General features: G+C 39.1%; 2 protein-coding genes and 1 long non-coding RNA gene across 3 annotated transcripts; all 3 read left to right on the plus strand.

The window, feature by feature from the left end:
- Window positions 1-15,999: 15,999 nt before the first annotated feature.
- LOC104580456 (nuclear factor interleukin-3-regulated protein) lies at window positions 16,000-28,672 on the plus strand. Its single transcript, XM_088537091.1, has 2 exons — window positions 16,000-16,047; window positions 26,573-28,672. Exon 2 carries the CDS (start codon window positions 26,765-26,767, stop codon window positions 28,136-28,138), a length of 1,374 nt encoding a protein of 457 aa, XP_088393217.1. The 5' UTR covers window positions 16,000-16,047; window positions 26,573-26,764; the 3' UTR covers window positions 28,139-28,672.
- Window positions 28,673-57,452: 28,780 nt separating this feature from the next.
- On the plus strand, window positions 57,453-158,351 carry AUH (AU RNA binding methylglutaconyl-CoA hydratase). The gene is made up of 10 exons (XM_088537093.1): window positions 57,453-57,651; window positions 64,068-64,135; window positions 64,246-64,333; window positions 87,804-87,890; window positions 102,211-102,303; window positions 103,250-103,306; window positions 152,561-152,748; window positions 155,170-155,220; window positions 156,940-156,987; window positions 157,815-158,351. Exons 1-10 carry the CDS (start codon window positions 57,453-57,455, stop codon window positions 157,890-157,892), a joined length of 957 nt encoding a protein of 318 aa, XP_088393219.1. The 3' UTR covers window positions 157,893-158,351.
- Window positions 158,352-161,302: 2,951 nt separating this feature from the next.
- On the plus strand, window positions 161,303-185,717 carry LOC148591717 (uncharacterized). Its single transcript, XR_015914038.1, has 3 exons — window positions 161,303-161,322; window positions 172,873-172,956; window positions 185,689-185,717. It is a non-coding gene; the product is annotated as an uncharacterized LOC148591717 (long non-coding RNA).
- The last annotated feature ends 35,352 nt before the right edge of the window (window positions 185,718-221,069 follow it).

Below are 221,069 nucleotides of genomic sequence, written 5' to 3' on the forward strand. Positions count from 1 at the left end.
GCCTGAAGAAAGTACAAACACCAAACTGGCTTGGCTCCAAAGTTCAGCCTGCAGTAAATAAGAAAACCAACAATTTAACCAGCAGTGAGGTAAGAGTAATCAAGAACTAGTTTATGGCTGCCCAACCCATAGAGCATCTGCTGTAATGAGCCCGTAATAAAAGCTTTGGTGAGAGGCTTCACAATGGAAAATTGGATCTCATTCCGCTCAAACGCAAAACGCCCACTGTGCCAGCCCACAGCGCGTTAACGCTAAACGCAGTTTTCAAGTGGGTGAGGCCCTGTCCTCTGCATAAATCAGGACCATCTCAGATGCTCCTCCAGACCACCAGCACTGTAGCAGGGTTTGTGCTTGCATCTGATGCAGTCCACGTGAGTAGAAAGTAGAAGTCTGTGATGACACTATGTTTGCCATGTAAAGCCTATATGAAATTATAGTGGCTGGCAGTATTCTGCAGACATGATCACCATGGGCCTGCACATGGAGAGCAAGTAAAAGCACATCTCATCAACATGAAGTTAGTTTTCCTAGGTTTACTAGACTGAATTCTGAAGGGACGTGTATCTGGAAGAGATTATTCTTTGCTCTTCAACCAAGAACGGTCCTTGGAATTAAGCCATGGTGTATGCCATGATGCAGAGGAGCCTAATTTCAGTTTCTTGCTCTGAGAAAGTGTGGCCTCTGCTATTTGGAGGCCAGGAATGAAGTAAAATGTATTTACAATTATTAGAAAGATTGAGGGAGTGCTGCTACCTGCTCTGTTTAGCAGGCGATGAGGTGGTCGCTGGGGTTTGTGGGTAAATCCCTTCTTGAAAGACTTTGACATGTTCCAGTAAATGAGTTCCCTGTAAGTTCCCTGGGTACTCCTGAGCTACTGAACTCTGCAAAGAGAAACATACGCCCTTCCTTCAGCCCTTCTTTCTTTCTGTTGTACCTTGTTCAGCAGAAAGGCACATAAAAAAAAAGACTCCATATGAACACTCAGTTAAATATTGGCTTAGCTAATAGAGTCAGTCAGGGCACAAGCTTTGACATTGATAGTTTATTTAGTTTGCTATGGAAAATGACTCTGTGACAAACATTTAACTTTTGTATATTAAAATAGATATATTTTTATTTCCATATAGAGAAAGTAAGAGGGAGACAGAACAGAATGGGGGAGAAACAAAAACTTTTATGTTGCTGTTAATCTGTAAGCCTTACCAAAATAATACAGCAAGTGGTATTTCTACATCTGGTGATGTGGTTTATTATAGGAGTTTTTTTTCTCAGAATGCCCATGGCTAATTCTTTTCAAATGACAGAAGGATATAGGCAAGATTTATGATTAGAATAAACAAAGTGATTTCGAGACATGAAGAACATCTGTGAGAAGTGAATATGGAAAAATATCCTAATTCCATGATGAGAAAATTTGATTGAAATCTAGGTTATCTAGTCCCATCATTTGAGATCAAGTTGTATGGTAAACACCTCCCATGTTCACCTGGCCACCTCTTGGTGGCATTTGGTTCTGTTATACTCTGCTTTTCATATTTTTGCTCCGGGCTTTTCCTGCACCCCAGAGTTTGGACTTGTTCTCACAGTCAAGTTCTTGGTCTTCCATATCTTGCCCAAAGTGGTGGCATTAGTCAGTACCATTTAATCCAGCCTGGTTAATCTGTGTGTCCAGTTTCCTTCTGGCATCTTTGCTGACCTCCGTAACCTCTGTTTACTCAGGCTTCTCCTGTGGCTGCTTCTTTGTTTTATCATCATCCGTGTGTAACTTCCTGTACTTTTGTTTCTCTATTTTTTTTTCCTGGAGTTTACCTACAGGCCATGTCATCTGCATGCCCTCCTTTTCCCATTAGATCCTTCTGCTGATGTTGGCTGTCAATATGCTGACTGCAATAATCTATTGTGTCATCTTTTACTTCAAAGAGACTATGTCCCAAACAGCATTTGAGTCACAGATCTACACAGAGAGTTTATTAGAGACACCAGTCTTTACACTCTTCACACTTCCTCATCTTCCAAGCCATATTATTAATGACATCTCTGGATAAAAATAAATAAATAAATAACTAGTTGTTACTTTTCTACTAATGTTAAATGACAATTTTAATATAGTCTTTAGTCCTTTCCTAATTTTTTTTCATTGATTGTTTGAGAAAAGTATCAACAACTTCTTTGATTTTAACTTCCAAGATGGATTTCAAGGTATTAATTCTATATAACTTTACTTTTTGCCTCTTAAACTTTCATAATTATAGATATTTCCCTTCATATGCACTAATGTCAAGCTTTATAGTATCATAAAATGTTTAGTGCAAGTTACTTTTTCCACTAGCTTGTAGGGAATTTCTTCAGGCATATTTGTTATTTCACATCTTTCAAAAGTGTTCTTTCAGATGGATGTGTTTTTTTTTTTTTGAAAGGAGTGCTTTGAGAAGATATTACAGAGCAACACGGAGAAAAAGAAATAAAAAGGGTGAAGAGCTAGCAGCCTTTGCATAATATGTGATGAGCTAGGATTCTACTCCCTTCACAAAACAAAAAGTAGAGAGGAACAAAGGAAAATAAGCCTTACATCAAAAATCAGTCTTTGATACTCTGATTAGCTGTTGGAGCCTGATCCAGAAGTTAACCAACTGCTTAAATTGGCATTAAAAGATGAGTGGGAACCATAGAAGGAACTTGTGAGCTAGCTTGATTTGATTATGTTGGCCTGAGTCAGAGTGAGGGCAAGAAGCCAAGATAGGTGTAAGAGTCCAGATACTATCTTCATATTGCAGTGATCCAAGGTAGAAATGCCCATAGTATGAATCTCTTGATGGACAGTTCTACACAAACAGAAATGTATGACATTTTTTAGCATAACGAAGTAGAAAAGAAGCATTTAGGGCTTTGTGTCATATGCAAAACGCTAGGGTTTCCCACTATTTTGATTAAGAGGTCTCTGAGTCAGCTAAACCTTCTTCAGAGTATTTCTCCTGTCTGACTTTAGCTGGCACCAGCTTCATCCAAGACCTGATTTATAGGCAGAATAATGACATTGAACTTATAATTAAATTAGTTGAAAATATATAGGAGGGGCACTAAATCCCTGATAATCTTTTGCATACTGTGAGATGTATCTCTGTATCTGGCAGATCCCTCTCAGAACCTCGGAAGAAAAATTAGCCCTGCTGTTTTCCAAGATCATTGGAGAAAAGTATTGGTTAGACGTTGCTGTGAGGCTACCTACTTCAACTGCATCTTGAGGATCTATCCAATTCAGCCCATACATTGCCATGATTTGTGCCTCTGGACAATACTGATCTCACAGCACAAGATGTGGCACTTGAGAATCCCCTGCTAAGGTATCTGAATACAGAAGCGTCTAGTCTGTCAAGTTTCAGAAACAAGAACAATTCTTCTGTGTTAAGGCAGATGTTTTGTCTTAAATGTTTAACTTGAAGTATGCCTTTTTATTGTCAAAGTCTAATAATTTCCTCCCTCTTCCAAAAATACAAGAGATATCTCATATGAAAAATGAAGAGCCAAAAAATCCTTGGACCTGTAGTCCATTGTGGATTTTGTTACTGCCACTGATGTTACCTGGAAGGCGGTCAGATACCAGGAATAAGCAACAATATAAATAACTAGTTAGCCATGGATGTCTGAAAGGGTGGGAAATATTATTGCCATCCAGTGTAAGATTTCTCTTCCTTTCTCCCACTCTCCAGAAAAGTGACATTGTAGTAATGAGAACCTTTTCATTCATTTTTCCAGTCACAGCTAACACAACTGGGAGATAAAATCCTAAGTGGCAAGAGTGGAAGGGAAGGGAGAGAAAAATGTTTCAAATTACTTAGCTAAGAAATGAATCCTTGTACATTCCTGAGATGGTCCAAATCCAAAACCTCAGATCTGAACTCCCTCAGACCTTGGAAAAAATAAGAATCTGTATGTGAACTTTGCGGTTTGGCCCCTCTCTAATACTCAGCCTACTTCATGAGTCACAGATGCAAGAAAGTGCAGGGGAATCATTACATTGCCTACAATATCTTAAAAGAAAATAAATGAATCAGTTAAACCAAAAAGAAAAACAAGTGTGACAGGCTTATTCTCTTCGGGGTTTCCTGTGTGACAAACCTTGCTTTGAAATACAGAGCTTGAGAAGAAATTCAGTTTGTCAGAGCAAGCAAAACCCTGTTATTGTTCTCGACAAGTCAAAGATGGAAATGCATAACACTGGCTTTTAAAATATATAGGAAATATATTTCTTGGGGAGGGAGAGTATTTTTCAGTGAGAAACTAGAGCAGAGACAAAAAAGCATGGAACGATATAGGTTACATTATCTTTAAACAGCATATTGTTTTTGTGGCCTCCTTTTCCTAATTCAAGAGATCTGATGCCCATATTTCATATTATTAAATAGTAATGAGAGAGCAGGCTTATGGAGATGATCTAATTTGAGCAATGCAGGTCCTCATTATGAATTTTTGTGAGGTTATCTAACGTACGGGAGTTCTCAGCATCCGCGTCCCAGACCTGAAGCCTTTGCCCGTGTTATGTCCTTCCCTCATTTGTGACAAGTGCCATGGCACTTAGCATTCCCATGGGATAGCAGGCAGGCTCTCATCTGCATGAGAGGTTGAAGTGAGAAGTGTGAAAGCAACCCCCTGATGGGTGTGTTGTAAATGTGCAGCTAATTGTCAGCAGAGTGGGTCAGAAATTTTCCAGTGGAGCATTTCCCCCATCCTGAAACGCCAATTAATCAAAATCAGTCTATTCTGTGGGAATGTGTCTGTTTTAACAAATCTTCTGACAAAACACAGGCATGTTTCCAGACTTGCCTGCCAGGCAGGTTTCAGTCAAAAGCCTGCCCGGTTTCATGCCAGCTTGCCAACCCAGCTCCTTAGCAGTCTGCCCGGCAGTCTGCTGGGGAGATGAAATGCGAGGCCTTCAGACTTTGCAGTGCTGGGACACCCGATGGAACAACACATTTCAGTGCTGGGAGACCCTGGAATACCAGGCTCTTCATCACAGAACTCAACTGGTTGTCAGTCTCTGTTGTGGTCAAGATTAGGGCTGCTACAAAAGAAGGGCAAGAACGATGTTTGCTGGGAACTTCTGTAAGGAGACCGGTAAGTTAAGGGGATCATTGAAGGTATCATGTTCAGTTTGCTGTGTGTGTGTCGCAAAGTGGCTCTATAGCAGGTACACACCACACCAAGTTCTTCTCCAAAGCAATGGACCTGCTGTGCACCTGCTACACTACACAGGTCTGGGATTGCCCCAGGAAATAGCATGAGTCCTAGCAATAATTCAAACAACCTGTTCTAGCAGTTCTTTTTCTTCTAGCAGTTTCTTTCTTCAGAAGTATGCAAGGGAATAGGATATAAGTTCGTAACAGGGTGAGACTTTACAGAACCCGTATTTGCAACTTCTGGACTTGCTACAGGCTCCTTTCTTGTGTATGTAATAGAAATGGACTTTCAATAGAATCATAGAATCATTATGTTTGGAAAAGACTTTCAAGATCTTTGAGTCCAATCATAAGCCACTCAGCACCATGCCTGCTAAACCCTGAATGCCTTATCTGCACGTTTCTTGAACACTGTCAGAGACAAGGAATCCATCAGTCCCCTGGGTAGCCTGTTTCAGGGTTTTACCACTCTTTCTGTGCAAAAATTCTTCCTAATGTCTAACCTGAACCTCCCCTGGTGCAACTTGAGGCCACTTCCTCTTGTCCGGTTGGTAGTTATTCTAGAGAAGAGATTGACCCCCTTCTCACTACAACCTCCTTTCAGGTAGCTGTAGAGAGCTATAAGGTCTCCCCTGAGCCTCCTTTTCTCCACACTAAATAATCCCAGCTCCCTCAGCCACTCCGTGTAAGATATGTGCTCCAGCCCCTTCACCAGCTTCACTGCCCTTCTCTGGACACACTCCAGCACCTCCATGTCCTCCTTGTAGTGAGGGGCCCAAACCTGAGCACAGTATTCGAGGGGCGGCCTCACCAGCGCCGAGCACAGGGGGACGATCACAGCCCTGGTGCTGCTGGCTGCTCTGTTCCTGATACCAGCCAGGAGGCCCTTGGCCTTCTTGGCCCCCTGGGCACACTGCTGGCTCGTGCTCAGCCGGCTGTTGACCAACACCCCCAGATCCTTTTCTGCCGCGCAGCTCTCCAGCCGCTCTGCCCCAGGCCTGTGTGCTGCATGGGGTTGTTGTGACCCAAGTGCAGGGCCCGGCACTTGGCCTTGTTGCACCTCATGCAGTTGGCCGCAGCCCGTCAATCCAGCCAGTCCAGATCCCTCTGCAGAGCCTTCCTACCTTCAAGCAGAGCAATTCTTCCTCCCAGCTTGGTGTTATCTGCAAATTTGCAAAGGGTGCACTCAAACTCCTCATCCACACCATCAGTAACAAAATTTTAGATGTCCAGCCTCAACACTGACCGCCTGGGGAACACCACTTGTGACTGGTCACCAGCTGGATTTAACTCCATTCACCACCACTCTCTGGGCGGGCCACTGGACAGTTTTTGGCTCACACATGCTGTGTGATTGCCCTTGAGATGATCTGATCCATAATTTTCCCTGATACTGGGGTCAGGCTGACAGGCCTGTAATTCCCCCACATCTGAGACCCTCCTGGCTGACCAGTATCACTGATAAGATGATGGAGAATGGCTTAGTTGGGTTAGTTTGCAAAAAAAAAAAAAAAAAAGCAATCTACAGTAAGCTTGGGCATTTGCCCACCAGATAGCAGTATTGTGGCATAACCTGTGCCTTTATTAGACTTTTCAAAAGGCTAAAGGAATGAAAGCAACAACAGAAATTGTATGGCTTCTGGAGATAAACAGTGCAGAATATACTCGGTTTTGATTTCCATCTACAGACTTTGGACCTTCAGACAGCATGCCAAACTAGAAGAATAAGTAGCAGTGGTTCTGCTCTGGCGTGTTATTTCCAAAAAAAATACCTGTTGTTAGGTTGGGCACTTATGTCATCCATGGCTGTAACAGCACATCAGGGGATAGGATAGACCTATTTCCAGAACATGAGCTACAGTGGGCAGCTGAAAAGCCCCCTGTGGACAAGCTCCTCAGGAAGTGGGCTTCTGTCAGTACTGAAGCTATTCCCTTCCCCTTTGCCTGCCTCATGTCTGCCCCCAGGTTGTCTCCAGGAAGAGATCACCTAGGAATCCACCACCAGCTCACAAATTGTTCCAGCAGGTCACATGTGGCCTGGGACAGGAATGGAGCCTGAGTACCTATGACTTTGAACATGGTCTTGCTAAAACACTGTGATTCTTCCAAGTTCTGTTATTGTTGTTGTTGTTTTTTATTATTTTTATTTTTCCTATTATTCATGAGAACAGATGATTTTATTTGAACAGGAACAAGTAAATAAAAACTTATAATCAGGGCATTTGGGTTATTTTCTTGCAATCCTGCTGTTTGCCACTGTAACTAACACCAGTTTGACACCATGAGAATGGTTGACAGAAATCTAAGAAAGCTTTTCCAGTAGAGAATATTATCTGACCGTGGGAGGAATTGTCTGTGCCAGTTCTAACAGCTGATGACTTCCTTATACAGCTAATTAGCCTGAACACAGTTTAGGTCAGGAGCACTAATGGAACTACAGCTGCACCCATTACTACTTAACTGACTTCAGTATGAATACACTCACCTCAGCTAGCTCATATAGCTCAACATGGTGTGTGCTCTGCCTTCTAGACATATCTTCTGTATTAATGAAAAAAGCTTCATATGTGAATGAGAAAGATACCATAGAAATAACTTCTTTCTTCACACACATGCTTTAAACTGAACACTGGTAAAATCAAATTAAAAATGTGGCCTTGTCCTTACAACTTGCAAATGCTATGGAGCCAAATTCCAGTCTTATTTACCCAAATTGCAAGGAGAATATTTCGGATTCAACTGAGTAAAGGGAAACAATCTCTTATTCTTTCCAAGTTTATGCACTGTTAAGTATTCTGAGGCAGTGTTGTTTCACCCATCTCTTATTCAGATATTTTATTCTGGGCATTTGAGAGGCTATTGAATTTCGTGTTTTTTTTTTTTTTCATACCAAAAAGCTTGGTCCCCTTGGCCTAATTCGAAGCCATGGTGCTCTCACTGCTCTCTAAGAAGATCTCTATCGGAGTTCTGCACCTCGAAACAAAATCCCACTCAGGCACAGGAGGCACTGGTCAAACATCAGCTCTGCTCAACTCTGTCTTCCCTATCTGTCTGATTTCTCCTTCTTGGTTAAACATGGGGAAATGCAGCTCAGGAGCTAACTTAAAAAATCTCAGGAACATTCTCCTATAGGATATGTCACCACTCATAGAGATAAGGGACAGATTCAGTCACGTTAGAAGGGAGGTTGAGTGGTTTGCAAAGGTGTGTGCTATGTGGTGCAAGAAGCAATAATGAGGTGACAGAGCGAAAGCCTCAATCCCTTTATTTTTTTTACGGCACTCTGTCTTGTCCATCTGCCCCCGACACACACACACAAATCAGCTTACAGAGTTAATTCAAATAATCTCTCAGGCTGACAACATAAAAGTATTTCCCTGAAATATTGGCTGACTAGCAATAGCAGGTAAAACTAGCTTGTTACTAACACTGGTGACTTTTTAAATCATCATTTGACACACTGCATTGTTTCAAGTTTTTGCTCTGTGTTTCAGACAGCTTAATGCAAAAACAGAATTACAAGCTTAGTGTTTCTTCTGCATTGCTCTGACTTGCGTTAGCAGAAACTCTGGAGTCATAAATGAATTCTGAAAAGAAGATAATTGTACTTTTCATGTGTTGCAACCACATGGATATACGGAACGTTAAATCCAAGCTTCCTTTCTTCTAGCTCCACTTGAATTTCACAATAAATGTTATCCATTTTATCTATTCAAAAAAGATTTTACCAGTTTTAATATAGAGATTTGTACTGAATATTGAGCAGGAACTGCTGTTTATGCATGAAGAATATAAGTCTGATAGTAGAAACAGATTAACATACTGGACTGATCTGCCCTCTAAAAGAAAGGAATAGGCATTAGCAAATAGATACCAGTAAAATATGTTTGTTTACAGAACACTGAGACTGACTGGCTTCATCGTACTACATATTCTCCAATCCCACTCTCCTGCTCCATTCAGATCTTTTTTGCATGTACCATCTGTTTCTCGCATGAAACGCAGTGAAGAAAACAATGTATACATTCTCGTGCAAAGTCTCTTTCATACTTCTTTTTAGAGAACTATTTTGATCTAGCTATTAAGTACCTTTTTGCATGTGATACTGTCTGTGAGAATCAGGGTTGTTCAGGACAGAATTAACACAACATGTTTGCACAAATCCGCGATAGCTATCTATTCAACCCAGACAAGACAGGACATTCTTCAGGGCTGGGTCCAGTCCTCTGAGTGCATAAGCTGTGTTAGAAGTAAGCAGTGAACCCAGATCCCTTTCTTCCACTGGGAATGTCCTGACTCCTAGTTTATATAGACAGGCTCACTTTTGCTCTCTTTCTGATCTGGCAATTTCTTAAATCTTTTTTTTCTGCATTTTAGGCCACTTTCTACCCATCATCTTGAGACATGCTGATTTTAGAAGAGTGAGGCCAAGGAGTTAGGAAGTCTGCAGTGCAAGGGGAGTTTGTACTGCTAGGTGGTTAGTAGAAATGCTTCAAAATCTTTATAAGTATCAAAAAAAAAAAAAAGCTGTCGGGCATGCGGGCATGTCGAGGTCAGGTGGGAAGTTGTAATGTTATTTCTGATTCTGTGAGATTTCCAAGTAATTGAGCAGTGATTTTTCAGAGGACATTTTTGAGTTTGGCCAACTACATAACTTCTAATGACACAGTCCATGTGAAAACTGCTTCTGAGCACCCAGGAGCATGCATTTCAGTCTTTCCATGATGAGGGTGTTTTCCAGACTGCCTACAGTCCTTGAGAGAGAAGCTCTAAGACTAAGAATTCGACTCAGTTCTTTCACAAGGCTATAATTAGCCTGCCCAGTGCACCACTTTAGCACCACTTTAACATACAATAACCGTAAAACAGTAGCACAGAGAATTCCTACACAGAATAAAGCCTTCTTCTTGTCTTTCTTCTAATCTTTGCTATGTGACAATCTTTTTATAGCTCGTAATGTCTTTAAGTTTACTACTCAATTTTCACTTCAATAGAACACATTTACAAACTCTTTTGCAAAGCATAGCGGTTTCAACAAATGACTCACTGATAATTACTGTCATAGAAGAGCCAACTGCTCAGTATTTTAATATGTATTTTGCTTCACTGTTATAGTGGCTGTACAAATCCAGCATGTGATGTTTGCTCTCAGAGTCATTCTTTAAAACACACTGTCATAGACGTTTGTCTTTGTCTATCTGTGGTGGTCAAGCATAATACACTTCCAAACTTTTTGGTGAAAACCAAGAGAGATATAGTAATTACAGATTTAGTAATGAGAATTACTCACAAATGTAATACCATCAAAGCCAATAGGATGACTAATGTGAGCAAAGATTAAATGGCAAGATCAAGCCTCCGAATTATATAAGAAATGACTACAAAAAGAAAGCCCTCTGGCTTTCTTTACACATATCTCACCATGGCATATGGCAAACGAGGCAGGAAAGTATATAACTGGAAAAGTAGTTGTAGGCCTCTAAATAACTGTAGCTAAGATTTTCCTTTCCCTTTTCCCGGCTTCGCAGGAGGTGAAGAGGGGAAGTTTTTGGCCTGTGTCATAATTTTTGCATAATCTCATTTAGATGACTAATTGAATCAGGAGTATGTTAACTCTGTCATTTGAGTAACTCCTGTGCAAGACAATTCATGTTGTTTTGGAGATGATTGCTCATATCCATAGGGACAGAAAACAGTATCTTAAAGGGCAAAACGTGAAAGTGTTTTTTGCTTCTTCAAAGTCAGAAACTGACTCTTGTCCCAACTGACTGTTGGTACAGGAACCAATGTCAGTAATTGCTTCAGTTACTGTAGACCACAGGAGCCCCTAGTCACTAGGGACTTTCAGGCCCCCTGTAGCAGAAATGGTCTTTCTTTTCTCCAGAAATCATCATTTCTCTTCGCAAATCCTGCATATCTTTGGCCTCTCTCATTTAATGAGAATGATTCAAATGTCAGCAGTGAGGCGAGTCTGAGTAACTGAAAATTTAAAATCTCCCCAGTCCTTGGCAACTCTGAACAGAAACAGTGAAGCTGCAAGTGCTGCCTCGTGAGCTCTTTTTGCCACAGGCTGAAAACGGCTGCTCCTCATGGCCCTGTGAGGTCAGTTTTCTCCCTTCCGTGCTGCTGAACGTGAGAAACTGCTGATCTACCTTCACCTGTGTGCAAAATCCTTTCTTCCAGCCATGTTCAAGTGTAAGGTGTGCCTCTCCTTCTCAGTCACTGCACGGTGCCTATTGCTTTTCCTTCTCTGATGTTTTTCTGTGGTGAACTCCAGATTTCCTACTCACCTCTCCTGCTAAGTCGCTTTTAGAGGGATGCTAGGAGTGATTATTTTTTTCCTTCCAGGGATAGTAATAGCAATTCTACATACTTAGTGTATACTTCATAAAATGTTACATTTTCACATTCTTGAGGTCCTTCCAGAGATTTTTCCATGTAATCTTAAAATGAATGGTGATACATGTTTTTACTTTCCACGGTATTGGCAACACTACCCCAGTTTTTCAAACAACTGCAGTATTATTTGCATTAGCTGCACATGAACTGATTAATTAAAAGAATCTTTTGAAAATGTTTCTCATCTCTTTTGTGTTTAAAATATTCAGGCGAAATCAGATACTTCCTTCAGTCCTGATGATTTTGCTGTTCTCTAGATTCTCTTTGAATTTAATTGAGGTAATGTGCTAGCTGTTCTGCTGGCAGAACTGTTATCTCTCTCTGCCCTAAGAAACAGGACATTTCTGTTTGCTTTAGGCTCGTCTAATATCTGAACATCGTAACCTTTTTACCTTATATTTTACTTTGGAGCTCTGCTTGAGAATATGAAAGCCATTCATAGTTATCAAATTTGCTTTTCCACTTTTGTGTAATGTGAAGGTTATGAATGACCCATTAACCTTAAGTTGGCTGTTGCAATGTAAATAGTATCATGCAAATTTTCTTTCTTTATTCTTTGCCCTTATGGTGCAATTTTTGGTGTTTCCTCATATTTAACAGCTCCTGTAAATGTTGCCTCATTTATGTCTACCTAACTCACAATGTGAACATCTATTTCTCTTGAGTTTGCTTTAAGCAAGAATACATTACAGCACAAATATTTTTCCAGTGCAGTCTCCGCAAATGTTCCCAGATGCATGAAAATATTTTGATTAATTCTTTGAACTGTAGTCAAATGACTTGCTTCTTTTTTTTAAAGTGTATTTTATTCCTGCCTTAGATCTTTATAAAACCATAATACCACTTATTTTACAAAACTTTCACTGCTGCTTATCTTGAGCAGGAGGCCCTGAAGGACTTGATTAGCATTAAGCATTTTTGAGTACCGATCACATTAAATATATAAAAAGATCAATGAATATATTTTTCTGTGACTACATTGTTAAGCACTAAACCTCCTATGGATATAAAGAATGTAGTTCAAGGACAGCATATACTGCCATATCCCCAGCTAATTCCAAGGAGTATTTTATAAATATATATACATGTGTGTGTGTGCATATATGGATTTTTAAATTTATTAAAATATGTCAATGTGTTTAATATATCGTTATCTTAAAAAGTGTTTTACTCTCATTTCTCCTTGTTTTTATTTGTCATTTGGAGTACTACTTAGTACTGCTTGTGGGCTATACCAAAGGCGAGGAATTAAAGCATAATTTCTTTAAAGACACTGATGCTTTTATTGTTGATTTCAACCAATTCTGAATTTCAAGCTGGGTCTGATTCAGAGCTTAAGGCCCAAGTCTGTGGATGCAAACAAATGTGAAGGAATCAAACGATGTAAGAGAGGACAGACACTACTTTCTGTTATATTTTTGTTAACTATTTCTCCTCTCAAATGCCCCTTTTCCAGACGGTCCAAGTAGTACTGTGCTTCAGTATAGCTTCAGCAGTACTCACTAAGCCAAAATCAGAGAAAGCAGTAAGAGGGTTTAGTTATCTGCTAATAAATAGAGATCAGTGTAAAGGAGTTGAAGTTGATAGTGTTGTCCAAAAGCAAGTACAAATCCTACTGTCCTAGACTCAGCTGAGAATTTATTTAAAGAGCACCATGACCTACTTCCTCCCTGCAGTAGGAAAATCCACAGAGGTGGATAATCGCAGAAAGATTCTCTTTTTAGACTTTTCCCTAAGTCTTTAGGCTCCCTTGATGCAGAATGCTTACTATAACTCTCTGCCGTGCTATTTTTGTTCAGTACCTTAGGAGAGTAGGAAAATGATTAATGTGTTCCTTCAGACACATCAGCATTTAAATGTGTCTCACCATACCCTTAGATTAACCAGAAGCCCACCATAGGATTGGGAAAGTTTGAGTGGATATTGCTTCTGTAGCTGGTTTTGACTCTCCTTATTTCCACAGAGTAGAGGTAACAAGAAATACAGAAGCTTGTCTTAGTTGTGAATCTGGGAGAAAGATCAGCGCTGGATTTATAGCTGATTATAATTAGTGACAAAAATATAAGCAAATAGGCGACTAAACTCCATCTGGAATATTATTTCCAGGACTGTCCACCCACGTAGGAAGGATATTATTGCCTTGAAGACTTCTTTCTATATTTCAAGAATCTAAGTTATGAAGGCAAGTCTGAGGTGTTGCATTTATTCTTTCTAGAAACGGGATTTTAACTTGCTAAAGGACATGCCCAGGATTTATCAAAATATTTTCCATAGTAAAAACAGAATGTCCTTTTAAATTAAACTAAAATTTTGTGAAGTTTTAGGGGTTGCTGTAGTTTTTGACAGTCCTGGGGACTCTCACAGCACTGCATCTCACAGAACAGCCATGCAAGATGCATAGTATGGGAAATACGGTGAGCAGAACAAATTTCCTCACACAGCAGTGTCCTGCGTGCCTATGACTCGACTTCTATATTTAAGAGCAAGCCCCACTGCTGGACTTCACTTCTGAAATTGTCCTTATATGTGTCCACGGGCAAGGAGAAGTTGGCAAGAAAAGGGAGCACGTGGAGCCGATGCAAAGGTGAGGGTTGATCTGACGGGGGCTGCTGACAAATTCCCTTTCTAGTGAAGGTGGGTTTTGTAGTCCCTTACCATTGCGAGGCTCTGTACTCCAGGTATTAGAAGACTGGGGGTGGAGAGGGGAAAATCAATGTGAGTAAAGGTTATTAGGCTTGCACCATAAATAACCCGGGCAGATAAATACAAATGAATTCAAGCACTTACTTAGATTTATTGTGTTGGGAAGGTATGGGCAAGTGTGATAAAAGATCAGGGACTGAGATAAACAGAGAAGTATTCAGTGAATTCTTCTGGTTTCCGAATTTGCCTTCTGTTAGGAATGCTTTGCTCCAGAGAGCTATCTCTGTTGACATATAAATACAGGATGACAGAGTAATATAACAGGGCTGCGTTAGTGAGGAGTGTGCTATTTTAGTAAGAATGTTTAACAGAATGAAATCAGGAAATATTTCTGGTCAGGCACTGGAATTTAATAAAGAGAATTTTTCTGTTGTCTTCACAAATGCTACTTGCGGAAGAGAAGGAAAAAAAAAAAGAGGGAGTGATAAACCTTCTGTGAGAGAAAAATGAGGAAGACACAGATCACACACTTAATCAAATGTGTGTACACTCAAACACACTCCGAGTGGAGAATTGGATTTCTTGCTGGCTGTGTGTCATCTTCTAAAATGGAGGTTAAGCAAGGGTCAAGCCAACACCACGCTCTCTTACTTAATCTGCCTTGCGCCGGCTGCTCCGTGAGGAGCAGCGCTCGGGGGGAGGCCGGGAGGTGCTGGGTGCAGGGAGGAAGCGCCCTGCGGGGCCGGGCGGCCTCGACCGCGACTCGGGGCGCAGCCTGGGCCCCGCTTGTTTGGGCACGGCTAGCAGGGCCGGGGTGATGAAGCCGGGGGAAGAAACGCCGGCGCAGCCTGTCATCCTTGGAGATCAGTGGGAGAAAACACTGGCTGTGCTCTCTGGTGCACACAGAGTGTGCATTGTAGCTCGCAGCACAAAATGCCAAGTGGCGTAACAGCAGGGAACACACCCAGCTCCGAGCCAGTGTATCTATCTTCGGCAAGCTCCTTTTCCCCTTTATTTCTTTTATTTTTATTCTTTTATTTTCTATTTTTCCCCTTCGAGTCAAGGATTAAGTGTAATTCACGGGAGGATTACCCGCCCGCCGTGGCTAGATGGCAGATACGTGCCTTAGAAACACAGTTTCTAGATCTTGTGCAATTACCCCGAGACGATAATGCTTCTGCCAGATCTGAGTTATTATTATTGTTATTATTATTATTATTATTATTTTTACACCGCGGTATGATACGATCTCGTTACGCTCCGCGCCGCGGAACGGCGGTTGGGCGGCGTGGGCGCGGGGCTGCGCGGGGAGAGCGCCCCCCTCCCCAGCGCCCGCGCGCGCGCGCGCCGCCCCCCCGTGGCGGTTACGTAACGGCAGCGCCCCCCGCGCGCGCGCGCCCGGCGGTTATGCAATCGCAGCACACAGACCTACTGTACCACACACAGCCCGGCGGGGCGGGGAGGGCCCGCCTCCCGGCCGCTCCCATTGGCCACGCCGCCGCAGCGCCCGGTCCCGATTGGGGCAGCGTGGCCGCCACTCAGGCCGCGGCGCGGCTGGCATGCGGGCTGCGCGCCCCGCGCCGCGCACAGCCCTGACCTACTAACACACATCCCTCCGCGCCGCCGCCGCTGCCGGCGTGCGCGCCCGCTTCCCTGCCGCCCGCCCTCCTTCCCTCGCGCACTCATTCACTCACGCATTCACTCACTCCCTCACTCACTCGCTGCCCGCGGTGCCTCGCGCCGCTGCCGCTCCCGGACAAGCGGGCGCCGCTGCCCGCTCGGCCCGGCTCGACCCGGCCCGGCCCGGGGGATGCTCCGCGCCGCGCTGGAGGTAGGAGGCGCGGGACGAATGTGGCCGTGCGGCGCTGCGTGCCGTGTCTGTGTGTCCGTGTTTGTCCGTGTGTGTATATGATATCTATGTGTGTGCGTGTGTGTGTATATATATACATATATACATATATATATATAATATGTATATATGCGTGTGTATATGTGTATGTGTGTATGCATATATGTGTGTGTATATGTGCGTGCGTGTGTAAACTTCTGCCGGCGTGCCCGCGCGGGGCTGCCCGCTCGCGCTGCGGCGCCCTCCGCGCATCACGTCTGTGGGCGCGGGGCGGCGGTTGCGTAACGCGCCCGCCGGCGGCGGGGGCCGCGGGGAGCCGCGGCGGGGAGGGAGGCGCCGCCCGGGCAGGGGCAGGGGCCGCGGCGGCGGCGGGCGCGCTGCGGCGCTGCCCCTTGCCCGCGGCGCGGTTCCTGCGCGCTGCTCGCTCCGCTCGTGGCCGCGGGAGGGTCGCGGGGCTCGCTCGCGCGCATTACATAATCGGCGCCCGTGCGAGCGCCAGTGCGAGGCGGGCGGGCGGCTCCGGCCGGGCTGAGCGGCGCGGCGCGCATTACCGCGCTGCTGAGAGCGTAGCCACGGGCAGCGTTAGAATACATCAGCCAGAGGAGGAAAGAAAGGGGGAAAAAAAGAAAAAAAAGTGGGGGGGAGGGGACAGTTTTGTGGCCATCGATTGCTGGGAGAAGAGTGTGTTTCCACGCTGCGCGCAGGGATGTTGTTTGCGGGCAGGCGGCATTGGTGGTGGCAACCCCCCCGCCAGCCCCCGTGTTTTCGCTCGGTTGTGTTTGCCTAAGCCGTTTTCGTCACTTTTTTTTTTTTTTTTTTCAGACACTGCAGGACCGATCGCATAATAGTTCCTGGAAATGTTGCATTATGTAACCGCAGAATTTGCTGGCAGTCAGGCTAGGGAGAGGGAGCTAATTATGCGATTTTATAATCTCGTTACAAAGAAACTAGGACAATCTCGCCCTTTAAAAGAAACGTAACTGTAACAGATTTTGGTTAAAGTATGTTTAATGAGGAAAGTAGACAACTGGGTAAGTGGGGAGGTAACTTGTGCTCGCTGAGTATGCGCCGTGTACCTTCAAATGAAAATTGTGCTAATCTATATTTAGCCCTATCGCATTTTAGCAATTGTGGCTTCGTGTGCTATTTCTGGTCTTTTTCTCCAGAGCGGAGCGTAGAGACGTTCACGGCCATTTGCTCGGATTTTTTTTTAACTCCCCGCCTTCGGAGACGTTTTGATAAGACTGTATTTTTAGGACGGCATTTCGCCCGAGACACCAAACAATTTCCTCAGTGCCGGCTTTCACTTGTCATTTCTTTAAAAAGGGAACGTCTGAAGGGAGAGGCGCGCGCTCGGGAGCGCGTCGGCAGCGCCGCGCGAGCAGGGCAGCCGGGCGGCGGGAGGAGCGGGAGCCCAAGTAGGTCAGTGTGACATTCCCGCGGCGCTAATCCCCGCGCGGGGCTACGGCGGCGGCGCGGGCGCCATCCGGGGGGCGCTGCGCAGCGCCGGGCGGCGCCCCGCGCCTCTCCGTGTGTGCGCGGAGGGGGGCGGCGGCCGTTGGCGGCCGTTGGGGCGCGGCCCCCCGCTCGCGCAGGCACCCGGCGGCGGGCGAGGGCCGGGGGCGCTGCCCGCAGCCCTTTGTTGCGCGGGGCGCGGGCCGGGCGCCATGCGCCGCCGGGCACGTAGCGCGGCGGCCGCCTTTGTGGCGAGCGCGGCCGCCGCCCCGCGCGCGGGCGAGGGGGGAGCCGCCCGCCGCCCCTGCCCCGCGGCGGCGGGCGCGTCTGCGGCGCGGCGCAGGCAGACAAAGAGGCCCGCGCGGCCGGCCCCGCGCGCGGCCTCCGCGCAGGTGAGCGGCGGGCGGCGGCCTCGGCGCGCGAGAGCGGGAGCGGGGGTCGCCCAGTGCCCCCGCCTGCCCCCGAGGCCGCCCTTAAAGCTGCTCGTGGTAACTCTCCTTCAAAGATGAAGTAATTTCTTTTGTGTCCAAAACGATCTATCGGGTAGGCGAAACCAAAATAATCACTGCCCTAGCGACTGAAGCTTCCGAGGTTAAAATAGAGCACTTCAGCCACTGCGTTATGTCACATATAACTGCTATGGGCAGGAACTGTAAAACATTTAAAAATATGGAATTCTTGATAATGTGTGCAAACTTTTACGCAGCCTAATTGTTGAGGTTGAGCACAGCTTTCTGATAGTGAAGTTACTGCTGTGTTAAAACCTAACAACCTGGTCTGTGTGTTTTTTTTTTTTTTTTCCCTCATCCTTGTAACTTTTATGATTGCACCCCATTTCATTGTGTTCACTCCTTTGTACATAACCTACTTTGAGTCATCTTTGCCTTCGTCAGTAATTAATTCAATCCAGAGCCTAGTCTAAAATACCGCTGTGGACATCAGCTTTGCAGTCCTTAGTCAGTCATAATGTTGACTTTGATAGGAAATTTGAATGAATAAAGCTTCAGGTTTGGGTCCAAAGACTTGATTTAAACCAGCAAAATCAGGATTACTCAGTAAAGACTCTTAATATCAGTGGCACTAGCAGATATCATTATGAAAGTTCTCACATTACAGATGTCTTTATTTGACTGTTGAAGTGTTAACACTTCAGAATTATCTGCCTTCACTTTCCATTTTTATTTATTTTCTATTTTTAAATCATCTTATTCTCCAAAGGACTATTAGGTAGCTTTTAAAATATCCAGCTTCCTGGATTTGACTTCAAAGCCTGAAAATTCTGCTGATTTTCTTTTTTTTTTTTTTTAAGGAACTGATTTGAAAGGTGTCAGAAAACTAACAGTCTTCCCATGAGTAATATGAACTTACTTGACCTTCTCACAGCTTATCTTATCCTAAGAAGGAACAGTATTTGCCCTGCTCTGGCTGAAATTTGTAGAACACACAGACATTCTTTCTATTGTAATAAAAGTAATGCAGTCTACAAAAGATATCAGTATTGAGTTGATTTATTTTCAATCCTTTATCTTAAAATAAAACTCATAAAAAACCCCTCTTTAGCTCATCTAAAATTGACTTACTTTAGCAAATAGTTATGCAAACTACATTTATGCAATAGTTTCTTTTTCCAGACAGCAATCTTGCTGCTGTTATAACATCACTATGATGCAATAATGTGAACAATAAAATCCTCTGTTTGAGGCTTATTACACACTGTTAAGCAATGTATCTGACTCATCAGCTTAATTGACTCTTCTAGGTGACCTTGCCATGATCATTACAGCCAGTTATGAGATATAAATGTGCTTAGGATATGTAATAGAAAAAAAATGCAAATAGATGGCCAATTCCTGCAGTTTCTTCTCAGGGAAAATGACAGTTGATTTTAGTGTTAATGTTTGGGGAAAAAAAAAACTCTTTTTTTAACAAGATATTCTAACAAGATATTAGTAAAGCCTATGGATACCTATGGTGAACATCAGATTGTGTAAGCAAGGACGTACTTGGGTTTCATTCAAAATGTGGCAGAATCAATGTTCCTGAAAACTTCCTGTTTTTAAAGTTGTACCTGGAATGGATTAGTGGTAAGACATTATTAAATAATTTTTTTTCCTGATGTTGTTTGTTTTGTGATTTATGTACTGAATTGATCCAGGTTCAAATTAGAATTCTCTGAGACTGAATTTGGTCATAGTTATTTTAGAAATATTTTTTTTTCTATTGGAAAGTTTCCATATCTTTGCTTGTTTTTCACTTCTGTCCCCAAATTTCTTGAGTAACTAATCAGTTTTTGCCACTGAGATGGCTTCACAGCTACAGGCGCCATGCCAACCAGACATCCTTTCACGAATGGAACGCAACACTTGGGCTCTCAATAAAGATAATGGGGCCTCGTGCACAATTTCCCTTCCACCTGGGCTGTTTTGCAGCAGTGGACTGCCAAAGATTTGCTACTTCTCATTTTCATGTACAGTGCGTGGTGGAGATCAAGACTCTAAAGGCAGTGTTTAATTTTACACATTTGCCCTTCCATTCTTATGTAAGATATATGTTTAGAGCATCAGCTGGGATTAATTGACATAATTGTACTGCCCTTTAATAGAGCTATATAAATTTAGATTAGCTGAAGGTCTGGTCAGTGCTTGGCGTTTATAAGACTGCAGCTCAGTATTAAAAGGCTATTTGTTGTCAGAACAATTAACCTTTTTTAGTATTTTTATTTTATGGCCCTTAATTAGGGGAAAGCAGTAAAACAAATGCTCTTAGTATTAGAAGTTTGGAAGGCTTTATTTATAGAACATTGTTAATAGTAAAGTTGTGGTTTTGTGAAATCTAGTTTTTCCTACTGTCAGGTAGCTATTGAAGCGTGTGTTGTCAGAGTACTGTAACTGAAGAAACCACTATTTCTGTTGTGAATTTATTATAAGAATCATCAAGTGATGTGACAGATATAAATCATGCTATTTTATTTAAATATAACTAAATACTAATGTTTCCTTTTCTTCTCTCGTTTTTTCCCCTGAGTGTTTTGAGCAGCAATGTTTTTGTTTTTTTTCCCCTCTTCTTTTCCCCCACCTGGGCCCCCCTTCCCTTCCAAGCAAATAAAAACAACAACAGGACATTTTATTTGGAGAAAAGCGATCAGATCTGATACTATTTCCTAAGCAAAATATAGGTCAAATTTGCACCTATTAGCCTTGACTGACCCTCTTGAGCAACAGCTATTTCTAACAGTTATGTTTGGTAAATTCTTAAAAAAAAAAAAAAAAGAAAGATAAAAAAAGAAAAAAAAAGATATAATATGTGCAATTTCTCTTTGAGAGACAAGTTTTCATCTCAGTGACAGTGTTTCACAAAACTTACACATAACATCAGCTTCCTGGGTACAGCTTGGAGCTTGCTAATGTGAAATTGCAGTGGTGTTCAAAGTGCCACGACAAGTTTATTCTGTTTTATATATTTTAATTAAAAATGGTCATAGTAGTCAAGTGATTCTTGATGTTCAAAAGAAGTATTATGTGTAGACACCTCCTATGATTTTTCTTCAATAAGACAAAGAAAAAACACCCTTTTATCAGAAATGGGTCATCTTGTACAAAGCTATCATCATCCCTGTTCCACTGACCTAATTGGATGTTGATCCTGGAACCGTAAGCAGTTCAGATGCCCATTAAGTTGTAAGGAAAGGGAGCAATAGATCTGTGCTCCTGTGTGCTGTTATAATGGACTCGTGGTCTGAATGAACATTAATTCTGTAACAGCAGTAATTGGTGGCAATGCTGTTATTGTAAATGCTATTCCTCCCTGTGACCTTGGATAACCTGTCTATCATGGCAAAAAATCCAGTTCCCTCAGGTTTCCAGATAGTCTGAATTTCATTTATTCTGCATTGTCCAGACCCTAACCCCTGCCTACCCTAGGGCACTATCACTCCTCTAGTGGCATGGATCACTCTTCTGCTGGTGTCATAACTTTACTCCAGCAATTGAGTGGAATTTCAATAATGTGCTACAGATAAGGCATGAGTATATTGAATTCTGTCAGTGGAGGCTGGACCAGGCCACAGCCTGCAGTGGAGAGGATTTATAAATTATTATAAACCTGAAAGGTCCAGAATTTGATAATATAATTTTGTTTGTGAAAGGCAGTAGTGGTAGAGTAGCTCCAAGATGTTTTAAGCAGTGCTTAGTTAGGCTATGCATCTGTCAGCTAGACTCAGACCCATTTTTCTTCTTCTTAGCTACAGTTAGTGTTAATTCCATACCTCCAGATCATGGAGGTCTTCAGATAGATAAGAAATATTTTAAAATGTTTTTAAAGTATAAAGAGCAAAACATTCTTCATTTTTTCAATATTGGGAGTGTAAGCTAATCACTGGGGGGTATATATGAACAGGTTCTTCATTAGCTCTTCTAGTATGTGGACAAATTTATAAAATTAACCTTGACAGGATGTTAGCAATTTCATAAGTAATGATACCTGTGCAAAACATAGAAAACTGCTACTAAAAATGTGTGTGGGCACACATGTGAATTTGAACTTTTATTATTTTACCTGTACTTTGCCACATAGTCAGCCTGAGTTGTTATTTACTAAAACGCCAGTGGTAAAGATGTGGTTTCTTTTTTTGTTTGTTTGCTTTTTTTTTTTTAATGTAAAGTTTCATTTTGAAGGATATTTTCCATTTTTGAAGGATAGTGAAGTGAATTTTTGTAGACATTTGGCTTTACAAAAATGATGACTGTGAACATCTAACTGCTTGGAATGGGCTTTTGTTTAGTTTGGAAAAATGACTATCAAAATATTGGAGCAATAGCATTAAATAATTAATAATCTTGCTATAGCAAACATTTTGAAAAGTTAAGCTTGGTGATGATGTGAATCATTGTGATAAGTATGATAATAGGCAGTTACTCTGTAGGAAATGTGAATGTATATAAGGAGACCTGTATGCATATTCTAAAGCAGAACTGACTTACATAATTTAATTACAAAGAACTAAGAGAGGCAAGACTGTGTCCCAGTCCTTCAACATTTCGGTACTTTCAAGAATTATAGTGTGAATTCATAAGTCCCCAGGATCAGATCCTTCATGTACTATTTTGACACTATCACAGCACTTAAGTATTTTTGAAGTCCATGGGTAAATTAACTTTTTATTATTTCTGCATACATAATTTCTCACTTCAATAGTATGAATTCTATAAAATAATCTCTTTAATTCTTGGATCTGGGATTGCGTTCTGCTTCTACCAAAGCCAATGGCAAAACTGCTGTGGGAGCAAACCCCAGCCTGTAATTAAGTTAATAGGGTCGAGTGTTATTACATTGTTGAATTGGCACTCAATGCCATTAACATCAACATCATCCAACCAGCCCTTTTTCTTCCCTCCCCACCACCCAAAATATTTTTAATGGTGACTAATGTAAGGCATATTAAATGTTGGTTTTATAATTCCTTATGAGGGAGTGATAAAGCAATTGAAAAATTAATCATAAGGGAAATATTGGAATTTGAAATACAGTCAGAGGAATCATTACAGTTCATTAGTTTATGTGTAAATACTGATGTTTTTCCACTGGAATTATAAAATGCAAGTGAAGTGAAATGGCTGTTTTTATTGAAGGCATTTTGCCATTATCATCAGATGGAGTTGAATTTGTTTACTGACTTAGTGTGGGGCTGATCCACATGGAGAGCTATTGACAAACTAGGGCTTTAACTCCCGTTTGTAAAGCAATAATTTTGGTTACCACAATAAAAGTGTTCAGGGAAGATGTGGAAAGAGATAGAGCTTTATTGTTGTTTTGTTAGATGACTAAAGTGATGGCATTAGAACTAACTACATAAATAGCAAACCAGAAAGACTGACACAAAACATGTGACATATTTCTGTCTTAACTGCTCCACCAATGGACTCTGGCAGGGAGCAAAGTTGAATACTGTGTGCAAAACCGCCATTGTTTTGATACACACTTAAGTTTGCTTTAGACTTATATGCTACCTATTCCACATGTGTTGGGGACAGTGTGTACAGGAGGGAGACTGGCCAAAACAAGAATTATCAGTGCTCAAGTAAGCAGATTGTGCCCTGGAATGCCCCAACCTGTAGAAGGCCCTTCGAGCATAGGACATGAACTCTGCAAATAGTTGGATTTTTAAACCCAACAACAGCATTTGGCTGCAAATGTGAGCTTGTAGTTGAGTTTTCACTGATAAAGAGAAGGTCATACTGATGAGCTATGCATTTAGGAAAACAAAAAACAGAAACTCAAACATGTTTCACTTTTTATTATTACTAATTAGTATCATTAGTATGTTTTTCCTAAATTTGTAGGGTTGGATGAACACCAAATTCAGATCACTTGAAGTTAGAGAGTGTTCAGATAGATACGAGCTCAAAGTTCCTGTCCTGAAATGGTCTTACCTAAGACAAGATGTGTTGCTTCCACACTAGAAATGAAAGACTGGAATATAAAGAAAAATGGAAACAAAACAAAAAAAGAAGCTCACCTATATATTTTAAATTGGTTGGGCTGGGGGCAGGGATGTGTGCGTACATGCACCTGTGTGACTTGTCTTTTAAAAACATGCATGAGTCTTACCATTTGTGGTAAAAAAAAAAAAACACTTCAAATTGTTTCACATAACTGTATATGTTCTAGGATATATGGCACATAAAATAATGAGCTATGCATATCTATAGGAATCAATACAAATTATTTGGTTTTGTGTTTAGCTCTCCAGTATTGTAAAATGCAATTGATCTCTTCATTGGTAAGGCCTTTCAAAATCCTCTGCAAACTGTTTGATCCCTTTTGACTTCAGTGAGAGCTGGCTGAGATGCACAGTAACGGAAAAGTGGTAGTTTCCTAGACACTCAGTGCATGTCATACTGCTTTCTTCAGTGTGCTATAGAGAGTGGATGCGTTTTCTCAGAATCCTAGAAGTTGTTAATGCTACAAATAAATACAGTGATTGAAGTATATCAAGATAGTATCCCTGCAATCCTAACACATGGTATCTTCTTTCTTGTAATGTAAAGCCACATTGCAGAGACTGAATATTCAATAAATGCCATAGACTAGGTGACCTATTTGCTTTTTGTCTATGCAGCACAAGACTACTGAATGAATTTAAACATTTTACTTGCTTTCAATCTTCCTAACTCAATGAAAGTAACATTGAAATCCATGTTCAATGCTGGTTTTTTTTTTTTTTTTTGGTATTAGATTTTATTATCACTAAAAGAGTATGCACATCAAGTCAGTGATGACATGTAGAACTGAAATGGACAAAATGATTACAATTTCTTCAGCAAATCAAATTATACAGGATTTTTGTAGAAACTCATGTTGCTTTGTTGTGAGCCTTTTGTTTTTAAGCATGATTCAACTCCTATTTAACTTGACGGAAAATTCTCTTTGACTCCAGTTTGAATTTTGGATCAGGATCTAACTATGTAATTGCTTGTATATTAGAGTTACATTTCTGCTTTACAAACATGGCAATTTGTGGTGCTGCTTTTGCAGTAAAATTTTAGATAGTGTCTTTGGTGTGGCTGGCTTCTAACTCTATTTTCCATTAAGACTGTATTATTGAAGACAAATAGTTACATGTCAGTAATTAACTATGGATTTTAGGAAATTCTACATAGCTGTTCTATTAAATGTGTTAATTCTTCATGACAGAAGAGTTGGCATGGTTTGATGGAACAGAACCCAGCTTGAAACCCAAGTCTTTATGACCCTGCTTAATTGTTATTACATCACTCACGCCTCTTTGCCGTCTGGAAAAGACAAGAGAAATTGGCAAAATACAATTCATTAATTCTTTTGTAACTTGCACAACTGATACTGTTCAAAATCAGCTTCATCAGTCAATGTAAAACATCCCCAGTAAATACTGGCATTAATCTGCAGCCTCTTTTTTCTTATGCAGGAAGGAATCATTGTTAACTTGTAGTACGATAATCACTTTTTTAGGACTGACTAGCAATTGTTTTACCAGAAACATGACTGAGTGTAGAAATGAGGTATGAAGAACCTATGACTCAGATGAGACTCAAATGATGCTATGCAAATAAAGCATTTTTGTATTGATAGGGATTAAATGAAACAGGTGACAATTTAAATGTTAAGTTCAATTTTACTGATCAAAAATGTCTGGAGCTAAAGGTTAGGCTGGTTTTCTTTCATTAATCATGATATTTTTAGATCCAAACATACATTTTGTTATAAACACTGATTTCCACAAGTGTGCATACCTCAGTGGTATTAAATTGTACAGTGAAACTATAAGGCTATTTTTCAATTTCCTTAATGTATTTTCAATACTGATTTTAGAGTTCTGTATGTAAGAGATAAAAAGTACATAATTCTTTATTTTTGTTCTCAGCTTTTGTATTTCTTAAGTTAGAATAGTGTTTGTTAGAATTATGTGTGTATTTATTAGTTTCCTATGATGGATCAATGAGGGATTTTAAAACTTCAAGTATGTGTTACAGATTTAATTACTCTTTTTGTATTCTGTAATAGTTTTAGTGGATAGCAGTGCTATTTTAAGACAATAGAGAGTTCTCTAGCTTCTCTAAATCAGCTGAGGTTATTTTTAATCTGTGAAGGACCCAAATATATAGCATTTCTAAGTTGCACACCACAGCTGTTTTCAGAAGAGATGTTTTAATTTGGAAGAACAAGATACTTTCCAGTGTGTTCATCAGCATGCCTGGTGTTCTGCAGTGTTAAGTGCTAGAGATTCAAGTTGATCAGTGATATCATGGAAAGTCCTATGACAACAGTATTGTCAGATCAAAACCCAAATATTTTTCTTTATTGCTTTTCCTTGGATCATATTGTATTTGTTTTGGAAGCACATCTGCTACCTAGGTACCATAAAGCATAGGGTATCAGTTGTTGCAGTGTTGATCTTCTTTAATATTACAGCAGGTTTAATGAAACAAACACTAGTGTAAGGTTTTTATTGAAAGCTAATTTTGAAAGCTGCAAACCAGAATTCCTAAGTAATAATTCAGTTCTCTCTTTATTACAGGTTATTTAGAAGATTCTCATTGCCTCTGACAAACAAAGTGGATCTAGACCCTTCTGTTTAAGATTATGAAACAAAAGGAAGAATGTGTGTGGATTTAAAATTACTGTATTTATCAAGTTGTTGTGGCGTGAGAAGTACTGGGGAAATAGTTTGCTCTAGTGCTCATTGCAGATCTACTGCAAATAGTCTCTGATGCAGCTGAGGAAAATGCAGACCCTCAAAAAGGAACACGGACCTGTTGACACAAGTAACAATGTGGACAAAATCATGGTACTGAAGTCTACTTTATCAGAAGTGTCTGAAGATTTATCTACAAATGAAGACATACTACTTACTGAAGCAAGTACTGGAAAAAGCAAATCTTCAGCTTGCCGAAGAAAGCGAGAATTCATTCCAGATGAAAAGAAAGATGCTATGTATTGGGAAAAAAGGCGGAAAAATAATGAAGCTGCCAAAAGATCACGTGAAAAACGACGACTGAATGACCTTGTCTTAGAGAACAAATTAATTGCACTGGGAGAGGAGAATGCCACTTTGAAGGCAGAGCTGCTTTCGTTGAAGCTAAAGTTTGGTTTAATTAGTTCTGCAGCTTATGCCCAAGAGATACAGAAACTCAGTAGCTCGACTACTGTGTATTTCCAAGACTATCAAAGTTCCAAATCAAATATTAACTCATTTGCAGATGAGCACGAACCGTCTATAGTTGGTAGCAGTTGTATTTCTGTCATCAAACATTCTCCTCAAAGCTCTATGTCTGATGTGTCTGAAATATCCTCAGTAGAGCATACCCAACCGAGTCGTATACAAAACAACTGCAGAAGTCCCGAAAACAAGTTCCAGATTATAAAACAGGAGCCTATGGAATTGGAGAGAGAGCCAAGAGATGACAGGGGATCATATAAGACATCCATATATCCAAACTACATGGGAACTACCTTTAATGTGTACTCACATTCTCCTCCTCTGTTGCAAGTTAATAGGTCCTCCAGTAATTCCCCCAGAACTTCAGAAACGGATGATGGTGTGGTTGGAAAGTCATCTGATGGAGAAGATGAGCAGCAGGTTCCAAAAGGCCCCATCCATTCCCCAGTTGAACATAAAAACGTTCATGCAACAGTTAAAGTTCCTGAAGTGAATTCTGCTTTGCCTCACAAGCTTCGAATTAAAGCCAAAGCCATGCAAGTCAAAGTGGAAGCAATGGATAATGACTATGATGCCACACAGAAACTATCGTCACCTATTGATATGTCATCAAAAAGACATTTTGAGCTGGAAAAACATGGTGCACCGAGCCTGGTGCATTCTTCTCACACTCCTTTCTCAGTTCAGGTGACTAATATCCAAGACTGGTCTCTTAAACCAGAACTCTGGCATCAAAAGGAGCTCAATGTAAAAATTCAGAGTGGTTGCAAAACTGGAGTTGTTGAAATAAAAGACAATATCTACAATGTCTCTGAGTCAGAGAACCTATATTTGAAGCAGGGGATAGCAAACTTGTCTGCAGAGGTTGCTTCACTTAAAAGACTTATAACCACACAACAAATCTCTGCATCAGACTCTGTCTAAGTTACTACTGAAAAAAGGCTTACTGTTTTCAAGGATGTCATTTGCAGTAGATCAATATGTTTTGCATTATGCTAAATTTTCACTGGACTTGTGATGTCATTTCACTGTAATGTTCACATAATGTCTGATTGGTGTCTTTTTGTGCACAGATTATTATGAAGATTAGGTTGTGTTATGATCACTATGCCTTGTGTATAGTCAAGTAGCCTGTACGAAGGCTGTATATAGTGAACTTTATTTTCCTTTTGTTGTTCTACTATAAAGTGTGCAAGTTACCAATTACAATAAAATATTGGTGACAAACGCAGAACATCTATTCCAGTTCAATTGATTTTATGAACTTATGTAAATATGTTGGTAATTAAAAACTGGCTTGTTTCTTACACTGTGCTTGACTTCACTTACATGTTTGTTTTTTACAGCCTAACTTAACCAAATTACAATTTACAACAAACGTAACACTTCTGGCCATCTTTTTTGTTAAGACTTGTTTTTGAAAGATAATCAAAATAAAGTGGATATTTATAAATGAAACAGTATCCAATTTATAGCTTTAGCTTTCTTTCTTTCTTTGTGCACATTAGCCAAAAGCTACACAATATATAGCCCAATAACTGAAATATCAAGGAAATTTTCCTCCTTTCATCTCAGATGAGAGAGATTCAGTTTCCTGAAGGGCTGCTTGTGGCAAACAGTGGGTTGTGTTTTGTAGCATTGAGTTCCAGATGAAGTAAGCGGTGTTGGCTTTGTGCATCTTCGAAGTTTTAAAAACCCCAAAGTGACAGAATTGGACAACGTTGACTTTGCCAAGGGCTGTTCAAGATGGTCCCTGTGCAGGCATGGGAAGAAGTAACTCCAGGGCCGTGCAAACATGTCTGTCCATGTTGTGTGCCAGGCTTCCTCAAGAGTCAGCAGTACAGTGAGGACGAGGCTATAGGATCTGTAAACTCTGAGCTCAGCTTTGCAAAAATCTACGTGTGGGGCAAGCAATTGTAGCAGAGTTAGAGTTATAGTATTCCAGTTCCTGGTGTGGGGAATAATGCAGTTTTAAGTGTGTAGTAAGGCTTACCATGGGTTTGCCTTTGGTTTCAAGGGCTTAGTGGACTGGACTGGAATAGCCTTGCTCAGGATAGGGCATTTCATAAGAACTTGGACAGTATGTGGTGGACTGCACAGTCTGGGCCATACTAGCCCTTTGCAGTCTGTGCAGGTGGTGAGTTCTTTACCTGATGACTGGACTGTTATTTCTCTTTGAGCAAAGCTTCGGAGCACAGGGACTTGTCTTGCATTATACCCCCCCTGATTCGGCTTACTGAAGGCTTTCCTTTCAAAATTACGTATGTAAATAGAATGTAGATTAGACAGAGATCCTTTTCAAGAAAATTCCCCCTTCTTTTAAAGGACCAATAAATCAGATTAACAAATAAGCACTGCCTGAAAAAGTTTTTTTTTTTTTTTAATTGCCATGATCTATAACGGACATTTCCATAGACTTAAACTATTTATTAAGAAAACAGGATCGAGTCAGTGATTTTTAATTTCATACTTGACTAGAGTAAGCGGAAGCTTGTCAATTTATTTTGGGATGGAAAGGGGTCTGAGTCACTTCTGATAGTCCTGAAGCTTGATCCAGCAGTCAAAGCAATGGCAAAGCTCCCTGATGTTAGCAAGGCCTGGACTTGGCTCTGTATCCTTTCAGGAGCTGATGATTCACAGTCATATTCTGGGCGGACTTTGGCATAGAAATCCCTAGTACTTTGTGAGATTTTTTTCTGAGCCTTTTTATTGCTGAGCAGTACTCGTGGCATTCAGAGCTATTAACACATGGAGATTCCTTTCCCAAAATGTACCAGTTACACTTTTTTCTTGCCTTAGCAGTGCCACAGACTCCATAGTCAGGCTCTATATGTGTTTGGTAATTGATGTAAATGACATTTCAGTGTTACTGAAAACGAGCTCGGATTGCTGGGATATGAGACACCGGCCAGTCATAGCTACTGGCTCTTTGCTTGCTAAAAATTTTCTGAAAGTAACCACAACATTCTTTAAATATTTTGCATATTATTTATCACATGTAGTGTATCAAGGAGAGAACTTAAAACATTCAGTGTTGCCATCTGTGTGTAAGCCTAGATCTATTTTTTTTTCTGCTCTGTTATATCAGGAAAGAAGATGAATTATATTGCAGAGGGATACTGCTTCCATTACTCCAGATGTCAGCAGGTATGCATTTTTTAAAAAGATACGTAAATATATGTAGTCTATCATATACAGATATATACACAGATGAACATGAACCAAGGAGCTGGAGAGTGAGCTGTGCCATGCGTCCCTTGTGCCCCAAGGCTGCCTTCCCTGCTTCCTGGGCTGGCCTGCACAGGAGAGCCGGGGGTTGGTTTGAGCACAAACGGTCCCGCAGGCTCGGGGATTGACTGAGGAAACGACGGGATACGTGCTGGAGGTGGAATCTTTCTCTGGTAAAGGAAGAGAGGTAGCTTTATGGGGAGTAGTCATAAAGAGGTACGCAGAAACATAAAAGCGGATTGGATATATCCGGATTTCCCAAAACACAGATTCATTAAAAAAAAAAAAAAGAGCAATCCATGATCAATCCCTCTATTTAAGCAAGTAGCTCAGTCGGGAAAGCAAAAGCCAGGGAACAGAGATGCTATAAAATGTGATTCATGTTTGAATTGCAATTTTATGATCTCTAATCAAACAACAATGGAATTTATTGCAGCTTAACTATTTTTTGTGGACAAAAGCTGAATTTTCCACTTTTCACTGAAGTAAGTTTTCCAGCACTAATGTCATTGTCCCATCCAAAACAAGCTTCCTTGGTCCCAGTTGAACTGAAACACTTTGACAGTTTAGTCTGTCACGTAAGAATGACATGGTAATAACTTCTTGCTGTCCTCCATTCCTTAGACCCAGCAGGATACAAATCCTCGAAGTAAAAGGAAAATTGATATATTGTAGCACCCATATGGAAAATTACTTGCAGCATTAGTAAACATAAACATGCAGGATCTGTTGTCCTGCACACATTAAAGATGGGTATGGTCATGTGTAAGTTTGCACTGCAGGTTTCTACTGTTACTCTTGTATATGTCAGAGTTTATATATGGAATACACGAAAAGCAGATAAGGATCTTTATATGCCCAGGAATAAATTATTCACTGTTAAGTGGAAAAAAAATGTATATGTGGTGGTTTTGGGGTGTGGATATGTTTATTTTGGAAAAAGGATATGTAGCATGAATACTGTTGAACTCTGTCAAATTCAGTGCAAAACATTTGAGTCATTTGAATCAAACTTGGCAAGTAGGATAGAGTTTTATTTTGGTCTTGTCTGATCCACACTAGAATTATAAAGTACCTGAAAATAGTCTGTGGGATGTGCTTTCAAATGAGAATCTTAAGAAACATCACATATGGAAACTAGAAACCCCAAGGACATAATATAAAAATACTCATTTTTCATGGGGACATAGAAATAATCATGACAGGTTATTTGTTTAGTCCTGAGTCTTGGCTTTGATAATTGTTAGTGTGAAAAGCTTCACAGAACGTTTTAAGAAAGCCCATAGCAAATAACTACTGATTAACAAGGTAAGTCTTCCCCTAGTGACATCAACTAATGGTTGATTGGTACTGCAAAGCACAAGTATCGGTTCTTCTGTTAAATCTGCCTACTCTAATTATTAACAAAGACAATGACACAGTGTCATGTTCCATTAGCATCTGTATATTTGTCGCTAAAAAGATTGAATAAGGATATGCATATACACACACAAATATTAACTTGATGGATTTCTGGATCCCTTCCCAATTCTACCTTCAGTAAAGCACAGGATAGAGATATGATTACATTTTATTGAGCATGCTGTATGGCAAAATATCCCCTCATTCATAAATGGGTAAATGGCCAGCCACCTCTAGTTTATCTTCTTTCTATGACACTTATTATTTTGTGTGTTTTCACTGCCCTTCTGACCATATGAACAGTTTATGAGAAAATGCTTAACATTCATATTCTGTAGAACTTAATAGAAAAGTATAATTGCACCATAAACACGTTTCTGAAGTTACACTAAAATACGAAAGCCTACAAGTTTTTCTGACTTGCTAGCATATAAATATGCTTTCACAAATAGGCAATGCACAATGAATTCAACAGAAAACCCACAGAGAGCCCAATTAAAATGTGGCCTTTATTAACACCATATTGTTTTAAAAATACTAGTACAGTTTATTGCACAATATAAGCTTGGTAACTACAAGAATACAACAAAACAATTTTTGGTATTTATTGCATAAGAATGAGTAGCACATATTGTTCCATTACAGAATGCCAAGTTCAAAGTTAAAAATACTAGGCCAAATCCTGAGGTCTTTAACTCGGCATCAGAGTCAACTTTCCTTACTCCAGGGGACTTTTTATGCGTGACATGAGAGACTTACTTGAGATGAGTAAGGTTACCAAGACATAATCTGAACTCTTCACTCGTGCCACAGGCTCCTGCAGTTTTTCAGTATCTCTAACACTAACTCTTGCATGACACACGAGTGATGCATGAGTCACTTGATTCATATTACTGGAGTTACAGAGGACTTACTCATGTATGAATGAGAAGGCAGCCAGGTCTTCAGCTATTCATCCAGTGACAGCTCTAGCAGGACTAGGTGAATTATGAGCAAAAGCTCAGCATAAAGGCGTAGTGTTTATCTGTGCGAAAGAGGAAGTGGCAGAGGATGTTTGATCTTAGAGATTTAGCCATGGCAGAAATGCACCGATGTCTTATGATTCTGCAGGCTATTAGCCATGTGCCGCTGCATGAACTAAGAGTTATGGTAATTCCTCCTCATCACCATCTCTCCTCTTTAAAACTTTTTTGGGGATTCCCAAGAGGAAATCCTGGGATGACCAAATGCAGGGCCTGCTACTCTGCCATGGCTTTTTTTAGTCTCCTGCAAGCATCCTTACTGCCTTTACTTCATTTCATGTGAGAGACACCCAAGCAGAGGAAGCTGCATCAGCCCGAGATGCAGGGAAGCTACAGCTGTCTAACACCAGTGACATTCAGGTAAGAAGGCCATTTTAACCTGTGCTTCCCCTTTGCCCCATGCAGGTGGGGATACATGTCTTAAAATATCAGGCAGTTGTTATGCTTTTCCATGCTACTCTGATTCTTGATCATGCAAATGATTGAATGGATATCTAAACAAATAGCTTGCATATGTAAAAAGCTAAATCTGTCCTGATATCTGTGTGTGCCAGGGTCGGCATCTCTTGTAGCTGCATTTCTGAGGCATGGCATTGAAACTCACTCTCTAACCATTTGGACTACTAAAAATCCCCCAAGTGTTGTATATAAACAGACTGAGAACATATTGCACTGATTTCCATGGGATTTGGGTTATGCGACCCTGAAAACCAGGATATTAATGGCCTGTATAACAATCAGAAAGCACCAAAGCATAATACTGTATCATATAAAATAGCTGAAAAGATGATAAAATGCAATGAGAGCCATTGTACCAGAACACAGTGTTCCTTTCTCTGGGCCTTGTTCCCATTAAGGATTTAGAAATACTAGAGGGAGTTCAGAGGAGAACAAAAGTAAAATAATGAACTGTCAGGGGTTGATCCATGAATTAAAATTAAACTAAATTATTATTAAACTAAAACATGTAACTAGTTCACACTGTACACATCAGCAACATATGTACTTGGCAATATATATGTTAATGCACATGAAGTATTTAATCCCCATCCTAAAAAAAGCCTTTATGACACATCTCAGTAAAAAATCCTAGTAGTTAAAAATACGAACAAGCAAATGTCAAAAATATTTATGCAAGTGAAACTGTATTGGACAAGAGTCAGTGACGGTTAGACAGCCTAAATGGATCATAAATGCTGCAGGGGCTGGAAGAAATTATTTATATTTTCCATAGGAATAATGAGGTCACTTTGAAAAAGAAAGTTTTTAGCTTTTTATCAGGCTATATTTATGACAGGGAAAGCTACAAAACTGGGAGAAAGGCAAACAATCCTGATTTAATGATGTTGCCAGGTGCTATTACCAGACATGGAAAGGAAGAAAAGGCTTTTAGAAGAAGCCCCAATCTACATCAATTTCTAAGTCAGCAATCAATTTTACTGGAAACCCTAGAAAATCCTATTGAGGTAGGTGGAAATTAAAAAGAAAAATCCACTCCTCTCTCAGTTATTAGGATAGTACAAATGAGCCACTTATCGGCATGTGTGGTAACTTTTAAAAAAACAAGAAACAGAACATAAAAGCAAATGTCATATCATAGACTCTTATGTACTTAGTCAGGGTACCACAAAAAGAAAAGAAAAAAGAAGATTGTGGGTCCTCTCTGGTGCTTTCTGCATCTATACTGGGTCCCTGGTACGTGGCTTACGCAATTACTATGCACGAGAGTCTTCAGGTACGGCCAAAGGGAAGTGTGGCCTGCACATGACATCCAGAGGGAACTTTAATTCACCTGCAGTTCAAATTCTTTATAAACTGCTCTGTTTTGCCAGAAATCTCTCATCATCTTAACAAGTGCCGGATCGTGGTTGAGAATGAAACCGCCTTCTCTGCCTTCAAACAAACAAACAAAAAAAGAAAACCCTACTACCGGCTCCTCCGCCTTATCTGTCTGCATCGTGCCTGATGTGCTAAGCAGTTAAGCAGCGTGTCGGCACGTACAAGACGTCAGCGGCTCTCAGATTGCTTTCCGAGGAGGAAGCAGAGCAGCGAGAGCACCCCGAGAGCCTCCAGGAGCCATTTCAGACTCAATCTGTTCCCATCTGGCCCTGTGACACTTGCTCATCTGACGCTTTCACCCATCAGCTCGCTTCTGTGCAAGTCTGACCTGCTTGTGCAAAACCGTGCTGCTGCTTTCTCCCTCTCTCGTGGGCAGAGTCTGTGCCCATATCCACATGGAAGCAGGCTTTCCCAAAAGGAGCACATGGGCCTATCAGCAAAATGCCAGCTTAAAATCTACTGTTGCTCCTCAGCATGATTCAGGCAGGTACCCTCACCCCATGACTAAGATGTTTTTCCCTCCTGTCAGTTCTCTGGGGCAGATCTTAGCTTCCCCCAATACAGGGAGCAATCCAGCAGCAGCTCTGTTTCATTTTTCCATCGATGTAGTTAGTGTACAGTTCAAACGCTCAAACTTTCCATGAGCTGCTGAAGCTACCCCCTAAAAAAAAAAAAAAAAAAAAAGACCTGTGTCTGTATTGTATTTATCTGTATCTCTTCAAAAAAAGCAGCTATGGATCTGAGAAAAAAATAGAAATCCTGGTTTAAAAAAAAAAAAAAAAGGCAAATATTCAGGGCAGAGCCTGAAGAAACCTGTTCCTTCTGTCCTTCTCTGGTACTCCAGACCACGTCTTTCAGGAGAAGCTTTGACTATTACGGCATATTCTGTATCCCAGGATGTCTTCCATCTGCATTTTTTTTCATGGCTCTTGTGTACTGAGCTATTCTCAATTCCATCTTTCTGTGGCTTTCATACAGCATATATTTTCTGAAAATGTTGAATTTGCTCCATATTCACATCAGATGAGGGGAATGGAAACCAGCCTTCAGCAAGGATCACATTTTATTATGGTAGAATACTTTTGTGTAATGTAACAGAAGTGTTGGGAAAGGGAAGAATATAGAAAGGGAAAGCAACAACAGTTTGTATTTTCTTGGTCATGTCACTGTGGTTTGATAGCTCAGGCCATGCTTACTGTTTATTTACCATTACTCACTTTCTTAACAGCATGCTGTGCTATAATGAGTTTTGACTATAATTTTCCTTTATCATGAGCATGGCTTTGTTAAATAGCTTTTTTAACCATCTCTGAACACGCCTGGTTCCAAAAGCTATAATAAGAATGTTTACTTCTGGGCCCCACAGTAGAAGAGGGATGTGGAGCTGCTGGAGAGAGTCCAGCGCAGGGCTACAAGGATGATCAGGGGCCTGGAACATCTGCCCTATGAGGAGAGGCTGAGGGAGCTGGGCCTGTTCAGCCTGGAGAAGAGAAGGCTGAGAGGGGATCTAATCAGTGTCTATAAGTACCTCAAGGGAGGGAGTGAGGAGGATGGTGCTGGTCTCTTTTCAGTGCTGGCCACTGACAGAACTAGAGGAAATGGCCACAAACAGAAGCACCAAAAGTTCCACAGGAACTTAAGGAAAAATTTCTTAACAGTGAGGGTGACAGAGCACTGGAACAGGCTGCCCAGAGAGGTTGTGAAGTCTCCTTCTCTGGAGATCTTCCAAACCCGCTTGGACGCAGTCCTGTGCCACGTGCTCTAGGTGACCCTGCATGTGCAGGGGGTTGGACTAGATGACCTCTAGAGGCCCCTTCCAACCTTAAGCATTCTGTGATTGTGTGATTCTATGATTCATAGCAAAGAAAAAAAAGTGTATTGCTGTTGAGACAGCTTTAGAACAGAAAGCAAGGTCTGGGAAGGTCTGGGACACAACCCAGACCCAGTCTAAGGACTGAATACAATCACACACTTTACCCACTCTTTTTCCAAGCACTCGAATCAGTCCTCAAACATCCACAGTGTGATCACCTACATATGGCAAATGGTGATTTTCCTGCACTGCAGCAGTTTCTCTCAATTGAATTTCAATCAGTCAGGAGCATCGATGGTTATTAAAGGGCTTAGGTAAAGGAAAGAAAAGAAACAAAACTGCAAATGCCAGTTACTTTTGATTTAAATTTGAGGATGACTAAATGTCCGAGAGCAGTCTACAACTCCGTAAAAAGATTACAAAATCTGAGATATGAGAAGAGGGATAGGTTACTGGAATATGAAGTGTTTTTCTTGGAAACGATACAGTGTACGTGTTTGCCTATCTGTCTATTTATAACATGAAACATGACCCAAGCACATTTTTCCTGTGCAACATGTGAAGTGTTGCAAAGATTGTGAACGCATATATAATAGTGAAATATGTTCAAAAGCAGCTGTAAATAAACACTAACACCATTTTCCTTTAAAACTTGTCAAACACCCTTAGGAAATAATAATGCTAATTAATAAACAGGTTCGTCTAATAGGTTTGGAACCCTGAGTTGAAAAAAAATGTTTTGCATGTGGTGCTGAGTAGTTTTGGTAACACTTGGAGTGTATTTCTCTAGCACTGCAAGCCGCTTTTTCACAGTGTAATACAAAAGACTGTTTGAAACTTCTGCTAAATATATCCCTTATTGCATCTCTGAAGCATTCACTAGAGAAATGGGAGATCTTCTGTTGCTTAGTGTGACCATTTTACCACTCAAAGGTTATGGGAAAGAACATTAAAATGGGGTAAAGCGCAAGAGAATATGCAATGAAATCAAAAGAATTTCTCTCAGTGCAGCTGATTAAGTACAGCATCAGGCAGAAAGTTAAGTAAACATACAGTCATAGAAAAAAAATCCTGCACTGGGGGGACAGACTCCTTTGGTTTGCCTTGTAAGAAGAATGGATAGATGGCAAGTTTAATTCTCACAAGAACTTTGCAAGAAACTTTGTACTCGACATTTGGAGCTTATCCTGTCAAGCAGAAACTACAACCACATGCAGCCTGAGAGAAACATTTCAGTTTGTCTGACAAATGTCACTTGAAAATGGTTTTGCTTTTAATTTAGAACATTGTAAACACATCAGGAGAAGCGAGTTTTGATCATTTGCCAAATATTGCACAAGTATTTAGACTAATAAATAGCCTTCTATAACAGGAAGTGTACTGTATATTTTATGTGTTCCCACAATTTTTAAGAGAAAGTCTCATCCCTTCTGTTTCACAGATGTTTCTGGAGTAAAGAAGAAAAAAGACAACCAGAGGGAAGAGCATGTATTATTACCAAAAAGCATTTCAATCATCAGCTAAAGATTTAGGGAATGTTAAGAGTACATTATAAATAGGAGTACATTTTAATTAGAGGGTTCTGCTCACTGATTAGTCTTTCAGACCCCAGGTTAAAGTCATGCCTTTCTGAATAAAACATAATGTGTACTTAAAAAATAATCATAGGGTCTATCATCTCATTATTTTCATTGTGTAAATTACAAAGTAAGGCATATGCAAGCTGGTATCAAAACCAACTGGTCTGATTTCCTAGGGCGTTAGGAAAGAACAGGGATGAGACCTACAACTGCACATGCTGCCAAATGCTCCGTCTCACGCTGGTGTTACCAGGACTGCAACACGCACAGAGCCCTTGGAGTTTTGTTTTGTAAACTTTGTGCTAGACTCTCCCTTTTGCATCCAAATGTCTCAGGAAGGAAGGGAGCCCAAACAACCTCCTCGCTTCAAGGCAAGGCAAAATCTCTCTTGCTTCCTTGCTGTGTCCAGCTCAAAGGGATGATGACAGCGTGGAACAAGTGAAAAGTTTTATCAAATGTGAGGGAAATGCTCCTCGTGTCAGCTCTTCAAACAAATTGTGGGAGCATATGAGGGGTCGGGGGCATTAGGTCAGAGCGTGCATATCTGAATTTGAATGATCTTAATGATCTCTATTTGGGATTTTACAGAAGGGAGACGATTGATACACTATAGTCAAGAGAAGTCACTGAGTAAATTCTGCAGAAATATGGTGTGATCTTGGGGAAGGTACAAGGCAGCAAACAGACCAGTTCTTAGAATGAGTTGGCAATAATTTTCTGACACACACAGTGAAGTACCAAGTTACCAAAGACCTTTTTAAAGTGTGTGTCTAATCAATGAGATTGAACATGTGTGCATGCACAGCAAAGTGGACCAGAGAGGCCATGAGGTGACAGTCTTTCAAAAAGAGGAGAAGAGTAAAACAAGAGCAGTGGATGTAAAGAAACTAAAAGATCAGCAAGACAAGTCAAAGGAGTAAAAGGTTAAGAACTGGCAAAGAAGTGAAACTAAGAGCACAAGATAAGTAGTAGGAAATAGGGAATGGAGGAAGGCAGTAATTTGCTAAATGATGGGTTTCGTTGACATCAAACATAAGAAAAGCATGTAGGAAGTGGAAACTTGAACTTGGTTCAGTTATGTAAGTGCATATAAAGAAGGCGTAAGGCAAAAAAAAAAAAAAGAAAAAAAGAAAAAAAAAGCAAGATAGAGATACCACCAGCAGCAACAGGACATTGTGTAAGTGAGTATGAGACTGTGGTATGAGACTGGGAAGGGAAGCTCAGGTCTACCACAGAACAGAAAGGAAAAGCTGATTAATGATAAGGCAAGGGAAATTATGGGGTTTGATGCCTTTTTTTTTTTTTTGCACTAACATTCTCTAACAAAAGTTAATGCAAATAGGTGGCCAAGGTAATACCTACCTAGGACAGGATAAAATTGGCAGAGACCAAAGAACTTTGTCTTCGAAGCCTTACACATTACGCAGTAAGAGTCCTCTATGGCCATCACCTAGAGCTGCCTCAGACAGGGCAGGGGTCATCCTGGAGAACCGGGGATGCTCTGCAAAAGCAGCAACACATGGTTTCTTTCAGCAAGGGGACAGGAAAAAAAAAAGAGCAAAATTATGGATGGCTTTGATAGCTTGGAAAATTCTGAAATAAATAATCAAGTAAACTCTACATGAGTGCTTAAAAGTTGGAAAAGAAATGGGTGAAAGCAACCAGGAACTTATCATGAAAAAATTAGTTTACCCTGGGACATGGAAGCAGGCCTCAAATCAGGAAAGAAGTAGATGTCATACATCTTTGCTACTGTAAGACTTTTATGTCTCACATCATGGACACACAGAAAACTAGAAAAAAAAATGTAGTATGATGATGCCTTGTAAAGAGATAGCAGTTATAAAATCAAAGCCAGACCAAGTAGGATTTTGGAGGAGTCTCTGCCTAGTTCTTTGCTGTTAAATAGTTCCATTAAGGAGATGAAAATGTAATAATATGTTTATTAAATTTACAATGTGAAGCTGAGAGAGACTGTCTGTAAGCGGAGAAAAAGATTGAAATTCAAAATGATGTTGGCAAAGTTGGAAAAATAATCTGTAAGCAAACAGGTTAATATTCAATGGCAAATGCAAGATGCTATATTTAGACAAGAGTGTTCAATTGCGCAAATGCAAGATGAGCTGCAGCTGGCTCAGGACAGAACCTGTGACTTATAATGAACTGCAAGCTGATCATGGGTCAACAAACTCATGCTGTTGGGAAAAAAAAAGAAAAAAAAACATGGAAACCCATGTCAAGATGCACATATGTACAAAGAAGAGCACGGCTTACAGGATACACACAGTAGTTCTATATTATGAAAGCTTCAAGGGTTTCTAGTTTTGGACATTACATTCAAGGAAAACAAGACTGACCAAATCCAGCCAATGCTAGACAATCCAGAATAAGCACCTTTAAGAAAAAAATTAAAAACAAACAAACAAACAAACAAAAAAACAAACAAGAGAGAAATTGGTTAACCCAAGAAGAGACAACTGAGACCGGGAACATGTGAGGATCTTCAAGTGTAAAACATTGCTACAGAGGACAACACAATTATTCATTCTGGTAATTATACATTCTGAGTAATTATTCATGCTGCACAAAATGAGAACTAATAGGTTTAAACAACAGTAAGAAACATTAGAATTAGGAAAGACACACAGAAAGCATGGAGGAGCTCTGGACTGGATCTCCAGTGGAGGCCATGCATCCTGCATTGCTGGAAAATTTTAAGAACAGCTTGGGCAAGGGTCTGTTAAGATGTTATTTTCCTGGGAAATGGGATAAATAGCTTTATCCTTTGCATTCCCTTCAGGCCTGTTTTTGTGCAGTTTTGCAGAGGGCTGTCTCTGCCCCAGCTGCTCACCTGCTTACAATCCGCGCTTTCAGTGGTCAGAAACATCACAGGCTCAGCTGTTCGTGGATTCCCCTTTGCCAACATACAGCAAAGTGGAGACGCTGGAGGAGAATCTGATTCACTGATATGTAGTCCAAGGAGTCATTCTTCCTTTTAAAACAAAGTAGGAGGGTTGTGTAGCAATTTGCGTTCTGGCTTCTATAAGGCACTAACGTTTCAGACAAGTTCCTATTCTTCCCCTCTCCTGTTCTTCAAGTCTTTTATTTATTGCTACTCAATTCTACAGTTACAACAAGAAGTTTGCACAGTGAAGTTTAATATAATTGGATATCATCTTTTCATAAAATTTAAAAATGCAAACGAAGACGGGGTGATTTATTTTGGATGATTTTGGCCACTAATGAAAACGTGCTGTTCCCTAATAAAAAGTCAGGTAGTGTTTTGCTATCTCTGCTTCGTGAGTGCTTCTTGAATTATATTTTATTTAAGAAATATGTGTCTACTTAATCACACTTTCTAAAGTGATTATTTCATTTATAATTTATTTTCATTATCTTTTAAAGTTGCTATCACAACTTGACCTGTATCCAATTCTTACCTAATTAAAGACTTTATCACCTCATCAACTCCTCTTTGAAATGTCAGTTTATTAGTACTACTATTTTATCGTAGAGCACTAAAAGTTATATTGGTAAAAAGACAAAATTCTTTCTTGAAAGAGTTTTACCCCATTGGATCAAAATTTGCATAAAGATTTAGCTCGGAACTTGATTTAGTTCAAACATAGATAAACAGACAAAGGATTAGACATCTGAAATCTGTAAAAGAGGCACTATTTCACATTTACCATGTGAAAAGGCTGTATAGTCCAATAAAGTTCTGAAACCTATTTACTAGGCTATTGTAACAAAAAAATTGCATAAATGACGTTTGCAAAATGTAGTAAAACATGGAATCTGCAACTCCTTTGAATAGATAATCATTTTAAGGCCATTTCCTTATTTCTATTCCAGAGAATGAACCACAGACACTAAGGGTGGAAAAATCCAGTCAAGTTATGTCTATCAGCAAAGCAGAGGAATAAATTCTTCAATATTTTTCTAAGCTAATTTAAAAATTGTCAGATGACTGGATTTTCATTCATGCTATCGGAAATACCTTACCTGTTATTGCTGATAAGATTTCTTCACAATTCAACTTAAATACAAGTTTTCTCTTTGTAACTATACCATATACTAAACAGTTCCTCTCCCTTCGGTATTTATCATCTCAGTAACAAACACACAGACACACAAACACACACTGCATCTCAGTTTTCCCTATATCTTACCTTTAGCAATACATACTTAGCATTTGGTCACGCATTTTTGTCACAATATTCACTGCTCTTCCTATAATTAGTATATAAATTTGGTGAAATCTGTCTTCCACTAAAGCTTATCCTAAAACTTCTTTTGACTTCACTGGAGACAGGGAAACTTCCATGATATGAAAATGTCTGGAAAACAGTGCAAGAGACAGATTCCCAAAAGAGCTTGCTCGTGGAAAGCCAGGGAAACAGGGCTCAGGAATTCCAGGAGAAGGTATGTTTACACTGTGGAGCAAACACACCTTGGGAGAGTGCAAAAGGACCAGCAAACTCCTTGCAGACGTGAGGGAGGCCAATTTATGCCCAGCATGCAGGAGAGGGCAGGAGGGAGATTGTATCGGGCACCATGGGAAGACGATAGCATGGCTTCATGCAAACTTGCTGTCGTTGGTAGCTCTCATTTCTTTTTTTTTCTCTAATAGTGTGAAATCTGATAGAATTTTATATTTGTTATTGTAGGAACATGGCTTGTGCCATTTCTTTCTTGGAGTCACAGTAGACTCTTGGGTAAGTTTAATTTCTATTCTGTCTGTTCTGTTTAATGTGTATCTATCTTCTCTGTCTTAAGAATCTAAAATACTATTCAAATCCTTCTGCGGTCAGTGAAAGCCTTTAATAGACTGTTAGAATGTAAGAAATTTCTCTTTGATGTCATGTGAATGCAATTTGCTTAAAATACAGATCTGCCTCAACTGAATATCTTTATTTTCTCTGCCACTTAAATTATCCATCACCCCTTTCAGTTACCTGACATTTCAAGCAATATAGTTTTCTCAGAATTAAGAACTGACGTTTTCTAAAAATGAGGCTTTTTTTGGGCACTCAGACAAAACCAGTTCATGTCTTTAGTCAATTTTAAACGCAGACTATTGGAACTTTGTCCTTCTAGTAATAATATTTATGAAAAAATAAATAAAAGAGACAGAAAAAATATGCACAATTCTAGTTAAACTGATATATGAAAAAATAAAGACACTTTTTTCAGAATAAAGTAAAGTAGAACTCTGACCTTGATGTAGGTAATTCAAGTGCACACGCTGAGTTCAGTGAGAGCAAAATTTTGCTGTATTTATCTTGGAACATATTAAATACTTCTAGAGGATGAAGTAAGTGGCCTTCTGCTTTGCCATAGAGCTGAGTGAGCGGAAGTATTATCCTTGCATGAATTCCTAAAGAATAATCTAATTCCAAATGTCTGCTTTAATTTAAAATCCAAACTTAACCAATAAATTTACAGTGTCATTAGTAAAAATTTCCCATTTGTGTAAAAACTGAAAATACAATTTCTATTTTGTGAGTTAAGAGAAGACTTTGCCAAAACTGTTTTCTCTTTGTGTTAGCCAAGTTCTTATAAAAAGAGTCACTTTCTTTGAAAAACTCTTAAGCGAACAAAATAATTTAGTAGCATTATAGCTACTAAATAGCATAATAAAAATTTTACTCAGAAATTTCATGAATAACTAGGGAACAGCATATGAGCATGCTAGCAAACCATTTAAGGTAAAAAAAAAAAAAGCGATTAGTGAATGCATGTCATTTTGCTTGTGTAATTTGTCATTAAAAGGAGAAAAATAAATATATGGGTCACAGGTGAAAGCTTAATTTTACAAAAAATCTTTCCCATATTTTTGGCACTAACTAGAAGGAAGAACTGTGAGTTCTTTTCTGGTAGGTTCCTAGAGGAGATGAAAGTGCAACCGCTCCTTTGTATTAAAACTTGTAAGATACAAGCTCGTACAAGTGCGGAGGTTCTTGCACAGCTACAGGGATAGCTCCTTACTTCAGAGCAGTTCATTGCTTGAGGAGGAGGAGGCCATGTGCAGAGATGGCATTTTATCTTGCCCGTTATATTCACACATGCAAAATCTCTCTCAAAAAGTAGAAAAAAAATCATTACCCTCTGAATTAATAGTTGCAGGTTTTAATTCCTGCTGTGACACCATGTCAGTATTGTTGGTAATATGGCAACACATTTATGTTCAACATACTTATCTCTTCATAACGCCCGTTTCTTACCTCTGGCCCTCCCTATTTTTACTGTAACTTGTAAATATTGCTTGCATTAATCCATTTCTTACCTTTGTTGCTAGCTTTCTATTAATGGAAGAACAAGACACATGCTAGAGTGGAAATGGAAAAGTAGCCTACTTGTCTCCACTGAATATTTTCTAAATACATTTTCTCTTAATTAAAACTTGCTTATTTTCCTTATCTTTTTATTAAGAAATTACCATCTTAATTTCTTCTTGTTTACTGTTGTGGCTATTTCATATTTTGGTGCATGCAATGGCCCAAGAGACAAAAGTTTAGAAAGCTGGGTTTTATGATACCATTTTATTTGGGTTTTATAGACAATCTAAACACTTCTGCTCCTATATTTGAAAAAGAAAAATTTTAAAGAAGGATTTTCCTCTAATGGGCTTACATAATAAATCCACTTACTCTTAGTACATCCGTGCATACTTTTTCCTTTTAGCTTGTTACCAAAGATTTGCTTTTTAAACAATAGCTTCCTTCTTCTCCAGCCTCATTTTGTTTTCATATTTGATCCTGTCTTGAAGTTCTAACAGTGAATTTGTGACATCAGTCATTTCCATGACAACAGACTCATGCTTTAAACATAGCATTATGATGATTTCAACATAGAATCGAATAAAAAGAAAACAAGACTATGAGTGGGTATGATTTTACTAACCCACAGAAGTATTCAGTTAAAAAGATGGAAAAAGGAATATAAATGCCAAGTACTTTCCACTTTTTAACATTACTGTTCAGTGTCATAGTCTATACATGATTTTTTTTTATTTCAGATGTTCTCAATATTTGATGTAACATCTGTGGCAGTCAGATGTTGCCAGAAGTTTCAGACATTCATTAGTCTTGTTCTTACATATCAAATGTAAGACCTAGTGAGTTCTCATGATTACTTACAATTGTAAATAAGCTTAGCAGAGGTAGAAAGCTCTCATCACCTCTTGAAAAATCAGTCTTAAAACATTTCAGATTGAACTCTGCAAAACTGGAGCACATAAAACTGATGGGGAAAAGGGCTGCAAGTATAGCATTAAGTTGTCCCAGTAGGTAAATGTTAAGAAATGCCACTGCATTAAATTTTAAGAGTCCACAAATGTGCTTTTATTTTAAAATATTCTCAGTTCAGCACAATCTAGATTATATAATTTAAAAAATAGTTTTCTATAAATGACATTCTATAAATGACATAAACGACTTTAGCTTAATTCTCTCATTATGAAGTGGCTTGAGCTTCTGCTGGGTCAAATTATGATGCCATATTTTTAAGCTTAAAGGGCTATGGGCTGTATTAGAAATTTTACCAGAAGCCTTATTCCAGGCTCAGTGTACATGATGGTTAGAAATGTTATTTCCTTGGAGGTCTTGCCTTGTTCCCATATCATTCTATAATGTATAAATTAAGAATATCACCAAGAACACTTAGTTGTATTAAATACATGTGCCAGTGTTGACAGTTCACTAGCTCTTCTGAGCATCTTGGGAACCCTCTTCACCAAAAAGTTTTAAAATATTGTTTCAGAACATGCAAACATCTCACTTTTGTTCACATTTTTCCTTCTTCCATCTATTGTTAGAGTGCACATTTTGCAGGAAAATGGCAAAGACTTCACTGAATGAGGAAACCATAATCTTAACTTCTGTCAATCAGGTATATTGTGGGAAGAGTGTGAATACTACAAAACTTTGTATTGCTACAGGCCGTTTCTGAAGTAAAAGGCTGTGGACAACAAAAGGCTAAGATCCTACTTTAGTCTTAAACACCTGGTCTAGGGCTTTTAACGAGTGCTGAGATAGGTAAACATTTTTGGCAGCTGAGAAGACATAGCATATTATTTTCTCCCTAGCATATAAAATATCTTTCATGGGACAGATGGCAGTTTTACCTTCTAGATAAACATGATTTCAGATTGTCCATAAAGCTGCATACGCAGAAAGATCTTTAGACAGAAAATTGTAAGTATGCCTATGAAAAGAGTTAAATCTTTATTTTATTAATGTTTAATCTTCCTAATTTTCAAAAACAGGTTAAAAGATAAGATCATGATTTTGAGAATCTACAAAAATAACATCCTTTTAAAGAACTTTAAGAAACCAGAAACTGCTATTTAGAGGCATTGATGAATACCTGCGCCTTTCATTGTGTGCCTAGGTATTTAAAATACTAGCCCTTTTATATATATTTTTCTTTATTTTACTTTTTTGTTAAATTCCTCACTCTAGATCTTAAAGAACCTGCTCTTCTACATAGACAAATGACCTACCTTCAAAAGGATATGAGCACAACAAAGGTTATGATTAAATGCTTTGGTAAAAAAAAAAAAAAGACTTCTTAACTTACCTGGATTCCAATCCACCTATCCTTGTTTACATTTGTGATATAGAGACTGTGATTATTTAATATTTGCTTTGTCCTGGAGATTAGAGTCATAAGGGCATTCAGATTCTTTGACACTAAAGGACCTTTTACGTGTGACAGAAAATGATGACTCAGCTTTTCAGACTGTCTTAATTGCATTTAGAGTATTTAGAGAGGAAAGAACACAGGAAAATACACATAAGGTTAGAATGTAAAATATAACCCAGTCTAATGAAACTTAATATAACGTTAAAAAAAGCCCCAAATGTTTTTTCCCCACACAGGATAAAAATGAATGTGAGGCATGTCTTATAAAGAATGAAATATATGCACTAGATATCTGCAGTTCCTGCTGTGAATCATAACTGACTAAAAATGAAAAGTGATAACCAAAAATACATTTTACATCTTAACTGCTTAAAATTTATCTTTGGAGTGATTTGTGCATAACGTATCATTAAATCCTTCAGGTAGTAACTATGATATTGATTTTCTTCAAAAATGCTGCAGCTTTCATCAGAAAGCTGAACAATATCCTACGTATCTCAGATATTACCTACGGTCCATCCTGTTAGCCTAACAATTGTCTATAGGCATAAACCACCTGAAAAGTAAGAAAAAGAAATTAGTCGAGCAGAACGGAAAAGTAATTATGCCATTTAAAAATGTAATATACATCTTAACTCCTGGCTTGCTCATGAGCAGCAATAAAGAATTACATCTGACAAACAGTCTATAAAGTGCCGTTGATTTTTCTATAACATTTTATAACCTGAGCATAACAAGACCAGGTTTCTCTTAGCATCTAGTATGAACTTGCATTCCATGATGAATGTATTGCTTTTCAGTGTATGGTTTCTTTTGAAAATTTTTCCTGCTAAAAATACATTAGAATGGGGGCATTAAAGTACTTTTACCTCCTGACTGCAAAGACACCAATAATTTTTAATGTCTCATTGAGAATTCTACTGAAATTCTCTGATTACACTCATTCAGAAACAGTTTCCTATTAAAAGATTATTCAGATGAACATTATAATTTTACCAAATAGCTATTTGGCAATGTCTAGAGGAAATCCCTACCGGTTTTAAAATGTTTGTAAATCTTTGTTGTAAGATTCTGCAATCTCTGAGCTACTACATCAACATACTATTTCATTTTTCTATAAAGCATAAACTAGAAAGATTATTTTGTTGTCTCTTTTAAGTTCAGGCAGCTTTTTACAACACACAAAAGCAGCCTGATAAAATTGAGAAATCTCCTTTCTTTTGGAATTTCATATCAAACTTCTCGCATCAAACATCAGACATCAACAATGCTTTGCCTTGGTTTCCGTACTTCTCCTGGGATGCTCTTTCTGTCCTGTCTCTACTGTCACCTCTACTTTTCTTCTCAGTTGCCAAAGCAAATATCCTCCACAATGCAGTTAATAATAATGTTGGCACTGGAATTTATCAAAAGGATATAAAGAAGAAAGGGGAGAAGTGCTTCATATAAAGGCCTTTCTAGAAGCCTGATCATGGAGAAATCACATGATTTTAGCAATATGTTATAAATAGCTGAAAATGTAGAATGATATAATCACATTATTAAAAGAAAAAAACTTTTAAATGACAATCTGGTTGCAATTTGCCTGGGTATACAGCTATTTCATTGAACAGCAGAATGTCTGCTTTGCTGAGCTACTTTAGACACACAAGGCAGCCTTTTAAAAGCTTTGGCAAAAGAAGGGGACTTAGCAACATTCAAAAACTTGGAATTGTAATTAGATGCAAATATCTCAATTTTTAGGAATTTCCACTCATGGACATGTTTTGTTTCCCTGGAAGAGGGTTCTGTTCAATATTCATATTTCTTCCATCTCTGCTTCCATCTAACCCCATATAAAGAAAAAATCTTTGTACATGACCTTTTGGGATAGACTGTGCTGTACCCCAGAGAAAACATTCTGCACATTTTCTTTACCAAATGTCTGCTTAATTCCTCTTACAGGCACCTAAGGTCCTCCTTTGGGTCTAGTATTCAAATACTGTGTGGTTGTAGCCCTGTGGCTGCTCTTGCCAACTAACTCATGAAAAAAAAAAAAAAAAAAAAAAAGAAAGAAAAAAGAAAAAGCTTTGCTTGGCACATATTTCTGTTCCTGTGGTTGTTTTAGTTTTCTGATTTGTTTGTGATCTTCACAGAATGAGTACACATCTTGGTCGCTTCTGCTTTCCATGTTTGGGCAGCAGTATTTTAACAAGCTGCTTGTGTATCTGGCTCACGTACGACAGGCTTTTGGCCACTGAATCAGTGCGAGAGCTGTCTCCATTTTCAAAATGCACGAGAGAAGCACAAATAAACAGCAGCAGATGAGAACATGGAGACAAAACTTGCCCTGTGCTCCGAGGAAGGAGTGGCAGGGCACATGGGTGCATTTTGGGCCTTGTGTGTTGGAACCAGACGACAAGCACTACAGAAACAAACTTGTAAGCACATGCAGGTAGACTGACTTACTGCGATTAATTTCTGAAGAGGGAAAGCAAGCTATAAAAACATCATATATTCTAGTTTTATAAGCTTAAAGCTACAAGAAGAAACAGGACAATCTAAGGAAACAGCTGCCTGTGGAACATACTGAAAAGGCATGGTGCCAGAAAGAGAACGTGCCGTGTACTACATGCTTATTAACAATATACAACAATGAGGGATTTTTTTCTGCAGTATCAATGTTAAAAGTAGGCCAAAAAGGCATGGAAAAAAATAAAAAAGTTAAAAATCCGTTTTGGAAATGCAATAAAATGTGCTAATTGGACAACGCAATCATCAAGAAAATTCTGACATTAATAATGTAAAAGCAAATATCTGATGAATAAAAAAAAACTCCTAGTGAGTGGTGTGAAATGGAAACAACCTTTATAAACCAATATAGGGAACAAGTAGCTAATGAACTCACTCTCAATTATCAAGTCATTTTATAGAGACAATTATTCACACCTTGCAAGAGACACAAGTTAATTCTCTTGCAAAGCAAAAATGTAGAACCTCATGTTTGTGCTGAAATCTTTCGCTTTTTCACTTTCCCTTTTACATTCAGCTATATACTGAAACCAATGTGCTCATCCAGGGAAAAATAAACTATTCATTCTACCTTATCTACATGCACAATGCTGGAAAATCAAAGCGACTCAAACAAAGCAACTAGCTGAGATTTTTCCTTATTCCTATCTTAGAGTACATACTGTCTGCACCTGTAAAGCCCAATATTAGCATAAAAACACAGGCAATTACCTTTTTCATGTCTCATTTCAAATGTTCTTTTTTATCGCTATTTTTAATAAAATTAAATGCCTAACCGAACAATCACAAGTACTTTCACATTGCTTAGTTTTAGGTACTTAATTTAGGTAGGTATGAAGTTTAGAGGCCAGACTCCCCCATTATGGTTAATTAAGAGTGAGATGGTTCCTCCAGAGTGAAGCCCTGCACCGGGCTGTGTTGAATCATGTTCTGGAGAAACACCTCTCTGCTTACTACGTAGGCAGTTTCCCAATTGCAGCACCTAGGTGCTGTATTACATAGTTACCACAACAGCACTGAATCAGAAAAAGAAAAGATTTCCCCTCACCAACCCCTGCCCCCGCCAGCAACCCAAACTGTAAGTCCCTTCTCTAAAGCTATGTCTTAAAAAAAAAAATTAAAATCCATGTATGAAGCTAAAAACAGGGCCACACATCTCTCTTTTCAGACTCTACAATCTGATGAAATTACAATCTGATGTGAACGGGCTTTCCAGGGTAATTCCAAATGCAAAATCAATTAGAGTGAAAGATCTTCCTTTTTTTTCCCCTCATACTAGATTCTGATTGAGTAACCATATCATAGGTAATAGCTGAGTGAAGAGAATTGCTGGGTTATTCTGCAACCACATTGGTTCTATTTTCACTCATGCTAACAACTTCTTGGGGTGTGATGGAGGCTCTTTCAAAATTGATACTCTTGTGCTAACTTGATTTATTTTGCCCACCATCAAGCAACAAACTTTCTGTGTGTGGATGTGGTAGGGTTACCAGGCAGTACCATATTTTATTAAGTTAATTAACAGTTTTGTTCTGGTTGCCATAACTTTTTCCTTTTTAGTGTACAATATGTGGTCTAAATAATAATCTGAACATCAACATTCTTCCCTTTTGCAACTGAGTATGCTTTCCATATAGCACTATGACTTTAAAGCTGCGGTGGTAGAACTAAACTGCAGATAAAAACAGGGAACGAGAGAATATGGAAAAGTGTGATCCCATTCAGGAGCCCTGATTCACGCTCAGAATGCCACTGCAACGGGAGGAACTCAATACACAGTATTACAAAATGCAGTGCAGTATTAAATTACCAAAATAAAACAAATTTATGCATCACATAGTTTTAAACATTAATACAGAGAGACGGAACTAAAAGAAAGAAATGACCAACTCTAACAGGCAGGTTTTGTCTATTGCCACACCACCTATAAGAATTGGAAAAATAATATTTAAGATTTTTTTTTCTTCTCATGTTACAGTGTTAGCTACATTATATTAACAGTCTTCCCAACGGTTCTATTTTCAGAAAAGCATTAAAGAGGTAACTAGAAATTCACCTTTTAACCAGATATAAACATGCCTTAGCAGTGTAGATGTAGAATACAGGAGAAAAACTGAGCAGTAATACAAGTTTAATTAATTTTTCACTTCTTAGGCTAAGCAAGTAAAATTAAACAGAACCACTGTGGAAAAAAAAAAGTGTATTTATAAAATTCTTTCAGTTTCAATAGTGATTATGGGTGTTTGTATACCAGGTAAGAGACTATTAGGCTTGATTCCACATGACAGCTGTACAACGACATCACATCCGCCTTCAGCTTTGAGGCAATATCATGGTGCTGTAAGAAACCTGATTCTCTGTTTTCAATGTCTTTTTTTGTGTGTGTGTGTGCCCTGTGTCTTTTAGAACAGTACGGCCTCTCTATTTTCATAATAGAATCATAGAATCATCTTTTCAACATTCATTCTCCTGAAATAAAATTTTCCTTGACTATGAACGACATTTCCAGGATCAGTCTACTTCATGCCTGTGCTACAGCAAAGCTTTTCCCGTGCACTGTGGGCACTACTGGAACAATCTCTTAACAATTGTAAGCCATAGTTCTGTTTAAACAGTAAAACATAACAAATGTAAAGTGATAATCATGGAACAAATAGGACATTACTTTTGGACTTTTGCTTCTTCAGAGGAAGGTAATGGAGAACCAGCACGAGAGTTGTGTTGCTAGCTTGCTTCCCCTCGCTAAGTACTGCTGACTTTCAAAAATAATGACGTGCGGCCTAAAGGCAGGTGTTTTCCATTCTTGAGAACTAATTTTTCAAAATTAATAAACTTTAGGAGGACACAATTTAGAGCAGAACTCATCACTGTTCTACTAGATTAACTGCAGCCATAGCAACCTTTTCTAAGACCTGTATGAGAAAGCAAGCATCATGTAAGTTTCTTTATCTAACTTCCTTATTTTTTTTTGTTTTTTGGTAAACTCTGGTTCCACTGAAGTTATGGCACTGATACAGGAATCAGTGAAATCCCACAATCTTTTTGATACAGGTCTAAAAAATACTCATGGGGCCCTTACAACTCATGGATTTGCAGCTGAAAACGGGAGATATCTCCTGATGCCAATAAATATCACTCATATCCAGACAGAGCTGCCAGTGGTCAGGGATTCTGACCTAAAATGTAGTTACTGAGGTAGTGGCTTTTATATCAAGCCCTTGCTCTGCTACAGAAGTGCATCATGCTGTACCAACAAGTCTTGTTGATATGACCTTTGCTTTCACAAAGCAAGGACTAGGGAAGTGACCGTTCCCATGTACTCAGTGATGGTGAGGCTGCACCTTGAACACTGTGTTCAGGTTCGGGCCTGTAGAGGGATGGCTAGAGAGCCGCGTACATGGCTGCCCAGCAGGCCTGCTCAATTCCAGCCTTCAGGTTTCAGTGAAAGAACAAAGGGAGTGCTAACTAGGAGATAAGAAAGTAGACCAAGGTCAGAGGGAATAAAAGAGCTGTTGAACTAAAAGGATGAGCTAAACAAGTAAGGGGGGCTGTAAGGGTCTGAGTTAGATCATTGTCTACCAATTAGGAGCCTGTGTAATTACATCACTAATTGTTAAGAATCATATAAATGTACTGCCTGAAAAGCTAATAAACGAAGTCAGTTCCAGCTTCTATGAAGTTGATGTCTGGCATTCCTGACCCGCTCCAAGCTGCAACAAGTGGCGCCCGAACAGGGACCCGATTCCGAACGGGGACAAGATTCCGAACAGGGACACGATTCCGAACAGGGACAAGATTCCGAACAGGGACAAGATTCCGAACAGGGACAAGATTCCGAACAGGGACAAGATTCCGAACAGGGACCTGGCACAACGGTGCGGGATTCCGGAGGACGACGTACGGGTGCAGCCGAGTGATCCGACCAAGAAGGGGACCGGAGCGGGTAAGCCGGCCGTGATTGCGCACACGGGAAGACGGCGTGGGGTAACGGTTAGAAGCAGAATTCCCAGTGCACGTGTACATGGAGCGAGAAGCTGCTGAACAACTGCTGCTGGACTTATTAGCAAAAAGGGAAGCAGCAGTGAGCACGAAGAAGCTGTATGAGTTGATTAAGTGGGCAAGGGAGAAAGGACATTTAAAGGAGCCACAATTTGTTTTTAGTATAACAGAGTGGTGTGAGATAGGGAACTCATTATGGGAAGCCACTCTGGAGGGCAACAAAGCTGCCAAAGAACTGGGTCAAACTTGGCGCGAGGTGGCGAATCAGCTCAAGTGTATGCAGGCTGAAAAGAAAATGGTAGCAGCCGCGACGCAGATGCTGCAAGGGGAGGAATCAACTCCTGAGGGATCGGCAGTGCAGAAGGGCCCCCTTGGACGAGGCGCCACTGCAGTCCCAAAGAGCACCGCCAAGGAGTTGATCGATAGCGTTCTCGGAGGTGGGTCGTCGCAACTTCAGCGTCCCTTGGAGTCATCACCTCCACCACCGGAACCTGCGCCAGCCGAATCGACCGCGACTCCCGAATCGCCACAGCAGCCGTCGGCGCCATCACTCCCGGCAGGGGCAGCTGGAAATAGACCACAGGAGCAACCACCAGAGCGAAGCCGGGACCGACCCTCTGATAAGCTGTTCCGAGAAGCCTCTAAAGCGCTGGTTCAAGCCCAGGCAGATGGGCGAGCCACAGATGGGGGGTGGTCGGGGGCTTCCGGGGGGCTTTCGGGTCCGCGGGTTTCCTCTTCGCGTTGGTCTGGGGTTATCAGGGATGCAATTCTGGAGGGTCAATGGGAGCCGGCTATGAGGGTAGCGTGCCCGGTAACCTTTGAGCCGGATGGTCAAGGTGGGGCAGCGGGTAAATGGGATCCGTTTGACTGGAAAATTCTGAGTCAATTGAGGGATACGGTCGTGCGTTGGGGGATCAAAGACGAGCCCTCCAGACAAATGCTATCCTACATTTTTAACAGCGATATGCTTCTTCCTAGTGACTGTCAACAAATCGCAAAATTAATCTTGACACCAGGACCGCCACGCCACCGAAAACCGCTGGTGTCTGGAGATCCATTGCCAACCCGTCTGCCCGCGTCCTCATCTGTGCCGGTGGCACCTGCACTGTCTGTGCCCCCACTCCCGAACCGCCCCGTCGTGTCTAAGAACGGCCCGGCTGGGTCCAGGACTTGTTAGATCACCTTGAAAAAAAAGGAGAAGGGGGGCCAGGGAAGAAAAGACGAATGAGATCAAGGAGACTCATGTTGCTGAGGGCTTGACGAAAGCCAGGAGGGAGGTGCAAGGGAATTTGATCTGTCTTGTAAAGTGGGGGTTGGAGAATTGTAATGCTTTAAGTGAGGACAGAAACCGTTATTAGGGCTATTGTTTCTGTTTGCTATGTTCATCTCTATTATGTGTTGTATCCTTTGTATATTGATGCCGACACGAGGTATGGTTGAAAGGTGGAAATTTGTATGATCTGTAGAGTCATAAAATTGTTGTGCGAAGTAGAATCCAAGACCTTGAGAAAGAAGATGTTTGCCTGCCCAGGCTGAGTGATAAGGAGCATGGAGGCGGCTGCCCAGCCAGGCTCAGAGCCGACCTCCTCCAAAAGCAGCTGAAGGCGGCTGCTCGACCGGGCTTGCAGCCAACTTAACTGCAAACATCCTCTAAATTAGTTTGAAGGTCAAACACCCGAGAGGGAGGAGATGAGAAAGGCAAGACCCTCAGACTGACGGTTGCGACCACTTACTGGTATGCGCACCTGCACGACCAGGAGGGAAGGTTATGTGACTGAAGGTGGAGTTTGTCCACCTGCCCCGGTCTGCCTGCTGGCACGTACTGGCCCTACGTGACAGGATGCACCGGGCTTAAACAGATAAAGCAGAGCGTAAAAGGGGGGGGCGGTGAGACTCCTAACACTGAGACCCACGTTGTCTCTGCGGGGACGCCTGCCGAGTTGGGAGTCTGTCAGCAACCCTCTAATCTGCTAACTCAAGAGAATACTCAGTCTCAGTATCCTGCCGACGAGTGTTACCTCAAGAGTAATTATCTATGCTTGGTTTCTGAAATCGGATGGGTGACAGAGAAAATGGGAGAGGCCTTAGCTGGAAGCAACCTCACATACATCAGATGTAGCAGGCAAACAGCTGGTACCCTAGCGGTGGGAAGTGTGAGCCTGCAGAACATCATGAGAGGAAGAAGTGTCCTGTACTACTAAGCAGGCCTTGCTGGTACAAAAGAAAAAGGGGGAATTGTAGAGGGATGGCTAGAGAGCCGCGTACATGGCTGCCCAGCAGGCCTGCTCAATTCCAGCCTTCAGGTTTCAGTGAAAGAACAAAGGGAGTGCTAACTAGGAGATAAGAAAGTAGACCAAGGTCAGAGGGAATAAAAGAGCTGTTGAACTAAAAGGATGAGCTAAACAAGTAAGGGGGGCTGTAAGGGTCTGAGTTAGATCATTGTCTACCAATTAGGAGCCTGTGTAATTACATCACTAATTGTTAAGAATCATATAAATGTACTGCATGAAAAGCTAATAAACGAAGTCAGTTCCAGCTTCTATGAAGTTGATGTCTGGCATTCCTGACCCGCTCCAAGCTGCAACACGGGCCCCTCACTACAAGAAGGACATGGAGGTGCTGGAGTGCGTCTGGAGAAGGGCAGCAAAGCTGGTGAAGGGGCTGGAGCACAGATCTTACAAGGAGTGGCTGAGGGAGCTGGGGTTCTTTAGTATGAAGGAAGCTTAGGGGAGACCTTATTGCGCTCTACAGCTGACTGAAAGGAGGTTGTAGAGAGGAGGGGGTCAATCGCTTCAGAATAACTATCAATAGGACAAGAGGACATAGCCTCAGATTGTGCCAGAGAAGGTTCAGGTTAGACATCAGGAAGAATTTATGCACGGAAAGAGTGGTGGAACCTTGGAACAGGCTACCCAGGGAAGTGGTAGAGCCATTGTCCCTGGCAGTGTTCAAGAACCATGTTTATGAGGCGCTTAGGGCCATGGTGCTTGGGCACTTGTGTGGAGATAAACCTCATGAGGTTCAACAAGGGCAAGTCCAAGGTCCTGCACCTGGGGAGAAATAACCCCAGACACCAGTACAGGCTGGGGACTGACCTTGTGGAGAGCAGCTCTGTAGGGAGGGACCTGGGTGTCATGGTGGATGACAAGTTGACCATGAGGCAGCAGTGTGCCCTCGTGCCCAAGAAGGCCAATGGGATCCTGAGGTGCATTAAGAAGAGCGTCTCCAGCAGGTCGAGGGAGGTGATCCTGCCCCTCTACTCAGCCCTGGTGAGGCCACATCTGGAGTATTGCGTCCAGTTCTGGGCTCCACAGTACAAGAGGGATGTGGAGCTGCTGGAGAGAGTCTAGTGCAGGGCTACAAGGATGATCAGGGGCCTTGAGCATCTGCCCTACGAGGAAAGACTGAGGGAGCTGGGCCTGTTCAGAAGAGAAGGCTGAAAGGGACCTGGTCAGCATATATAAATATCTCAAGGGAGGGAGTGAGGAGCATGAGGCTGGCCTCTTTTCACCAGTGGCCACTGATAAGATGGAAATGGTCACAGACTGAAGCACCAGAAGTTTCACAGAAACTTAAGGAAAAATTTCTTAACACTGAGGGTTGACAGAGCACTGGAACAGGCTGCCCAGAGAGGTTGTGGAGTCTCCTTCTCTGGAGATCTTCAAAACCCGCTTGGACACAGTCCTGTGCCACGTGCTCTAGGTGACCCTGCGTGTGCAGGGGGGTTGGACTAGATGATCTCTAGAGATCCTTTCCAACCTTAAGCATTCTATGATTCTATGGTTTAGCACGCACAGTGTTGAAGCACTTACAGTTGGCCTTGATTATCTTTAAGGTCTATTTCCAACCACAGTGATTCTGGGGAAGCAAAGACAATTCTGAGTTTTCAAAAAATAAAAGGGCAGAGGGCACCGTTAAAGGGGAAGCTAAATCAACACCAGCCACCTAATGTTTTAGCGATGCAAAACTAGGTAGTGCCTCAAAAGCTGGTATTTCAGTATCTTATTTTTTTGTTGATTTCCTAGGCTGGCCCCGGCGCACCCTCTTTAGGCTGGTGCCTTGGCCAAGGGCGGTCGCCCCCGAGGCGGTCGCGAGCAGCGGCGCGGCCGTTGGCGCCGTTAACGGCGGCCACGGGCGGGGGCCGGCGAGCGGTCACGTGGCCGGCGCGGCGCGGCGGGGCGGCGCGAGCAGGCAGCATGGCGGCGGCGCTGCGCGGCCTGGGCCTGCTGCAGGGCCGAGCGCGGGTGGCCGCTGCGGCCGCCGCCACCGCCTCCCTCCGCCGGGCCGGCCGCGGGGCGGGCGCCGCCGCTCTGCCCGCGCCCGGGAGGAGCTTCGCCTCGGAGGCGCGCGAAGAGGAGGAGCTGCGGGTGCGCTACCTGGACGACGAGCACAAAGGTACCGCGGCGCGGGGCCGCCCGCCCACGCCTGGCCCTCTCCCCGCTCCCCGCCCGGCCCCGCGCTGGCGCCGCCGCTGCGGGAGCACCCGGAGCGCCGCGGGGCTGCGGCCCCGGCGCCGGGGTCAGGGGGCGGGCGGGGAGCGGCGGCCGCTCCTCCTCCTCCTCCGCGCCCGCCTCCTCCTCTCGCCCGCATCCTGGCCCGGTCCTGGCGTCTGCCGACCTGCCGCGTGCAGGCGGGGCCTTCCGATCCCCTCTGCGTGCCTGTTTCTACACTTCTCTTCCAAAAGCAGTGTGTGTTTGCTCCGTGAATATGCAGTGCTGTTTTTGGCTTGGCGTCTGGTGACCTGCTTAGGGCGAGAAGGAAGTTTAGCAACAAGCTGCTGTGCCTGTGCATCCTCTCACCTCTTTGCACCCGTGCTGCTCCCTCTGCCCAGCTCTGGTGAGGCCGCATCTGGAATATTGGGTGCAGTTCTGGGCTTCCCAGCACAAGAGGAATGTGGAACTTCTAGAGAGGTCTAGCAGAGAGCCACAAAGATGATTAAGGGACTGGAGCCTCTCGTATGAGGAAAGACTAAGCGAGCTGGGCCTGTTTAGCCTGGAGAAGAGAAGATTGAGGGGATCTGATCAACATGTACAAATACTTGGGGGGAGAATGTAAAGAGGATGGGGCCAAAATCTTCACGGTGGTGGCCAGTGGCAGGCAAAGGGTGGTGGGTATAAATTGAAATACACAAAATTCCACCTTGATGTGAGGAAGAACTTCTTTATTGTGGGGGTGACAGAGCCCTGGAACAGGCTGCCCATGGAGGCTGTGGAGTCTCCTGCTCTAGAGATCTTCCAAACCCACCTGGATACCACCCAGTGCCACATGCTCTAGGTGTCCCTGCTGGAGCAGGGCGGGTGGGCTAGATGATCCCTAGAGGTCCTGTCTGACCCCAGCTGTCCTGTGATCCTGTGCACCTGTGCTCTTGGCTGCTGCCAGCGCTGTTCTGTGCCTCCTTCTCAACCATATTGAGCGTCCAGTGTGATCCTCCTGGCTACCAAGCCCATGCTGCAGAGTCACCTGGAGCCAGGGTACTGCAATGGGCAGGCTTAATATCTCACCTTTTGATTTCGTGTCCACCAAACTATGGAGGTCTTCTTTGGTGGTGCTTGCCCTTCTTCAATCTTCCTCTTGAGTGCAGGAGAAAAATATAGAAAAACAATTATTCCTAGTTTTTCTAGAGAGAGGTCTTTTCTGGAGTACTGTTCTTCTGAAACATGACTGTTTAGAGGAATAGTAAGTCTTAGAATAACTGTATATTGAGATTTATAGTTTGGACATGCATGCATATGCATTGAGGTTCAATATTTTGTATTTGAGCGTGAGAATTTACAACATTCTTCTTTTTCAAAGGAGAGCAGAGGTTCTACTTTCATCTGACTTCAGGCTTTCTTGTCACTGTCAAGAATCAATAAGGTTGATAACATACTTACTTGAAGCCCAAACTCATTTCTGTCTCAGGAATTGTTCTCTTCCCAATCTCTTCCTTCAAGATGTGTTTCTTTAACCCCATTTTTCCAGCTAGCTGTGGAAGTGGGAACTGGTTTGAAACACTTAATTTTTTAATATTTTGAATTGAGGTGAAAATAGAGCAAAAAAAGGAGAAGAGGATCAAAGAAGACTTTTAAAGGTTAGAGGTGTGGTTTCAATTGTTTGATTTTATATTTCTTCAAACAAGAAGTAGAAGATATTTGAATAATTTTAGTTATACATAAGACATGACTTTAATTTCTGCTGTTACACAACAGATAATGGAAGGGTGAAGTGTATTCCAACCACAGAATTGGCTGGGAATCTTTGCTTTTGTAATGCTAGAGAGGTGCTTGGTGCTTTGTACCTATCTGCTGTTCACTGCTGAGTAGTTTTGATGTAGATATTGTGAATTGCTTTGTGCACAGACCTGCAGGGAATAGCTAGTTTTACATGACATTAACCCACCTCTTCATTCTTTTTCTGTTGCCAGAGCAAGACTGTCTGAAGTTGCTTTTCTTCCCTTAATAATATACCTATCTTTATTGAAGGTGGACTTGAAAAATCCCAGAACACAGTTGTTTCATTTGGAGTTTCATTTGGACTTCTCCTCCATTCCATCTTCTCCCCTTCACTCCCACAAAAAAAAGAAAGAAAAAATCTAACCAAAAAAAGTCTATACTAATATATATACATATATATATATAGCTAATTTTCTTCTCTTTTAGTACCAGAGAAGGCATTTAGTTGAGCTTCAAGTTCTCCCTTATTTTCCTAGCAGTTGGGAATTTTTATCAAGGTGTTCCAAAGTTAGTTACTCATGTACTGCTGTTGTCTGCAAAAGCTTCCTGTGCTTCCTTCAGCAGCAGAGATCGGGCCACCTTTCTGTGAAAGCCAAAACTTGTCTCTGTCCCTTTTCAACCCATGCTGCTGTTGCACGCCTTGCACCTTTCTTTGCTCCTTACAGTGTGCAAAACCCCTGCTTGCTGCCTTGGGGCTTTAACCCTCCCTTGTCTGCCTTGATACCAGTCCTTTGCCCCAGTACGTCGTGTCCTTCCCAAATGGGACCCAAGTGCTTGTCATCTTTGATAGCATCCTTCTTTGCCACATGCAGGGATGCAGACCCCATTCCTTCAACCACCTCGTTAGAGCACCTAGATGGTTGGTCATGCTGTGATTCCAGTCTTATGCCCTCCTGCTCTTTTTCCGCCTCTGCTGTCTTGGCTCCTACAGCAGAGAATGTTGGGGAGAGAGGAGAACTAAAGGATGGGAGCTGCCTGCCATAGATATGTGAACCATGTTAACTGAGGGGGTTCGTATACCACAATTTTGGCAGCTTCTGAAATATATACTGACATTAGGCTATATTTGGAAGGATTTTTTTTTGTGACTTTATGACTTACAGGTTTGAACTGGAGTAGAATATTTGCTTGAATACATAATACAAAAAATGTAGGTATTGGAAGAACGTGTTTGAAAAAATGTATTCTAGGCAACGTGTTATAGCTCATGATGCTTTCAGAATCAGTTTTCTATGGCTAAAAGTTATTTCAGTGTTATTTTTTAATAAACATGTGTCTCTTACGCTATTTAAAGTTCCATTTGATGATCTCTCTTAAGGCTGAAATACATTTTGGAAATTTCAGAAGGTTTAGCCAAGTTACATCAAGTTACATCGGTGAACAACTATAAATTCTAATGAACTGAAGGCTCGGTAACTTATAGCTGGAATTAGCAGAAATATCTTTTTAATCTTTACTCAAGTGTTTCACCCTTTTTTTTTTTTTTTCCTTTTCATCTGTGCTTTACTTCAAATTTTTGTGATGGACTATATTTGGATAGAATGTGTGTGTCGGTCTATTTAATAGAAATAAATATGCTTCCTTAAATAGTTTTTATATTGATCAGTGAAATTCTGATGAGGGCAGAATAATTAATATGAGTGTAAAGACAAGATTTATTTAGAGTAGCCATGTAAATGCGTTTCTAATAAGTAAAGAGACTGAATATTTTGGAGATTTACAAAGTGCAAAAGAAAACAAGTAAAAATCAACATTTGAAGCAAGATTTCCTGTGTGCCAATTTAAACCATATTTAAAACCATGATCTAATCACTTTACTTAAATTGTTTTGTACTACATTGAATGAAATGTGATTATCTCTCTTAACAGTTTTAAATAATCATAGCATTATTTCTTTTCTGTAATCATCACTAAAATACAGGAATCTTTCTTCTTCATATGCAACTCATATGCAAATCCATAGTTACTATACTATAAAATGTGGATGTTTTTGGGAATTTACAGAGGTTTCAAAGCTATCAGTGTGCATCGTATGTGTGCATGTATATGCATGTATGCATACAGTATCTATATGTATGTCATTAAAGAACATTTTTATGTGTGTCTTATATAATTTCACAGTAGCTTGTTTTAAATATTAAGAATGATTTAATGTTCAGCTTTCTCTTGAGACAAAGCAAACTATATGCTCTCCTTTTTTAAGTCACCAGTGATGCACAACCTGTGGTTGGCTGGAGAGGTAGCAATCTGTGAGTAGGAATGCCTATGTTGCTCTGCTGTGGAAGTCACGATCCTCTTCTGGAGAGGATGGCTAGCAGGGTGAAAGTTGCTTCAGAGTACACAGACTTAAGTTTGAGTAGATAAACATTATTTACTAAAGTGTGCTCTTGAGTAACATGAAGATGACTGCAAGGAAAAGTTCTGAAGTTAATGTTGAGGTTAGTTTAGCTGAGTGCTTATTCCTTTGAAGTGGGTCTACTATCTTCTTGACCTGTAAGTACCTGTAGGTACTGTAATGTTATCATTGGTGTTTCTACTCATATGTCAAGGAATGTTGATGATTAAATTTTATTTATTTTAAAGTTTGTTATGGTATCAGAAAGATTGTGTATCTTAACCCTGCATTGTGTAACAGGAATAATGGATGATAACTAAATGCGTCATATGCAGAAGTAACATATTTCAGAGTAGATTTTCTGTATGACTAATTATATTTGTTGGAACAATAGCTATCTGTATGGCAGTAAAGTCTTTTTTTTTTTTAATTTTTAATTGACTTTGTGATGGAGACTTTGCAGCGTTACAAGAAGCTTCATTTTTATTTTTTGCTTCGGTTAAGGTATTTCTTCCCATCTAAAATTTATATTGCCATATGACTAGTTTATTCCAGGATTGGATTTGCAGTGTGACTTGAAGCTTAAAATCAAAGCCAGATCAATTGCCTTTTTCTTGCTTTATACGTGGTGCTGCTCTTGTCTAATGTATTTGTATGAACATGCGCACTATTTGAATTTGGAGCAATCCTCCTGAAAAGTACGTTGTGATAGCACAAGAAAAATACTGCAGTCAGAAGCACATCTTGAATATTGTCCTATTTGTGTAACAAAGTAAGAAGTGAACAGATTTCCCTTGTAAGTGCTGAAAAAGAGTCCTTGCAGGAGGTGCTGTATGAGCACCTCCAACCATGCGGATGAACAGGTAGAATTGAGGCTTGCGGGGCACAGGAATGCAGGTCACTGGAGTCAGGCAGGCTCTTCTCCCCTTTTAGGAAGTTGCGGTAGATAACAACCTGTTGGGCCTTGGAAAGAAGCGAGAGGGCAGGTTCGCTCTTTCTTATTTGTGTTTAGCCATTCCCATCTGAATTTTGGGAATAGCAACTGGTGAATGGAGGACTTTGGCTTTAAGCTGATGGCTGTCAGAGTGTGTTTAATCTTGCCTTGCATTTGTGCGTGTACACATAGACACAGGAGGAGCACAAGTAGGGGTCATTCCTTTGGAGGAGAGGTTTCCCAGGAGTGGGAAAGGAGTGGATTACACTGTAACGTCCAGTGGGGCTCCACAGGGTGACTGGAGAGAGCCAGATTGCCTAGAGACTGCTTGCAAGCAGAATGATCAGTGAATGTTCAGACAAGTACTGAGTCTCTTTACAACTTCTGCTTTTAGCTGTAGATTGGCAATACTGTGGGCATTTGTGTTCCAGCTTAATGGAAGCTCCCTCTTTCATATGCATTCCTGCTTCCTGTCCTACATTTGTCCTTCTGTGCTGGATGATGAGCCCTGTACCGGGGCTGAATTCAGTTAATAGAACATTCAGACTTCTGAGTGAAAAGAATTAGCTCTATGTTTGGGAAATAGTTGACTAGAATATTGTTACATGCTTGGTAATGTTTTCAGAATTTTCTCATTTGATGATTGTGGCTGTTAGCTGAGAATGGGTCAAAACAAATGGTGTTTCTGCAGCATCACTCAAACCAGCTCGCACATAATCAACCAGAAAGCCAGCTGATCTCTAGCTGAACTTAAGGGAACTGTGGATGTGTCGGTTGGAGCTGTGTAGCCAAGCACTAGATGCATTTTATGGTGTGGTTTGAGAGAAAAACTACACGGCACTTTTTTGTAACTAGGTTTTCATTTGGTAACCTTTCATGTTTGTGACTTCTCTTTGCTCCTGTCAGAATTGCTGCTCTTTGCTGTGGTAACACTCCATGTTTTTAAGAACTCTTTGAATGTAGCCTGTCTAAATATGGAAACATATGCTTTATAATTAAGTATCATTCCAGATTGCATGTCAGAATTTTGCATTATACACCCAACCTTTATAAGCACTATTTCCATATGAAGATTTTAGGGATATATTTTAGTTCTGAAAATATTTGTCCTTTCTGTTGAATACCGGTATGCTCAACACTATAAGACTTAAGCCTTTTTTTTTTTTACTTCTAGAATAAAGCTTTAAATAATTACGCTATCTCTCTATATATTTGTATAGTAAATATATTTACTATCCTCAGTAATAGTTATTTATTATGTCAAAGTAACATACATATAGATAATATATATTTTTCTGTATTGTAACAGTGGCAATTTTTTCCCCTTCAGGAATTGTGGTGCTTGGATTAAACAGATCTCATGCCAAGAATGCACTTAACAAAAATCTTTTAAAAATGGTAAGTGGAAGAAAAAAAACAAAAAACACATTTCTACTATGAAGGTGAGGTGTTGGAATTAAGTGCTTTAAAAAGTGTTTGGTTATTCCCCTCCCTCCTTTTCTCTGTAGATGACAAAAGCTGTGGATGCTTTGAAATCTGATAAGAAAGTACGAACTGTTATATTCCGGAGTGAAGTCCCAGGGATATTCTGTGCTGGTATGCAAACTTAATTTTCCTGAGAAGCTGGAAAACTGTAATATAATGATGCACACACACACAAAAAAGCCCAGATTCCAAGGAGTCATGTTTGTTTATATCCATTGCAGTAGCAAGGAAAACATTTTCTGTATATTTTCCTCAATTGCTAACAAGAATCAGATATTTGTTTTATTCTTTCTGTGTCATAAAGTGTTTCAAATGTATGTTAGATTAGTCATATTGGTGGAAAATTACTTGATTTTGCTCCTAGAATGTTTCCTGTAATTCAAAATGAGGACTAAATCCATATTGGGCTGCTGTGTAGAAAGCAAATTAGAATGGTATTTTTAATAAATTAACTTTAAGAAAGATACTAAACGTTAAATAAGCTTAAAATTAAAATTCATGATGGAATTGACTGTTACCTACAGGCTGAATAGTCTCAAGTTAAAAAAAAAAGTCACTCAACCCAAATATCAAGCAATGTTCTGCCAAAGTCATAAAGAATAGGAACCTCTGGCCACCAAACATTGGGAAACAGAATTTATTAACATGTCAGAATTAGACAGTGTCTTCTCTCTCCATCAGGAGAAAAAAAAAACATCAGAAATCTTGTCTAGTTCTTTCCTTGTTCAAAATTAATTAAAAACTATCTGGAATTGAGACCAGAAGTCGCTTGTTCATTCAAATGTATGAGTGAACTCTACTAACTATCAAGTTAGATATATATTTATTCTATTTTTTTCCTGGTCATCTGTATAGTCATTTAATTGTGTTGTGTAAAAGCTACCAAATTTACTCAGTGCTAAATGCTTTTTATTATTAAGCAATTTTTTTTATATATATATTTGAGTAGTTTACACTAAGATTTTAAGATTCTTTTCCTTCCTTTTACTTGAATATTAGTGTTCACTTAGGTGCAGTTTGGAGCTTAAAAGACTTCTGTAAAGAATCATTTTAGAAAAAATGAAGCAGTTCATTCACTGTTTAGTGAATGTAGTAATACATATGTATTTAAGTTATCAGGCATGTGAATCTTATTTTGAATCAGTCAACAAGTTTTAAAAATACATAAGTAATAGTTTTAAGGAAAATGAAAGAAGGAAAAGAAATTAAAGAAATTAAAAGTTGTGTTTTTAAACTAATAGAGTGATGAATGTGCAGGATCGAAGCAATTGCCTGGAGAAGCATTGCTGGTTCCTCTGAAAAGGTATCCATTAACTGCATTAACTGAGAACTTGTTACCATTTGAGCTTTTAAACTATTTTTTTATTCAACATTTGTGGTTTATGGTAACTATGATAGGAGTTGTGGCAGGAAGAACACTGGCTTTTCCTTTTTGAAGGGGAAAGGTCAGGTATGCTGTTGCAATTACCTTTTTAATTTGAAGTACTTCTGTAATATCCGTTGTTGGATAGTTTAGCAGAGTTATTTTGATACAAAGAGTTTTTAAAGCTTTGTTTCCTGTCTCTTTACATTAAGTGAATAGCTCAGTGTATGTATTCACAGCCGACTACGATCATTTGTAAAGGGAACATTAGGGGGAAGTTAACCCTGAATGGGGGAGTGGAAAAGATTAGGGCTGGAGAGAGAGTCTGGATCTTAAGTCAAGGAGTAGAGACAGATGTAGTATACCAACAACCAGTGCTTCAAAAGCAAAACAAAAATACAACAGATAAATGTCTAAGAAAGGAAACTGCTAGTGAACCTAGTGAAATGAAGAATGTTCCAACAGTGATATCTGAAGTGCTGGGTGAAACTGAGCAGGAGGCAAAATCAGGCAACAAAAATAGGCAGAAGGAACTCAATGGTTGGTAGGGCTGTTAGTGTAGATGAGGTTAGGGGATGTCTATAAAGAGAATGAAAGGAGATAAAGCATAGGTGGATATGAAGAAAATAGATAAAGGCTTAGATAGGTGGGATGAGGGGAATGAGCATATTTGCCCAGGAAATTGAGCAGAACAGAAGAAAACTAACAAACTTTTGCTTGAGACTACAAACTTTTAAATTCCAAACGACAATATGTTGTTTAAAGTCTTAATTTCTTTAAAAAAATGCAAAGATCATTTTGTGAAGTGTCACATTTTAGTGTGCATTGTAATGAAACACAGTGAGATTCAGCTTGGATGTTTGTTTAATCTTTTATTTTTCCCTCCGTTATGTTTCAGGCTTGCATGTGTGGGAATGTATATGGTTTTTAAAAATATGGTTTTTTTACGATCACTTTGGATTAACATTCAATGCTTTATAGACCACAGATTGAGAAATTGTGTCCTAGAATGTAATTCCTTTTTATGTGTGGAATGAAATTCAAAATCCTCAAGTCTCACCATTCCTCAGCTATCAACAAAAATCTGTGAAAGCTGTAGGCCAAGTCCTTGTAAGGGCTAGTCCACAAAGGATGACATCCATCTGTTCTGTGATAAATGACAGTGTGGTTGATAAAAAGACTGAATCCCTTCTAATGACTGATACGGATTTCAGTACAATTTGGTGAAATTGTATGAAATTTTCACATGGTGAAGTGCAGGATATGAGGCTGGGGGCAGAGACGACGAGTTCTTGTATACGTGCCAACAATCAATCCTTTCATTTCTACTTAGTTTCACTTGCAATCTTTTATCTCTATTTTCTTTAAATGTATTTTCTTACGCTCCATACATCCCCACCCCCAGAAGGTTCCTCATTAATATGCTAGTGCTGATGAAAAGAGACACCTACCAATCAAGGAAAAGCTTCTCTGGAGTTAAGGATGCGCTATGCCTGCGAGGCCTGCCTCTGGCATTTCCAGCAGAAGTGCTCTTGCTCTGTGCCTCTTTCTTCCTTCTAGAAGCTAGTAAATAAAGATTTGGCCTTTTTGAAGCGAACATAGATGACCAGTCCTGGCTTGTGTAAATGTACACAAGTATGTGCCAGTTCTACAACCTGTGCAGCTGAGTCCATGCAGGAATTCTTTTTATTAGCTGGCAATATTTAATCCTCAGAGGAGTTACATCCTCCCAGCCTGTTCATGGAATAAGGCAGGTGTCCCATGGGTAAAAGTCTATGATCATGTAATTAAGAGCTATACTGTGTTCACACAAGGGGCTGAATTAAATTTACATAGGCAATTTCAGCAATTTTGTTTTTATTAGTAATGTGGATTCAACATGCTAGATATATCAGTGGTATTACTTATGCAGTTTTTTTGTGCAGCTTTACAGGACTTTTAATCTTAAAATAGAACTTTGGGGAAACATAATACTGTAAAAAAGGGAAAAAGAATTTCCTTAAGTTGTTGTAGAGCTTTGTTTTGGAGCAACCATGTATTCTGGTACACAATTTTGTATTATGACTTCTTCCGATCTTAAATATGTAAGGTCAGAAAGAAGGCAAAGCTAAAGTCTGTCCCCTGAGAATTACTGCTTTGGTTTTCAGATCATGTTCACTAATGTCTATGTTTCAAAGAGTCAAGTAATTTGAATCTGCACTTTAAAGATTTAAATGCTTTAAAGCATTTGTCTTTCAGTTTCCTAAAGCATATTCCTTTACATAATATTTTGGAACTTGTAACTGTTATAGAAGTTTGCATTTGGGATGTTGTTTTGGCAAGCTAAAGGATGTTATGTGATTGCAAGTCCTCCCTTTTCCTGCTTTTATTCAGTACTCCTGTCTCTGTGTTTGGTGATGTTAAATAGGGATTTTGTTATGCTTAGCAAATACTTGAGACAGGACCAGTGAAGGAGAGATCTCATCTGGTGGATTTGTTTGTTTATTTATTTTTATTCTGCTTAACTTTTTTTTTTTAACCATTTTATTTCTGGATGGTTACAGGAGCTGGAGAAACAGATGCCTTTTATAAACCCTTCCTTTTCTTTCCCCCATTCCACCTGCTGTTCCTTGCACCATGGTTACCCCTTGTGTCCTCTCATGAAAACATGTATATGTGTTTAGAAGTCTATTCCTCTCATGCTTGTCTCGGGTAGCAGTTTCCTGGGACACGGTCTGTTGATTCTGTTTGCAGCTCATACTGTTAAAATAGTAGTGTTTAACTTTATTTAAACTTTGAATAGTTATTGTTTTCCAGATGCCTGGTCAGCCAAATCAATTGGTAACTCCAATTATCTGCTATTCAGTCATTCAGTCAGATTTTTCTCCTTGTATTTCCTTTATTTCATCAAAGATTTGCATTTGAGTTTTCATCCGTTTCCTTGCATCCATCCACTCTCTTGTCCATTGGTTTGTACACATACATGCACATGAGGAAAGAGGGGCTAGGTCTGTTAATATGCAAATTTGAACAAAATTTGTTCTTTGAACAAAAAGAACAAAACTTGTTCTTTTTTAATAATTCTTGAGAAATCAGAAGATGAATAGTTAACTTTTTGTTCTAACTGACTTTAAAGGCAACATGAAAAATCTGGTATTGGAGTACTTCACTCTGCTTTGAAAGGACCCAACTTCAGTCACTGCAGCTCTGTCAGTAAAGCCCCCTCTGGTGAATGCTGAAAAGTCATTCTGCTAGTTAAGGGCTATGGCACAAGTAAAGCCAACACAGGTAGTTTTCCTATTGGTGTAACTTGTCTGTATTAGAATTTCGTTTCCAGTCATTGTAGCAGCTGGCTGTGTGGTATGTGGTTCATGACTACTGTTTCCAACTAATGTAGTTTTGCTAGCAGAAGTTTGTAAAGTAGATAGACCTCAGAGAGCTGACCTATGAAACTAGCTTCATTTAAAAGGTTTTGATGTGTATTAAATGATAATACCCAAGAAGGAAAGTGGTAGTAAATTTCAAATACTTCACTTCGATTTTTGTGGAATCAGTGAGGGTGGTACAGAGGTACAGCTGTGGGTATAGTCCTCTTTTTTCTTCCCAGTCTTGGAAAAGGTTACTAGTTTCACGGGGCATGTTATTTTTGTGCAGATTCTAGTTCATGTGGAGGAACCAAGAGAAGCATTGAGGTGTTACTCCACTGTTTCCTTTCAAGGATCCAGGAACACGATTGAAAAGATTTTAGTGCTTTCTGGATATCTTTCTCACTGTACATGAATTTCATTTCATGAAATGTGAATTCCTTCAGAGGTAGACAGTAGCTAGGTTTCTCCTCTGTCTCCTTTTTCCAGGCTTTTGCCAAAATTTGGATTCAGACTGATGCCAGCTCCTTATGGACTTGATTCAATGGCTACTGCATGTCTGCTGGAGTGACATGAGTTACGTGAAAACTGGCATGTTGGGCAGCCTCTCAGCAATGTCCTGTCACTAACTGTGCATGTAGTTATATTTGAATTTGGAATACTTAGCCTGCATTTTTCTGAAGTCAGTTATTTTTCCTTCCTAATTTTCTTCTGATATTGCTTTTCTGGAAGAACTAATAGGTGTCATGATTTTCTAGGTCCAATATTGAACAACTGAGCCAGTAAAGAAGTGCAGTCAGAGCTGTGACTTGATGTACTGTTCTGCACGCACATAGGCACACATACATAGACACGTGTCCAGTAAGTTACAGAAAACAGGTTTGAAAAGGTCATTTTTCTTGAAATTCTGCAGTCAGATGGCTCCAAATGCTTCTCTACATTCTATATTTCAAGAGAAACTGGAACAGCTATATGGGTCATTGAGAGCTAGAAACATTATTATTTTGTTTTAGATAGAAGCTCTTTGCCTTAAGGGTGACAGAGCTGCTGAGTCCCTAAGTGATCATGCATATGGTTCTAATAATGGAATACTGTTCAGATTAGTTCAACGTATTATCTGATCCACATTATTCTATATGTCTTGCCCCTATTTATTTTTCTCTCATAGCAAATCATAGAACAAATTACTGGTAATTAGCAAATAACAAAAAATGCATTCAGTTAATGCGGTACTTGTTGGCACAGTAAATAGGTGTGTGTATTAGTTTAATGGATGAGCATACTCATCTTTTACTTTTATAAAAAATGCAAAAAGAGAAAGTTTCCTGGAAGTTTTTCAATGAGAGCACAGCAATATAGCCACATTCCTCTCCTTTATCTCTGAAAGAATGATGCATTTCTCTTCAGGAGAATGACACACAGAATTTGGTGGGAAGTCTGTGGGTGGGACTTTCTGTAACAGTGCAGTCTTTAGCTCAGCCCCAGTCAGCTGTGAAACTTTCAGTTAAGAATCTCTTCTGGCTTCAGAATGTTATGGGAAGGTATTTTCATATATTCAGATTTCTTAATTCTGTCATTGGGAATAGAGTTTTTAATCTAGTAGTTATGGATTTCCAAGATAAAAACTGAGATCAGACTTTTTTTTTTTTTTTTAAGGAATTCTGAAGTTGAGGATAGACTGGTCTCAGAGCATCTTGTGTGAAAATGTGCTAAGCAGAAATGGACAGAGAGTTTTATCCCTTGTTGAGTGAGTTATGATCATAGACTCAATACAGAGGGTAGTGTAGATTATTTTAAACAGAAGAGACTGAATCTGTATCTGCTTGGTTCTCTCTTGCATCTTTTGTTTGAGATGCAAGATGGTCTTTTTCAGGCTGATCTGTGACATCCATTCAGATGTCTCTCGCTGTCTCTCTAAAGGCTCAACTATGAAATATTGGGTATCCTTATTCTATAGTTCAAGTTCACCAGCAAGAAATACTATGTTCACTTTAGTGTCAGGAACAATTTTTAAAGATACTGTGTTTTCTGTTTCAGAGGCACTCCGTTCTGTCAGTGACTATTTAAATTGACAGTACTTTCAACCAAGTGTACTTTTCTCCTTGATTAGAGTTTTCATAGACTCTGGTGGAAGTAAATACAACTTTCTATATGCTAATGTTGCCACAGTATAATACTTCAAAAAAAGTTCTCATGTAGTAAGTGTGATTCAGCTGAGATGTCAGTGGTGGATATTTCATGAAAATTTTCTTCCTTTTTTGGTTTTCTGTGAGCTGTAGACCATTGTTCACTGTGGTCTGTGAGCACAAAGCTGATGATTAACAAATTTAAGATCATTCTATTAGAGAAAGATAAATTATGAAAGCTGGCCAAAGGAACATATTTTTAACACGGATTTTCCCGGATTGAGGTAATTTTGAGATTTAGCCTTTAAAGCTGATGAAGCAGAATATCTGTGTATATTCCTTGACCGCTCCTCTTGTGTGCCATGTGAAATCTGATTCCAAAATTGAGGTGTCGGTAGTTGATCCATGACAACAGCATGTGCTTCTCCCTCCTTAACAATTAGAATAGAAGCTTTTGTGGGCAAGAGATCCAGGTTATTACTTAAAATCTGATGAAAAATAAGCCCGCCTGAATTGGATCTGCAGTCTTACAATTATTGTGGTGGTTCTTGAGAGCGTGAGCTTGCCAAGGAAAATGAAGCTTGGTGAATGGTGCTTCGGTAGCATTCAACAGCTCTTGTGTGAGGTTGGACCCTGTATTACGGTCATGTGGAACTCCAAAATATCGTCTCCTTCTGTTATATGAACTATGAGATTATTTTATATCTTGGATATCTGTCTTTAAAAATAGCAATGGAGTGCTGTACTTGATCAGTCAATTGGCTTTTGTGTACTGGAAAATACATAAATACATACTAAAGAGCATAGATTGTGGTAAGTTTGAATTGTTGATACACCGAGTTTATTTTTTGTTTAAATTATCATGTGCAATAGTTTAAAACATTGCCTTGGGCTGTTAGTCTAGTTGAAAAATGCACACTATTTATGTGTTTTTTCTGGAAATATTTTTTCCATTGAAAAGAACCATAAATGCTGTTTTCCCCCTTTTTGTATAAAATACATATTTTTGAGGTGGTTACTGGTAACTTCTGGTTATTTCTTTTGCATAACTATGAGAAGCAAAAGGTAAGCAGATGCAGCCATCCCGCATTTAAAAAAAAAATACTCTAAATGCATTAAAAAAAAGATCAAATTGAATGCCTAAAATTGTTAAATTCAAGTACTAGGTGCAAAACCATTCTTAACTTGTGGAGAATAGATGTGATTGTTTGGCTGCCTTTATGAAATCTAAAATTGTTCTCCAGCCTCCTTTCTGGTGGCTGTATCGCAGACCCAGGGAGACTAAGACCTGAAGGCTTTTTAGCCCTCGTGAGACGTTGCCTTAAGGTATCTGTTGCACACTAAGTTGAATAAAATTTGTAGAAGCTGGGGTTTGTTTCCTCTACTGCTTCCTCCTTTTAAATACTGAAAATATGGGTTCTGAAGCCTGATTTCAGAGCTGCGATTCTCATGAAAAAAATGATTAAATGCTAATTTGTTATCGTTAACGGCTTGTCTGAGATTTGATCCATAGTTATCTTCAATTATGTGATTGGAATATGTGAGTTTGTATAAAATGGAAAGCATCTTCAACAGTTAAATTCTGCATATCCTGCACCTGCATTTCATTTAAACTTGTTTTTCTTTAAAAATATGTTCTATAGAAAAGTTGTTTTGGTAAAAACTTGATACTTTTTCTATCATGTGTCAGAGAAACTTGTAACTAGGTGACTATTAATGTGTCCTTGCAAGAATTTTCTATATTAATCTGAAATGGAAGGAGTAACTACCTGTATGTATAATTTGGAGACACTCAAACAGACTTCAATACTGCAAAAACTACATGACTTTACTAGAAACTTAGATCACCAGAGCAATTTGTGTATATGTCTGTGTATAGGTGACTATTAATGTGTCCTTGCAAGAATTTTCTATATTAATCTGAAATGGAAGGAGTAACTACCTGTATGTATAATTTGGAGACACTCAAACAGACTTCAATACTGCAAAAACTACATGACTTTACTAGAAACTTAGATCACCAGAGCAATTTGTGTATATGTCTGTGTGTACATTGGAGTCTAAAGGCCGTAAGATTCATTAATGTTGAAGACTTTGATTTTCTGTAACAGACTAATAGCAAGGATGCTGCACCTGAGCAATCTTTGCTTCTACACAAAGTGCGTAAAGCCTTCCTGGTAAGCCTGAGTTTCTCCTGTTGAATAAAATCCGTAATACGACAGTTTGTCATTTCTAGGCAGAGCGAAGGTTTTGAAGATACCAGCAGATGTATTAGAGCTACATGACCAAGGCAGCTTAGTTTCCCATTCAAAGCTAGACAAATATCTGTTCAGTCTTCACTGGTATCTTTAGTGTATGAGAGGTCATAGAATAGGTCCGTTAAGTCCTCTGTTGTTGTATGATTGTGCTTTCTGTAGCTCTCTGTGTGTATTTCTAAGTGTATGGATTCTTTCAAATTTTTGACCTATGTGATACAATGCTGTGAGTCCTAGCAATCTTGTCTTTAGAAAGTATAGTTTCCACTGACAAATACAACGAAATCTTGAGTCACCAGCTGGAATCTCTCTGGAAACCTCTCCTCCCACCCCCAAAACCTCTATAGGAATGAATTCCAGCAATACTATCGTGATACTGTACTCTTCTTTGACTTCTCTAGTAGGATACCTGAAATCATGTTGAGCCTGCTCCAGCAGGTATGTGTTTTTAAAACCTCCACGCTGTTCCATCTTCAGGGCGCAGTGTAGAGCTGAAACGGAACATTCAGTGTTTAGGGAGACACTGCTCCTCTACTTGCTGTTAGTCTAAAAGTACCTTTAGCAATGTTTGTGTAAAAAGACCTCTTAGAAAAAAAGTTGTTGTTTGTTTGTTTGTTTTCTGTACTGTTGGCTCTTCATGTCCTGGAGTTTAGCCAAACTTTGTGTTTTATTCTCGGTGCCTTTCCTTTTGACACCGACTGTTTTTGCTGGAGTCTGGAATTGCATATTAGGTGTTAGATGATCAGTTTGGGATACACTCCTGAATGACAAAATGTTATTTTACTATCAGCCTGTATCGACAATGTGTTTTTGCTTCCATCTCAAATCTTGAAATGGAGAAGAGTGTATGTGTGTGTGTGTGTGTGTGTTTTTTTTTTTTTTTTTTTCTTTTTAATCCCTTCAAAACTGGGTTAGCGTCCTAATCTTGGTTAAGACACTTCAGGACTTATCTTTCTAGTCTGGTTATACATGTCTGCAGTCATGTGTTAGATTCCCAAGACGATTGTGGACATTTTAAAGCAGAGTTCTATTTATTGCCCAGAAAATATGGAGGAATTTCCGTCATCAGGCAGTAATAAGTTGTTCACTGTGTGCTTTGGTGATGATTATGAATCACTAGGGTCATTGAGCCATTCAGTTAAACTCCAGCCTTGACATCAGAGCCATTCAAACATGATTATGGTAGAGGTTGGCTAATTTTGTTCACCCTATTTTCAGTCTTCGCAAAAACATCATACTTGGGCACTGTTCAAAGAAAAGAATCAAAGGTGGTTGTCTTGTGTAAATTCCTTCTCTGTCATGTCTTCTCAAAAGCTGCACGCTCACTCTCAGATGTTGGCACGAGCATTTGCTACAGTTTTTGAGCATATGGGTCCGTTCTTTGTGTCACTAGGCATACCATGTCATCTGTGTTCCATGTAAAATGATAACAATATACATAGGTATTCGGTGAAGAGTAACAGAAGTTACAGATTACTGATTGGCTCTGAATTCGTAGAAGGATAGTTTGAGGGGTTTGCCTTTACAACCCAGGGCATCACGAGTAAAAGCTTTTGTACTTAGATTAAGAGCTTCATTTGTTAAAATTCTGTCACATAGCTCTGAACTTTTGACTTTCCTCTCTAGTGTCTAAGGTTCAGATCTCCTCGGTAAGTTCTCAAAGGAAGTAGTCACCTCCATTTAAAATATGTCATAGTTATGTGTATTTTACATCTTGATTTTGAAGAAGGTCTGCTTGTTTCCTTTACAGTTTTGGAGGTGCTGCATGACCCAGCTAACTCTTTCGGTTGACGGTAAGTTAGTACCTGGCTCCTGGTTGGTGAGAGAAGTGAGCCTGCTTTGCCATTTATATCCTCGTCTGAGAAAGCCTGCCGGCAAAAATAATCCTGTCTCATGTGCTTGGTAGAGGGGTGTGCTGGAAATAGAACACACGTGTGCAACACATGTCAAAAATAGTCACTGCATGGTAAAAAACCATTTTTTCCACTTGCTTTTGAGTAAAACGAAATGATCGAGTACTCTAGATTTCTATCTGAAGCTAAGGCGTTTTCATTTTAAGTCAACTTACAGCAGTTAGTTTCATATCCGCTTCCTTCTGTAAGTGTCACAAAGCAGCATATAATGAAACATACGTCCATACTGATTGCTGTAAATATGAAGGGAAACTTTCAAAACTTCTTTAAAATTACTTGTTCTGCTCCATTTCTCCTCTTTGCCCGCTGCTTATACAGTCTTCCTTTCAGAACACCTTTGTTATAGTTTTAATGCAGAACGATTTGGTATTTTTTTGCTGCATCTGAGTTGGATGTGACATTCTTGAAAGCCGAATGAAAACAAAATAATTAAATTTGTTTTGTACCTGTCAAAATGATTTACTTTTGTGAAAGGAAAATAGGTGATATGAAAATGAAGAAATTTTCAAATTTATCTTTAAATCGTGTTATTCTTTTTAAAACTACTTTTTCCCATTTTTGAGTTGATCCCATATTTTAGTAAATAGAGACATAACATGAATTCTGGTGTGCATGTATATATTAGACAGGAAAGCCATTGTAACTGCTTTATTGTCTTTCACCGAAAGTGAAATAAAAAAAAAATCTATTACTGTTAGTCAGATCCTAGCTTTTAAAATGTATAGTCTCAAAGAGCAATTCCTTCATCAGAAGATATAGATATATAGTTTGCTGTAATGTTTCCCATTTTTTTTTTAATTTTATGATAGTAGTTTATATATATATGTATATACACACACATATATATATACACACACACACATACACACAGAGGTAGCAGAGCTTTGCAGAATATAATAAATTTAAGCCTAAAATAGCCTCTTTCTGATTGATATTCTAACAATTCTTTGTGCAGTTCCCACCACCGTGTGGATATTAATCACTATATGTAGATGGACATGGTTTTCAAGTGCTCTAGGCTGAAATGCCGCAAATTTGTTTAAGTCTTTACCTGCCATCTGGAGGGGTTTAATATTCCAGTGTTAGAGTTCCTTTCTTTTCCTTTCTCTCTTCAAAGTAAATTGCTGGCAAGTCTGTTGGATTGTCTTTTAAAAATAGAAGAGATCAAATATCTCTGAAGTATTTTAAAATAGCAAGTCTGTAAAATATAGAATTGAGTGTGCAACATTGGTGCTGCAAATGGGTTCAGTGGATGGGAAACTGTGCTATTTGCAGCCATTTTCCTTTATTTGCCTGTGTCATTTCAAAGCGCTTGGGGACAGTGGGATTAAGGGAAAGTACTGCTGGGAAGCAGGTTAGCTCTGTGCTCAGGAGAAATAGACTTGCAGCTGCTCTTTTCCTGCCTTTCTCATGAACAAAGCGTAAGAAAGAGATGTTCCTGCTCGCAGCTCAAATGCTTACTACTCCTTGTATTCATGCAGCACTGTATGGAATGGCAAGACTTTGGCCTTGAATGCTAGCCCACTATCAATATGAGCCAGAGATTTTTGTGCAGGGATGCCAGCAATTTTAATGCCTCCATTTGTTGTTGTTTTTGTTGTTGTTGTTGAAAGTTTAGGCTTTCTGAGTAGACCAAAGTTGAGCTCTGTACTCTTGACGTTGTAGCCTTTGTTTATCCTATTTCAGTTTTCCCACAAATGTCCTTGTTCTTTTCACCTGCTGTAGCATTTCGTAGATTCCCAGTCAAAATCTATAGTTATCTCTTCTAATCTTTCTGAAAGTCACTGCTTCTAGTCTTTGATCAGGTGTTTGTGTCATGAGACACGCAAGATGCACACTGAGAGAAGAGACAAGATTGATTATTGATATGTGTCCATTCTGTTCCTCTTACTGTTATACCCCCTATTTTCAAGGTCTGTTAAAAAGGACATGCGACACATGAAAATTCATCTGTTTAAATATCCTACTGAAGGTAATACTTGCTACATGTCTGCATAGTGTATGGTATCACTGAACCTTGACTTGCTGGAAGTTTTTAGTCCCAGTATGAGTAATACTGGTCATACAAAACAAACAAAAATAATAATAAAGAAACACAAAAAAGCCCAAACCCAAAACAACCACCCAAATAAAAAAGTATCCCTTGAGTCCCAGTAAGCACCTGACGATGCCTTTCAAAATGCGGGAGAGGGTGGAAGGACGATCAGTTGAATGTTTCTAGTGTAAAAGAAACAACACTTCCTTGTTTCTTCATCTACCTTCAGCTCTTAAAATAGTTTAAATCATGTGGTTTTTCTCAGGAAGAGCTCCTCCTTTCTTTAATAATTTTCTTTTGCGCGAATAAAAACTTCAAGATTTCTTTAGAAGAGATTCTAACTTTTGCTTTTTTACCGCATAACATACTTCCTCTTTTCCTATTTACAGGTCATAAAACTGGGTGTGCTGTTAGTTAACTATTTTTATAATTATTACTAATCAAAATAGATATACTGAGCAGTATCAATTCCTTTTAATGCTTTTTTTTTTTCTTTCACAAGCATGCTTCCAGTGGTCAGATATAAAATATATGCAAAATGCTTGATTCAGTCATGTCTAATAATAAAATAAAATATATTTATTTTTCGTGATTACTTAATTTATTAGAAACCGAGGTGAACAAATAGTGAGTTCCTCAAAATTCTCTTTGATTTACTTTGAATTGCAATTACTAAGAATACTCAGTCTACATACCACCCTTAACCAGTTAAGGTTAAAGAAAAAATGATGAAGAACCTCAACATTAGCAAGTGTTAAGAATGTCCACTCGCTGATTAGAAATCAGAAAGCAAAGAGTTTTGATGCTGGTCTCTTTAGAGGATTTGATATGGAAGGTATAAAATAAACAAAAATCACAAATGGTGATTCCTCATGTACTAGCTTACTCCCACTAAACTGATTGCTAGGTTAAAAAATGGAACATTTATGGTTGTCGAATTTAAACCATTCTTGGAGACATCAGTTACATTTCATGATCAGAAAAGTGCACCATTTTACAGGTATAATGTAGAAATTCTGAGTGAAGGCTGAATTTGAAAGTGAAAAATAATTTGAGGATGTGGTGTCTTCAGAATACCAGAATGACTGGATTAAACAAATAGTTCTGTAATGCCAATTGTAGAAATAACTTTAAAATGCAAGTGGTGTAGGAAATAGTTATTTTTTTCTCTTTTTAAAAGCTTGAATGCTACTTGCAACGTATGTTTCTTTTCACTAAATGCTGACATTTTGACATTGCCCTGATTCGGGGTAAAAGCCCATGGTCTTGCAGTGGCTAAGCAGTTGGGCTGTTGTTTGAGATATGCTTTGTAGATTGGGAGAAACAGGTTTTGTCAGGATTCAGTAATTCTAGAGATCTGTGTCTGTGGTTCCCAAAGAGTTTTATACCTGGGCTTCATTGCAGCCGCTTGGCTGGGTCTTTTCCACTGGTGCCACGTCCATCTGACGGTCAAAGATTATGCAACCTCAGTGTCTTGTCTTCTGCCAGGTCTAATTTGTTAGCCTGGTATTAAAAAGTGAGGCATGGCACAGAATCCGAGGTAATATTGACATAGTTGCCTGTTTCCAAACAGTAGGTTATGACCTTTCTTTGTATATTGCCACCAGCACTATTGGCTCCAGAAGCCAAAATAAGAACTGGGTGGCATAGGATATGGCTGAGGTAGTTATTCTGTGATGAAAGTGTCCCAGAGAAAATGATAGTCTTTGTGGGGAAAAAGAAGTGTGTTGTTTTCAAGAGGGGAGGGATCAGGATTTTTGTAATGACTGTGTGAATTAGCCAGTTGACTGCAAAGAAAGGCATGGACTTCAGACAAACAATACAAAAGGTATTGTACTTCCTGAAATATTTGTGGGAATTTATTTGTCTGCTAATGCTCTAAATATCTGGATGTAAGTTATTTTAAATTTTGTGATAACCTATAGGCATGGAGCTGAAAGACTGCTATCTTGCAGGAGCAAACCCTGAGGACTGTCATCTTGCATTTGTCTAATGCACATGAGTTATTGCACTGCAAAATTTTGTTATTTGCAGTTTGTTGGTTCTGAAGAACTTCTTTTTGTGCCAGAGAGTATATGTGCAAAAAGTGCAGGTAACCAAGTCATGCTTAGAATGTAATATGAGAACAAATCATATATGTAAGAGTATGTAGGGACTGAAAAGTGCCAGAAGTTTTCACTTTGAAGTTATCTGTCCAAGTTTAGAGAAATCCAAGAACATAAAGCTCTGTTCCAAAAAGGAACTGTTTTACTTATTCATATTCACTGTTTTACTTATTCAAACTACTTTGTTATTTGAGGAACAAACATAATGTCCCAACACTCCCGAGGGTTGTGCTACCATTCAGAGGGACCTGGACAGGTTGGAGAGTTGGGCAGAGAGGAACCTCATGAGGTTCAACAAGGACAAGTGCAGGGTCCTGCACCTGGGAGGTGACCTAGAGGTCCCTTCCAACCTCTACCATTCTGTGATTACCAAACTGCTTTTCTCTTGACTGCACTGACTGCAACCAGCATCCTTCTTATGTATCTCTATTCTGTTAAAGAAATTTAACATGTGTTAAAATTACATGTAAATGCACTTTTCTTTGTAGTCAATTCAGAAGGTGTGGGCAGAAATTCTTGCTTATACTATCCTGTAGCATGATTAACATTTGCTGGCGTACTGATGATTGTTGTCAATAAAATGATTACTAGGAATAGTTACCATTGAGTAATAACAAGTGAATTATAAAGTCAGCTGCCTTAGAAACCTTGCAGTAACCTTGTCTTGTGAACCATTTTCTTAGACAAAATGAAAAACTTAATAAAAAATTTTGAAAATTACAACAGCCATAGTGCGTTTGTCTTTCACTTTCTGCTTACTTTTGACACAAACAAACCAGATAGGCCCAGGGTCAAGGTCTGCCTTGTCAGCCAGTGACCCTTTTGTTTACAGCTCTTTGAGATTTCTGAGCCAGCTTTTAAGTCTCCATAATATGTTGTACATTAACTTACTCTTAAGGCTGAGTCCTGTAATAAATGCACATGTCCTTAATCTTTTGTTCCTCATACGTAACATATTAGAATTTCTTCCTAATGATCTTAAGTGCACAAACGCTTATTTTACTCATTTCAAGTCCTTCTGGAGGTGTATAATTGAGGTACTGAATACTTACAGCCATTTGAGTTATTTTTCTTTTCCTTTTTATATGAGAAATGTTAGGTGTTTGCAAATGTTTTGTGCTATGTTGCTGACTTCTTTACCTTTGTAGTTCTTTATCATAATTTGCTTGGAGCTTAAACTGGTAACAAGTGTCAAGAACAAAAAGAAAAGCTTCTTCAGCTATGTTAGTATTGAGCAGAAGTATAATGAAAATATAGCTCCACTGCTGAATTGGACATGTTACATACTCTACAGGCATGTGATGGGATGCTTCTGAAAGTGCTAAAAGAGTTGCCTGACCAACAGAACCATCATCAATCATCTTTAAAAGATCCTGAAGATCCAGATATTTGAGAAAGGGCAAAAACTGTTTGCATCTGCGAACAAGACAACCCCAGATGCTGTAGACCAGTTAGCCTCACTTCAGTCTCTGGAAAAAATTATGAAGCAGGTTCTTGTGGAAGTTCTTTGAGACCCATGAAAGACAAGAAAATGATTGGAAAAGCCAGTTCAGATCTACCAAGGGTAAATCATGCCTGCACACCATTCTAGATGAAACAGCTGGATCAGTGGATGAGACGGCTTTGGATACCATCTGTCTTGATTTAACAGGGTGTTTGACGTGGTCTCCCACAACATGCCTCGTGACAAGTAGATAAGATATGCACTGGATATATATGCTGTGAAAATAGCTAATCTGCCAAGATCAAAGGGTGGTGGCCAATGATTTCGGGTCAAACTGGGAGCTGCTCACAGGTGAACTTCCTTAAGGGCACATGCTGTGTCTGATACACATTCACTGTCTTTATAAACAGTCTGATGATGGGACTGAACACTTAACTGCATTGCAGATGATGAAGTGAAATGACAGGAAGGTCTGTGGGAAGGAGGAGCCACCCTTCAGAGAGGCCTTGACAGGCTGGAAGATGAGGCGACAGGAAAAAAATAAATGTAGAGCCCAGCCCCTGTGATGGAGTAATTCCAAGCAGCAGAACACATGCTAGGGCCTGAGACTGGTGTGTAGCTCTGCTGGAAAGGGGTAACCTGTCCATGAACCAGCAGTGTGCCCCAGCATCAGAGAAGGCAAACTGTGCCCTGGGCTGCATAATGAAGAGGATAGCAACAGGTCAAGGATTGTGCTTATTCCACAGTCCTTGGCACTAAGAACCTGTTGGAGAACCGCTAAAATATTGAGAGGTTTGGGAACTGCCGGAGATCTAGTCAGTTACTGAGGAGTTCTCTTCACAGGGGAGTATGGTAATAGGACAAGAGGAAATAGGCACAGGTTGCTTTGGGGAAATTCCACCTGGATAAAGCAATATGTTTTTTTTAGTGAGAGCAACTAATCATAGGAGGCAGTTTCCTGGAGAGCTGGTGGTGTCTCCCTTTTATTAACAAAAAAAGCCTTGACATTGCCCTGCATATAATCTAGCCCAAGACCATTCTTTCAACAAGAGGTGGACTGAATGATCTTAGAGTACTTTCTGATTTAGATTTTTCTCTGATCCTGTCAAGTGATATTAGCTTTCTTATTTTTTGAAATATGGCAAATATTTGTAGTTTATGTTTTGAAGCATTCTGTCTGTTCTTATTTAATTGGTCTGGATTGATATTACCCAAAAATAAATCAGTAATAGTCCTAATTGATAGGTTTGACTATAATTATAAGTATCTTTGGTCTGGCTGAACTGGGAAGATTAATAGATTCTCACTGGAACATTTTCTTTATACTTAAAAAAATATTCACAAGTCATTTGTAAACAGCAATAAATAAATAAAATGTATTTTTTGCATTATGGAAGGATGTATTTTAGCATTTTGTAATAGGAAATTTCCAGATTAAAACTGTAACTCCAGGAAGAATTTGTTCATATCTGTAGTAATAAAGATCACTGCAAAACCCATGCAACTGATTGAGAAACAATATTTCAACATATTTTCTGCTGTCAGCTATAGATGCTGTAATTCTTCTAATTGTTACAATAGTTGTTTGTGTCTTTTGGCTTGAAAAGTCTTTCGTATATTAGATGGATTTTGCATGTAATCATATATAATGATAATTAAAAATAATTTTTTATATTTGTGTGCTACTTCTAGTCTTGTGTTTCACCTTGGTAACAGTGATAGAAATGAGCTGTTATTTTTAAGGTCACTTTTTAAAGTGAAAATTTGAGCAAAGAAATGCAGTTTTGTCTCAAGTGTTCTTGTTTCTTTACTTGAATATAGTGGAAAACTATCTTGTCTTTACTTGAACTGTTTAGTAGAAACTTTCCTTTTAAACTTGACTCTGTATCTCAGCTATTTCTGTAGAATGAGTAGGTTGTTATGGGGTAGCTGAAAGCTTTGATTCACATTTTAATTAGGTGCACACAATGTGTATTTTGTGTGAAAAGGATTACATTTTTTCTTTCACACAGCCAAGAGATTTCCTTAGTGGCTGGGTTTGATTTGTGCTATAAATTGTCAACCATATTGCTTTAAACAGAAAAGTGCTAGATAAGAGCTTAGTAAAAAGTATTAATTGACATCATGTCATTACTACTATCAAATTGGCTCCTTAATTTGGCTGCTACGTTGTCCTGCTGTATGTATACGTAGCATCCTTCTGCATGTGTTTACAATAATTGTTATTAAATGGTGAGATGTGTGTCTGTTTAAAAGTACAGGAAGTTTCTTTTGTAAATTTCGTATTCCCTTGTTTCCTCACATTATTAAGCTTATTAGAGATGATGCCTTTGTACTGTGCAGTTTTTAGGGTTCCTATTTTGGTATTTCTTGACATTTGATCTGTTTACCTGTGTCCCTTCTGAAAATCGTGGATGTTACCTCCTTGCTGAATTTCGGCTCTACAGACAGAAGTGTCCTGTTTGCTTTTTGCCAGATCAAGGGACAAGCTCAAAATAATATTGCTGCAGTAACAATTTAATACTTTATTTTACATCACATGTGTAAGTGTGAGCTTTTTGAAAGAATAGGCAGTTTGGGCACTTTTTGGCACTCAGGAAAATATTACCCTTTGATGTGCCATATATGAAAAGCACGTATTTTTGCAATAAAAATATTTACTGAGTATGATGAAAATATTGAGTATGTCGTACAACCCATTATGATTAATAGCTTCATTAGTTTACATTTTGTTGAAAATTGTTGAAGTATATGTCAGAGCACTGTATATGGTACTGTTAAAGAAAATTTCTGGGCATTTAAGTACAGCCTTTAGAAAACGAGGCTTGTAAAGAGATGTTTTGAACAGATTTCTTGAATTCAACACTTAGCTTTTCAACAGTAAATAAATTCTGTTTAGAGAATGTGAGAGAATATCCAAACAAGGCAAGAAACATAGGGATCAGTGCAATCACTGTGAAACTTAGATTATTTTGGAGTGTTTTCTAAGTCAAATCCTCTTCCTTGTCGTATAGAGGTGTAAATGGGAACATTATGGACAGTAACAGTAATATGCCTATCTTGCTGGTTGCCCTTTGGCTGTCACAAATAAGTACCTCTGGCATCCTTGTGAAATGCAAGTTGAGCACATAACTGCAAAACTGTCCCTACTAACAGTGCAGACATCCAGCCACTCCATAGCTAATTAGTTAAAAAAATACAAAGAGGATTAATTGTATCAGAATTCTAACAACCATAAGAGATAAATTAAAAATAGTTAATCTCTTTGTGTTCTCCTCATAGGATAGAAAAAAAGCGTGAGGGTGATGGATCAAAATCATATAGTCTTCAGGGTCGACAGACTTCGGTAGAGGTGCAAGTAATATTGAAAACAATTTACATTTTTTCCTATGAGCTATAACGGTTAACTTGCCTCTTCCAAGTGTTTTATGTACCTATTGCTTAGCAGATCAAGGTAAGTCCAGTGCCTGTCTCCAAAATAACATTTTTGTACTGATATTTTGCAAAAAAACAGTCAGGACAGTTTCTTTGAGATCTATAATACTGTTCTCACCTGTCTCTTTATTTAATAAACTTTTAAGTAATGCTGCTGTGAATGAAACCGAATCAAGAAGCATTTCTGCTTAGCTGGAGAGTACATGTCCTAATTCTAAGGTAGAGTATTAGGATTCCTCCAGAGGGAAGCTGGTAGCAGGGTCAGCATAGTCTTTCACTGCTGCATTTCTGTCTTGTTCTGTGCTAACTCCTAGTAACCTGAGAATGTGTCTGCATGGGCTTTTGAAGAGGTTTTATAAAGGACTGGGAGCAAGGGAGTGAGAACTGGTGAGTTCTAAACTGCAAGCCTAGAGTTACAGTTTGTTTTGACTAGATTTTGCTGTGTTTCTAGGTGAATAAGATCCAGCCAAATGACAGAGCATCAAGATGCCAAAACACATTATGTGGAGAAAGTAGTGTCTCAGTATAAGGTGGATGGGTGCAGAGACATAACTGCAGTGTAAAATCAGTCTGCAGCGGTTGGTGTGCCTCAGCTCAGTGGCAGTTTTGGCTCTCCCTGCCTTATTTTGTGGAGTAGAAGCCTTAGAGAAGGCCACGCTCAGCGCAGTATAGAGTCACAGGCGTGGTGTATGTAGTCCCTGAAGTCTGTTGGGATTAGATGTGGGGAAGGGGACAGGCCAGATTTATCCACCTGTCTTAACTGTGCTCCATGGTAGAGTTGCAAAGGTTCATTCTGTGAGAGTATTTGCAGTTTGGAAATCTTCAGCTCCTTTGCTGCACTCAGCTGTTGAGCAAATATTATTTTCAGACACTTAAAAAGTACTGAACTTGGGATGAGTCAAGGGATCTTTCATTTTGGTAGCTGAGAGAGCAGAAGTCTTTGCTTGAAGCTGCATTATTCCTCATGGATGCCTTCTGTAATGTAACCTTTACTACTTCTGACTCGAGAACAGATTTTCAAGAAACATGTGAATAGTTCTTTGCTCTATGGATCAAAGAATTCCTCAAGAATATCGATCTGCGGTTGAATCTTACAGCAGGAAGAAACGTCAGTTCTGTCTCCTGTGAATCACAGGGTGCTGAAGTGAGTCTTCTGCTGGAAAGCAACAAATGGTTTCCGCCTGAAGGAAGGTTTCAACTACTATAATTACAACACTTTACAGTGCTAAAATGGGAATGTATTACGGAAAAACTTTATTCCATTTTCTCTGCAGTGATGAGGGCAATGTCTTAAAAAAAGAAGAAAAATATTACAGGAGTTGAGTGAAATACTAAGGACATGTTATATCGGAAATTCTGCCTAGAATTTTCGTAATTATTAAGATGGCACTTTTAATGATTTTAATCACCTTTTAATGATTCTTACACAGATTTTTGTTGAAAATAAATTTCAGTGATTATCTTCAAATAAATATGTATTCTAAAAAAAAAGGTTGCCTTTTTCTTGGTTTATGAGGTTATTTTCTGGTGAGTGTTTTTTTTAAAGAATCTAAACAAAGCATAACCTAGCAATTGCCTTAAAGTCTTATGTTGAGAGTACATTTTTTAACAATAGGGATGAAAACACTTTAGATTCCCTGTTTCTCTTTCGAAGTTGACTTTATATTAGCTTCCCAAAGGTATGGGCAAGTGAACAGGATTTTGGTATATGAAACCTTTGAATCAGATTTCATACAACCATATAATGCTATAGTCCCTAATGCACAGACTTTCTTCTTTTTGTTCTAACATAAGCAATAATTTGCTTGTAGAAAGAGTGGTAGAAGCTAGAGACAGACATTGAGAAATTCCTGTCAGGTAAGTGAGATAAGTGGTGTTTTTTTTTTCTTTTTTCTCCACATTCTTGCTGGTGTAGTTTTGCCACTGTGTTATGTAGAGAAGCTTCTTCCAGTTACAGAACTCTGCATATAAGTGCATTTGTAGAAGTTGTTTGCAGTTGCGTGTGATTTAAAGGGCTTTCAAGACTTGTATACATGGAAATTGTTTGCCTTTGAGGGTTTTTTGCCAGTTTTAGGCACAAATTAACTGAATTACTAAGCTAGATATCTAAAGTATTTTTTGCTACAGTACAGACTTGACCACAATAATACCTGCCCTGTTGTCCTGCCTTCAGTTATGGCATATCCTTGTTTGAAAACTTTTGCTTTCTAAGCAGTTAAGAGTTTAGTAGTGTAACTTAAATTTAACATAATTTAGTGGGAATCATACACGTGTAGTCAGAACTGATGCTTCTCTATTTTTTGAACTGGGCGTGCGTAGAAAGACTATAGGCTATGGTACAATGGCTATAATGAAAGAATAAAGGAGGATGTAGAGCAGTGTTTTTTTTTTTTTTGACCATGTTATTTTGTTATTGTCATCTTAAAATGGAAGCTGGATGTCCATCAGAAAACATCAGTCAGATTGAGATACTAATTTTGACCAAAAAAAAAAAAATTGTGAGTTTTAACTACTACTATCAACAGAAATGTATCCAAAACAACATTTGACAAGGAGGGTCTAGTGTCAGTTAAGTCCAGAAGGGTAAAAGGGGCAGCCTATGGCACTTGATTTTAAACTTTAAGAATATGATACCTTTCCCTAAATGAACGGTATTTTCGCTGTCATGGTAGGGAAGTATGAAATAATTTCTTCATAAGTTATATGCCTTGTGGTTAGCCCTAGCAGGTCCATTCTTATGAAATAGGAGGAAATATGCACTAAATTCTTTCGGGAATCTTGCACATCTTTAGAGAATAAATGTGTATATACAGACTTTCTCTTTCATGTATTCTTCCTCTGTTTGAAAGCAAGAAAAGCCTTTGCCCTTTTCAATATTTAGCTAATACTATTTTTTGCCTGTGCCTTTCCTGGGTGCGCATGATAGCAAATTTCAGTGCACAATATGTTGAAATTTTAAAAGCATATTTTAGTAGCAATCTGTAGTTATACTGTGGTTTATAAAGAAGGAGAATTACATGTTCATGACGAAATAAAGTGTCATTTCAAGTTTTAGATTTTGAGAGAAGTTAAAAGGAAGTGTTGTTAAGTGTATGTAACATCTTAAAAAATAAATTTAAATAACATAAGTGAAAGATGCTAGTATGTCCACATGCATTCTAGAGATTTTGTGTTCTTTATTATACTTTACTAGTAGATTTTAATATAAAAAATAATGATCCAACTTTGTGACACAGTTGGGAAAATCAAAGTACGTATCAGATGAAATATTACCTTATATTCTCTTGTTCATAAACTATTTTATCATTTGGGCAAAAAATGTAACTGGGAAGAATATTCCTGGTCAATATCTGGTGACTATTTTCATTGTTGTTACTGTTTTTCCAGAGTAAAATTCTGTGTTGTAATTTCCTTGAAATCTGTGGAAAACAGATGTGACCAGTTTGGCCTTGTCTCAAAGTGGACTTTAACATTTTGGCACGCACTAATATTTTACTTCTGCAGATGTATTTATGGTACTGTATACCACTTATTAACATATATGTGAAATGTCATCTACAGGTGCTGACCTTAAAGAAAGAGCAAAAATGCACTCAAGTGAAGTTAGTTCTTTTGTCTCAAAAGCAAGAGCGGCTATTAATGAAATGGGTAAGTAACCTCTTCTTTGAATAATGCATTATTTAACAGTAACCTGGAAAGGTCAGATTAAAGGAATAATATAAACATGTGTGAATGATTCTTGACACATAAATGGATATCCTCCACAGTTTATACTGATAACACAAATATGAATCATTGTGCATTACCTATTTTTTAATATGTCCAGTAGAGTTTGACTTTTTTTTTTCTTTTTAAGATGATTTATACTTCCTTTTTTTTTCTGAAGGAAAGATTGTTTAATAAGAAGTTTGGTTAATAGAAGTTAATAAGTGTAGCCTCGCACTAACATTAGCAAACCTCCACAACCTGTTTAGTTATTCTTGATTTGTATTGTTGAGATTGAAAACAAATATAAATTTCTGTACTCTAATTTTGGATATTACTTAACACTATACTTAACCCTAACTGAAAACCATGGAATATAAGATTTTTTTTTCTTAACTGACAGTGGATAAGGTAGTGATACTGAAAAAAATAGCTCTAAGAAATAAATTGCTTCTGAAGGTAAGATTTTATATGCATTTTCTTCATAACATTGGGTTAGTTTCATATCTTTGTTTGGCCTAATACAGGTTATGGCGGGTAAATGACAAGAATACTGAAGAGAGAGTCTTTAATTTGGGAGTTCATGGAGGAATTTGAGTTCTTGAATTAATATCTTGTCTTTGATGCGAACAATATCCTCAAGGCTCTTAAAAAAATCAATAAAATATCCAAAAATGAACAGGCCATTAATTTTCTTCAGAAGATAGTGAATTTCTTGCTGTTGTTAATTCTCTCATTGGAATGCAAAGCAAGAGGCAACAAGTTGCATTCAGTGAGGAGTGCCTTTCTGGGGGAGGTGGAAGAAAGGAACTGGGGGAGAATTCTTTAGCTCTAAGTGATGATTTTTCAGCCTTCCTTGGACCTGTGTTGCTGAGAATGCTTGCTGTGCTTTCTTAAAGTTTAAATAGCAGCTATAGTGACTATTAGTCACAATTAAGATTTTCTTTTGTTGGAGTTAAGAACACCTGTTCATTTTTATTTTAAGTAGCAAATTTTTAAAAACTTCAAAAAAGTAGTTAGATTCTCCATTCTCCACTGAATGGCCACAGGGTATAAGCAGGAGTTTCATGCTTTAATTTGCTTTAATACAACAAAAAGACTGCATGGCTTGACTTGGGTATAGGACTTCTTATTTTGACATTTCATTTTTTTTTAAAAGGGGAGGGAAGCCAATGCTTTTTATTGTTAGTGTGGTGTCTGGGTATGGTTAGCATGGGACTCCTACTCCAGTATTTTTGCATGGCATCTAATGGCAATTGGTTGCTCAGGATTAGAGAAGAATATTGAGACATTTCTGCTAATGCTGTTTTTCAGTTTTTCTAGCATATATTTAATAGGTGTGTTTTAAAATCTGGAAGTTAGATTGATGTATGTGACATGATGCTTTGATTTTATGATGGATAGGAGTGAACATTGTTATTATTAGTAGTAGTAAGTCAGAAGTTCTCAGTTCTTCTTTTCTTCTTCTGAAGAAGTGGTCTGGCATTGCAAAATGTAGCTTCAGTAGAACTAGTGGGACGTCGTATTTGCATTGGATGACTAGCAGTGAATCAGTATATTGAAAATAAGCAGTTGAAAGTATTTTTCTTGCCCAGCAACAGTCAGAATCTTATGAGATGGTTGAAGAGGGAAAAGAATGCTCTAGTGATTATTTGCCACTGCGCAAATGCTTTACAGCTAGGGAACAATATTTTCCATTTCCCACTTTGTTCTTTTCCTATCCAGTTTAATGCTGTCATCTCATTTAAAATGTGTTCTACTTTTTGCTCTTCAGAAATAGGTCATGTTTTGATAATTCTGTTTGTGTTCAACTGTCTGAGATACTTCTTTCTAATGGTGTTTTCAAAAAGAAAAACACCGTTTTCTCTGTAGATGAAATGCTTGAAAGGTTACTTACATCTTGACTAACTGGATAAACTTGGCTTTTTAGAATTGACGTGTCTTGGCTTTCTTCCTGTCAATTTCATGATGTTTAAAATCCTTACATTACTGGTTTTCTGAAAGGCTGTAGTATCATTTTGGAATACAGCTAGAAAAAAGATATTTTCTAGAAATTAAAAGCATACTGCACTTACTTGTTACATACAGCACGTTTGTTACGTTTTTATGGGATTAATTTATAACTTCTTGCTAAATTTGGTTGAAGTATTAAGACTGCAATAAATATCACAGTGTAAAAATAAACACTTGGAAAAAAGGCAGAAAAAATGTACCGAGCTATTAGTTGCAATTTCTAAAAGCCTTAAGTTGAGGGGGGAAAAATCAAAACAGACTATTTTTAGCAGTGATTGCTTTTGCTTGCTTTTGCTAAAATTGTATCAGGGTTGTGTGGGTTGTCTTTTTTATTTTTTCTCTCCTTAAGAGTCAGAATATGTGACTTGTCCATTAGTATATTTTACGGTAAGGTTCTTCATTACTGATGTAAGGCTGCTTTTATACTCAAGAAAGCTCAGAGAGAAAAACATTAATAGATCTCTTGGAGAGAGATCAACAGAACAAATCAAGTCTTATGCACTCTCAGAAACCCCATTTTTTGACATTTTGGGGAGAAGTACCATCATTATGGGACATATCGACTGCATGTGTTATATGGTGTGTCCCAATTAAATCCATGTTCGTCTCTTTTTTTTTTCCTAGCTGTGCGCCTGGACTGTAATACTGCGATAATATGTACATTTTCAGCTGCAAAATGAATGGGGAGTCTACAGAAGGAACAGAATGCAATAAGCATGCTTTACCAGAAAAAATAACTTGTTTAACGTAATGAAAAAGTGAAACTACAGAAAGAATTTGGCCTAGACAGATCTTAGTAATTGTCCGAGGTGAGGTTTGACCCCAACTTGTCATATGTGAGAAACAGTGTTGGTTGTCAAAGCTCTTTCAAAGAGCATAAAAGGCATTAAGTGGCTAATGCCAATGACCAACAGTAAGACTTGGAGATAAGTTTTCTTGATTACTTTTGAGAATCTCAACTGAAGCATGCTTAAGCTTGGATTTGTATCACAGAATCCCAGAATGGTTAAGGTTGAAAGGGACCTCTAGGGATCATCTAGTTGAACCCCCCTGCTCCAGCAGGAACACCTAGAGCACGTGGCACAGGGTGGCATCCAGGCGGGTTTGGAAGATCTCCAGAGAAGGAGACTCCACAGCCTCCATGGGCAGCCTGTGCCAGTGCTCTGTCACCCTCACAGGAAAGAAGTTCTTCCTCACATGGAGATGGAACTTCTGTGTTTCAACTTGTACCCATTATCCCTTGCCCTGTCACTGGCCACCCCCGGGAAGAGTTTGCCCCCATCCTCCCTACAATCACCCCTCAGGTACTTGAACATGTTGATCAAATCTCCTCTCAGTTTTCTCTTCTCCAGACTAAACAGGCCTAGCTCGCTTAGTCTTTCTTCATACGAGAGAGGCTCGAGTCCCTTAATCATCTTCATGGTCCTACGCTGGACGCTCTCTAGAAGCTCCATGTCCCTCATGTACTGCGGAGCCCCGAACTGCACCCAATACTCCAGGTGCGGCCTCACCAGAGCTGAGCAGAGGGGCAGGATCCCCTCCCTCCACCTGCTGGCAACGCTCCCCCTGATGCAGGCCAAGATCCCATTGGCCTTTTTGGCCACGAGGGCACACTGCTGACTCATGGTTAACTTCTTGTCAACCAGGACACCCAAATCCCTCTCCGCAGAGCTGCTGTCTACATCCCTAATCTGTCCTGGTGCCTGGGGTTATTCCTCCCCAGGTGCAGGACCCTGCACTTGTCCTTGTTGAACCTCATGAGGTTCCTCTCTGCCCAACTCTCCATCCTGTCCAGGTCCCTTGGAATTGCAGCACAGCCCTTGGGAGTGTTGGCCACTCCACCCAGTTTGGTGTCATCTGCAGCCTTGCTCAGGGTGCGCTCTGTGTCCTCGTCCAAGTCACTGATGAACAAGTTGAACAGCACCGGGCCCAGTACTGACCCCTGCGGGACACCACTGGCCACAGGCCTCCAACTAGACTTGGCCCCATTTATCACAACCCTCTGGGCTCTGCCATCCAGCCAGTCCTCAATCCACTTCACGGTCCACTCATCCAGTCCACACTTCCTAAGCTTTCCTATAAGGATGTTATGGGATACTGTGTCGAAAGCCTTGCTGAAGTCAAGGTAGACAACATCCATGGCTCTCCCATTGTCCATCCAGCCGGTCACCTCATTGTAGAAGGCTATCAGGTTCGTCAAACATGACTTCCCCTTTGTGAATCCATGCTGACTACTCCTGATCACCTTCTTTTCCTTGACATACCTAGAGATAGTCTTAAGGATGAGCTGCTCCATCACCTTTCCAGGAACGGAGGTGACACTGCCCAGCCTGTAGTTTCCCGGCTCCTCCCTCTTGCCCTTTTTGATGGCTGGAGTGATGTTAGTTTCTTCCAGTCCTCTGGTACCTCCCCACACTCCATGATCTCTCAAAGATGATGGAGAGCGGTTGAGCAGTCTCTCTCATGTATCTCTCATTGGAAGGCTAAGCAGCTTTCTAGTGGCTGGAGGAAACCTAGAGCTGAGTGAAGGAAGAAATTTCTTACTGAAATACTAATATTTACTTAGTGGATGTAACTTTTTTTTCTTTTTTGTTGGATATATTCCACTTGAGCAAAGCTTGTGTTGATTCACTTTTATGACACCTGATTAGTTTACATGCATAAGTTGTGATAAGACTTAAAAAATATTATTACTTCATAACTTTGCTTAGACATAACTTTCATGGGTACGATCATTTTTAACATAACCAACTTGAATGTGACTCTCTCGAGTAAAAACAGCTTACATTGAGTTATTTCATTTTGTTTCATTAACAATGATGACTTTTTATTGAGTGAGCATTTCTTCTAATTCAAAGTAGCTACAAATCTATATAGACAATACGCACGCACACATATATATACATACTCATATATAACATACACACATACACATACTACGCACACCTATATAAACGCACATGCACACGTTTCAAAATTAGGGAAGAAAAATCATTAAGGTCTAATTCAGTGCCTATTTGAGCTTTAGGGGCTCCTGTGGAGCACTGCTGACAGTCTTCTCCAGCATAAATTTGTTTTGGCCTCTGGTAAAGGTAAGCCAAAAACATACAGGTCACATATGATGAAAGAATGTTCTCTTACATAATAAACTGAATGTAAAATTAGACACTTAAAATGTAGAATATTGAATCTTTGCTGTGATCAGTATTCTATGCAAGTTCCTAATGTCCAAATTCACTTTATTCTGCTCTGCAAACGATGCATTGATGACTTTTGCCTTTTTTGGGGGTGGCTATTTACTACTTTGATATTGCTTTAAGGATTCTCTTGAGTTTTTACAGAATGATTGATATTGCATAAAAATGTGTATGTTAGAAAAGTCTCAACAGTGTGAGGAAGGGTCCATAAATTTCCATCCAGTGTTTAAGATGTTTTTGTAAAGGAGAGAGAAGAAATCTAAATTTGGTTTTGGAAATATGCAATAAAATACATTTTGCAATTTCTTATGCAATCACACACCCATAGATCTTATGCAATACATGCTCAGCATAAATTCATTCTATAATAGCTGTTGTACTGTGAGATTTTACCTCACGCAGACGTGCGGATATTCCTAGTAAACATATTTACAGTTGGTATATCACTTTTCTTTCTGTACCAAGAGATTTTACATGTTTCTGCCTTTAATAAACATGCCTTCTATATGATAAATCTACATTTTATCTATATGATGAAATATTAAGAACTGAAATAATAGAGTAAACATTTTGTTGTGATGGAGCATTTGCTTATTTTGGAGCTTCAGGAAGAGAGTGAGAATTAACTGTTTTAATTTCGAAGTATAATAAGTTTGCTGTTTATTTTGCTGCTGGTTGTACAAGTGAGTGAAAGTTTTAGAATTTGGTGGTCTGCTTTTAAATGAAGGATAACAAAAGTCAACTTCATAAACACTATTTTCCACTGTGGCAGAGGTATATAAACCAATTTGATTAGGTTTGGGAAGATGCTTAAAAGAGGGAAGGTTAAGATGACAACTTCTGAAGCAGCCATGATTTAAAATGGGTGTAAAAGTGCCTGTCTTTTAAGGAAGCTGTGTAACTCAGAAGTGAATATTAGGCAGTTGGAAAATCTAAGTAGTATATTGTCTTGCCCAGACTATGTCTGTGGTGAGTTTCATACAGAACCTACTCAAATGAAGAATAGCCTTCTTGGGTTAGGTAAGAAAATTTACACTTAGACATTTTTATTTTCAACTTTCCATATTTCGTTTTGTTGTTATAGATAATTTATATGAATCACATATATAATATAGGTCATACTTTGTTTCTGAGAAATATTTATGCCTTGATTACTCCAAGAGAGAACTGCATATTTGACATGGACCAAACATGGACCATCCATCTGTATTTGCCAGGAAAACCTGGGCAGAAAAGATGGAGTACTAAAGTTTGACAATCCATTGAGGAGAACTGAGGGCTTCTCTCTTAAAGAAATGCAAAGGGCATTTTTGGCACAATATTTCTTCTGTTATAATGTGTTGTGGCCTGCTCAGCCAAAACACTGTACTCCAGTATAGCTAATACAAAGCTGCTGAGCCCTGAGCAATACAAGTGCATTGCTGAGCCCTTGCTGTTTTGCAGTAGTAACTTTGACTCTTAACATTGAATTAATTGAAAACACACTTTGACTAAGCATTATCTGTTTGTTAAGTAGACTGTCACTGCAGAGCTGAAATTATGTGCTTTGTCAAATTGGATTGGGTTGTTTTTGATTAAAAACCACCGCTCTGGGTGCCCCTGCTGGAGCAGGGGGGTTGGACTAGATAATCTCTAGAGGTCCCTTCCAACCCTAAGCGTTCTGTGATTGTGTGATTCTAAACATTCTACCATTATAATGCCAATGACTGCAACATTAAACTTCTCTACTAAGATATTCATTATCAATTTGTATGACAGTTTGCTTCCAGGATTGTTCATATCTGTTTTTCTTTCCATAATAATAACTTTCTAAAAATAATTGTTAAAATTGTACAGAAACAGAGGGTGCAAATATTAGGATCATCTAGTTTTCCCTCCCATAGCTCTAAGTATTAAGGAAAGAGATGACTTTGCACAGAAAATCCATTTCTTTGATCTTGCTGCTTCTCAGTCTTGGTATAAATTAACATAGTTTTAGATGTATTTTAACTTTGCCCTCTGGTAGTAATGCCACATACTGTTCTATGAGGAGAAGGGACTGTGCTCTGGATATAGCTCTTTCATTTTCCTCTCTTAAAACAGAAACAATCCCCCTTTCCCCACAGAAAAAAAACAAAAACAGAAACAAACAACCCTGTCCCCCCAAGCACCTGTAAAAAAGAGAAGTTTTCATGATTAAACTGTCTTTTGGGATCATTACAACCAGGTTGCACGCTGATTATTAAAGCACACTTTCAAAATGATCTGGTGTCCCCTTTTTCTCTCCCCTCTCAAGGGTGTCACATTACTTAATGTCTGAGGTGTTGAGAAACTCCTCCCCTTCCTCACCCTGCTCAGGTTTGAATGTGAATGTTTCTATCCCTGAATGAGAAATAGTAATTTTGCCTTTTCCCTTGCCTGCTTCAGTTTCCATCCCTGTGCCTAGAGCTGAATGGTATTCAAAGGGCAGCGGTACCTGGTACGGTACAGAAAGTTTTGTGCTGCCCTGTACTATCCAAGAAATCCCAGGCTGGTTGCTTGAGCCCAGCAACGGTTTTTGACTCCAGAATGGCTAGGTCTTATATTGCTTTTGGCTAGCTGTACTGGCCGTTGAGGTGGCCAGAACTGCTTTGATGATTTTACAGAGCTAGAATTTTCTTTGTTTTTCTTCTATGTATATTGTGAAACAGTTTTTTAGTGGCTGCTTTATTTCCTGTGTAGCATTCTTTGGAGGCTCTGATTGAAAATATTACTTACTACATGCAGCTATTATAGAACCAAAGATATTTTAGCATTAAAGCATGGAAATCTAATTCCATGTTTCATTCAAGATTGGAGAAAGTATCTAATACATGAATATGAAATATTCATGTGTATACAACATATTGATGAAAACATACAGGAGAAAAAATTTTAGAAGTCTTTGTCTAAAATGATCACAGTCTTTGGATTTTCTTTATATTATGTTGAATGAGGTACTAGAGGATGTAGTCTTCACACTATAAATGAAACAAGCAGCTAATAAACACACTCGTCCTATTGGTTTCCCCTAACTATATGAGGTTATGTTTGTGGCATTATTCAAATTTTGTTTTCTGTGCATGCTCTATGAAAAAAAAAATGTGCATAGGATAAATTCTGTTCTCTTAAAACAATAAATTATTGTTTTACTGAGGACAACGTAAGACCACAAAAAGTAGTATTAGTAAGTATGAAGACAGTTGAAGAATCTCTGTATCAAAGTGCAACGTACTGCTGAAGATCAATGAAAATGAAATATCCAAACTCCTTTATAGGAACACAAAAAGGTACAAGAAAATCACAAGAGCTGGCTGTAGAGGAAAGCACCTCTCGGTCCCAGTACTTTTAGTTTTTGCTATCAGGAGCTATCAGGAATGTAGAACACACTGTTCCCAATTACTTGTCAATAAAAAAGCACTAAAAAGAAAATAGTGTTCTTTCTGTGTCAATTCAAAGGTATTTTAACAGACCATTTATGAGGGTTAGTGAATCCGTGAAGAAAACTGGAAAATTAAGAGGATTCAGAGAGATGTTTTCAGAATGCCCTTTGACTACTTTCATCATTGGTAGCTTTTAATAAAAAGAAACTTTACTGATTTTTTCTGCCTAATAGACAACTGTAAACAATTGTCAGTAACTATTTCCGTAAAAAGAAAGGCAAAACTTATTACGAATATTGAAAAAATTCCAATTTCCGTGTAGCTTTTTCCTCCTATTTGCCTGGGGTTATTTGCCAAGACTGAAACTATGAAAGCAAGAATAGTGATGTTCAAATAAATCTGGCAACTGTGACAGTTTATTAAGTTTCTTATTCAAAACACAAAAATTAGAGGCTAGTTAATAGCTTTTCACAGTTGTAACTGGCAAATGTGTGGAAAGAATAATTTTCTGTACCTTAATGTGTGTGTAGGTGTTTCTAACTGAAAAGTGTGGTCATACTTCCGGGTCAGGAGATATTTCTGTCTGTTTTTTCAAATAAAGATAAATTTATGAATTATGGAAAAAAAAAGGTTACTCCCAGTATGATTGTTTTTTGTAGTTCTCATAACAAAAAACATTCATTCCTGCCTTCCAAAAAAAAAATCTTAATTTTCTTTGACTGCAAGTTCAGAGATTAGACAGCTATTTTAGTCTGTTTTGGTCAGTGCCATATGTTGTTACATGCTGCATTATTTTTTCTTCCAGTGGGTTTCTTTGTGTTATGGTTATTTTTCAGAATGGTTGAAAGCATTTGTTGAAGTAGTTAATTTCTGTTATCCTTTTTTTCCCCTATGGAAAAAGTGAGTTTTATTATACTGACTGCCTGACCATATCAGATATTACAGGGCAAAATAAATGTCTCCAATACAACTGACATTCCTTTTCAAGTTCAAAGTTTGTATTCCCTCTTAGTGGCTTGCTGTTGTTCTTTGTGAAGATATCCCAAAAGACATAATCAAGATTTAGTATTCTGTGTTTGTTACAGCACTTTAAAACTTTTGTCCTAGCTTCATGTGAAATAAATTAACTTACAGGAAAGTGCACTTTTGTGCAAAGTTTTCCTAAACTAAAGAATGTTCAATTTGTTTAACTACTTGGAGACTGCCAAGACTTGCATTTGAGACTTTACACTTCAAGTTCTTGCATGGTTGTGTGCACTGCTATTTTTTGAGAGGAAGAGCTTAAATTAGAAATTTCTTGTGACTTTGCTCCTCAAGGTAAAGATCTGGGTAATTAGCAGGTGGAAGAGAAATTAGGGTGTACTGAGTTATAGGACATGAATATTTACATATGAACTCAATTATTTTAAAACTAGATAGAAATCCTTTTGTAGTAATTGTAGTTTCAAATCATCACTAATATTGAAACATTGTTATTTATTAGAAAAACATTAGAAATATTTGATATTAGAAAATACTCTTTTCAAATAATAAAATGATATACTCAAAAGGTGATAAGAATGCAAATATATTCCACACTTTCTTCATCTGCTTGAGTGAGATAATGAATTGCAGAGCTTTTTGTGTATCCCTCAGTTTATAGCATGCTTTCCTGCAGTATACAATATAATACTCAGAGTATGCAGGGTGTTTTTGGACAGTTCATCTTTGTTGCTTTATGGAATCCATTATTCAAGAAGAAAAAGAAGCTGCTAGAAATGACACTTGAAGTTGCTTTTCCTAGTGAGTTATGTACTAAGCAAATACTATTTGTCAAATAATTGGAAATGTACCTGTGGAATAAATAGTTTAGAGAAGTATATTTCTCCATTCTGATTCTCATTCTATTCTGTTGGAACTCAACTCTACTTCCACGTAAATCTGAATTCTGTTGCTACTTGTAGCTTAGTTGTTGTAACTTCTGTTGTTACTTCTAGCTTGAGGAGTACAGGCACTGCTTTCTTAAAGTTGGTATTGCAAAACAAGAATTCTTCGTCTTAGCTGTATACTCATAATTACAGAAAAGACAAATTGAGCTTATGAATCTTATGTCTGGATCAGTATGAGCTAAAGGTAGTGAGTGACCTGTACTGCTTTTGGTATTTCTTAGCACTGGTTGCCACACATGACTGAGTTGAGAACTGGGGCTGTCAGTAAGAACTGTTTTAGCAGAGTCCAGGTGCTGAAAGGGAAGTAACTTGAGGAGTGACATGACTATGGGCTTCAGTTTGGCATTTCATATCAAATATTCTAAAAGGAAGAGTTTGAAAGTGGGACTTCCATTTGAGTATTGCTAAATCCCAAATTCTGACTTCTGTGATTAAGGCGAGTAATCTCGATTCAAATAGTCTACGGCAGAGAATATTGAAGATAGAAGCTAATTATGTCCATTTATAACTTGTGCGCTCATGGAGGTTGAATGAGATTGAATGGGATTCCTTTTTTTTTTTTTTTTAATTGATTCATGGAAAGGTTACAGCACTAACTGTGCGGATTTTTGCTTCCGGAACTATGAATTTTTTGTCTTCTGGACTTGAGAGGCTACTTGAGAGGCTACGTATGCCTCTGTATCCTACCTGTAGGAAAGAAGAAAGGAATTGCAGAGGTCTCTACAGATTGATTATTTAAAACTATCATCATGCTATTAATACGTGACTCTCATAGAAAGCTCACTGATGTGTAGGAAGCCTACACCTTAAAATTTTCCACCTAGCTTGAGAACTTATCTTCCTTCCATGCAGATGTGTAGTGCAATTGCTAACAGAGCGTACAAGAGGTAATTAAATTTACTTAGGAAACAAGAAAGAACACTTGGGAAGTCAGTGTCTGGATTTAGATACATTATAAATTGTTACCTCTATATTAACCTCTGCATATACACAACATATGTGCGCTACACACACGTCATTATTTTGTGTATATTTTAAATATATCTTAAATTTCTTTTACAGACCTTATGATTCTATCTGATCTGGGTCTAATGATCAGTTGTGCAAAATCTCATCTTGAATTATATCACTATCTATGGAATGAGAAGACTGTAGAATGCTTTCGATTAAAAGTATTGAGCTGGACAAGATTTTGAATAGTTTTTGCCTGTTGTTTGTAGCAAATGAGCCTTTAAAATCACTGTGGAGACTGACCTGTCTCTTTATTCAATTTAGGATTTTTAAAATTTGATCCATAAAACTCAGTTAACTTGACAGGGCTTTATTTTTCTTCCTCTTCAATTATGTAATAAGAGTTTGCTATGAGATAAGTAATTTTAGCTACTGTTTATTGAAAATCTGAAGATAAACATGAACGAGTGTCTTTTGCGTACAAAATGTAAAAGTTGCGGGAAGGTTTACTGTTGGTATTAAGTTATAATAACTTACAAACTTTACAAACTCATTTATTAATCCAGAGCAATTATTAGTTTATTTCCATATTTTTTCTAATGTTCTCAAAAAGTTTTTTTTCTTTTTACTTTCTCTTATGTGTATGTGGCAGTAGGACAAAGCTATTGTAAAGAATATACTTTAAAGGGTTGCCTGTTGTCACCTGCTGTGTGTCAAGTTGGTTTCCCTTTAAATGAATATCCTTTAAGTGACTTACTGTTTTCCCTTCCTGTGAATTAAGAATTTTAGTAAACTTTTTAAATAGGATTTGCAGTTGCAATTCTTGAAACCAAGCTATTTTATAGCAGTGTTCTATGTGAGTTTATTTCTGTTTATAATCGTGTACTTGGATTATACCATAGCTAAAACCAGAAATTACTCCTTAGTTTGGCTTAGAGTCCTGCAAAAATGATGTAAACAGTACTCAGGATATTACTTGCTTGTCTCTCAAGATTGGAAAAATCTATATAGCCAAAAATCCCTGTAATCTACAGTTAATGCTGATTATGCCTTCATGTTCAGGCAAGTGATTTTTCATTTCATTTTCAGCTACTGGTAGCAGAGGAAGTTTCTCTTCAGAAAATGCCCTATCACCTGTAAACTTTTAAAGCTAAGTTATATGGCACAGTGTGCCATGTCTATTCTATGGCTCTCAAGGACAGTTGCAGTTTTTGGTGAGAAGTCTGTCTCCGCAGGAAATGAGTTGCCTTTTCGTTTTGTCTTTCCATATCACTAAGAAAAACTTGGTAGCGAAAAAGCAGATTTTACTTCTGTTCCCCTGTTTTCTATCTGTTCTGTTGTAGATACCAATCTAATATCTTTAAGCCTTTAAAATGACTCCAAATCCTTGATATTGTAGACAGTAATCAATAGTCTTTTAGCACTGAAGTTGATTCAGATCGCCAGTTTTAAAACATGGAACAAGATACTTTGATTTGTAGCATCTATTTTAATTTTGAAAAGCACTTGTAGCTTTAAAGTAAAAAGAGAACAAAAAGTTACAAGTGCTATTCAAACTTAAAATAGAATTTAATAGAGAAGAAAATTCAGAGAAGGAGATTCTCATTAGCTATTAATCATAAAAGAATGTTAATATACAGCTAAAAATTAGCTTTTCACTCAGCTTGATATGTGTGTTGTTAAGCAGTAGGGCACAACAATTGCCTAATATGTATGCCAGACAAGGAAAATAAGCTTAATAGAACAAATTTGAAACTTAGAATTAGCTTGTTCACTAAAAAAAGTTATTTGTATTTAATATTTTAAATCAGTCATTTCTGTTCATGTTATCCTTCTAGATTTTAAAAAGGTAGAACTTACTCTCACACCTCATTTTCATTTATTTTGGCAGCAAGTTTCTCTTCTTTTTGGTTTCCATCTCAGATTGAGTTCAGTGGCTAGTTTATTCAAGTAGCTGAAGCAGTAAAGTGAAGAAAATATTTTCTTAACATCTGCGGAAAAAAAAAAACTGTAGCTGTCAAGAGCTGGTTTAACGTTTCACCAAGCTGTACACCCAAGTGTTCAGCTAATGAATTCCAACAGTTCATTCCTTTTGACTGTCTTTGAAATTTTAGTGTCAAGAATATACCACTTGACTCTTTTTTTTCAGTATTGTTTAAAATTATGCATAGTTTATAGCAAATGTAATATGAAATATAGCTAAAGCTGTAAATATGAGTTTATTTTTAGTGGGGAAAAATGCCTTTTCCTTTGGGTTAATGATGCAGAAAAGAGTTTAAACTTGTTAAAGGTGAAGGGCACTCCTTAGAGTTGAAAGCTTAATACTAAATTTCTCAGGTCAGAACAATGATGATAAGTTGTCATGGTCATAGAGACCTCTGGAGACTCTGCCACATATCGTGTGTATGTGCAACATTTTTGTTTGCTTGTTTTGCTTTTAAATGACTGAAGACTTTGCCAAACTCTGCTCAGCTACTTGTTAGCTACTGCTTTACAGCAGAAAGGGACCCTAGTGTGGGCCCCATGACATCTGGAGGTATTAATATGCAGAGAGCTTCCAGCTATGCCACGGTTGCTAATAATTATGAGCATCTATCTTTCAGCTGGGGACGGCTAGGTTTGTGTATGTGACTCTTCAAATGTTCTTGTCTCGAAGATTAACAATGAGTTTTAAGATCTGCATTGTTGTTTTAGGTAACTTTTCCCCCAGTCTTACTGTGGTTTGAATAAAATGATATAATCTTCTGGACATGATGTTTGTGAGACAAATGTTAACTGGTACTTTCTTTTTCAGCTAATCTCCCAGTACCTACTATTGCTGCAATAGATGGGGCTGCCTTAGGTGGTGGTCTAGAACTTGCTTTAGCCTGTGACATACGAGTGGCAGGTAAGCCCAGATGCTACTATTTCAAAACAGGATTATTAGTGTTGCAGAAGGCTTGACTAATCTTTGTCTTGACAGCAGTCTTTTAAGACTGATTTTGTATTCTGACATTGTTTAGGACCAGTTATACCGTGGAGATTTAGCAGAAGCTTGACTGAAGTAATTGCTGATATTTCATTTCATAGTACTTATCAATGATATTGAGAATATTTTTGTTGCATCTTTCACTTTATTTCGCTCGTATGTTTTTCATTTGATCATTAGCAGTATTCCCAGAGGGGTTAGGTAGCTATTTTGATGTTTTACTTAATTATTAAAATAGTCGTTTCACTTGAAGAGTTCTAGATGGACTTGTTTTTATACCAACAGGTTGCAGAGCACCAGCAAACTTGTTTGTGAGTTTATTATTAAACAAGCAATTAAGCAGTTGTGAAATAAGTGACAACAACACATGAAAAGAGAAACCTTGACCTATCCAGCTGTCAGAACTGTAAAGCCATTTGTTGGGAAATAAATGGAAACTTAGTCCTGAACAGTTGCCAGTAACTCATAGTATATAAAGCTGTGTGACCCCGAGGGAATATTCAGTCAGCTAAAGAATTCATAATCATCAGAAACAGACATCTCCCCACATTTTGTGTTGAAAAACAATAACTTCTTAAAATATTTCACATTCTATAAATAAGCCTGCTATTTACTCTGATAGCTGACGTGCATCACCTGTCTTACATGAAAATCAATAATGTGCACAACTTGCCCTGGTAGGACTAGTTACGTCTTTTGAGGTGATTAGAATCTATTTATAGATTTTTAAAATTTCTTAAGTCAACTTTTGTATTTTATGAAGCAAATGTAAAATTAACACACTGACAGGTCTGCTGTTACATATTCCTATAATTTTTTTCATACAGATTATAGTAAGAACTCATATTTAAATTCCTATTTTCAGCCTCATCTGCTAAAATGGGCCTGGTTGAAACAAAGTTGGCAATCATTCCAGGTGCAGGTATGAATGTTATGCTTTTGTTACAGTGGATAAAAATGACATATTCTCTGGGTACTTTTTTGACTTTGTTGACTATGAATTTCTGCCTTTTTTCTTATTTCAACTAAGGATCGTTGGCATTTTTTAAAAAAACTTATTGCCCATATCACCTATGAATCACTTAATAAAGTTTTTTCTCATTTTAAGGAAGTGATGCTTTAGTGTTATGCTTTTTAATCATGGTGTACATTAAGTCAGTCAGTTTTGAGTGGTTTTGTAAATGTGATTTGATGTCGTGATTGGTAGGCTGAGTAACTCTGGTCAGATTAAGAAAAAAGTAATGTTAAATATCAGCATACAAAATGGTAATTTAATTAATGATCCACTTTTGCATAACATCTGGTACTTTAGGATTCAAACTTTGCTTTCATGATGTTTGTGAATTTGTGTTGTAAAAGTTTAAAAATGGAAACTGCGGTTGTGAATGGATCTTTTGCGTTACCAATATTTTTTGGGATTTTTGAGGTACAAAAACTTTTAAAACCTTTTTTATTTGAAAGGCTGTTGGCTGCTTTTTCTGGATTCAGGATAAATGCATAATGTTTGAGGATGTCTTTGTGTTAGGAAAGCATTAGTTTTTACTTTATGGACAGACCATTCTTATTTTAATTGAGACATCACTTTTTCTGGGGAAGGGCAGTAATTTTAAAACAGCTCCTCCCTCCTACCCCCCAGCCCTGCCTGCTTGAGCTTTGACCATCATTTCCTGTAAGTTCTGGGGGAACATTGTACCCTTTATGTTGGCCTTCTTTCTTTCTTTCTAATGAGTGGAAACTATCTTGAAAACCCTAGGTCAGATTTCAGTAGGTATTGTTGTAGCTCATATTGAGAGAAAGCTAAAAACTACCATAGTGGGAACACCAGTAATGAATTTTGTGTAAGAAGTAATCCAACCCCATCACTAATATAGACAACTATTGTACAATTTAAAATACTCCATCATTATGGAGGTTGCTGAGTTGTGATATATCTCCATATTTTTTATCTGGCTCTTCTTTTTCTGTGTGTTCAGAGCTGCAGAACTATCCTTTTGCAGAAGGATAACTGAGTTCTAATAGCTCGTCCCTTCTTACCAGTGAGTGAAGATGAATCAGATGATTTTAAAGATCTGTTCCCTTCTGGTGGTGTCATGAGACTGTGTGTCTTGATGATAGGCACTGGTGGAGAAACAGATAGATAGAAAGCTCTGTTGTTTATCTTTGTATTTTTTTTTCTGACCTCTTCTGCTCTCTGCCTTCCTCTGTCCCTGCACCCTCTGTCTACCTTTATGTGGAATCCCACAGGACACTAGTACTGGAAGGATGCTCTGCAGTCTGTGAAATTCAGGTCGTGTTCTCCAGATAGTCTTAGTATTCTTAACCTTACTGAGATTGCCTCATGTTTCGTTATCTTCAGTTATTTATAGATATATCAAAGTTCTTATCCTTTCATCTGAAATGCTAGGTGACTGACTCATAATGAATTTCTTTGAAAGCTTCATTCAGAATGTTTTATTGCCATCAGAAGACTGAGATGTGAAAAATATTTTGTTTCTCTAATCCTAAAACAGTGGAGTAATTTTTATCCACTGACATTAAAAACAAGTACAAAAGTTTCGAGGATGTGTTTTTTCTTGAAAGTTCTTGAAAATGTGCCTCAAAGATCATGTAAAAAGACTTTCTAAACATGCAGGCTTTGGATTTGTTCGGTAAAGAACTTTTCCACGTTCTTATGAGCTTTCCGAGGACTGTATTTGCTGAATGTCTTTGAGCTTATCACAAGCTTTTCATCCTCAGCCTTTTTCCAAATCTTACTGAGCAATGTGAATGCTTCATCCCTTTTCACCTCCAGTGTTTCAACCAGTAACTAGTCCTGCTCTGTCTTTGGAAAGTGAAGAATGAGGGAAAGGATTATGCAGAAAAATGGGTCCAGTTGAAACCTAAACCTGACTTTTATGGATATATATTTTTTTTAATGATGCCTACTTACAGCTGTTCTAGGCCAATGTAGGATCAGGCAGTGGTGCTGAAAGCAGATGAGTAGCCACTAAGAGGTCTCAAGAGGCTTCTGCTGCCACTTGATATATCTGAAATTCACAGACAGAATTCATGCTCACTCTTCCAAGCTGGTCCATGCAGAATGGCACCCTATTTCTGGCACATGTCAGAGTGGAATAAGCAACAAGATTCGTATATGACAGAGATTTCAACTCTCACAATAATTAATAAGGGTATTTAGGGGAGAAAAAAAAGAACAAAAACAGAAATTACACACAAAGCAACACTAAAAGAATTTTAATAAAATTGATTAGTGAAGTATTATATGATCAGGGCAGATTGGCTGTGATATTTTGGGCAGATACTTTGTCCAAACAGATGTTTTGGACATTTGGGTACAGTGTTGCATTCAGTCTTATTTTCAAGTCTGTTCCTGAAAAGACTCATCTAGATGCTGTCTATTGACAAATCTGTTTTAATATAAAGTTTCCAGGTGCAAGACAGTTTGCTACTGATCATGCCCAAAGCTTGCTGACAGCTTTGGTAGCTTGCTGAAAGCTGAGTTTGAGCAGCAATTAACTTAATCCTGATTAATATTTTGAAATGAAAGACAAGTAGTCTTATGATGCCACCACCACAAGTATATTTGTCCACTTGTCCCCTTTTTCCCACACTTCTTCCCCATGAACTCTGGGTCTGCTGGGCAATTTTGGTCTAAACTGACTAGAAGGCAGTGAGTGGTCTCACAAGTTGGGAGTTCCTGGAATTGTATCAAAAATATGTGGCCAGATGAAGGGAATAACTTTTTTCTTTCTCACGGAGGAAATATTTCTACATGAATGCATTAAATAAATCCATTATTGGATATGCAGGTCCTCCTACACTGGAGGAACATTTTAAAAATGCTGTGGGTATGGAAAACGTTTCAGTCAGAATATACATCTGACTGGAAACCGAAAGTCTGTGTGAGCTATGGATCCAGGCTTGTTTTCTGTACGACAGTATAGGCAGTGCAGGAGTCAACTTCATGTGAGAAGAGTGTCTCTTGCACAAAAATAATGTTCTTTTTCTTTCTACTGTTATTTCCTAAACTGGATTTAAAAGAAAGGAAACCTTTTTTATTAACTGCATGTCATTTCTGTGTCTCTCAGCTTACACAGAAAATGTTTTGCAGTGACAAGTTTCTTCTTGGCTGGAAATAGTCTTTTGGAACATATATTGTCCTTCTTTTTTCCTCTTTGTGTCTTTTTAAAGATACCTTCATCCATAATTTATTTTTGTTGTTGATCTCCAGCCTATCACTATGACTCTCCTACTGGGCCTGCAATGGAGAGGGGATGCCTTGCCGGCATATCTGCTTTTAGCTAGTTAGTATCTTATTTGGACACCACTCAATAATAGATGTGTTCTGAGGAGATAGAAATGCTGCAATCAGCATACTAGCACTTTTCTTGTTCTTTTTATAGAATGGAGAAAAGCTTGCGGGACAAGCAGAAATGTTCTGTGCCAGGAGGTAGTGGGGAAGAGAGGTGTATATATATATATATAATAAACCTTATTTTCCGTCTTATGCAAATACTTTTGCTGGGAATTTTAGGTGTAGAGCTAAGCTACTGGTATTCATCCACAATTTTCTGGAGGTATTTTAATTCACAAGACTTCATTCAAGTCACCACAATGAATTCTGCCATTGTTCTCCCCAGTAAAAATATTACGGCATTATAGAGAAGTCTCTAGCAAGTCTTGAAGATCAACTCAGTCTCTTTAAAAATAAAATGAAAATTCAGCACATAATCCCCAGGAGTGTATTTTTTGTTGTCATTTTTCCATTTAAAAGCATATTATACCCAGAAACCTTAAAAAAATCGATAAAAAATTGTGTTGAATCAACCGTATCCACTTTCTGTATGTTAGTTGCTTTGGACACTTTTTTTCAGATATGAAACTGAAGGTGTGTTGTATAGCTGCTGGACTGCTTCTTGTCTTCAGGATACATAGCAAGATAAATAATTAAGTAAAGCACTATTATTCTGTTTCTCTTTCCACTTTGGTAACAGTATTGTTTTGATTCTTCTAAATTTTAAAATGTGTTTGGGTAAGTTCCAGTATTTGTGGAAGGTGATGGAGGAAAACACTGAAAAATCGGTTGTCTTTGCATGGAAAGAAAATGAGGGTAAAATGATAAATTTGATTTAGGTAAACATTGTGGATTTTTATTAGTGCCTACATTATTCTTCACTTTTAAAAATGGAATGAATGTCTCTATTAGAAGATGTATTAGAAGATGATATTCATCAAGGGTCAAGGGTATTTCCATATATGACAGACTCTGACCAAATGTGATATTGCTAACTGCAGGAGTTGTGCAATTCAGCCAAGTGTAAAGGTTAAATAAAATGTCAGACATTTCAAGCTGAAATCTGACACATGAAGCAATATGCTTAGATTTAAATACTGTAGTTTAAAATGTAGGAGGAATTATTACATTTGGCAAATACTGAAAAATTAGTGCAGCATTTATGATGGTGTCTGAAAGAGGACTTAAATTTTTGTAGGTGCTACTAGATGATATGTAATTACACAGGTGGCTAGAAAGAAAAAAAAACCCATCCTGTAACTTTACCGGTTGCTGTTATACCCTTCCTTCCCACATGCATTCCTCCTCTTGCTGACTCCAGTCTTGTCTTCTCCTTTGCTTTTTTCCATACAGTCTTCATCTCATATTCTTTTATATGTGTATATAAATATATATATGTATGTCATAGAATCATTACTGTTGGAAAAGACCTTCTTCAAGATCAAGTCCAACCGTAAGCCCCTCACCACCCTGCCTGTTAAACATGTTCCTAAGCGCCTCATCCACATGTTTCTTGAACATGACCGGGGCAGTGACTCCGCCTCTTCCCTGGGCAGCCTCTTCCAAGGCTTCACCACTCTTTCCGTTCAGAAATTCTTCCTAATGTCTGACCTGAGCCTCCCCTGGCGCAACTTGAGGCCATGTCCTCTTGTCCTATCGGTAGTTATTGTGGACAAGAGATCAACCCCTGCCTCACTACAGCCTCCTTTTCAGGTCTCCCCTGAGCCTCCTCTTCTCCAGACCAAATAACACCAGCTCCCTCAGCCGCTCCTTGTAAGGTCAGTGCCCCAGCCTGTTCATCAGCTTCGTTTTCCTTCTTTGAACAAGCTCCAGCATCTCACAGAATTGCAGAATGATTGAGTTTGGAAGGGACCTGTAGAGATCATCAAGTCCAACCCCCCTGGTCAAGCAGAGACACCTGGTCAAGCACGTGGCACAGAGTCTCATCCAGGCGGGTTTTGAACCTCCACGTCTGTTTGTAGTGAGGGGCCCAAACCTGAGCACAGTATTCGAGGGGCGGCCTCACCAGCGCCGAGCACAGGGGGACGATCACAGCCCTGGTGCTGCTGGCTGCTCTGTTCCTGATACCAGCCAGGAGGCCCTTGGCCTTCTTGGCCCCCTGGGCACACTGCTGGCTCGTGCTCAGCTGGCTGTTGACCAACACCCCCACATCCTTTTCTGCCGCACAGCTCTCCAGCCGCTCTGCCCCAGGCCGGTGTGCTGCATGGGGTTGTTGTGACCCAAGTGCAGGGCCCTGGACCTAGCCTTGTTGAACCTCATGCAGTTGGTCTCCATCGATGGATCCAGCCTGTCCAGATCCCTCTGCAGAACCTCCCTACCCTCAAGCAGATCTATTTCTCCTCCCAGCTCGGTGTTATCTGCAAATTTGCGGAAGGTGCACTCAAATCACCTCATCGAGATCATCAATAAAGATATTAAAGAGGACTGGCCCCAACCCTGACCCTTTGTGACCAGTCACCAGCTGGATTTAACTCCATTCACCACTCTCTGGTCCTCTCCATCCAGCCGGTTTTTCATCCAGCAGAATGTCCACCTGTCTAAGCCATGAGGTGCCAGCTTCTGCAGGATAAATATATATTTATACCTATATATATATACATACAAAACTTAACTCTTCGTCCTGAAACAATTAAGCAAATGATAGGATGAAGAAGGGAGCAGGGCAGGGTGGGGGGAAAAACCGAATTAGTTAACTTTACAAGTGTATCTCTTTCTCTCTGTTGGTCCATAAACTTTCTTACTACTTTCCATGCTTCCCTTGCTCCCCATCTCAGTCTTAATTTTAATATTTTGAGTTCCTCAAATTAACAAATGTTGGTAGAAGACAGCTTAAAATAATCAACATCCTCAGAATTTTGTTGATGCTGTTCTTAAAAATTAATATGCTAGGGAACAACCAAGAAGATATACTTCTATTTTTTTTAACAAGTATGAAAGGCTAAAATTATTTTACTGAGGTCTAAAAGTGTCTGCTGCGCATTTACAATCCTATTATCATTTGATATAGTAAAGAAACTGAATTACTTTGTGAACATTTATCTGTTTTTTCTTCAATCATCTGAAGTCTCAATAGCTTTATTTGCATTTTAATATTTTGTAATGTTTATTTTATGCATCGTGTTAAGTAAATGGCCTCAAGTGAAAAATTGCTAATAGTATAGGAAACAGATGTTTGAACATCCACTCTTTTTCCAAAGTAGTTAAACAAAATATGTCAAATGTTATTGGAGGGAGGTAAATTAGTTTTGCTTCTATAAGTTAGAATTGTGATTCTTTTTTTTCTTTCTTTCTTTCTTTTCTTAAATAAAGATAAGCTGATTTTCTTCCTGGCTTTATGATCAGTTCTAATGGTGATGATGTTGAGGCAGAATTTTAACATGTCATGCAATACGTATGCTGCAAATAGATAAAGCTAATGTTTTTTTCAAATTGTATTTGCAGTATATGTGCTTAAACCAGTAGTTTGCAATTAATGGTAATGTACTGCGGGAATACAGGATTGGAAAACTTCACATCATTCCCCATATTCACATGAAACACACCTTATTTAGCTGTTTCAGAGGAATCCACAGAATAGCCTGTCCTTTCCCCTTTGCATCCTGGCTGCAGAACTTCCATCTTCCCTCTCTCTTCTCCTCACCCATCACCCCCCCGGAAAAGGAGGAAAAAAACTAACTCATACTTCCTCCTGGAAAAAGGAATATCAAGTTACTATCAATGTTGCAAGTGATTGCAGTTGTGTAGAGTTTGTTATTTGAAATGTCAACATCAGTGTAAGGAAATGGACCCTTTTTGACATTACATTTCTTCCTGACCTATATTTGGAGATTGTCTTTTTTACAAACCAGATTAGCAATCAGGCATTTGAGAAATTTTGAAATCACAGGGAACAATACTTCCCCCCAATTTGTATCTAGCTAAAGTTAATCCTTTGATGAGGCAGAGGAAGGAGAGAATAAAAAAAGAACAAAAGAAACCCCCAGTAGTCAAACTGGGCATTAGTGAGAGAAGAGAAAGGGAATCTTCATGGCCCTGGAAGGCAAAACATGGAAGATCTGAAGTAGGAGATTAATGTAATTTAGGTATGGAGAAAACAAATGTCAGCTACGAACAATGATTAAATTTTCTCTAAAGCTTTCTCATGTCTGGGGGACACTAGCGACATTGTGGTGTCGAGATTATTGAGACTGAAGTTCTGAGTTCTGCTGTTTTTATTAAAATTAAGATTAAAATTTCATTTCTGTTGTCAAAAATATCTTGTTGTAATTATCAATTGTTTTTCTCATTTTTATAGATATATTAGTGTATTTGGTTTCAGACATTTTAGAACTGTAGAGTGAGATTCATGTATTACTCATTTTTGAATGACAGTCAGAAATATGAATAAAAGCAACAGAAGGTTTGGTTTCTTCCCTGCTGCTTGAATCATGCAGATTTTAGCCCCATTCATGCTCTGCCTAAGTGAGCGTGGGTTATACTATCACACTCGTATCTTTTTCAGACCATTTCTTTGACATCGATAGCTGAAGAGTGAAGCTTTGAAAAGAAAGCAAACCCAAACTTTGCATTTGCAATTCAATTTTATGACCATATTTAGAACAGTATGGCACGGAATAGAAACTTCAGTGTAGGCAGAGCACAACACTATGAATGAAATTCAAAGTTAGTTTCATAGCATAGGTGCAAAATAAGATAGATTTACTTTCACTATACTATTCCAAATAAGATGGACACAATAAAGTAAATAGAAATAGGATATAAATTGCTGCAAGTTGAAGATCCTTTCATTATTCCAAAGCCAATTAAAATTTACAGGGATCTTTATTTATTGTCTTGCTAAATTAACTTTTTCAGTCAGTCATAGAGATCTAGTCATAAGGAATCATCAGTGTCCATGAATGTCTGTCGTTAGAAGTGTCCCCCAGGCGTCAGTCCTTGGTCCAGTCCTGTTCAATTTATTCATCAATGACCTGGATGAAGGCACAGAGTGCTCCCTCAGCAAGTTTGCTGATGATACCAAACTGGGAGGAGTAGCTGATACCCCAGAGGGCTGCGCTGCCATCCAGAGGGACCTGGACAGACTGGACAACTGGGCGGTGAAAAACCTCATGCAATTCAACAAGGGCAAGTGCAAGGTCCTGCACCTGGGGAGGAATAACCCCAGACACCAGTACAGGCTGGGGACCGACCTTCTGGAGAGCAGCTCTACAGAGAGGGACCTGGGTGTCATGGTGGATGACAAGTTGACCATGAGGCAGCAGTGTGCCCTCGTGGCCAAGAAGGCCAATGGGATCCTGGGGTGCATTAAGAAGAGCGTCTCCAGCAGGTCGAGGGAGGTGATCCTGCCCCTCTACTCAGCCCTGGTGAGGCCGCATCTGGAGTATTGTGTCCAGTTCTGGGCTCCACAGCACAAGAGGGATGTGGAGCTGCTGGAGAGAGTCCAGCGCAGGGCTACAAGGATGATCAGGGGCCTGGAACATCTGCCCTATGAGGAGAGGCTGAGGGAGCTGGGCCTGTTCAGCCTGAAGAAGAGAAGGCTGAGAGGGGATCTGATCAGTGTATATAAGTACCTCAAGGGAGGCAGTGAGGAGGATGGTGCTGGCCTCTTTTCACTGATGGCCACCCACAAAACTAGAGGAAACAACCACAAACTGAAAGCCCAAAAGTTCCCCATGAACTTAAGGACAAATTTTTTAACAGTGAGGGTGACAGAGCATTGGAACAGGCTGCCCAGAGAGGTTGTGGAGTCTCCTTCTCTGGACATCTTCCAAACCCACTTGGATGCAGTCCTGTGCCACGTGCTCTAGGTGACCCTGCGTGTGCAGGGAGGTTGGACTAGATGATCTCTAGAGGTCCTTTCCAACTTTAAGCATTCTATGGTTCTATGGTTCTGTGAAAAGGTTTTTCCCTTGGTCAGTTTGGGATTTGTTTGAAGAGTTGTAAGAAGCCAGATATTTGTGTACTTTGTAATGGACCATCTTTTTCACCTCTCAGTATGTCCTGAAACCACTATCCTTCTCTCTTGAGGGCTGTTGTCCTCTCTAAATCATTTATAAAAATTTCCAAGTGTACATGACAGTGCACAGTTTCTGTATTATTTTCTTCCAATTTCTCATTTTCAGGCTGACTTGAAAATTAAAGAGAAATTAGGTAATAATAAGTGATGTTTATGGGAAAAGGTGGGGCCAAGGATGAAAATAAAAAGTTGCTATGTAGAGAAGATACAATTGCATAAAGACATTTATTTTTTTAAATTTACTTGGATAAGAGCTGAATTTTGAAAATAAATAGGAGGCAAATTAAGTATCTAATGACTTGTCTCACCTCTTAGAATGGAGAGAGACCAAAGCAAAAAAAATCCCAAGCTTCCAGGTTCTAAGTTCAACTCTTTCTATGGTCAGCATATTTTATGTTTTAGATCCTATACCTCCCTGCCTCATTATCTTTTCTATATTCCTCCTTGAAATTTCTGCTTCAGATGATTTTCAGAAATTAAGGATCATCTCAGTAATGGCCTGTAACTTCACTATCTTGCTGGCAGAATGATGCAATTTGTCTTTTACTGACAAAATTAGTAGAAATGTCTTATTGCCAACTACCAATTCGGTGTGTATGAAAGAAGTAGCAGAGGAGAAGAGAGGGGAAGACAGAGGAGATAAGAAGATTACTAATACCACATAGGCTGTTCTGATGTCTTAGTTGCTCTTTATTAATTACCCAGGGACATTAAAATCTGTATTTTAGTTCTTTGATTTGTTCCTAAATAAGATGCTTGAAGAAGATGTTGTGAGCAATCTTTGTGCTGTAAAGAAACTTAGTAATCTGAATAGTGATAGACCCAGTAGAATACAAAGTGAAGAAAATGAGATATCTGATCCTAAAATAATGTAGCTGATCATATTACATACCTAATGAAAGGTTTTCAGGGGTTCTTTAGCAACAATGACTGTGTATAGTTTTTAAGTTAAAGAAGCAGAGATAAAATATTTTGGTAGGAATTATTTTTCTAACCTACAGTTTGACAGAATCTAACCTTCATGTGCCACAATGTGTGCGCACATTTGGGACAGATACCTCAAGAGCCTTCAGTCTTTAGAGAGAAATTGTACAAACCTGACAGCTTTCTAGTAGAGACAGAATGGGGAGAAGCAAATGAAGATGTACACGTTGTTCAGGAAGTTACTGACAGAGGAACCAGTCAGGTTTGTAATATAAAACCTGAGATCTTAATAGCTCTTGATAGATAAGAAAACAGAATGCTAATATCTTGCTGTTGATTTTCTTAAAAAGGGTTTATTAAGAAAAAAAATGTCATGGATTTTAAAAGCACACACACACACATATATATATATATATATATATATATTTCTTTTTTTTTAAGCATAAGCTTAGTGCTTTTCAAGTTTAAGTGATGAGCATGCCCTTCTAAACTTAGGTACAAGTCTTCATTTCACTATTTGGTTAAAAACTTCCATTAAGGTCAGAATAAGTAAGGACTACAGAAATCTTCAGAATTTGATCTAGTAGTAATGAATTCAGAAATGGTGCATCTGAAGGAAAAGAACCCAGCATTTTGTGGCAGTCAAATGAACAGTATGTCTGTCTTTTCGATTTTAGTCCTTTTGCTAAAGTCTTTACACAAATAACCCTTATTGTGCATAATACACAATTAAAAATTGCAGTTTAGTCATTGACACATATAAATAAGGAAATTTTGAATAAACTGGGCTTGCTGGGTTGTGCTGTACATATTCCCCCTTTTAAATTAATGCCTTTCACTACTTATATTTTAGTTTGGTTCATTAAAGAATGTTGTGGGATTTTTGGCTATGGAAGAATAGTATTTCATATCACCTTGTGTACTTAGTTGGTGAATTGAAAGCAGTTTGCAATGGGTTTCAGAAAGAAGGAATAAAAATAGAAAATGAAGTGTCTTCTGCTCTGTATAGTTATTTCATCAGTACACCTGTATCTCAATACAATTTCTGGGGGTGAAGGAGTGGGGATGGTGTTTTAGAGTACCTGCTAGGAGTATGTAAATTGGATCTGGTATAAATGCATCAATGCTTAGAAAGTTCCTGAAAAATTATGTCAGCAGCTGTGGAGCTTGTCCATACTCAATGTGTTTTTTGAAGAGAAGCCAAGGAATTTTTAATCAAGGAAGATTACCGAGCAGATTACTGTGTGCCGAATATTTAAAAATAGACTTATTTTATTAGTAAAAACTCTTTGTTTAAGCATGAAGTGTTAGATTTTTCACTGCAAATGCAAAAGCTGTTTTGATTTAAAACAGTATTAAGGTATTATGAATGAGATGGAAAGAGATAATGAGATAGAAGATAATATTCTCTCTAATAGGAATGCTATTGTGAGAAATGTATGTATTGTAACTGTAAAATCTACAGGATCTAAGAAAAGCTGGCATTTTTGAGAGTTTTTTTTTACATTGCAATGTTGACATGGAAAGTCTGTGATTTAGAGAAAAATTGACATGGAATGTTTTCATCTCTGTGAAGTTATTCTGGTAATCTGCTCTCATAGGACCAATTGCTGTTGCTTTCCCACCCTAATGAAACTAGGTCACTAGTTTTTGGCACTCATCCAAGTTGTGAGATTTATTTGGTGTTCAAGCACACTGTCTAGAAATAGTGATGCAATGTCAGCAAGGCCACTTTTCATTTCATGAACATAATTTCCAGTGCCCTGAGATTAATTTATTCACTGACCTGTTAATAACTGCAATTCGTCACTGGCTTACAAAGAGGCAGAGGAAGCGTCTGGAAATAGTCATGGTCACTCTGCTAGGTGATTAGTTACAAGATTTCTGTTCAGTGTAGCATTTTTGGTTTTGATCATGTTGAAGAGTCTGACTGCTAATGAAAACCAACCAGCTACTTAATCAAAAGAAAAATAGTTGTAATGAGTAAATATTGCAGAGAGAGAGAAAGAACTGACTTGAAGTGGTAGCTTTGTACCACATCATACTGCAATATATGTGGGACGCATTTTGATTATCTTTGATAAAACATAGGCATTCAGCATATGTAGATGATATGCAATTATTTGCAGTTTTTATTAAAACTGGCACTTTTTTTGGCCGCAGGCGGAGTAGGCAGCCTCGTGGGGCAGCCCTGGGTGGCAGAGTAGCTGTTATCCCTGTTCTGCTCTGCAAGTCTCGCAGCCCTGGCGGGTCAGGCAGGGAGCAGAGGGCAGTTCTCCCTGCGCAGGGCATAGCTGCCCGTTCCCCGTGACGCTGCCGCTACTCCCGTGTTTCTCTTTCTGAGATAAAAAGCAGCAAACTGGAGTCTGGCGGGGCCTCCTCCTCATTCTGCATCCTAACATTGTGCCCTCCTCCTTACGTCAGGACTACGTGTTTCTTGTTTTCTCCTTTACGGTTTCTCGTGATCCCTCGTGATAGCTGCACAGCGCCCATGCGATCCTGGCCCCTCCTCCTCTGGGTAGAAAAATTAAATTTTGCTTACAGCAGTAAAGTGTTTGATTAAACAGTTCTGATTAAAGTATAAGGCATCATTGTTGCATGTGGTAAAGCCCCAACTTGGGTATATGTGGGAAAAGTTTATTCTACGACTTATACAAAACCAAACTCTGCAACTAGATTAAAGTTTAAGATTTTTATTTTTGTCTGATTTCATTTCTTCCGAATTTAGGGTTTTTCAAGTGATATTTAATGCTAACATCTGATCCTGGAGCTTCTATCAGAATGCAGTGCTGAGCTGCTCTGGCTCCCATTGCAGTCGTTGAGAGGGTATTTCTATCTCAGATTCCATGATCCACCATCTTTTTTTTGGAGTGATAGTCTGGAGAAGACAACTAGGTGGCTTGAAGTTTCATGGCTGAGAAACAATAATATAAAACATGAGCCTTTCTCCTAGTAGCTTGTAAAGTCTGGATATGTTGTTTCTGTACTTTTATTTCGAAATGTGATTATTTGGGAGACTTACTTCAAATTTTCCAATATTTGAGGGTGGGAAAACACTAGAAATCTCATCAGTGGGAACGGGTAGGTTGAAACTGAATATTTCTGAAAATTCCAACTTTACGTGGTGTATCCGAACTCTTACAAAGGCCTAAACACTGGAATAAAGTTGTGATGTCCCTAGAAATATTAGCTTAATTGTTTAAGTGTTAGAAAGATTTATCTGAAATGCAATTTTAAAGCTTTTTTTTTTCGTTAGATTTTTGAAAAAGGGGTGTACTGTATTCAGAATGGTGAAATGGAACAGAAAATAGAAGCAGTCTCGTGGAGTCTTGTTAAAAACCTCGATTTTCTGAGACATGTTGTGAAATGGGGTAGCTGCTGAACACTCCTCTCCTTAGTGATCTTTGTCATAGAATGTCTGTTCCATAGGATGGAAAAACTGCTAGCGATATGGTCCTCCTGTATGCAAGGTTGTGAATCTGACAGCTTTGTATAAGATCCAGTCCTTCAGCGTATGGGGTGCTAGCAGATTTTCGTGGCTTTGATGGCCCATTGAATCTTTTGATGTCTCCCTTGTTTTCAAAATCTTTCAAGTGACACAGTAAATTAAGCCACTGTCTGTTCACTGCATCTGCTGACTGTCTTCCAAAGTCTTTGTAATAAGAAAGCATCTAAAAACAAAGTAAATTACTCGTGAATCATTTCTAATATGTGATAAAATAGAAAACCAAAAAAGGGGATGAGCAATGTAAAAATGCAAAACACAGTTTTGACCTAGTAGATTACATAGAGGCAGAACATACTTATTTGGCTATTCATGCCAGGCAAACCAAGGGGAACTGATTTGGCTACATCTTCTGGTGTTTCAGACGCATGGATGTTTTTCTTTTAGTTGTACTCATTTTTAAATTACTTATAAGGAAATCTCATTAATGTTTTATAGTGTTCTTATGTGATTCTATTATTAGTACATTCTGCAATCATGATTCAAATGTATTTCTTTGTCCCATTTTTATGCTTCAGCATGCAGCAATGTGTTAATGTTTAGTGGCTTTCTAAATGGATGGTTATGAAGTATTAGAATTGACATGTTTCTAAAAGTCCTCAGCCTGAATCTCTGATTCACTTGTATTGTAGGAGGTAGCAAACAGAATAGTGTAGTCTCCTTCTAAACATTCATGTGAATGTCATTCTTGAAAATGTCTGTGTTGCAGGTTTCTTTTTTCATTTTATTTTAGGGGGGGTGGGGCATTACTACAATAGTTTTTGCATCATGCTCAATTTAACATCTGCTTTAATGACTGTTTCAAATGAATTTCAATGGTGCTTTTGTGAAAAGTTTTTTGCTTCCCAAGAAGATAAGCAAAATGCCATTTTCCTCTTCTGTCATTATATTCCTTTTTCCCTCCCTTTTTGATGGGGAAGATGCTTTGCAAAACAGCTGACTTGTCTGTGAATTCTTGGAAGGTGTCTGCAGGTGATACTTCTCGCAGCAGAGCTGGGCATCAAAGTGGATCTTGTAGAAAGTAGCTGTCGTAGCTTGAAGATGGAGCCAACCCTTCTCTTCAGGTGGCTCCTGGAAGGCTCTTCCCACATGGAGATGGGATTCTGCAGCTGGAATTCAGCTCTCTAAAAACGGGTGCCCCCTGCCTCAGTGTCCAACTGACGCTCCCCAAGGACGCTGGTCTCAGTCAGGTTCTGGCTCTCTCCATGCAGGAGTTGTAGATAAATTACAGTGTCTAAAATCACCGGATACCAAAGTTTCGGTAGTTGACACCCATGTGTAATAATGTCAGTGTTACGAAGCTTTGGTTCTAGAAAAGCTTTGAAAGATAAGCTGGTAAAAGTACAAGCATCTATTGATTCTTTCAGATGGACCTGTCTGCTCTTTCATTTAAAATTATTTTTTTAAAAATCAGAAATGACAGGCAGTTTATAACTATATGCATGTAATTTGTGCTGGTAACAAACTCACTCAGTTGTAGTGGTAGTGTACAAAGATAGTGAATTATCCTGTCGTCTTTTGTGTAGGCAGTGTCAAAACTTCACGCACTTCTGGAATAAAAGGAAACTGTAATAAAATGTACGGAGGTACAGCATAGCTTTGTTTGCCTATAACCATTTTAACTATTGCAAAGAAAATCTGAGAGTAAAAATCCGTGCGACAGAATTAAAGTGTGGTGGATGCAAGTTTCATGGGCTTAGCCAGTATTTTCCTTTTTTTTGTTGTTGTTGGTAAACAAAAGCTGACATCAAAAATTTATGAAAGAGTTGTCTAATCATAAAATCAACGTGCATGTACTTATTTTTATTCTTATCCTTTGAATATAAACTTTGCTTTCCAGTTCAGTCTTTATTTTGCCCAAAATGAAAATTCAAGAAAGGAGAAGACTGAAGATAAAATTGACTGATGTCTTGATTGAGGAGAAGTTCAGTAATTTGGAGAACAAATGCTATTTGCTGTAATGATATTGTCTGAAAAGTAGTAGGTAGCTGTGGTGTTCAGCTGAAAATTTCTGAAGTTTGATGCTGGACTTCTGTACCAATTCCCAACAGCTTTGCAGTGAGTAAGGTAACAGGTGGCTTGTAGGCTATGTTTACTGAGAATGAGTGAATTAACAATTAACCCAAATATATTGGCCTTAATACACACAGTTGGCCCTCACAGAATTGAACTCATTCTAGTGAAAGTTTTCTCACCATTTTGCCAAGACTTCCTCTTATAGGCAGAAACAGTTAGTGAGTTTTGTTATTTAAGTTCTTCATAAAGAGATTGTGCCTAGCTAAGTTTTTAACCACGTTGAGTAAGCAGAAGGCCTCATGGTAAGCAGTTGTCAGGTGTCTCTCTGGGTGTTTTGTCTGTTCATCAGAACAGTAGGTCCTGTGACCCTGAAAAAACTTCTCTGCCTTCAGGTGAGCAATAGATACGAATGAAGTAAAGCAGTACAGTAATTATGATATATGCAGCACAGAAAGCAACTATTGTCCTTGCTAGTTGGCCATAAGGATAAAAAAAAAAAAAAAAAAAAAAAAAAAAAAAAAAAAGCTGCCGAGAACTACTTAAATTTTCTTGGAAATATTAAAGTTCCAAATAATGTAGGAGACTAGTGGCAGGATCCAGCAAGTTTCTGCTCTGATATCTTGACCTTAAAACCTATATACTGGATAAGAAAAATTTGTTTTTCAGTTGTCTTTAGTATTGATGTTTGAATGAGGCAGTGGAAACTATTTGAAACTATTGAAAAATATTCTCTTTTTTAAAATTCTCAGAATCCGAGTGAACTTCCATGTTGTGAACACAAGTATTAATATAATGAAACATTATAAGTGAGTCTAAATCGGGTTTGTTTGTTCTTTCTTCCCCTCTCTGCTCAACACAGAAAAAGGAAGTTGTGCTTTGAGAGTAGACCAACAAAATCACAATTAGTGAGGTAGAGCTGGTCAGTGGAAAAATCGTTGAGTTTCCTAAAAACACAATTCTGTACAAAAACAACATGAGACTGGAATAACATTTTGTTCTAAGTTGTTATCATTTTCCTTGTTTCCTGCTATCATAGGGCTTCAGTTTATTGCCTCTGACAAAACCTTTGCTACACATTGTGTAAATGAGCTGTAATTTATTCTGTTGAAGAAAGATCTGTCGTAGATACAGTAGTCTGCTACCGACCTTGTAAGTAAACTCACTTTCTTTTTTTTTTATTGGTGATTGCAAACTCAGTCAGAACTTCATCTATAATCCTGCTCAATCAAACCTAAGATTGCAAGATAAAATATGCAGTTTGCTGGGTCAGTGCCAAAGGGAGTTAGTCTGAGGTTGTCAGAGCAGCAAGTCATGCTGACAGAACGGAGAAAGAAGTGGCGTGCGGAGTGGTGCGGAGTGATAGTACTACAGTAATTAAGATTAAGGTCAATTTGCCATTTTAATTACAGGCTTTTACATGATGCAAAAGCAACGTGTGTTCTGATATTATCTTGCAAGTTGCCATTTTTTACTGAAAATGGGATTATGCTGAATATGCCTATTTAGGAAGCAAGGGATGCAAAGGATTTGGTGATTTTCAGCTCAGAACATTGAGAGACAGGAGAGTGAGAAGGAACTGAAAGACGTATATCACCAAACTGAACAGAGATTTAAGTAATGCTAAGGAGTATTTTGAGGTGGCTGCTATATTTTTGAGTGATACCTGATGTACGTGATTGAAGGACTCTGAATTGAGCATTGGTGAGCATGTCTGATATCAGTGAGTGGCTGTCACTGGATTGTTTATTCTATTTTTGAACATAAATAACAACCTAACACTGAATAGGACTGCTCTCGGCAGGCTTCTGCTAATGACTAGCCTTGAACGTGACAAGGAGTGTTTCTACTGATGTCGAGAATACGTAGAATGATCTTCATTAGAAGGTTGCTGTTTGAAAGAAATGTTAAAAGATTTTCATTGTTTATAGATGCAAGAAAAGATTTGGGAGCTTTTTATTTTTGTTCTTGTTTTCGTCTGGTTATTCTTGTAATAAAAGTAATTTAGCTGCTGGAGAGTTTTCATAGTTCTTCCATGTAGACCATAGGCAGGTAAGATTCTGCATGGTTGAAGAAATACAGCTGGAGTTTATCTCCAAAAGCCTACACATGGAGATGTGGAAAAAAAAAAACAGTCAAGTGGCACAGCCTCTTGTGCACAAAATAGAATTGTGTTCTCTCATTTTTATCCACATAGATATGGATAAATCATTCTGTCAGAGACACTGTTATTCGTAGGGTTTTAAATAAACACATCAATAAATGTGTAGCTTTAGGAGAAGCCTGGGTGTGAAGTCATGGGCATGTCATTTCTCTGGGTGATTATGTAATTTGTTCCCGCAGAGGCAGATGAATGCCTGTTACTATAATAAGAATTTCTAATATTCTTACAGCATTCTTCTCTGGTTACAGGTTAATGAAAGGGTATATGTAACTAGTATTTTACAGAGAATGTTTTATCCCACAGATCAATAGATTGCAAGGTGTGGTAGTAAGGATATATTTTTGGTAGATTAGATAATGTACCAATTAGATAATATACCTATTAGATAAAGCCGAAATGAAGAGTCTAGCTGTGCTGACTCTACATGACCAAACATGGCTTTTTACTTTTACTGAAAGTATGGTCTGGACTGTTGCTCTCATCTGCAAAGCAGAGTATTGTGATGTCCACCAAAATGGAAGTTATTTCTGGGAGAATTCTCCGGATAATAGTTGAGATGAAGTTGATATGATGTGCACATTAAGAAGTTTTCAATTTTCAGAAGTACTGCTGCTTTCTGATAATATCCTGATACTTAGAAATCTGACTATAGGCAAAGGTAGTATCTTGGAAGGACGCAAGCTACTGAGAAGTCAACTTGAACTGAGTATAATGAATTTTGGGGGGAGATAAATATGGAATTTGACAAAATTAATCGTTGAAGAATTTGAACATTTGTTTTGCATAAAGTGTGCTATCTTTTTTTAATTTAAAGATATATGTAAAGTACAATAATGGTAAGGATATTACTGCCTATTTTGCAATTATACAATAATCCCCAAAGAATCTGTGCTACTGCACAAGTGGGACATTGGGACATAATCTACCTGCAGTGCAGCTCATCTGTGTCTGTCTGATTAAAGTAAATTACATCAATCACTTGGGTGGCAGTGTAGAAATATGGAAGTGGTGTAATAGTAGTAATCATTTCCATAATGAAAAAGTCATCTTTAAGAATGTGTGTAGGAGGAAAATGTTTTCCAAGAACTAACTACATTTGAATATCATTTCATCTAAATAGAACACACCTCCATATGACTGGTTTTTCACTTTAAGTAATCACTGACATTCTTTGTCAGAACTTGCTTGTGATTGTCTGTTTTGAAAAGTTGACTGTTAAATTTTATTCTATAAACAAAAATAACCTGTTAAAAATAACAGGTGTGATTCTGTTTTTCAATCTGTCCTGTGATTTGTGAAACAGTTCCATTGCTTGGTTGACAGTCATTGTCATGGTTAGTCTGCAGATTCTTTCTATCTTATTTTTCACTGTCATTTACAATGCATTTACTGCGCATTTCTTTGCTTGAAAAAGCAAGACTTTAAAATTTATTTTACTTTAGACACAGATCAGAGGTAAGCAAAGTACTTGTTTATACAAATAGCTTAACTTAAGGTGTTTGGGAAGTAAATTGGGTATTTTTTTTTTCAATGACCCATTTTATTATGTTAAAGATAGAATTATTTGAAAGAGTAAAAACCTCTCTACTTCAGGTGAGTCAGTCTTTTACAATAGGGGTTTAGGAAAATCCAGATTAATTCAATAATTCAGTAATTGCATTTTTTTGTGGGGAAATCGGACAATGAATATGAAAGCAGGTAGTATCCACTTGATGTAGGTGGTAAACTTGATATAGCTTTCTTACAAAACCTATTTCGTAATGCTCTGTCATGGTACCTACAGCTGAAGAGAAGCCAAAAGTAGCTAATAAAGTAAGAAATAATTTAAAAAATCCCTTAGTTTGGGAATATGCAGCAGCATGCTGGATTCCTCTGCCTCTTTAATTATTCTAGCTCATATGTACACTATTGAAAACAGGTAACAGAAGTGTGTTCTTAGTCTTCCACTTTCTGTCTTTGTTTTTTGTCTTAGAGAGCAAACATACCACAATTGCTTATAATTTGTCACTATAACTTCACAGATAAAATAATCAAGGATAAATATCCCAATATCAAGTTTGGATTCTGTATCTGTGCTTGGTATCACTGAAACTGATCGTTTGAACTTGCTTTAGGATGATAGACAGATATGAGTGATTCCAAATGATTAGGGTGGAATTTCACACAGCCAAGGGCTCTATCGTTTTCTTGCAGATGAGATTTAATGAACTTATGTTAAATTCAGAGAAGCTGATACAGCACTTCTTGTTGTGAGTGCTTTCTTCACTACACAAATTTAGACTTCTAAGATAACTGTTTTAGTAAAGCAAATGCATAATATTATGTTGACTCTAAATATGCTATGATGCACGTGTTTTGTCTGCTGTAACTTAAAACGTTCCCTAATGGGAGCTGCGTAATTTTTTTCACAGACCATCACTTACTGTTTTTGCTCTTTCAAAATATTTTAAGCAAAGACAAGGGATAGAACTTAGTTGGTTCGGCTGGTTGAAGTTACCAGTTCAGTTCATGAAAGCATAAAGGATGTAAAATTACATGAGCTATCTAAAAATGTTTGTGCAGAAGAGAAAACATGATGTATTGTGATTTTGTTAAAGCTGATATTCACTTTGAATATCGGAAAACAACTATATTTTGTTGCATAATCTTATGGGTATTTTTCTCTGGTATGTAAAGTTTTTATAACGGCTCTTCTGAAATGCCTTTCCATAAATCGTCGTTTTACTTCTCCTTTGTACCAGGAGGTACTTACCTACTGGTAATTATAGTTCACAGTTATTCCGACTATGAAAAAAAAAGGATAGAAGTGGTTGGATTTATGCTCTGTCCAAAACATTTCTGTTAACTTTGATTGTTAAACTGTAGTTTGAATATCTAAAAGAGAGGTGACTACATGAAGGTCTTTATTGAGCTTTTGGAAACTATGAGTTGTGTGAACTGAGAAAGAAGAATAAATAAAATTCAGTGACCAAAGAATCAAATCCACCAGAACCAACAGTAAAAGAATTTGAAAAGAACAGTAAAAGAACAGCAGAAAAATAAATACAGAAGTGTTTCATGTTAAACATCCTTTTTTATCTTGTTTCCTTTTCCTTTTTTTCAGTTTCAGTTACCAGTTTACCAGTTACAGTAAAAGAATTTGCTCTCTTATTTCACAAAGGATGTTAGTGGTGGTATTCCCCATTAGTATGGTATTCAGGTTGATAGTGTTCATCACAGTTATAATAAATATTGATGTTGGTGATCCTTACTTTAAGCTAATGATGCTATTGTTTCATGCTAATCCTCAAAACTGAGAAGTTTGTTTTAAAGTGAGGGTAGGAAGATGAAACAGTTTGCTGATCCCAACAGTTAGCATGAATTAACATTGAAAAAATTAACTATGGACATTTGAAGAGCAGTAATGAAAAAGAGAAAGAATTTGTAGTTACCTCAGAAATGGCAGAAAGTGTTTTCTCATATTATAGAAGTTGAAACTCACAAGTAGATTAAACCTTTCTTGTTGAAATGGAATTAAAAATATAACTTTTTAAAAATGAACTGCTTTCAGTGTCATGTTCTTGATTTTTGTGTGCAGAATCCAGGCATTCCAATAGTCTTTAAACCACTATGGCTGTTGCAAGACACGTCTGGTTAAACAACTAATAGGTAATAAGAAATTTTTAAATGGTAATATGATGATGTGTTGATTTTGAACATCTGACACTCCTTTGGAGACTAGAAGCTAATGAAAACTGAAGTAGGGTGGCCAGTTTGGTTTTATTCTGTGCCATGAAAAGTAGATTTTAAGCACATAAAGTACAAAACCACTCTGTGGCTGAAAAATAGATAAATTAATAAATAAATTGTGAAATGGCAACGTCTCATACCGTAATAACATCATCAAAATAACTCATATTTTATGAATTATTTCAACACTTAAGTGTGCAATTAAGTGTTTTTTTTTTTTAAGGATTTATATTTATATCTCTGTAACTAAATAGTTTTTGTGTTAGAGAACTACTTGTTTGACCCCATCCTGCCTCTGTCAGGCCTTCTGGCCAGTTAAGGGTTTGTATCATACTTTAATCCTTCTTTTATGGGGGAGTTCATATGCAATAGTTTCTCAGACATTTAGAAAATGTCTATTATATGAATCACATTGTCTCAGTGGGATAAAACCGGTTGAACTGTGGTCCACATCAGCCTCTTGTTTTATAGTCTTATGAATCAGAGCTTGGGTATTATATTATTCATATCATGAAGCTAGTGCAGTAGATTTAGGCAATTATGTTATGTGTTGGAAAAGATGACATATTCATACCTGGACAATTGGTCTTCAATGATCTAATGGAAGCCGGTATGTTAATTTAACATTTACTTCAAAGCTTTTCAGCTTACTCTAATTTTGAAGAAGGTTTTCAAAAAAACCCACAAATTGTCCATATGGCCTTTTTGACTACTGTGATAGTTGAGCATTTTAAAATAAACAGTGGAGTTGTTTTTCTGCATTAAAAAAAAACTACTGACAAATGTAAATTTAGTATACTGAGAATAGAATCTGAATACTTGAGAAGATTTATTAGTATTTCTAAACTCTTTAGTATTTCTCTGTTAGTATTTCTGTCTAGAATCTATTAGTATTTTCTAAAACTGCTTTTTAAAAATATTTGCTGGCATTGATTTGTACTATTGCATTGCGTAAAACCTCAGGTGATGGAAAAGAACCCTGTTGTATTAGGCATGGTGCAAAAAGGAACAAAAGGGTTATCCCTACTGCAAAATGCTTATAACCTAATATAGAAAAGATACAATATATGGTTGTAAAATACAAAGAAACCATGAAATGACATTCTTTAGAGAGGTAGATTATGGTTTTAGTATACCAGCAGCTTAATCTCTTTAGGTTTTTGGTAGACAGGTGAGCAACAGAAATTTTTGAGGCAGAATTTGAAGAGGATAATGAATATTTTCAGAAAGCTGCTTTCAAGCATGAGCTGTGTCATAGGAAAAGGGACAAAGGTACTTATTTCAGCACATGAGAAGTGGTGCAAACAGACATTTCTGCTGTCTTTCAGGGAACAGATTCAGTTTCTCAGTACTGAATGAGACTTAATGGACTTCAAACTAGAAACAGTACACCGGTATTTGCGTAAAAGAAATAGAGTGGAATCAATAAAAGACACAAAAAGAGGATCAGAAAGGCAAAGTGGAGATAATATCATTGACATTTGGAGAAGGAGGTCTATGTGGAAGCCAGCCATGTACATCATAATCTGAACTCCTACTATTTTTGAGCCAAGTATAACAGAAACTACTAGTGACATTCCCGGTATTTGTTAGGAGAAAAGAAAATATAGGGCATTTCTTTAACACTCTTTACTTGTCCTGATATTTTTTGATACACATTATTTGAGGAATAATTCTTTGAAGCTACAAATGCATGAAAGCAGCAAATGCATTATGGAAACAAAAGAAAGTTTTGAAAAATTGGTCTGGAAGCTAGCAGAAGAAATAAGGGTGAATCTGATAGAGTAAGTGCAGCATAAACTATAGATCTCACATGTATATTTTCCACTGGTTCAGACAACTGAAAAAAAAAAATAAATGTCTTCATTCTTTCTCTCCCTGTTCCCTTAATGCTTCTCTTAAGCTGCAGATCTGTGGCTGTTACTAGAACTCTTCAGTTTCTGACACAATTTTGCATTCACAGTTTTAGAGGATGGTCTTGTTTTTTTCACAAGTAGAACAAAAAGAAAATTTTATACCAGAAAAAATCAAAATCAAAAATTTAATATGAAACAACTTGACCTCTTGTGCATTTGTTAATTATTTTATCTCCAGATGTTCAACTCAACAGTGGATTGAACGAGCTCTGACAAACTTAAGACTTGTTTGAGGTCTAAAAGTTAAAAGCTTTGCAAGTTCAAGAGTGAGTAGAGATTATAGTTTTCTAAATAAATTCTGCAGTTTACCAGTTTATGGAAGACAGGCTTTAGAGTAGAAGTGCTTATACTGCCTGGCGCAGTGTCCTGTCTCCTATGGAGGACAAAGAAAAACAACTCTATATGATGCTTCACCTCTGAAATTTCTCAGTCCCTGACTGTTTTTTGTTTAGGGCTGGGTGAAGTTGCTGTGTATTCAGTAACTCTCACTGTTTTTTTCATTCATGAATTAGATCTTTTCTGCCCTTGAGCCTCTGCTTTGTTACAAATGCTCTTCCATAGAGATACAACTGAGCAAATTTTGCGCAGATGGATCTGTATAGGGAATGTAACAATGACCTGGGTGTGATGTTTTCGTGGTATGTTTTGTGGTTCTTAATAACACCACCACCACCACCAACAAAAAAGTATTTGCATCAGTAGTAGTATCTGCAGCAGTGGATTCTCTGGGCAGTAGGGATGATCAGTGGAAGAAGGCTGTCCTCACAAACACCTATACTATTTTGATTTTTTTTCTGATCCCTCGGCTCGTGCCCCTTACCTCACTCACAGTAACTAATACAAGCCTGTGTGACCTGACACTCTGAATGCAAGTTCTGCAGAACTAGCCACGATACACTTTTTCCTGATGTGGTTGGTTAACCAGTTTCAATGGTTGTATGGAAGGGTGTCGGTGTATTGTAACCAGCTGCGCTGTGGAACAGATTACTGCTTACCATCTCAGCTGCCTGTTTTGCTCTACTGCCAGAAATCATCACTCATTCAGATCTGCTTGCAGAATTGCTTATGCAAACCCTTGTTCTTTATTTCTGTCAAAATAAAAGGGTTAGCAAAAACCTACTTTTGAAGCCAACTGGGCTGATTTTGACTAAAGCAGTCTCAGGGAATCTAATTCTGAATTCAGAGAACAATTGTAGAAGCAACCTCACTGATGTTTAAACAAAAAGCAATATCCTCTTTTATCAGCACCCACTGGGCCTGTCTGATTGACTAAAGCACTATGGTAGAAGATGAACTTCTGTTGTCTATTTTACAATGACAGGATAATTTAATTTGGAAATGCACTTTAGAGGTCATCTGATCCAATTCTGTGCTTAAAACAAGACCGTTTTTTGTAGTATGTCAGTTTGCTCAGGGCCTTGTCCAGTCAAATGTTGGAAGTCTCCAGGGTTTGTAATTTGTCAGCCTTTTTGAGCAACCTCTTCTATCATTTGAGCCCGTCTTACTACAAAGGCTTTTTTTTTCCATTATACTTAATCAGAATTTTCATTGCAGCAGTTTGTGTCCTTTGCTTCTCATTCTTTTGCTATGCACCCCCAAGAAGAGAGAAAACCACAAATAATGACCTGTAGTTGGATTTAGAATTGCTGTCACTACATGTTGAGTAGTCCTAGAAGTTTTTTCTCCCACCTTGTGGTCTGCTTATCCAGTCTGTACCTCACCAGTTTGGCTAAAAGGATAGTGCAGTAGACCATGCCAAACCTTGCTAAAGTTGAGGTAAGTGGCAGCCTGTGCTTTCCACTCATCTCATTTGGAAGGGCAATCAGGTTGGCCAGACAGTGTTTCTCATGTGTCTGGAAATGATTTCAAGGAAGATTTGCACTGTAGTCTTCCTGGAGATGTAGGTTAGGCTGGCAGGCCTGTAATTCCTTGGATCCTTCTTCTTGAAGATGGCCATGGCGTTTGGCTTTTTCTAGTCTTGTCATCGGGTACTTTACTTGATTGTTGTGACCTTTCAAAGGAGAGATACAACGGTATCACAGCACGTTAGCCAGCTTTCTCAGTACCCTCAGCTGTATCCCTGAGGGTGATATCCCTTGGCACTTGCATATATCCGCTTTGCACAACTGGTTCCTAATTCGGTCTTTATGGGTAGTACTTCAGTCCCTGACGCAGCCAAGAGGCTCAGGAACCTGAACCCTGGGAGGCCTGAGGACAATAATAAGAAGCAAAACAAGAATAATATTACAGCCTTCTTGTGTCCTTTGTCATACCTTTTCTTTGTGTTCTGTCACTTGGTCTTCTGTGTCATTCATCAAGGACCCATGGTTACCTTGCTGTTTGTTTTGACTGCCAGTGGACCCAAAGAACCTCTTCTTGTCACTTATCATATCCTTCACCTGTTTTAGCTCTAGCTCCTAAATCTGGTTTTGCTCATCCAGAAGATGATTCAATATTCCTCTCAGGTAGCTGGTCTCCACTTCTACCTTCCATACACTTCCTAGCATTATTTTTTTCCTCATTTTCCTTTGAGGTCTTAGATTTATTGGTCTTGTATTTGCAGAGGAAATTCATCATTTCACTTCCTACATGCCCAGTTTTCTTCCTAGTGCCTGCTGTCAAAATTTCACTTGTATTTCTGTGGACTCACCGTTCAAAACAGTATGAGTAGCATTCAGATATTTCTTGTGTATTTGTAGGCAGTTCTCTTTTTTTTTCCCTCACCTTTTTCTTATATTTGAGACATGGCACTAAAAATAGGCAGCACTTGTAAGTACCTGGCTAACTTTTTCATGAGTTGATTACACTGTGATCAGTAAATTTATTTTTATCTGTAAGTTAGAGAATTATAAAAATTGCAGTTAATGGCCTTTTTATGGTAGCTTTATTAGCAAATGTATATTTAATTTTATTTCATTGCAAGGAAATTGTAAGATGTTGCACAGTTCATGAAGAGTTATTTTATGGTAATAAACCCAGAAAGCTTAATTACAGCAGTTTGCAGATGTAATGGATGTATGTTTAACACAGTTCTGGGCTCACTAACCCGTTTAATGGGCTGATCAGAATATTCTCATAATGTTATTGTGTTTGCAACACTTATTGCATACAATAATTCTGCATTTTTTCATCTTCTGTGGTATATGAAAAAGTAGCAATTTTTTTGTCAGTTTCTTAAATTAAACAACTTCAGTAGTTCTTAAATGAATATAACTGCAAACCAAAACCATTTAATTATGCGCTTCCTAAAAAGAACATTTTTTCTAACATTGTTTTGAGACATGATCACTTGTCTAAAGAGACAAATTGCTCTCTTGGTGTAAGTCAATTTAGAAGACATAGATTTTAGCTTCTGTACCATTTTAAATAATAGTTGACAAAAATGTGAGATGCTCAGTGACAGTTTCAGGCTTTGGGTGATGAAGTTAAATGAGTTTTAGACTCATGTTGAACAAAGCGAAATTTTAGCTTTGATCTTAGGAGATGGAACTTCGGATGTGTGTGATGACTCAGTTGTGGTTTGGAGTATGACCATTTAAGTAACTCATCTCGCTGTTGAATGGCTACATGTTGAGATGTTTGTAGGAATAAGTGAAACAGCTTTTATCTCAGAGCTCTGACTCAGATTATGCATGTTTTAGTTATGATCTTTACCTCTATTATCAGCCCAAATTGACAAATACTGTATTTTTTATTGGAAACAGCTGCTCTGTGTTTTGAGGCTTTAAAAATACATCCTTTCTGCAATGCTGTCATAGCGTATGTATGCTAGACTAATTATTGAATTAAAAAATACAAGAAGCAAAAGATATCTGTACTTTTATTCAAAATAGTTTTATGTAAGCTATTCCAGATGATCTTTAGGTGGTAAAGGAACCAAACATAGTCATGCTATAATTATTTTAGCAAATTGCATTTGACATATAACAAGCAAGAAAGAACCTTAGTATGCTGCTGTCATTTTGTGGTTTCTGGCTGAACCTAAAAAGAAACGATTTGTGTGCCAGTCAAAATCCTTTTTTACTGCATATTTCTGAAGTATTGCAAGCATCTCTTTTTGGCAAGTAAACTTCAGAGATGAATCAACAAAGAGATTGATGGACAAAATGTTGTTATTGAGATACCCCTGCAGTGATTTTTTAGTTAGGAGGAAAATGAATTAGAAAAAAATGGCATCTGCCTGAATTTAAATCTAATTGGTGATTTAGCATGGACAACCCTGATGTTTTTTAAACAGTTTTAAACTTGGTTTTACCAGTAAGGTCAAAGAACAGTTCTAAAATTCACACTCAGCTGCAGCAGGCATGATGACCAGGAGAAAAATCTTGGAAGTTTAAAGGACACAGATAGTACACAGCTCTCCAAAACATCCTCTCACTGGTTGATTTTCTCTAGATATTACTTTATATATGAGTATGTGTATGTGCATTGTTTTCATTATAAATGATAGCCTTATGTGCAATATCACTAAAGAAATAAATGCTGCTGGTGTATAAAGGAATGCATGTGTAATATAAATTCTTGCAGGTTTTTAAGTAAAAATGTCTTATCCATTATAATGCTGGATAATATTTTTAAAAGTCGCTAGGACATTTCCTTAGGAAGTCTATGGTGTGCATAGCAGAGCACGTAGGGTGTTTTAGCCCTGCAATGGGGAGTCTATCCCAGTTTGGGACCTGAGATGTTACAAGCCTAGAAATCATACACCAAAGCATTTACAGAACTATGGCTTTCAGAGGTCTCAAAGTTCAGCCCTATCATCAAGATAAAACTCATTTGAAGGCTGAAGGCAGGTTCTTTGGATAAGTATTTCAAATATTATGCAGACTGCTTATTTCAGTAATTTGATGGGCATTTTAAGATTGATATATTTCACCTAAGCATTGGAAAATAATGTTTTAAATTTTTTTTCTCTCTTTTTATCCTATCTCTCGGATCTCAGGGCTTTGTTAAGTGATGCAATGTCTGTAGTGATACATTAGGAATCAGCAAATGCTTATTTCATCTGTAAGAAATTCTGCCCATTAAGTGTCAACCACCTTTGTTAACAAGCCTGGTTTCACCGGAGCTTATTAGCACTTCAATAAAATTTTAGTTTTAGCCTATGGTGGGATTTAGGTTGTTAAAATGATATATATAACCAGACCTACCATAGTTGAAAACATCCCTGGATCGCTAATCTCTTCCCAATATGAATACAGCTTTCAGAAGGAGAAAGGGAAGAATAACTGTTGCCTTTAGATGAGCAAATTTAAGTATCATTTCTCTTTTTTTTGGTATGCATTGTGCTACATCCTCCTGTATTCTGTATTTGTCTGTAGAATTTCTAACTTTTCTGTTCTGTATATTTGATCTGTCAAAAAGCCAGCCTGTGTCCTGGGATCACCCGGATCCCTCTGCACCCTCGGCAGGGGTGGCTTATAGTGCAGGTACACAAAACTAGGTGTGGAATATGCAACACAAACTTAATTTCCAAAACCCTGGGAGGAGGGCAGAAAAGAACATTCCAGGGACTCAAGATTCTCTTTCAGAAAAGAAGAATTTTCAAAATGTTCTCTAATGAAGTGTCAACAGAAGCCCAAAGTTTGAAGGGAAGGTGTTTGATGTACAGGAGGATATTGGAGGGCTTAACAGCGTGCAGATGGATGACATTTTACCATCAAAGTCTGTCACTGCAGATTTTATTGCATAGAAGAAGCTTTTGTATAACTTGTTCTGAAAGATGCTTGGTATCTACTGTTAACATGTGTCATTATGCTTGAAGTTATCTTAAGCTTGCCCTTTTAAAAGTTTCCATTTCCATTCATTTTATTAATAAAATAACTGGAAAGCCCCCAGTGCTGACAAATTCTATGACACATGTAGAATTTAAGTATGAAAGGTCATGTTAACCAATAGCTACATGCTTTTAACATTAATATATGGCAAGATTGCACTGGTGGCTTGATATATTTAAATATGACGTTAGTGCCTGTTATTTTTGTCTTGAATCACGCTACAGAGTTTTGGAGCCTATCACTATGTCTCATGTTCAGAAATGAAAGTGAAATACTCAGATGCACACAAAATGTATGGGTGTTAAGGTAGAAACCTTTCTACGTTACAGGTTTTTAAGGAAACCCTATTAAATTTCCCTGCTTAGGAGAAAGTTGCCTTTTAGAATCTGGATTTGCTTACTTATTTTCAGAGTTTAGCTGGAATTTCTTTATTATCTGTTTGAGGACTTCTGTTTAGTTCAAGATATGTAGAATTCAAAATTTGAAGCAGACTGTCAGTATTGTTTGTAAAGCCTGTTGTACAATCAAACAGAGAGTATGATGAACGGCTGATATTTACTGTTGTGATTTGAAGCTTCTCTTTAGCAAATCACTAAGGCAACTTATTGTTTTGATTTCATTGAGATGGAGATCTATACATTTTATACATGGATGAACTTTGCAGATTTGGGGGTTCGTGGCTAAGCTCACAAATGATGTTACATTTCTCTCTGTAATATTCACTAGGGTGCTTTACCTATCAGCTGTGGTCTGTGTTTGAGTAACAACAAAAATGGTAATTTCCTCACATGTCCAAATGGTAATGTCCTTCACATAACAAGAAAGAACTTTTTCCAAGTTTAAATGCTAATGTTGTGTTAGGATCACTTAAATATGTATGTGTGTGTACTGCATGTACATTTTTGTAACAACAGTACTTGTCCCCCTTCAGAAATACAACTTCATACAATTAGCAAATAAAATAATTTCTGCTATTTAGATTGCACTTCTGTTTCAAAATGTGTTTTCTAAGTGTACTGATCTTATTTTTTGCTTTTAACAATTCAGTAAATAATTGCTATTAGTTATGTTTTAGCTTTCCATATCTGAAAGCACGTCAGTGATACAAGGAAATGATTACACCTGAGATGTTTCTCAAAAAAGGCCATAAAACTGGTTCTAGTAGCAGTGCCCTGTGTGATGATGAGTCGCTATGGCTCAATTTCCCCTCTGTAAAATCGAGACAGACTGTGGCAACAAGCAATATTATGGGTAAAAGTACAATGGAAGTCTTCAGTATAGGGTAAAGCGAGAGCAAATTGAGTGGACTTGGCCTCTCTCCAGAGATTTGCCAAGCAGGTCGCAGAGTTTCTTGTCCTTAAAGACAAAAATAACTGCCTGCCTGGTTAATGTCGTTGCCTTCTACTCTGCAATTTTTTTCTGTCTGTAATTCCTTGTTGTAAAGGAGAAGAGGCTTCCGTTAATCCAATCCCCCATTTTATGAGTGATCAAGTGTGTTGTGATTGGATCACTTTCACTTTAGAGGAATAAGGATGAATATGTTTTTTTCTGATGTATATTGAGAAAACTACCTGTGCTAATGCATTTTTTTTCTCTGCAGTGAATTTAGAAATTAGCAGTGCTAAGTTTTCGCATCCACTTTTCATACAGGTCCATAGTTATTGCTTATTTCTTACACTTGAAAACAGCAGATAGAAATTGAAATTACAACAAAATCTTTTCAAGTCTGATATGTCTCTTACTTCAGTGTATGTCCATCTACTGAAAGCCAGTGCTTTTCCTCTAAATATTTTATGGAGCCTCACTTGTGGATGGAGCATTTGTAGGTTAGGGTCTCTGTCTAAGCACTTTTTTAAGAGCTAAAAACATATGAATATTCTATTCTGTGATCAATATAAAGCAAACTGGTAGATCAATATAAAGCAAGCCTAGAAAAAAGCATTTGGCAGAACTTGTCCAAAATTTTATCAAGCAATCTCAAAACATACAGCAAATAAGAAACTCAAAACAAAACAAGAAAAAGAAAAAAAACAAATCAACACACCCAAACTAATATGTAACACTGAGAAGGAGCATGAGATTTTAGCAAAGCGCTCTGAGTTAAGAGGTTCCCAATTCCTTTCATCTTGGTTTCATGGAAATAGAGACTCTTCCTTGCCATCTGTCTTGAGATGCAAGCTGCAGCAGATGAAGGCTTTGTTTTACTGGCAATCTGATTACTATCAACTTAGGTATAAAAACATTTAGGACCTGTGCTCAAGTCAGTAGGAAAACTATATGATTTTTCACATACCGTTTGAAGCCTGGCATGGCTTGGCATGCAGATTGGCATTTTTTAGATATAACATTTCAAGTAGTTTACTTAAGTAGAAATAAACTCCAGAAGAAAATGCCATTTTTAAGCTAAACTTGCACACTTCATACAGTGCATGTAATCTCTGGCAAACATATTTTCACTTTTAACAAATGTACGATGCATGTAGGATCAATGTAGGCTAAAATGTAGGATTTCTTTAATGGTGAAATTTGAAAAGGTGTTTTCTCTCTCTATGGCCTTGCAGATTTGCATGTGTAATTTGATACAAGAAAGAAATGGGGTCCGGACAGGAGAGTGGGCTGTTCAGCTCTCCTCTTTGACAAACGGGTGCAGTAAATAGTTCTGGGATGGGTTTCATTCTAGTGTGAATAGGAAGAACATGGTTTGTATTTGTTCTGTATTACAAGGTCAGATTTTTCACCCTGAAGAAAAGCACATGGGGCACAGCTTTTCCCCACATTTTGCATCATCTGGGCAGTTTTCAGATGCTTGATAATCAGGGTTGCTGGATTTCTTCCATGAATAGTCCAGCACCAGCTGGTGCATTCATTGCACATACCCAGAGTAGCTCTGCAATGGAAGTGCCCTGGTTCTGACATAGGGGATTCCCTGCACATGTGCAAAACCATACACGTATGATTCGTCTGACCAGGATTGCCCTAGATTTCACCATTTAGGATCCCTTAATGTTATATGTGGATTGCCTGTGTTTCTCTTGATGTGGTGCTTAAAAGGGACTTAACAAAGTGAAGTTTAATGGGAGAACAATTCCCATGGCAGGTCCTGTGCTGTAAAGCAAATTACACATTGGATGCAGAAGTGTTAGATAACTGCTTTTTGTTCTTGGTGAAAAAGTGCTTTTATACTTTTGTTTATTTCTAATAGTATTTCTGTTCATCTAAAGGTTATATCTGTGCGCCATGTTTTTAGCATCTTTTGAATAGGTGTTGAAGGCAAAACCACAACTATGCTAAATTTTTTAAAATATGTGAAGGATTATTCATAAGCACTGTATTATATTATACTCTGCTGTATTTTGTGCAGGTCTTTTTATGCTTAGGCCTAAGAAGATGCAAATAATAGCACCATCAGAGGAAAACTTGTGGTGGTTAATATTAGGTAAACACAGGGAATCCCATTCTTTATGTGTGTGTGTGTATAAATATATACTCATACATATATATGCACACGTCCTAATATATGCATACACACATATAGAGTGAGCAAGAGAATATTTCCATTCAGTAGAGAGTGCCAGGATCCTGCTGTGGAAGCTCCTCTTTCTCCAAGGCCTCTCAGCAATATGCACATTCCATAAGGCTGCTCTAGACTTGGGCTTGGGTCTTAGCATGAATGGGTCAAAATGTGCAATTCCAGTAGTTCGGCCTGAAATTGTTCATGCTAAGTATCTTCCTTGGGATAATTTTAGTGGAAACTTAAAATAGTGTCTTTTTTTGAAGAAGAAGAAGAAGAAGGTTGGAGGATCTTTCAGGGAACTCTTGTGCTTAAGACCTTACTTCTTTTGGTATCCAAATTTTAACTAAATTCTAGTGTTGGAAAAAATGCTCTGTTTTTTTCTTTGTATTCAGAGGCTGAAATCAGGACTTAAAGGTTAGAGCCTGTTGCTGAGTTCTCACTGCTGTGCCCTTCGGTAGCACCCACAACATCTGGAGCATGAAGTGCTCGGCTGAAATGCAGAAGTGGCAGGAGATGGCTGTAGGCTGGGGCAGGGATATCACTGAAACCCAAGGTCCACATGGAGCACGATGAAGGAAGACGGAGCCTAGGATTCATTTCAGGAGAGACTGGACTTCACCTTATGAAGACTTGGAGCTGGAGGTAACCAGGCATCAGGAGAAAGGGCAGAGTAGACTATGGTGAATAAAGCGATGTTGGGATGGCAACATAGCTGGAGTGACTGTGCCCCTAAAACATGTTGCTTCCAGGGCTGGAAAAAAAGCTTGTGATTTTTAAATGCTAAGTTATGGTGTGGGGCAGGAGAGTGTCACTTTAAGATTTATTAACCTAAAGGATGAATACGCTGAGTTTAATCGCTGTGTGGATGCAAACAGTTTTAAGTTAAGGTGGATTTGACTTGGTTTATTTAAATTGATTTAGAAATGGAACTTTGTTACCTTCATCTAAATAACGCAGTATTTCAGAGTGCTCCCTTGCAGACATTCGCTAACTCTGTTCTTCTGTCATCAGTGTTGCAGGATGTGCTGTGCTGTCTTGGGTACTGTAGGAATATCTAACTGTGAAATTTTAGCAGCACAGGTGATGAAACCAAGTACCTTGCAACTGACAGTAGTACACCTTATGAAATTATTGTATGCTTAGCCTTTTAAAGAAGGGGAGCGGGGAAGTGACCTAGAAGAATATATAGATCCCTTTAAAATGGAAGAGTATTATTAAGTTTGGAAAATGAAGTAATAAGAAATTAGCTATTCTTACATGCAGTATTGCACAGAAACACACCATGCTGTTTATAAGCTTTAAGCCAGCACCTTATCTCTGTACATTATTGTTTAAGTACCTGAAGGGTGATTGTAGGGAGGATGGGGCCAGGCTCTTTTCTGTGGTGGCCGGTGACAGGACGAGGGGTAACGGGTACAAGTTGAAACATAGGAAGTTACATCTCCGTGTAAGGAAGAACTTCTTGACTGTGAGGGTGACAGAGCCTTGGAACAGGCTGCCCAGAGAGGTTGTGGAGTCTCCTTCTCTGGAGATCTTCCAAACCCACCTGGATGCCACCCTGTGCCACGTGCTCTGGGTGTCTCTGCGTGTGCAGGGGGGTTGGACTAGATGACCTCTAGAGGTCCCTTCCAACCTTAACCATTCTGTGATTCATAGAACTGTGAAGGTTGGATATGTCCCCTATAGATCATCTAGTCCAACCCCCTGCACACACAGGGTCACCTAGAGCACGTGGCACAGGGTTGCGTCCAAGCGAGTTTTGAAGATTTCCAGAGAAGGAGATTCCACAACCTCTCAATTCTGTGATTATTCTATATATTCTTTCATTTCATTGTCATGTATGGTTATGGGGTTGACAATGATTAAAAAATAAATAAAAATAAAAGCTTGTCCAGATATGTGGATTGCAAATGACATGTTCCTGAGACATTGCTGCTAATGTCAAACTAAATTTATCTCTGTATTTCAAAGCAGAGCTTTTAGAAAATCTCAAAATAACTAGAATTTTTTATTATGGGCAAAGCACTCTTTTTTCCCCAGCTTCATTTTTGGAAAAGGTTGGAGCACTATGTCTGAATTAAAAACAGAAAAACAGGAGAAAAAAGCAATCAAAACAGTCTGCCAAAACAATCTCTTGCTGGGCAATACTTGCAAAAAAAATTGATAAAATGTACTCAAAAATAACTTGATTTTGGGAAACTGTAACGTAATATTAATAAAGATGATCCAACCAGAACTTCCTAAAATAGAAATAAAAATGCATCATACTGCTAAGATGTTGTAAACTGAAGTTTTTAGACAGATGAGAACTTTTTTTAGCCTTTGATTTGAGGAAACCATGAGCCTATAATAGTCTATGTACCATTCTATATTATATGAATAATGTGGTTGTGACATGGCAAGTTATCACAGTATACTGGAAAGTACAACAAGATTATTAGATGGTTTGTGAAAAAATAAGGCAGGAAATTCATGAAATTCCATTTTTCTTTTTGAATCTCTAATTGCCATAAAAAACTACTTTGGACTTGGACTACCTTAGTCAGGCAAATAGTCCATTTTATCTTCTTGATTAAAGTGGTGTAAGTGGACAGGTGACCTGATGTGGATGTCAGGAAGTATGAAAATAACAGGCTATTAAATATAATGCAACAATAATAGTAGACTATTTCACAGTGAGCCAGATACTATCATTTGCTAAAATTTAGGAGATACGTGAAATTCACTGAGAACTCCCTTTGGTATTCTCTTTGCACAGAAGCTTAGAAATATTTTATTAAATATTAATAACAACATGAAAGACCTTTGGTCTTATTTTCATTTTAATTAGTCAGGATATATATGCCATTCACTTTGAAGCCAAATGCTATTCCTTTGTATTAATCTGCAGGGGGTACCAGAAAATTGAACCAAGTAGCATTTAGCTGTTTCTCCTCCTGCCTTGAGATAATGAACATCCTCTGTTTCGCTGACTCTCTTCGTGTTACTTGATCGTGTTACCCTGGTTTCTCGGACTTGGAGAACTCGAGCAGTGTGGTGCAAAATTGCTGCCTCAGCCCTTTTCTTACAAATCACCAGAACTTGGGAAAGTTATTAACCTTCAGCTTAAACCAATGAACCTACATGGGAGACTTAGATTCCTAATGAGGTAAAATTGGACGAGGCAAATTGTACAGTAATTCCAGAAAGGAAGCAAAGCTGTATCCAATATCTAGAACCAGTTCTTTTCTTGTAGTGGAAAGTATGGGAAAGGTGTAATAATAGTAGGTAGAATGGCTAGGAAGGGTAAATTACTGAATAAATAAAACTGGTATAGGAAGAAGTAAGAAAGGAGTGATGAAAAGTCAAAACAGTATATGATGGTCCATGCTTTTCTAGACTCGTAGGAAGATGGTTCCCTGGCCTGCCAACCTCTTGGGTACAGCCCCACGACTGAGCACTCTTCATGGCCAACCTTCCCTGCATGGGAACTCGGGGGGCCTGACACGAATTAACTGCATTAACTGACAGGAAGCAGAGCGGCTTGCAGAGGAAACCCACCTGTGGGCCATCCAGTGAAAACAAGGGTGGTTTTATGGCTATGCGTTCACATTTTCCAGTGCTTATCATAAAAAATGTAACCCATTTGACTGTCCCTGTAACGCCCCTTATTGAAATTATGTCCTCTGTACTTGTGCATTAGGAACATGACAAATTACATCATCAATTTTCTTTTTTTTTTTCATGTCTACCCTACTTCATAGGATATCTAATTCTTTAATTAGCTGCTATTCTGTATTTTATATTCCCATTGTGTGAAATCAACCCCATGCCCTATTTCCTGTAGGCTTCTCAAACCCCTGCACTGGGGACATAATTATTAATTTTTTCCTGAGAGGTTTTAAAGAGGTCATATTCACAGGATGGTAAGTAGTTAACAAAAAATTTCCTTTAGAATGCTAATCCTTTTTCTTAAATGAAATCATAGCGATCTAATTACTACTGTATGAAACAGACACTAAGACATTTCCTCTGTAACTTGTGAATCGTACTGTGTGTAATCAGTTTGTAAATTTTAGAAACTTTCACATTTGCTGTAATGCAATTCCTGTGCTATTTTAAAAGTCATTTTAGCCTGTTACATAGTGGTTACCAGGCATAGTCTAGTGATGACCAGAGAAGCTGCAAAACAGTTTCTGATGTATGTCATTTCCCTTGTTGTCAGATATTCATATGATAGTATATAATCTTAGTTCTTTAGAGCTAAATGAAAAAATTACATGTTTTTTTACTACTAAAGCAGTTGGTTTGAGTTTGAAGATGGTAGTGTTTTATCAAAAGGAATCTTGGTGTGTGCACATGTGAAAATACAGGAGAAGAGAATTAGTTGTTACTGAGTGAGAAGAAAGAAGTGAAAGGAATGCTTTTATTGTGTATGAAAGTTTTTCTTTTTTTCCTTAAGTGTCGAGTTAAAAAAACCCAAACTGCTCAAATATGAATAACAACCGTACAATTTCTGTCCCTAGACAGTTTTATCAATCGAAAGTTTTGGGACACAGGGTAGCAAAGATATTGCATTTATCTTTGGTCACTACTCAGCTATTTGATTTACTTTTTTTTTTTTTTTTTTTTTTTTCATCCGTGCTGCTATCTGGTCCAGTGTCATTAAGATAAATGCATTAAAACTAAAATCTACTATTTCTCATTCTTAGCTTGGTCAGTGCTGTACAAAGGAAAGGTTAGGAGGAACAGCAGAGCCTGTGTTTGCTTGCTAATGGGTAGAACAATTTCAGGGAGTGAATGTTAATCTTGAATCTTGTGAATATTCTTGACTATCCAGAGCACCTTAATGAGTGTTTGGAGTTGAACATAATGATAGGAAGACCACTATTTACAATGATCAAATCAAGTTTGCAAAAATTAGCATCAGTTTTGGGCATTTTTAAATCAAATGGTTAGCAATCAAGCAGTATGGAAACAGGATGGAACATAACCCTTGAGCCAAATCCACTAGTTTTGCAAGCCTTTGGCGATATTGATAAGAGAAGGGTCTGATTATCAGCTAACTTAGCTAGGTTCAGAAGTGAATTGCAAATATCAATTGTCAAATTGAGGTTTTGTGGATGTTATTTTTAAAACAGATTTGTAATACCCACAATTATAAAGCAGAACGCAATGATGACAACAAAGGAAGCTGATGAATTCTTCAGGTGGGTATTCGAAATTGTTTCCATTTGCAAAGTGAATGAAGAGTGCTCTGTTAATTCCAAACAGAGCACAACCTGTTGTTTCTGTGCAGGTGAGCTCACAGGTTTTACTGATGAAGTGGAATTGAAGGACTGCATTCAAATCCTAAGTGGCCAATGGTCTTAAATGCTCATTTGCTGATACCTGGTTCGTTGTTGGCATAGGCCTCTTTTGGAGTCCCACAGGGAGAGAAGACCTGTAGCAGGCTACGCCAAGTTCTACTTGGATACATAGACATCCATTTTTTTCCTGCTGACTTTAGATCAGTCATCTATTCAGACTTCCAGAACTCATGCTGAAGCCAGACAACAGCAAAATTAGGAAGGTGTGAGTGGTTTGAAAAGCAAATTAAACTGGATTTGTGATCTTCCAATTATTCAGAGAGGCCAAAGAGATTTTTATTTGTAAAAGTGTGGGCCCAAAAATGAACTCTTTAAAAAAAAAAAAACTTCATATGGAGAATCACTTTACAATACAATAGAAATAATGTAAGAAACTAGAATAGCAAGCAATGATAATCAAGGAAGAAACATCGCACACAGCTACTTCAATATTCCTCTAAGAAGAAGGTTCATGATGCCACTTACTAGAGTGTCATGATGAAAGGTGGGGCGAGACTATTTTACAGAGATAAAATAACAGATGATCATCTTAATTAGTTGTATGCTGATTATTTTACTGTAGAGCACTTTTGGGTTTCTCAGAAAGCACCACTGACCCCTCTTCTGACCTCTCAAAGATAGTACGTAGGATGAGTGAAACGTAACATTTCTGTAAAGTTGCAGCACAAATTGCTACTTTACTTTTTTTGAGCTGGGACATGGTTGAAGACCTTGAAGTAAGTGGGAGCTGTCTAGCAGACCCAGGTAATACAAAAAAATCTCGTTCTACTCATGTTCAACATGAAATTTGAAGGGCATTAAAATATACCATACACATAGGTATGAATATTTTAACTGAGAGCTATTTAGTGAATAGTTTAACATTTCGCCTATTTTGAGAGCCAACATCAATAAAAAAAAAGAGGCCACTTAATTCCATATCCAACCATATCAGTTATGACTATATTATGGTAGCAAGCATAATGACTTGTGAAGTCTGTAGTTAATGCACTGTTTGACCTGATATTTTTCATCAATTTCTGTGAAATTCAGGAAATGAAGTACTTGCAGTTGTGTAGTCTGCCTTAAAAGAGCAACTGCACAGGTTCACCACAGGAAATTGGACAAAATGATTTATGAAATATTGTTTTCTTAATTATGTCACAGAACCTCACTGTCTCTGTAGACTTTTCCAAACCAACTATTACAAAACTCTAAAATCTCAGAAACAGTACATCCCTATCCTTCCTCTCTGCCTCAGATTTTCATCATTCCAGTTGTCCTCCTAGAAGAGATCCCCCCCGCCATTGTCAGACATCACGAAAAGCACGGGTATTATAAAAATTGCCCCCAAGCCTTTTAGTCTTTTGTGTTCAAGAACTTTGGTATTTATATTTTCATGTGAATCTGAAAAAAACAATGTTTATTGGGCAAGCAATGTTATTGTATGCCTTGTCTTTGAGTTTTCTCTTGACAGCTCGTTATCATTGAAGAAGTTTTGTGAAACTGTAAAGAAAAGAGCTACACAGGCTGCGATATACCTGACATGGATAAGTATGTTTGAAGGAAAGTAGTTACAGAATTCACTCACTTAGAGATCATAGTCTGGTGCCTTTATTTTTAACAAAATAGCAGCTTATTTTGTGTTTAGGACTTGAGAAATGTGAAAGACTTCTCTGAAATTTAAATTAACCAAACTAAAAGAGGATCAAGGAAGTTGGTTTAATTTTGTTCTTTAACGCCATATAATAATATAGTTAATAGCAGCCAGAAGGGGGTTGGATTTTTATTAGCAAACTCCCAAAATCAGTTTGTGGTTGGCTTTCTTAATTACCTGTAACACTAAAATATATCTATCAGCCTTACACATGGTCCCAAGCCTTTCTCTAGGATTTCTAGAAGCAGGAAGAGGCTAGAAAAAGCCTTCTTTTGTCTCTCTTTTATAAAATGCAATGATACCCATGCCACAAAAGCAGAACCTCAGGACATTTGTTCAGGGTCACTGGAAATACTGCCTCCAGTTGCAGTTTTCTCTTCCAGTTTCCTACAGCTGAAAGCATAAGATACTTAGGCTTTGCAGTGTAGACTTGCAGAGTCAGATGTGCAGAATAAGCTATAGCCCTTATCAGTGTTAGGATGATAAAGATGTGTAATTTCTGAGATATGTTCCAGTGGTCCCTTTGCGAGAATGACAAATACTACATAGAGGGCTAGCTGTTGAAGCTGGGACTGCCAGTTATCAGGCTGAAGCACATGGGAAAAGGGAGTTGGGGGTGGTTTTAAAAAATAACAGCCGCTTTGAGAATTAAAAAAAAAGAGAGAATGGGAACTATACTGAGGCCAACAAGGTGAGTTAGGTTTATGTATGCTTCTCAGTTTCCGAGAGTTGCAGGCAGATTGAGTCTAGGAGGGAATTCATTGAAGACACCCATGTGTCTTCTAAAGGTCCATGATCCTCCTTGAATTTCAAGGTTGAAGCATCCTTCATTAAATATATTCTTTAGCTATGGATGAGTTTCCTGTTCGTATGTGATATGTTCTATGGAAGGAGTTACAGAGGAAGTAGAGCTTTTGAAGTGCCTAGGCTACAAAAAAAAAATAAAATAAAATAAAATAAAATAAAATAAAATAAAATAAAATAAAATAAAATAAAATGGGGCCTCGGAAGTTCTAGTATGGATCCTTTTCAAAGAGGATCTTAAAGCACTCATGAGAGTGCTTTAAGAGATGCAGAACTAGGAGTGGTGACCAGGCTCCTTGACACCGAGAAGCAGGCAGCCCTTCTGCAGCTAGTTCTGCTCACAGCAGAGCAGTCCTGCCTGAAGAGCAGGATGAGGCCAGTTATAGGGGAAAGTGAGTAGGAGGGCTGTTGAAGTGGTATTCTCTCTTTACGTAGCAGATCCTTAATGTTTGTTATAAGTTATTCTTAATGACTTTTGATACTTCAGAAATATCTATACATTTTTAACAAGTACAGTGTTTCCTGCTGCTATCCCAACTCTTTGTGCTATAAATTCCTTCCTTAGTTACCTACTGCTTATATACCCCCAAATAACTCTCCTCTTGAAATTTGAACGTAGGATGTAAGGAGAATAAAAATGGAATCTCATTGCTTTGATGCTTAAAACTGTAGAGATCCATGAGTGCCAGCTCATCTGTGTAAGTTTAGATGGCGAAGAGACTAATTAGCACTACCTTGTCTATATTCATGGAAAGACTTCCCATTACATACGTCCCTCTTGCCTTCCACTTCCAGGCAGGGACTTCAAGTCTGCATCACTGTGTCAGAGTAGCAGGTGAGATGACTTAAAGAGGTTGTTACTTAATGTAATCCCTTTCCTTTAGTGTTGTAGCTGTCTGACAACTGTAGCCCAGAATTAATCTTCTGTCAGTTAATGGCTTTCCTTTCTTTCAGGAATTATAAACTGTCCAGAATGTACTGTAGATTAAGAAAGCTAATGGAAGAGCTGTAGATTTCTGTTGAGGGAAAACATCTAAGTAATCCAAAACAGTAACAGATTAAGACATCCCATTTGTACTTACAAACAGCAGGTCCACTGTTGCACATATCCTGTCCTAGCAGAACATTTATCTCTTATACATTTAAAGATGTTCTGTATCTTTAGACACAATTCTATACAAAGTAAAGTGAATTTTTAAAGTGATTTTGAACTGTTAATTGTTTTTTAAAACTCTGATTCTTAAGATGATAAGAATGTCATTTAAATGAAATAATATTTATCAGGATTGCAGGAAGAAAGGATAGATAGGACCAGCACATTGTATTGAGGAATAATACTGTTAAAAGGTCAGACAACAGATGGTACATTTAAAACTGTCTTTTCTTTCTGCAAGTTGTCAGTTGATCCTGAACACCAATACATGGGACCTGCTGTCAGTCTGAGATAGTAATGATGAGATGTGTTTTCCCGATAGGAACATGAGTAAACAAACAAACAAATTGGATCTTTTTCCAATAACTTTTATGTTCTTTTCTTAACCTTTCGGTCTTTGAGTACACAGTCTTGTGTAGAGGCTATAAGATTTCTGCTTTCTGAAGCATATTTGCATATTGAATAAAGGTATTTTCTGTAGAGCCTCTTAAAGGATGATCCTGACTTGGGAAAAGTAGCTTCTATTCCAGCCTGCATCACAGACTTTTAACCTGACAGGTCCTCATCATTGAAGTACAGTTTTTTTAAGTGTTCATGTTTTGTTCTTTTTTGTGTCTCAAAAAAAGTCTTAATATTTTAGAAGTATTGAGCAGGAAAGGCTGCAACTGAAATGACTAAGGCTGCAGATGCTTAGTGTCTCTGAAAAAATTTGGCCTGCTTTTGTACTGAACTAGGCATATAAATATGCAACTGCTTAAAATTAGCATGTGTAAAATATCCAATAACATGTTAAATGCATGTTTGTATTTTATTAACACTTACGATGGGTTTACTTTAAATAGTAATTTCTAATATAAGTTGTAATTATTCTTGCAGATAGACATATTTGCTACAAGGAGTAGCAAATAATGTAACATTCAGAATACAGATCAACATGCACAAATAAAAGTAATTTTTTTTAATTATTCGTGCCTGTGAATTACAGAGTTTTTAGTAACAATTGTGATTATTTCTTCAACCATTAATGTAAAAAACTAAATAGAAGGATCTTAGGAGGAAAAAGAGAACAGAAGGTCATTCTGCCACTTCCAGATAGCGAAACAAAATTAAACAGATCAAACTAAATGAAGTTACAAGTATCTATGAGTATCAGACTAACCATCTCAGAATTAAGTTCTTAGTTTATGAAAGAAGTTGCCTTTTTTCCACTGAAGATCATTTTAAAGTAGTGCAGTCTAGCTTTGAGTGATTTGACCATTTTTGATAAAGTTTTATTTCCAAAGGACTGCAAAATGTTGTAGACGTGTGGAATCTCCCTTAAATAGGATAACCTCAGTATTAGATGCAGTGTGGCTGTAACAGTGTGTCCACTTTATCTGTAAAGATATACTACTCAAGGTGAAAAATCTGCTTACTCTAAATATACATTTTTTTTAAAGATATGCTTATCTGTAGAGAGAAAGCTACCTTCTCTGGATTTCACTACTGAACCAGGCCACAATATGTTGTACTGCAATCTCGTTGGCACTGACTTTCCTAGGCTCCCATTCTGAATCTGCCACTGGTTTTGCTTCCTCTCATACTGCTCAAGTGCATGAATTCCAGGAATGAGTATTTTTAGGGGCATATTCTTAAAAATCCATTTCTGGGGGGCAGTTGAAAGTAGATGCATTTCACAGTGGGGAAATCAAATGAATATGATAGTAGATCAGCGTGGGAGAAAGAATAATATTTCCTTTCGTTGTTAAGGGATTAACAGAGTGAAACATGGTTTATATATGTGGGAGGATGAAATTGTAAATTTCTATATGGTAGGCAGTGGAAGGAAGGAAAGGCTATAAGTTACTTGTCGATAAAAAGTGGACATATGTAATAGTTGGAGTGGACATATGTAATAGCCAGATTTGTACTTTGCTTGTTGTTTCTTTTTTTTGTTTGTGGCCATTGAAAACAAAATAGTAAGTAATTGTTCCAATTTGGAGTGTGATCTCATTTGGAATCTCAAAACAAATAGAACGGTGATCCATTTTTCTGCATTTGTCTTGCTCCAAAATAATTACTTTATTTTAATGTGTTTTGTGGTGCTGATTTTCATATCAATCAAAGTATAGCTGCCATAACAAATCCAAAACTGCAATGACATAACTTATGAAATTAATTATTCCAAATACAAGTCAATAAAGTTTTTAAACCTAATATTACTCGTAAAGCCTGTATAATTTGTTAGATATCATCATAAAGAGTAGCACTGGTCTAGTCCTTTTACCTGTTGCACAGCTGAGTAATGACTTCATGAATGTGTGGGTGTAATTTAGAAACTGGAAAATGCCTTCTCTTGGGCCATTAATTTCATTATGCAACAAGAAGAGATAGGTTTTAATGTATATGTACTTGGAAATTTCACTCAAGTACGCTCTCTGACCTTGCATTCTTAAAAGACAACAGGCACAATTTTCCAGTCAGCATTATCCGGCAAGCGCTCGGCATTGCTGAATATCCACGTACGCTCGTATTTGTTGTGTTTGTGTATGTTTAAGTAAACGAGTGACTTTATGACTTTCTCTTTTCTTTCTCAAAAAATTGTCAGTTGAAGATAGCAGATTGTCAGTGTGTGCTTGGCTAGTACGCTGGGTCCTGGGAGGCCACGTGTTGTAATGCAGGTCTGTGCTTGTCAAGCACTGTTTGGTCTGACGTTGGAGACTGTGCAGTGCTATAGGTCTGACTGTACAGCTGCTTGTGCAATAATTGTGAAGGAAGGGTGAAGAACCTCTTATGTAAAACTTTTTGAAGATGATTTTTTTTCTTTAAATACAAGGCTTGGGGTTTTTGTTTGTTTGTTTCATTCATTTCATGCAGGCAGCTGTCTGCAGAGAACACATTTTTAGTCTTTTTCAATTTGCAAGAGGATTATTTCTTTTGAAAGTAAGTCAGTTTTTCTAAATTACCCCAACTATTTCATCTTTTCGTGGCAAAGCTGTGGTTACTTAACTACTCATGAATTTGGAAAGTGTATTTACGCTTTGCCTCATGAATCGTAAGTGCTCCTGCATCCCTGAGCCAAGCACTGCAGTCTACTGATACAAGCTGCTGCCTTCAAGCCACCCACACGTGGAGCTCTGATAGATTCTCGACGTTTTTCAGAAATGTTTTTAAATAGAGCAATCTACGTATGTGCTTACTGCATGAATATGAATAAAAATGGGTTGCAAAAAGATGTGCAAACTCAATCGGCAGTTTTCAAGCCAAGGAGAGCTTCAGAATCAATCGCAGGCATGCTCAGTAGTGTGTTGAGGGGCCCAACACTTTTCCTCAAAAAAACTACTGCTGTGGCCAGACACGAGGGAGTTCTAGCCTGCTGGCTTCTCTCGTTGCCTCCGTTCTTTCTCCTCGTTGCAGAGGTCACGTTGTTTCTTTTCTTCCTGCTGTGTTTTCCCCCTCTTGCTTGCATGCTGTCCGGACTAAGCTGTTCTCAGTGATTAGCCTTGGGGTTGGAGAAAGGCCCTGTGTGTTTTCTGTTATGGAAGGATTTGCGGTGGCTGATCCCATAAGGATTTATACCTGGAATTAAGTTAGCTACAATATGTGCAGCTCTGAAGGATAAAGGCCTAATCTGGTAAAAGCTCAGATGGAAAGTTGATGTTAAATATTATCTAAATAGCTCTCAGAAATGTAGTATTTTGGAAATCGCTGAATTCAGCAATGGATGGTGGGTACATTAAAAATAATTAAAAAAATGTATTTGTTGCACAGACTTTTTAAATGAGTTACATGGCTGAAAATATGGCTATCTATCTTAGTGTATTTATGAGCTCCTATGCTTACTGGTGAGTCCTGCAGGTTATTACCAGCAGGTTTCTGCAACTCATTCTGCTGCGACTGTCTCAATGGAAAGGAGAAAAATCTGCTGCTCCTTGGAGACTTCCATGAAAGGCTGTTTCTAGTCTGACTTGGAAAATCAGAAACTTTGAGACTGACAACTCAGGCTTCACCTATAACATATTAGAAATGTACAGTAGTCTTTAAAAAGAGAAATCTAGTTACCTGTCAGTTAATCTAATGTGAACCAAATGAAACTTGTGATAGAAAGGATAAGATAAAATGAATTCTTTTTGGTGATCTTAAGCAGTTAGAGTATGTGAGAATTCAAGTTGGGATTTTTGGTCAGAACAGGATTTTTCCCAATATGTTTTGACAGAGGCTTGAGCTATGAGAAACTACTGAGTGAAGATACTCACTGCCAGAATGATGAATCTATTTCCAGTAAGCTAGTTGCTTCATCTTGTTGGATATACTCTGGGGAATTGTTCACGTAATTTCCTTAATTTAAACCATTTGTGTACATATTTTGTAACTGATGAATTACTGACACTAAATAAATGTTCATGCAAAATCAACTGTAGAGCAAAAATATTGGGTAAAAAATTTCATATCTGTAGTTAGCTGTCTTGCATGGACTGTGTCTTTTCACATGGACTGGAGCGTTGTCTAAAAAAAGCTGTTTACATTATTACAACATTAAATATATACTATCTAAGATAAGAGTGCATTTACATTGCAACTGTGTGTCAAATACTTTTATCAACACAGTGAGTAATACCAGATCACTAGTCCTTGAAGTAACATGTCATTAAATTTGTGAAGATGAAACAACTTTTCTTCCGTCAAATTCTGTTCTACATTTAGATGAAATGCCCTGCTTAAGTAATGCCTTTGAAGACTGGGTGTTACTTCCTTTAGCTCTGATTGTAGCTGGCAGGAACTATATGTTCTTTGTGCATTACCAAAACAACACATCTGTCTGCGACGTACTCTGTGTTTTCCCCATAAGTGTACGTAGTTGTGTATATTTTGCTGTGTTGTTTGCATTTGATTAACTGAGTCTTGCTGCGTTTGCATGTGTATGTGGATTTTTCCGACTACTGAATATATGTGATTGATGCAGTGAACTGTTGGCTTCTATTCTGTGAATATTAATCAAAGAACATGCTTCTCTGCTTAATGGCTTTGCAGTGTGGGAGGCAGCCAAACAGCATAGACTATAGTCTGCTTTTTTACTCTTTAATCATTATTGTGTAAGACACTGGCAAGAAAACTTTTTTCATCTATAAACACTATTTCATGCTTAAACATATCCATTGTTCGGTCAAAGTTATGAAATATTGTTGCTCAATTAAATTTTGTTTTCAACATTTCCTGGTAAAAGCAGTAATAGGAGAGAGAAAGCAATAAAGGAAAGGGACATAACTGTGTAGAAAAAAAAATACTAAGCCTAGCAAGCAAGAAATAGAAGACGTAAAATCAGTAGATGCACTCTCTTAGTCTTAAGATATGAGCAAACAGCTTTCTTTGATCAAAATCTAAATCTGATGCTTCTCTAGGTTTCATTACTATGGTGAAAGGCATAATTTATGAAAAAGCTGCTCTTGAGATCAGAATAGACATCTGCTATGTTCTGATGTATACTCAAAATGCAAACAAGGATAGATGCTGATTAGGATATGACAGCTTCTTTGGATGAGAAATGGAAAGATATTCAGTATTAAAAAAAAAGAAAAAAGATAAAGCCAATAAATGTTTCTGTTTGCTGATGGTGATGCAGTTCAGTATACTGTGCTTGAATACACACCCCCCTTGTTTTTTTCTATCATATAGCTGTGGTTTAGAGGTTTATAGCTTGAGCTTAATTCGTTCTTGGTCTGTGAATCCTACCAGTGAGGCAGCCTGACAGACTTAGAGGAAGGTGTAGGCTTCAGGTTTGGTAGTATTTTTTAAAGGTTTATGTTTGGGAAGGTTTTTTAAGCTAGAATATGGACTTGGAGACCTATCAAACAAAGCTGCTTCTTGTTTTGATCACATGTCCTTGTACCATCAGGGCAATTTTGCTGAAATTCTCACATAGTGAGAGGACAGCTGAGAACCTCATGGTTTGTACTTACTAATGCTACTACAAATGCTCCTGTCCTACAAATTTTATTTAAAGTCTTATGAGTGTAAATACTTTTTGGAGTTCTTCTAGAAAATATATCTCATCTTTTGATTTTGTGAAAATAGCCACCCCCAAATTTGCATCCTTATATGATGTTCAGAGACAGATCTGTTTTTTGGAAGAGGAATATGGTAGTATTGAGGCTTGTATTTCATCGTAAATAATAATTGAAAGCTGAATCATAGAATCATAAAACCTTTTATTTGTTCCCAGTCAGTTTATTTTTTCTGAGATGTATTTACATATTTTAAGAATATATCAGTGGAAGAGCTGAATGGCTTCAACAAAACATTAGTTTAGTCTGCCATTTTAGGGTGGAAATTAATCTATTTTTTATTAACTGAACACATGTTTACCTAGTCCTCTGGAATATCTTCTATATATATTCCTGTGACATATATGCATATATTAATAATTAATATATTAATATGTCCTTCCACAGGTAGCTCTATTTGAAAAAAAAATCCATTTTTAGACTGTCTAAGTACAATGAGTATTTATTTCAGATCCTGTCAAAGAGGTAGACCTGCTGTAGTTTCAAACTCTTGATTATCTTCTGGATAAAGGCCATTTCCACTAATTTGGTTCATAGCAGTACCTGCTTTTGAGACTTGAGTCTACCTTTTCAGTTTTAGTAATGATTATTCTTTCTCTCTCATTGTTTGATAGTCTGTAAAGTTAGTTATTTGTCAGTATAACTAATCAATATTATTTATCTAACTAATGTATTACAGATCTCCTCAAAATGATGATATGTCAAAGAATTTTTTAATACAGTAGGAATATATAAATATGGTAGCCACATTTCCCTGTTGATCCAAACTGGCCATCATCCTTTCCTGATTTTTGTAATCAGACTTCACATTTCTACGATAAGTTAAAAGTAGTAAAGACATCACTGATTTTTGATTCTTTCGGGGATAAATACTTTTTTTGTCCTTGACAGAGGCAAATTTTAGCTTTGGCTACTGCTTTCTATTTCTTAGAATATAGACTATGTATAGAGAAAGTATGTGTAGAGAGAGTATGTTTCTTAGAGTGTAATTCTTTAAAAGTGTTTATATACTGGTGATTAATATCTCGAAAATACACCCCTTTTTAAAATGAAGAGTTTTTGGATATAATCACTTTATGGCAAGTAGTTTTCCTTTGGCATTAGGCTGCTTTGAGTATGGTAGCCTGTCTGTAATCAAAATTATTCCTTCTTAATATTGACTCTTTTAAAATTATTTATATATCTTTCTGAGACACAGAAAATTTGATTTTGTTTTACATAAAGTTTCAGAACTGAAGAAGCCATTTAAGAACATATATTGTAGAACGTATATATACATCCTTACATTTCCCTTTTTTTTTTTTTACACGAAATTATTCAGGGGGCACGCAGCGATTGCCTCGCACAATTGGTGTATCTTTGGCAAAGGAGCTAATCTTCTCTGCGCGCATTGTAGACGGCGAGGAAGCAAAATCCATAGGGCTGGTCAGCCATGTGGTAGAACAGAACGATGCCGGGGATGCTGCCTACAGGAGAGCCTTAGTTCTAGCGAGAGAATTTTTACCTCAGGTATGACAAATAATTTTGCTTTGAGCTTTAAGTTGTTACCAAACATCAAGACTGAGAAATAGCCAACTATAAAAGGAAAAAACTCACAAAGCTGCATTTTGCTAAGTTGCACATAGGGTGAGAGCTATGAGAAGTGCTCTTGCACGTGTATACGGTGCTGCTATTTGGTAAGTATTTCATGGTGAAGCATACAAACTGTATCACTCCTTGTATTGTTGCAATATAGTCTATGTTTGCATTGCATATTATAGGTTACAAGTTTTGGGTATTAAAATGAGTCTTTTTTATTATTATTTTTTAATGAAGCAATTTTCTCAACAGGTTACTCTGTTGCAGCTGACTGCTTTAGAAGAGAGGCAAGTCCCTATGAAGGTGGACATATCTCAGTGTAACCACAGAATCATAGAATGCTTAAGGTTGGAAGGGACCTCTAGAGGTCATCTAGTCCAACCCCCCTGCACACGCAGGGTCACCTAGAGCACGTGGCACAGGACTGCGTCCAAGCGGGTTTGGAAGATCTCCAGAGAAGGAGACTCCACAACCTCTCTGGGCAGCCTGTTCCAGTGCTCTGTCACCCTCACTGGCAAGAAATTTTTCCTTAAGTTCATGTGGAACTTCTGGTGTTTCAGTTTGTGGCCGTTTCCTCTAGTTCTGTCAGTGGCCACCACTGAAAAGAGGCCAGCACCATCCTCCTCACTCCCTCCCTTGAGGTACTTATAGACACTGATTAGATCCCTTCTCAGCCTTCTCTTCTCCAGGCTGAACAGGCCCAGCTCCCTCAGCCTCTCCTCATAGGGCAGTGACTGTGATTTTGAGAATGTAAAGACAAATGTAATTTCAGAATTAAAGCAAAACCCATTTAGTACTGGAGGGCCTTCTCTTTGCTTTTTTGCCTGTGTTTACAAACCTGATGAAAGTGTACTTTTGCTTCCTGAATGACATGTTATCTCCAGCTTTCACTATGAGTTGAAATGGCACGTTTTTCAGACAGTCACATGCCAGTGTTCAGCATTTAGCAACTACCTTCTCCTTCTTGCTTGCCTCATTGTGAGATGTTGTAGTTGGCTCCCTTTAGGGAGGGCAATTGGTGCCTGGCCCTTCACAGTGCTGAGCTGGACCCCAGCAGGAGCAACAGAGCTGGCCCTTCTTTCTGCACCCTCAGTGGGGCTGGGTGCACATGTATCTTTCCATTCCAGTATTTTTCCATATTTCCTTCTCTGACCTGTAATATAACACAGGTTTGTCATCATCTTCCCAGGTAACATGTAAGTAAAGGGGATTTGCTGAAGTCTCATGCTTGAGAACTTAATAATTTTAATAAGAAATTTAACTACAATCCTTGTGGGAATCCTTGTAATAACCATCTGCTACAAGTTGCTTTACTGCCATGCAGTGCAAACTTTTTTCTTCAGGATAGGAACGTGAGTTTTGAACTATTGATAAACTTAATTTTCAGCTGAAGATTCCTATGTGGGAAATCCATAGTAGGTAGTACTAAAGAAAATAATTAGGAAACCGCTTTATTTGAATCACAAGTGTAACAACAAAATCTTTCCATTCTGAGTGGGTAATGTTACAGATGAAACACAGCATTTAACATTGATTATTTGTGTTTTGAAAACTCTTCCAGAAAGATGAACATGAAAAATAAAACACAATTTTTTACACTGTGTTCTGGGATGTTGATTTAGAGTTACAGCTTCACATTGAAAGCAGTTCCAAAACGCATGGAAAGCTCTGAAGCATGGGCAACTCACCCAAGTACAGTGCCATATCACCACTAAAGAGTCTGCATTTGCCTTTCTCCAAAGCAACAGGCCGTGTCCTCAAAGCAATGTGTGTATGTTCAGAAGATGATGCCCACAACAGGTATATGACTAAATGACTGACCTGTGCGGCAGATGGAGAAGCTGGAGCTATCTCTGCGCTCTTCTTCTCTTCTGCAAGCAACTGAGTTGATCATAACTTCTCCAATACAGACTTTGCAGCTGCTTACTTTAGGTTTTAAGCTGTTCTTTTCATTTTCCCATCGTTTCATTTCTCTTCATTCTATGGTAATTAGGACATTTCAGGATTGATTGTATGAAGCCCTACAATATCCTTTAGGCCTTGTTCTGAAAGGTATTGAGCAATTGTGACATAAGTGAAGTGGAAGTGAATCGTTGAAAAATAAACCCAGCACACAACTGTGGCTTAGCTCTTTCAAAAACTGTGTGTTTCTTTCACCTTTTCTCAATGTCGTAAACATCCCTTTGGAGGAAAATACCTACCATAGGCAGATAATTTGACCTACGTGCTACCTATTTAATAAAAGTACAAAGTCCAGAAGGCCCCAATATAACAACACAGATGTGCAGACTCTTCACAGCATGATCTGGTAAAATCTGATGACATGCAAACCAGCTTTTTGTTTTATTTCAGGGACCTCTAGCCATGAGAGCTGCAAAACTGGCTATCAATCAGGGAATGGAGGTAAGGATCTATACTTCTCATAGTAGCTTGTAGAAGTTAGGGTGGCAACAGGCTTGCTGTAGTGATATTTCTTCCTGCACCAGCTTTCAGTTTCTCCATGTGTAGTCTTTCAAAATCTATATAACTGGCCAAAAAGTATCTTTCAAGATAAATGTGTTTTTTTATGTCTGTGTTTATTGATTTCAGATTCCTGAGAGTAGAGCTGATGCTGTTTGGACATTTCCATAACAAGGCATAGTAACCCCACAGCTGTCAGGGAGTAGTGCACTCTGTTAATTATTAATATAGAAAGTAAATGTGAACCACTATAAATAAGTTTTACTTCAAATGCTGTGAAGAAAAAAAATCCACAAAGTGATACTCAGCAGTCTGTCAAGACTATGACTGTTGTTTAAGTAACAACTGTTTAAAGATAAAAAGGTGTTTTATTGCTTTTAAATAACTTAATACAGGCTAGTGTTAAAATTATACTGGGAATCTAATTTCAGATCAGTTGCGACTCCTTGAACATTACTGACCTAGCTGTATAGCTCATTAAAACCCAGCCCTGAACACATCTGGACATGTGTTTTACTTTAGTCTTGTGAATCATCTTGCTGAGATCAGCAGGACTATTTCTATTTAAAGTTAAGCACATGCGTAAGTTCTTGCACTGGGACAGTGTATAGTTCAGTCTGGAACAAGGGAAAGGGGATCGTTTCACATGCAAAAGCTGAACCCAGCAAGTGCCATTTAAGGTTTAAGGCTCATAAGCAACATTGATATAACTGAGTTCAGGAGAGCACACGACCATTGACTTTTGCCCCGAGGACCAAACTCAGATGCTGTTGTGAGAAGAATTTGTTCATTAAGTTCAAACAGCAAGTAATGATGGAATTCAAGATCTGTTTCAGTGGTACCCAGGATTCAAAAGGCTGCAAGCTGAATTGTCTAACTACCAGACATAATGAACCAGAGCTGCAGGCTTTAGGACTAGGGAAGATGGGGTTGAAAGAACTCTGAATGTTTATCTGGTTTAATGCTGAGTCCCCAAGACAAGATGTCCTGTATCAAAACCAGTCAGGCCAAATGCTTGCTCAGCCCATTTGTGACTGCTTCTCCCGCCTTGGCCAACGGCTTGTAGGCTGCACCACGATAGCTGCAGTCTCTGCAGTGCCCATTTGGAAAGCTGCTTTGTCCTGCAGCTGCTGGGGTGCCTAGGAAAGGCAGACAAGCACTGAGGAGAAAGTTCAACTTCTTACACCAACACTTGAAAAAAATATATCAGATCTGTGTGATTGTACGGAATTACCAATGGCCTCATTTTTTTTATATGTGTGTATGTATAAACTTGAATTTATGTTTATTTTTTTGCATCACATTAAGTTATAAAGATGCTTATTTCAGAACCAATTTTTAAATTATTATTCAATAAACTTAATCTTCATAACTGAAATGATTGCAAACATGCAGCTAGCTAATGGTTTTTAGTATGGATGAAGTGAAAAATGTGCATTCCTTTGATAATGTTGCAGAATAAGGAAACTGTTAAAATCACTAACCACTCTCACTGCATGCTAGTGAAGTATTTCTGGGTTAAAGCAGTGTAGAAGGAATTTGTAAAAGTGTTTCAGTATTTGGCAAATAACAGTACAGTATTTAAGCTTGCTATCAGGAAATGGAGTGTATACTAAGTGTACAAAAATGTGCTCTTAGAAGTATTTTATTCCTTTTGCTCAGGTGGACTTAGTAACCGGTTTAGCAATTGAAGAAGCTTGTTACGCTCAGGTATGTAACTCAGAAACCACCACAAAACAGGGTTTGTTGGAGCCTGTTGTGAAATATATGCATAAATACAACTTGAAAAAATATGACTTGAAATTGCATTCTGATTTCTTCTTCAAATATTTTGGTGTTGTATTCAGTCATTGCTTCTATTTGCTCTCTTTTTTTAAAAAAAAAAAAGAAATTTAAAGAAGGAGGTATAGTTTACGTTAAGAACATCTTCTTTTCAAGGAAGATCCAGGAAAAAGGAATGAAGCATTGTCATCCCTGTATCTAGGCAGCCATGTATTGTCATGCATCTAGCCCAAGAACTGCTTTACCGTTTCTTTGTGTTGGTTTAGTGTGAAATGGTGTGAAGCATGCTTCGCTAATATATGCCACTAATGGCATGTGTGCTAACCATGGGAAAATCAAGACAAACCTCTTTGCCAACAAAATGTGCAGATAAAATGTCTGCAGTTTTTATGTTCATGGACATGCAGACAGATTTTTGATCTTGGCAAAAGAATCATTAGCACTGGAGACAGTCAAGTAAAGCATATGGTAATCTGATTAATAACCTAAAAAAATCCCACATAAACAAAGTGACAAGCCTTAGGGTTGTTCTCATTGTTCTCTGCTCAGAGGAAAGTTGCCCCTTCTTCTCCCAAACTGTTTTTCAGTGTTGTGCTAACTAAGAATCTGGCACTTCCAGATAGCTAAATATATATTGAAATTTTCATTTCTGTATGTTTGATTTGTAGGAAATATATATGTATGTATTTGTAGGAAAACATTTTTATGATATTATTTTTGCCGTCAATAACAAAACATTACTCTGCTCTTTGCAGACTATTCCAACAAAAGATAGAATTGAAGGTCTTCTTGCATTTAAGGAGAAAAGACCTCCTCGCTACAAGGGAGAATAGAAGAAGCAAATGCCTTTAAAATGCATGGGGATAAACGTCCTCCTAGGAGGACTGCTAAGGTGCACTTTGCATCAGTACCTGGAATATCACAGCCACCAAAGTAAAAGCAAATCATACTGGAGTTGCAGCATTTTGAATGTGCCCAGATACTGGACCCCGATAGCTGTATGTGCATCAGTTCATGGTCACTGCGGTTTCTAAAGGTTGCTGTGTATATTGGCAAGGTCACAGGCTCATGCAGCATTTTAAAAATTTCATATGTATGAAATTTACCATTCCACAAGCAAAAGAGCTCCGTAAATTCTTTATATAGACAAAGCCTGTATGTGATGTTAAGTGTAAGTCTACTCTATCATTTTATCAAAATAAAAGTGACTTCTATACACCAAAAAAAGGAATTGTACCAAATATGCATTACAAATGATTCTGTATATCAGTAAAAAATATATTTGAATATTCCAGCTGAATATGTACCTTATTAATAAAGCTAAGGGAAATGAAAAGGATTATTGTTTGGAAAATGTTAAGCTTTATTTATCTATCTTAGGCTATTATAAGTAAAATGAAATTAGCTTTAAGAATAGCACATAATGATGTCCTTTTGATGAAGTCGTTGCCATTATGTTCATTTAATTGTATTACATAAAGACATTTTTGAGGCTGGCCTTTAATTATATATTCTTGTAAGTTAAAATCAGTTTTGTCTTACATTCTTGCAAAATATGATCTGCTGTCTGCTATGAAGGAGTTTTATTTCACTTGCCCCTGTTATTTTAAATTTTTGATATGTTTCAAGGTTTCTCAGTGCAGGGATGTGACTAATACACTGTTAAAGCAAGAATTATCTTCAGCCCTAAAGTAGTGGTTTCGCAGGTTCTAATAATGTATGTTTCTGTACAAGAGGGCTAAAACTGATGGTTCTTTTTATTTGATGGAGGCCTCTGTGTTGTTTTCCTACTTGGAGTGAGAGATCCAGTAGATTATGAAGTGAGAAGACTATTATGATACATAATGTGTATTTACTGTAGTTGTGGTTTATACAGCAAATACTAGGAAATGGCCTCTTAGAAAGTGGTTTTTTTAAACTGACTGGAAAAAAAACATGGTTTGGCGGTCGGAGACTATCTTTTTTATATGAAAACAAATTCCTTTGTATGTGCCCGCTATTGTCTAATGAAACTCATGCACGCTGTGCTGTTTCTGCAACATTAACTATGGTCACTGTCCATATCTGTGGTGATAAAGCAGCTGATCAACGTGAAATGACAAGAACTCATTTAAATTCATATTTAGATGTATCTTTACATGTAAATTGATCAGAACTGGTAGAGCACACACTTTGTTGACTGGTAAACTTGCTGAGTCGATCATTTCATGCATGATAATTTGCAAATAAAGTACCAACGCTTGTTTTGATAGTCATATAAAGCCTAGAGGGTCATTTTCTCCTGTTTTTGAAATGCTAACATGTCATTTTCATTTTTAGTGAGTAGGAAATAATTATGTTAATGGCAAAAAAAATATTAAGTGTGTGCTGACTGGTTTATGTTTCATAACTTTGATATACAGTTTGACTATTGAGCTGCCTCTGGTTTTCTAACAAGAGCTGATTAACTTCTGAGAATGTCTATTTAAAAAATCAAATGGCATTAAACGCTATGGCATGAAATTGTGCTGTTCAACATCCTGTGTAAATATGTACTTTTAACTAGTTTTGATCTCAGAAGATAGTCTTGCTGTCATAGTGCTTCTTTCCATTCCTTTTTCTTAGGAGAATACACTGTCACGTTGTGTGGCAATTTGAGTCCCTTCTTTGAAGTCAACTTTGAAGTCTGAATGTTATCACAAAGTGCACATCAATCGGACAATCTTTAAAGGTACTTATTAATGATATTGGAACAATAGTAAAGGAACAATAATATAGAAAAAGATGATATCTAGCAATTATTGTCTTTGTTACTGAGTAAATAACGTTATGATGACTGCAGTGCTCATGAGCAATAGCAGTATTAGAATTCTGCTTCCAAAGCAGGGAGATTTGTGAAAGAAATGCTTTTGGAGAGCCTAACTTCTCCTTATAAAAATTATCCTCCTTTAAGTGTTAAGGCTCTGCAGGTCCAGTTCTTTATAAAAAGTCATGCCTTTTTCCAGAGGACTTCATGAGCAAGTGTCCCCTGATCGCAGCTGGTTCCCTGGAAGAGGTTTTCAGGATTCCCAGGCATAGCAGCATTTCCTCCTGCTTCCACCAAGCTCAGGTGAATCGTGGGTTCCTCTGCCCTTCACTACTGAGCTGAGTGCTGGGGAGATGGTCTTTCCTTGAGCTGATCCACTCCCAGTGGTCTAAGTGCAAGTGCAACTTATTATTGCCTCGAAATTGTGTGTTTTGTGCAGAAATACTGTATGAATGCAGGATGACCCATATTTTAGCTTTTGGTTTATGAATATGTTAATATTTTCTCAGTCATTGAAGTTAGTTCTCACTAAATTTACTAAGTTTCTGGATAAAATTTTCAGAACTGTCTGAATGACTTAAGTCAATTTGTTGCTTTTGAGCATTTCACCTGCTCCTAAGAAATTTCTTGTTTTATTTATTTTGAGCTTGTGTAATGGAAGTTATCTCTTGAGGATGTTGTACCATATTTTTTTTTGTTTTTGTTTTATATTTGCAGAGCCATTTGCCGAATTGTTGAAATTTATGTGAGTTTACAGAAAATTGCTTATAGTTGTAATTCAGGGTTCGTATATGTGAACTTTGAACTCTTCCAGAGCCGCTCTTAACTCGCATGTGTCGTGTAGCTGTTTTACCAGTAGTTCCCTCTGTTTCATCTAACCAGAAGCAAGTTTGTTGAATGCACCAAAAATAAGTGGTTTCTCAAACACATGAGAGGACAGAATATCATGCTAATGTAGACTAGGTTTGAGAGACTGTGGGAGTAAAGTAAGCAGTTGAGTAGTAGAGAGACTGGTCACAGTACCTAAAAAGAACTCACAGATGTAAAATGAGAGTAATTGTTGAAATATCTTTATCATACTCATTTTTTTGTTACATGTTTTTTTCCATGTAAGCAGATCCCCAAAAGGGTGTGTACCAAGACTATCGTGAAGAATTACAATAAGAAAGTCTTTGAAAATTACTGCTGTTTTGTGTGGTATACACTTAACAGGATGTGCTTTCATGGCTTGTGCCTTGTTCTCTGAGGTATTACACCTATTGACACCACTGAAAAGTCAGAGAGGTTCACGGGGTAATGAGGATGATACAGTTACTGCATTCAAGGTGTGGTGATGATAATGTAGTTATTTTAAGATGTTCTTTTTGTGCACACTTTTAGAAAGACAGCTGTCTCCAAAAAAAAAAAAAAAGAGAGAGAGAGAAAGGAAAATAATTCCAAACAGATAAACTGAAAGGAGAGAAGTGTTCAGCTAAAAGGTAATGAAGTTCCTCTTGTGTATTTTGAGGGATCACAAGGGCTACTTTTTCTGTATATATGCATATAACTTTTTTTTTTTTTTTTGGTATTGTCCAAGGCTGCAGCTCAGATTACAGGATACAGAGAGCACTTTTAAGAATTTGCCTGGGTTTTCACTTCTAAGAGCACTGTATGTTTTATAAGTATAATTAGGGGAGATATGAACATGTTCACAAAAAGTTTTTAAACTGATAAGAAATGATCAGGTTGTCACCAAAGAATTGCTGCTAAAATATCTATTTTATTCAGTACGTGACTCAAATCATGCTCGGTTTCAACTTTGGAATAGAGTTGAGTGAAGGTTTTTATTAGCTGTACAGAATGTGCTATGTTTATGCAACGTACTCATTATCCATTATAATGAGTGTATATGTACATATAGACATGTGCATGTGCACATAAGTATGTGTCTATGTATAGTGATATTTGTAAAATTGTTCAGACTATCAGACAAGATCAAACCCTTTCAGGATGTGATAGGGTGATTATACTCCAGGAAGTTTTGAATCTTTGTGCAAGAGCCCTTCAATTGATACCAGCAAAAACCTTGACCTCGATAAAGAGCGTGCTATGTTTGTTGCAAGTAGCATTACTTGTGATGTATTAGTCCTGTAACACAGGAAATCCATTGCTGAAAAAGCAGTGCTGAGTGTCTCATCAGTCACATATGGTAGTTCAAGGCCAAAATAAATGTAGCAGGAGTCAATGTGAGCTCCAAGTTTCAACAAAGGTGCAGCATGCCAGATAGCACATTCTTTCCAGTCCTATAGTATCACTTTCTTCTGCAGTTTGGACAGGCCTACAGCAATCATGAGCAGCTCATTAATCAACAACTGTCACAGATTATAAGATCAGTCTCCACCCCCTCTTTACTGAGTCTAGACTTAGATTTCATCTTCAAATTTTATCTGGTAGATAATTCTTCCAAGGACATTCATTCACATGGGAAGAAATATGCAGTATGTTAAAAGAATTTATTACAGAGGGCGTGAACGGTCTGTGTCAAAGCTAAGTCCTATTGCAATTCTTGAGTTCACAATAGTGCATTAACCCTCTAAGGCATATTCCTTATATATGTGTTTATAACCTCTTCAAAGTTCTGGCTAGTGACTGCTCTACTTTGATTCTGATTTCTCAAGCATATGCTAATAAAGCTTTTATAACATATTTACATTAAAGAAATGAGAATATGTTACAGTTTCCTCATTGCATAATGCAACTTTCAGAAGAACATGAAGAGCTCTTTTTTTTTTCCTTTCTTTCTTTTTTAAGCAACTTATACAGCAAATAGTTCTTCCAGTACACTAGCAATTGGTAATTGATTTAACATTTTCCTTTAGGCATTAGGGGGCTTTGTGATATCATCTTTGGCTCAGGTTTTTCTAGCGTGTTGAAAAAAATCCAATGCCAGTTGTATCAGTTCTTTTTTAAAAATGTGTTTGTCTCATGCAGCCTAGAAAGACAAGTTTGAAAGTTAAATTTTAAGGATCGAGTTGTGAGAATTCTGTTTTGATTACGTATGAATGTAATAGTATGTGTGCATGCTTACGTAGAAAGAATTTGACTTTGCATTTTTATTCATGCGATAAGTCAATATTGCCAGGACTGTTATCCTCAAAAATGGGCAGTAATTGGTTTATTTATGTAACTAAGTGCAAGTATTCCCATATTGTGACCGCTTAGGATTCAATCCTGAATTCCTAGTTCATGTTGAATAGTGCTTTGGTTATTGTGTTCATCTGGTCAACCAAAGTAATGGTGAAAGAATAGAGAGACAGTAGGCATGTGTCTAAGAAGCAGTGGTTGTAGGAAAAGACAGATAGAAGACCTGTTTTGTCCAGTGCTTGCAGGTTGCATTGTTAAGTTCATGTTTAAGTCACAGTCCACTTCACTGCAACCATTTCTGATATATTCATGAGCAGCTGCATGAAGTGGACATGGATACTTGTGTATCTTTTTTGCAGTATCTGAATTCTAGCCCCTAATCCCTAGATCGTAATATCTAAATATAATTCTTATGCTCTGTATGTAACATATGGAAGGGAGCAAGATAAAAAGTAAATAAGAACAACGTAATGAGAAAGGTTATATTTAAGTTACTAGTTGGTAAATGAAGACACAGTGTGCTTGAGACCTCATTTTCCTTCTCTACTTTATGTTTGAGAATGTTCCTATCTTTGTTTTGAATCTACAAATCCAAACTTTGGAGTTTATGACTCTTACCCTTTCTGTTAAATCTAAGCTGAAATCAGTCCTTTTTAAAACTAGAAAGTGAAGAGGATATGTTGCAGCCCCTTGATTTATCTTATTGCTTAACAGTTGGTGTAATCACCAAAGACCAGGGAGACTCAGTTTCAGCTCCCTTCTTTCCCTGATTTGCTCTGAAACTAACACTCCTACCAGAGTGACTGTTAGATATCAGTCACTCCTGATGATACTTTTCTGCTTAAATTGCTTACTCTTCAAATTAACTTGCTGAAACATGGCAAGATATTAAAAGAGTATATTGCAGTCCCTGACTCAGTGAGTATCACACTATTTCCTTAATAAGTACAAGAGCAAGGACTAGATCCCTCTTTGCTTTCCTCTCCACGTCTGCTTCCTGCAGTGGGGAGTTGTCTGCTGAGTGGGAAGTGTCTCCTGAGTCTTCTCCTTAGCTTCGGAAGGCTTTGTCTGCCAGTCCTAGAAGGCTGTAGGTACCGCATCGTGCCATTGTCTGACACGATCACCACTGCCGAGAGAAAAGCAAAAACTCAACTGCTAAGCAGGAGTTTTGAGAACCTCAGTTTTGGAGTTGAGCTTCTCAGTCCCTCGATAGATGTATTTTTAGGCACATGCCTCTGTGAATGCACTTCTGGTTTACAGTTTTACAATTTAGGAATATTGCTTAAAATAAGAAGTACTTCTGTAGAGTGAGAGAGAGATATCAGAAAGAACTGCTGATGACATGTAGTCAGCCCCATGATGGAACTAGTTCGTTATCGAGTACCAATACTTATGGACGCTTTTAAAACTAAAGGGCAACTCTGGCTGCCCCTTTCTTTACCAGCTCCCCAAAGGAGTCAGACTGCTCCTGGTAAGGGAAAAGGAAACCTCACCAGATCGAGGAGGAGATGGTGTAGGAGCAGCAGGGTCATAGCTACACCACCAGGATGTTTTGCTGTGCTAAAGAGATTGCATGAAGCTGGTTATTCCAGCTCCACAGCCTCATTCTGCCAACAGGGAAGCACAAAGTGACTGTATACGAGACAGAATTTGGATCATTTTGTGTGTTCGTGTATGCATAATATATAAAATGCATGTCCGTATGTCCACTCTGCTTGCAGCACATAGTTTTCAGGTTGTTCATGGAAGCTTCTAAAGCATTATTTCCATTGCTAAAATAGCTCATTAAAACCATGTCTCTGCAGGTATGTGTGTTTAAAGTTACAAAACATTTTGTCCTATACATGTTTTCATATTTTGTCTAATTACAGCATATTTATCTGAAGTATTTCGCAAGTATACATTTGTGTAATACTGGTAGGAGATTAAGTAATAGCTGCTTACTAGCATTATTGCTCAAGAACATCAAATGTTACTGTGATGTACTGAGATTTGAGGTACCAAACACGCTTTTGGCTGCTTTGTTCCTTTGACCTTTATGCTCTTTGGGATAATAAAGCAGTCCGGTAACGATGCCTATGTTTTCCTTTACACAAGTGCCAGTAACCACTTGAACAGGGCAGTTGATTCCAGTTTTGATGGGTGGTGCCTATAATGGACAACGGTAATGTGTCTGAGCCAACTTGGACATCTTTATGCTTCTCAGTGCCAAAAACTTCAAAGCTTCTTCCTTTTAGAACTCTAAAGCATTACAAGTTTGTGTTTCTTCATATCATCAAACTTAATTATTGGCAATAAGCAACTGCTGGCAGGAGCAGCACATCACATGGCTCCATTTCTGCTCTAGAAAAGGTCAGCATATGGCATAAACACTTTGCTGTATTATGCAGCCTTGTACTCTGATCACATAACACATGCTTCAGAAAGCATTATGCAATGTTATACTCACTGATTAATGACTGCTTGCACAAGAAGTTTTTCATTACCCTGAATGCTAGCATCCTGGGAATGATTAACTTTGTGACATAACTCTCATCGCATAAATATGGAAGATTCAAATATAGCCTCAAAATAACGTGTTTCAGAAATAACTGAGCACTTTCCTGCTTAGTACTGTGTACAGTACATGATTAACAACTGCTTTAAACCTTCAGAGTGGAATAGCAAAGCTTATTTGGGAGAACTGCAAACAAGATTTATTTTTAGGGGTTAAAGTTTCACCCAAGATGGATTTTTGCACACAGCGGCATCTCATTCGCAGTGTTTTTCCTCTGCTTGTGTAAGTTTGAATTTCCTGAGAAAAATCTGTGCCAACTCTTTTCAATGTTCAGCCAGTGAGTTAAACAGAGAAAGTTAAATCTAGACCTTCTTCAGATGAGCAACTTCATGTGTGTGTAGTACATAGTTGTGTACAAAAAAACTTGGTTGCAGCAGAATAAGTTCACAGTAATTGCTCTGTTTTTTTTCTTTTTTTTTCTTCCTTAAAGCAGAATAAAAAGTGAAATGTAGTTCTGAATGAAGCAGCTTGCTTACTGAACATGATTACGTATTCACCTTTAACATTTTTTTTACTATTGATTAATCGTGTACAAATTTTACAGATTCTTATGTTGAAAAGCATGATTAAAGAGCTTCACAGATGTGATCATCTTCAGGAAGTACAAAACAGGGAAAACCTGTAAAAATAAATGTTCTTTGCCATTTTCCTCCATGTATGAAGATTCATCTTTTTTTTTTTATGTAATGACAGTTGCTACTAGTTATCTAGGTTAGTTAGGAGAAAGTAGGTTTGCTTACACAAAAGTTCAACCCACAGGAGCAGTTTTTGCAGGCAAAAAGCTGTACTAAACTACTTCTTTATTCATTTGCATTTAAGTGCCAGAGTGAAAAAAAAAATTACATCTGCTTTGAATGATTCTCGCTTATGTAAATCATCCTAACTCTCACAAACAGTCCCTTTAAAGCAAGCTATGTTAAGTAAAGTCTTTAAAACATGAGGACTGATTTAGGAAAGTTACCATACTGCTTCATGTGTTCCAGTCCTTAAAAAGTAATCTTTGCTGAAAACAAATAGAGAAGGTAAACATTGACTTTCAGTATGTTCCCTTTAATTTTTGCCTTTTCCTGCATTCCAACTCCTACAAGCAGTAGCAAAGGCTAAAGGAAACAGGCTCTGACTAAGCATTAGCTACCAGAGTGCCCTCATTATAGCTGAGAGCTCTTATTCTCCCTTAGCCTACGTGCAGAGCCAGCTTGTCTTTCAGCTGTGATGACGAAATGCCATGCATTTCTTCCTGGAATAGTACGCAGATAAGAGGCCACTTGTTATGCTGAGGTTTCAGATGAACTCCGCTAAGGGTTTCAAAACACTCTGTCACAATTATATCAAGTTTCTTTAGCAACCAATTCATTTCAGACACTTTCAAGATAAAAAAAAAAAAGCAATAGATGTTTATTTTCTCTTGTGGTTTCACTGTTTAAACCCTTACAGGATATGACTGTGGATAGTTTATACATGACCTGAATTTATTAATTTTAAATAAAATTAGCAGATCAAATGGGAACTATTCATCTCTTGAAACTCATATTATTTATATTGCAGTATGGGTATAAAGAGCTGGAGAGAAGCAACAAAAATCTCATGGCTACGGTATGGGATGTGCAAACTGGTTGCTGAGTGCCTTGTACTTCTTCTGGCTCCCAGAAAAGTTGAGACTATCTGGGATCTGGCAGAACAGGACCCTGATAGCCCGGTTTAGGAGTCAAGTTCGGAGACAAGGGCATATGTGCCTAATGAGAGAGCCTGCTGATCTATGCTTAGCAGAGGTAGCAGGGACTCATATGAGATCATTTTGCAGATTTTGGGGCCTATGTAGGCGATCCCTTGCACCAGCAAAAGCAGCTTTAGAAGCAACAGACTTAAATCACAGAAGTGTCCAGTCTGCAGAAGAAAGGGGAATGTATGAAGCTTTGTTCCAAACAAGCAATATTCCTAGTAATAGCAATATATTTACATTGTTTTTGAAGAAATGAATATATTGCCTGGAAAAAACAACTGATCAGGTCGAGGTTAAATAGCTCTTTTTACCTATCCTGGAATACTAATTGCACATGTATATCTGTGATATGCCCCATTTCCATTTATTCATTAGGATGACATTAAGTGAGCTGCAACCTGCTTTTTCATTGCGTCTGCATTTCACTTTACACCCATCTAGTTAGTAGAATGCAGTCTTACAAGAGTAAATGCAGGTAAATCGCAGCCTAAGTATTCAATATGCAAACTTTTTTTAAATTCCATCCATTCCATTAAATTCTCATTAATCACTTCCCTTGCAATTCTGCACAAATACTAGTCTCTCATAAATTGGGGACTGAGAACTCAATTCAATTTCCTTTAAAGACAACATTTTTTTTCTCCATTTACATAATGGAATTTGGATCGGGCCTTAAATCTGTAATCATATTCCTGTAATGCATTCTGAAAAAATGTGTAATTCCCAGTGAGGTCACTGGGAATCTTGGCTATTTGCAGTCAGCTCTTTTTGTTTGCTGTGGTGACTCTTGAACAAAGAGGACCCCTTTGAAGAAATTGCGAGAACACTAAATAGGTCAAACTCAGTGTTTCCCTTTTTTTTGTTTCTTTCTTGTGTTAGTTACCAGCTGCTAACTGAGAAAATTTCAGAAGCAGTTTCTGCCAGTTAATAAATTATTTCATAATTGTCAATTAAAAGTTTTCTTGTCTCTTACTATGAAGAAATCCAGTCTTTGTCAGAACTTGATAGATTAACAAGCCTATGTTCCTCCATAGTTTTGCCTGTCTTTTTGTTAAAATATGAAAGTCAATAAAAGTATTTTTCCCATAATGGTCACTAGTAAGTTTTTTGATTTAGTTTTCACAAGAGGTATAGTACACCAAGTAGAACCATGAGTTGTGGATATCTTGGGACTCTTATCTTCATGAGTTTTAGTTTTAATTAAATCCATGGTAACAAAATACACATTTCTTAAATGCTATCTCTAATTTTGTAAAATTGTGCTTTACCTTATTTTCCATGTTTATGGAAACTGATCTTGATGTCTGAAAAAAATCAGACTCTCTTTTCATGAAATACTGAGTGGAAGGGGGAAAGGAAATCATTATTATTTTTTAATTATGCTAAAATGTTAGCTGCCATTCTGTGATGCAGACCCTTGAACTGCTTTGAACAGAAAGTATTATAAATTTGTCTTACTGAAGTCATAGAACCAACAAATGTGGTCCAACAGGAACCTGTAACAACTAACCTGACTTCCTTATGTTCTTATATTCTCTATGATGTTTGACCTTATACCTATCCTTTTAATAACTAACCTGACTACCTTATATTCTTGTGATATCCTCAGTAGACAAGATGATGTTGTGTATCTGTGGGTATACTGTTTATAGCTGGAGCTTCCAAAGGTAAAACATAATGGCCAAGCTATACCTGTTTTTCTTTTGGAGGGAGGTTGGAAGGGGACAATAGTTTGGGCCTTTTTCTTCTGTCATTGTAGACACTTATAGAAAGAAAAGGATTTCCGGAAGACTATGGGACTACAGAAGACATACAGAAGACCTTTAAGATTTAAAGAACTGTAGAAGACTTGCAGACTTATATGTCATTTATAAAAAGCAGTGGTCAGCCTGCTATTCCTCTTCCAAATGTGATTGATGCTGTGTAAGGCACAAACATTATAAAAGTGACGACTGGCTGATTGTAATAACATGATTTCATTTCCTATGCCTAAAGATACCCGAGTATAAGATACATGGGTGTTTCTGTGAGGCCAAATTTTGTCATGTTGCACAGTTACATGTTCCAGCTTTAATACTTGTAAACCCTACTGAGATTTGAGAAACTGTGGTGAAAGTCTTTGGCCAGTGGGGAGGTCTCCAGGTCCTGCTCTCTCAGACTGACGTTCCTAATTCATTGCTATCAGATCCAGCTAGCGGGGCTTGAACCAGCCCCAATTGCTTTGCATGCATTTGCAATTTGAAATAGTGGAAAAGCTATAATAGGCATTTAAAAAAAATCAATCTGTGCAAAACAAATGTTTCTTACCTACCTTAACTAAATCTAAAGTTAAAAAAAAAAAAAGTGCATTGTGCCTTAAAAGTTCAACAACTTTAGTCTGTTTTAACTCATGGAAACAATAGCAATAGGATTTGTCAGTGTGCCATTCTCAACTGAAATGTAAACAGTGTATGCTCTTGAATTAATAACTGATAAATAGGTGTATCAAACATTCACAGGAGTGTTATCAACCGTGCTGAAATAAGCAGTACTTACAGAAATGTATCATTATGATGTTAGGTCTTGCTGTGGAGAATTCAAGAGTTGGGAGTGGGATTTTTATGCTAGCTATCTGTTCTTCAGAGAATTATTTCATTGCTAGAAGCAGATGGTGATTTTTAAACCCACTGCTATTTTGGTGTACTTTTTTTCCCCCCTAAAGTCCTAAAAATAGACACAAGTTACCATATCCAGCAAAAATACATTGTCAGCTCTTTACTCTGCTGGGCTGAAAACAAATCTGTCAGCAATTTCTTTGGGTTAAAGTGTCTGAACACTTGTGAGCTTTTTCTTGCTTTTTTTTTTTTTTTAAGAAAGCTTTTAAAGTGGTTTTGTAACAGAGTCCATTTAAAGCTTTAAGTATCAACAAATTACCATCTGTTGTTATAAAGACACTTTATCAAATTGATGAGACCTGCACTCCAGTTAATGTTGTGAAGCAACTGCATGAATTAGAGTTTGAAGTCTGAATGAGCCTGAAATCAACATTTTCAGCTCTGCTGGAACAGACATTAAAAAAAAAACATTTTGTGTAATTATGAAAACTAAAATGAGAGTGAGAGTTATTCATGTGGAAAAGAAAAAAACACTTGTAATGCATCTTGGTCAAATAAGGTTTGCTTTAAGATAATTTCTTGGACTAAAAATGTGTTTGACATAGTTGCTGAATGAGAAGGGAAGAGGTGTTTTGGATTCCCTGTGCAGGTACAGTTGATTTACATAACAAGAATAGACAATACAGTAGTTTCACAAAAGCTTCAGTGTTAGCTGAGTTTTTCTGATAATTCTTGTCTGAGCATAACAACCAAATGCAAGGTTTGGGTAAAAGCACAGTACTTGTTATCTCTATAGTATGTGCACATTGCCTGGAATGACTGATGTCAAAAACGGAGCCAAAATCCCATCTTTGGATCACTTTGAGGTAGGTGTTTCATTTTAATAAACGCCTGCAAAATATTTTATCTGGCAGCGTTCGTATGTCTGGGGTATGGTTCTTTAAGGTCAAATCTGGCACGGTAGATCATTGGAGATCGGCAAGCTCAATAATTCAAAAACTCAAGATTTTGTTTGGTCATCATAGTAGATCTCAGACCCTTTCAAGAAGTGGTCCTATCATGTAGGGTATGCCTGCTGCTGCTTTGCTCTCAGTTCACTCTGCCATCTTCAAGATGTGTAGCTGTGCGCTGTGTGTATCCGTGTGCTTTTAGAGCAGAGGAGTAGTGAGACCCGTCCCGGGCCTGGTCTTGGGCAGCACCCCAGTGCTAGATGGGACAGGTGCAGTAAGTGGGACCAAGAAGCAACACTGGGGTGAGAATGACATCCCTTTCATGATAATTAGCAATACCAGAAAGCACATAGATAACTAGGTTTCTGAGATAGTGATGAACTGATAAAATTTTGTTTCAAGAAGACCCTTTTCTTCTACCTGCTAGCTTGACATGCACCTCACTTTTTCCTTGACCGTTAGCCCAGTGTTGTCTTCTAAGACCTGATCCTGCCCCTTCCCATCACATTTCATTTATTCACCAAACATCGACCTTTCTATTGTTTTTTTCCTTATAGTAGGAGACTACGATCCTTCCCACACCAACCAACCAACAGAGTGTTGCTGTTCCTCAGTCCCGAGATGAAAGAACCTGAGAGGTTGTGAAGAAGTGCAACCCAGACGGTGGTCACCGTGATGCTTGAGCTGGAGCACTCGGCACTCATCTGATAACTGACTGCTGTAGGCACTGCCATGTGGTCCGCAGTGATTTTGAGATAAACTTGGGGGTTGTGCAAAGTCAGACATTGTCTCAGATGGCATGAAACAAAAAGGAACGTGAAGAGAGAAACTTCTTCATACTTTCATTCACATCGCCTTAAACCAGCAATGACCTTAAGAGAGAAAAGGGAAAAAAATCATTAAATAAATAAATTCTTCTGTTCCTGGCAGTAGGACTTGCTTTACAAACATGAACATTTGGCAGGTTTTTACATTTTCCTCAGCAAAACTGAATCAAAAGCTGAGGAAAATAATCTAAATCAAATCTGAGAATACTGAGTTGTACTGACCCGAAGGCATACCCACTTGGTGAAATCAACAGGATTTACTTGTTTTAGCACAAGAAAGGGAAGGATTCAGTTCTACCTCCCTAAAAAGAGACAGAAGGGCTTTATTTTATTTTATTATTTATTTACCATTTTAGAGGGAATACTCTTTTGGATAGAAAAGAAAAAGAGGAGAAATTAGATAAATACACAGACCTTACTGTACCTAACAATTTTTTTTGTGAAGGATGTAGTCAAGTCATGGGAAGTCAGGATGTGTGTTTGCATTTTTATGCACACGGGTATATGCATACAAAGGCTTTTCAACAGCCCTCCATATCCAGTACGTATCAGTATCTCCAGGTGTGCGTAAGCCATCTGAACCTTACAGTCTTAATTGCATAACTCAACCATATTACAAAATGTTACCACACTGAGATCGTTTACATTATTTCATAACAAAAAGAAATACTAACATGGAACATTTTTACCCTTAGGGGAAAATTGCTAATTATTTAAAATACTATCTGTATGTGTATGTGTTTGTATATGGTATATGGGGGTATGTGAGTCTCATTAGGGAAAAATGTAGGGGTGGATTAAAGCAAGAGCCATGGGATACTGCCCCAAGGTCACAGGAGTTTCAACAGACAAGAATGTCAAAAGCTAAGCAGAAAATATCAGCACAGCTGGCGATAGTGATCTTATTAGGGCGAGATGGGCCACCCCAAAATGCTCCCCCGTAGCCAGAGGGCAAGAGGGGGAAACACTGTTTCCAACCTGATCAGAGGAGAGGCCACGTCCAAGGGAAGGCCTGGGTATGAGTCAGGCGTTTGGTGCTCACTGCAGCATCCAGAAACCTGCACTGGACATGTGTGTCCTGCAGGCAGCATGTGGCTGCTAATTCCTGAGGCAAATGAAGTCAGTTATCTACGTCTTCTCTCCTCAAACCCCCTTTGCTGCTTGCTGGGGGAATAGTGTAATTGCTAAGCTAATAGCTAGCCCCTTCTGGTGGAGGTTTTTCACCATGTGAAGTATCGTTTTGTTTTGTTTTTCCAGGCTGGTAAGAGAAAGAGATGGGTCCTTGTCATGCATGCACTCATGGGACTTTCTGCACCAAAGTGGAGGTTTTCCCACCCTGAGGTGAGTGCCCTCCTCTCTGTGTTTTGTGTGCATTCCTGCACATCTGGAGTAGGCACCGCTAGCTGGCTGAGCAGCGATGCCTTTGCAGCTGTGCTGCAGAGCGTCGCCTCCTCTGGAGGAAAGCACTGAGGATGCTTTCCTGTTGTTTTTGCTTGTCTGTAATCCTGCGAGTTGGAATTGGCTCAAGTTTGAAATTTGCGAATTATCAGGTTTGAAGAAGGATGACAGGTTCCTAAATTCTTGTGTTTCTTCTTGAGGCTTTCTGATGAGAGAAAAACCAGTAAATACTGATTTTGCAGGGTGGTGCCATGAAGTGTCCATGCCTGTGCTCATCCACCTGTTTCCACATACTCCAGGCTTCTTGTGAAATGCATGTAAGGGTATGTTGTACCTGAGGTGAACAAATTACATTTCCCCAAGATCTTGACAAACACATACTGTGCAGCAGCTGATACGCTCCAAAAATGCCCCCTTTTACACCTGTCTCCTGCGACCCTCACTTGCTTGTGGGTGCCCTGTGAGTGCCCTCCCTCCCTTTTCTTCCTGCCCCTCGTCATCTGCCCAGCTTCTTTCAGTAGGGCTTAGCCAGTAGGTGGGTACCCTGAGGAGGACGTGTGGCTCATTGCTCAAAAGACAGGGTCTTCAGTTGTCAGGGACTTATTTTCATTTGGCAATGGAGAGAACTGCAAGGTATATCACATCTGATCTGTATGTTTTGCAGGCCTCTTATACTACTCCTTTCTTCCTCGCTCCATCCATCCCTCGCCTGAACACAAGCGCATGCATGCAGGGAAGGAGGCAAAGGTCAGTCACAGGTGATGGAGAGAGAAGCGTTGATAAAGAGCTTGTTTGCCATTCCAGCCAACAATCAGCTGGATCTTATTTGTGGCTGACAGAAGGGAGTTAGAAATGAAGCAGCTGAGAGAGGTCCTGCTTTGTGATGTGCCAGCACAAATATCATCTCCCCCTCACACTTTCATTACTGTTCCTTTGAGCGGGCTTCTCCTGCAGGATCCTTTGAACTGACTTGTAGGGCTGCTTTTGGCAAGTGTTTCAATAGTCAAACAGAGCATAACTTCTGCTTCCAGCTATTTGTATTATCAGAGTTTTCATCCTTGAAAATGAGAATAAAAGAAGTGTGTATACTAAAAATTGTCACATAATTGCTCACACCGGCTATCTGCAGAGGCAGTGCAAATATGCCTGTGTCTATCTAATAAGTATGTAAAGTAGAAAATTGCACAGGCTGCTGCCATTGTCTTGTTCTCCAAGTCATTTTATATTTGAATTATAATGAACTCACAGCTTAAGTTGAATCCAAAGATTACGAAATGGGCCGAGTTGTTCGTTTGCCAGTTTACAGCTGCATGCTACTAGATTTTTATTACTGGTTTAGGCTAGCTCAGCAAAGCACAGACCCATCTGTGTTCGTGCTGTATGCTAAAATTAACAAACGCTCATTCTTGGAGTCCGAGCAAAGCAAACACTGCTTCATGGAAAAGTTTTATTAAATTACAGATCTGTTCTCTGTTGTCGTCAGTGCTCCAGCCAACTGCTTTATGTAGCCTTGCCTCCGCTATCAGTAGGAGCAGTGCGAGCATATTCCCAGCAATGCCAAAGCGCGCGGGGAAAGGGGGGAACATTTCTGTGTCCAGCAGGAGAGATCCCTGTAAATGAGATTAGGGCCTGGTTCTTTCCTTATCAAACATGCAATCCTTCCTCCACACCCCAAAAAACAAACCATGGACATAATGCTTAGTAGCTAGGGCAGATATAGGTGTCTTCAGTGTCTGAAATGACATAAATGACATTGAAAATACAACATGCTTTAAAAATAGGACTTATTTTTTCAAAGTGAAATCAGAAAAGCTGTCACAACCGTTCTTCAGGTGTGTGACAACTGTGTGTATAGCTGACGTGATGATGCCAGGTGTGTGATACTATAAACTAATACATCAAACATACTACATACATTCATATATTAAGCATACACACTAATAGATATTTTAATATATGCAGTGATACATGGCACGTGCACGACTATGCTTATCTGTAATATGTAGAGCGTGCTCATCTGTAATATGTAAAGCGTATTCTAAACAATCTTTGTCTGAAGGAAACAACATTCCTCTTTGGCTTTTCAACCACCTGCTAAGTAAGAAAAAGCAAATTTGGGAGCTTGTGTGCACCTCTTCTAATGTAATCGCTGAGCCTGGTATCTTCCATCAAAACCAAGCAGTGTTTCCTGGTTTTCTGAGCAGCTCTGCCAAGGTGCCACAGCCCTGCCTCTGGTGTTGAAAAAAAGCTGTTGTTCTCAACATTACTCTTTTGGGGTTTGCCTGGTGGAAAAGGGTGCCCAACAGGGATGTTTTTCAACCTGGAGCAGATTTACCCAGCGTAGCTGGATCAGCACACCATGCTGTTTCCTATGGTCCTCACCCAAGGGCTTGGGTCCTCACCCAAGAAAGCCTGCAGATGCAGGGATGTGTTAAACTTGAATTAATTACAAAATTGATCTAGCTTGAATTTTTAGCTTTTTGCCCATCCCTTAGAATAGAAGCTGGGTGCAGCGACAGTGCTTTCTAAAAATAGTGTGTGCTCTCTGAAAATAAACTCTATACTTTCTAGAAATAAAGTCACAGAATTAGGCCAAGCGTTATGGAGTACTAACATGTAATCATCCCTCTCTCGTGTGACTCTGAGCTCCTTATCATTTGCCAGGATTATGCTTTTAAACCAAAGTAAATATTTTGGGCAGCTTTCAGTAGAATTAATTCTTCTGAAATTTGTTCGACCAAGCGTTTTGTTTTTATGCACAGTTGTGGTGTTTGAAGAAAAAAACGCAGGAAACGTGGAGTCCCTATTGCATGACAATGGCCCAGTGGAAATTCAAATATACCAAAATAGTATTATTTGTGCAAAGACAATTTACTGGCTTATATTAATCATTCAGAAACATTCCTGCTGCAAAAAGGCTTGCAAGGTAAAGTTCCCCTTTATGCATGATTTGACTGTGTATGTGTCTTTACTGTTCACGGACATTAAGCTAACTACCTGTCTAAAACTTCAAAACCTTTTTTTGGTATCTTCTGCATTCCTTGGAGTTAGTTTAGATGACTTGTAAAAGATAGAGCTGACGGAGTTAAGACTGAGGAACAGGTCTTCGATTTATGTCATGTGGTTTCCATCAGCTCCTCGTGTGTCTTTCTCAATGGCAGTGGTTTTCATACTCGTCAAACTGATTTTCTGTGTGATTATGCAATCAAATTTCACAAAAGCGCAGGTATTTCTTTGCTTTGGCTAACTGGGTGATGTCACTGATGGGTCTGGTTGAGGTGGTAGCATGCAGGATGAGTGCCCCATGCTCAGGCTCCTCACTGCATTGTCTAGGTTGCTTCTTGTGCCTGCGGCAACTTGTTTCTGGAACATGTTGGAGCAGTCGCAGCATGTACTGTCCTTCGTCTGCTTTCTTGGAACGGAACATCTTGCATCATTTGTGTTACCAAAATGTCTGTTTTTTCAGCGATTTAGGAGTGACATCTCAGTGTTCCTGCTGCCTCATGTGCTTTCCCCTGCTTGGCCCTGTCTCCTTGCTCTGACCTGGAGCTCCCTGTTGTTGAGGGGGTATCAGGGTGGTGGCAGCACACAGGATGCAATTTTTGGACTTCTTTGCCAATACCAAAACTGGAGATGTTCTCAGTTTTGCTGAACTTTCCCCCTCCTAAAACCAGAAGGATCTTAGGAAAGCAGGAGCGGAATGGAGACCATAGTCTAGGAGGCCAGGAGTCCTCGAACGTGTCTGCTCGTAGTGGCAGCAGCGGCAAGCGAGGATAATGTGCAAAGAGAGCGGGGTTGCTGGCTCTGCCTTGGATGTCTGTCAGAGCAGGGCCAGTTCCTAAACGCGCTCGGTCTTGGTGGCTGTAGCAGGACTGCTGTCATGATGGTGGGTTACAGGTGTGCTTGAACCTGCATTTTGAAGTTGCCATCCTGGCGACAGCTTAAAATTGAGGTCTGCTACCTATGTGCCCTCTGTGAGGACAGAGCAGGAGTGAGTTTGTTTTTTATTTATCGTCTGTAACTCAAGCTCTACAGCTTACAAATCAATGTTTTAATTCAAATGGAAAATGCTGATTTACCACAACACAGAAAATGGTACTTTGCTAAAGATATCTTCAAGAACCATTGAGCTGTGGCTTGTGGCCTTTAAGTCTAGGCTTTTGTTTCCTCTAAATATACTGTATTCTGCTTTCTGTGTGTCTGTCGTGTTGAATAAGTAACAGGCAATGGGCAGAGCACCAGGACTTGTGTCCATGTATTATATAAAACAAAACAGGCACATCTTTGAATTACATGACCAGAATTCCATCAAGGGCTGCCACTCGTGTCAAAAACCGAAAAGCAAATGTTATGCCTGGATCCCAGGATCTTGAGATAGAATTGGAGCCAGTAATTCAAGATATGCCTATATATAGGCGTATATATGTACATATGCCTATATATATGTGTCTATATATATATACTTATATATATATAAAATACTTAGGTTTTTAGTGTTAAAAAAATGCCTTTTCTTCACAGAAGCTTCCAGATTCCATATTGCACAGCTGAGTGTCCCTTCTGATCTCCTGTTTATGGTCTTCTGCTTTGCTGTCTGTTTGCTGTGGAGCTTTCTGTACCATTCTGCTCCATCCAAACATTGGCTGTGTCCTCCTCCCTGCTCTGGCCTGGCTCCTGTGGCTCTTTGCTCAGTGTCAGAAAATAGAGCTGGCAGTGCTCAGCCCTGGTCTCCCTGCCTTGCTGATGCTAAATAACACCAGCAATGGGGAATATGAGCAGCCCCTTGGCTTTGACACTCAATCCGTCAGAAGATCCAGTTCCTAATCAATAAGATGCTGTTTGTATGCTAGATGCTTACGTCTGAGACGACAGAGCAAACAGGATCCTCTGAGAGTAGGTTAGCTGACTCATATAGTTTTCTGGCCTGATATTATCGTATCATGAGTGGATTTGAATAATTCACCAAACTAGTGCTGCTGCAGCAATTAAAAGAAGCGCCATTTGGAAATGTTCTCTTAAACATTTCTGTTATGCGTTCCTCACTTAAGGGATTACTTTGTCTAAATGCTGTGGCCCATCTCCCCAAAGGACAGTTTGGCACTTCTCAAGACTGGGATGACAAATTGTTTATGTCTTTCCTTCCCAGATGTGGGTTGAGCAGACACTGCTGGTCAGCCGCTGGGGGCACCTTGCAAGGGTCCTCAGCAAGGGACGCAGGTGGTGACGAGCACGGCCAGGCCTGCTCATCTCCCACCTCTCGAGAACGTGCTCGTGGTAGGCAAGGAGCTGCCCCTAGCCTTTACTACCCCTGGAGGGTAGTATTTCAATGAATACAACAGAATTCCCTACAAAATGTAGCTGGAGATCTCTCTGTTTTCAGGGTTATTCTGTTAGAAGTGAGTTGCAATTCTCCGATGCTTACTGTTTTGATAGATAGTTAAATCCTATGATAAATGTTAGGGTCTATTAAGTTTCATCTCTCTATTTTTATCCAAATGGTAAACACTACACCAGATGTGGGCGTGAAGGACCTCGAGAAGCTGAGGTAGTTCTGCTTTTATTCAACGTTTTAAACTTTCATAACTGAGAATTTCAACTCATTTTTTAAGGTTGTGTGTGTTTTTGTGTGTGTCTGCTGTTTTGGTTTTTGTTTTGTTTTTTTTTTTAAGAGCTGAGAAAAACAGTCTTACGCAAGTTAGTTTGCATAAGTGCAGTGAGTCATTCACATCTCTTTTTCGTGTGTGTCTGTGTGTGTGTTATATCACGTTATATAACCTTTCTTTGCAAAAGCACTACTGTGAATGTTTAGAATATGTTTTCCTGGTAAAATGAGACAGAAGGGTTCCCATTAGGCAGAGATGTCTCCACACAGGTGCTGTTCCCTACTATTTGGTCTTTCTGCTTAAGGCTCTGGTTCTCCTGGCCTTCAGTGGCAAAATTTCTGCTGATGTGTAGCTGTGCAAGGGGAAGAGTGAGTAGCTCTAACACTTCCTCTTAGCAGGTAGAGCTATGGGGAACTCCAAACACCACTAGTAGTGCTCTGCAAGAGCTTTGCACTGCTGCTTTGCTTTATGTGCTTTTTTTTTTTTTACTTCTTTTTTTTTCTTTTCTCTCCTTACGTATCACCTCAAGTTGCCTTGGTTATGATAATATTGATTTTATGTGCAGGGGTTTCAAACATTGTGCAGTTCTTTCAGCCTGTTGTAATTTCAGCATTAGAGCATTGTTCTTCCCACCATTTAAGGAAGTGGAAATGGCCTGAGCCTCAACACCAGGTCATGCTCGGGGCATTATTTGAAGAAATATGGGGCTCGTGTTCCTTTTGTATGTGATGTGAAGTATATCCTTGATGGCTGTTCTACAAAATCCTTCCAGTGCAGAAAGTTCCCCACAATGGTTTTGCATTGATTGCTCCAATACAATTCAGAAATCCTTCCGCTCTGCTCTAGAGCCCCGTGTTGTTCTCAGTGTGATGCAGGGCCTCTTGCAAGCCCCATTTTTATTTACATTAAAGTACATCATATTTCCGATTTGAATTCAGTGTCGTCACCAATGTCTTAGGTAAGTAGCCTCGTCCATCTGCTCTCTTGCTCATTTCTAGTGATTCTATTGCCAGCATTTTGACTGCTGAGATAATCACTAAAACAGAGACCCTGTGTTTTCTGCCCTATGCAGAGCAGATATATGCCCTCTCAAGATAAGGTAGTGTTCATCCATTGCCTAATTATCAGATTAACAGTATCTAGAGTCTGCAAGAAGTAACATTAAATACTCAGATACTGTTTTTATTTTTCTATGGTCGTATACTCAAATGGATGTTAGGAGAATGAGACTTTCATTTATCAGTATGAAATCTGATTTACATGAGGAACTTTAGTAGTTCTAGCTTCAAAACCAGGAGTAATTTTCAGGAAAATACTTGCGTATGTAAAATGTGGCATGTGCTTAGTTTCCTTGCTAGACCTCAGAAGAGAAACTCTGCTGATCTTGGCAGTAAATGGAATTAATATGTCCAGAGACAAAAGTACTACATAGGAGTATAGCTGTTTCTCCTAACTACTGTTGTCAATAAGCAACAGTAGTTACTCGGCAGATAGTAATTTGTGTGACAACTGAAGATAAGAAAGATCGCTGAACTTGTGGAAGTCTGTGTGCATACAAAAGATTCCTATGTAGACATACAAAAAAACTACAACTGAGAACAGCTCTTCGTATTTAATCACATGAAAGATATTATTTCCTTTTGCATGCAACTGTGGACGATATCTGCATGGGCATAGTGTTTTCATGGATGTCTGATTGCATCAAATGCATCCTGCAATGATTCAAGAGTAACTAAGTTGCCTCTACTGCTGTATTTATCATAATATCAAAACCTCGAAAATGCCGTGTGAGAAGAGCCTCTTAAGGAAAACACACACACACAGAACTTCTTAAAATTAATTTTTGTGCTCATCTGAAGTATGATGACTTGAATTTACTGATCTTTGAGACAACCCTTGATTCCTCCGTCTCTAGTCAGTCCTCTCTCCCTAACACACATAGTCTTTGTGCCCGTTTTTATGCCTACGCCTGCAGGAGTCTATCATCTCATTTACTGACTGTAGAATTCAGTAGTACAACCTAGTTGTCTCCATGTGAGTAAATAACAAGGGGAAAAAAAATCTCCTTAGAAAGCTGAAGTCCAGCAGACGATGGTTCTCTAATGCTACCCTTACTGCATGTTCTTTAGACATGATGATAAGATTCTAGAGAAACAGGATGTCCTGACCACATCAGAAATCGTATTTTATTCAGGGAAACATGCCCTTTGTTCTTAAAAGGGAAAGAAACTTGAGCGAAATGAAAATTTTTCTTCCTGCCTTTCCCATCTTACACAATTTTTTCCTGTATTATTTAGTGCAGAATCAAAAATTGGAATAGTTAAAGAAAGAAAGGAGTAATTAGTAGTAAGTGTGCTAAAGTCAAGAACTTTCCAAGACTCAAATGGATCTTTGTATTTTTGCTGCCTCCTCATGTGATGGCTCAAGCATTACTCTCTAGAAGTAATTTTTTAGCCATTCCACTTCAGAAATTTCACTGGAGATCAGCACAAAACAAGTTAACTTTCCGTAACCATGATAAAGCAGGAATAATTACACTTTACATGACCCTTATGACACATTTCTAGCTGCCTGGAATAGAAATCTGGGTCACTACTCCACTGAGCAATAATGTAAAGCATCAGAACACTGCTGTATTCCAGATAAAATAAATTGCCCTATTTCTGCTGAAGTCGAAAGAGCTATGCTGCTTGTGGAGCTTGAGAAATCTGGCCATGGTTTTGTTCTGAGCTTGTCTGAACTCTGTAAGTGATATGTTTGCTTCTCATAAACTAGAAGAATGGTTAACCTTTTACATTTTAATATATTCTTTACTCGATCTCATTCCTTTGCCCCCTGTTCATTTTAATGCTGTGGGATTTTTTGTTTGTTTGCTTTAAGATTACCTTCTACACGGGAGGAAAACTAGCTCAATCTATTTTGTACATCAGAGGGCTGGAATTTATATTAGATGCAGTATATCTTCTTTTATCTTAACCAAGAAGCCTCAGCAAGTCAATGCTGCTGTTACTAAGAGTATATGGTCAACTTGTTAGCCCAGCAGAGAATAGATTGAAGGGATCTTAGCCCATCTCTAGAGTTTATTTATCGAGTCGCTGCTGAAATATTAGAGACCATCGTAGTGAATTTTCTAAAGGAGGAAGTCAAGGAGAAGAACATTGTTTTACACTGAGCATATTCTCTGAGAGGCTTTTTTGGTACTAAATTAGCCTGGGATGTAGAAGCCATCTCATGCCAAGCTCCCACAAGGGTTTAAGGCTGCATTAATGACATATCAGGAGGTACATATTCAGCATTATTAGGCTTGGTCTGATTCACAGAAATAGGAATAATGCTTGGGAAAAATACTTTTCAGAGTTTCATGGGAGGGAAAAAAATAAGAAAGCAAACTCTGGCAACCTATCATTTGAAACTTCTTCCTGAACCGTATTTTATTTGTGAACCAAATACTGCAGTAATTAAGCTGCAAAATTAAGGGAATGAGCTTCACTTTTAGTGGAAATTAACATTGGTTTTCTCCAGGCATTCAATCACTTAACTCAGTTGTCTTTTTATATTATTCAAATGTGATACACATTAGTCAAACATAAGTGGTTGAAGAATCAAGTTGCAGAATGCCTCTTGAGAGAGACTATGTTATAAACAGTTCTACTAATGGAATATTTATGTTAATGTAAATGAACTCCATAAGGGCTGTGAATCTTCTGAAAGGTGAACGTGAAGTTCCTGCTGCACATCGGATGCTCTTCTCTCCTGGTACGTGTGTGGTGACACGAGTGGTGGGCAGCCCTCTGCCATAGCCAGCAGGGACGTTGCAAGCGCAGCCTGGGCCCCGTGCAGCCCATTGCACACTGAGAACGGTGTTTTCTGCAGTTGTAGCTGAATTCGAGACCCAAGCCAGAACAAAGCTCTAGGTGACCCTGCTTGTGCAGGAGAGTTGAACTACGTGATTTCCAAAGGTCCCTTCCAAGTTCAATCGTTCTGGATTTGTTACTCAAGCAGCTGGGTATTGTGAATGCTCAGCATTGCAGAGGCACCAACTGTGCTGAGTTTTGTGCCCATCTTCAGCTCCGCATGACAGAAAGATGCAGTCTCGTTACTGCAGGGGTCTAGCAGAGCTGGAGTGCTCCAGCAGAAGGGCAAGGTTTGCAGAGGCAGAGGGAAAGCCCTGACAGCAGTGGGTTTCCAGGTGTAGTGCTTCCCTAAGGGGAGCAGCTGCATTGTGGTTTTCTACAGATAACCTCACTGCAAACCCTGAACTTCTGTACATATACATATGTATGTATAAATACATGACTAAGAGCAAGAAAATTGTCATGGGCATGACAGCTTCAGAGGTGGCAAAAGAGAAGACGCCATCCTTTGGAAGAACAGGCAATAGCCAACAAAGTAAGATCTGTAGGATGTCTCCAGCTCCAGCAGGCTCCTTTGGAGAGAAAAGGAGATGTCATGGAGGCTGGGGACAGACAAAGTCCAATTAAGTTATGCCGAGGGTTCGGTAGTAGGTGGGGATTCACCCAACTGCCTTTAATGAAGTCTCCTGCCAAACACAAGCGCAGTCTAATTTAATAGCACAGTCTAATTGGGGGGTTTGTTTGCTTGTTTTTCTTTTCCAGCATGTGTGTTTATTATCAAAATGATTTATATCGTAGAAAGCCTGTCTTTCAACTGTTTTATATTAATTTGGGAACAGCAATGATAAGATTTAATTCCTTCCAAAGAATTTGGTATGCCACATCTCCCCTATGGGATCAGATTACAAAGAGTGTTCGGCTCCTGGTTAGACTGCTTGGATTTTGACAGCACTCAACATTCAGGGTTCTGCTGCTCATTTTCAGGAATGGGAGCTGCTGAACCCTTTTGAAAATGTAACCTTTTGGACTTTTTGTACTTTTGTACTATTTGTGTAATCCTCCCCTAACTGTATTTTCCATGAAGTTATGTGATTTTTTTTTCATTATGTTCAGAGATTATTTTTCTGTTCAGTAAAACAAAACTGAGTAGTTCTGCAAGACTTTTACCACATGCTTTCTAAGCAATGGGATTTTCACATTTCTGCAATTTTTTTTTTCATGTTTGGGCATTTTCAAGATATTTAAAAACCAAGTGTTCATAAATATGTGTGCTAGTGAAACCACAAATACCATGGCAAGCTATAGAAGAGTGATAACTCCAAATACAAATGCTAATTTTACAGTGTAAGTAGTTATTTGTAGAGCCAATTAACATGAATGCCTGATGGATAACAGCAGTTCCACAAACATGCTGCACTGGGACTTTTGCACATGGATATCCACTTGCCTTAATGTCTTGTTTCTTGAGTAACAATGGCAGGCTTTTTGTGAATTGTACCTTTCCAAGAGCTACAGATTACTTTCTTCCAGTAGAAGTCAGTATGATGGCCTAACACATGTTACATATTTCTCTTTTTCAGGATATTCTTCAGTTGTAACTTTGCCCTTTGAAAGATATTCCCATTTTTAGGTGTTGTGGGACTTATGTTCTAGTCCTTGGTGGATACACATGAATACTGGTGAAAAAAAACACAGGTGACAATATCCAGATTAGCATACAGATGGGATGACACATCTCTAAATCACTGTCATGTGAAAGCTTTTTTCCTTTCTTGGAAGACCTTTCTTATCAAATCATCTCTATTATTGCCTCATCCTCACAACTTTATCCTTGCTGTGACAACCCTGCTCCCCATTTCCCTGGTGCCTTTTGTCATTCGTTGCCTCTTGCCATTGACCCTGGGCATCTCTCCAAACTTCTCCCTATGCATCGATGCCGTTTGTGAGCTTCTTGTTCCAGTGTTTCTCAAAGACCTGCTTTCTCTAGCGTGCCAAAACACCATTCTCATCTATGCATTAAATGTTCCCAGCAAGAAAAGCCAGTTTCCATCATGAATTTTTTTGTTCCACTCTGCTTCCTCCGAGCAGCTGTCTGACTTTGATCACATTATCATCTTTGTCCTCCCTCTGTTTGTCAGTTAACTTCTGTGCTCTGGATGTTTTTGCAGGCAAGTGCTACCTCTTTAGCTTGCTGCTGTAGCATGTGTGGCACGTACCAGAGCGCCACTAAAATGTTAATTTGGTGTAGTGAGAACTTCAGTTCGGTGCAGGTGGTGATTAGTAGTCATTACAATTTATGAGCTGTTACTGGCCTGTGTGAAATATCGTAGTGGCCTCTTTTGTGCTTAGGAGCTCCTACCTCAGCAGTAAACAGGGCTAACGTACGAGTCAGAGTGAAGGCAAGCAGCAAGCTGTGACTTCTGCTTTTCACTAAGTTCTCTGTAACTGTTATCTCATTTTTCCATGCCACCCTCATGCCCTTAATCGTATCACGTGCTCGTTGCCTTCTTGGTCTGACCGATCACAGCGCAGCGGGACCCTTTTTGCTGGTGCTGCTGCTGCGCCGTTCGGCACAATGGCCCATGTTGCACCTCCTCCTCCGTGTTTGGTCCCTGTACCCCATCTCTGGAGGGATGGACAGAGAGGAGAGGTGGGATGGAGCTGTCTCCCCAGCCTCTGCTCCTGCATGGCTGTTTGCTGGGTTTTGCTCCCCAGGACAGGGCATCTGGCCCTGTTAGAGCTCAGTTCAGCTTCAGCACAGGGGAAAGAGAAGAGATCCAGCTGCGTGGCCGTGGGAGAGGCACGGTCGCAAGGTTAGGCTCAGCGCAGCACTCGCCTTTCCTTCCCGCCTCCTCTCCTGCTCTTCCCCGTCCTCCTGCCGAGCCCTGTGCAGAGATTGGCGATTAAACAGCAAATCCCCCGCGTGCAGAAAGTAGTAAGCCTCCCATCCCCTCCCCAAGAGGACATATATGCTGACAACAGCCTCATTCAGTCTGACACCTGTTTCACTTTAAAACAGGCTCCTATAAATAGAGTGAATGTAACCCTAGGTGGCATTGCAAAATATTATGGAAAATGCAGTTTGCAACCCTGCAAAAAAGGAAGAGTAGCGCGAGCAAGGGTGGGCAAAAAAGACACTATCTACCATAAAAACCTGGCAGCTTCATACAAGGGCTGTTGCTTTTAATTTAAATGCTCATTTCTTATTCTATTTTCAGATCCTCTCTGGGATTTTAGGAATGTTGAGACGTGCTGGTTATAAAGCCCTAAGTACAAAATGGTCATGGATGGCTGGAATGAGGCATGTTATAATGGAAACAAATCACTTGTCAGTAAGCAACCTTCAAACTTTTGAACAAAAGCTCAAAAGGGTCAGGGAAAGACATGTTTGTTGACTTAAAATGGCTGGATGCAGGTCATCAGAAACGCTTTGGCATCCTGGAGGTGACTCCTCGGTGCCATGCAAAGTTAAGGTTTCCGGCGAGGTTAAGTACTTTGATGGCAACCACAAATGGAACGAGCCACTTCTTACATTAAACAGAAAGCTTATGCTTGTATAAACTGAAATGTGTATACTACCAAAATGTAAAGTGCATATATGAGGACAAAAGAGCCTCACAGTGGAATTTGTCTGTGGAAAGTAGATTAAATTGTACAGGCAAGAGTCATCCTGAGAAGGAGTACGATACGTCTGCTCTAGCTTAGCAGGGTCATTGGTGTTGCTAAAACATAAAAACACATGTGTGTGATTAATTAGTCTAGCTAAAATAGTTAAAATAGTGGAGCTTAGCTTAATAAGCAGTTGAGGATAAATCCAAATAATGCAGTGACTTAGTCAACTTTTTTTGTCTATTTAAATAGGTAAAAGAAGCTCTACAACATTCTAGACCCATAAAGTGGATCAGGACCCCTGGACCAGTCCTCGTGAGGAACAGCTCTCATTTTTCGCATGTAGTATTTTGTGTTGCTCTGTAAAGGGCATGATGTCTGGTAGTGGATATAATGTTGATAAGCTATAGTGTTTGCATATTATTATTCTGAGGCTCCTCTTTCTCTGTAGCTTGACTTTGTTAGAAAATGGTGCTTATGGGTCACCAGGAGCTTGTGAGCTTTCCCAGTTTGCACCTGAACTGGAGGGGGGATTATGGATGATTGTGTTTTGACATTTGGGATCTGTGAGAACGGCTCTCTGCCAAGAGGAAGAACCACAGGTAGCGTGTCAGGAAAGGCAGGGAGACCACAGGGTTAATGGTGCAAGGATGTGCCACCCTCTGCCTGTTGCGTGTGTCCTGGGCATGCAGCAGCAAGGGGAATGTGTTTGGTCAGGGATCACTGGGGAAAGAAAGGACAAACTCTTGCCCTCTGTACACAACCTGACTACGTTTTGATGTTCACCAAGTAACTTCTTGTTCATATGCAAAGGAGCAAGAGAAGGAAAGGGCATGACTGCGGTGAGACGATGTGCGTGATCTTCAAAGCACAGGGCGGGCACTGGTGTTTCTGAGGTTTGCTCCACCAAGTAAACATTGCTCTGCCTTCAAAGAGAAGCAGCATTTTCTTCTGGCTTGCTCCAAGGCACAAACGACTTTGCAGCAGCCAGGTGCAGCACAAACACGTCTGGGTAGCTTTCTGCAGAAATTGTCGCCTACCCTTTGTCCTGTCCGTGCCAGATATTGTCCCTCTGTGAGGAGCTGCGGGTGGCTCAGCAGCACTCGTCACTGCTGCTAGAAGAGGACAATTCCCACAGAAGCCCAGCACAGTTTTTGACTTCACAGATTTTTTTCTGTGCTACTACAACAAACAAAACAGTTTTCCCAAGCCCCAGATTGCTTTGCTGTTCTCCATGAGGCCATAAAGTGCCTTGTGGGATGCTGGGCTGCACGGCCGAGATGCCCCCATGCCAGAGTGGCTGGTTTGAAGGCACCCAGCGTTTTGCTGTGCTGCACTGCTGCACTGAGCTGCCGGGGATTTGGCAGCTTGTAACACTCGCTGTTTCTTCCTGCCCTCATTCCTTGATTGTCCATCACGTAGAGGGCAGTGAGAGCCTATGGGGAGAATGATGCTCCAATAACACTGTCATCCTGAGGCTGGATGCTCCAGCATAGACTAATCGGGGCACTGGGGCAGAGCAAGGAAAGGAAAAGGAGTGCGAGTTGCTGCTGCTGCTGCAGCGAAGGGAAGGCAGTGGGGGACAAGCTTGCTAAGGCGAATTTCCCCTGCACCTCCCAGTAAGACAAAATGATTTGTCTTTCTCCAAATGAGCATCGAGTGGGGATGAACGCTTTTAGAAGGCTTAAGCCTCATAGCACATTTATTTCTGGGACAGAGCTATGTCTGCTGCTCATGTGACGCTAATGCAATGTGCCTGTGTGCACACACCGAGCGCGTTTGATTTTTACCACGTGGCTGCCAAGGCATGGAGCAAAAATAATGTGGCAGCCTGCAAGTTAAGCACAGCAGGGTGACACAAAGGCTCTTTGTTGGCATTCGTAGACACTCTAGTTTCTCTCTGGAAGTGCCACCACCAGGCACTACCAAAGGAGGAGCAGGTAGAGGGAACACCGCAGCCTCCGGCGTCTGGTCCTGAACGTCAGGCATGGCTGGGTCCCCTTGTGAGTGGAGGGATTTGGCATCTGCAGTAATTGTCTTTTACAGAGCTGAGTTTAACATAAATATGGTAATATCAAATTTGATGCTCGTGGAGTCTTTCCAAATTACAGCAGTTGGTCTTATGAATAATTTCTCTCTAATCAGCCGAGTCTCTTTCTCCTGTAACTCTTCTAATCTTATTTTCATAACTTTGCCACTTCTCTAACTTTCAATTAACACTTCATCTCAGTCCTTTACTTACACACAGTAGGTATAGCCTTTTGAAATCCTTCCCTAATGTGATTTTAGTGCCGTCACTTCAGTCGGGAGTGCAGTAATAACTAGCCTCTGCTCCAACAGCTCTGTTGCTGTGTTACCTAACGATTTTTCACAAGTTCTGGATTAATGCAGGTCAGCTGATAATTTGTGGGCAAAAGGCAATGTGATGCCTGGCAGAAAAAAAAATCAATTTGTAATATGAAAGCTCTTATGGGAGTGTTGCATAATTTGAGAAGGATAATAGTTCATTAGCTGAAAGTCTGAGGAGTGATTGACTGAGGATGGGTAAACAAAGCCTGATGATTCGTATCACTTAAAAAAAAAGTCTTTTTTTTTTTTTAAGCACTCTCTTCATCTGCATGATCACAGTAGCCTCAGGTATGATAGATGTTTCAAACAAATGGATCTGCCCCACACTCCTGTTTCTGGAGCCCTGTCATCTACCAAGCCTCATTTTGCCTGTTGGTGCAGCACATCTCCTCCTCTAAGGTTTCTTGCTGAATATTCTGTAAAACCAGGGAAACTCTTGTTATGCCATTTATTTTATTCTGTCATGTTCTCACTGGTATGTGACGGGGCAGAAATCAAAGTAATAAAATAAAAAGAGCAAATCTCTTTTTTAAAAAAAATGATTTTTTTTTATAGGCAAGGAAGTTTGGGGAAGCTGATGGCAGAAAAATGTTAGTAGCAGCTAACTGCTGCCTCAGGTGCTTTTTCTGTCTAGGTTCTAAGATTTTTCCAACTCGATGACAAGATTTTTTGGGGTTTATTACATAATGAGAATTCAAGATGAAATCATGATAGCCAAACCATAGCAATTACTGGGAGTGTCATGGAGCACTGGTCGAGAGGGTAGTTATGAAATTGTTTTTTAAAATAAATCCTACCCCTCTTCCTGCTTATTTTAAAGTTCATATGCAACGTGTTGAATGTCTTTATCCTGAATTATATTGCCAGTGGATCCTCCCAGCTGGTTCAGTAACTGTTGGCTTGTAGGATCATGTTTCCATCTTAAAACTTTAAAAATAAATTAATGATAGCTATGTTTAGTGACATCATTTTAGCACCACTACCACTTAACTCTCCCTTGTGCTGTGCCTGTGACCATACAACAGCTGCCTTGTGCTCACGTACATCCCGTAACTTCAGGCGGAGTTTTCAGAAAGACAGAATTGTACTGTCCAAGATAACCACATCTCCCTCTACTGTATAGTTTCACTGCAGAAATACTTGAGCTCTCTTTAGTCTTCATAAGTCTTTGAAAGGCAAAATGTAAAAAGTTGTCTGTGCTATGCTTTAATAACATTGTTTCTTAACTACAATAACATTGTAGTCTTAAAATAGTGTATAGCTTTTAATATCACTTACATGATAAGTGCAATGTTAGTAGGTTTATTATATTAATGAAGAATAACATCATTGCAGTAAGAATTGAAAGTTAATGATCTCCCCATTAGAAAGCTTTTGCACAGAGCAAAATATCTATTGTCTAGGGAGAGAATAATATTTCTGAAAAAAACTCCTATCACGTGCCTTCCTTCCCTGGCAGCTCTGCTGTTTTCATGCAGCTGTGACCGGGTACCAGCATGTTAGCAGTTCTGTTTATACTAAGATAAGACACACCATAGTTACTGGCCAAAGTTTGCTCTTGGCTGCACTGCTGGCAATTCAGGAGAGGTTGGCCAATGTCACTGGTAGGCACAGAGCTTTTTCTATCAATCAGGGATCTCTGTTCATTTAAGAACATCCTCTCTTCATTTCCACATGTAGTAAAAGAGTGTTCTTTAGTCATGTGCAAACACCAGCATCTTTTTCCACCATAAAAGGAAAGCTTTTACTGCAGTTACTGGTGTAATTTCCTTGGGCGTTAGAAGCACAATCTGTAGAATATGAATATTGACTGTGAGGTCTCCTATGTCTCCTGGACACATAATAAAAAGTCCCCCAGCTCTGCCTTTTATTTGCCTGTCACAGGACAGTTGGTTTGGAGAGCCCTCTCAGACCTGTGTGTTTTAGGCTCTCCTGAGCAAGGGGGAAACTGGAGAAATTCTCTTCTCCACTTCCCGTTCAGCAAAGAAGCAGATATACTTTAGCCTTTGTGCCTGTGTAGTAAAGATGTTTGAGAAAAGTCTGCTCAGGGCAGTGTATGGATTTAGCAGTCCCTGGTGTCTCTGCCTTTGAAGTCCTAGTTGCAGGCTGATCCTGTAGGTAAACCAAGCAGTGCTCTCCATTTCACCCCGGAGAGGGTGATTTTTAATCTGCTTTACATGACAGGCATGCTTAAAAAATCTGTCCTGATATGTCGTTTTGCAGGTGACAAAGCTGAGGTATTGACAAAGAAAAGATAAAACAACATGTGTAATGCATCATTTGAGCTGAAGAACATCTTGCTGGGGAGGAACAGTGGCCAAACTACTAGCAAATGCCTCCAGTCCAGCTCAGTGGTTATTTGATGGATAACTACTGTGCAGCCTGGGTGTAAAATTCATTCAGATTAGTAAGAAATTTAGAAAAAAAAAGATAGCTAAATGACAAAGCCTGACCTGGCTAGTCAGACCCAGTATTGTACTGGAAAGGCAAGAAGTGCTTTTGCTCCCATCTTTCTTGTCCCCTGCCCAAGACAAGGCCATTGTCCGTCCTGGTTGTTCAGGCAGACAAACTGCCCTGGGAAGAGACCGTGTTGCAGGATGTGCCTGTGTGGCATATAGCCAGTTCTTGGTGGAGGTGGGAGCCTTTCAAGAACATCTGTGTGAGATATCAGCATTACAGCACAGTGCAAACTGGTGTGGCTTTGAATGACAATTCCTGTATTAGGTCTGGGTGGCATCTCCAGAAAATTGTCCTTCATAGGGGAAATCCAGTATACTGAGAAGAGAGAAGGAAATAAGAGGGACCACAAGACTAAAGCAGCTGCCTGAGTTAAACAGTAAAATGTTTGAGATCAAGAATAGAGTCTGATCTGAAAGTAAAGACATACTGGTTGTAGCCAACGTAGGAAAAGAGCAAATCAGAGGAGTGAGGGAATTTGGAGTAAAGTCCACATTTTTTGCATGTGCCCTATAGCCATGGCAGGTCAAACCACAATTACCGTGAGCATCTCAACAGTATGAGTCAACTGTGGTCCTTCAATTCCTTGCTGCACTCCCAGGTCTGGGGCTGTGGGATCATCATGTCGGGGCTTTTGCCCTCTGTCCCAATAATAACCAATCTTGAAAGCCACAGTAATCTCACTCCATCTTGAATTAAACACTCTCCTCCTTGATCTCAAGCTCTATGGGAAAAAGTTGGAAAGCAAGGAGGTAATGGATCCGTTTCTCCTCTCATTTATTCAATTGTAAGTATGAAGTAATTCAGCTGACATTGGAGATAAATGGTGGCAAAAGCTAGTGTGTGTTAGAAGAAAATGGGGCCAAAATATTTTTCAATCTGAGAAAGAAGAAAAGCTGAGCAGCTATTCATCAGGGCATTCAATCAATCTGACAACTTAAAGAAAGATCAAGAGAAGAATGCAGAAAATGTTTTCATAGTATTATGTGATATTTTATTTTCTAGCTACCTTGCTCTGCGCCTTTCACTAGAAGTAAAATAGTGCAAACTTTCGGAATCCAGAAAGAAGCAACGAACACCATTAATGGGATAATGTCTTTTGCTTAACCAGAAAGTGCTTAAGATTGACTGACAGAAAGTGCTATGCAAGAGCCAGTTAGCATTATGGATGGAAGCGTGTTTTGTGCAAATAGAGATCAACAAGATTAAGGTTGTTATTTGCCAAACACAACAAAAGCAAAAATATGTCACATAACAAATGGTGCAGGAGAGGTGATGGTTTAGTTGTATCTATTAATCTTTTCTCCAATACAGTCACATAAGTACATGCAATGAAATTCAAAGGTGCCGCTCCTAAAAAGGAAGAGAACAATACCTGTAATGTGCTGCATAATGACCCAAAGAGCTTGATCCTATAGGGTGTCACGGTTAACACAAAGCACCTGTAGAAGAAGATGACACAAGTGTGTCCCAACACGCTGAAGTAGGCACTTGAGCTCTATCAGCCAGGTGGGCACTGCAGGCACATACCGGCCTGCATGAGTTGTGGCCCCCTGAGGATTGATGCTTAAATGGGTGATTTTGTGCAGTAAGGAAAATCAGGTGCTTAACTCATTCTGCTTACTCACCTGATTTACCTGGGCAATTGTAGCCCCCTTGGCAGATGGCTGAGCTGCATTTTCAAGTAGGGAGCACTCAGAGTGATAACTCTTAAAAATGAGCAGGGTGTGTAAAAATGAATAAATAAAGCAGCAAAGCATTTGTACCTACACTGGCCAAGGAAGCATTGCTACATGCTTTTAGCTGATGATTTACTGACTTCCTCTGTCATTTTGAAGACAAGTTGTTCCCTGAGACAGGACAGAAGCCTAGAGTGACTGCATATACCTTAAAGCAACTTGAAGCTACTGCAGATTGGCTTTGCTGTTTCAGAAAGCACGGTCACATACTCAGTCTTGAAAGAAGGTGGGAATAAAGCCAATGTAGAATTAACCACATTGAATAACTTGCACATTTTCAATGAAGTCTTTCATGTGTTCTCAGCTTTTCAAAAGTAAGCAAAGGCCAGAACTAGCCACATCAGTTAGACTTACTATAACGAACTCCTCCACTGCTCTGAATCTAAGCCACTATCCTACACCTACCACATCATAAGAAAACCACTAACCCCAACCATGAGACCAGCACATTCATGTCTCTACAATATGTTCGTTACATTCACATTAATAAATGAATATAATGTTACAATGGCTGTGCCATTAAACAACACCTGTTCAATACAATGGAAACAAGGCAGTCGGTGATTAAATATATTATCTTCCTGACAAAGCACCGCACAACTGTTTGGCTAGAGCTGTGAAGCAAGTGGTGTATTTACATATGAAAAGGAATTTGTATACATTTGATGAATGACAGAATAATTGCCATATATGGCAAAGAAAAAGGACATAAAATATTTCGTACGCTCATTACTGCTATTGCAAATAAAAGAGAAAGGCCCCCGCTTAGTAGTTGTGAGTAGTCCGTTTCTTGACCACCACAGTTAGGCAGATCATATGCAGGCAATCGGAAGCATTACAAATCTCAATCCTGGAAATCTTAACTGGAAAAGGTCTGGCAGGACATACTCATATCACCTCCTGGAAGCCCATTTAAAATGTCTGTTTTGTCCACTTCGGTTTCAAGGGTCTCAGATGAAGATCTTCTACCATTTCACTTGGATGTCTGATCCAAATTTTAATAACTTCCTGACAGTGATAACTTTTTCCCTTGTATTCAGCCAACATTTTTAATTTTTTTTCTTGGTTTCGCTTACATTAGTTTCATTATTCCCTTCTAAACCACCCTCAATTACAGATACTGGCTCCAGTAGGGCAACCCAAGCTCCTCTGAAGAAGCAGTTGGGAAAAGTTAAAGGGTGCAGGACACATCCAGATGGGCTCTGCACCTACCACAACAAGTTGCAGGGTAGAAAGGGCTATAAATAAAGGCAAAGGGATATGAGAATTTCCTTCTTCAGCATTGTCCTACCAAGTATACCTTGAAGGAGAGGCTTTTCATTGGAAAATTCCCCTGAAATTGCTGCTCCTAGCAGTTATTTGAAGCTGAAAACTGGGCCCAAGTGGAGGTGAATAAAACCATCCTTTCAGTGATGGTTTTATTCATCCAGTGATCACTCTCACTACCCCAGCCAGGGAAGGAAGAAGGCTGCTTCAGTGAAATGAAGTCACTGAACAGGCAAGAAATAGAGCTGGAAAAAGAGATTTTGTCTGAGTATGGGAGACAGCAGTAAGCAAAGGCTTCCTAGGCTTTCAAAAAAACGTTTTCACATATAGGCACATTAGGTTCTTGCTTTGGGAGTGTCCATGTTTAGAGGTAGCGGTTTGATCTGCAGAAATGCTGACCCCAGCAACAGAAGCTGATGTCAGTGAGAACCATGTGTGGGAAATACAGTGTGCCATAAAGTCCTGAAAACTCAAACCAGCCCTCAAATTAGCTCATATGCTAGACAAATTTGACTTTGTTCTTGCTGAAATGTGGGGTTTATTTTGTGTATATAAAAATGGTAATAAGGATGTTTCACTTTTAGTAAAAGTGTTTGGGTTTGTTTAAAAACAACCAAACAGAAAGCAAAGTGATGTAAGAGGCAGGAAAAAGTCCAGGAAAAATAAAAATCTCTTTTGAGGGTAGGGCTTGAAAGGCATGCAGTAAATGGCACCTGACATCACATGCTGAAGGAGTGGGATAAACATAAATATTGAGCAACTGTCTGTTCCCTGGACTGAGGCAAAGATCCTGAGGAGAGGAATGCATGACATGTATTAAGTATATTAAGTGGGTATGAGACTGCGATGGAAAACTTGGAGCTGGGTTCCTGACTTCCTTGTGCCCATGGGCTTCCCTTTGTCAGCCTCAATGTCCCTTTCACCGTCATCCTCTTCTCCAGCTCCTCTAAAGTACAGAAAAGCCACAGCTCCTCCTCAAAGACAGCTGGCCCTGCTGATTCCACGAAACACTCGACCGCAAGCCAAACCTCGCACTGTCATCTGACTTTAATCTTCCTTATGGCTTGCTTAGATTAGCGACCCATCAAAGTGTGACCGTGTAAAATGGCCCTGTTTTCTATAAACACTTTTCCCCTCTCTTGTCTGGGTTTATTGCTGGGCAGCGCTCTGTACTAAGTGCTGCGCAAGCAACAAGCTCCTTTCCCTTTGCAAATGTGACCAAGAAAAACTCATTTTCCACCAAGGATTGCTAAGCTGGCTGGAGACATCTCACAGAATCACAGAATGGTTAAGGTTGGAAGGGACCTCCAGAGATCATCTAGTCCAACCCCCCTGCACATGCAGGGTCACCTAGAGCACGTGGCACAGGGTGGCATCCAGGTGGGTTTGGAAGATCTCCAGAGAAGGAGACACCACAACCTCTCTGGGCAGCCTGTTCCAGTGCTCTGTCACCCTCACAGGAAAGAAGTTCTTCCCCACATGGAGATCTCTGCACCTGTCATGACATCTGCTCACCCAAAGAAGACCAGATCTTTTCCCACCACTCTTCAGCAGCAGCAGGACAGCTTCCCAGATAGCTTGGGTAGGGGGATGTAGCTCTTGGTGCATGGAGAAGGTGGCCCACCACCAGCTTCTAGGAGGAGCAGCTCGCAGAAGAGCTGGGAACCACAGTTTTTGCTCCCCATCAGGAGATGGGGAACCACAGTTTTTGTCCTCGTACTGGCATGTGTCAGTAGGCTTATGGTTTGTGCTGTGGGTTGTAATGCACAGCAAGCTCCTACAGGCTAGTGAGAAGACCTACAAGTGCTAGTGCTTTTGTACCTGCTGAATAGGGGACAAAGCTGGGAAAAAATACTGCTAATTGTTTTCATTTTTTTTAGAAATAAACTGCTATTTATTAGAATAACAATAAGTATTATTGCTATTTACAAGAAGTGTTTTCTCAAAACTTAAATTCTATGTATGCTAAACAGAAATTTTCCTATATAGGATGGGGAATTGGGGAACTTTATTTTCTTTCCTGCTTTTTGTGACTAACTGCAATGAAAGGAAAAAGTACTGTACTGAATTATTTTCCTATATGAATTTCTGGGCCTTTTTTCAGTTTCTCACTTTCTCCCTATTTAACTTTTCAAGGTTAGGGACATTTGATAAATCTGCTAACAGTATGAAAAAGAATTGCAGATATTCCTCCTCTTTAGATATCCCCAAATTACTATTATTTGTTGCATCAAGTGGCTATAAGAAAAAAGTTAGGGAAAGAAAGACTCTTAAGTTTCTGAAGTTTTCCAAAACCACAACAACAAAAACAAAAAGTTGAATTATTGGTCATAGAGTAAAGAATATTGCATCAATATCAACCTTAATATCAGATTCGGCACAAAATTCAGAACTGAGCCATTCTGATTTGTGATAGGGCTCATCACTGTCAAGAAACAGAAAACATTATCTAGCTGTAGAGAATGGAAGGTGCAATAATACTAACTTTATAGCTATCATCCCAAAAGTTACCAGAATAGTGGGAGTTTCCCATGTAAATGTGCATGTCTAGTGAAAATGTGTGCCTTTATTCGCTTGAAAAGGGTTCAAATATTTCATTTCACAACAGAGGGCATCATAGTTATTTCCTGTGTCAACAAAGCCATGTCAACCAAGCCATGTAATGACATAATCTCCTTATGTCAGTGGAGCCTTTTGCAAAAGTAAGCAAACTCTTGCCTTACTGTGGCTCCTTTAGCCAGTTTTACCTTGAGCATGTAGTTGTTAGCAGAAAATGAGTTAGCTCGGTTATTAAACAAATACACAAGAAGGGTGTAAGCACCAAGATGAACCAAAAAGAGCAGCTGGAAGGTGAGAAAGGCATTTTTTTTCTCCCACTTCTTGTTAGGCCTGTCAAAAGTTTAATCCCTAGTTTATAGCAGATATCCTTAAGAGGAGAAAAGAGTGGCCCCAGCACAGTAAGAGAGCAGATGTTACAACAGACAGCGTTCGGCCATGGTGTCAGAAATTTAAGAGGGTGTGAGTTCGAAGGGTGGCGTCAACATGCCCCCATGCAGCCAGAGGTCCTCCTTCCTCTGCGAGGCCCATGGGCACCTACAAGCTGCCTGCTGGGCTGGTGTTTCCTCAGAGGTCCTCAGCAAAAGCAAAAGCTGCTTAGCTGGTGATCCAGGTGGGCTGCAGCACTGAGCTCTGCTAGGGAATTAAACTCATTTGAATTCTGCTCATAAAGACTATTCCTCTTGCAAAAATAAATAAATAAATAAATAAAGGGTCCTGATGTGTTGTCTAATGTTGATGCGCCATGTACTCTGCTCCCTGCCCCAGTTAATCTCCTCCCTGCCCAACAACGTCTGTGCCCGCAGCAGCCAGGCGCCCTTGGCAGTGTTCAGGCCAACTCAAGGCCAAACCCTGTGCATGTTAGACTAGTTTGGGTTTTTTTTGTTCGCTCTGTTTTTTGGTCTCCCCTCAAAGGCTGCTGCTGGTGGTACCACTTGTACTTCACTGATACCGCAGACACATCTTGTTCAGATGTTTATTCCTGCCCTGTACGCAGGGGTCATGGCACCAGCCACTGACCTGCAAGCGCCTTTGGAGGTCTGCGTTGATGGGTTTAATTAGCTAACCTCCACATAGAGAAACCACAAGGAAAATCCTAAATGTGTAAGGACTCCTACAGTCCCAAATACAGTTGTGCGGGGATGTATGCAATTTGTGTTTATATGATTCCTGGTGATCAAGTGATTTATTTGAATGGACACAGTAATAATAGAGTTGCGTGGAGATACATCTTCAGTTGCAGTAAGTGACAGCCTGCCTCTCTGACAACAATAAGTACACAGCTTTGCAAGATTTTTATTCACATATTTAAAACAAAAATAGTAATAAAAAACCCTCTCTTAGCTCTTACAGCTTAGGAATTAAAAATCTTGCTTATTTTAATGTCTGTTTTTAAAGTGCTAGGAAGGCGGCAAATACTGATTGCAGTAAATCTGTGCCATGGCAGAAACACTCAGAAGAGTAAAGAAGAGTAATGATTAAACATTTAATCAGAAGCATTTCACTTTGTTGTGTTCTCATTGTAGCTGCAGGAAAAGATGCTGTAACAGATCTTTAAATAGAAAACCTAAGGCTAAATTCTACTTCAACCATCAAAAGCAGCTGCTAGGAGATGACCTAATTTTAGCGGCTTATCAATTCCTTAGTGCTTGTTGGTTGATGTAACTTTGATCCTCTGATGCTAGATGACTTTTGTGCTGAATATAGCTAGAATTTAATGTGAATCTTTTGGATGGATGCCCAGCCAAGCTGCATAATCCAAACAAAGAGAGTGAGCAGTACATGATTCAAGCTACTCACGTGTACAATAATACAAATATATGTATCCTGATTCCTTTGGGCAATCAGCTACATGTCACCAAGCACATATTTCAAATACGATGTCCATGTTTTTTATTATTTTCATTTTTTTCAAACAATGCTTAGCTTTTCATTGGAAAAACAACATAAGATGCAGTGAGACTCAGCTGCTGCCAAGAAATAATGATAGAGTCAATAATTGTAGGACGTTTTTAATGAATGTTTTCCAAGCAAATCATTGCCATTTCAAAGGGCTGTTATTTCTATTTATGTAGAGATTAGCCTACATGTTATCAAGAAGAGAGAATGTTTTTTTATCATGAGCTTTTGTAGTGTTTTTAAGTTCCTCTTTTTTTTTCCTTTTTTTTAACACTAGAAAATGTCTTTATCTCTCTATCTTTCTCTTTATCTATCTGGACTATAACTTGTTTTCCTTTCCTTTCTGTCTCTCTCATTTGGCTCTTCAGTAAAACCATCTGTGACACACATGCAAGTTGCTGGGTGTGTGAGCAATGCTTCACACATATTTACTTGCCCTACTTGGCATTATTTGCTAGTCATTAAAGATTATGCAGGATTTTTTTCGTGTCCTATTTTTTTTTTGTTCTCTTAGCAAGCTACGGTAGAAATGAGAGAGGGGTCAGGCTGTTGTACAGCTTTTTTTTTTTTTTTTTTTTTTTCCTGAGAGAGACTAGAGTTTGGACTGGGAAGGATTTAGGCTGGTAGGATTAGATTGGAAGGATTTCTGGTTTTTCTTCCTGGCACTGACAATCATTCATTGTGTGAGCTTGGGCCAGTCACTTAAGGCCGGTTTTTCACACTCCAGTTGAAATAAATGGGAATTGCATGTGCTCAGCACCTCTGCAAACCAGGTCATTTATCTCTCTTCCTTTCATGTATGCTGTGATAAATATAACAATCCTCTCCTTTGCATATGCAAACTGGGTAGGAGGATACAAATCTAGGCAGTTAAACATGCAAATCCCTCATTTTGATGCACAACAGTCCAGTACACACAATCAGGGATTTCTGCATTTGCACGGGAGGAAAAGGGGCTATAAATAATAAAATCTATATGGACTGGCCAGGGTGGCACAGCAGAAATCAATGTTTTGTGTTGCTTTTTTCCTACGGTTCCACTTCTGTTAAAAAAGCACTATTAAACTATAATCAGCATTTTTGCCTACTTTATGGCTGGATGAGACCCTGTTGCCACCTTGCAGATGCCTTGGGCTTTGCACACTAGTTGCAGGCTATGACAGTTGACATTGCACGCTTTCTGATGCTTAGATGGGCTGAGCCCCCTCCATGGTACCTGCATTTCTTCAGTGGGGTAAGGATGTCCAGAGGGGCAGGGCTGCAGGAAAGTGGGGGTGGCTCCTGGTGGACCTTGGAAGCACTCAGGGTGTCCCCAGCGCTGCTGTCCTCACTCTTGGATGCTCCGATGCTCCAGGTCGAGCTGTCCCCACACAGCCCGAGGTCCCGAGCGGTTAAGCCCTGGTGACCCAGTTTCGCTCCCGCGGGGCTGAGTGGGTCATTATCCTGGAGGGAGATAAGCTGGGATGCTGTGGATGTGCTGCCGTCTCCATGGCCGCGCGGGCCAGCCCAGATGCATCTCATTGTCCTCGATGCTGAGCCTCCACCTGCACCAGCCCACAGCACCATATGCAGTGATCCCGAGGTGTCTTTGGAGGCCTGCACACCCTCCCAGCACCTCTGGGCTTGCAGAGGGCAGTGGAGTATTTGCCAGTGCTTTCTGGCACGTGTGGCAGCCCGCGTGGGCTACAGAGGTTGGCACGGAGTGTCACTGGTGTCAAGGGAGCCGTTTTCACAGTTTGGGAGTCCTTGCATTCTGAAATGTTAATTTAATGGAGCCAATATCCGCACTAGCTACAGGCTGCGTGGAAAAATGCAGACACAAAACTGGGTATAGTAAAATGCATAACTGGTCCTCCTCTGCTTTCTGGCTTTTGTATTTATTTGCAGTTTATCCGTGAGGTGCAATTATGTCTAAAACTCATCTTCATGAACCCTTATGCTTTGGGCCAAATTATGTTGCTCTGTTGTTGCTCTGAATTAATTGCATGTGACTCCATCTGTGTCCATCGTGCTGTTATCTGTGCCTGCAACCAGACACTTGTGTGTGGAAGAAGAACAGAAAATACCATTTTTTCCTGCCAACTCATGCACAGAGGCTTGTGGCATTTAGGGCTCTTTGGGAGGGTCACATCCTGCATATGTGTGTGCAGGAGTACCTGGTGTGCAGCCTCAGCATGGTCCTAGAAGAAGTTCTGTACACCACGTCCATGCTCAGGGGTGATACCCACAGAAGACCAGGGCATGAGCCCAAGTCTCCTGCATGCCTGAGAATGTTCTCACATAATGCAAAAAAAAAAAGTGGCTTTTCCTGTTGGTTTAATTTGCAGAATGATGAAGCAGCAGCAAATCTGCACTGAAGTGTAAGTTTCAGACAACCGTGAGTTTCTCTGCAGTTTTGGTGATTTACTTTTTGAAAAAAAAAAAAAAAAAAAAAAAAAAGAACAGTGTTATCATAGGGAGGATGGTAGCAGTGTATCAGACCCAGGTTTTCAGAAGCAATTTCCTTAGCTTACTTTATTTTATTTTTCCTATGAGGTTTAGTAAATTCAGGAAAGCAAGACTTGTGTTAGTTAAGAGCATCCAGTGTGTGTTCTGGAAGGGAAGACCCAGGCTGTGCTACATTGCCATTAATGGAAATGTAAGTGAAGAGCCTAATCCTTTTGCAGCAGAGAAGATTAGAGCATATTGTGAATACAATTTCAGTATATATATACCAAGTTCCCCAAGGGTATCTCATCAACAGCAAATTCAAAAGTTACTTTTATGCCACTTCCACTCACTGACGAGAACACTTGACATTTTGAGCAGGTTTAGAATAGAAAACATTAGCAGTTCGTGTTGATCATGTAACTCATTGGCAAAAACACCACTGTTTAAATATCATGTTCAGTCATCTCTGGATGGCAATCTAATGAGCATAAAAGATAAGTGCTTCTCACAAGTGATTTGTTTTGTAACTTCTACGATTGCAGACATGCCAAATCGAAAGTGGGGACTTTTTCTTCCCCCCAGATACCATTGGCAAGGGCAGTGTCCTGTCTTGAAAGGGTCTCTAAACATCTGTGAACCAATGGTCATGATTCTGATCCAGTGAAATCCCTGTAGGGATTTTTTCTGATTATGAAAAGGAGGCACAATCTCACTAAGGTCAGAGTTAGGGAGTCTGACTTTGGACTTGTCTTTGAGCCTTTCCGCGAGTAGGGGCGTATTTTGCCATTATAAAGTGTCAGTCTTCCAGGTATTCCTCAAGTTAAAACAAATGTGATATCCCCTTTCCTCCAGCTGACATAATCGCTGCTTGGCTTATCCTCTGATTGAACCGACCAGCTTTTAAGAGTCAGTTTGGCATGGATGGAGGAGTGGGATTGCTGATGCCTTTAGCTCAGTTGTTTATTTAAGTTTCCAGTACATAATCAGTTGAATAAAAATGACCTTCCCCTAAATATATCTAAGAGTGGCTACATTATTTTAGACTAATGACTGCAACATGCAGAAAGCCAAAACAAGTGTTTTGCCAGTATCAACAAAAAATGATGAAAACACAGTTTGCAGCGATGTAAGAATTATTGCTGCCAGCTTGCAGTTCCCAAGTTAACTCTTGATGAAGTTATAAATTGTGACAATGAATGCTGTTTCTATCTTGGGCCACATCCCAGGCCAACTTCTGACATCGTAAATCCAGGCTGAAACCCTTGCAGTTAAATAGTTCTAGCTCTGCCTGGCTAAAATCAGAATTTCCCTTCTCCCAGCTGAGCAGTGCTGGTGTTTTGCCAATTTATGTTGTGCTGCAGCACCATGTGCCCGTCCAGGTAGCGGGGTGGAGAGCAGTGTGGTGACTCAGGCACACAACGCACACTGAGACCTGCAGTTTGGAGAGCTCTTTTTGTGAACAAGGGAGTAAAACAAATCTAATTTCAAGCTTCATTGGAAAGTGAGGAGAAGCGAGCAGTGTCTGAGAAATAGGAAGCGTGAAATGGATGGGATAAAAATTCAGGAGAGAGAGAGACAGAAAAATCCTGGCATTACTTATCTGAATCCTCCCTAACTGTCTTGAGAGACTTGGTTCCAGACCATCCTAGTTTTAGCTTTTTACAAACAAACCGTGCCTCCTCTTTCAAATAGGGACATGCCAAAATTAGAAGCACTTATCCAAACCACCCAGGCTTCGACTTTCAGGGTTCAGGAGAAGAAATGGAACCTGGAACTGAAAAAGCTTTGGTTTGGCTTTTGCAAAACCCAAACCATACTCTATTTTGTTGCTATTGTTATTTTTCCCCATATCTAGTCTAAAGCCTCAGTCAGACAAGTGGCAACAACCATGAAAAGCAGCTTTCCAGAAAGAACGGCGGCAGCTACGCAGGTCTGCGCAGCACGGGCTCACGCGGGATGGCAGAGAGCGGGCAGCAATTCCCACCAGGAGCAGCTGGGTTGGGAAGCGGGCTCCGTCCGGGAGCTCGGCATGCTGGGCCGGGTTGATATGGTGGAGAGGCTGCCTCCATGCACCTCCCCTCGCCTTGCGTCCCCAACTTATCCACGCTGGATTGCTTGCGCCTCGGCTGGGAATAGCTGGAAGCCTGAGACCTTTTCAAGCGGAGTGTGTGTATCCTGTTTCACTTCATTGCTTTGCTTCATTACTATGGTAATCTCTTTCACTGTGTGTGTTTATAGAAAGCTTGTTCTCCAGGTTAGAAAACAAGAATTGCTTTCATTGTTGGGCTTCTTCCAAGCTCTGTAATTAATTATAAACGTATTTGCTGCAACCTTTTGTTTGAAAAGCTGACTATTTAAAACCTGGGTAAGATCGCAGTCCAGGTTTGCCAAAGGCCATGTGGTCCAAGAGGAAGAATATGCAGGATGAAATGCTCCGTGTTTTCTCCCCTATGCCATAGTGTCTCATTATCGTTATATTTGAGAAAGGGTTTTTTTCTATTATCAGCAAATCTCCCCCCCTGCACTTTCACCACCTAATAGCCATTAAAAAGAGGTAATATTCAAATATGTTGTGTTTTTGCTGAGTTTGGATAAACTCTCCCTCCACCTTCTGAATCTTGGTGCTCTTTTAAGAGTTATCTGCCAGTTCTTCAAGCCGAGCAAGCCATATTTCCAGTCACCATGTCAGTATTTTCAAGTGAGAATATTCCAATCAAAATATGTCTATTAGCAATCAGGTTCTGTGGAAGAGATGAAATATATCTTGGGAAAAATCCAGACAATTTTAGTTCTTTTGTCATGAGGCAAATTTCCATTTTATGGGTGGTCCACTGATGCTTTCAAGTGCTTTTGATCTTCTGTTTTGGAATCCTAGAAGAGAATGGTCACAGTCTTGTTTTGTCTTTTCCAGGTAGAATAAGGAGGGGTTGTTACGTGTATCCCTAGAGTGTCTTGGTCAGACTCGTTACTCAGTTACTTCAAATATTTCCTACACAGGGTCAGCTGAATGCTCTGGGGCATGTTTTGAAATAAAAGTATAACTCTGTTTTGTGAAGGCTAGCAACAACTTCCTCACCATGGAAAACCTCCATTTGGAACAATGACTTGCACAGAACAATGATTCAATATTAGTGTAATTTCCTGTAACAGCCTGCCAGATTTTCGGACACTATGTAGAAGACAAATGTCTTCTGCTGACTCACTCTCATCTTGCTCCATCTTCATCTATTACTGTACATCTGCTCAATATCAGCCTTGCATTGCTGCTGCTCCTGCCACATGTGTTGCAATCCTCTCTTCTACAGAGAAGACTTAGGCTCAACATAAATATTGTGTAAAAACAGGTGAAATTCCCACCTGCCCACCTGCTCTTTAACACTCTTCTCCCTAAGGAGGAACAGCTGAGTTATGCTTTTTTTTTTTTTTTTTTTTTTTTTTTTCTGTTACAGTTTGAGCTAACATCAAAGATAGGCTCATGGGTGGGTTACATCCGATATGCATATATTGCATTCAGAACAGGTGGAAATAGCTGTAGAGGCTCATTAATTTTGTTGTTCCACTCTTGTTGCCAGAGAATTACATGCTGCTTTTTCCTAGCTAGTCCTGAACTAGAACAGCTGCCAGAAGTTTAACCACCAATTTTTTGTAAGCACTGTAAGATCTGAAATACAGGATTTTGTGGGTGGCACATGTATCCACTGGCATATTTGAGGAAATAGGACCATTTAATTGAACTCACCCAAAGTCATTGGGAAAGAGTTGCCACCAGCTGCCATCAGTAACAAGTCTTAGGTCTTATACTTCATGGACATGGCTACAGACATTTGCTGGAGTCTAGTGGGCAGGACGATTTAGTCTGTTAAGTCTGAGTCAAAGGCATGCACAGCTTGGTATGCTGATACTTGGAAATCTAATATGGGAACATACCCCAGCAAAGGTGGGGAAGGTCATAGGGTAACTGGTGGCTTGACCTTCCTGAGAAATGCTGATGGTTACTCATCCACTAGAACTGGAAAACACCTATCTGAACCTATGAAAGAACTATCAGAGGATTGAGATGAGATTTTGATATTCTAGACAGAAACAAAGAAAAAGCCTTCATACATCCCTACTCTTTCTGCATATCACATGTTTCTACAGTAAGTGCACTCTGTCTTCTGGTGCGCACTAGAATTCCTTCTAAGAAGAAATGCTTGAATTTAGAGAGGTCTCAGGAGACAAAATATCTCATGGGAACTCGTGCAGTTAATGAAAAGGTGTGATACTGGGAATTGGGATGGAGTACTTCTAGTATTGCTGATCAGTTTGAAGGACTGAAAGTACCTCAAGGCCTGATACCTGGTGTCTACATCTAGGAGCAGATAGACTTAGTGTGCACCACCTCATACCATCTCCTGCTGCCTGCAGGGAGCTGCTCCTCTCGCTGCAGCTGCAGTCACTGATGTACCTAGAAAGGAGAATGCCTTGCCCAAAAGGGAGACAAGATCTCTTGAAAGATCACCTTAGCTCATGTATACAAAAAGGCAGGGGAAGAGAGGAAATGCAAGATGTTATTATCTGTTGTTTTGAGAAGAGAAGCAAATGTAACAATGCAAATGTATTTTGTGTGTTCTTTATTTAGCTTGATAATCTGGAGATTTATAGGCTGCACTAATGAATAAAGAAGTTGGAACATTGCTCTGGCCATGTAGGAAGCACAGTAAACCTACATAATATGTAATAAATAAGGAAAAAATGTCTACATGAGTCACATACCTTGGTTGGAGAACTTAAATGTCTACTAGCAGCAAAATCCGTTAGGAAAAATAATTGTTTCCTCATATTGACTTCCTCCAAATCCAACACATTCAAAAATAGACCATTTCTGTCTCCAAACAATTCTTTATTTCTCTTGAGATGTCAGAAACTCCTCCTTAGTGCCTGCATAGGAACACATTGACTCAGTGTTTTATTTTCACTAAGAACTTTGTATTTTGGACTTTGTTGATATACTCCTGTGTCTATCCTAATGGCAGATCACAAATGGATGTTGAGTTTAGGGAATGGAAAATCCCAATAAACATCCGGGCTGTCATGAATGCGAAGGACAAAGCCTTTGTAGTAAAATGGCTATGACATACGCCCAGGAGAAATGTTTGATGTGTTGCAAAAGGCTTCTGTCTAAAAAAAAAAAAAATTGTTTTTCCTCTTTGGCTTTGTTGAGTGGACTGTGGAAGTAAATGACACAAAGTAACCCTTCCTTTCCTCTCTTGCTTCCCTCTTTTTTGTTTGATCTTGCCCTGATGTGATAATGGTGAGGCTGTGACTTGAAAGCAATTTCTGTAATGACTTATAGCAGGGGGTTTTAATCACTGCTGCTAAAGGAAGATCAAAGTATAATCTAGAGATCAGATGTGTTTTGAGAGGCAAAACCCAGTGGCCAATTCCTACTGCCATCACTGAACTACTGGGTCAACCTGGGCAAGCTGCTCAGCTTGGCTGTGCCCTGGGCCCTTGCTGTACTGTGGCACTCTGTTCTTGCACTCGTAGCAGTTGTTTTGCATAGCTTAATCATAAATGACTGTCTGCACACTAATTAGCCCCAGCCAGCGCAAAGTTCATCGCCCTTGTCTCCCACCTCTATACCAATCCATAGGATATGAGAGCTATTTTTGATTTTGGCTCAGTCACAGATCTGAGGAGGAGGAGGAAGAAAGTTTCTGAGCTCAGCAAGGTATTGTGTAAGGGATGCTGACATCTAAGAAGTGTGATTACCATGGCTGAACTTTATCTGAATTAGTTTACACAACTAGCTGAACTACTAACAGCAAATGCAAAGAGTGCAGACTGACCTCCTGAGTAAATCCCATGCCCCACATGGGCTACACTTGAGTCTTGGTCGTTGTGTTTTTACTGCTGTTCAAAAGAGCTCAAGTAACATTGTTTGAGGTACAGTGGGTATTTGAAAAACACTGAAAAATACTGAAAAATGCCAAAAAATGCCAGGTCTGTCTGTTTGCAGGGTGCTACAGCTGCACAGATGCATAATCTGTCATGAACTGATTGTCCATCCAAGGCCTCCAAATACCAGGGTGAAGTTGCACCACTGTTGTCTCCGTGACAGCCGTTTGAGCACTCTTACATGTGGGAGAAATCAGCTGCAATTGGTCTATAAGAAAAAAACTAATGGAAACTCCTCTGCTGGAGACAAGACAGCAGTTTTGTCATCTGTAGCAACACTCTCCCCTTTCATAGCAATATTGAGAGATTGGCCAGTAAATGCACAAAGGCAACATGAACAGTTTAGAAGTCTCGGGGCAATACAAAGCTGTGTGCTTTAAAGGAGGCTCAGCTCGGCCCTGTCTTTTGTACACAAGTGACCTAAGAGAAAAGACTCCCTGATGTAGAATGTGTGTCTGGAGAATCAGTAGGAATTGAAGGAAATTCCAAATTTTAGATGGTTCCATGAGGGAGCAAGGAAGCTTCTCCCAAGTTTCCAACAGAGAAATTTAGGAATGAAATGATTGGTAGGCTATCCATATTGTGCAGTGTGTTGTTGTTTTCTTACTTTTGTACACCTCAAAAACAAGCAAAACCCTCCAAAGCAAAAAAAAAACCAAAAAAAACCCAAAAAAACAACAACAACAACAAAAAAGCACCCCAATTTCCCAGTATGACACAGAGAGGCCAGAACAAACCTTCTCAATCCCTGCAGCAATTTCAAGGTCTTCTTGTCCTCTTCCTTCTGTTCTTCCAAGGCAACACGTTGGGTTGTCATGGTGTACAACATTTAAGAAGTTAATGATAGGCTATCTGCTAAAAGTCAACACTTGTGGCTTTAGCTTTCAGGAGGAGTGAAGCAGGAGGACAGACTGCTCATACCAAATATCTGAGAGCACCTTACTGAGAGGAAGTGTTGGCAGACTGTAAAGTGCTCTGTTAATTATTGTTGACATTTCATAGAGAGCTTCATGCTGTTCTTTCACTGTCTCCTTCAACTTAATTTGTTTGAGAAAGTACTTTTTCTGTGCTGCAGATTGTGGAAATTCATATACTCCACCACACTGACAGATGTGTCTTTGTTTTAGAAGGAGCCATTCTCCTCCTTAGTGCTGACTGTGAATGGAGCGTTTCACATTGGTGGCTTTCAAAAATATTTATAAACCAAAGTTGAGCAGTTCAAAATATTTTGCCCTCCTACGCTGACATTCACATGCCATTATACCAGTGTTATCAAAAGCATTTGCAGTCAAACTTGCATGAGTTGGCCACAGAGGCTGTGTTACTCAGCCAGTGATTGAAGGCAGAAATTTTAGTCAGCTCTATCCCACACGATGTGCAGCAGTACCCAGTAATGCAGAAAGAGCTAATAAAGCTATTATTTTATATTCTCACCTCATCACGGTCCTTAGCTCTTATAAATACTGCTTATCAGAGGAATGGAAAGGGGTTGTGTTCCCTTTTTTCCCCTCTTTCTGCTGGTTGGATAGTAAGGCTGCGGTGGTAACTCTTGCTGTATGTCCTCTTCAGTGACCTCCCTAGACATTGCTCACTCTGAGGCTCACCAGACTGAAGTTCAGGTAATCTGGTGGTGGTTGCTGGCTTTGCTCCCCCTCCATGTTTCACCACTATGGATCACCACATCACTCTTCTATTTATTGACTCTTCATGAGCAGGCTGCCAAAGAACGAAGCACGCAGAGTCTGTTTGAGCAGAGGAAATTCTCTCTATGAGCATATAAATGCATTAGACTCACTTTGGAGCTTCATTATAAATTAAAATGACCTCTCTGCCCATTCCTTGTGATGATTTCCATAATCTTCCCCATCATATAGAAACTAGGGCTTCTCATGTATTTCTTTCCACAGGAATTGTGACAGTGAGTTACATCTGCAATTAGTGCACTCCTACAGCAAGCAGAAGAGTGTGGCTGACTGACCTCGTTAGTACAATGGAGATAATTAACCCCTGATGATTTGCATGGTAAAAACTCTTGTTTTCCGTGTCCATTCCCTGCTCTTTGTGCATTTATGTCTTTGAAGTTGGTTATGTTATGTAGTGAATAGCTGTGAGTCTCAGCAGTTTAGAAACCTATTCAGTAATTTATATATCAGCTGGTTTTGCTCAGCATGAGCTGACCAAAGAACCAGGAAAGTGTTCCCAGCAAAATGCTTGAATTTCACTGATCCTGCTTGACCAGCAAACCTCCAAAAAAGGCATTGTAAATGGTGAGTGCTTGCTACATAACGGCAAGAGATTCAACAGCAGGAAGACACATCCTATCCTATCCTATCCTATGCTATCCTATCCTATCCTATCCTATCCTATCCTATCCTATCCTATCCTATCCTATCCTATCCTATCCTATTCCATACCATTCTATACCATTGCATACCATTCTATACCATCCCATTCCATCCAATCTACTAGGTCCTACCTTCCTAAACATGGATTCTTCATGATGAAAAAAAAGAAGGGAGGTTTTTTAACTCATGGACAGGAACTCCAACTGATACCCCTTAAATAGTATTTAGGGGACAAAACATCACTCTGATACACCCCGTGTATGCCCAGTGTACATCACTCTGATACACCCATCACTTTCAGGGTAGGAGGCTATTTTCCTTTAGCGGATTTAGAGGTTTCTTCTCTTGTAAATCTTGCATTGTTTGGATGCAATCTTCTTCTGTATGCTTATGCATTTGCGCAATCTTCTTCTGTATGCTTATGCATTTGCATTGCTACGTGATTTTTTTTCGTTGCTGCTGAGTGCATGACCCTTTTGTTTTCCATATTAAGCGTGAATTCTGTGGTGTTAAATCAAAATAAAGTTTCTCTGTTGAACACAGATTTGCAGTGCACACCAGTAATTGATTTCTTTTTTGTTATTACTACTGTAAAGCCACTTTGATTTTGTAGGCTTGCAGATCAAAGTTGCTTCTAAAACTTTAAAAGAGGGGAAAAAGGAGAGCATTTTTTAAGTACGTGTTGCAAAATATATTTGCTGTCCTTTTGCTAATAGTTTGCAGTAGGTGAAAAAGCAGTAGCAGGTACTCTGGAAAACAAAGAAAGAAAGAAATATGGAGATAGGTAACAATGCACACATTCTTTTTCATATCCCCTATGAAATGTTGGTTCCCTTTAATGAATTTGTAGTGTGACCAAAAAATCCCTTCAGTTTTACCATCCACTTAGTAGAAAATAAGAGAATATTTATAGTTCCTGTAGAAGGTTGTTGTTATCTGGACTGGGCATAGAGAGAAATGTACTATGAACCTTGCCTGTTGCGTAGCCGTGCCAGAAGCAGGAGTTGACAGATTGTCTCAGACCAGCTCAAGAATTGGGTTAAAGGATGAGGATCAACATGCTTGTTCTTCAGTCACGAGGGCGCTTTGATCTCCAGACTGAGGATAAAGTGTACCTGTGTAGAAGGCAGTTGTTTGCGACGGCTGGACCGTGACTGCGAAAGAGGCCGTGAGTTCATCTCAGGTTTCACCAGCTCCTATTGCATGCTAAGAGCACCTTTCTTTGACCTTACCATTTCTGGCATAAATGCTTAAGGGATGTACAAGATCCCCCCAAAGCGCTCCTCTCCATGGGCAAAGGAGAAGTAGACCAACATGAGGTATGTCCGTGATGCTGCTGAATGCATGACTGGAGATCCCCCTTCCTTTGCTCTCTGGAGCTGTGTGTGGCCACAGAAGGAAAGCAGGCCACATGAGGACACCAGCGATCTGGGTGCCATAGTGAGCAATGGGACAAGACCTGAGTAGGTGATGCACACTTCTTTGAAACTTGGCTCCTAAGGTTTTGGTAGGGCTTTTAAAACCATGTGAAAAAGAGGCAGTTTCAAAACTTCGCTTGTGCCCCAGAAGTTCAGGTGGGGTTTTGCAATCAGCTCATGACACACTCCTCTTCCCGTTGCAGCATCCTCTGTCTGAAGAAATGTTTTGATGTTGTCTTTGAAGAGCATCCCCATGTTGCTGGGATTTTCATGTGTGTGTTCGGCAAGTGTGTGGGGCTGTGAACGCCTGGTGAAGTCTGCACTGTGAGGGCCACCAGCACCACTGTCCCCAGCGCTCAGGGACCGAGATAGTGCGTGGCAAGAAGTGCAAGTGCCAGGTGAGAGAGGAGGAGCAGGATCTGGCCAGACTGGCTAGAAAAGCCCAATTAGGGGCTCTCTGATGCTAGGTCACAGACAGGCTACGAAACCTCATGCTCCCTTTTTTTTCCCCATCACATCCCAGTTTTTAGCATTTCGATGAAGCTGTAGGGATGCCTGGCTCAACTGGTTGGAGATGTGCTGGGACAGGCCCAGTGCGTGCGGCGGAGCAGAGGATTTTCCTGGGCTGCACCCATGTGCCGGGTGGCACACGGGGTGGCTGTGGCGCTTCCCAGGGCCACATCCGCTGCCTTAACTGCAGACATCAACCACGTGTGGTGCCAAGCACTTCACAAGCTGGTCAGAAATGCCATGGTGCCGGCAAAGATTTCAAATTTGGCTTCACTTTTAATCTTAATTGCCTTTGCCTTCCCCCACACAATTTTTCGAATATAATGATGAAAAGACAAGCACGTGTACGTAAGCAGGAGAAGCAATTGAGTTGTAAAGTAGACAGCAGTGTCTGTCATGGTAAGAATACTGGTTTCACCCAGATACGAGGAGCTTCACTGCTTTGTAGCCTTTCCCCCCATTGTCAGCCCTGGGTAGAGAGACTGGCGCCTCTCTCCACACAGCAGCCCTGAGCTGATTCCTTATGCTGGATCCTAACATAAGCCGTTTCCACAGCACCATCTATTGGGGAGTGTGCGGCCTTTGCCTTCATTTTAAGAGTGCTTTTTATTTGCTTATTTATTGCCTGCAGCGTCACTGGGACTGGGGTGAGCCATTATCTCCCCATGATTAACCTTTAACGAAACTAATAATATCCATAGGAGAACCTGATGTAACTGCAATGCCTCGCATGAGCGTGAACGGGTAGTGGTGACGAAGGCCCCCGTGGACAAGCCACCCCACCTCCCTGGCAGGGAACAGCTCACCAAAGCCACTTTCAAAACCTCTGCCCCAGTGATTCACGCTGCGGCTCCTTGTCCATGGAGGAACGTGTACACTCAGTACTGGCTTGGGGTGAAGAACACGTGTGGGTGCTTTGGAGATGATGGGGTTATCAACACCTTCCATTTAATTTTGAGCATGTTGCTTGCAGCTCTTCTTGAGCACATTTTGCTTCCCTGTGTCTCTCAAAACAGCCCTTTCCCCCCTTCGTTGTTACTGTGAAAAACCTGTTAGCCACCTAAGAGTTTGATGAGAAAGTAGTACTTTCTTATTTTTAAATATGAGACTCCTTTTACACAGGCTAGAAGTGAAAATTACTGAAATTAGAAAGTTGGCTGGTGAGCAGCCCTTTTAGGGTCCTATAATCTTTGTTTGGTTTTAAAAATACACACTCGGTTTTACTAAAGAGCTGGTTATTGGAAAACTGCACCAGTTTTGTCAGCAGAGCATTTTCTCGAGTACATAAACACCCCTGAGCATGCAGGCAAAGTGCATGCAGGTGCACACAGCTAATGAAATGGGCACTTTGTCTAAAGGACTTAAAGCTGAAGAAGAACCAAAACAAAATGTCTGAGAAAGTTTCTTGTCAACAACGATTTGGCAGTCAGGACCACAGACCTGGCCATGCAATAATCAAGTTCTGTAGGTGCTGAGGCTTCAGAGCAGCAGCTGGGGGTGCCTTTTTTGGCATTACTGGAGGAGCATGGAGTTTCATTCCTACTCTGTAGGAAGATGGGTGATGCTGTGTTTTGATATGATGTCTGTGTGCTTGACTGTGCCCCATTGCTGTAAAACCTTTCCGGCTGTGGACATCTCAGCTGCTGGTGACTACTATTTGCCACCTGGGTTTCACAGAAGGTTTGAGTGCCGTAAAGGGAGAGTCACCAGGACATCTGGACCTAGTCTACCCACTCCTCCATGCAGAGACACCTTCAATCCAGCTTTGCACCATCTAACAGTGCTGGATTATCCTCAGCTAATGTGCCCTGTTGCTAAGGGTAATAAACACTGCCCAGCAGGTCTTTCAGCAGTGTGGGTAGCAGTAACAGGTGGGTGCCAGTGATAAGGCTGTGACCCTTACCAGGAGGCTGGGGGGCCATCCGTCAACAATTTGGGCAACTCTCAGAAAACAAGGATTTTATAAAGGAGTATCATTCACCTAAAAAGGTAAGGTGCTGCTGATTCCCATGTATCTTTCTCAGAATATGGTGTGAATATTGGTTTGCAGGTGGCAGTGACCCAGAGGTACAAATCAGTGACCTATGTGCTCTGTGGAGTGCAACTCTCTACGGCCTTAGAAGTTTCCTCCTTCTCAGTAGCATTTTTGATTGATAGACTGTTCAGTTTCAAGCAACTTTGTGCAAGCTGCAGCAAACAAGGAATTAATCACAGGGAAAGTAAAATGTGAGGTACCCAACCAAGCAGAAAAAATGAAGATTTTTCACAATAACAGGAAGATAGAAGCATATCATCTCAAGTATAACAGTTTACCATCATAAATTAATCTTCACTTTTCTTTTACACGAATTCAATGACTTCAGATTTCTTTAATTCAGGGATTAAGTCAACACTCAATAGTGACTGCACAACATGGTTTACAGTGACAAAGTTCATGAGAATCTTGTTAGGAAGAATTATTCACCTATTCAGTTTAACGCAGAGAATCAGGGCTAGGGGAAGGAAAAACAATGTTGAATGGGTGCCACCAAGTGTCCTCTTGCTGTATATGAAAGCCCAGCAGCTTCTCAAAAATACTTGGTAACTCAAGATGTGAAGACCTTAAGTGGAAGAAGACATTTAACAGTGTATTGCAAAGTTTTGTAATTTTGAGGGAAACATCACAACTAGTTCTGAGTGACAGGTGTATAATTAACTTCCCACCAGAAGTGCAATAATGATCTCAGGAGATCTGATGATGATGAAATATCTGTGATAGGGGAAGAAATAGGCACATAACCCTGGTTACCCATGCAGCTTATCTATCCATTGTGGCTGTTTACTTTGAGCAACCTCTAGTGCTTAATGTTGACACTGAGCTGGCTGTTCCTTTCCCGTATTATGTCATATCATGGTGTGATATAACGTGATCTTGCTTCAGCAAAGCTAGCATGTGTCACAGGGCTTCTTGCAAGGTCAGACAAATTTTAGCCTCCTGGTTTCAATGGAAGCCTTATAAATGATTGTAATGGGGACAAGGCTGAGGCTGAGTGTATATAAACTCACAATTTCAGCACATAAAACAAAAAATATGGTTGCCAATTGTCCTCTATGATTCTTTTATCCTGGCCTTTCTGTAAAAGGAGTGGTTTTCATTGATGTCCAGATTTTTAATTTGTATATGTGTGGGTTATGAAAGGAGGATTTATATTGATATATATATATATTGAATCTTACAACTTGCTGAAATTCAGATGATTGAAGGGATGGATGCCCAAGTGTGCCGAAACTTCAATTGGACTTTCTGTCTTGGGAGCTGTGGTAAAAGATAAGTGCCAAAAAGCTGCTTTATGTTGCACACAATGATAACCGCTCCTTGTCATGCAGGGGCTTTCCAGACAGTGAGAGCCCATGTCTAAAGCAGCTACACCAACAGGATGAAATGCCCAGCCAAAGAGACTGCTGCTCACAGGGTTCTGACAATGTGCTTATTTGGAGATGATGGAAATATTTTAGTCCCCAGAATGTGCTGCAGGAATGAGTGCAAAATTTTGACATTTTTACTAGAATATATTTATATATAGATAAACTAATCAACACTGTGGTAAATGGCACCCGTTAAACTGGGAGGAATGCCAGGGCCCCAGAGAGAGCACCATACATTGCAGGGACTCTGAGTGGAGAATTAACAGCACACTCAGTTTGTTTAATCAGCAGCCTATTGTATGTCTTACAGCCTTTCCATGGGAGTTAAAGGATGAACAGACTTTTACTGGCATAAATTTTCCATTGTAGAGCACTCTCTTCTGTTCTGTTTTCCTATTTTGCTATAAATTAACTTAAATGAGTCAGGTTTACTAATGTCAGAGCGTGCTGTGAAAAAGCTCACTGTGGAAAGAGTTTGCAACGTATCTTTACGTGACGAAGGGGGAATTGGGGAGCAGAGGAGCAGGAATTGTTACAGTGCCCTTGAGCTGTTTGGAAGGACTTCTGTTTTTTCATATGGGGGATGTTTATTTATGTGAAACCTTGAGTATCCAAAAGAAGTGACTCTCATGTCATTTGATCTGCCAACACACAAAATGCATGCTACTGATCTGGTATTTATATCCACGCAGTGCTTTCTAAGCACTGTGCAGAGTGGTAAGTAATTAAATTGCCCTCTATCTATGGATAGGCTGGGAATATATGAGCAAGGTGAAAAGTTTCTCTGTAGACTCAGGGGAAAGTCTAAGCTTTAGTTTAGAAAACATTAACCTTCTGCACAAAACAGTAAGGAAGTAGTTGTCCTCATTTCATTGTGTCCTTTCCAAGTACAATGAACACAGTTATTGATATTCTTGCCAATAATTTACATATCATCTTACTCATCCCTTTAAGGAAAGTTGATAATATGCTGGAAAATATTCCTAATGGACTGTGGTATGTGGACTCATTCTCATCATTCATGCAAAAAGAAGGAACATAATAGCTTCTTCTCTGAACTAGACAACCATCCTAGAGCTGTAGAAGAACCATTTAGGGAGCCAGAGGGAAATGACAAACCAAAATGGATTGCTAAGAGACAATTTCAAATTTCCAGATTTTATGAAATAAAATAAAACAGAAAATAAAAAATAATAAAAAAGACATACCTAGAAGGCAGGACAAATAATTTTTAAACAAAATCATCAGACCGGTATTTGCATGGCTGCCTGCATTCCTAGTAAAGTTTTCACTTTAATAACCCTAAGAGAATTTCTTAAACTAAGTGCACAGTGGGTTGGACGTGTTGTACTGGTAACCATCAGGTGGAAAATCCATAGTAATGGTCCACGTGAGGAGGATTCATGCTGTCATGACAACTGATGTGTGAGAAGTGCAGACGTGCCGCGCTAGTCAGACCTGTGTTCCTGGCCTGTTACCTGTTGCAAGGGGTCTTCCCAGCTTCTATTTTACACACAGTAAATCTCTGTAAGAAAGCTACCTCTGGTTTAGTTAATCCCATGCATGTAATAAGGTTAGCTGGCTGTTGAGGTTTGACTGTTTGATTTGCTTTTTCTTAGACTGTTAAAAGTGTGAGCATTCTCATGTAATCTAGAAAAAGATTACATGATATTTGATCGGGAATTATTCAAGACAGTTCATTATTGGTCAGATAGTTTTTCAAGACAGTTCATTAATATTTGATATACAAGTAAGGTTTTTGAATATATGTACTTATAATATTGGTTGGTACATTCATCAAAACTTGCTACAGTCAATAAATAACCAGAAAAAAAACATCTTTGGACACAATTTAGAAGAGCAGAAAGCTGGAGAAGTTTTCTCAAAATAAGTGGCTGGCATGATCTTCATCCTGGAAGAAACTATGGTTACCTTAGTCTGTATTTAAATAAATTATGCAGAAAACATTTTTTTCATATGTTCCTCTTAATACAATTACATTCTTATATATCTTTGCCAATTAGTATATGGTTTGTGTCACACAAAATTATCTCAAACTATACAATTAAAGTAAAATTATTATATGATAGGGTTTTTTCTCTTCCAAAAGTTTAAGTTTTCTTGGTTTTATATAAGCAGCAGCAGGAAAAGAAGTGCATACACTGTCCCTTTTGATTGAAGATGGCTTTATTAATGCCATGCTAATTGGATGCCTAATCTAGCTCCTGCTGAAGTATTTCAATTAAAGGCATTTGGAACTGTCTGTAAATGCACATGTAGGAAGATAGTCATTTTGACTTCACTTTATTTTAAGGTTCATTAGACCTCTCTTTGACTATAGAACGAAAAAAAGAGTTGGCATTCTTCAAAGAGCAGTTTCCTTTTATTAAAATCTTCTCTAGTCAGAGAAACACAGCTTTCATTGTGTTTTATGCTGTCTGAGTCATGTGCTCAATGGATGATAGATCAATGCCTTGTCAAGCCTGGACAGGGTAAACTACAAAAGACAATTTGATGAATGGAAGCGAAAATGTGTTTCAAAATGTGTTTGGGCTCAAAAATAAGAAAATATTCTATTAAGATCTCAAATCCAGGGTAAAACTGTCACGTTAAAAATAACAGAGTTCAATTTACATTTATATTACGACTATCATGTAATTAATAAAGAGAAAAGTCAAATGCATAGAAAAGATCATGGAGTGGACAATATTATACTCAAGTAGTGACTGAGCCTCTTGGAAAAGTCAGACCTTTTGGAAAATCAAAGAAACGGATGGTATCTGGACACATTCGTGCTCTAAAATGAGTCTCTTCCTGCTTTGTATGTCCATCTGGATATTCAGGGATGGTGTCCAGAAGAAAGAAGGGGGTTCTGGCTCTGTGAATGCCAAACATTAAGTGCCATGGACTTGCCTTCCATTTGATTCTTGTGAAACTGCTTATGTGATGGCTTATGTGATATGGCTTCTCTTTTAGTGATTTTTTTTGTGTGTTTGTTTTTGTTTTTGATTTTGTTTTGTTGTTGGTTTTTTTTCAGGTACTAGTATCAATCTATTTGTCTGCAAGGCAAGTACCTGCATTTAAATGTGCAAACAAGGTCAGTTTAATTGGACATTTGATTGGCTTTCCTCTTTTTTGATCCTCGTGGTTTTGGACTAGACTTTTTGGGATTAAGCTCTTTCTCACAAAGTTAGGTAGTATGGTCTTCGCCATGTTGTTAAACATTGTAATAAGTAATATTACAATAAGTAATGAACAAGCTGTTTTTTTCTCTATAGTAGCAAAAGTGTATTTCAGTGATGCTGACAGACGAATATCAAAGACAGTCCATAGATGAGTACATAGCCATTTGATAGCAGCATCTCACAGTCAACATCTATGGAGCATAGCAGTTTCAAGACACCCAAGACACTTCTGTGTTTTTCTAAATATTTTTTTGAGTTGCTGCATGCTGGTAGCCTGGCATTGAAAAGTGTTTTTTTGCTTGTTTGTTTTTTTAACCGCCTCTAGCACAACTTGGATATTTTCATTGAAACGTTATGTGATTAAAGGCTCACCTCTATAAACAGCAAGTAGTGGAGAGGCATAAATCTGGACCAGCTATCAGTGAGGCTCCTTTGCCTGTGTGTGTGTATGTCTGCGTGTGGGGCAGCTGACACTGCCCCACAGGGGCCAGTGATTCATTAATCATTTACGTATCAGTAGGGCACTTATGTGAAATACAAATGTCAGGGGGTCACTTAATGGGAAAGCTACCCAATTGGAGAATTCCATGGTATTTCACTTGTTTTTCAAGTAATGTGTCTGAAAGTATAAAAAGGAAATCATATCTTTCTAAATATTTGGTTAGAAATTATATTTCAGTTTGCATATGAACATCTACTGGAAGTATACTTGCACCTTGCTTAAAATTAATTTTTATATTAGTCTGTTTTTAAAATGAATGGCAGATTTTTTTTTTCCTCTGGTGTGAGTTCCTGAGAAAGTTGCTGGAGTTCGTGCAGGTTAACCCATATTTCATCTTGCCTGAAAAAATATGCTTTCATGAACGAGAATTCTTCAGCGGAGTTGAGATGCAGGTTATTTTGTTCTTTGGGTACTGTTGCCCCCTAAAGGCCGTTTCTCGATTATCACGGTAGTAGATTTAAACTTAAATTAAAATTTAGAAATGTTTGCTATTATAAACAAAATATTCCCATTAGCAATTAAAAATATCGTGATTTTAATTAAAAGGGTTTAAGAGCTTATCAGAGAAATAACCAATTTCTTACTATGCTAATTATTTTTCGACATTTGCTGTTTAGATTTGCAAATTAATAGTAAAATTTAATTGCTTTTTAAGGGAGATGAATATTTAATTTGAATACAGTGCTTGGGCAAAGTGGAGATTTTGTGAGTATGAGTTCATGTGAGTGTGTGTGTTTTAAGCAGCATGGATAATCAAATTAGGAAGTCTGAGTATCTGCACATATGCTGCAAACATTTTTCCACACAGTGCAGGGTAAGTGCAAGCAAAAGGGCTGAGCAAGGCTGTGCACGGGGGCTCCACTCATGTTTTATAATTGCTGTGTTCCCTCTGGCTGGAAACGTCACAGAAGTCATAGGGTTTGGGCTTGGCCGCTGATAATGAATAGTTAAGTTGGTGGCGGGCCAGGCAAGTATTCAAAACTCACCTTCAGCCCCATGTTCGCCACAGACTCTCCTGGTGGGGGAGTCCTGGCTGCGTGCCTGACCAGCACCCCAAAGGCAAGACTCATTTTTCACATTCATATGCCAAGAAATAACAAATAGCTCTACTCTACATTTTTCCATGCTTGCTTAAAAATAGGCATCTTCTTTCCCTCCCTTTCTGGGTCTACCAGGGCCCATGGTAAGGTCTTCAAATGGTTTCAGGGAGGTTGGCATCTCTTCCCTCAAGGTTTTGGATGCCAAACCTACAACTAACGTAAAGAGCTCCTAAACCCCCAATTCAGAGTTGATATTCAGCAGATCCTGTTTTGCCTAGGAGACAATGACTGTTAGTCCCTGGCCACAGGGATCAAATATGAACTAATGAGTCAGTTGTATGGGTAATAATTAATTGACCTACCCCTTCAGAAAGATATCGGTCTGTGTTAGTAAGAGTCGATTTCTAAATATTTAGTTCTTGTAGGCATCACTAATCACTATCACTAGCAGTTTAAATTACATATTAATTTATACATGTCTAATTGTTTTGCTCTTGTAATTATTCCCTTGTTTATACTTGTATTGGGCTGCTTTTTCCTCCCCACAGTGTTTTTTCACCCTCTTCTGCTGCTGCTCTCCACTGGTGCTCGTGTTCCCACTGGCTCCCCACCCACAGGATATGGCATTATGTGCCGTAGGGGAGGGAGGAGTATTTTCCTTCCTCTGTAGGGAGGAAACGGGAGAAGGATAGAACCTGGTGGTGCTTCCACACCTGAGTACTGCCAGATGGAGGCAGCTGGCAGTTACTAAACCTTGCGCAGTGACAGGTCTCAGGCTTTTCTCGACCAGCTCTTCAGGTGCATCCAGCATTTCCTGCAGGCATGCCATGAGCATTCGCTCTTGCCTCTCAATTCTTGATAAGGTCTCAAGAGTGCCACCAGCTCCCACTCTGCATCCTCTTCTTTGCTATTCCCTCTCTGAACGTAATTCACATTATGCTGACTAACTTTTTTGCAAAATTTAATCCAGGCTGTTGCACAGAGCTTCACTAGTACTTGGAGTTTGCTGAGTGACAGTCTTAAAACTGCTGAAAAGCAAACTAAAGGGCAATGGTTAAGAAGTAAAAGATTTGAGCTTATGCAAGCTATTTTTATCAGCAAGATCAGTGCTGCTTGTTGTATGTTCAGGTGTTACGATACAGCAGGGTAATATTAGTTCAAATTATTTTTTTTCTGGGTTCAGGAATGAATAAAGGTTTCATACAAGCTGAGAGAATGCCAAGAATTTGTAGTCAAGGCACTCTCACTCTGCCTCCAAACTAATTAAAAGGATTTAATTTTCCTTTGCTGGAAGACCCAGCCCAGAGGGTAGCTCAGCTGTGTTGATACACAGAAGAATGTTTAATTTTTTGAGGACATGCTAATGATTTCGGTCTCCTTGTATGAGATTATGTACATATAGGCCCACTTTATTTTTAAATATCTACCATTTGTGTTAATAACAAAGTTTATATAGTAACACTTAAACCACACATGAATATTCCTTCCACAATTCTAGCTTAAAAAAAAAGATTATAAAGACAGAGGATGGGGCCAAACTCTTTTCGGTGGTGGCCAGTGACGGGACAAGGGGTAATGGGTACAAGTTGAAACACAGGAAGTTCCATCTCCATGTGAGTAAGAACTTCTCTCCTGTGAGGGTGCCAGAGCCCTGGAACAGGCTGCCCAGGGAGGCTGTGGAGTCTCCTTCTCTGGAGATCTTCCAAACCCACCTGGATGCCACCCTGTGCCCTGTGCTCTGGGTGTCCCTGCTGGAGTAGGGGGGTTGGATTCGATGATCTGTAGAGGGCCCTTTCGACCTTAACCATTCTGTGATTCTGTGATTTAGGATTCTCTAATAACAAAAGGAAAAGGCCTTACCCTCCTGCCTCTACATATATTCCCTCTGTTTCTCCTTAGCTATTCCCATCCTACCTCTCCACATCTAATGCTCTGAGCTGGTTACACTG

Source organism: Tinamus guttatus, unplaced genomic scaffold, assembly GCF_059628265.1.
Source record: "Tinamus guttatus ecotype Peru unplaced genomic scaffold, ASM5962826v1 Tinamus_guttatus_pri_ptg000727l, whole genome shotgun sequence".
NCBI classification, from domain to species: Eukaryota; Metazoa; Chordata; class Aves; order Tinamiformes; family Tinamidae; genus Tinamus; species Tinamus guttatus.

Bases quoted from the DNA above. Each gene is read 5' to 3' on its own strand.
- LOC104580456 (XM_088537091.1), top strand. From the start codon at position 26,765: ATGCAGCTGAGGAAAATGCAGACCCTCAAAAAGGAACACGGACCTGTT.
- AUH (XM_088537093.1), top strand. From the start codon at position 57,453: ATGGCGGCGGCGCTGCGCGGCCTGGGCCTGCTGCAGGGCCGAGCGCGG. The intron at 57,652-64,067 runs GTACCGCGGCGC...TTTCCCCTTCAG, and splicing joins CCTGGACGACGAGCACAAAG to GAATTGTGGTGCTTGGATTA. The intron at 87,891-102,210 runs GTAAGTAACCTC...TTTCTTTTTCAG, and splicing joins AGCGGCTATTAATGAAATGG to CTAATCTCCCAGTACCTACT.